The sequence below is a fragment of the Rhinichthys klamathensis genome, unplaced genomic scaffold (assembly GCF_029890125.1).
Source record: "Rhinichthys klamathensis goyatoka isolate OS25496 unplaced genomic scaffold, OSU_Roscu_1.1 h1tg000208l_1, whole genome shotgun sequence".
In the NCBI taxonomy this organism is placed as follows: domain Eukaryota; kingdom Metazoa; phylum Chordata; class Actinopteri; order Cypriniformes; family Leuciscidae; genus Rhinichthys; species Rhinichthys klamathensis.
The window spans coordinates 143279-431636 of NW_026606733.1; the positions used below are offsets into that span (position 1 = coordinate 143279).

General features: G+C 37.3%; 14 protein-coding genes, 1 long non-coding RNA gene and 1 other non-coding gene across 18 annotated transcripts; 6 read left to right on the forward strand and 10 right to left on the reverse strand.

The window, feature by feature from the left end:
- The first annotated feature begins 4756 nt into the window (after window positions 1-4756).
- prkcba (protein kinase C, beta a) lies at window positions 4757-34158 on the forward strand. 2 transcript variants are annotated; one of them, XM_056263552.1, is made up of 17 exons: window positions 4757-5126; window positions 5613-5644; window positions 16278-16360; window positions 19836-19947; window positions 20444-20572; window positions 23062-23218; window positions 23313-23447; window positions 23536-23632; window positions 23747-23893; window positions 24587-24760; window positions 24861-24952; window positions 25509-25571; window positions 25864-26002; window positions 26082-26162; window positions 26270-26377; window positions 26460-26600; window positions 33757-34158. In XM_056263552.1, exons 1-17 carry the CDS (start codon window positions 4966-4968, stop codon window positions 33907-33909), a joined length of 2004 nt encoding a protein of 667 aa, XP_056119527.1. In that variant the 5' UTR covers window positions 4757-4965; the 3' UTR covers window positions 33910-34158. The 2 variants fall into 2 exon arrangements, with proteins under 2 accessions (XP_056119527.1, XP_056119526.1); XM_056263551.1 differs by lacking the exon at window positions 33757-34158 and adding an exon at window positions 30007-30427 and having other exon boundaries at window positions 4798-5126.
- Window positions 34159-46739: 12581 nt separating this feature from the next.
- On the forward strand, window positions 46740-52925 carry cacng3a (calcium channel, voltage-dependent, gamma subunit 3a). The gene is made up of 4 exons (XM_056263556.1): window positions 46740-47051; window positions 48488-48571; window positions 49204-49344; window positions 52101-52925. Exons 1-4 carry the CDS (start codon window positions 46841-46843, stop codon window positions 52838-52840), a joined length of 1176 nt encoding a protein of 391 aa, XP_056119531.1. The 5' UTR covers window positions 46740-46840; the 3' UTR covers window positions 52841-52925.
- A 1330-nt stretch (window positions 52926-54255) lies between these two features.
- si:ch211-14k19.8 (mucin-2) lies at window positions 54256-64788 on the reverse strand. Its single transcript, XM_056263549.1, has 11 exons — window positions 64517-64788; window positions 63848-64201; window positions 60744-62981; window positions 60549-60619; window positions 59610-59668; window positions 56603-56760; window positions 56013-56172; window positions 55610-55801; window positions 55150-55371; window positions 54464-54620; window positions 54256-54391 (listed from the first exon to the last, which is right to left on the reverse strand). Exons 1-11 carry the CDS (start codon window positions 64557-64559, stop codon window positions 54317-54319), a joined length of 3729 nt encoding a protein of 1242 aa, XP_056119524.1. The 5' UTR covers window positions 64560-64788; the 3' UTR covers window positions 54256-54316.
- A 2344-nt stretch (window positions 64789-67132) lies between these two features.
- ndufab1a (NADH:ubiquinone oxidoreductase subunit AB1a) lies at window positions 67133-68827 on the reverse strand. Its single transcript, XM_056263559.1, has 4 exons — window positions 68637-68827; window positions 67668-67796; window positions 67465-67552; window positions 67133-67239 (listed from the first exon to the last, which is right to left on the reverse strand). The coding sequence occupies exons 1-4, from the start codon at window positions 68793-68795 to the stop codon at window positions 67148-67150; spliced, it is 468 nt and encodes a 155-aa protein (XP_056119534.1). The 5' UTR covers window positions 68796-68827; the 3' UTR covers window positions 67133-67147.
- A 343-nt stretch (window positions 68828-69170) lies between these two features.
- palb2 (partner and localizer of BRCA2) lies at window positions 69171-78533 on the reverse strand. 2 transcript variants are annotated; one of them, XM_056263547.1, is made up of 13 exons: window positions 78442-78533; window positions 78205-78251; window positions 77782-77841; window positions 77476-77644; window positions 74718-76823; window positions 72466-73922; window positions 72201-72356; window positions 70921-71003; window positions 70529-70690; window positions 70321-70437; window positions 69967-70054; window positions 69743-69891; window positions 69171-69659 (listed from the first exon to the last, which is right to left on the reverse strand). In XM_056263547.1, exons 2-13 carry the CDS (start codon window positions 78241-78243, stop codon window positions 69452-69454), a joined length of 4794 nt encoding a protein of 1597 aa, XP_056119522.1. In that variant the 5' UTR covers window positions 78244-78251; window positions 78442-78533; the 3' UTR covers window positions 69171-69451. The 2 variants fall into 2 exon arrangements, with proteins under 2 accessions (XP_056119522.1, XP_056119523.1); XM_056263548.1 differs by having other exon boundaries at window positions 78205-78259; window positions 78442-78515.
- A 2804-nt stretch (window positions 78534-81337) lies between these two features.
- On the forward strand, window positions 81338-82201 carry rasd3 (RASD family member 3). The gene has a single exon (XM_056263558.1). The coding sequence runs from the start codon at window positions 81410-81412 to the stop codon at window positions 82046-82048; it is 639 nt and encodes a 212-aa protein (XP_056119533.1). The 5' UTR covers window positions 81338-81409; the 3' UTR covers window positions 82049-82201.
- A 3950-nt stretch (window positions 82202-86151) lies between these two features.
- plk1 (polo-like kinase 1 (Drosophila)) lies at window positions 86152-95048 on the forward strand. Its single transcript, XM_056263553.1, has 11 exons — window positions 86152-86869; window positions 87438-87606; window positions 87698-87842; window positions 87968-88061; window positions 89207-89429; window positions 89592-89658; window positions 91818-91918; window positions 92121-92198; window positions 92694-92848; window positions 92945-93127; window positions 94397-95048. Exons 1-11 carry the CDS (start codon window positions 86507-86509, stop codon window positions 94601-94603), a joined length of 1785 nt encoding a protein of 594 aa, XP_056119528.1. The 5' UTR covers window positions 86152-86506; the 3' UTR covers window positions 94604-95048.
- Window positions 95049-96300: 1252 nt separating this feature from the next.
- On the reverse strand, window positions 96301-114754 carry ern2 (endoplasmic reticulum to nucleus signaling 2). The gene is made up of 22 exons (XM_056263550.1): window positions 114412-114754; window positions 112481-112598; window positions 112236-112269; window positions 111284-111356; window positions 111132-111204; window positions 110387-110509; window positions 109544-109648; window positions 109164-109431; window positions 106541-106619; window positions 106311-106464; window positions 104940-105064; window positions 104180-104308; window positions 103284-103506; window positions 102813-102903; window positions 102134-102323; window positions 101646-101745; window positions 101280-101479; window positions 100992-101139; window positions 99528-99655; window positions 99332-99455; window positions 99115-99182; window positions 96301-98084 (listed from the first exon to the last, which is right to left on the reverse strand). The coding sequence occupies exons 1-22, from the start codon at window positions 114475-114477 to the stop codon at window positions 97914-97916; spliced, it is 2790 nt and encodes a 929-aa protein (XP_056119525.1). The 5' UTR covers window positions 114478-114754; the 3' UTR covers window positions 96301-97913.
- A 1266-nt stretch (window positions 114755-116020) lies between these two features.
- On the reverse strand, window positions 116021-116128 carry LOC130096913 (U6 spliceosomal RNA). Its single transcript, XR_008808239.1, has one exon. It is a non-coding gene; the product is annotated as a U6 spliceosomal RNA (small nuclear RNA).
- Window positions 116129-116797: 669 nt separating this feature from the next.
- chtf18 (CTF18, chromosome transmission fidelity factor 18 homolog (S. cerevisiae)) lies at window positions 116798-135432 on the forward strand. The gene is made up of 22 exons (XM_056263561.1): window positions 116798-116969; window positions 117790-117964; window positions 119585-119705; window positions 119798-120023; window positions 120114-120206; window positions 121555-121607; window positions 121707-121848; window positions 121935-122153; window positions 122682-122779; window positions 122882-123005; window positions 123116-123255; window positions 123989-124082; window positions 124171-124269; window positions 124342-124472; window positions 125042-125165; window positions 125547-125771; window positions 128765-128914; window positions 129237-129367; window positions 131764-131908; window positions 134421-134537; window positions 135042-135105; window positions 135217-135432. Exons 1-22 carry the CDS (start codon window positions 116892-116894, stop codon window positions 135345-135347), a joined length of 2880 nt encoding a protein of 959 aa, XP_056119536.1. The 5' UTR covers window positions 116798-116891; the 3' UTR covers window positions 135348-135432.
- A 24-nt stretch (window positions 135433-135456) lies between these two features.
- Window positions 135457-136445, reverse strand: gng13a (guanine nucleotide binding protein (G protein), gamma 13a). The gene is made up of 3 exons (XM_056263560.1): window positions 136344-136445; window positions 136126-136223; window positions 135457-135799 (listed from the first exon to the last, which is right to left on the reverse strand). Exons 2-3 carry the CDS (start codon window positions 136221-136223, stop codon window positions 135694-135696), a joined length of 204 nt encoding a protein of 67 aa, XP_056119535.1. The 5' UTR covers window positions 136344-136445; the 3' UTR covers window positions 135457-135693.
- A 2635-nt stretch (window positions 136446-139080) lies between these two features.
- On the reverse strand, window positions 139081-140211 carry LOC130096910 (proline-rich protein 18). Its single transcript, XM_056263601.1, has one exon. The coding sequence runs from the start codon at window positions 139986-139988 to the stop codon at window positions 139107-139109; it is 882 nt and encodes a 293-aa protein (XP_056119576.1). The 5' UTR covers window positions 139989-140211; the 3' UTR covers window positions 139081-139106.
- Window positions 140212-144760: 4549 nt separating this feature from the next.
- zgc:136472 (uncharacterized protein LOC678514 homolog) lies at window positions 144761-152188 on the reverse strand. The gene is made up of 11 exons (XM_056263554.1): window positions 151981-152188; window positions 151232-151438; window positions 150935-151068; window positions 150423-150560; window positions 150161-150268; window positions 149950-150075; window positions 149629-149826; window positions 146688-146808; window positions 145552-145733; window positions 145246-145335; window positions 144761-145160 (listed from the first exon to the last, which is right to left on the reverse strand). The coding sequence occupies exons 1-11, from the start codon at window positions 152144-152146 to the stop codon at window positions 145098-145100; spliced, it is 1533 nt and encodes a 510-aa protein (XP_056119529.1). The 5' UTR covers window positions 152147-152188; the 3' UTR covers window positions 144761-145097.
- A 3303-nt stretch (window positions 152189-155491) lies between these two features.
- On the reverse strand, window positions 155492-167692 carry ubn1 (ubinuclein 1). The gene is made up of 18 exons (XM_056263562.1): window positions 167345-167692; window positions 165386-165686; window positions 165049-165147; window positions 164817-164915; window positions 164563-164700; window positions 163921-164018; window positions 163329-163761; window positions 163178-163254; window positions 162967-163096; window positions 159645-159763; window positions 159398-159511; window positions 159153-159296; window positions 158781-158831; window positions 158565-158604; window positions 158008-158472; window positions 156899-157136; window positions 156361-156459; window positions 155492-155715 (listed from the first exon to the last, which is right to left on the reverse strand). The coding sequence occupies exons 2-18, from the start codon at window positions 165614-165616 to the stop codon at window positions 155663-155665; spliced, it is 2628 nt and encodes an 875-aa protein (XP_056119537.1). The 5' UTR covers window positions 165617-165686; window positions 167345-167692; the 3' UTR covers window positions 155492-155662.
- Window positions 167693-175675: 7983 nt separating this feature from the next.
- On the forward strand, window positions 175676-180266 carry uncx4.1 (Unc4.1 homeobox (C. elegans)). The gene is made up of 3 exons (XM_056263555.1): window positions 175676-176400; window positions 177178-177353; window positions 179015-180266. Exons 1-3 carry the CDS (start codon window positions 176139-176141, stop codon window positions 179939-179941), a joined length of 1365 nt encoding a protein of 454 aa, XP_056119530.1. The 5' UTR covers window positions 175676-176138; the 3' UTR covers window positions 179942-180266.
- Window positions 180267-205621: 25355 nt separating this feature from the next.
- Window positions 205622-215884, reverse strand: LOC130096876 (uncharacterized). Its single transcript, XR_008808238.1, has 5 exons — window positions 215500-215884; window positions 213287-213357; window positions 211780-211842; window positions 210467-210562; window positions 205622-205763 (listed from the first exon to the last, which is right to left on the reverse strand). It is a non-coding gene; the product is annotated as an uncharacterized LOC130096876 (long non-coding RNA).
- Between the last annotated feature and the right edge of the window lie 72474 nt (window positions 215885-288358).

The window sequence follows — 288358 nt, forward strand, 5'->3', positions numbered from 1 at the left end:
ACAGAGATCTCCTGCTTTGCCCTACATAGCCTGAGATTTCTCTAGATTCTTTGAATCTTTTCACAATATTATGCACGGTATATGGTAAAAAAAAAACTAAATACTTTGCAATCTTGCATTGAGAAATATGATTTTTGAATAGTTTGACAATTCTCTCATGGAATTTAACACAAAGTAATGAGCCATGACCAATTGCTTGCCAAGACTGAGTCTTCGGTAGATGCTCCAAACACGACACCCTTACCATTACCCATTCACTTGCTTATAGTGGACTGTTTCAAAACTGTTTAACTGGGATATTCTATAATCTTTTCACTTTTATTTTACTTTTTGGAGTGTTGGAACCATCAAAATCAAAATTTGTTGGTCAGTGAAAACATTTGTACCTTTGTCAGTTAAATAAAGGATCAAGAGAATTAATGATTTTATGGCATTTTACAAAAACTTTTCTGGAAATCGGGATGTAAATATGACATTTTCAAATAAATTATTTACCGGTATATTGATAAATCATTTATATTTAAAGATGCTAAATAACATTCTATCAAATGAGTGTAGGTTGTGGATAAAACATTTCTTATTAGTAGTTCCTTTAAGATATTTCTGTATGTATTATTTTTAAAAAATGTTAATTCAAGTAACATGCCTTAAAGAGTTCTGAAATCAAGCAGTATTTAAACGGTCCAGTCATTGCTTTTAATGGTACATTTTTGCTTTTTTTTATTTAGATTTCTTATATTAAACAATCTGTTTTTCAGATCTCCTTTTCAGGAAGTCTCATGATTTACTATTAAAAATGACAGCTTACATACTATTTCACAGCTTTTGTCGCCACCTGTTGGATGTTTTAAGATGTGTCATTTAAGATATTAAAATTTGAAGGAACCAATTGCTATCTGTGAACTCTACTATACTGTACTGTATCTGATCAGTGAAAATCCTGTTGAGGTGGTAAAGACTAGATCGTGTTTGTTTCACCTGTTATTTCACTATTTCTCTAATGTTCTCACAATAAAATCTGCATGTTCTCAGAATGAAACCCAAACCAAAGTAAATTTGTGCAATGATTTGGAAGTGTAAATCACAAGATCTCCATCGTGTACCAGTGTGGAGCTCAGCAGATGGCGGATGACTGTATCAAATGCTTTTGTTGCCAATTCAAGTGATTCAAAGAAAAAGGTTTTGGTCATTGGTGAGGGAAGGTCATATTAGTGTTGTCAAAGAACTTTAACCTTTGACTAAATATTGCATGTTTAAATAATGTAATCGCAGTCGGTGTCCTTATCATTAAACTCACCGTTGACCCTTGGTGGGTTCATCAGCGAGATATTAGTGAACATAGTTTTATTACTTGGCTCCAGAAGTATTTGCTTATGAGTCTTTACAGATTTGCCATCAAAATCAGAGGATCTCTAGCCTGGGAAAACCCAGACAACTTCCGGCAAATTTAGATTTGCTCTGAAAGTTAGTCTGGCAAAGAGCTCATTCAAGCCCATTTCCAATCCGTCGAAATCGCGGCACCAATCAGAAACGTTGGGGCGGGCTTTACACGATGACGACGGCGCTGCGATTTTGAAGCAGATTTTGTAGCCTACATTACAAAGATGGATGCCGCCGTCGGACATCACTCGTTCGAATCAGCTATCGCGTCTGTTTTAAGCGATTTCAACGTTTCCTTTTAGTTAAAAACCGAGCAAAGAACAACACTCGGAGATGTTTTTCCGCCGCTCTGCATACGTCATCTCCTTCATCGCTCTGATTGGTTTTAGGTCTATCCGCGACGTCCGTTGGTGACGCCCCTCTGGAAATGATTTGTCTATGACGCTTTGCCAGACCATAACTCAGTTACAACCATAGACAGGTTACAACAGAGAATGGTCTGGTTTTAACCAGGCTAGAGGATCTCAGGATCAGATAGCATTTAACAATGATCTCATCTGTCAGGTTGGATGATGTGAAGAAAAGCCTCATTGAGGAAATCTTTTGTGTGTATTAATCATATATGATACAGTAAGCTCATTGGTCAGCAACTGAATCAAGACACAGCGAAGAATCAAATTCCACCACGGCAGGTTGTCATTTTTATTTTCACACTTTTCACTCGAGTGAAGATTTCTTATATCAATTTACTGTGTACATTTTATATTTATAAACACTTCCCAGTGTGACAACAAGCCCCAGTCACCCATACATTAATTCATTTGCAGACATCTGTGGGTCAACTTCTGGATGGACTTTGTCTCCTTTTAAGGATTAATCTCTTATGTTGTAGCATCTGCTAAATGGCAGATGTAATGTCAATGGAAAGGGGAACTTGTTGCAACAATGAAAGAACAAGTGGGAGGTCTCAACTGTTCCTCATTCAGTCATTTTATGCTTTGCTCTTGAACAATAATTGCATGGACAGTCCCATTGATGGTCCCTGGGGTTAAGTGTCTTACTCAAGGGGATACTGGTGAACTACTCTTATTATCTCATAATGGTTTAGATCATAGACCATGCACTACAATCTTAAAAATATAGGTTCTTTATTGGCATTTTGGGCCCACCTTAAAGGATCCATGAACCTTTCCATTCCACAAAAGTACTTTATAGTGGGAAAGTGTTCTTTAGATTTTTAAAATGTTCTTCAAACTAAGAAAAAATGGTTCTCAGAACTATTCTCTGAAAAGTTCTTTGGGGAACAAAAATTAATCCACTCCAGGTATTGCGGTAAAAAAACGGCATCAAGAGACTGATCAGATTGTTTTGTGTCTGTCACGATCAATATATTGAATCTCCTCATCTTACGGCTTCAACCAGTGTTTGCATCAAATGCTGCTGGAAAGCGAAACACACTTGGCCTGAAAAACAACCAAGCCATCAGTTTAAAAAACAAATTAAGAACAAATGTTTTCAGGCATGAAAATAGTCTTCCTTAGAAACTAGACGAGTTACCACCCCTTCTGCACATATGATGAGGTGATTTGCATAAACAGGCACAAAGCTTGTGTTATTTTAAACAGATTATACTGGTTTGAGTGCCTGAAGTTCTCAGAAAACTTGTCTCACTAACATAATACAGTTAAAAAAAAAAGATAGATGCCTTTTGGGGCTCATCAGATTACTTAACCATTTCAAACCAGACTATCATTGAATAACTTATAAGGTTTCCTAAGATTTCATCATGACTTCAGAATCTTAAAGCTGAAGCTTCACGCACAATCGAATCCTTAAGTTCCTGCAAGAAGTTTAAAGACTGTCCTCCAGTGAGCCCATCATGAGGGAAAAGCTCCCAGAGGCACCAAAATATATAAGTTTCTTGAGTTCTTGATCAGTATATTCCACATTTTATCTAAAACTGGAATTGTGTTTAGCTGGAATTATTGTGTTAATGAACGTTAATATGACCTCTGAATTAGCAGGGGATTCTCATGTTAAATTTGATAAAACATTCACATACATTTTTCCCCCCAAAAAAAAGAAAAGTTGGAATGTCATGGTTAGCCAGACAGAGTTGTAACATTACTTTCACATGTATTTCTGTTGAACTTACAAAGATTGCACAATATGGGAAAGTCTATTAGCCAACATCTGACAGACATAATTGCAAAAGTGACTAACGTGCACTCATACACTGTATATGTAATGTTTGTTGTTAGCCTATGTTTTATGTCTTAGTTGTATATTTGTTTATTTCTATTGCTGTTTTGAATGAAATATCTCATATACCATTTCAAATTAAAATAAACTGGGGGGCAAGGTAATGGTGGAGTAGAGCAACAGTTTGTCTTTGATTTAAATTCATCCACAACATTTAAAGTGTCCATGTTTTCTATTAGTGTTAGTGCTGGTAATAATTGCATTGTAATCCAGTAGTGGTATTTTAACAACTGCAGTGCTTCTTACTTGACATTAATTTACACAGTTGTGGGATAAGCAGTAGATTTTTAAAGCACATCTACATTTATGCATTTGGCAGAAGCTTATAAGGTTAAAGGTATACACGTTATCAGTTTATGCATTCGCTGGGAATCGAACCCATGACCTTAGGGTTGCTCTACATGAATGCTTAAAACATTTTGTAGGCTAAAAGGTTTCTGCAAAATACTATAGTTGTTTCTATTTTACACTGGATCAAAATTTAATGTAAAGAACTGGCAGCTGAAAAATACTTCAAGTTTACTGAAAGTTTAACACAATTGCATATTTACCCACACTTCACGACACATGACACTAACACAATAGTATAAATAGTATATAGTATATAAATAGTATAAAACACACCAGTGTAATAAGTGATAAACAAATAAGAAGTCCACACGTTAGAGCAGGGAATTCTGGGAATGCCCTTTTCGCAATAATAAAGGAGATTATTTGTTTACTTAAAAAAACGGCAATGTAGCAATTTTTATCTAAAGTAGGCTACTACATAATATCAATTTTAATATAGAACCATTTATTGCTCATTTGTGGGAACTCCTTCAGTGAGCGTACAAAGCTTTCCAGAAACCTCGTGTCACCACAATTCCAATTCAGTAGTTACAAATATTAATGTTAATATTATTTAAGCACATTCGCAGAAAGCTACGGTTGCCATGATAAATGTTTGCAATGCGCCAAAGCAAGTGTGCTGTGCGTCTCGCGCTCGATCACGAACAAACAATTAATGACAGTTTCCTTGGAAGTGATTTTTTAAACGGGTTTGTCAATCAGAATCCACGACCAAAATGTGTCTCTCTCTCAACCGCAATTATCATTCAAAACGGCCGTACGAAGGGGGGCGTGGTTACAGTCTCACTGAAGCACCGCTACCCGCGCGCTCCACCAACACAGCAGTCAGCTGGGGAGAGGCAGGCGTGTGCGCGCGCGCGTGCCGACCAACCGGGAAGCGAAGCGCAAGCCGAGAAAGACCCCGTTCAACCTCAACGGCGCAGGCTACAAGTCGAGGAGATTTCTACCCACTACATCCATTCCGTCCCCATCATGGCCGACCCAGCGGCTGTCGAGGTCGAGGGGGCCGCGCGAGGCTTCGCCAGGCAGGGCGCGCTGAGGCAGAAGAACGTGCATGAAGTGAAGAACCACAAGTTCATCGCTCGCTTCTTCAAGCAACCGACCTTCTGCAGCCACTGCACCGACTTTATCTGGTGAGTATTGGAGGACGTTGAGGTGTTGTACATACACGGCTGCGAAGGGCACAGGTGACTCACTTGATGCTCGTGAGAGGAAAAACACTAAAGCGTTTGAACACTCTCAGACATCCGCAGTGGTGTTAACACTGAACAAAGACGCCGACGGAAAAGACAAGCGCTTCGCGCAACGAGTCCAACGCAATGCTGCACCTCTACGAGATATTTAGCCTATATGTCAGTGCATTTGTATCTTTACGCATTTGGGTCATTCATAGCACATTTATTTAAGCTCTTCTATTCATTAAGGATACATGTTAAAGTGTATATCACGATAATGAAATTCCTCGCGCTATGATTAAACCATCATCATCCTTAGAGATGGATTTGGCGATTTTGCGGAATATGGCGCGCGCCTGCGCGTCTTGATGCTGCGCGCAGAGGAATGCGTCCAGATTTGCTTTCTGTGCTGTAATTTCTCACACAGTCTCACCTCTTTTGCAGGGGTTTCGGCAAGCAAGGTTTCCAGTGTCAAGGTAAGACTCTTTTGCCCCCCTAGATAAATTTGAGTCTTCTACATTTTCAATGTCTGCAACTGTTTATGTTCTGTTACATGATAACTGCGATACTTTTTAATGCTAGCAGTGTTGCAAACATGAGTTCATGGTTCTTTCAATTCATTTGCGTGTGTTTAAGGAAGAAATACTGAGAAGCTTTTTTGGTTTATAGTGGTGGGTTGAAGAGATTACCAGTGACAGTTGGTGCTGTTGAACTCTGGGAGGGGAGACCACGGCTAGTTGTCACAGCCAGCACATACTTGTACGCAATTATTTTATGTTCTGGCCAATTCCTATAAATGCGAACAATTTCACCCATACGTTTCAATACAATCTGAAGGTTAGGTTTAGGGGTGGACCCTTATTTTTGTACAAATCACAACATATGAACTACGAAGTCAAGCAGTAGTTACATTTTCTCATGAGATCTGGTGGTCACTGCTTATATGCCAATGAGTATTTTCCTGTATAGGCACATACCTTAAAGTTTTAGCTGCAAAAGTTATTGCACAATTACATACAAAACTGCTGCTAGAGAAAACCATGTTTGAATTGAACTTTTGCTCTTTACTTGGTGTCATTTAGTATAGCCCTTGGTGTCAACATCCCTATGTCAATATTCAGAAATAAAATACAATATTCAGGCAGTGTTTGCCATGAATGTCAAAGCCATGAATGTCAAAGCCTGAACTGCCATTATAATGGCATTTGGCAGCATTATCCTGAACACCTCACCTCCTACCCAGTTCATTAATGGGCTGTTAAAAATGCATCATCCACAATTACTAGATTACAGTGCTACTTACTAACACAGTGAATACATAGTAGCGGAAACTGGGGCTAGTTGTCACACATTTTACAATCATGAACATTTCTTACTTAAATCAGCTAAAAAGCATTAAAATGACACAAACTTACTTCAGCCACTCAACAAACACCATCTACTACGATGTAATGAACTGCTTTGTCTGCCACAGGTGAAACTAAATAAGCAAGATACAGATGATTTAGGCCAATCAAATATGATTCAATTACATGTGGACTTGCCAATTAGTTTCAAGGTAATTAATGAATCAAGATACCCCACCCCCTGCACACATCTGTAAAAAAAAAAAAAAAAGGAAACCTGGAAATCCTGCTGTGGATTTTCTCCATTTATTGTATGAAAGTGTGTATTTTCAGCAAATCATTCATTTAAAATCTACTTTGATTATAGTAAAAAAAAGAAAGAAAAAAAAAAGCTCAATTTTAAATGTTTAAATTCTATGATGATCAGTTAGGATCTCGCCGCTTTGTGCCGCTCAGCTCAGATAGATCTCAGGAGTGACTGTTATATTAAACATTACACCACAATTAATACACTGAAATTGTCATCTGTGTGTTTTAGCACAATGAGTTCTGTACAAATGGCCTGCTTGGCTTGTCTGCGGAGATAACGCCTTGTTCCCATGTTTCCTGCCTCCACATGGTCTCCAACAAATTCTAAATTTATGGAATTGATTAGCATATTTTATCACACTTAGAGAGACATCTCTCTTCCGTGGCTCTTTATCTTTGCAGTCTCTAATGTTGAGTACTGTACTGAATTTGTTTGTTTGTTTGTTTGTTTTTTCTCGGGCATAGTCATTCCTTAATTTTCGAATAGTTCATCACTCTGGCATCATCAACTGAATACGAAAGCTTGCCAACGTTAAATCTTGATCTGTTTTACGTCATCTCATGCCATTTTTTAAAGTATATTATTGGCATGATACCAATTTGAAATAATTGCTGTATTGCATAGTCCAGCCAGGACCGTTGCTGATGCAGCGATATGTTAACAGTTAATGTTGATCATTTACTTTGTGGACACACATACAAACACATACACACACATATAATAGAAATAAAGATTGAATAAACAAAGCATAGATCGGACCTCATCTTGTTAATGTTTGCAGATTGAACAGAGTGAGATAGAACAGCCTGCACTTTCCCTTGTGCCAACATTACATTTCTGTATTCATGCAAGAATCATTGTAATAATTTAGTCGTTCATGTGGGCATTTAGTTGATTTTTAAAGACACTATTATATGAAATTTTGTTGTTGCTTTTGGTCTATGTCTGTTACCTTCATCCATATAATAGTGTACTCCTAAAAATTGACCAAATCAATGTTTTTGTTGGGAAATACATCAACTAAGGAGAGAAAACAACGTTTGTCATTTCATAGGTTCTTTAAATTCATAATGCAAACAGGTAAAATGTACATAAGACTGACATAAGATTCACGTCCCATCTCTCATACATAATAATAAATAAAAAATATATTTTTTGTGTAAGTATTTGGTGAGATTAAAAAAATAGAAGGTAAGAGAGGAGGTCAGAGCTGTGTATCCCTGACCTGCTTCTGGTAACAAAGGGATGTGTTTGAGACCAGCACAACAGCTATTTTTACCATTTAATTTAACTGGCAAATACTTGCAGACTGAAGTGAAGAGAGAAAGAGAGGATGAGAATGCAAACACGAGGTTGAAGTGAAGGCTTCTGTTCAATAAACCAAGACATGGTTGCTATAAAGCTTATATTAATGCCTTTGTTACAGCTGCAGTCAAACACAATGCTTTTTAATAATGCTAGCATATTAATTCAATCATTAACATCATTGATCTTTCTACCACTGTACTTGATGTGCACCTGCGTGTATGTAAATCTATGAACCCAAGTTAGTATTAAATTACACAGTCATGAACAACATGGAACAGTGCCAAAATGTGATGTTTGAAAATAGAACAGTTGCTGTCATTGTCATAAATTTCTGTTATCAATCCAATTCTTATCATTTATATGCAAGTTTAGGGTTTAAAAATATGCATGCATATACTTTGAGTGGAGTAAAAAGCTGTCTGATATGTAAATGATCCAATAGCAAAAATGTGTGAAAGCTAAAAACCAAAAAGATTGGGGAATCATAAACATTAGGCTGCAAAAAAACAAACAAATAATCATTATTTTAGTGTTAGCCATTCCATGAAGTCTCTTGTTATGGTCACTTCTTTAGTTTGTTTTGTTCACTCATTTGTCAAATGAAGCTTGTCAGACCTAAAAAAATATTGCCACTAGACAGACAATGACTATGAAGTAAACAGTAACATTTAGTTTACAGTAACATTATAAATAAATGTGCACAACTAATGGAACACTGGATGCAATGTTTGGAACTGTTATGATGGTTACTGCATGGACACTGAGGCTGCTTGGTGAGTTTTAAAGGGACCGACAAACTGATAGCAGGCCTTTGCTACAGAACCCTGTCATCACTGACTGCATGAACCTTCTGTAATCACACAGCTGTAATGACTGGAGGGCAATAATTGAACGCAAAGATATAATTAATAAGGACCTTGACTCTAATTAAGATGCATGTAGCTGTGGGATTTAAGAGATTCCATAATGAATGTGTGTGAAGTCCTGTTTTTCCCATTTGTATGCTGTGTACATACACTGTCTGTAATTCCTTTTATTGGTAGTGATTGCTAGGACAAGCATCACTAGTAAGGCATTTTAACAAACCTCTACCCTAAAGTTAGGGGTTCTCAATACATTTCAAAGCTGAGTTTAAAGTCAGCATGAAACAGAAGCTAGTCTTTTCTTCCCTATTGTGACATACACTGCCCAGCCAAAAAAAAAAAAAGAGTCGCTGTTTGAGTTTAAATAGGCTCATGTTTAAGAGTCTAGGAACTAGTGTTGTCAAAAGACCCGGTACTTCGGTACCAAGTCGGTACTAAAAAAATGATTCCGTTACTTTACCAGCTCTTCTTAAGTACCGGTGGTACCGAAGTACCGGGTTAATCCGATTCTTGATGCGCTGTCCGAAAGATGCACAGTTGCTTCCTCTTCGTAAAACCACTGAGACATGGCGACCGGCGGCGCTGCTAATGCGGTGGCTCTGAATCCACTCGTTGACAAGAAAGGAGGAAAGAGCCACATATGGAAATATTTTGGATTAGGCTAATGTCACGTTGCCATAAGGGGCCGTTCACATAGCGCGTTTTTTGCGCGTGCAAATTAGTTATTTCAAATGTATGCGCGGTCATAATAGAAGCGGCGCGCTCGTTTTTCCAGGCACGCCTTTGTGTTTCGGCTGAATGAATAAAGTCATACACCTAGGATGGCCCGAGGATGAGTAAATTATATTATGGGATTTTCAATTTTGGTTGACGATTCAATTTTGCTTTAACTCTTGGCAATATCACAAAGACAATTATACTTTCCAACCATTTTTTCTTTGGAAGCTAAGCAAGTTTGAACCTGCACAGTACAGGTGAAACTCCAAAAATTTGAATATTGTGCAAAAGTTCATTTAAGTTCATTTTAACTTAAAAGGTGAAACTAATATATTATAGACTCAATACATGCAAATATTTCAAGCCTTTATTTGTTATAATTTTGATGATTATGGCTTACAGCTATGAAAACCCCAAATTCAAAATTAGAATATTGTGAAAAGGTTTTCATAGCTGTAAGCCATAATCATCAAAATTATAACAAATAAAGGCTTGAAATATCGGACTTTGCATGTAATGAGTCTATAATATATTCGTTTCACCTTTTAAGTTGAATTACTGAAATAAATGAAATTTTGCACGATATTCAAATTTTTCAAGTTTCGTCCTGTAGGCTACTGTGCAGGTTCAAACTAGCTTAGCTTCCAAAGAAAAAATGTCAAAGACGTCATGGTTGGAAAGTGTGTCTTATCAAAACAGTGCACCAATGCGTAGGTGTGAGCTGGCGAAGCTGTGCCACTTAAATTGTCTCTGGTCAAAAACAAAGTTTGAGATCAAACTAATTTGATCAATTATATTGCAAGATGTCTGTAACATAGGAACAATAGAAATATAACTTGTATAAAAAGTCATGTCAAGGGGTAAGTTGAATAATAGGGGAAACTATTTCACATAAATATAGTAACAAATGAGTTGTTTGTAATTGAATAGGCTGCAAATAAACACAGCCTTGGTGAGCATAAGTGGCTTCTTTCAAAAACATTTAAGAATCTTACCCACCCCAAACTTTTGAACGATAGTGTATACAATCACATGGCAAAAAACTGTGTACAGTTTGCTAGATTAAGGGGGCTTACCCTCTGACACATCTTACCCCACTCTCCTTTACATGTCTTTAATTGTGATATTGTCAAGAGTTAAAGGAATACGTCATCCAAAAATGAAAATCCCATAATTTACTCATCCTCAGGCCATCCTAGGTGTATAAATGACTTTCTTCATTCAGCCGAACACAATCAGAGTTATATTAAATAATATCTTGGCTCTTCCCAGCTTTGTAATTGCACTGAAAAGTGAGTTTTTGAAAAGCACATTCATCCATCATAAAGGTAATCCATACGACTACAGTGGGTTAATGAAGACCTTCTAACGTGAACCGATGGGTTTTTGTAAGAAAAATATCCATATTTAAAACTTTATAAACTATAATTGCTGGCTTCCGTCACTGGCAATATGTGCGTTCACAAGAGAGTCCAGATCCGGCGGAAGGGTGACCTGCTCTGACCCAACGTAGGACATTCACATGGTTTGTGATTCTCTTTAAAACTTCTCGACTTAGACTTCTAATTCGTGACCGGCATTTTGTTTTGCTCTGTCTATCCTCTGCACTTCCGTGTTCGTCAATTCTCACCTGAGCTTACGCTATGCCTATGTCATACGTCGAGTCAGAGGTCACCCTTCCGCTGGAACTGGACTCTCTTTATAAAGTTTTAAATCGCTTAGCTTCAGAAGGCCTTTATTAACCCACTGGAGTCGTATGGTTTACTTTTATGATGAATGGATGTGCTTTTCAAAAACGCAAGCACTAGTCTATCCATTATAAAGCTTGGAAGAGCCAGGATATTATTTATTACATCTCGATTGTGTTCGGCTGAAAGAAGGAAGTCATATGCACCTACGAAGGTTTAAGGGTGAGTAAATTTAATAAAGTCATTTTTGGGTGGCCTGAAAGGAATAGATCCTTTCAACAGGGCCTATCCACCTTATTCCCGACAACCTAACTGCGTTTTGAATTATGGGTGGCACTTCCGGTTTGAGGAACTTCCATTCAAAAAGGCTGAAACGAATAATTTCAAATAATAAGGTTGCCCTGATCTGTCAATTGTCCTTCATGATTTATTTTCAGACATCATGAGAATAAAGTTATAGCCTACTTGGTATTTTAACATGACATGTTATAACAAGAATATCTATGCCAAGAGCTCTTTTCAGTTGCTGCTTTCTTTTCCTCGTGATTATTTTCTTTTTGAAAGTATCAAAAAGGACAAGATAAACTGCACATCTGTGGTCTGTTCTCCCGAATTTAATTTACAATATATTCCATTAGTAATTCACTTGAATGTACGAAGAATCGTCTCTTTCCAGGTTTGTTTTCACAGGTAAATGTAATTTATAACCTGTCAAAATGACGGAAATCACTTTGAAATAGTATCACGTAATGCTGAAGTTAATGAACATTTTTGTTTAAAGGGGTCATATAATGGTACATGCACTTTTACAAGTTGATTGTACTGAAATGTGTGTTGGCAGTGCCTGTACACAACCATCATATAATAATAAAAATCCATCCAGTGTTTTTTTAATAATCTCCTTATATGTTTTCCCCTGTCTCAAATCGAGCCGCCTGATGTGACCTCACACGGTCGGACGCCCCTCCCACGATTGTTGATTGACAGCAGCGTTTCAACACAGACCCGCCCTGAGCGAGCTGTCATCATAATCCGCTATTGTTGATACGCTGGAGCAGAATGGCGTCTAAGCGATTGTGGTGTTCTGTTCTTGGGTGTAATAACGAACACAGTCATTTTGATGTTCCTAAATCCGAACCGCTGAAGACACAGTGGCTGAGTTTTGTTTTCGAAGGGAATTTTCCCCACGATCAACGTCAATGCTTTCATGTTTGCGCGAATAATTTTTCACCAGACTGCTTTATAAACGAGGGTCCAGTATAAGCTGGCTTTGCTAAGAAGCTGCTCCTGAAAAAAGAATCGGTACCAACTCGTGTTCCTGCTGCACCTCCAGAAGAAGGAGTGTAACAAATGCAGCTAAGGTTTACATTACGGCATGTTTTCTATGTACGGCGTTCTAAATATAATTCATAATCCCACGTTTATAATGAACAACACGTTATGGTTATTGTGTTATTACAAACCAATCACCGACAGGGGGCGGGTGTTGTGAGGTTTTGCGCTCGTGCACGGCTGCACACGAAGTCTGAGCTGAAGAAGAAGCCAGCGTCTATCAACGAACCCCTGTCTGTGATTGGTTGGAACACTATTTATTTTGGTTTTGAGTGGTTGGTGAAACCAATTGCTTTTGTGTGCAGATCTCAGAGCCTAGGCTGCCTACAGAGACGCGTTTTTTTTGACGGCCTGCTTGTGGGGCGGGCAGCTAGCGGATCGTTAGGAAAGATTAGATGAATGTGATAATTTATGTTTGGGCCTTTTTTGGGCTTGAAATCGCTGATACAACCTTTAAATGCTCAAGCTCTTTAAAGCAGGATGGATTCTGATTGGCTGTCGATGTTTATATCATTCATCAGCTAGAGAAAAAGAATTCTTAAAGCGATGCCAACGATATCGTTACTCTGTGTCGTTATTGTTATAGTTGTGGTGTGGTGTGGACTCAGCTATTCTGTTAAATTTTGAACGATTTTTAAAACGAAATCTTTATCGTTATAGTTATCATCCTTGGTGTGAGCGGGCCTTTAAGCTGAGGCAGACTATAAACTTGACATTTAGCAGAGAGAACAGTTCCACCCTCTTTAACCCTTAGGTCTTGTTGCTAGGCAACAACTGACAGATTACAGAGGGAATGTCCTGGAATGCTTCAGTGGAAAAGGGGAAGGGTGTGCTGAATAGAATAGACTGTTTACATGTGAAGGGGAGATCCTGTAGCTTCAGTCTGGCCGCTGTAACTCGACCGTCCCTGCCTCCTCCTTTATGTAACTAAGCATGAACTCCAGTAGCTGGAATGTGCGTGTCAGATTAGCTAGATTTACCATTCGTACATGTGGTTCCCTCCTGCCATATTTACCTGGTCTGTCAAGTTCGGCCATATATTCAGGAGGGAAAAATATACATTGTACAAGAAAAAGTGCTTTTCCGTGAAACAGATTTGCAGTTAAATCACAGATCGCAACAGTTGCCATTGAGTTATCAACCTCATAAATAATTTATCTAACGATGCATATTTAATAGTCTGGTTAATAATGAATGCTAAATCCCAGTGATTAAAGTCTGAAGGCCTATAATGTTTTGTTGTTGTTTTGTGTTTCTGTCTGTTTCTTTATGGTTGTCAATCCAGATTTATTAGTCAAAAATTGCAGTTTATATTGCATATTTACAGAAAGTGATGCTTTAATATAGGCATTAGGCAAGATATATACACTTTTGTGTTCCTGAAATCGTTAAAAAAATAGACTTATAAAAAATAGGAAATATATTTAGAGAATTTTAGATCTTATTTTGATGTTGAGGTGAAATATGACTGGACATGTTCTTAACATGATTGTCAGCTATCATACTGTACATATTCAAATTTCTTTTAAAGTCTTCAAGACTTTACTGTAAGACTACTAGTACATGTACTAAAACGTACTGCTTATTTGACTTGTTTTCTAGTGAAAAAATATGCATTAACATGGTCAATTTACTTGAAGCAGCACCGCATGAGATATTTAGACGTGTGGAGATATTTAGAAAGTGTTTTGTCTGCACTGCACTTTCGGATTGGTTTCATTTTCTTTAACTTGTTTATACTTGAAACAAATGAGGGGAAAAAACTGTCATTGCATTAAGACAATACACTTTTATTAAAGGTATGCTAATTATCTCATACAGTGTTGCTTCTTAAGTAAATTTATCTTGATTTAAATATTTTAACCAGACAAATAAGACAAAAATACTTAAGACAGGGATTTTTGGAGTGTACAGTTTCAGTTGTTTAGTGCTGACCGGGGCTTAGCTGGCAGATCATTTAGCGGTTTATGATTATTGGCTTTACTTTCCACACTGTTAGACAGATTATAAAAAGAGCAGCTTTTATTTGATCCCATCCCATGCTTTTAGGGATACAGGCTGTTTTGAATATTTTGAGCAGGGGCATTATTTAATAAAGCATTATGAACTGATTGAATTTTTTTAATTCTGCTAGTGCTAGAGACAATATCATATTTAGACAGATCAATGCATGCACTTATCGATGTTCTTACATTTGCATTCACTTGGCAAACCTTCTGAAGTGATTTACAGGGACTTCAATGTTATACATTTATCATTATGTGCATTTTTGGCTAATTTGATTTATTCTAAAAAAGATTTTAAATATGTTTCGCAGAATTTTCCTTAAATCAGTAAAAAAAAAAAGTGATATTATTTTGTGTGGGCCTGCATGTGATATGTAGGCCTATTCATAGTTTCACCTAACACTAGTTTAACATTGTATGTAGAAATTTAGGTGTGAATGTCACCCTTTATTTGTTCCGATAACTGTGATGAATATGAGCATTTGTCATTATCCCAGGTTGTTGCTCTTCTTGTTTGTATTGGCCAGAGAATTTGGAGTTTTGGTGATTTATTATAATCGTTTAGTAAGTATTAGACTTTCAGAGGCACATTCTGGTTTATGATAAAGCAGTATAGGTGAGAAGAGCAAGATTCTTGGCTCCGCTACACAACGCAACTGAACCAGCAAGACTCATGTGCATGATTATGCAATGTGTAATTACATAGGGCAACTTTTATTTTTTGATGGAATGATAGTTTCACATTTCGTTTACAGTATATGCAAATATACAGCCCAGAGCATTACATGGTGTTATGAAGAAATAAACGTGATAATCTTCTCAAACTGCTCAGATTCTTGTCAGTGTTATTGAAGTGAATTTTAATTACGTTTATAGTTAATTGAAATAAAATAAAATAAAAACTTAAACTAGAAAAGTGTTGTTGGCAACTAACTGAAATAAAATTAGCTGATGTAGCCTACTGAAATAAAAAGCTAAATAGAAATATGTAAAATAAAACTAAAAATGACAAAAGCACATAACAAAATTGGTACAACTAAAATTAAACCTTTAAATATACAAATACAAGTCAATTTAAAATGTATAAGTACTATATAAATAATACTAAAATAACACTTTTTAATGTCAATAGCCAGAAGCACAAATGTCCTCCATCTCATCCACTAAAGATTTACCTTTTGAAGAATATTAGCTTTTGGAGATATACAGTGATACCAAGAAGTATTTCGAAATATGTCTGAATGTTCCATTAGACCACAAAATATCTAGCCACATGGCATCTGCAAACAAATGATGCCACAGCTTTACTGAGAACTAAGGGAGCATTTACTAACTACCAGAAAGTCTCCAAATAATATTTGTCTTCATTCTGAACTGTGTATCTACCTTTTTATCATTTAAAAAAAGAACTGTGCTTGTGCTTTCTTTCTGTGAACTAAATGCCACTTGCTTTAGTATTTTGTTATTGAATACAATACAAAAATGAACATGTTTTGGGGTCACTTGATGAAGTGTTCTCTTTCTCTCTCTCTCTCCCAGTGTGCGGTTTCGTGGTCCACAAACGCTGCCATGAATTTGTTACTTTTTCCTGCCCAGGGGCCGACAAGGGCCCTGCATCAGATGTAAGTGAAGCCTTACTAGACAACAAGCAACTCCCTCACCCACCCCCTTTCTATCCATCAGCTTCTCTTACGCCATCTTTTCTGATGAAAATACACTTCCTTTCTGTTGAAAGAAACTACTTCCTGTGACTAAGCAGTACACACAAACACACACTTATTCATGTATACACACTGCATGGTGAGAAGTTTAAATATTTATTAAGTGGTAACTGATTATGTACTGTTTAATGAAGCCTAACACTAATCATGTTCCTCATGTGTTTGCTTGCACTATATAATCACGTGCACACAGGCAGAGACATCAGTTTTCTCTTCTCTAATCTCTATTTATAACCACGCTTCCTCCCTGTATGTGTAAAACCAGGCGCACACATGCAACACATCCTGTGTTGTGCTTTGTTTCTGCATTGCAGCCAATTATATTTGTTTTCCTTTGAATGATGCTGTACATGACAAGCGATGTTTGTTGCATATCCGTTGTGTAATGCTGCTGTGTAGAAAAGCTTTAAAATCTTGACCTTTACACCATTGACTCCTGTACAAAAACTTGAAGCATGTGTTGAATAATTAGATCATTAACTTGCTTTTGTTTAATTGTTTAACTTGCACTTGTTGGCATCCTTTAAACAAATGAAAAGCAGCTATCAAAATTCTGCTTCTTCATATAGCTGCACTTCATTTTTTTTATAGGAATATTTGCTGCATTTTATTTCTTGGGTCTCTACATTGGTGCCCCCTAGCTGTAGAAATTTAGCATATTGTTTCATATAGTGCCTCAACATCCACTGAATTGTTTTTTGATTCCTTCTTGTACACTCACCTAAAGGATTATTAGGAACACCATACTAAGACTGTGTTTGACCCCCTTTCGCCTTCAGAACTGCCTTAATTCTACGTGGCATTGATTCAACAAGGTGCTGAAAGCATTCTTTAGAAATGTTGGCCCATATTGATAGGATAGCATCTTGCAGTTGATGGAGATTTGTGGGATGCATATCCAGGGCATGAAGCTCCCGTTCCACCACATCCCAAAGATGCTCTATTGGGTTGAGATCTGGTGACTGTGGGGGCCATTTTAGTACAGTGAACTCATTGTCATGTTCAAGAAACCAATTTGAAATGATTCGAGGTTTGTGACATGGTGCATTATCCTGCTGGAAGTAGCCATCAGAGGATGGGTACATGGTGGCCATAAAGGGATGGACATGGTCAGAAACAATGCTCAGGTAGGCCGTGGCATTTAAACGATGCCCAATTGGCACTAAGGGGCCTAAAGTGTGCCAAGAAAACATCCCCCACACCATTACACCACCACCACCAGCCTGCACAGTGGTAACAAGGCATGATGGATCCATGTTCTCATTCTGTTTACGCCAAATTCTGACTCTACCATCTGAATGTCTCAACAGAAATCGAGACTCATCAGACCAGGCAACATTTTGGTGAGCTCTTGCAAATTGTAGCCACTTTTTCCTATTTCTAGTGGAGATGAGTGGTACCCGGTGGGGTCTTCTGCTGTTGTAGCTAGGGATGCACCGAAATGAAAATTCTTGGCCAAAACCGAAAAAGAGGAAACCAAGGCCGAAAACCGAAACACAGAAAGAAATTATGCCAATTATTAGTACCATTGCATTTATGGCTATGACTGTGTACAAACTTTACTAAAATCAAGGCATTGCAATTGCATAAATTAATATACAATTTTCAAAGAATAAATCAATTACAAATTATGCAAATATTGATTTAGCACAATGCACAGTATAAAATAAAATTCAAACTAAAATGTTTAACTTGACCCCACTCATGTGTACATTAAATAATAATCTACTGGCCTGCAGAAAGGTTTTAAAATTAAATGTTCTCTCATAAAAACAAAGCCGAGCACGAACTTCTCATCACACCAGCACTCAGTTTGCACGTCTAAATGAGTTGCTTACATTTTAAAAAATGAGCATACAATAGCATAAAAAGCCTTTTTAATGAACAAAGGTCCATGTTTAGTACAAATGTACACGAAACTTAATGAAATATGTTTAGTGAAATTAGAAAATATTTAAGAGAGCGTTAATTTAGTTGTATACACATGTTCCCATATACATATTTTTTTGTAATGTCACAAGTAATAATCTCAGGGTTTACTGGGTTTTACATGATTATTTGTGTATTGGTGGTGGTATACTAAAAAATAAACATTGTCACGTGTTTATCTTTCTTCTACTCACCGATTCCTGATGGTTAGAGGACAGTTACTTGAGTCGTCCCCTGTCGTTTCAAAGAATAGTACAACGGCGAGCGCGTCAAGTATAAACGCCTCGACCGTTTGGAGAGGTGCGCGCGCTGTCTGTGGAGACTCGCGCTGCGGAGGCAGGCGAAAGTATAAACAAGGCTTCCGTCTCCTCGCGAGTTCAGATATACTGAAATACGTCCACACCGCAGACATGTTGCTTCAGACAAGCACGTGCAGGTCGCGGTTTCTGTTTGCGTCATCACAACATTTCGGCCGTATTGTTTCGGTGATAAAAGTCTTTCTTCAAGAGATTGTCTTGACCGGGACCACAGCCCTAAATGCATTGAAGCAACTGCCATGTGATTGGTTGATTAGATAATTGCATTAATGAGAAATTGAACAGGTGTTCCATAATAATCCTTTAGGTGAGTGCGCTGCATTTGGCCCTTTGCTAAGCTCTATCCATTTTTCTGTCCATATTTCTTGCAATTGTTTTTTAAATCAAAGTCCATAGTCGAGAAGACTTTATTGGAAAGGAATTACAACTGATAACATTAGTGCAGGGTTATCAGTAAACTAAAACTAGAACCGTAAAAAACATCAAGTAAAACATTCCTTGAAAATTAATTATTTCGTTTCAGCTAGTTATTTTTCATTTAGTTTAACTTGATGTACTAAAATAACTAAGTAACCCTGAAATAAAATATATTAAAAACTATTTAGACATACTTAAAAAAAACTGAAACATAAAAATGAAAAATGAAAAAAAAACTGCAAAATTACTAAATCTTCAACCATAATTAAAATGATAACAGAAAATATATAAATGAAAACTTGTTCAAAATATCAATAAAAACTATAATATTATATCAATGTAATTAAAATAACACTGCATTATTGTAGGTGAACAGATCTGTTTCTAATGTATTTGCTATGATATGATGAATTCCAATAACTAACATTAATCACTGTGTAATTTAAATGATGTTAAGACAACATTAGAGCAGCTGTAGCTGTTCCTTCTGATTTTCTACATGTTCAATTGGAAATAAGTGTGTGTGTGTGTGCGCGCGTGTGTGTGTATTTTTGTTTTCTTATTTTAATTGTTATTTATTGATTTAACTAAATATCACAAAATGTAGCTTTGCTTTGCTTCTGAATTATTGTTGTAACCTGAGGTTTAGTAATACTGTCCTGTTGAGGTAGTTTCTTACTTTAATAAGAAAGTATTGTGTGTTTATGTCACAGGACCCTCGCAGTAAGCATAAATTCAAGGTACACACATACTCCAGCCCCACATTCTGTGACCACTGTGGATCTCTACTGTACGGGCTCATACACCAGGGGATGAAATGTGACAGTGAGTCTAAACCTACACACACACACACACACACACACTCACTGAACCAACAGTGTGTTGGTTCACAATGAAACCCCTCATACAGTGACCTCTGCTGGTTGTGATGATGCATTATGATACACTGTTTGATCTACTCTGTTGGAAGAGATAAACTTATTTTTATTTTTATTTAAATATTTTGTTCTTTAATATTTCATATGTTTAAATAATTGTATGTGTGGTTCACATGTAAATACAGCTGTTTATTAAGTATTCTGTATTTATTTTTGCTAGTGTGGGTGTGACTCTGTGTGTGTGTGTGTGTGTGTGTGTGTGTGTGTGTGTGTGTGTGTGTGTGTGTGTGTGTGTGTGTGTGTGTGTGTGTGTGGGTGGGTGGGTGTGTCCTGGTGTCTGCTGTGTTTGTGTGGGCATTTCTTAGTAAGTAGTGAGTGAGAAGTATTGAGTGAAAACCTACACGTGTAATGCTGTCAATCTAATTATGTGTGGTTTTCTGCAGCTTGTATGATGAATATTCATAAACGATGTGTGGAAAATGTTCCCAGTCTGTGTGGAACAGACCACACCGAGAGGAGAGGACGGCTGCATATCAGTGCTAGTATCACAAATTTAGTTCTCACCGTGACCAGTAAGTTCTCACACACACACACACACACACACACACACAGTTTTTATACATATGTTATTAATGTTATTAAAATCAGATAATTTAGCAATTCACAACACCCCCTGCAAAAACCCAGAACACTGTAACATCTAAAAATTACCCTAGTAACCACATAGCACACATAGTAACCACTCAGAACACATTAGCAATCGCATAGCAATGTCCTGGCAACCAGATCAGCCACATAGCAATGTCTTGGTTTGCTGGTTTTAGCTGGTCTCTTGGCCTGGTCAGGCTGGTCTATACAATATCCTTCAAAAGTTTAATACTTAATTGATAGAATTTAATACTTCATTAAATCATCAAGGACGCATTAAATTTACCAAAAGTGACATTAAATACATTTATAATGTTACAAAAGATTTCCATTTCAAATAAATGCTGTTCTTTTGAACTTGGTATTCATTACAGTATCCTGAATAAAATGTTTAAGGTTTCCACAAAATATTAAGGGGCGAAAGTTGTTTTCAACAATGATAATAGTAAGAAATGTTCCTTGATCACCAAATCAGCATATTAGAATGATTTCTGAAAAATCATGTGTCACTGAAGACGGGACTGAAGTAATGGCTTTGCCATCACAGGAATTAAAAAGGAGTTTTGACCACTTTTCAGATGCTCAGGCTAATCTAGCTGAACTCAAGTCTGTTCAGTTGAGGACCAGCTAAAACCAATTTAAAGCAGCTTGACCAGCAAAAATAACACTTTTGGTTTGGTAACCGATTGGTTGATCTGATTGGTTGTCTAGGTTTATAACCCCAGACACTACAAAATAGTATTTTAGGTCGCACTACCTGTGTGTGGATATTTGGTCCTGGCATGGATAAAGAGTTTATTGTTTTAGAGTTAACCCTTTACAATAAGGTCCCATTAGTTAATGCATTAACTAACAATGAGCAATACATTTGTCTCAGTATTTGTCCATCTTTGTTAAAGGGGTTTTATAATGTTTCCTGGGTGCACTTATAATGTTTGTATGATTTTTACATAAATAAATAAAAATATTTAGAAATAAAAGATATTTGTCCTACCCTGATTTGGCCCCTCTAATTTGAACGCTCTGTTTGAAGGGGAGTGTCTTCTGTGAGACTTCAGTGTTACTACCACTGCTGTGATTGGCTGACATCTGTGCAAATGAAATAGACAAGTATTACATGTGGAAAACTTTACGCACGTTTTTACTATTACAGTTCTCAAGGTTTACTAATCGTGTTATAGCGTGGCATGAAAGGTTGCACATTCCACATTGAGTCGTTATCTGGGCTCGTTACTATAAAAGCTGCTTTTGGACTAACACGGACGTTTTCAGGTCTGAAACTTACAGGATATTCTTATAGTGTGATGACCTCGTATATGTCAAAAGCTCAAGGACAATTGTATTTCCCAGTTCATGACCCTTTAACGTTAGTTCATAAAAACACAACTGTTCATTGTTAGTTCATGTCATGTTCATGTTAGATTTTAATGTATTGATAATGTAAATGTTGAAATTAACATGAGCTAAGATTAATAAATGCTTTTTTAGAAGTATTTTTTATTGTTCATATAAACTAATGTAATTAACACGTGTTTACAAATGGACCTTATTGTATAGTGTTACTGGTCATTTGTGCTTCTTTTTTTTATTGGTCAGTTGCTTTTCCAAACAAATGCTCTGATGATAATTTACTCATCTTTATGGACTGAGGTTACTGAGGAAGGGCTTTGTTCAGAAACTAGAAAACCCACAGCTGTGCTGGTTTTGAATATGGAATGTTATAAGCAAATATGGTCAGTGCTGTTGTGGCTTATGTGATATATTAGCTGGGCAGAAAGCAAACTGCTTTACTAGCTTGAACTTACAGACAAGCATGCAAATCAGTAGAACAAGAGAAGAGAATGGAATGTAAATGTTGCAAAAATGGTGAAGTGTGAATGTTTTTAGCTTGGCTAAAGATGATTTCTAGATTCTCGATTAAAAAAAAAAAAAAAAAAAAAAACTCAGCAACAAAGTGTTCTAAACGAGTCTGTGTTTTTCTAAGCTCTTTTTGCCTTGGGCAGAAACAGCATCCTCTGGAAACATGAGATCAATCCGCCAACGATCGCCCCACATCCCATTCACTGCAGCTCACTCATCCATCAGCTCTCTAGAGCTACATTTAGAGGGCTGTGTATATAGATAGCTGAAGTTTCATACAATTTGCCTATTATTTATAGCATTCTTACAGATTCTTGAGTGCCAAAAGGTTGAAATTCTTATAATATAATCCTAGCAACTAACTTGTACACCATGGCAACTGCCTGGCACAGCCTGATCAAACAAAAAACCTTAGCAAAAAATTGAGATAATGCTGAATTGAATGAGATGAAATCTAATTTAGATCAAATGGAGTTATAAGGTTTCCGAAGACATAATAATGCTTTAAAGTCCTCCATTCATTGGTTTTGACATTGTGTATTTTAATTTATAGTCAAGGAGGCTCGTAACTTGGTGCCAATGGATCCAAATGGACTATCAGATCCATACGTGAAGCTTAAGTTAATTCCAGACCCAAAGAGCGAGAGCAAGCAGAAGACCAAAACCATCAAGTGCTCCCTCAATCCTACCTGGGATGAACACTTCAGCTTGTGAGTGAAAAATAAACCAATCTGCAATGCAGTTGTGTGGATGTGGATGTTTTACATGTGTGCAATGTCTCTTTCCATCTTCATGCCACCATAGTAACCTCAAAGATACAGATAAAGACAGGCGTTTGTCAGTGGAGGTGTGGGATTGGGATCTGACCAGCAGGAATGACTTCATGGGGGCCATGTCTTTTGGCATCTCCGAGCTGCAGAAACAAGGTGTCGATGGATGGTAAGCACTACCATGATGGGATACACCTGCACATCAGACCTCAGTGCTCGAGGTTTGAGAGCATCGTTTTGATCTGTTTGGATTGTAGGTTTAAGTGTCTGGGCCAAGAGGAAGGGGAATATTTCAATGTTCCAGTTCCACCAGATGGAGAGGAGGGCAATGAAGAACTGAGGCAGAAATTTGAGGTGAAATCCAACTTCGACACATTTTTATTTTATTTTTTACAATTAGCTTTCCTCCCTTTCTGACAATATTCTGAACATTTTTGTGTGTTTTTTTTCTTCTTCCAAAAACTCCAGAGAGCCAAGATCGGCCCTGGCACTAAGAATATAGATGGCTCTTCAAAGAATGATATCTCCAAATATGATGCCAATGGCAACCAAGACCGCATGAAGCTCACAGACTTCAACTTCATCATGGTGCTGGGCAAAGGCAGCTTTGGCAAGGTAGCACACACTATTGTTTATCTTTTTCTTTTTCTTTTTAAGAAATGAATACTTTTATTCAGCAAGGACATATTCAATTATTTAAAAGTGGCAATACAGTCAATATTTCTGAAGGATCATGTGACTCTGAAGACTGGAGTAATGATGCTGAAAATTCAGCTTTGCCATTAGAGGAATAAATGACATTTAAAAATATATTTAAATAGAAAACGCTTATTCTTATTTGTAATATTATTTTACAGTATACTAAGTAACGTATATAAGGAGGACACTGTTAAATAAAATGTTACCAAAAAATCTTACAAACCCCAAACCTTTGAATGGTAGTGTATGTTTAGTATTTATAAAAGGATTTAAAAGTCTGTTCTTTTTCAAGACTTGTTGAATAGTCAGAAAAGTATAAGGGAAAAAAACTATTAAAAACACAACATTGTACCCCATACTTATCAGTGAATAATTTAAAGAGACCCTTTTAACAGCAAATTTATTTATAAATGAAATACATATGGGGCGTTTAACAAAAAAACATGTAATTTTATAGGCTTCATATTATGTTATTTAACTCTCATCATGTCAATTATACATAATTATACTCAATATTTACACATTTATTTTACATTGAAATTAAACTATCAATTAATAATGCTATTATTTGAATATCTATCGCAGTATTCATGCTCTGTCGTTCTCCAGGTGATGCTTGCCGAGCGTAAAGGCTCAGATGAGCTGTACGCAGTGAAGATCTTGAAGAAGGACGTGGTCATTCAGGATGATGATGTGGAATGCACTATGGTGGAGAAGAGAGTTCTCGCTCTCTCTGGCAAACCGCCCTTCCTCACCCATCTCCACTCCTGCTTTCAGACCATGGTAAACATCACACACAGAGAACAGATTCACATACACATGACAAACACAATGATCTCCTACTCAATTGTGTTGTTGTTGTTGTTGTTGTTGTTGTTTGTAGGACCGCCTTTACTTCGTGATGGAGTATATCAATGGTGGAGATTTGATGTATCAGATACAACAAGTGGGAAAATTTAAGGAACCCCATGCTGTGTATGTATTTACTCCCAAACACACAAAACTCTTAAATAATGACAAAATTAATGAGATAATTATTCATTTGATTATTTATTAAACAAAGTAGTATTTTTAAGACTGCTTTATAGTTAAGAATTTAATGGCTTCTGACAATTCAGCTTTTGCCATCACAGGAATAAATTACATTTTAAAATATATTATAATTGAAAAAGTTATTTTTAATGGCAATATTGTTTCACAATATTATTATTTTTACTGTATTTTTGATCAAATAAATGCAGCCTTGATGAGCAGAGAGACTTCTTTCAAAAGCATAAAAATCACACCAACCCCAACCTTTTAGTTTAGTGTGTATTTTAAAATATATATTGTGAAATATTTTATAATATTTAAAAGTATTTAAAGTTCAAGCCATTCCATAAAAGCAATCATTATAGTCATTGATTTGTGGTGTGTCTAATTTTGAATATGAATGTTTATGCTAACCAACAAAACTACTGTTTTTTAGATTTATTCCTACATTAGATCAGTATTTTAACTGGTTTTAATTTTATTTTTTGTTTACCATCAGGTTCTATGCTGCAGAGATTGCCTTCGGCTTGTTCTTTCTTCATTCTAAGGGCATTATTTACAGGTGACATGTTTGTTGTTTGAACGGGGGGGGGTTGGGGGGGGGGTTGAACGGTGAAAGTAAGCATAAAAGTTAATTGCAGAATTGCAATGCATTATTTTTTTTGTCAATATACCACTGTTGTGCAAATTGTCTTTTTTTTAAATTAAATTATGAATAGAACCAAAATAATGGAATCAAATATCATGATGCATTGCATTGTTATTAAAGAACTGTAATCAAATTGTTGTGATAGCAAATAATTACTAATATATGTGTGTATGTGAACTGTTTTTTGTGCCCTGGGTTTGTGTAGAGATCTGAAGCTGGATAATGTGATGTTGGATGCTGAAGGCCACATTAAGATAGCTGATTTTGGCATGTGCAAAGAGAACATGTTTGATGGGACCACAACCAAAACCTTCTGTGGCACTCCAGACTACATTGCCCCAGAGGTGTGTATGAATATATGAGTGTATTGTGTGAATTACAGCGAGTGTACACCAGGCATATAAATGCTCTTCTGTGTAACAGATCATAGCATATCAACCGTATGGGAAGTCTGTTGACTGGTGGGCTTATGGAGTTCTCCTGTATGAAATGCTGGCGGGACAGGTAAACTAATGCTACGTTCATTCTGGGTCTAAATTCCGATCGGATGAGCCATTTTTAAAAGAAATTGTGATAGATACAGTGATGCCAATGTTTTTCCACTCCTTTAGCCCCCTTTTGATGGTGAGGATGAAGATGAGCTATTCCAGTCCATCATGGAGCATCATGTATCTTACCCGAAATCCATGTCAAAAGAAGCAGTGGCCATATGCAAGGGGGTAGGCGACACACACAAGCACATGCTTTATACATTTTGTTCTATGCTTGGATACACTGACAGACATTCTGACATGTTTGTAGCTGATGACCAAGCACCCAGGGAAGCGTCTGGGTTGTGGACCGGAGGGAGAACGAGACATTAAGGAACACGCTTTCTTCCGCTACATGGACTGGGAAAAGCTGCAAAATAAAGAAGTTCAACCCCCCTTCAAACCCAAAGCAGTAAGTGATAATGCAGCTGTGCGTGTGCATGTGTGTGTTTGGTTACATTTTATTTCGATAGTCCACTTTAGACATTCTACTAACTTTTTAATTTTTAGTAGACTGTCTGCTCAATATCTGCTAAAGGCCGGGACACACTAAGTACGTGGGGAAACGTTACTTAGTTTTTCTGTTGTGTTCTGCACAGTTGGCTGTAGTCAGACGCCATCTGGGTTTTTTTTAGCATATTGAATCTCCGTTGGGCGAACTCTGATTGGCTGTTCAGCTTAGCGAACGAGTCAGTGCACGAGAATAAAAGCGAAATTGATGAAAGCGAGCTAAGAAGTTAAGACGGTACTGACAGAATGCTTATAATTTTACGTCATCCTGCATGAGCTTTCGAATGCACAAATATTTTTATAATAACATGAGCCTTCTGGAATCAAGAAAGTGATCAACGTGATTGATATTCAAAATTGTAAGCAAGCGCTGCTTTGTTTACGGTTTGTATGTTTGCAGTCCTAGTTTTGGTTTCCCTTTTTGAATGATGAAAATAGACTATTGATGCCTGCTGATACAGACAGATATTTACTTACACGCAGGCGAAGAGTTGACAGTTGCCTTTAGTCCTTTTGGTGTGTGTTCAAGCACAGCTTTTTGGCCGAGAGGCGGCAACACAGTCGGCTTTCGTCTCCGCTAGTTCTTTGACGTCGGCTTGGTGTGTCCCAGGCTTAACACTGTATTTTGATGGTCCCCAAAAGACACTCTACTGACTATAAGTAGCTTTGCAGGTACATGTCAACTTATTCTACTAACCCTAACCTAAAAGTGTAATAATACTCTAATGAGAGTTAGTTGACATGTAGTTGCAAATTAATGAGAGTTTGTCTACATGTAGTTGCAAAGTTACTAGTAGTAGAATGTCTAAAGTGGACCATCTAAATAGTGTAATTTTGTTTATAACAGGAGTGTGCATTGCAGCACATGTGGTAATAAAGTACAATGGCAACCTTTTTACACTTCTCTATCTCCTAGTACACTGTATTTTAGCATATATCTGTTATTTAAGTGCCTAATTTTCAGAGAAGTGCATTGTGGCCAAGATGATGTGGTTCCAACTGTCTCAGTGCAGGAAGTAAAGCGTCACAGTTCATGCTCTGCTGTTAAACCGCAAAGATTATGTGAACACTAATATGTGAAGGTTTGCTTTCAGATTCAGATGCACGAATGTTGTAGAAAACATTAATGCATTTTTGAGCATTTTAAGACTTTAAGCATTTTGACTGTGCAGATTTTATGGGTTTCCAGTGTTGTTTAGTGTGGTCTGACACAGGATGTGGAAATACAGTGACCCCAAAACATATTTGGACGCCTAAACCACACGAAAATGTATGAATGGCATTTATTTTAAGGAAGTATAGCACACTTTAAGAAGAACATTTCATAAAAAATAAGTTATTAATGATAAAACAACAGCTGATTTGGCTGAACAATGTGCAAGCGATTAATGGTAATCCATTGCTTATATATATATATATATTAGGGCTGTCAAATGATTAATCGTGATTAATCACATCCAAAATAAACGTTTTTTTTACATAATATATGTGGGTGCACTGTCTATCATTATTTTATATATATAAATACACACACATGCTTGTATATATTTAAGAAATATTTTCATGTATATACTGTATATAGATTTATATCTAATTTATATTATATATAAATATAAATATTTTATATATAAATAATATATTTTTCTTAAATATACATGCATGTGTGTGTATTTATATATATATATACAAAATAATTATACACAGTGCACCCACATATATTATGTTAAAAAAACTTTTATTTTGGATGTGATTAATCGTGATTAATCATTTGACAGCCCTAATATATATATATATATATATATATATATATATATATATATATATACACATACACACACACTACTGTTCGGTAAGATTTTTTAATGCTTGTGAAAGAAATGTCTTATGCTCACCAAGGCAGCATTTATTTGCTAAAAAAAAAAAAAAGTAATAGTGTGAATTATTCAAATTTAAAATAACTGTTTTCAATTTGAATATATTTTAAAATATAACTTATTCCTGTGATGGCAAAGCTGAATTTCCAGCATTACTCCAGTCTTCAGTGTCACATGATTCTTCAGAAATCATTCTAATATGCTGATTTGCTGCTCAAGAAACATTTATTATTATGATGAATGTTGAAAATAGTTGTGCTGCTTCATATTTTTGTGGAAACAGGGATACCATTTTTTTTCAGGATTATTTGATGAATAAAAAATTCAATGAATAGTATTTATTTGAAATGGAAAACTTTTGTAACAATGTCACTTTTGATCAATTTGATGAATCCTTGTTGTATATAACGGTATTTATTTTATTTATTGATGGTAAAAAATCGTACTGACCCAAATCTTTTGTACGGTTTATATATGCAATTTTATATTTTAAATGAAGTTTAGTTCTAATAATTAAAGTGACAATAATGCTAAAGTAATTGCCTATGTTTTATTTTTAAGCGTATCTTGTATGAGTGTATCCATGGCAACTAGGCATTTAAAATCATGTCGTACATGTCGTACATGTTAAGAGAGTTTAAGAGATTTTCCAGATCATTACTAAACACCTGCTCTTATTTGTTACCAAATGCTTTTAATAGAAATTGCATTATGAGTATTTTATGTTTCATTTGATTATTTTCACTTCTTTGTGATGAGTCTTTGTGTATAGATGATCATATAACAGTGCTGCCAGAGTCAGGTTAATGTTAGATAATAAGTGTATATGTCTAATAATGCATTGGACTGTGGGCTGATTGGCCAGTTTAGTAAGCCCTGCCCCAGTTCAGAATAAACATTGAACTATTTCATTAAAATGATTTCATCCATTCACAGGTAAGTGATTTGGATACAGATACCTTATTATTTTCTCACTATCCCTCTTCACTCACATCTTTTGCAATACTTGGAATTGTCCAATTCCACGGATCACATTTTTCTGAATGCTGCCCCTTCATCAGCTGAAAACAAAATCTTGCTTTAACATGTGCTGACTTAAGTAAAATAATTCGCAGCATCAGAAATATGTTTCCACCACAGAAAATGATGTGCATGAAATGTTTTGCAGGAAGGTGATTGTAATCCTAATATATTTTAGTTATGCAATACAGATATGTGCTCATCATTTTCTATCATTACACATTCCCTCAATTAAGACTGTTAGTACAGAAGTAGCGTTGTTGTTATTATTACCACACTTTTGGATGGATTTTTTTCCCATTTCTTTTTTTCCCGCACTTGAGGCTTCCATTTGTCATGAATTCCTCATTTGGTTGCTCATGCCGTATCATCATTTTCCCATCCCATATCTCTCTTCTCTCGTCTTCTCCACAGTGCGGTCGAGACGCAGAGAACTTTGATCGTTTTTTCACCCGCCATCCTCCCGTCCTGACCCCTCCTGACCAAGAAGTGATTCAAAACCTGGACCAAGAAGAATTTCAGGGCTTCTCGTACATTAATCCAAGTTTTGCATCTGTGAAATCCAAGTAGCCAGTTTTAGCCAAGCACAATATAGGGACCAATGAGATTACAAATCTTGAAATTACATAGTTTGAATGAGCCAATGAGAGAGTTCAACCAGATTGATGGAGGTAATTTCAATCTATATTTGTTATTATTTCTTGTTTGAATCAAAGGATCAGGAGAGAGACTGACTAACTTTGTAAATCAACTTATAATGAGTGAGTGTGTGCGAGATTTTGACTATTTGATGCTTGTATATCATGGACTGTAGTGTTACGGGTCTCAAAAAACTGTCCAAAAAGTGTCCACGTCCCATTTCATGGTTTTGATTTTCCCAAAATCAATATATTTTGCAAAAAGAAATGAGCCTGTTTTGGGAGCATAATGATTTTTTTTTTTTTTTTTTTTCATTATGATGAGAATCAAACAAATAACATGCTTAATTGTGATGAGAACGTCACAATGCAAAAAAAAAAAAGTTTTAAAATTAGGTTTAATTTTCTTTATCCTTGCAGAGCCCTGCACATAAAATGCGGGGAGAAAAAAAAATATGCACATTGTGGCCACGGATTAAGAGTTCGTTCCCACGACTTAATAATACATCAGCATGTTTTAATCATTTGTTCCCTCTTTTTAAGTATATCATGCACACAATATAATAATTTGTTTCTTTAATTTGACCGATTGTGGCCACGTTGTAATAATTAATTTCCTTGTTTTATTTAAATCCATTAGTGGCATGATTTACTGAAACGAGGGAACGAATTCTTCATTTGTGGCCACAAAATATAGTTTTGTCCGCATGTCATGTCCGGGGGCTCCGTATATTCCAAATGTTTCTTCTTTTTTCCCCAGTTTGGAGTGAAATGTGACCTGGACATGTCCCCGACAGGTTTTATGAGATTCATTGATTGCCTCTGATGTAACATATCTTTAGAATTTTAAATATAGCTGCCAAATCTATCTGTCTCCCCATAACATACACACACACTTACACAAACCATGCGCCTCAGATGAACCATTTACCACTTATTGATCAGGATGTTTACTGGGTCACCCCATTTTAGTGCTTTTTTCGGTTGGGTGTCGTACGTGTGTTTTTGTGAAACTGTGCCAAGTCAGAGATAAAAGTGTAGGAGCTGGTCATGCAACGTGTAGTTTTCCAACCAGTGCTGCTTGGATACTCATAACCACATCCTTAAACCAACTGGAAATGATAGTGATGTAACTACAACAACTTAATTCCAGACATGATGATGATGATGATGATGTTGTAACTACTTACGAGAACATATCTTTTTATGTCATTATTCTGCCAAATCTGTGATGTATGACCTTTTTTTTGACTTGTTACCTGTGCCTGGCAGTGTTTGGATCAAATTACTGTGAAACTGTGAACAGACTGTTTCTATAGAGGAAAATATATGAATATGTATTTGGAATATATTAATGATCTCTGTATGTCTGTATATTTTCCTCCTCTGTGTTTATTCTTGCACACACAAACAGTGCCGAAACAAAGTATCTGGATAATGACATTTTAGATATTTACGTTAAAATATATAGGCCATAATATGTACCATACGTTTTAGATGAATATGAATACAGCTGGTGAATATATGTCTGCTTAAGAGATGTCTTTAATATTTCTCAATGTTTCTGAGTCTGTAAGATTTATGTTTTTGAAAGAAGTCTCTTGTTCTCACCAAGGCTGCATTTATTTGATCAAAAATACAGTAAAACAAAAAAAACATTATAATTATTATTTAAAAACACTTCTTTTTTAACATGTTTAAAAATGTCATTTATTCCTGTGATCTCAAAGCTGAATTTCCAGTGTCATATGATCCATCAGATTTGGTGCTCAAGAAACTATTTTTATTTTTGTGAAAACCTGAAACTTTTTTTTTTTTTTCAGGATTCTTTGATGAATAGAAAGTTTAAAAGAACAGCATTTATTTGAAACATAATTATTTTATCTTTATTGGTACTTTGATCAATTGAATGCATCCTTGCTGAATAAAAGTGTCAATTTCTTTCTTTCAAAAAAAAAAAATCTTTTAAATGATCCGTTGAGTATAAAGAAAACAAATTCCAGCTACAGCGATACCAGATACTTGGGCAGGATAATCCAGCAGGGAAAGGATGATTATTGACATAAGATGTGATAAATAGTGATAAATGTTCACAATGTGAACAGTTAATAATTCTCCACAATGCAAGTACACTTTCACTAATTGACCAGTGTTCAAAATATTCGATCAACTCTTCTGAACTCGTACATGCTTAACAACTATTACCAATTGCATACCTGCAAAATAGCGAACAGCAGATCCATCTGAGAACAAAAGGGAGTGTTTCATATAAATTGTGCATTTGGACTTCTGGTTCTCATGAGAACATGATGGCGCAGTTATTGAGTAGATACAGGGACCAGACTCTCAAGAAGTACTCTTCTCCAAGGGCCCGTATTCTTGAGCTGGTTTGGGCCTCTAGCAGAAGGTAGGACCTTGTTGATTGTCCTGTCTTGACTGAAAGGGCATTTGGTGTCTCTGTTCCTGGTTTATGTGTTTAGCCTAACTTCCTTGAGCTGTTTGTCTCCAGTTGGTGGCTGGACTTGATGTCCAAACGTTCATCTCATTCTCATGAGTGTGTTTTAGATGTTAATGGTCCAGTCTGCTCTCCTCTGTTCTGTCCCTCTATGTTTTTTGTGTTTTAATTCTGCCTATTCGACTGACTCTCAAAGTTCTGTTTTGTCTTCTGATGTAACCAGCTGTGGGTTCCTCTTCATCAGTTTCCTCCTCTTGGTCTTTTTTTTGCTGTTTCCGACTTCTAGACTGATTATCCTCTGTGATGTTTTTTGTGTTGTCTTACAGATATGCGTTCATAATGATAGACGTTAGCTTTAAAGTCTACATAAAACCTAAGTGGTCCCTATTTGATTGCTTAATACACATTTTTTTCCAAAGTGCCTAAATCATCAACTTGCTCCGTTATCGAAACCATTTTACTTTTCTGCTGATGTCACCAAGGCCTTGTGGGCTATTGGATAATGTTAACCAATTAGCAATTTCCCATGGATCAAGTTTTTCTTGTTGAATATCATGTTTCAGTCAGAAACGCACTGCATTGTGGAAGTTTTAAAAAAAGTTGTAAGATGTCTGATTCTTTTTTTTTAAATCGCATTTTGTAGAGGTGGAAAAATCAGACAGTAGATACAGTCAAACAAATCTTTTTACAACATCTATTAATGTTTTTCATTTATAAATATACATCGTTGTTCTTTCTCAACACAGTGATTCATTCATGTTAATTTATGCAACTTCAAAAGTTTGGGGTCTGTAAGATTTAAAAAATACTGTATATAATACATTTATTCAGCAAGGATGTAAAAGTGACACTGAAGACTGGAGTAATGATGCTGAAAATTCAAAATTCAACAGGAATAAATTACATTTTAAAATATTATGCACCATGAGCCGGAGGTTTCTTTCAAAAACATTAAAAAAAAAATCTTACTGACCCAAAACGTTTGCATGGTAGTTCTAACCTAAACATGATAAACGTTATGATCAGATTCATGGTCACATTCATAACTCTCTTTCTCTCTTTTTCTTCCAGAAAAATCGCCGTGACACTGGGAATTTCGACAAGGAGTTCACCAAGATGGTGGTTGAGCTGACACCAACGGATAAACTCTTCATTATGAATCTGGACCAAAATGAATTCCAAGGCTTCTCCTACACCAACCCTGAGTTTGTTATTCAGGTTTAACACCAAACTCCAATCGATTGCTCCTTTAGTGAGAGAAGGAGACGCTCGATCGTATTACCCAGAAAGCATTATTTTGTCCCAGTGCATCCTGATTGTCCTCTCTCTTCACTTAAAAAGGCACAAAACCAGCAGGATCAAACAGAACCAAACCAGGATTTACTCAGTTTTTCAACCAAGGCCTCGGAAACTCTTGAAATTGAATTTGACAGAGGAGAGAGAACGGTTATAAAAGAGTGTATTCATAGTCTCCATGAGAATGTCTTGTCTTTTCATCTCCAAGAGAATTATCCTACCTCTTTCTTTTATACATTCTCTCCATATATTCAGTCAGCTTTTTACTGCAGCCCCTCGTTTCCAGATGAATTAGCCTGACAACATGCAGCACTAATGGACTTGTTTCTCCAGAGCTAATTAAGCCTTACGCAACCTTGAACCTTTTAAGTTCAAATCGGGATTCAATTATATCAATTCAAAGCAAAGTTCCAGTGCGTCTGTAAATGATAGATAAGCAAATATGCTCAAGCATCGCTAGATGTTCGTTTAAATGGTTGATATCTTTCAGCTTGCTCTGAGATTCTCAGCATTAGCATATCATCAGAAGCACAACAGTCAAATAATGATATCCTAATGGCCTTTAGTTTGCTACTGGCATAATGGCTTCTGTTCATGAGATGCTCTTAAAAATTAATTATTTGTGTATGTCATGGTAGCTGGAGGGAATATAGGCCATCAGGCTTCATTTATAATTTACATGCAACTCTAAAGCATGCACGTCAAGCTTTGAAAGTCAACATTTCTATGTTAAAACAATCACTTTAGTTTAGAGGCAAAACTATGTTGATTGTTTACCTTTGTTTTATATATCCTTTGGTATGAAGTATATTTGAAATAAATACAAATCTGATATTAAAAACAAAATCTTAAAGGTGTAGAAAGAGATTTCCGAGAAACATTGATATTTGAAATCTGTGCTCCTGTTATATGAGATTAAGTCATATTTATTATTAGATTAAAACTTAATATTATGACATAAAAAGCCATAATTATGATATAAATAGTTGAAATTTGAACACTGGGCCATTATGACATAAAAGTCAAAATTATGACCAAGTCGCAATAAGAAAAAGTCAAAATTAGCACATAAAAAGCCGAATTTGTTTATATATATATATGATTTTTTTTGTCATCCTTTTGATATAATTTTTTGACTTTTGTCATATGACTTTTAATGCCATAATTTATTTTATTCTTAGATTTTTTTTTTTAAATCATAATTATGATTTTTTTTTTATCTCAGTTGTGACTTGTCATGATTTTGACTTTTTAACTCATAATTATGACTTAATATGTCATAATTTAAACATTTAATGTCCGAATTATGATTTACCAAAGCATTATAGTTTTTTTCCTCTTCTTTTTTATTGAGAAGTTTACATAATTCCCATTTTAGGGCTAAAAAAAAACAAAGAGTTTGAGAATGAAACTTTCTGAAACCCCGACACAAAATGAAATCAAAAAGCAGTGACTGTAGCATCAAGTAATATGAAACAAATAGATGAAAATAAGCTTGCGGATAATGAGACATCTTTGAGGGCTCAGGACAAATGCTATTGTATGATATTACAGACTTCTGATTTGCAAAATGATGAGAATTACAAAAAGTGAGCCCTGATGTACTGGTAAATGTAGGGTCATTATGCACTTTCGACCTTTATTGCGTTTAAAGTATTACGTTTCACCATTTCTGTTCAATTGATTTGCAGACAGGTGACGGGTGCATGCGGCTGCAATCCTAAAGTGTGTTAGTGCTGTGAATTGAATTGGCATCAGAGGTTGGTCCATGCATATCACTGGCTGCAGAATGTGATTCTTGAGCTGAAAAACTCCAACTGGCAGTCTCGACTGAAACCCTTATGTGCCATATATTTGGTTGGGGAGTCTGCAGTGTTTAGGGACCTCATTATGTGCCATGTGTCTGTGTTAAACAGACTCCATAAGGAGTTTTAGTCTACCCTATGCATGCCTGGTAGAGCCCTTGCTCTTTAACTCGGTGTTTACTTATTAACCAAGTGTGTCAGTAATGGTTGGATCTGTTGTAGCATAGATCCTTATAAGGGTGATGGTGTTTAAACATTTCTATTTGTTAATGTTTCATTTTGTAATTAGATATATGAAATAGAAATATAAGTATTCTAGTCTTCCAAATGAAAACACATTGTGTGATCATGTAAACAGTGATAAGTATAATCTGCTTTTCCCGAGGTGATAAATGGAAAAGTGAGGATGATGTAAAGATAATATTTATTGTATAGTGTAAATGGAAGGACACAAGTTTATGAAGGACCTCTGTCCTGAACTAAAGATGTGAAAGCCAGAACGAAGGATAGAAAAGCTGTTATCTTAACTGGATTAAATAAGTGATTATACAAACTGACAGCCTTATTACCGTTCCTGTCCTGAACTATTTAATCGCTTTGGCATGTGTACAACTGTAAATTAATAATGTGGCCTTTACGTGATCAAAGTAATTGTCACACCTTTGAGAGAGAAAAAAAAAAACGTGCACATTTTAGCATTGTAAACCCCTTGCCCTGGTTCATTTTTTAGTTTTTCTATCATGTTTTAATGATGAAGACTTTAAAGGGCTTCCTGTACAAGAATCAATCCCCCAAAATGAGTTTTTATACTATGCAAGACAGATGCATGTCAACAACGACACACACACATTAACATCCAGACAGCAGCAGTGGGTGGCTTTGGGGGAGGGCTATCGCTGGTGATTGAGATATATTTTGCATGTTATTTATTTATGCTATGTGGATTATTAAAGCTGAAGTTTTCAAATGCCACTCTGTGTGTTCAAAACTTGTAAAATTGTGTTTTGATGATGGGTTACGAGTCCTTTTAATCCTACGGGGGCCCATTCACAAGAAACTTGAACAAGAAATTGTCTTGGGAAATATAGGATTTTTTTCTAGCATTTTTTGTTAACAACAGTTAATAAAGACCAAATGTCCCGACACAAGTATAATACCAGTACATTTTGACCTTGTGGGGACATTTATTTTTGGTCCCCCATGAGGAAACAAGTGTATAAATCATACAGAATGATCTTTTTTGAAAATCTAAAAATGCAGAAAGTTTTGTGTGATGGGTAGGTTTAGGTGTTAGTGGATATAATATACAGTTTGTACAGTATAAAAACCATTGTGAGAATGTCCCCATAAAACACAGCAGAAATCCAACATGTGTGTGTGTGTAGAAAAGGCCCCAAAGTTATTTCAGTGTTGCTATTATTTTGTATAGTTGACCATATTAGGCTTTGTTTCACGTTTACTTCCGTTTATTCAGTGCTTGTAACGGTAGCCGAAGCGCGCGCTGGTTTGTATACTATCTGACGTCACACAGTTAGTATGCAGTACGATAGAGATAGTCAGTCAGTCGGTCGGTCGGTCGGATTGTAGATGTGAGCTGCACCTTTCTTCAGAGTGTGCGTAAATGAGAAAAGTAAGTACATATGTGATATTGTATTATTTGTTAAACTAGTTATTTCTGTTATTTGATGTGGATAACAGTTAGGAGTTTAAGGAGTCGCTATGCGACCGTGGTGCTAATTATATCCACGTTCGTTCATTTCACGCTCGAGCTTCGACTCGTCTGATTTTAGTACGTCGAGTTAACGATATGTAATATCGTGTTTAGATGTGTTTATACTTTCATATTTGTTGTTAGGATTGATCAGTACTTTGTGGTTGAGTAAAATAAGAAATAAGTGGTGGTAAATATTGTTATTTGGATCGCTATCGAGGTTTCTCAGTCAGGGCTTTGCTAGCTCGAATGGAATATAGCATTCAGTACGGGGTTTTTTCATAATAAAACCATCCAGCTGTTTAGTTAGTTGAAGCTATAAAGTGTATTATCATAGATGACAGTAAGTGCTATCTATGTTAGTGGGAATTTAACTTATAATAGAAAATCTGAGGATCCTTTATAATAAGTGTTTGAATCTTTACATTATGCTTACAGTATTAGAGTTTAAGAGATATACTGTATAGTTATATTCTGACTATTGTTTGCTTTGTTTAGTAATGTATATTAGTGCTTAGAGAGGAATGAGTGTATGCATATGTTTAATTTATTCATTTGTAATTTGTTTCTCTCTTTATAGAAACCACACTCAGAATTACACTCACCCTCAAACTCACTCACACAAGAAAGAGGAATAAAGAAACAGAATCAGAACTATTTCTCCGCTCTTTATTTCATACTCTGGAACATTTGGCCTTAAGTGGTGTTCTGGCCGACACACCTGAGTGAACTTGGTGATAAACCCAGAACTAGCACCTAGACTGAGCGTCTACCCATTATCTTCACAACATTGATGGTCCTTCGAGCCGGATCACTGAGTTTACGTCAGAGATGGAACTACATCCAGAGTATGATGCTAGTGGTGCACGTCCCAAACGGCACATTCACCCACCTGTGCGCTATGCAGATTATGAGGTCGATTATAGAGGCTACATCGGTCAGAGGTACAGAGAGGAATCAGAGAGTTATCACCAGGAGGGAAATGCCAGGATGACACCCCTCACCTCCCCACCAGACTCTCCTCTTCGACGCCAGAGGCGGGATGCTATTCTTCAGGAGATGGACCTGGGCTATAGGGCTGAGAACCAACAGCACAGCCAGAAGAATCAGCTAGCCCCCCAGCGGTTTCCAGAGAGAGAGTTTAGGGAACAGCTACGAGATTACTCTACTCCCCTACCTCCAGCGCTGCACCCCATACATCCACAGCATGACAGCCGAGTTGAGTTAGATGACATTCGTCATGAAAGACACCTCCTGCAGCAGACACAGCGGCCCATGGCATCAGACTTGGTCGAGCTTAGAGCGCTGCGAGCAGACATGAGACAGTTAGTAGATTCTGTTTGTAACATGCAGAGTCCAACCTCTCTTCATACCAGAAAGCCAGAGTTAACGGTGATGTCGCCACGGCCACCTGTCGAAAGTGAACCTAACGCTGAGGAAGAGGATGATTGGCCTGCACCACCACCATGGCCAGACCCAGTAATTGACGAACTTCTGCCTGGTGACCCACCTATGCTAAATTCGCTTATTAGGAGAACAGATGAGGTTCCAAGAACTAAGGAAGAAGCATTGCCAGCCCCAGCTCCTGACATGTTTGTGGGCCAGCCACAAGTTTATCACTCAGCACATGGGGCCCTTCCTACTGCAAAGCCATGGGAGGACGCTGTCCGTCAGCCATCGCCCTGGTTCAAGCCCGTTCAGTTTCTGCCACAGCCACACGGATTACCTCCAGCTGAGCCCAAGTGCCCTACAGCTTATAGTGGTCAACGGAGTGAGCTTGGCTGTAACGCAACGCCCCAACAGCGACATCCAAGCATGGCATGGACACAGCCACTGCCCTTTAGATCACCTCAGGGTCATAAATCCCACGCCCAACAATCCGCAACTTCGCCAGTCGGGACCCAAGTGAGTTTGCACGGCTCAAGATCTCATTGGAAAACCTCTTACCACATGACGCATCTGAGCTGTTTAAATACCAAGTGTTGGTCGATCACCTGCAACTAGAAGAAGCCAGGTTAATAGCAGATGCTTACCTTAACTCCCCAACACCCTTTTCAGACACAATGGTTGCCCTGAATGACAAGTTTGGCCAACCACATCAGATAGCGCTGAGGCGTATTGCTGCTGTGCTGGACTCACCAGACATAAGACGGGGAGACTTTGCTGCATTTGAGAAGTTTGCACTCCAGATACAGTCACTCGTGGGAATGCTGAAAACACTAGGCCACGAGGGTGAAGTGGAACTACAATGCGGCTCACATGTTGCTCGTCTGCTGAGCAAGCTGCCATCTGAGCAAAGAGCCGAGTTTCGCCGCTGCATGTATCATCAGGGCACAAGAACCCACACCTTAACTAATCTTTCAGATTGGCTGAAATACGAGTCTTGGTGCCAGGACTTTGAAGGACAGTTAGCTGTGAGAGGAGTGCGGGAGAAGCCGGTGTTCCGACAAGAGGGTAGGAAGGGTAAGCAACCTACCACTGTCCTCCATGGTGTGAAGGACACAGCTAAGAAACCTGAGGCTCCAGTGCCACGCAGCTCCTTCAAAGGGAACAAGAGCAAGCCATACTGTCCATTCTGCAATAACGAGGAACACTACCTTAGCCAGTGTACAGAGGTATCCAGGCTATCAAAGGATCAGCTGACTGAATGGATAAAAAGGAACAAGAGGTGTTGGCGATGTGCACGGCCACACCAGGCGGCTCAATGCAACTTAAAGAAAACTTGCAGCCTCTGCCAAGGGAAACACCTCCAGGTGCTGCATGAGGTGAATATGAGGTCACCTAAGGAGGCATCATCGACACCAGCAGCGGAAAGCCATGGCATAAGGGGCACAACAGAGGTTCTGTATCTAGACAGACCCACTGAAGGCAGTCGGGTTCTTCTTAAAGTTGTCAAAGTCCGGATTCACCATGGTGACCAATCAATCAACACCTATGCCATACTTGACGACGGTTCAGAGAGAACTATGCTGTTGCCAGATGCTGCAGAGAAGCTAGGTGTGCAGGGGATTCAAGAGGACCTACCACTACGCACAATTAGAGATGAAGTGCGGACCCTCCGTGGTGCATCAGTGTCGTTCTCCATTTCTTCGCCGTCAAAGCCAAAGACTAAGTTCAAGATTATAGGTGCATTCACCAGTGCTCGTATTGGACTAGCTACCCATACTTACCCCATGGAGCAACTCAGGAACACATACAAGCACCTTATCGGCCTTCCCATTCAGACCCTTATGAATGTTAAGCCCCTGCTTCTAATTGGAAGTGACCAGCCCCATCTCGTCACTCCCATTGAACCTGTCAGATTGGGACCTCCAGGAGGGCCTGCTGCCATCCGCACAAGGCTGGGCTGGACACTGCAGGGCCCAGCGAGTGTAGTCTGTCACCTCACCCAACCACGGCAGTGTCTATTTACAACAGTAGCACCCCAGGTGAGCGAACTGATGAAACATGTTGAGAGATTATGGCAAGTCGACGATGTCCCATTCAGAAGCGAGAAACTAGTTACTCGTTCAAGACAGGACCAAGAGGCCATCAGCATCCTGGAGACCAAAACCATCAGGGTAGAGGTTGATGGCATTCTACGTTACGCCACCCCGCTGCTCCGCAAGAGAGACATGCCGCTCTTTCAGGCTACTGAAGAAGCCGTCATGCCCAGTTTACGAAGTGTAGAGAGGCGACTGGCTAGAGATTCTGCACGGGCAGAAGCCTACAGAGTGGAGATGGAGAAACTTATCAAGGCGGGCTATGTCATCAAGTGTGGACCGAAAGTTTCAGCCGAGGAAGGTTGTGAGGAATGGTATATTCCTCACCATCTGGTGAGCCATAATGGCAAGAATAGGCTGGTATTCAACTGCTCCTACCAGTATCGAGGGCAGATCATCAATGACCATCTACTGCCTGGGCCGACATTAGGAGCATCACTACTGGGAGTTCTGTTAAGATTCCGAGAGCATGCAGTTGCAGTTAGCGGAGACATCAGAGGCATGTTCCACCAAGTTCGCCTCCTCCCAGAAGATCGTGCTCTGCTCAAATTCCTTTGGCGCGACGTCAGTCAAGAAGGCCCTCCTGCAGTGTACGAGTGGCAGGTGCTACCGTTTGGTACAACATGTAGCCCCTGCTGTGCCACATTCGCCTTACAGCGCCACGTCTCTGATAACAGCCAGCCAGATGAAGAGGTGAGGTTCTCAGTTGAGAAATGCTTTTATGTAGATAACTGCCTCCAGAGTGTTCCCAATATTGCTGATGCGAGGCACCTTGTAGACAAGCTACGAGCCCTTCTTGCGTCTGCAGGCTTTGATCTGCGTCAGTGGGCAAGCAACGAACCAGGTGTAATAAGTCACCTACCACAAGAGAGCTGCTCTGCCAGTGTTGAGCTATGGCTGGCTCAGAACAAGACAGATACCCCAGAATCTACTCTAGGGCTAAGCTGGCTCTTCCACACGGATGTCCTTGGCTACAAGCATCGCCATGTGGAGTATGGGGTTCCTACGATGCGTAATATCTATAAGGTGCTGGCGAGTCAGTACGACCCCTTGGGGTTCATCCTACCCTACACCACCAGGGCTAAGATAATTGTCCGACACCTTTGGGACAAACACAGGGGATGGGATGATCCATTACTACCGCAGGAGCGTCTGCAGCAGTGGAAAGACTGGGAAGAAGAATTACAAGTCTTACCTCAAGTCACCCTGCCCCGACCATACTTGTCGAAGGACGTGGACACCTCCGGTCTTCAGAGAGAGGTGCATGTATTTTGCGACGCCTCAGAAGAGGCTTATGGATCAGTGGCATACCTCCGGACCACTGACAGACACGGTGAAGTGTATCTGTCATTCCTGATGGCCCGTTCTAGAGTTGCTCCCAAGCGATTTCACTCTATGCCCCGATTAGAACTCTGTGCTGCCCTTACGGGTGCACAGCTCTCGCAGGTGCTGAAGAGGGAGCTTACCTTCCACATTGATCAGACAATCCTTTGGTCAGATTCCACAACGGTGCTGACATGGCTGAGGTCTGAATCTTGCCGATTCAAGGTTTTTGTGGGCACCCGCGTGGCCGAGATACAGGAGCTGACTGACAGGCATGCCTGGAGATATGTTGATACCGCAAGAAACCCTGCTGATGACGTAACACGAGGGAAGAAGCTGAGAGAGCTTGTTCAGCCAAATAGATGGAGCCTGGGACCTGCCTTCCTCCTGACCAGTCCAGACTCATGGCCAGAGGACCCTGCTGTTGAACAAGCAGAAGATACCTCAGAGCTGCGCAAGTCTACTTTCTGTGGGGTCGCCGCAGTTGCATCAAGCCAGTCGACTTCAGAAGTGAGTCAATACGGCTCGTGGAAGGAGCTGCTGGAAGAGACCGTGCAGGAGCTGCATGGGGCGGCCAACTCTAATGATAAGCCCACAGCTGAAGACTACCGACAGGCTGAACAGTTAATACTTCAGAGGGCTCAGAGGGATAGTTTTCAGCAAGAGTACAGCCTCCTGAAAGCTGGTAAACCAGTTCCCAGCAGCAGTCGACTCCGTACGCTGTCTCCAGAGCTGGATGAAAAGGGAGAGCTCATTCGTGTTGGAGGACGACTCCGTCGAGCAGAAGGCCTAGAACTGACCACTCTCCATCCAGTCATCTTAGACCCAGGTCATCGAGTGACTACGCTCTTGATCCAAAACTTCGACAACCGCCTACGCCACCCCGGCCCAGAGCGGGTGTTCGCTGAGCTTCGACGCTCCTTCTGGATCCTGCGAGGGCGTGAGGCTGTCCGGCGCTACCAGTATAGCTGCGCTGACTGTCGGCGATGGAGGGCAAGACCTGCAGTGCCGAAAATGGCAGACCTGCCATCAGCCCGTCTGCGCCTTTACAAGCCGGCTTTCTACTCTACAGGGATGGACTGCTTTGGGCCATTTGAGGTCAAAGTTGGCCGGCGCCGGGAGAAGAGATGGGGGATCATTTTCAAGTGCCTCACAACGAGGGCAGTGCACTTGGACCTCCTTACCTCTATTGATACGGATGCTTTTCTGATGTCCCTTCGTCGATTTATTTCCCGTAGAGGAACACCTGCCGAGCTGTTTTCCGATCAAGGGACAAATTTCAAGGGAGGTGAGCGAGAACTCCGTGAGACCTTCGCTGGAATGTCTAAAGAACTACAACATCTCCTTGCACCACAGAAGATCTCCTTCCGCTTTAACCCCCCAGCCGCTCCTCACTTCGGAGGGGTGTGGGAGAGGGAGATACGCTCAGTTAAGAGTGCACTCTATGCCACAGTTGGTGCTCAACCTGTTCCGGAAGAAGTGCTTCGCACTGTACTTACTGAGGTGGAAGGGATCCTTAACAGTAAGCCCTTGGGTTATGTGTCTTCAGATGCCAGCGACCCAGATCCAGTGACTCCCAGTGTTCTTCTTATGGGGCGGCCTGATGGTTCGTTGCCTCAGGTAGTCTACCCCGAAAGTGAGCTCATCTGTCGCCGCCGTTGGAAACACTCCCAAGTTTTGGCTGACCACTTTTGGGCCCGTTTCATCCGACTCTATGTGCCGAGCCTGCAAGCTCGCCAGAAGTGGCAGGCTACACCAGCTGATATTGAAGGGGACTGGGTAGTGATGATCGCTGACCCACATCTTCCGAGGGCTCTCTGGCCCATTGGGAAAGTGGTTAAGACTCATCCCAGCCCTGACGGGCACATCAGGTCCGCTGATGTAAAGGTGAAGGAGAGAATCTACACACGTTGCCAGACTGGTTGTCCTCCCTGCACTTCCATCTGGAGAAGATGGAAACGGTTCCACTCCTGCCACTACACCCCAGCCATAGAACTTTGTTGCCTTTATTGATGAGCGAATGTATTACATACATTCGGGGGCGGCTGTAGAAAAGGCCCCAAAGTTATTTCAGTGTTGCTATTATTTTGTATAGTTGACCATATTAGGCTTTGTTTCACGTTTACTTCCGTTTATTCAGTGCTTGTAACGGTAGCCGAAGCGCGCGCTGGTTTGTATACTATCTGACGTCACACAGTTAGTATGCAGTACGATAGAGATAGTCAGTCAGTCGGTCGGTCGGTCGGATTGTAGATGTGAGCTGCACCTTTCTTCAGAGTGTGCGTAAATGAGAAAAGTAAGTACATATGTGATATTGTATTATTTGTTAAACTAGTTATTTCTGTTATTTGATGTGGATAACAGTTAGGAGTTTAAGGAGTCGCTATGCGACCGTGGTGCTAATTATATCCACGTTCGTTCATTTCACGCTCGAGCTTCGACTCGTCTGATTTTAGTACGTCGAGTTAACGATATGTAATATCGTGTTTAGATGTGTTTATACTTTCATATTTGTTGTTAGGATTGATCAGTACTTTGTGGTTGAGTAAAATAAGAAATAAGTGGTGGTAAATATTGTTATTTGGATCGCTATCGAGGTTTCTCAGTCAGGGCTTTGCTAGCTCGAATGGAATATAGCATTCAGTACGGGGTTTTTTCATAATAAAACCATCCAGCTGTTTAGTTAGTTGAAGCTATAAAGTGTATTATCATAGATGACAGTAAGTGCTATCTATGTTAGTGGGAATTTAACTTATAATAGAAAATCTGAGGATCCTTTATAATAAGTGTTTGAATCTTTACATTATGCTTACAGTATTAGAGTTTAAGAGATATACTGTATAGTTATATTCTGACTATTGTTTGCTTTGTTTAGTAATGTATATTAGTGCTTAGAGAGGAATGAGTGTATGCATATGTTTAATTTATTCATTTGTAATTTGTTTCTCTCTTTATAGAAACCACACTCAGAATTACACTCACCCTCAAACTCACTCACACAAGAAAGAGGAATAAAGAAACAGAATCAGAACTATTTCTCCGCTCTTTATTTCATACTCTGGAACATTTGGCCTTAAGTGGTGTTCTGGCCGACACACCTGAGTGAACTTGGTGATAAACCCAGAACTAGCACCTAGACTGAGCGTCTACCCATTATCTTCACAACAGTGTGTGTGTATACACCATGATACTGAAAAAATTTTTTTTTTTTTTTTTTTTTTTTTTTGTAAAATACAGAGTTAAATTTTCTATATATTTTAAAATATAGTTTCCATGGTTTTAATATATCAGTCATTGTAGTAAGTCATCATTGGGAAACAAATAGTTTCCTGAGAATAAAAGTATTATATAAAGCAGCGACTGTAGATTATGAAACATACAGTCAGGCTTAACATTATTGTTCGTTACATTCAACATGAGTCATCATGACCATTAGAACTTGTACATAAGCAGAATAGCCTATAGGCTACAATGTAGGCCTCATACCTGTAAAAAAATAAAAATCACATCATGTTATAATAGCAGTGTCAATCTATTATTATTGTTACAATCATTTTATATGATTTCATTGACGATTTCATATATTTTTTTATAAGATTTATATAACATTTTTGTTTAGAAAAATTGTCTGTAAAAGAGCAATAAATTAAACATCAATTTACACCAATCAAAGGGATACTCCACCCAAAAATGAAAATTCTGTCATCATTTACTCACCCTCAAGTTGTTGCAAACCTGTATGAGTTTCTTTCTTCTGCTGAACACAAAGGAAGATATTTTGAAGAACGATTGGAACCAAACAGTTGTAGTGGAAGTCAATGGTGCCAAAGTTCCAATCGTTCTTCAAAATATCTTCCTTTGTGTCCATCAAAAGAAAGAAACTCATACAGGTTTTCAACAACTTGAGGGTGAGTAAATGATGACAGAATTTTCATTTTTGGGTGGAGTATCCCTTTAACGTGTCGCCTCTTATACGCAATTAAAAGTCCCACCTCATTACAGTTTTAAAATGAGGTTAAGTTAATTTGTTAGCTAGTGCATGTTCTTCTTTAAATTGTACGATGCTCTTTTACATTGCGTAACTTTGCACTATCGAGCGCAAAGTAAGAGGCGGTGCTTTACATCCACAAGCACGAACAGAGACCCACCAGAAACTCCACCGAGACCACCTCAGCATGTTCCACGGGAATGCGCACAGTTCAGTCATGGGCAAACTTCACTTATCTGGGGGAATACGAAGAAAATCTGACATCACCGCAATGACTTTTGGGAGAAAGTTATTCTTGGAGCTAATTTTTGACCTATAAGGTAAGTTAGGAGCGTCAAAATGAGGATTTACCTACTTGAAGGAGATAAACCCGAATTATCTCTCTCACTTAACGCTTAAAAGCACACAGCACGAGGGACGCGTGCCAAAACTTCACTGACATGTTCGCTGACATGTGAGAGTTCATTAACACCAATGAATTTCCTTGTGGATAAGCCGGTCGTGGCCCTCACAAGTGTACACTGATGCCAGAGGAACACCTGCGGGCAGGATGAAGGTGTGTAACCGTGGAGTGCAGATGCTCCTCACCACGGCGGGGGCTTTCGCGGCCTTCAGCCTGATGACCATCGCGGTGGGCACCGACTACTGGCTGTACTCGCGTGGAGTCTGCAGAACCAAGAGCGTCAATGACAATGACACGAACCGAAAGAATGAAGAGGTACTTACGCACTCAGGGCTCTGGAGACAGTGCTGTATGGAAGGTACATTATTTCCACATTATTTACATTAAATCTGCTTTTTACTGCATGTTTATGTGGATGACATGATAACAATATCTACAATATGATATGTTCAGGTAATATTTCTAACATGATAATCATTTCCAGCTAAAACACCATACCACTATAGTTATTGTGGTATTGGAAAAAATTGGTATTCATCAAATGAATGAATTAAATGACAGAAATGTTATGAAACCTTCATGCAGTGATTGGTTGAGATTTAATGGTTGATTTAATTGAATGTACTGAATAATTTAAATATTCGGTAACACTTTGTTTAACACTTACAGTGTTATTGTTAGTAATAACTATAAATTATGCATGATTACATGAAACTAACCCTAAACCAAACCAAATCCTTATCCTAACCCTATAGTAAGTACATAGTTACTTAATATTACTTAAATGTATAATAATTACAGTGTAACTAAGATACTTTAAAAGTGTAACCAATATTCACACTCGTACATAAAAGTATAAAAATCACCTTGCTACTTTTTTCATGGTACAACAGTTTTACCATGTTTTTTTTTTACATGTTCCATGCTAGTATCATGCTTGTCTTTGAAGTATTTTGGATTACTCATGAATATAGTAAACACTATTCAATATTCTCCGTTATATATCTATTATCCTATACCATCTCTCGCTTATTACCACGACTCTCATTTTACCACATGTAGTGGGTTGACTATAAATGTATCAAAGTTGGAGCCGAAACAAACCCCTTTCCCGTGGGATGATTTATTTATTTAATTATCGATTTAGTTATTTTTACTTTCTCTCACAATGCGCCTTCCTCTAGTTTCGACCCATCTCTCACACCCTACTCTCTGACCTATATCAGTTCAACGTCAATTCTTTTAATGGAATGTGTAATGAAGCGTTCACTCTGTTAAAAGGGCATCAAAGTGGCAGCGTTCACTTTACGAGAGTAAATGCAAAAGCTATGAGATGTTTATGATGAGTAGACAGTTATGAAAGATGGTTGGCACAGACCATACACTTTCTCTACAGATGTCAATCATGCACACATCAACAGAAATACAGCTCCTAAACATATGTGGCATCTACCTCACACAATAACATGTACCCTCATGTGGTGTCCACTTTGTTGATTTTGTTGTTGCACATAACTAAAAAGAGCAATGGAGGACCACTTTTTAAATCAATGCCTCTTTAATCAGCTTAGTTGATATTTGATATGTGGAATGACACTATAAGAAAAAGAGAAAATGTGAGTGTTTCCTGTCTGTGTGTTTTGAGAATGACTAATTAGATGGGAGGATATTGATATTATTAATGATTTGATAGCATTAGTCCAACCATGTGGAAAATGGCATTGGCCATTAACTGACGCATGTGTGACTGTGAAGGCGTCTGGATGTGTGTGTGTGTGTGTGTGTTTCTTACAGGCATGTTTATTGGGGTTTGTAAGAGCATTGATCATTTCTCAGAGGACGCAGATTATGAACAAGATGCTGCGGAATATCTACTACGTGAGTATCTGCAAATGCTTGACATTCAGTTACAGGTCAAACACATGCAATAAAAAACATACAATACAAATAACACTTAAAACTCTATAGTGCCCAATTAAATACCAGTTACTGGAGTTATCGTCACTGTTAAAAGTGGAATATGAAAATTATGGATTCTGAAGATATTTTCCTATTCACTGTAAAAAAAACTACAGTGTATGAAGGAGATCCCATATTAAGTCATTATGATTTTACATTAGTTAGAAAACTTATAGCGACTTTTGATTTTCAGTTTAATTACCAGGTATTTAGATACATCACAACAAGGTAGCACTTTATTTTACAGTGACCTTGTTACACGTTACATTTAGTTACTGTAGTAATAACTATAAAATATGCATAATTACATGCAACTAACCCTAAGCCCAAACCCCAATCCTAACATGTAGTTAATTAATATTACACAGTACTTAAATGCATACTTACACTGTAACATGGACACCTTAAATAAAGTGTAACCCACAACAAATACTGACTTTAGATCAGAGACACTAATGTACTTGTGTGTGAAAAGCAATAATATGGCAATATATACAGTAATAGAACAATCAGTTATGTATACATTTCTGTTGTGTGTGTGTGTGTGGTAGGTGCTGTGCGTGCCTCTAGTCTTTTCCCTATAATGAGTGTGGGACTGCTGTTCATTGGTGGAGTGTGTGTGGCCGCCAGCGAGTTCTACAAGAGCAGACACAACGTCATCCTGTGTGCAGGCATCTTTTTTGTTTCAGCTGGTATGTCCATGCACATATACAGACTTTTACATAGTTCTTTAAATGGGTATGCACCATAGATGTTATTTTCAAATGAATATATCTGTATATGTGGCAATCACAGGGTGATCCACTCCAATTGCATTGAAAGGTTAAGAGTTTGCAATATTTGTAACCTTTTAGCCTTTGACCAGTAGGTGGCTCTGTAACCAAATTTATGGCAATGACATGGAAGCTAATTTCTGCCACATGCTACACAAAATATCATGCTATGGTAAATCATAACAGACCCTTAGCAAAGACCTGCCCCCCTTAGTTACTGTTGGTATGTCTGACAATCCTTGGCGCTCTCACGCCACATATCTATGGAGGACCAACTCTACCATATTTAAAAATAAATACAGAAATAAATAAATGCTCAATAAATAAATAAGCATACAATTAATTGCCCAAAAAAATACAATAAACAAATAAATGTAGGTAGAAATTAAATTATACAGTGAGACATAAATGTATATATCTCTTTTAATTAGCTTCTTTATTTATTCACCTTTGTAATAATTACATTATTTATTTATTGTCCGTTATAATCTTCAACTTTATTTATTAATTACTTATTTTTTTAAGTATTTATTTATGTGCATGTTATAATATTTTTGTCTGTTTTATTATTCCTTTGTATTTTTTTACCCTATTTATTTCTTCAATGCTATTTATTTCTGCCTGTCGTTTTTACATTTCTGTATGCATTTCTGCCTCATTATGTAAATGAGGAGGGGCTGTGTCTTAAGGGGTCAACTTCTGCCCATTGGTTGGTTAGCATTTTACTGCATCGGTCGAATCTACATGCCACCGGCCGCGAATTTTATTATTATTTTTTTTTTGCAGGGTGGTAGGGGAAGACTCATTAATATTCATTAGGGAACTCATCCCTGATTGTCAATTTAAAAGATACATTTTAAAGTCAAGAAAGTCGCAGTTTGCTGTAAAACTGTTGAGGTATAAGACTGTGAAAATACGTAATTAAAAAGACTACAAACCCAAACGGCGCACATTTTCTTTCAATGAATAAAGCTAACTTTAATGAAGCTAACGTCTGTCATTTCGTCTATAGTCTTACGTTATAATCGTCACGTTACGCCGTCATGCCGGAGTGTTTTGTACCAGACTGCACACACACGAGCAACGGATCTCGCTCGTTGTTTCGCCTCCCGGGAGATGTAGTTAATTGAGCGATTTCCACATAAAACTAAATGTTACTCTTCTGTTTTATGACAAACTGCGACTTTCTTGACTTTCATAATTATCTTTTAAATTGACAAACATCATATGTGTAATTCAGGGCACAGTTCAGACGGAATAAAAAAGATAAGTTGTCTCTCGCCATTGACCATACATATTTTTTCCGAAATAAGGTCCCATGAGCCGGAAGCGGAGGGGCGGGACTTAGGCTCTTAAGACACAGCCCCTCCTCATTTGCATAATGAGGCAGAAATGCATACAGAAATGTAAAAACGACAGGCAGAAATAAATAGCATTGAAGAAATAAATAGGGTAAAAAAATACAAAGGAAGAATAAAACAGACAAAAATATTATAACATGCACATAAATAAATACTTAAAAAAATAAGTAATTAATAAATAAAGTTGAAGATTATAACGGACAATAAATAAATAAGGTATTTATTACAAAGGTGAATAAATAAAGAAGCTAATTAAAAGAGATATATACATTTATGTCTCACTGTATAATTTAATTTCTACCTACATTTATTTGTTTATTGTATTTTTTGGGGCAATTAATTGTATGCTTATTTATTTATTGAGCATTTATTTATTTCTGTATTTATTTTTAAATATGGTAGAGTTGGTCCTCCATACATATCATGTTCTCACACAGTGAAAACTATATCGCGGAGCAGAGGACACTGACAACGCGTCGACAGACAAGACAGAGTTACTTTTGGTATGAAACAAAATCTTAGCTTTCAAATGTTTAAATTTTTTAAGAAATTTCAAACAATAAATACCATTTTGTTGCTCTTTGTGCCGTGACTGATTGCTGTAACGTCTCAGTTCAAGCAGCACGTGAGCGATAATCTCGTCCTACTAGTTATAGCACGAACATCAGAAGTTATGTTATTTCAACCGCGGAAAGAAGTCAATACACACCATTTTTCAAGTTCATGTTAACCGACGTTAATCTACTAACTGTCCAGTCTGATTTGTTTGTTGGACAAAATGGCAGATTCGCAGATATGGTTGGTGAGATCGCCTGTCAATCAAACTCATAGAGAAGGGTGAATTATGACAAAAGTCCTAATAATGGCATAAAGAGTAGAAATTATGAGATAAAAAGTCAAATATGGCTTTGGTGACAAAGGTCAGTGACAAAACCACTTATGGCAAAAAGTTAAACAATGATAAAACGTAATTATGTCATAAACATTTGATGTCAATTATAACTTTACTTTTCATTTCATAATTATGACTTATTTTTCCCACAATTTTGACTTATCTCATAATTTCTACTCTTTATGATTAGCTATGATTTACCGAGGCATGATTTGATTTGGGGTCCCCCTCTGTGGATCAGTACCCCCTCTCTGATAAGGGCCCCTTTAATCATCCTAACATGATAACTTCTACGGACATTTAGCTTACTTCTAGGCACATTTTTTAACAAATATGTCCCCAATTTATAACTCATTTTGAAACAGTCCACCGACGTGGATTGCAGAAAAAGCAGGACAACTGATCGCATGCGTTTCTTTCAGGTCTCAGCAACATCATTGGCATTATCGTGTACATCTCGTCCAACGCTGGCGACCCCAACCAGAGCGAGTCCAAGCGCAGTCACTGGTACGGCTGGAGCTTCTACTGCGGCGCTCTTTCCTTCATCATAGCTGAGACTGTGGGGGTCCTGACCGTGCACCTGTTCATCGATACGCACCGTGTGTTGAGAGCGCGTTCGCATCGCACACTCCAAACCAGCACGCATCACCGCTCGAACAGCTACCGTTCCCGCTACCGCTGGAGGCAGGGTCCAAACCGCTCGTCTGACTCCCGGTCTCGCGAACCCTCCCCTGCCCGTCAAGGGAACGACCTCGGGCTGTACGCCCTGGGACGCGGGCTTGCACCCACAGCTACTCACGCGCACAACTCCCTCAGCACTGGCCATGGTTTTGCACATTTTCACAACTCCGTCATTGCTAATAACAACTTTGCAAATCGCCAGAACTCTGTGAAATCGGAAAGAGGGGTTCCGCACATACAGAACTCGCTGAGCACCGAGAAAGGGTTTGTGTTAGCAAATTCACACGGACAGAATTCAGTCAAGCCGGAAAATGGAGTCATGCTGTCGCAGAACTATAAGCCCAACTCAGTAAATCCCAGTAAAAGCCCAGTGCACGCGCACAATTCTGGGAATGACATTGCACACATGCAAAGTGCTGTAAAAGAGCCCTCATATGTGTCTCAAAGTGGCAATGCGACAAGAAGAACAACTCCAGTGTGAAATGAAATGTTGCTGCTATTTGAAAAGCGATATGAAAGATCTGAGTGAAGCTAGCTATTACATATTATTTGCGTTTAGCTTTATGTACTAAATTATGGAGGCAATTCATTGGTGCTGTTTATTGACCTTCTGCTGTCTTTATGCAGAAGTGAACATGCCGTACCTTGTCCTTGGATGTTTTTTCAGATGCAATACTCACAATGGCCACATGAGCAGTAAAGTGCATCTGTCATGTCAAAAATAGACACTCACAGTATTGGTTCATCCACCATTTCTAGATCCGTATCGTAAAATCAATCCAGTAAATTTAATGTAATGATGTTTTAAATCATAAAACACAAACTAGAACTTTTAAGCGGATAATGTACATGCTAGTGTTTGGTAACTGTTCAAGAGAAATTCTCAGTGCAGTATACTAGCAAATTACATTCGGACTTTGGTGTACATTTTATGTGAGTCTATTGGATTGGGTGATTTAACAGACAATTTTATACTAACTGACAACACAATTGATAGGACAGATGGCCTGGAGCAACAGGGTTTAAGTGGATTGATTTTAGACTCAATGAGGACAGAACAGGATGGTGACATTAGTCAGTGTCTGGCCTGGGTCACACATGACTATGACTGAACCTTGAACCCATGTTTTTGCATATTAGCCAATCGGAAAACGTAGAAGCGTCTCACTGCCTCAGTCATTTGACATATCTGGGTTCTCTAACTCCAGGGTTGTTGTCACACATTGGAAGGCAGAGTGGAAGTGTTGCAAAATATTCTCAAAAACGAATTTTTGTTTAAAGATTTTAGTCTTTATATGAAAAACAATGAAAAAGTACCGCATTTTATTTCAATTAGCACTTACAAAAAGTTCATGTACACTACCTCACAAAAATTTGGGGTTGGTGGGATTTAAAGAATTCTCTAATGCTCAACAATGCTCCATTTATTTGATCAAAAATACAGTAAAAACAGCTATATTGTGAAATATTAGTACAATTTAAAAGAACTGTTTTCTGTTGTAATACATTTAAGCTGTAATTTATTCCTGTGATGCAAAGCTGAATTTTCAGCATCATTATTCCAGTCTCCAGTGTCACACTATCCTTCAGAAATCGTTCTAATATGCTGATTTGCTGCTCAAGAAACATTTATTTTCAATGTGAAAAACAATTGTCCTGCTTAATTTTTTTGTGGAAACTGATTCATTATAAAGTTCAAAAGAACAATTGAATGTGTCCTTGATAAATAAAAAAGTATGAAAAAACCTTACTGACCCCAACGGTAGTGTACATTTTGCAGAGTACACTGGAAGCAGATCAAATTTTAAAAACTCTCTTTTTTTTTAGTTTAAAGAGATTTTATTAAGATGGATCTATATGGTACAACAATGGTGTTCCTTAAACAGTTCAAATATTCTCACACAGATGAAATATTCTCACACTTGGCCAGAAGTTGTACTGTTTTTCTGAATCTCCATTAAGCTGTCCAGCTCTTCTCTAAATCTACAAGTTCCATTCCTTCACAGTAGGAGCGAGGACGAGACGCTTTCACCTGGATAATCAGCACAGTTTTGTGTCATTCAATTACAACAATATGGATATATAATCTGTATTTGTGTCTTACCGTAGTTGTATTCCTGGTGAGCTGCTGCAGTAAAGGGAATGGCGTCCATTGAATCGGCTCGATCGGCCAGCTACACACCGACAGGTCACTAGCCTTCCCAGAATCCATCACACCATCCGCCAAGCTGCAGTTGCTGACATCCCAACCATACTGAGAACTGTAAGCCCAAACATGCATAGAAAAATCAAGTAAACAACCTACTCTATTTATGTAATATGGTACTTTGGAATATTCACTACTGATCAAATATTTGAGGGGTTTGTTGAAAGAAATGTATCATTTTATTCAGCAAGGGCTCATTAAATTGATCAAAAGTGACAGTAAAGACATTTATAATGTGACAAAAGATTCCTATTTCAAATAAATGCTGTTCTTTTCAACTTTCCATTCATCGAAGCATCCTGGAAAAAAAATGTATCGTGCTTTTCACAAAAATATTAAGCACTAAATATTAAATATTCTTAAGAACTAAATATTAAATTAATTTCAGAAGTATCATGTGACACTGATGACTGGAGTAATGATGCTGCAAAATCTTACCAGCCCCAAATTTTTGAGCAGTAGTGTACCATGAATGATATTGACAGTGTATTTTCAAGATTACCATCGTATTACCATGGCACCATGTCCAAAAACCAATGGTAAAACATTGTTTATACAATAATATGCAAATAATCGTACGGTACCCATTAGGATATATGGTGTTGAGGTGTGTTCCACTTCCGTGGTATGTGGATACAACAGAAAGAGTGTCATCGTGGTAACAGCAGGTACGATCAAGTGCCCTCAGATGTAGTAATTCATCTGAGCGGGTGAAGGCAGGGTTATCCAACGAGTCCTCAGAGCCTGGCCAGGACCTTCCCCAAAAACGAGCCGAAAGCTCATCAAAGTGATTGAATCTGCGATAACTGTATCCACACATACAGAAGACAGAAGTATATTTAAAATTCACATTTAAGAGTGTCTGTGTGTGTTCACTTGACCCCGTCCCTCCCTGTGTCACTTTCAGTGGTGCTATCTCAACCTATGGTTTGTTTTAACTAGCCAATGATTTCCTGCAAACTATTTCCAATAACAAAACCAGGCTACAACAGATGACTTTATGGGAGTGAGCGTGTGTTTTTAAAATGATTGCACATGTGATACCTGCTGCGTGTTTGTTCCACTTTGGCTTGCATAAGCTTGCTTTTAAAACGGCGCACTGCGAGATAAGACAGAAGAGCCATGACTGTAGTGACAGCGACCAGTACCCCAAAACAGACGCCCACCAAACGCGGTCGGGTCATGTGGAGGTCACAGCGCTGCCCCATAAACCAGTAATCCTCCCCAACAGGACACCTGCAGAAAGACAGAGTTTAGTCAAACCTGCAGGTCACTTCAGCAAGTATATTTAATTAGTTCTCCTGGAAAGGTGCATTTAAAAGGTATATGCATCCATCGGAAGGTTTCTTCCTTGATAAATGGGAAGATCTTGACCTGCAATGAGGACCAGATTTTATGCCGCAAGTCAAACTACACTGTAGGTACTGTAACTGTACATGCAACTTACTGGCACATAGGCTGTTGCCCGAGGCGATGGACACAGATGCCCTGATGTTTACAGTATTCAGAGTGGCACACAGATGTACATGTGGTATTACTCTTCGAAGAAACACACTGGAACCCAGATGGACATTCAAACAACCATTCACAAACATCTGTCTGCAAACCTGAGAAAGAAAGAAACAAAGAAAAATGAAAGGTGGCATGAGTGTTTGAGATACTATGGAGCCCCTAAAGGGACATGGTGATGGTAATGAAACGGGAGGGGAAATTATATTCCAATGCTTTTGTATTCTCTTGAAAAAGTATCGCATTCCCCAGTGAAACTTTGCGGAAATAATATGAGGTGGAAGGAACAAACTATATTTCAGTGATTTTTAGAGCAAATGCAAAGTGACAAAAATGTTATGCAAAAGAAAGCAAATGTTTTGCGAGCAAAAGCTAAAAGCATTCAAAATATTTTTTTCATCTATCTTATATTTCATCTATGTTTTTTTAACCACCATGCTCCCATAAGGGCTCCAAAAGATACAAATAAATGCTAGAGGTATTAAAAAAAAAAAGTAACTGGTAAAGATCTAGTTGTTCAACACTCACCTCCCACAGTAATATTTTTCACTCTAACTCCTCCCACAAATATTCCTTTCTTCGGTAGTGGGTTTAACCCCGCCTCCTGTAATAGAGACTCCACCCTTCCCAGCCAGGAGAGCGCTTCCACTGTTTGGAATTGAACTACTGTTTGCAGAACTGGACCACTGATGAAAACACCCATGACAGAGTCAATCAAAAGCACTTCATTAACAAGTCATCATCCACCGATATTTAAGATCAGGTTTTTACAATCTTTTTGTCTGCTGAACCACTGTGACTTAAATTAAATACTTTACTAACTCCCTGAGATTTTAAACCTAAAATAGGTATTGTATTTTGATTGTTTTAATAATTCATATTTAATAATATTATATTTTACATATCCTAATAACACAATGTATATTTAATAATATATTCTGTTTTATAAAAAAATTATGGTTTTATTTAGCATCGTTTTGCATTGGCATTTCTATCACAATCCCATGAACACTTGCAGTTTAATTATGATCCTATAGGAGTTACATATATTTAGGGAACGTTTACACGACAACAATGTACTTAAAATGGAAAAGCATTTCCTTTGCATTTTTCACATACAGACGACACCATTGTCAAAACAGAAGGTATTTTTGGTGCAAAACAACTGAACGCCTGTGACAGTGGAATTTATAGTTGTAGAGAATAGCCACACATGTGTATCAGTAAATGTGAAGTCACAGAGATCAATTTTTTAAGAGTTGCACACTTGTAGACTTTTTTTTATCTTCCACAAACACAACACAACAGTTACACCTTCTCAAATTCTTCATTGCAGGTGCACAAATCCTATTCTACAAATCACAAATTAAGAAACTCGTACGCTCACATTTTTGCTACAGTTGCTGCAGTGAATATGGTGCAAAACGCATTTACACACCCGCATCAAAAAATGTGAAGTCACAGAGAACTTTTGCTCATCTGCAAATCAGTATGTGAATTCATCCAATGAGAGTTGCACACTTGTAGAATCTTTTCTCACAAAGGTCTTGTATATTTTTCTAGCACAAACACAAGTACATAACTACAGCTGCTTGAATCTGCTGCGACGAATCACAAGCTCTGTTTTTCACTTTCAAGTGACAAGTTTCGTACACTCCGCCTTTTGCACCAAGTGCACCGTGAAATGTGGTGCAAAAGTGAGTTGTGCATCTGTAGAGGCAGTGGGCGGAGCCTACATTAATATCAATGAGTTTCCCGGGCATGCGCGTGCAACTGCTCATTCTAGTTCACGCTCCTCGTTTCTCAGCAGGTTTAATGGATTATTTCAAAAAAGGTAAATATAGTTTCAGCGCGAACTTAAACTGCAATTGTGTATCGTTTCGTTAAGTTCATGTTTTTATTTATTCGTCACTGACTGAATGATTGCTGGCATTCACTTCGTGTAGGCATAAAGTACAGCAAACTTCAACTCTTCGTATAAATTGCACCTTGCGAAGCTTTTAAAATGTGGCTTTTACTAATTGTTATCATTTGTTGATTGCAATAAATTAAATAAACCCTCATAAATGTATCCGTTCCGTTGGCTAACACTTTAAAATATATATATAGCTATAATATATCCTGGTGTGATTGTTCTTAAAATCTTGTTCATTTAAATAAGCCAAATCATTAAGACCAAACACAAGCATAAATGTGTTGCTTTAATACATATGTACAATTTGGATTAAACAAAATTGTATGGACAAAAGTGGATAAATTACATTTGATACAATTAGGTTACTGTAAATGAGGGGGAAAAACACAACATTATTTTACGGAATATGATAAGCCACTAATTGAAATAATCCATTAAACCTGCTGAGAAACGAGGAGCGTGAACTAGAATGAGCAGTTGCACGCGCATGCCCGGGAAACTCATTGATATTAATGTAGGCTCCGCCCACTGCCTCTACAGATGCACAACTCACTTTTGCACCACATTTCACGGTGCACTTGGTGCAAAAGGCGGAGCGTACGAAACTTGTCACTTGAAAGTGAAAAACTGAGCTTATGATTCGTCGCAGCAGATTCAAGCAGCTGTAGTTATGTACTTGTGTTTGTGCTAGACAAATATACAAGACCTTTGTGAGAAAAGATTCTACAAGTGTGCAACTCTCATTGGATGAATTCACATACTGATTTGCAGATGAGCAAAAGTTCTCTGTGACTTCACATTTTTTGATGCGGGTGTGTAAATGCGTTTTGCACCATATTCACTGCAGCAACTGTAGCAAAAATGTGAGCGTACGAGTTTCTTAATTTGTGATTTGTAGAATAGGATTTGTGCACCTGCAATGAAGAATTTGAGAAGGTGTAACTGTTGTGTTGTGTTTGTGGAAGATAAAAAAAAGTCTACAAGTGTGCAACTCTTAAAAAATTGATCTCTGTGACTTCACATTTACTGATACACATGTGTGGCTATTCTCTACAACTATAAATTCCACTGTCACAGGCGTTCAGTTGTTTTGCACCAAAAATACCTTCATATGTTCACAAGGATCGCAAAAAACGACTAAAACCGCTGTGTTATTCATGCTAGGCCAGTTAGTTGGCGATGTCACTTTGTAAAGAAACACTGAATGTGTAATATAGATCGCTGACATTGTTGGTTTCACAAATTCGTGTTTTTGTAGTTTACACGGAGACAATAGCGGTATCGTTTTCAAAAACTTGCACTTTGAAATCCGTTTTCAGGCCCCCAAAACGCTGTTGTCGTGTAAATGAACAGCCAAAACGCATACAAACCTTTTTGTTGAAAACGGTGTTGTGTAAACGGCCTCTTAAAGTTTAGACAATCAGTCAAATCACTCAAATTACATTAAAAAGAAAATTAATTGTTGTTCATTTACATTAACAACTTCTTGTCAAAGACTCACTGAATGAAAAGTTTAATCAATAATTACAGTCAAATCTAGTCACTCAGCTTACTCACAGTGACTTCAATGCACATCTCTAAACAAATGAGCTGCAATTACAGCCCAGTAAAGCTTTTTACCTGTGCCAGGTCACATGTTGATTCTTAAATCCAGAAAGTCTCTGAAGAAATGTCTCCACCTGCAGGAGTGGATGATTACCAAACATTATTGCAATGCCAATCAAATGACATCAACCATCCTCTGGCTCTGACATGAATGTGCTTCCCGTTCAAAAGTTTGAGGTTAATAAGACATTTGTTTTTTAAATAAAATTCAGAAAAAATGCATTCCCTTGATCAAAACAGACAGTAAAGACATTTATAATGTTTCAAAAACATCTATATTTCAATACTCAAATTCTGTTCTTTTGAACATTCTATTCCTCAAAGAATCCTACCAAGGTTTCCACAAAAATATTAAGCACAACTGTTTTCAACATGAGCACCAAATCAGCAGATTAGAATGATTTCTGAAGGATCATGTAACACTGCAGTCTGGATATTATAACATAACACGGTATATTTCTTATATATTACTGTTTTTACTGTATTTTTGATCAAATCGTTTTTTGATAATCGTTTGCACCTTCGAACCTATTACAGGGAGTGCGTTCTCGAGACACCAGGCACTGTTTTGTGCGGATTGGCGGCCGGAGCGCGTTAAGAGTTTTTCTGTTAGAACGGTGTCGTGTTAGCGGCCCCTAAGTTAATGACTAATGATCTTCGCACCAAAGTGAATCAATCAAAACTAACTTTAGCTGGACAATAACTTTATCCTAATGCTGTTGTAAAGCCTAAACAATCTGTTACGGAAATTTCTGTTAAGAAATACTTAATTTAATTTAATTAACTTAAGTTTAATTACTGTAAAGCTCCTTTGAAACAATTCGAAGCGCTTTATAAATGAGGGTGAATGAATGAATGAATCAAATAAATGCAGCCTTCTTTAAAAAAATAAATACCAAACTTTTGTAGTAGTGTATAACAGTAGTGTATATAAAGTAATTCAAATGGTTTCACCTCAAGCAGTCTCAGACTAGGGACATAATCCCCTTCCAGGATGATTTGTAAGAGTACTTGAAATGTTTTCTCTGAAAAACAGAACAACAAATGTTTTTCATTAAAACAAAAAAAGATCCCTTTTCACTCAGAAATGTGGAAAAATGATAAATTAGGAGTCTTGGAGAAAGCAAAATTGACGGAAATGTTACTCACCCTTGATGATAGCTGGCTGGTCCTCCACTATGAAATAATGCCGTCCGTGTGGCCACTTCCTGTCAAAGCTGGATGCAGTAGAAATGATCTGAGATGTTTGGGTGACTGCTTGAGTAGATACTGTGTGTGCTTTTGTTTGAATAAGATAAGAGCTTGTGGTCATATGTTGGGGAGGTCTGACAGTGCTGGGTTGAGGCACTGGAATGTGCGTATGGACTGTGGATGTGGCATGTGTAGTTATCGAAGGTGGGTGAACCGCAGAGGTCTGACTGGTTTCCCAATGTGTAGTAGTCGTACTAACAGGTGGGCTTGTCTGAAAGACAGGATCAGCTGTACTGACCTGAGAGATGTAGGGAGCTGTGATGTCAGATGATGAAGTACTCAATGGTATGGTAGTGTGGGGAGTAAATCCATTAGTGTTTTTTGTTGATCCATTATGAATGTCATTAAATGCCGATAATCCAAGTGTTGTCTTCGAACTTGTCGCACTAGTCTGAGTAGGACTCAAATGACTTCCACCTACTGTTGGACCACTACTCATCTTGTTGATATCAGTTGCATCAGAAAATCCCACATTGCTCTGTGTGTTTTCAGAAGATGGAGTTGAATACTGAGTTGTAAACGTGTATATAGGGAATTCAGTATGCACACTTGATTTTGTGTTGGTATTCTGGACTTGTGATGGGGACACTTCAGGTTCCTCTACATCTGTGTGGTTCTCAAATCTCAAATATGTAGTGCTATCTTCAACCATGAGGTCAGATGTCACGTTAGGACTAACCTGAGGACTTGCTGAACTCGACAAAGAGACTGATGGAGGGTTCGTAATGGGGCTTTCTTGTTCTCCTCGTACTGTAGATGGCAAATACGAGGTGCATGCACGACCGAGACAATCACTTCCAGATGGTGACTGACCCTCCTCCTCTTCTGGTGTACTAGGACTTTTCGTAGGAGTCAGGTTTGGAGGGATGGTAGTTGGAAAAGTGGTGAAGGCACTGATTTGGTTATTGTTGTGTGCTGTCAGATCAGACGTTGATGCAGATGCGGAACTGGTTTCTTGGGAACTTGTATTGTGCTGACTTTGGATGGTGTGTGAGATGCGAGTGGTTGATGCTTCCGAAGAAGTTAAAGTTGGAGTTGCAAGTGTGTTTCGTGAAGTATGCATGAACTCTCTTGAGGTTGTTGGCTCATTCTGAGTGGTAAGATTTATTGTCGGCTCACTTATTCCACTTGGAGATGTGGAGTAACCTAAGTATTCAGTTGTGTCGCTATCAGAAAATGCTAATGGGTTGGTTTGATTAACGTTTGGAAACTTTGATACAGTAGCAGGCGTAATACGAGTGAGTACTGAATCATCGTAGATTGTTTGATTTTGATTAGTTGACCTTGGAGAGCGATCTGTCCTGTCCATTTCCGATGCATTAGGCTGGTCGTCATCTGTGACTGTGTTCGAACTCCAAAAAGTTGCATGAAATTGACTCGTTCCAACGTTCTCTGATATTGTAAACACATCCTTTTTTGGGACCGTCACTGTTGTAGCTTTAGCCTTGTTAACAGTGTCACTAAGGAAGTCTTTATGTTTAGAAGTTTTGTCGAATGGCTGAATGTTTCGTGGACTTGCTGTAATAAAGCTGGAAGTCAGAAACATTGAACTTGGATGACCTCTTTTAGCCATTTTGGACTGAATTGTGGTAAATGCATGTGTATATGTATGCAGTGAGTGTGAACTTCCTCTATGCAATTCAGTGTGTGCAACATCAGTGGTGGCTAAAAGTGCACTTGTTTTTGTCGCAACATCAGTTGCCTCTGTGGCTGTAGTTTGGACAGACAGCAATGGTGATTGTATTTCAGTGGGAGCCAAAGAAGGTTCATGGGACGACCCGATGAGCGTGTTCATGTGTGTGTCAAGGGCAGAGTTGGTGTGCGTATCAAAATAAGAATGTGTGCCAGCGAGTGTGAGGTCGGAGATCCAGGGTCCAGCCGTTTCCTGTCCATTGTTGGTGATTTCCTGCGGAAAGAGGGGTCTGTGCTTATCGGCCAGGTCAGACACACCTCCGCCCTGCCGTATATTCTCGCCCCTGAGAGTGTGTGTTTTGGGGGCTGCATTGCTGCTCACTGGAATGTCTGGGGTGTAGGTTACATCATTTGAGCCACTTGGAGAGGGAGACACTGGGTCGGCGTCAAAGTGGGTGTAAGGAATCAAAGAAAGAGTGTGACTGATCTCTGACGTGTTCCATCCTGAGAAAAAAATAACACAGAGATGAATGGAAACAGGAATTATGAGATTATTCAAGACACAAGATTCTAAAATTAAGGGAAATAAACAAACAAACCACGACCTTCTCACTGGGTATTTTTTTTATACTTTTCACATACACTACTGTGTCACATGATCCTCCAGAAATTATTTTAATGCTGATCGGTGCTCAAGAAATGTTTTGTATTATATTATCAATGTTGAAAACAGGTGAGGCTGCTTAATATTTTTGTGAAAACAATGATATTTTTCAGAATTATTTGATGAGTAAAAGGTTTAAAAGAAACAGCAGTTATTCGAAATTAATTGAAACGTTACTGTGACTTTTGATAAATGAATGCATCCTTGCTGAATACATGTATTCATTTCTCTAAAAAAATAATAATCTGGCTGACCCCAATTTTTTTGAATGATAGTATTTTATTGATGAACCCTGACAAGATACATCAGCATATAAGAAACTTATATTTCTTATATGACTTAAGTTTCTTTTCTGATGTGTTTACAAGATTAGCAGATTATATGTGTACAAAAAGTATCATGGTCCTTCCATAGTTTTTTGGACATACCGTGGTACCCCTTACCAAAAAGTTACTGTACCATGTCCTTACAAAAAAGTACTGTTGCGGTATCATGGTATAGTGATGGTAATACTATGGTACTTTTAAATTTACCATGGAATTCATGTACTATGGTATTTACATGGCAATCTATGGTAGAATAACATGTACAGGTACAAACTTTTGATACTTGGAATTGGCATGATATGTGTCCAGAAAACATATTTAAGTGGGCTACCATGTCTAAAAACATCATCATACTGTGTAAGTGACTTCATTACACTTACTCAGATGTAATGTGGCAAATGGTTTGTCAGTCCTTCTCAAACTCCATTCAATGATGGTTCTCCCAGTGCCAGAGAATAACGCCCGCTCCTCTTTTTCATAAATCAGTGTATCCCCATTTCCAAACCGAATCCCAATAGCACCTTTCCCAACAGAAATGACATCTATCCAAACAGTTTGGTTTTTATGTGCATCAATAATCCAAGTGCAGGAAACATCCGACAGTTTTTCTGTGCTTTCGTTGGTTATTCTGTTAAATAAAAGGCTGTCTGGGTGTAAAGAGTACCGGATTGAGCCGCTCCTCTCTCCAAGAATTTTACCGCCACAGTCTTGCCTCAAGTTTAACAAGGTGTTACCTACAGAGAAACATCATTATCATCTTCAATAATTTAGCATTACATGTTTTTATTTAAAAGTTAGGCCATGAATTTCAGCACCATATTTCAAAGTCACAGTATTAACATCTGATTCTAGCACTATAGATGGTTCAGTAGGCTACTATAGTGAATTTGAAGGTTACCATGGTACATTTTTCGTAGGGATATAATATATAAAATAGTTTTTTTAAAGAATATAAAATATTGCTAATTGATACATTTTAAACATAAGTTAGGCTAAATATGTCTAGCATTTAAATATCTCCTCGTCTATAAATGAAATTATATTCTTACCTGGAGCGAAAATAAATAACAAAACATAGACAAAACGAAACATTTTGTGAGCCAAAACATTCCAGGAAGGAATCCGTCCACACAGTTAATTCCATAAAGAATATTTTGCTGTTCTAAAATACGACGTAGGCAATACTTAAACTAGTCGAAAAGTATGTGTAACGTGGATGAATAGCAGTTTTCAATCTTCAAAAAGACCTTTATAGAGAAGAGCCAAGTTCATCCTTCAGTCCACCGGAGAAACTTGAATAGAACTGACTGCAGCTGAGCTCGCTTTAATGAAGCGCGCGCGTGCGTTTCTGTGAGCGCGCGTGCTCGGCCTATGCAGGGTGTAGAAAAAGGCATCGTGCAAACATATGATTACGATTAGGCATCTTTTTAAGGGAAAATGGGACGGAAGTGGTTAAAAGTTAAGGGGACAGAAAGAGGAGATTTTAAGATTAGGTTAATCACCCAGGTTGTGTATGTTTGTGTGAGAGAAAACAGAGAGAGTGTTTGTTTTCGCTCCCCTGACGAGCTTGTGCTGTCAATTCAAACTAGAAAATAGATTAAGAAATAAGGTCATTCAGAGGATCATTTATTGTCAATGTTGAGTCAGTGGCTGTTTGTCTATTTAGACGGCAGTTTTTAGGGATTGAATGCACCTAAAAAAAGTACTAAGGAATACCATAGTATTACCACAATATCTTTGTGTGAGGGTAACTATAGACAGCTCAGGTTTTAAACACAAGTCCACATCAGTTTTCAGTAACAAAATTTGTGAAGCCAAGTGAAAACTAAAACAAAATAAAACTTTCAAACTCTAACTTCATTGCATTTAAACCTTTGCTTAGCCATTCCCAAATGCACAGAAATTCTGACACTCAAAAAAGCAGGAAATGCCTGAAGCGTCCCTCCTTGGCTTCTCATCATCACAGTGAGAGGTAGGCCTACGTTCACAGACATCCACTGACATAAACACAGAGGGGGGAGAAGGGTTTATTACACCTGAACAGGAAACGTGGGCTTATTTAAGTTCATAAGTGGAAGATAGGAGTGTCTTTTAAATCCAAACCTTTTTAACTTTAACATCAACTAAAGTTCTTGTTTCTTTCATTTCTTAAGTCGAAGGTTAAATGTTAACCCCAAGTCTGAATGAACCCTACAACTGATAAAGATTAGTTCTCACTGAATTTGTGTTCTCTGCATATTGCTCCTCAAGCAGACTATTTTGACTATTATGTGTAATATTTAATATTCTGAAGGAAATACAAGGAGACAGACACATTAATCCTTTTATGTTCAAGAGCAAATCCTGAAATACAGAAACTTTAGAAATGGCATTAAAGGAATTCATGTGCATATGTGAACAAGAATGTGAAAGTATCAATATTTTAAGCCACCCTGCAATAAATGTTAATAGCTTGATATGATTCAGGCTGTGTTAAAGGTTATAGTGGAAGATTGTATTAGTTTTATTAGCATTTACTTCAGGGGGGTGAAGATTAAGTACTGGACACGAAATGTTTCCTAATATAACCCGTTTAAACTCTTGGCTCCAACTCTGGAAAAGTCTTCGGGTACATTTTTAGACTTGGTAAGCATTTCCAGTAGGTGGTGCTGTAACATAACAAACACAACCACTCCTAATATAAATATAAATGTGAACTCTTGCAGTTTCATGTTTTATACATTACCATTCAAAGGTTTGGGGTGAGTAGGATTTTTTTCTGTGTTGAAGGAAATTAAAAACTTTTATTATTCAACAAGGATTCATTGAATTGATCAAACGATAAAGTAGACATTTATAATCTTACAAAAGATTTCTATTTCAAAAAAAGTTCTTTTGAATTTCATGTTCATCAAAGAATCCTGAAAAAAATATTAAGCAGCTGAACTGTTTTCAATATAGATAATAACAGCAGCAAAGCAGCATATTAGAATGATTTCTGAAGGATCATGTGACACTGAAGAGACTGTAATGATGCTGAAAATTCAGCTTTGATCACAGGAATAAATGACATTTTAATCAAATAAATGGTGGGTGAGAATAAGAGAATTCTTTCAAAAGCATTAACAATTCTTATCAACCCCAAACTTTTGAACAGTGGTGTACTTCATATTGATACTGAATCTTATAAATACTTTGTGATTTTGTTATTACATGGTTTATATTTCATAAAACAAAGAATCTTGTCAAAAACAAAATTAACTAACCTATTAATGAGCGAACCAATCATACTGGCAAAGATTCACAACGTGCATCTGAACCCAAAGACATAAATAAGGTCCTTTAAAGTGATTTAAAGTCTTTATTATTGTAGTATTTATATGAATTATTGACATTATCTCCAAGCTCTTATTGTATGAATGAGGAGCTTGCGCATGCATCTAGCACAGAATGCTGCAGATCACAAGCGGCTACAGACAAAATTATGAACACAGATTTAAACATTTATCTAAATACAAAAAGAATAAAGAATGAAGAACAGCAGAAACAAACAGTTCATGACAAAACCTCCATGGTCTCTGTCATCTGATAGGATGATTTTTATCTGGATGAAAAAGAACAAATAAACATTCATCATAAGCATAATCTCCACCTGAAGTAAATTTGTGAATAGTAACTAAACTCACAATGAATATGCATGCTCATTCATAGACATCCTTCTTGTCTGCGATGTACTGAACAATCTCATGTGGTGTCATCAACTTCTCTGCCTCGGTATCAGGGATCTCAAAACCTGAACACGTGAGAAAACACTGTATCAGCTTGGTAAACACGCATCCATATGCATTGCACATTTAATTGCAAGCATCAGATTCTATAAAACCTACAAGAACAATGCATACATTCAAAGAATGCACAAATACAAAACAATGGTCAAAATGTGCTACTAGGGAGAACTGATCTGTTAAATGTAATACAATTATTTATAATCTAATGTCATGTAAATGCAAGTACAAACCAAATTCATCTTCCATAGCCATGATGATCTCCACCTGGTCTAAACTGTCCAATCCCAAATCCTTCATGAAGTGGGACGTAGCCTGAAGCTATAAAGATTTGATCATCAAACAATTAATCTGTAGAGTGCAATATATTTGAAGCTAATTTGAAATATTTCAGACTAATATGTTGTCCATCTGATCAAACTGATGGTGTATTTACCCTCTCAGGGTTGATCTTGTCATAGAGCTTCAGGACGTAGAGGACACGGTCACGGATAGTCTCTAGGCTCAATGGGGGCAAGTCACCGTACTGCCTCCACTGAAAGACCTGAAATGAACCGCCAGAGATCTGCAAAAGAAAACAAAACATGTTAGAAAGTGTCATTTAAACTAAAAATATTAATAACAGACAACTGGAGCAGTTTTGTTTGAATATTATTTAGATATGATTGTGGTATTAATGTTTTGAATTTGCTTTTATATTTTTGTTATGTGCTATTGACATTTTAAATTTTCTATCTTTTAGCTTTGTTTTTATTTCAAACTTTGTTATTACTTCAACAGCTTGTTGCCAAGGTAATTTTGTATTGAAGTTTCTTAAGATTTAGTTTTTCATCTAGGCCCATTATTTATATTATATTTTATTTCAATTATTGAAAAGTTTGACAGTTTTAGTTTACAATAACAACACTGAACAGAACTGTTCAGTTCAATGATAACTGGTGAAATATGAGTATTATGAAAGATAATAAGTAAACCATATATAACAGAATATCAATGTAAAATAATGAATAAAAGAAAATTGCTGCCAATATACTATACACAATTTTTTTTTACTTTTAAACATTCATAACGATATACGTGCAATATTGCAATGCATGCATATTATATAAACCATTATAACTAGAAATCATAACTGATTACAGAAAAAAAAAGAGATAATTTAAAAGTTTAAGTATCTGTCATGCCACATAAAGATGATAAGATAAGTTTAACACATTAAATTAGAAACATTGTCGTTGACTACATTCAGCTAATTTTTTAATTCAAACCTTTTCCGTTGCTGCACCCCGTACATAAACTGAAATTAAGTGAACAGAGGCTGTTTGTCCATCATGTTGAAGTCATTATAACTAAAGACACGGGTAGGTCATTGGATGTCATCAGTCAATCACTAACACACACACACCTGCGCCAGCGAAGGCTTGTGTCCATTAGTCAGATGTGAAAATGTTCGGCCATGAGTGAACGGAGCTGCTGTGAATGTCGCTGTAGTATTTACACGGTTAAAATACACGGAACGCTGGTTAAGGGATCGGACACACCGGGCAGTGATGCGCGCCGCCATGTTTCTCAATCCGCTCCCACAATGCACGAGAATGCGAATGCGCATGCGCGACACACTGTTTTTCACGTAACATCCTAAACAGTTTTTCGTATTACATATATATATATATATATATATATATATATATATATATATATATATGTGTGTGTACATTTTGATGTAAAACAAATAAGATTTCAAAGAATATTCTACAACATCAAATATCAATGGAGAGCGTCAACCATAAAAGCAATGTTGTGACCTTTTCTTTTTGTGTTCTTTTTATGTTGCGTTGATATCGGCATTCATACTTTTTTTTTTTTTGAACAATAATTTAGTTCAACACTCTCCTTAAAAACCTTAAAACATTAAGAGTTTTTAATCTTTCACAGAAAATTCCCAGAATCATATTTTATTTTGTTAAACATATTTTTACATATCACATCCAAAAAGTACAAATATTTCTCTGGTTATGCGTATATTAACTAACAAATAGCTGTGCCAGTATTAAAATTTAACAACTAAACACAAACACAAATTTTACAAATCTATCTTGTGTAATCTTGATGAATTCTTTTAATGATTTTAACAGTGTAAGATTTTGTATTGTTTAACAATGGTGTTAAATAACACTTCTTTTTTTTTTTCATTTAACGAGTACTTAAAGTGGGATCTGTTTATGTAGATTTATAATGAAACACACTAACATCCCCATTTAGATATCCCGTCAGCAGAGTGTTTGGCCCTGCCCATCGAGCTAGTCGACACAACTCATCCAGTACAACAACAACTTTAGCCACGCTTCCTCTGAGATCCCAAACAGCAAGATGACCAGACTGAAAAACGCCAACAAGCCCAGAGCCCAAGACATCACCATCTATTAACCTAGAGAAAGAGAGTAATATTGATTCAACTGTACTGTTAACATTGAATACTAATATCACAACATTTATCGCTTCAAGTCTTACTGCTGTTTGTGTTGATCAGGATAGTTTATAGAGGTCAGTGTGATGTGTTTGCCAGTGAGAGGATTTGTTGCAATCAGAGTAAAAAGGGACGCGTTACTCTTTTCATCGCACACATTTCCTGCATTTTGAAGCAATGCACACAGCACACCCTGCAGGAATGAAAGCACAAGGTCATTACTGACACATTGTCATTCTAGTATCACAAGAACAATACACTAACTTACTCTGTAAGAATATCCCTTCATGCAGTTTGTCATGGTTAAAGTCTTTTCCAGGTTTATAGTCTGAAGCAGCTGGCCTGAATTTATGCTCCTGAAATACACAGTTATGACAAAATAGATAATCAATTATAAAATTACAATACTAACAAAACAAGATATAAGAAGTACTAAGTCATCTACAGACTCAAAATTTAACCCAGCCGTTAGTACCATATCAGAAAATAATTTAATCAGAAGTTAATAATAAAAAAATCTCAATGTACAGGATGGATAGTTAAAAAAGTTTCCTAAAAAAACGTTTAAAGTTTTTTTTAGGAAAAACTTCTAAAAAAGACTCAATACTGCCCAATTCATCACCATATGAGGAGGGTTCTACATTCTGTCCAACCAATCAGAGCATCTTTTTCACCCTCTACAACTGCAAGGGTCCGAATGTTCTGCTTAGCAGAGACAAAGGGAAGAGTGTTCACTACCCTGAAACACAAGTAAATAATGAATATTTTAACTAAAATATTTCAAGTGAATGATATATTAAAAAAGTTTCATACGCATGATGGTTTGTTACCTTCCCTCTTGAGTCACTGTTAACACATTGACTCTTTGTTGATCTCCAGGGGTGGAGCAACACACAAGCCGACAGTTAGACACACCCACCACTGCTTGCAATGTGTCCTTGCACACCACGTTCTGAGAGAACGTCCCATCCAAACTTGGACAGCAGAGCACTCTGCACTCAAGAACACAGAGTGAATAAGCTTAGCGTTTAAGTTTATTGAATTCTTCTAACACAAAACCACATCTTGGTTTTTGAGCACAGTCTTCATAGGGTTTGAGTTCAGTGAGAATGTTTTCAAAAGAGGAATTAAAAAACAATTGAGGTGATGGGAGACGAAAATAACATAGGTTTGGTCCACATAATGGTAATTTTGCCATTTTATATTATGCAATTTTTATTACCTTGCTTCTGTGATTTCCAAGTGACCCAGAGTCACACAAAGCAAGCCTGAAGAGTCCGGAATCTCTTGCAAAGACATGACGGGCTACAAATACAAACACAGGAGTCAAAGCAGAGGGACGTAGACATATTTTTAAAATATATTGTGATAAAGAGTTAGTCACCCACAAGTGAAAATTCTTTCATCATTTACTCACCCTCATGTTGTTCAACCCATAAGACATAATCTTCAAAACACAAATTAAGATATTTTTAATGTAACCTAACAGATTTCTGTCCCTCCATTGAAATTCCAGGTAACAAAAACTTTAATTTACACTTAAACAAGGATAAACACACATACATAGATCACATGACATGTGGTAAACACGGAATCTCAAACGTGTGTGCTTCACGAGAATCAACAAGACTTGTTCTAGCGTAAGACGCTTGCATGTGATGCACGCACGCATAAGCTTCCGTGTTTACCATATGTGATGCTCTGTGTGTTTATATGTGAATAAAAGCCGAAATTAAATCTCTGCATCATATAACATCATCATATCTCTTCACAAGATTTGGATTAAACCACTCAATTCATATGGATTAGTTTTACAATGCCTTTAGGAGCTTTTAGATCAATAAGTTTTGGTTATTTGAACTTTCAATGGAGGGAAAGAAACCACGCAGGTTTCATTGAATAATATCTTAATTTGTGTTCCAAAGATTAACCAAAGCCATACGGGTTTGGAATGGCATGAGGGTGAGTAAATGATGACAGAATTTTCATTCATGGGTGAACAACCCCCTTAAAGTTGGCATGAAACAGAAGTTGGGATAGTCTTTTGTGATAGTCATCACCCTATTGTGATGTGTATCCAAGTGAAATGGCTTCTGGAATGAAAAAAAAAAAAAAAGTAAGGCGGGTTTCGTCCGCGGTAATCGATTGGATCGTAGGAATTTGGGTGTTGCTATGGAGGCAGATTTGAGTGCCAATTTGCAGTCAGTTGTGGAGGATATTTAGTTCCACCCTCTGCCAAGACATACGTCATGAAGAGAGCATGTGCCGTTTCGAGGGGGAGAGGAGGTTGAGGTTTTTGATTAAAGATTACGAAGGCACATGAATTAAAAAAACGATGTGCAAAGATAAATAATTTATAATAAACACTGCAACATTCTGTAAAATAAGAATGATCAATTATGATATCATGATGACTTTAAACTTCCATGCCACATGTCTTCCATGCATCTCTTTTAATTTATGCTGTGATTTATGATGAAATGCTGTGGCAAACTGGATTACCTGTGCAAATGTCCAGGTGTGTAAAAGACTCCACGGCTGAACTCCCTTCATCTGAGCCCAAAGACAAACGCTCCATTCTCCTGCCACACAAATGCACCAGTCCTCCGACGGCCATCGCACCAAACACAAGTCCAACACGCATCCGCCCTCCAGTGCCTGAATACAAAGACAAGCACCACCCACATACATTTGCAGGTAATTAGACAATCAAGTACATATCATTGCTTTGCATATCAATAAATTATTTCTTATAATTTATTGACACCTTAAAAGTGTGTATCTCTTGCAGGACTGCAGAACAGCCAGCTGCATCAGAGAATGATGTGGCAGTCGGGGTTTCCTCATGTAATGTCCGATTGTTGGATTCATCAGTGTTACGTTCCTCTGATTGAGTTCTGTTATTGCCGGAAACTGTCGTTGTTTCCGTTCTCCGATTGGTGGAAGTGTCCAAAGAGATTGTCTCAACAGGAGTTTGACATACATTACCAGATTCAAACTGTTTCACATTTGTGGCATTACTTTGGATTTCTAACCTGAGCTCAGGGCGTTTATAGGTTTGAATCTCCATTTCAAAATCGTTCTGGGTTTGGATTTCAGACTCAGAAAGATTTTTAAAACTCCCTGGTTCAGGAATATTGTGGAGTTGAACTTCATTTTCTGGTGTGCACTTGATTTTATTTCCACATTCAAGATTGCTTTCCGTATCGAAACCGCATTCACGTTCCAGTTCCTTTTCCGAGATGCATGAGGACTCCCTTTCTGGGCCGTTTAAGTTTTCATATTCCAGTGTAGTGTTGTTGTGGGATGGAGTACCTGGTTTCACATTTTTTTGAACTTTTGTCATTGTTTCTTGACTCATTTGAGTTTGATTCTGTGTTTCAGAACCTCCCTGATCTCCACTTCTAGTAAAGAAACCATTTTTGATGTTCCCTGATGTTTTGGCTGAGACTGATTCTGGAGACACACACCCCTTAAGTGAGACTGAAGAGGGAGACCTAAGGACACCAGACGAAGAAAAGAGAGGTGACCGGAGGTCTATGGGTGAACCTGGAATCAAAAAGTGAGGGGACATTCCCAAAGATGGCAGAAGAGGATCTTGACCTTTCTGTATTTGTGGGGTCAGAGATGGACTTAAATTCAGTATCTCGGGGCAAAGTGAGGTGTTCTCAGAGAGCATGTGTGATTCTTTTAGCATCTGGTTTATGTGAAGCTCACTAATGTTTTCAGATTCAGAAGATTTCACTCTTTTCTCATTACTTATTCCTTTGTCTGTTTCAGTTTGGAAAAACTGTCTGCTGTCCATCAGATCTGAAGAGATGGTCTTTATTTCATTTACAACGTTGAGGCCCTTCTGTATTTCTGTCTGTGATTGGTCAGTGGGGTCTGGCTGACAAAGTGGTAAACTATCCTCATGAGAAGAGGTAGTTAAGGGTTCTGGAGTAAAAAGTTCACTCTCCAAGTAGCGTACTTCACAATTACTTATTCTTCCACTCACTCTCTGGCACCTGCTGCGCTGCCGTGTGTTGTACACTAGGGGACGCTGTGCGAAGGGTTCTACGGCTGAAGCTGACGAGCGCAATAGCTTGAGCTTTAGTTGTCCAAAATCCTCATCAGGTAGGTGGAAATCCTGGATATCAACAGCGGCCAACAGTCTTGCTTTCATATCCTTTTCTTGCAGAGCTTGAATGAGTGAAGCTAATGATGGCAGAAGAGGTGACTGATCTAAAATGCAAAACGCATTCACAAACATTATTGTGTACATGACTATTACACAATAATTCTTATTCACATCTATGCATTTGGCAGATACTTTTATAGAGGGTATGCACATAATGTCACAGTAGGCTGGAGTCACTGTGGTTACACCCACTGAGTGGCAGCGTTGGTGTTTAGCTTAAATGCCGCGAAAAACACACAAGACACATCTAAAATGGGATAGAGCTTCACGATTAACTGTACAAATAGATTCAACAAGAAATCAGAGCTATCTTTTTACAGACTGACGAAAGCTATGGAAAAGATAAGCAAAGGGATCACTGCAATTCGCAGAAACAACTGGAATTCAGGCAGCGAAACGTGGATTTGCAGTTATGATTTTGTGTCAGATATGTTGGATTTCGGGGTAAAATTATACCCTAGGTTATTTAATGTATTGACAACTCATCAATTAAATATTTAGCATCTTATATTCTGCGTAACTGTAAAGTTTTTGTCAACGTTTGTTAACTGTCGAGTTCAACTGCCTTTAATTTAAGAAGATAATGGCTTGTTTTACTCCTGTTTTCTGTTTCCCCTATTTAAACAAGTCATGTTACAGGACGTTTTGCCACTCAGTCAGGCTGAGAGGGCATGTCTCGGCAGGAAAGTGACGTCAATGCATACCCTTTATTCAAACATTTTATCATTATGTTCAAGCATTCCCTGGGAATTGAACCCATGACTTTGCCATCGCTAGCGCCATGCTCTACTGTTTGAGCTAGGAATAAATTCAATAATACATTCATAAATAAATCTTACCATCTTTATTAGAACTTGTCTGAAACTCTCTTCCAGTTTGTCCACGTTTTCTTCGGAAAATAGGGTATAAATTTGAACCCGGGAGGAGTTGGGAATCAAAGTAAAGTTGAGAATCTGGGAGATGCTTAAAATCTTGAGTAACTCCTTGCTCTGGACTTGTTTTCAAATTAACGGTAGGCCCAGGCGACTGGATTAGACAAGACTTTGTCTGTGGCCGTTCAAGGACCAACTGTGATTGGCTGGGTGATTCAGTGTCAGATTTTGATTCAATAAGAGACTCTGAATCTGCTTGAGAATCACTTGCAGGATGTGATATTGTACAATCTAGAGCAGCTTTGGCACATGAGGATCTACATATAGTGCTTCTTCGACGGCCTCTCCTCCCTCTCTGACCTTTTCCTCTGCATCTGGCCTGGTACAAATCAGAATCCACGAGAAGTTGGGAATCAAAGTAAAGCTGAGAATCTGGGAGTTGCTTAAAATCTTGAGTAACTCCTTGCTCTGGACTTGTCTTCAAATTCACAGTAGGCCCAGGTGACTGGATTAGCCAAGACTTTGTCTGTGGCCGTTCAAGGACCAACTGTGATTGGCTGGGTGATTCAGTGTCAGATTTTGATTCAATAAGAGACTCTGAATCTGCTTGAGAATCATTTGCAGGATGTGATATTGTACAATCTAGAGCAGCTGTGGCACATGCGGATCTACCTATAGTGCTTCTTCGACGGCCTCTCCTCCCTCTCTGACCTTTTCCTCTGCATCTGGCCTGGTACAAATCAGAATCTACAAGAAGTTGGGAATCAAAGTAAAGCTGAGAATCTGGGAGATGCTTAAAATCTTGAGTAACTCCTTGCTCTGGACTTGTCTTCAAACTCACTATAGGCCCAGGTGACTGGATTGGCCGAGATTCTACCTGTGGCTGTTCGAGGACCAATTCTGATAGGCTGAGTGATTCAGTGTCAGACTTTGATTCTATTAGAGACTCTGAATCTGCTTGAGAATCACTTGCAGGATTTGATATTGTAATATCTAGAGCAGCTTTGGCACACGAGGGCCTGCATACAGTGCTTCTTCTATGGCCTCTCCTCCCTCTCCGACCTCTTCCTCTGCGTCTGACCTGGTCTGTGGACTTGCAGACTGATTCTGAACGCTCTGGGGTCACGTGACCTCTACCACTCACTTGCGATTGGCTGAGCCTGCGTCTGCCCCGCCCCCCAGTGAGCTGGCTGTAAATCACAGCATCTAGATCGATAGAGCTGTGAGATGCAGCCATACGTCGTGTTGTCCGAATATAATACTCCACAGGAAACGGTAAACCCTCAACCAGCGTGCAAGAGTCCAGAATGCCAGATGAAAACGAGGAATGTTTAATATCTATCCTGTCATCATAATCTTTATTTGTGTCTGTGAACGACTGGTTAGTTTGTTTAAGCATCTCTTCAGATTTGTCAGTAATCTGTACAGCCTCAGATGCCTGAGGGAAAGATGAGGTTTGAATAGACACTGCTGAACTTGACTGTATCTTTTTCTCAACAGGCCGATCAATCAGAGGTACGTTAACCTCTTCCTGGCTACAGTGAATGTTTTGAATTTCTAAATGATTTTCTATACTTGAAATCATTAGCAGTTTGTAATCTGACTGGATCACAGAGGAGTTTAATTCACAATGCCCCTCTCTTTTCACATCATCCTCCAGTTCTTGTGATGCTTTAGCAATTTTACAATCTGTCCTTACTCCTATAGGCCTATCCTGATTTTTCTCTCCCTCAGCTGGCATCATCTTAATTTTTCTTTCTTTTTTCTTTTCACAGTCTTCATTTCTCACTCCTTTCCAACCATTCTCTTTATCAGTACATTCACTACCCTTTTCATGAATATGGTCTCCACGTCTATCTCTTTCTTTCTCTTGGCTGATGTCCGTGTCTGATTCTCGCTCTTTGTTCTGTAGGCGCAATCGACTGCGCTTAGAACGCAGGCGGTGGGCAGGGCTTCGCCTGCATGCAGGGGAGCACAGAGGCGGTGTGGATGCAATCTCTGCAAGTTGCAATTGTATGGCAGGGATTTTCTGTACAGTAGAAAAACCAGAGCTGTTTCTTCCTGCAACTATGTCTGAAACAGCAAAAAGAAAACCAGTTTATTAGTATTTGGAATTAATTACCATCTGAATTGTTATGCATACTGTTATGCATTTAACAAATTTGTTTATTTCATTTTAACAGCCTTTAACATTTACAATGACATTACAACTAAGTCTGGGTAAATAAATGTTTTGATAATTTTTCAATGTAAGTCTATGAGATGTTTTGCTGGTTCATACATCCAACTACTTAGATATAGTGCCTTAGCTTAGTAATAATGAAAAAAGGTGTGGTTAACATTGTAAATACTAAAACTATTAAAAAAGTATAAAAAAAACTGTTTTCATTAATTGAAATAAAGGTGAAATATATAATAAATTTAATTAGATGAAAAATTAAAAACAATGTTGCCTTAAAATAGATAGAAGTACTAAAATAACTAAAACTGAAAGAAAAAGAAATTAAAGACAAATATAAATATTTAATAAATAATAAAAATGACAAAGGCACACAACAAAATTACTACAACTAAAAGTTTAATTAAATCTGATAATATAATAAATAAAAGCTAATTCTAAATATTAATAATACTATAATCGTATATATAAATAATATAAAATAAGACTGGTAAATCTATTTTCTGTAACTATTCATGTTTGAGTTCACCCTGACGATGGCCTTACTGGTCTGTAATTGCAGATTCTGATGGTTTTCAGAATATTCTGGGGTCGGCATGGAAGAAGTCTCAATAGATGACTCGGATGTGTGTGAAAAATCAATCTGTGTAAATGTGGTGTGGTCAGAGTCTCTGTTCTGCACACGCCTGCAAGTGGCATCATGATGCTCTGCTCTCTAAACAAAAAACACACAACAGGTTTCTTAACAAGTTCAATTTTATGACAATTCAAGCTCTACTATACTGCAGATATCATTGTTTTAACATCAGTTTAACTGATTCTTGCATAATTACAATTACAGCATGTCTTTACCTGCAGTCTCTGTGCTGTCCTCTCATACTCTCGCTTAAGATGCTCTAGTCGTCTCCTCAGCTAAAACAATAAATTAATGACAAATGAAATGTTTTTATCTCTGTCATGTTCAGTAAAAAAATTAAACAATTAATAAATGTTAATCTTACAATAATAGTATATGGTACCTTTAAAAGTACTACTAGAGTACAGAGAGGATATCATATGTTAATACCATGGCACTACACCAAGACAAGTATGTTGAAAAAGGTACCATAGTATTTATATAGTACTCCAGTGTAATTCAAAGAATACCATGGTAACTGTAACTTAACTTACATGTCCAAAACAACATAGTATGACCATGCAGGTTAGTTTTCTAAACATTAATATCGGCTTTTGTCAAATGGTGAATTCCACAAATATATAAACATACGAACTTACTGTCTCTTTATCTTCGTTATGGAGAATCTCCTCTGACATCCTGTAAACTAATATGCTAATATATTATTTATTGATTTATTTACTTGATGCAGGTATACATTTGACATCAAAACATTGATTACGAGAATCTCAACTGTAAACAACTGTACAAACATCTGACTGAGATGCACTTATGAATAAACACCGGTTTGGCTGGCCAAACGATCATTTTAATGTACTAAAAGTTCGTTTACATACCCAGGAGAAAATTTTTACTCTCAAAAGTTGGGTTTGTCTTCTGTTTCTATCCTGACGAGACTCAACCTTCCCGCGAGTTCTGACTGCAGACAAAAACAATCGATAACAGATCACATTCTGTGAACTTTAGGATAATGTTACTCGATTTTGCTAATTGTATTACAATTGTACAATATAACAATAGACATATAACATATCATATAATCAGATTAACTTACCTCTAGTAAAGCAGAATTTAGATTTAGAAAGACGTTTGCATTATCCTTCTCGGGACTCTTTAGTAATGTCTGTTAGCAAACTTTTTTCTGAGTAGCATATCTCTCTATGGCTCTGCCTACTACTACCAAAGACTTTAGACATATATATAGTCTTAAAAGGATTTTGCTGCTTCTTTGTGAAAGGAGCCGAAGATTTGGGGCTGATGCGCTTGGATTCAACTTTTGTCTCGCATCTGTAAGGTTATCGACAGCACTGTGGTAGATTAAATATTAGCTAAAGGTGTCTATTTGCATTAGAGGGAACGGTGATTTCCTCAGTAGTCAAGTAGCCTACATAAACATCACGTGTAGTAGAATAATATAGATAAAATAGTTATATTAGCAGGTGTAACAGTTAGTTTCATTGAAGCTTCTGCTCATGACAATTGTTATTACTTAAATAAGCAACTTAAATTATAATTAATGTCCTTAAACTATGGCCCACCAACCCCCAATTTGAATTGAAATTACATTTACTTGAAATGAAATAAACGTTTACTGAAATCAAATATAGAACAACTTAAACTTATTTTATTTCAGCTAGTTGCCAAAGCAACATCACTCATTTTAATTTAGTTTAACTTGATGTAGGTCTACTAAAATAACTGAAACTAAAACTGAAATGAAAAGAATAATAACTAAATGGACATTTAGTTACAATACAAAAAGGAAAGTAGGCTACCAAATAAAAACAAAATCAATATATATATATATATATAAACTATGATAGTATCTCAAAATAACACTCGAAGGCACTGTAGCTATAATGATTTGTACTTTTTCTGAAGAAAATGTCAGTGGTGCTTGTCCATCTCACTTCATTGACACTGGTGCAGCCACCTTGCCACAAAGACTCCTTCAAGGAAAAAATAGGCCTACTTTTTATTACTCTAGAAAAGTAATAGCATGTTGGGTGCACAGCTTGGGTGCAGCTTATTACGGAAGGTTTGCATCAGGACATTCATTCTTTGCAAGCATGCACAGCAAGGGTCCATGCAAGGACGGTGGATCGCCATACGTCATGGTTCCTTGGAGGTGATAGTGTTGTGTACAATGTGCATTTGTGCAATAAAGAGGACGTCTACCAATATATTAATCCTGGGGATTTACACAAAATGTCAGCTCTCTGCTCTCTGACATTTGCTGCTGATGTCAAAAGGTCACTTGCACCTGAGACCTACAACAGCACAAACAGGCTTATTTGCTCTAATAAATATAATCACAACCACATAAATATTCTTTAAATATGTACTAATACTATGCTGCATTAAATATACTAATAAACAAGACAATGTTCACAAAAGGCAGGACTGAAAGCCAAATTAATCATGTCTCTTATGTTATTCAGATAGACAGAAATAAGCACTTTGACTGCATTCAGACTTGCGTCAAATGTTTGTGTGGAAAATGACAGTGCTCTGAGGTGGCCGTGTATTACCATCCCTATCTGATACCACGATTTGAATATGCATTGAATGGAAACTCACCTCTGACGTGATGAGCTCATGAAACACTTGTTTGGAGTATTACTGACTGACCTCAGGATGCTCTTCACTTAATGACAGTTAGGGTCATTTAGAGTAAAAAAACTTTTCGATAGTTTGCCAAACCACCTACAATTATCGGGCTGAGAAATCCTGATCGGAATAACATAGCACATATTCTAACCATACTATTTTTTAGCTATGTTTTATTTTTTTAAACAGATAAACTATTCAAACAGTATGCTTTTACTGGAAAAAATGTGGCATAGATTTACTTTGAATCAATTTCCACTCTGAAATTGCTGGCAAATTTTACAAATAATTAGGGAACAGAAAGTAGCCCATTGGATTAAATATGGAATTTTGAAGTAGAAAGACTGAAATATATTTTCTTGTAAAACACAATCCAGCTATCTTTGTTTTATTTAAAAAAAAATATATATATTTTTTAAATCATACTGTCACATGAAATTGGAGTTTGGAGGGGTCTTATATTGAGTGGTTTCATATTTTTAAATAAATAGATATGATCCACAAATAAATGTAAAGAGATTAAAAATGACTTTAATTGACAAATAACTGAAATGTGATTTGCCAATTTAATTCTTTTTTCAAATGTTTCAGCAACCACAAAAGTTAGGTTATTAATTTCACCTGCTAGACTCATGTAAACAGAAATCATGACTGAGGAGGTAACCAGCAGTGTCCTTGTTACATGTAGGCAACTCACTATAGTAATAACAAGTAAATTATGCATAATTACATGCAACTACGCCTAAACCAAACCTAATCCTAACCCTAACAGTAAGTATGTTGTTAATTAATACGTAAATATATAATTGTAATTTTTTAAATATATTTGCACATCACAAGTGGATCACAAAAATGTTTGTAAAAAAAATAGCCATTGGTTCTTAATGCACCACCAGATAACCTTTGCACGAGATTAATAAACTCTGAAATGTTCCTACTGACCGCTATCTGAACTCCTGAACGTGTAACTCTACAACACAGGAAACCCACGCACCCTTGACGTCACTCGCGTTCCCATTGGCTACAACTATGGTAGGACGCATTCAGGTAATATAAAGGCAGCATCCTTCTCTCTTCTCTACACTCAGTCAATACCGGTTATCGAGCACGCTCAAAGTATTAGATGTGTTATTGAATCTTTGCTCATCAAAAATCTCTTCGGCAGACTACTTAATAAAATTGACGACTGAAGGAATGTCTTTGTTGGTGCGGGAGCATCGGACTGTGCGCTTTGTGTTTCTGGGCGCCGCCGGGGTCGGGAAAACTGCCCTGATCACCCGCTTCTTGCAGGACCGCTTCGACTCCAAGTACACGCGCACGGTGGAAGAGCTTCACGCGCTCGAGTACGACACGGACGGCGCGACGGTGCGCATTGAGATCTTGGACACGAGCGGCAGTTATGCCTTCCCAGCGATGCGCGCTCTGTGCATCCGAACCGGGGACGCGTTTGCGCTTGTGTACGCCGCCGACGAGCCAGACTCTCTGGATGAGGTGCAGCGACTCCGTGAGGAGATTCTGGAGTTGAAAGGGGAGAAGTTTACAGGCATCACGGTGATAGAGAACAAAGCGGACCTGTGCAGTCGGAGTCGCCAGGCTACAGCTGAGGTGATGCGCGCGGTGGAGGAGGACTGGGGCTCGGGCTTCGTGGAGACGTCCGCGCGCACCGGCGAGAATGTCACAGGCGTGTTTCGGGACTTGCTTCAACAGATGAAGTTACCGAGCCGTGTGAGCCCAGCACTGCGCAGACGGACGCAGACAATGACCAGAGAGGTTACAGATACAGAGACGCGGAAAAAGCCTATGAAGAAGAACAACAGCTGTATCTTGTCTTAATGGACATACGTGACATTATTATATTTTGTATGCATCATACTGATGCTTGAGTGATCTGGATCAAATAGACCCCACATGGCCCTAAATGTTGGACAATTGAGGGACACTGAATGTTGATACTTTAGCATAATCATTTAAGGGTTTTCTTTAACTGTTATGTCTGATCTCTCTAACATAAGTCATCTTTAATGAGTGAATAAATGCAAATTATGTTTAAATCAGAATGTGTTCTACTCTGCATACTTTCTTAGCTTGTTCCATAAAAGGAATCAAATGTGATTTTTACTAAGTACAACCAGTGCACTTGTTTAGGAATGCAGGAGAGACATATTTATTCATTAATATGACAATATTAGCTTGAGTCAACGTCAGATCAAACACAAAATGATCACCTTGCTGCTCTGATCCCATAAGAAAGAAAATAGCACTCTGTGCATTTGACTTATAGAACATGTGAAGGGTTTTGCTACACGTGCCAAATGTCCTGACCTTTCTTCAGGAAATAAAGTCAGCTCTGCACAGATGGACTTTTTTTTTTTATCAGTAGGCCTACATATCAGTGTGCTCATGACTTAACACCATGTCACACCCTTTCTTTGTAATTGGGATCAGGCATGATGAATCATGGGCTCTGCAAATAATATCATCAAAACTTTAATGCTCCAAAAATAAAAACAATGCATTGTAGTTATTGCCAATAAGTTTGAATTCATGGGCGATAGTTTGTGGCTGTTTTGTGGCGTATCAACTTGGGTTAGTTTATCCAAAAATGCTGTCATCAAATACTCACCATCATGTAGTTCCTCCACAAATGATATGTTTGATAAAATCTGAGAGCTTTCTGGGCGGCAGTGGCTCAGTGGTTCATGTGGGTTGTCTACAAACTGGAAGATTGGTGGTTCAATCCCTGGTTCCACCTGACCAAGTGTCGAGGTGTCCATGAGCAAGACACCTAACCCCAGCTGCTCCTAACGAGCTGGATGGCGCCTTGCATGGCTGACACCGCCGTCGGTGTATGAGTGAATGGGTGAATGTGAGGAAACATGTAAAGCGCTTTGGTGGCCATTGGGCCTGTGAAAGCGCTATATAAATGCAGTCCATTTACCATTTCTGTCCCTCCATTGACAGCTACGCAACTAACACTTTGATGCTTCAAAAAATACACGATCGTTTTATTTAATAATAATAATACATTTTATTTATAATGCACTTTTCTATACCCAAAGGGCTACAAACAGTTAAAACAAATGAAATACAAAATTTAATAATACAATACAAAAACAACAAGTCAAAAAATGCTTAACATTGCAATACAACTTATAAATACAATAAAATACTAATCATCTCAATGTGTGTTGGCAATTTTAAAAAGATAAGTTTTTAACAACTTCTTGAAACTGTCTAATTTGGGAGCATTTTTGACAGTAAGAGGAAGTGCATTCCAAACAACGGAGAAGGCTCTCTCACCCATGGATTTTAATCTACAGGCCGGCTGCTGAAGAGTTAAAGAATCAGCAGACCGAAGAGAACGAGAATGCACATAAAGCTAAGTCACAGATATAAGAAGGGGCCATTCCATGCACTGCTTTGTAAGTTAAAGTGAGAGTTTTAAAATCAATACGCGAATGAACAGGAAGCCAGTGCAGACTGGACGCCTGCAATGTGCTGACGCGGTGAAGTGAGAACACTTGCTGCTGAATTCTGGCGTTTGATAGATTTGCAGGTAAACCTACAAACAGAGCATTACAATAATCAATCCTGGAAGTAAGAAATGCGTGAATAAGCCTTTCAGCATCTGGCAATGTGAGGAAAGGTCTAATTCTAGCAGTGTTTTTAAGGTGATGGAATGCAGATTTTGTAATAATCTTAATGTGTGAGTCTAATGTGATGATGAGCATAAAAAATTACACCAAAGTTACACGCAAGAGTAGGTGGAGCTATGACACTGTTGTCCATTATCAAATTAAAATAGCTATACCTTTATGGATAGCAGCTGGCGTATCAATGAGAAGAACCTCTGTCTTTGAACAGTTTAATTAAAAAAACATATATATGGTGCATCCACATGTTTATATCCTGTACGCACTAAGAAAGAATTGAGGTGACATTAATATCAGATTTAGAGCTGATATAAATCTAAGTGTCATCAGCATAAAAGTGGTAACCTAAGCCATAATAATTCCTAATAATTTGCCCCAAAGGAAGCATATAAATGCTAAACTGCATAGGACCCTAAACAGATCCCTGAGGAACACCTGTTCAATGTCAGATTTATTGTTTCCCGAGACAACAAACTGGGAATGATCTGTATATGATATTAACCATTTAAGCACAGGACCAGAAATACTAAGCAAACTCTAAGCAAACTAAGCAAACTCTCAAGTTAAGCAAAATTATTTGTTAGTCAACGCTTCACAGGCATAATAGCACAACACAATCGTAACTGAAACACAAATGCAAAAAAAAAAAAAAAACCTTTGGTCTGCCAAATACGCATTCATATATCTGTAAAGACAGTTTGTCAAAATTAAGAATAATTTTAACGTTGGTACATGTACCAGTAGTTGCTGACCAAAGATAAATGACTATGTGTAGGTGGCAGTATTTCTGAACTGTCTAATTTAGCCTATTTATAATTTATTCAGCTTTCAAGGAGGCTTACATGTTTTATGCAAAAATTGAGTACTTCCTTTCTCACTGCAACCATGCAACCCACCTCTTTATATATGCTAAAATTATCTAACTGCCATGACAACCTATTAGAGAGACACTTATGCTGTTTTAAAAGTAGGTGTATGTGGACATTTGTGAATGAACTAGACCGGAGAAAGTCGTGAGTGCCAGAATGGAAAAGCTTTCATGAAAAAAGTAAACAACCTTATTAGGAAACACTTCACATTATTCAGAAAGAAACGCATTACATAGGCTAGCTAATCTAAGTCATGTCTTATTTTTATGGGTCGACTATCTGTATGAAAAAAAAAATACATTTGCATGTAATAATTTTTTTTCACATGCATTCATGAATGCTATGAACAAAGATATGAATTTTAAGTCATTGAGAAACAATTGAAGATCATGATACTGAATGAGACTAAAACAATATGCCAAAATGGTCCAAGATATTGTAATGCATATCGTTTGTTACTGCTCACTGACCTTGCAACATTATTTTGGTTTTGTCACAAGGGCACCTTTTCTGTTTATCTCTCAAAACTTTAGAACCTACACCCACACTTGTACAAACATAAAAACGTGTGCAATGATAGGTGACTATTTTTTCCCCTCCACAATCAAAAATGTGCCCTTATTTGACCATTCTCACACACAAACATGCACAAAGGTAAACAAAGCCTTAAAATCACGTGGGATAACTGGCTAGAAAAACTGGAGAAAGATCCTGAATTTACTTTTCAAGATTAGATACGCATGAATTAATGTGTATAAACAAAAAACCCAAAGTGCACGTGGCACGAATAAACAAATGGAATAACGTACAAAACCAAAAGATTAGCATCTATATAATGTGCAAATAATATACAGTAATATATATATATAGTCCTGTCCGCAATTAAATTATTTACATTTAAATTTTAATCTACATTTAATTAATAATTTATTTAATTATTACACAATAGTAGAGTTTATTGAGCATTTAAAACAGAGACCTGATAAAAATGTATGATTTATATTATAAATCATAAAACCCAATTGTCCAATGCATATTTCCCAAAGTTAAAGGGATAGTTCACCCAAAAATGAAAATTCTTTGATCATTTACTCACCCTCAAGTTGTTCTAAACCTCTTTGAATTTCTTTGATCTGCTGAAAACAAAAGAAGATATTTTGTAGAATGTTGGTAACCGAACAGTTGATGGACCCCATTGACTGTCATAGTATTTTTTTTTTTTTTAATAAATGAGTAAATTTGTGAGTAAATAATGACAGAATTTTCATTTTTGGGTGAACTATCCCTTTAAAATCCAGAGAACACAAATAAAGTTTTTCAGAGCGTGCACGCGGAGTCACATGATGCTTCGCTGTGTTTGGTCAGAATTTAAATCCCAGCAGCCAATCAGAGGCGGAGATAACGAATCGAGCACAATTCAAAAAGTAGCAGGGACTCACTGCATTCCCATCTGAGCTGCGGGCCGACACACTTATTTTATGCCCGTTTCATTTTTAGACTTTTCACTGAAATCCGACAGATGCGTTCTTTAGGGCAGTGAATAAAGGGTTTTAAGATTAAATACAGTGGTTACTGTGGGATTTCTAGTTGTTCAAGTTATTATTTGAATGTAGTTTTCGGTGCTTCGCAACGGATGTGGATGATTGGCGAATTGCATGCTGTTTCGGGATAAAGGAGCAAGAATCTTCGCCTCGGTTATTTATTTTTCAAGACCTTAGTGTGCCTTATTTTACTTAAACCATCTTGCAAAACCAACCAAGTGTGCAACGATGAGTGCTGGAATTGCAAAGACGGCGAAGCCATCGACTTTTGTCGATCCCAAATCTGCTCCTCTGAAAGAGATTCCTGATATTCTAGTGGATCCCAGAACCATGAAGAGATACATGCGAGGTCGCTTTTTGGGAAAGGGCGGATTTGCGAAATGCTACGAAATCACAGAAATGGACACAAAGGAGGTTTTCGCAGGGAAAGTGGTGCCGAAGTCGATGCTGCTGAAGCCGCATCAGAAAGAGAAAATGAGCTCAGAAATCGCCATTCACAAAAGTCTCGATAATCCTCACGTAGTGGGATTTCACGGTTTTTTTGAGGACGATGACTTCGTGTATGTGGTGTTGGAAATCTGTCGAAGAAGGGTAAGAACAGGGAAACCAATTTGAAAACAGACCGTCAACGGTCAGTATTCCTGTCACTGGCTGATAGTATGTTACAGCGCTTGATGCATTAAACGAATTAACGTTAAATCCTATTGAGATTCACAGGTATTATGTTATTAAATATGTAAATATTTGTAAGTGTTTATTCATCTTAATGTACGATTATGTTATATAAACTAAAACTAGTTCGACTCGCGTATGCCGCTAGTGGATTTTAAACTGGAGGATGTGACGTCAGTTGATTTTGTGTTTCTCGGAGATAACGTTTAAATCGAACTCCGTCATTTTTTTTTTTTTTTTGCTTTCATCAATTTCATACATGTGTAGAATCTGTAAGTTCAAATAGTATTACAATCCTACCAGATAAAGAAATCATGAAACGTAAAAAAATGTCCAATAGGTTCTTGGAGAATTCTAATTTGATTCCAATTTGATATGATTTCTGTGAGAACATTGTATAGATTTGTGTGAATGTGTTGTAAATAGTTTGTTTGAACTTTCCGCCTGCTATAGTTTTTGGTGATTTTAATTTCTTTTTTTCCCCTAGTCTCTCCTTGAATTGCACAAGCGGAGGAAGGCAGTGACAGAGCCTGAGGCAAGATACTTCATGCGCCAGACTATTCAGGGTTGTCAGTACTTGCACAACAACCGGGTTATCCACCGTGATCTCAAACTAGGGAATCTGTTTCTCAATGATGACATGGATGTGAAGATTGGTAAGCGAGCAATGGTTTTTCTTTCTCACTTTTTTCCTCCTGACCTTTTTAAAAACAAAAAAAAAGACTAACTGTAATTCTCACTCTTTAGGTGACTTTGGTTTGGCCACTAAGATCGAGTTTGATGGCGAGAGAAAGAAGACCCTGTGTGGCACTCCAAACTACATCGCCCCAGAGGTGCTCTGCAAGAAAGGCCACAGCTTTGAAGTGGACGTATGGTCATTGGGATGCATTCTGTAAGTCCCACTTTGATTTATATAACTATGAAAGCATTTTCATAGCACTTAATGGCTTATCCTTGCACAATGATTAATTTTTATAATTGTGCATGTATTGTTGATAACTGAGTTATGTCCATCAGATACACGTTGCTGGTTGGAAAGCCACCATTTGAGACATCCTGTCTGAAGGAGACCTACATCAGAATCAAGAAGAATGAGTACACTGTTCCTAGAGTAAGTATCTTTGCATCAGGAGTAAGGGTGTCACGATTTCGATATTAAATCGAAATCGATCGAAATTAATTCAATGGTATCGAAATCGAAATAAAAAATGGTATCGTCGATACTGCCACGCCCCATGTCGCGTCCGTGATGGAAAGTTCGGATCGTTTTACAGACTCTATTGTTCAATCTCGTTCATCAAAATTAACTAAACTTTTTTTCTAGTCATTTCAGGGGCTTTAAATGTTATACTATTAACATGCAAATTCCCCGAACATTAAGAAGATGTACATAATGAATGCAGTGAAAAATAATTTACACTACAGGGAACAAATAATTACTTTACCTTCCGAGTCTTTTGTTCATTTGTCGCGTGACAGAGGCAATGAACAGACCCGTGAACAGATCGTTTATGATGAATGACTCATTCATGATGAACGACTCATCACGGTGCGGAAAACAAAACACCTGTTGAAAAGCTGCGAGTCCTCTAACTGACACATCATGGCAACTGCAGATATCGAAGACCCATCAACGGAACTTGAACACCCTCCTGCTTCTCTGAAGTCGCCGGTGTGGAGGTATTTTGGATTTGCAGTGCGGTATGTTGACAACGTTCGCGTTGTCGACAAAAAAGCCACAGTTTGCAAGCTCTGCTATGTGCGTGTACCATATAAATACGGAGAAAGACATTCAAAGCTTCATTCTAAAACCCCAATAGAAGCCTTAATAAAGTTATTGTTACATTTATGATGTTACTTGTTTTTGTTATATTTTAAATTTGGCAATGGTGTAGTGTGCATTGTGAACAAATTTATATTGCATAATGCATAAACGTGTAGTCTAAAAATTGCATAGCAATCTGCGCTTTAAATTTTTTTTTTTTAAATCGAGAATCGAATCGAATCGTGACCTTAGAATCGAAAACTTAATCGAATCGAGGATTTGGAGAATCGTGACACCCCTAATCAGGAGTTTGCCTTTATATATCACATCTCAAAATCCGATAAACAACTAATGCATAGAACCCAACCTAGATTTTTTTTCTACCCCATTGATCCTGTCGTGGAATTTTTAATCCAATTTAAGTAAAAAGTGAATCTGGTCTGTGAGAAACAGATTGGTGCCTTATTGCATTATGCCTTTTTTGTCTTTAGCACATTAATCCAGTTGCTGCTGCTCTGATTCGTCGGATGCTGCACGCTGACCCTGCACTCAGACCTTCTGTGACCGAGCTGCTGGCCGATGAGTTTTTCACCTCCGGTTACGCGCCTGTACGGCTGCCCACTTCCTGTCTCACTGTTCCTCCAAGGTTCTCCATCGCCCCCTCCAGTCTGGATCCTGCCCTCCTTCGTAAACCCCTATCATCACTTAATAAAGGTATGTGTATAGACAGATCCATGCTTAAAATGCAAATTCTGTTTTGGCACTCCTGCTTTTTGTGTGTTGGTTTTCAGTGATTTCCCCCTTTGTTCATTCTTGTCACTTTAAAATAAAGGTAAATTGATGCCTGTAAGTTACGTGCAACTCTTGTGTGTACAGGAACAGACAGTCCTATTGAGAAAATGGGGAAAATGGAGCAAGCACAAAGGGAAGATCTTCAGCAAAGGTCAGTTTTATTTGTGTAGACATTGGAGAACTATTGACCATTTAAAGGGTTAGTTCACCCAAAAATGAGAAGTCTGTCATAAATTACTCCCTGTCATGTCTTTCCAAACCCGTAAGACTTTCGTTCATCTTCGGAACACAAATGAAGATCTTTTTGATGAAATCTAAGGGTGCTTTCACACCTGGATCGATTTGTTTTGTTCCGGAACAGATCCGAAACAGAATACTTTGTTCCGAATCAATTTAATACGTCACTCTGTTCACACCACACTGTTGTAAAGCGGTCCAAATCGCGCAGCCTTCCAGGGCTTTCCTTACGCCATTACGTCCATAGATATCATATAATAAAGGCTAGATGTCTCGTCCGTGCTGCTGGCCAATGGAGGTCGACATCCGCACGTGGCGGCCAACTTGTCACAGGCAGCTCGCTCACTCGTAACATTGTGTTTTAATGGTGCATGTACTTTTAAATAACCATAACTTGCTCAATTTTCTACCGATTTTCAAACGGTTTGGTTTGTTATGAACGTCAGAGATGTAGTTATGACACTGCATACATATGAATAATTATAACATATATGTTCAAGCATTCAGAATTATAGCCATGTTAATAACGTTTGTAAGAAACCAAACCGTTTGTAAATCCGTCAAGATTTCAGCGAGATAAGAGGATTTGTGTTCATGCTGATCACTCACCTTACATCAGAGCCTGCCTGTGACAAGATGGCTGAACGGTGATGCCGGAAGTGACTCCGCCGTAAGACATCCAGCCTTTATTATGATATCTATGATTACGTCACTACCTCATTCGTGCAGGTCGCGCATTCCATTGTGGGACATCGTCATGACAACAGTAGCCTAACACAAAATGAATCGCGGGTTGACTTGGTGCTACGAAGAGGTGAAATGCCTCATAGATATTTGGTCGGAAGAACACATCTCCCGGATGTTGGACACTACACACAAGAACACCGAAGTGTACAAGAAGATCAGCTATAACATTAAAGCGAGGGGTTATGAACGGTCCGTCGAGCAGTGCCGCGCAAAGGCGGAAAAACTCCGACATTGATTTGTTCCGGTTCGTGGGTCGGTTGTGTTCTCACTACAAACGAACCGCTCCAGGGTTCGTATGGAATCGAGCCGAGACCACCTCTTCTAGGCGGTCTCGGCTCGGTTGTTTTGTTCCGATTCAGAGTGCGATTGTTGTGTTCACATATGACCAAACGAACCGGGCCAAAAGGGAAACGCCCCTTTGTTTCGGAACAACGTCTCCAATCGATCCAGGTGTGAAAGCACCCTAAGAGCTTTCTGTCCCTCCATTGACAGCCTACTTCAAAAGGTTAATGAAGAGATCATAACTTTTTTTAAGAGACCTGATTGCTTTATATGATGAACAGATTGAATTTAGGCTTTTATTCACATATAAACCTTGATCAGCAAACATAAAAAGCTCAGCCGAACCTGCTTGACGCGTGAGAACAAACTTCTTGCGGAAGCTCAAACGTGCTGCGTAATGAGAATAAACCTCATTGGCTCACACATCAAGTGAACATACTTAAGCTTCCGTTTACCACAACTGATGTTGGAGTTAATGAATGTTTATGTGAATAAAAGCATAAAGTCGTTTTTTTTTTTTTTTTTTTTTTTTTATATATATATATATATATATATATATATATATATAAATCTTTTTATTGGAGGATCATGGATGTTACATTTTACAGGAAGTGAAACAGTTTTCCAGTTTTAAAAGCCTAAATTCAATCTGTTCATCATATAAAGTGATCGTGTCTATTCAGAAAATTAAACCGCTCAATTAATATGGATTAGTTTTTACAATCTCTATGACCTTTTTAAAGCATCAAAGTGGTAGTTGCATAGTTGTCAATAGAGGGACAGAAAGCTCTCAGATTTCATCAAAGATCTTTTGTGTTCTGAAGGTGAACAAGTCTTACAGGTGTTGAGGGTGAGTAATGACAGAATTTTTGGGTGAACTATCCCTTTAAATCCCTTTTGAACACCCATTTGGCCAACACTTTCAAAACCATGATTATTAATAGTTGTGAACTTTGGCTTGTGTTCTAGTCTGTTATAAATTCAGGGTTTGGGCTTACATTTGTATTCAATGGGCTTACATTACAAAATGTATATTTTGCGAAGGGATGGAGCTGAACAACCTGACTCCAACCTAAGTGACATGCTGCAGCAGCTGGCCAGTGTCAACACTGCCAGGCCTTCTGAGAGAGACTATATTAGACAAGGTAACAACATGAATTCTCTGCATCTTGCAAGCGAAGAGTTGTTGCTATATTTTAATGGAAAGAGTAGGCACTTGTATGATATCAGTCATTTGTACATAAAGCCAAACAAAATGTATTCAATTGGTGTTTGAAAGTTATACATTCTCAAACTGTTGACAAGCACAATGCAATGATATATTTTTTTCCCCCTCTCTCTTTACAGAGGAAGCCGAGGACCCTGCTTGTAATCCTGTCTTCTGGATTAGTAAATGGGTCGACTACTCTGACAAATATGGTCTTGGTAAGACACCATGCTGACCCGATAGGCTAAAGTCAGAAGCCAAATTGTTTGTGATTCACTGAAATGTTAGCAAATGAAAATTTATGGCATAAACTGCAAAAAAAAGAGGTAATTTTGGGATTTGTACGAAATGGTTCTGGTGGGCAGAATCATTGACCGAAAGTAATGTTCCATTAGCGCTGCTTAGATGATTCGTAACATGACATTTATTGCATTTCACCTGTGCGCTCTGAGCTGCAAGATATTTATTATATAAAATGCTGGCAAATGACCATGGTATAAACAGGATAATACACAGCTATCTGTGCATTAAACGATTTGAATGCACTCCGCGGAGACAACCACCCTAGCCGTGGATTATCCCTTGCATGTTTGTGATATCAAACTTGTGAAAAACTTGAATATTTATCGCAACTTTAGATGAAAACATGGATGCTGATTAACATGCTATCCCAAAATATTGCCCTTATGCTGCTGTGTTTTCCCCCTTCATAGGTTACCAGCTGTGTGACAATAGCGTAGGTGTTCTGTTCAATGACTCCACCCGTTTGATCATGTACGCTGATGGTGACAGTCTGCAGTACATCGATCGCAACACTGCCGAATCCTACCTCAGCGTTCGCTCCTACCCCTCGGCTCTCTCCAAAAAGGTCTGTCTGCACTGGAAATTATGTAGTGCAATGAATGAGTTTCATAATGGTTTTTGGTTATTCATGATTGCTGACCCCATTCCCCCCCTCTTATAGATTACACTCCTCAAGTACTTCAGAAATTACATGAGCGAGCACTTGCTGAAGGCCGGGGCGAACATAACACCCCGCGATGGGGATGAGCTTACCCGGTTGCCTTACCTTCGCCACTGGTTCCGCACTAAAAGTGCTATCGTGCTGCACCTAAGCAACGGAACTGTGCAAATCAACTTCTTCCAGGTGAGAAAATACCTTGTTGGCGCCTTTTGGGACTTCGATTTAAGCCGGGACACACGTAATGACTGTAAGGCTGATTATGAATGTAATTTGATGCTTAGGACTGGTCATACTCAAATGCGCTGAGTCAGAGACAGTTGCGTTCAGTCGGTGTTTAAAATCTGCTCTAGTCGTTGGAAACTGTAAGTGTGTTCAGTCTTAGAATGTTTCAGCTAGTCGTTAAGTTTGTCCCTGGCATTAATGGTTAAATTAAATGTTATAATCAAAAAGAATGTCTAATTAAAATCATTATGTTGTACAATTTAACAACAAAGTTCAGTTTTAATGTCCCCAAATTCTGTGCTTTCAGTTTAAATTTTTCTTGATTTCAATTCAATGATTTAATAAAATAATTGAAAAGCATGTCTAATCAATTGATCTCATAAGACTTTAGCAACTAAATTTTTAAAACAAAAGTAAGGCCATATGAAAAGCGTTTCCAGAAATTTTTCTGGATTTAATTTAATACAAATTTGTCAAAAATGGTGGTAATCAAAAAGCCATTAAACAACATGCAGACCTCATTTAATTTTTTTCTGGTTTGTTAGTCAGACACTAGTCTGTTTCTCAATTTGATTTAAAGTGTAATTTTGGCAATTTTCAACCCACTTTGTATCACTACAATGTTGTTAGTATATGTAAATGAACAATGTTTACTCTTTCTCAGTGTTACCTAGACAGAGAAATTGACGTTTGTCAGCAAAAGTCTGCCTGACGAAGCAAAATGCACAATTCGGCAGACTTTTGAGAGCTCGAGGGCTTTTGTGAAAGCTACAGATTTTTTGTTTTTTGTATCCCGCCAGTCATATCAACAGAGGGTTATTAACAGAACAGTTATTGTTAGGGGTAAAATTGTATCATACTACATCCACTCTATAAACAGAATCATGGTGAAAATGGAACATTATAGCAACAAGTTTTGATCACATGTGGCCTTACGAAAACCGCTTGTGGTCAAAAGTTGCAATTTATTAATCTTTTGGGAGCAGAAATAGTGGTGTGCTGGTTCTTTTGTATGTCAACTAAGTTCTTTCCTTCGAGCACCTGTTTAAGGGATGTTTAGATAAGCGCATGCAATGAATTTACAGTCCATCCAAAATTTGAATTCTGACGTTCTGTGATGCACAGTCAATTTCCGTTTATGACTTGATTTTGGGTACTTGTGTCATCAAACAAGATACAGGAGGAGCCAAATTGACACTGAACTCACCGTTTTCTTTTTGTGCCCTCCAGGACCACACTAAGCTTATTTTGTGTCCTCTGATGGGCGCAGTGACGTACATCAACGAGAAGCGAGAGTTCTGCACCTATAAGATGAGCTTAATCGAGGAGTTCGGCTGCTGTAAAGAGTTGGCCAGCCGTATGCGCTACGCTCGCAACATGGTGGAGAAGCTCATGGCCTGCAAAAGCACTGCGGCAGCCGCTACTGCAGCCCGCTAACCCACTGACGTCACAAATTGTATAGCTATGAGATCCCCATCGATTCTGGTTTCCCTCAATTGAGTCTGAGGGCTCTTAAATATTCCAGCAGCAAAACTTGTACAGTTTTCTGGGTTCTACACTATGAATTCCTCCTCTGGATCTGTTGTTTACTCTCGAACTATCACTTGTTTTTCTGGGTTGGGGAGTTTGTGACCATGCTAGCTGTCTGTATCATGTGAATGCTCTTTTGTACATGTTTTAATGTTTTAGAACTTGTCTGTTTACCTTTTGACTGTTCCTTGTATAAAAGCTTTTGGACATTAATCTTTTAATTTGTAAGAGAATATTTGAAAAGTTTGTATTCCAAAATAAAGATCTTTTTAGAGAAATTGATTGTTAGATATTGTTAATGATAAATGCAAGTTTATAATTACGAGTTTAATTAAAATATAAGTGTGTTTTGTGTTTGAATCAACATTAATTTTTTTTTCTTTTAATATTTCACTCATTGATATGGGGTCCACTTTACATTACTGTGTTAAAGATGAGCTTTTTTCTTTTTGAAAGTCAAAACCCGGAAGACTATTTCCGAAAGGGGTAAATCTAAAGAGAACCAATGTTTTTTTTAGTTTGAGTAAAATATGGTTTGTGGTAAACAAGTTGATCATACTTGGATGTTTTGTTTTACAATGTAAATTACACTCACACCCCAAACATTCTTATCTAGTAACTTATTAGAAACATTTTTTTTATTTTTTTAAATAAGCATTTTGGGTTTTCGATACGGGGGTGTGTTATGTTGTGGAACAAAACATCCAAGTATTGTCAAATTTTTACCACAGAATTTATTTCACTCACAAAACTTATAATAGGGAAGTCTTAAGGGAACCACTGGTGAATTAGTCTTCTGGGTTTTGACGTCATCCTTGTGCCACTCTACTTTTATTCACCAATGATGCATTTAATTGAACAAAAGTGACAGTAGACATTTCTGTTAATGCGGTTCTTTTGAACTTTCTATTAATCAAATTCTAATATTTCATAATTTGGTATTTTTGATCGAAAAAATACAGCCTTGGTGAGCATAAGAGGCTTTTTCAAAGTCATTAGAAATCTTGACCCTAAACAAAAGACTTGATTTAATTGTGTCCTCTTAGTAGCAATTATTCACATTGTCACTGAGTGCACGAACATTTACTGTCTTCTCTTGCTTTTAAAGGGATAGTTCACCCAAGAATAAAAATTCTGTCATCATTTATTCACCCTCATGTTGTTCCAAACCTGGACGAGTTTGTTTCTTCTGTTAAACGCAAAAGAAGATATTTTGAAGAATGTTTTGTAACCAGACAGTTGATGGTAGCCATTGACTTTCATAGTAGGAAAAAAAATACTGTCTGGTAACAACATTCTTCAAAATATCTTCTTTTGCGTTCAACAGAAGAAACAAACTCGTCCAGGTTTGGAACAACATGAGGGTGAATAAATGATGACAGAATTTTTATTTTTTGGTTGAACTATCCCTTTTAGCTTGAGTAACACTGGCCAACACAAAGCTGACAAATTATTTAAACACTATCTTTCGTAGATTTGCAAAATAAAAGCATATACCACAACATAATATTATTTACTAGATGGGATATACTTGTTCTGTTAGGAGCTGGCTGATTTATCATGGATGAAATAAAATTGCAGGGAAAACTTAAATACTAACAAAATGCTTAAAAATACAGTTTATTTAATTTTTTGTGTGTGCACCAAACAAAAAACCAGAGTATAAAAGTATAACCAGAGCCCAAAGTGTTTTGCAGGGCACCAAGTTAGTGTAAAACATGTTTAATTGAAACATTGAAACATTTTACATCAAGTTAGCCAATAGTCTGTTGTAGTTGCTATAGTAAAATGGCACATAAAAGTACCATGTTACTAGCATGTACGTGCAACATGGTAATTTAATGATATTTTTTGAGTAGCTTGTAATTATCCCAGTGTTTGAATACCACCTGATTCAATCAGTATTTTGTGCAATGAAAATACAGATTTTTTTTGTAAAACATTGTATACATTTCCACAATATTTGGTAGAAAAACAAAGGCACGACTATTTCCACATTTGGCGAATAGTTCCAGTGGCAAATATTCTCAACGCTTAATTTATAAAAATAAATGTTTTTTTAAACTAGTGTACAGCAGGTAGTAAAAATACTTTAATACTACAAATTTGTGTTTCAAAGCTGTAACACAGAGAGATGAGGATGAAACTGCAATGTGTGGTAGACTGTAAAAGATCCGTAAATGTAGCATGAAGCTGCAATTAAAATCACAAAGGGAAAAAACAGTTGCAATTTATCTGAATCACACAAATACATGAACAGTACACTTGGTGTACAATATAGCAAAGAATATTTCTTGTTTTTAGTACACAAATGATCAAAGATCTTCATATATCTGCAAATATCAATGGATGTTGTGCTGGCTTTTATCATTCTTTTAGCATGTAACCTGGCTAAAGCTATAGTTCACCCAAAAATGAAAATGTTTATGTTCATTTATTAATGACTCTGTCTGTTTTGGCTTCAGAACACTTGGAATATACTGCACAAGATGGACCACATATATAACATATTTTTAAAGTACTTTTCACCCTTTATAAAACTTGAAATCATCCATTCATTGTAACTGAATGAAAAATGGCAGTCTTCAAAACTTTCTCCTTTTGTGTTTTATGGAAGAAAGTCAGTCATATGACTTTAAAACGACATGAGGGTGAATATATGATGACAGAATTTTAATTTTGCAGTGAGTTATCCCTTTAAGAAACCATGTCCTTAATATAAAAATATGTTTACCATGTAGAATTCTACCTATTAAGAATACAAGTAGTTAGATGGAGATTCCGTAATCTTGTGTGTTAAAAAAGCCAGAACTAAAATAAAACAAAAATGGTGGAACATATGCCAATCTATAGGCTGATGTCAACTCATCAGAAAATAAGGCCTTTTTATTTCTTTACTATTTGGTTCCAGCAGCAAAGCCAGTGGCGAAAAATGGCAGCTTTGTAAAAGCCCATTAATACACTCAGTAACTCACTTGTTTTTTATCTGACCTATAAAACCTGTCTCTATAAAAGCATAGGCATAAAAATCAGCAAGCCCATTGGGATGTTTATGAGAAAATTGTCTGTAGTGCCCTACAACGAAATATGCTCACAGTTCTGACGTCCATAATCATACATTGCTAGTCTTTAGTCCTCAAGGTGTCCATTTCCTCGAGCACCCTACTTTTCCTCTCCAGTCCAGTGTAGGAACAAACAAGTATGTCTCTGTGGATGTTTAGTGGTGGTAGTACGGGTGAAACAGTCTCTCGGGGGCACAGATGCTGAGCGCTGAATGCGTGTGAAGCAGTAACCGGGGGAAACGGGAGGTAAAATATGTCACAAAGCCATCAGGGACTTCACCGAGAGCTATCTGAACCTCTGATGGGAGTTCATGATAATGATGTTTCTGTTGAAAACATTAGAAGAGAGGTTAGGATAAATGATATGATTTGGGGTCATAACGATTTTTATTTTTTTAAAGAATTACTTTTATTCAGCAAAGAGGTTGCATGAGGCTAGAGCTTATTTTATTGAAAATGGTATGCTCATATTTGTAAGAGCGCGTGTGTATTTAACACAGCCGTCACTAGTGGAATGGAACACTAGTGGATGGATTGTTTTGAGCATGAGAAACAGTAGGTTATTGTTAGCGATGCTTGAGCGCAGAAAAACTCCAGCCTCTATTGTTGTAGAGGGGAGCTGGTGCTGTTTTAGTACCTGTACAGTGCTAGCTTTTAAATTGTTTGTATTAATAACCTTTGTTTTAAATTACGCTCTTAAAGGGATAGTTCACCAATTTTTTTTTTTTTTTTTAATCTGTCATCATTTACTCACCCTCAAGTTGTTTTAAACCTGTATGAGTTTCTTTCTTCTGTTGAATATGAAAGAAGATATTTTGAAGAATGTGGGTAACCAAACAGTTGATGGACCCCATTGACTTCCATAGTAGGAAAAAATATATACTATGGCAGTCAATGGGGACCGACATTCTTCAGAATATCTTCTTTTAAGTTCAACAGAACACAGAAATTCATACAGGTTTAGACTTGAGGGTGAGTAAATGATGACAGAATTTCTATTTTTGGGTGAACTATCCCTTTAACACTATTTATTTGCACATTTTGCACACCCGTTTTAATAACCATTGACTACATTTCTGTTTTTTCCATCATGGAGTGATTCTCCTTGTGACCTCTTGGGTCCTTATCACATACTGTTTTTACTCTATTTTTGATTAAATAAATGCAGCCTTGGTGAGCATAAAAGACTTCTTTCAAAAACATTTGAAAATTCTTACCAACCACAAATTTTTGAATGGTATATATAATATTATTATATTATATTATATTGTATTATATTAAATCAATGTGAATAGTTTTTTTGTGGTTACCGACTGTTGTATGTAGTAGAAACACATTATAGTTCTAAACACTTACTTTATTTCTCATTGCTCTAAGAAGATCTCTCACAGAGTTTCCTTTATATGTACGAAATTTTCTAAGATCTACCAGACGGAAAAAGGTTTATATTAGACATGCAAATTTATGGATATGAATGAACATGGAATAAAACATTGTTCATTTCATATACATCAAAAAATTCAACATTTTATTCAATATTTCAAAAAAAAACAATGAAAATAGCAGTGCTTACCAGCCTGCAGCGGTGCCGATATGTGCATCCTCCAGTTGGTTCTCACGACAGATCTGCCGGAGTTCTCCAGACAGGCCACTATAGGGCTGTCTGCCGGCTCCTTCTCTATTCTGTCACTGACATCCTATAGCCAAAGAATGAATTTACTTTCTCGCTATACCCTTCAACATGCTTCACTGAACACACAAACACACACCTGAAAGAACTGCAGTTGTTTCTCCGGACTCCAGAAGAAGGGATGTTTGAGGATGGACGCTGCTGAAGGACGCGTCTCTGGTTCTGCACTGATCATCCGCTCAATCAGATCTCTGCCAATCACGTCCTCTACAGACACCAAAACAGACAGAAAACCATTAAAGGGATAGTTCACCCAACAATGAAAATTCTGTCATCATTTACTCACCCTTATGTTGTTCCAAACCTGTACGAGTTTGCTTCTTCTGTTAAACACAAAAGAAGATATTTTGAAGAATGTTGTAACCAGACAGTTGACAGTAGCATTTTTATTCCTACTATGAAAGTCAATGGCTACCGTCAACTGTCTGGTTACAACATTCTTCAAAATATCTTCTTTTTAGTTCAACAGAAGAAAGAAACTCATACAGGTTTGGAACCACATAAGGGTGAGTAAAAGATGACGGTATTTTTCAATGCATACAAATAAATGAAACATTTATTTTACCTAATAAATTCCTAAAATTAATCAATAATATTTTAAAACACAACATTTTTATTATCCATTGACAAGGCTGATTTTACAATTGAATTATTGAAGGGGTCCTATGAAGCTTTTTTAAATCTTTAACTTTCTTACGTGTATAATGTTGCTGTTTGAGCATTAAAAAAGGTCTGAAAAGTTACAAAGCACAACGTCCAGTTCAAAGGCATTTAATCTCTATATCAGTTTCTGAACTCCCTGAAATGCATCGATTGTAGTCTTAAATGTTATTCTGGGAACGTACACGTCCGCCCAATAATTTCCGCCCAAGTTATACACAATAATGGAGCCAGGCCTGGTTGAGTTGCATTAGTTTTGTGATGAAACTCGCAGTTACGATAAAAGGCCAAGGGCATGATATTTACAAAACTTGCTCGTAGAGATGGACCAATCACAACACACTGGCACAGCTGCCCAATCAGAGCACACTGTGCTTTTTGGAAGGAGGAGCTTCATAGAGAAAGGAACTAAACAGAGCGTTACTGACTGAGAAGAGACTGTAAAATATGTGGAAATAAGGTGTTTTGTGAAAAATCTTACATTTTTCTTTTGTAATTATGTAATCATTTGTAATTATGTGACCCCTGAATACTGAAAATTTTGAATACTGAAAATGTGATTATTCAGTTAAATAGAGAATACAGTATAGTATAAGAATATTGTTGTATTAGTAGTGAAAGCCTATTCTATTAGACACCAAAAAGAAAATCAAGACTTCAATAAAAGGACATAATAGGTCCCCTTTAAAAGACACTTGTTAATCAGCCAAACAACACAGTTATTAGTTGATGGCAATGCAATACAAACTAATCATTTCTACTGATGGGACATTTTTTGTGTGACATTTATGGCAGTGATAAGAGTTTCTAAACAAAGCCGGACACTTCTGAAACGGAGAGTACACATGCACACATACAAGCACATTAAAGCATGCACACAAACCATGAATATCCTCCATAAAGTTGTCGAGGTTATAGACTCCAGAGAGGATGTTAGCTTGACGCCGCAAAGTATCACCAAACGGATGCTGTCCTTTGGACGTCACATAATAAAACACACATCCGGCAGAAAATATGTCCACTGCACTCGTCTAAAGAGATAAAAATAGAGGAAACAATGCAATGACATATATGAATATATCTAATTTAGAATCTTATTTCGTTTTTAAAATTTAGTACACCACAGAATCTGTTTTTTAAATTCAACGTGTGACGTGAGTGTTTGTCGTACAGGGTTCCCTTTTGGTGCATTAATGAGTAATTCAGGGGCAATCCAGCCTTCGGTTCCTGGTATTCCAGAGCGTAGGCTGAAACTATGGCGACCATCTGGAAGCTTCTTACACAAGCCGAAATCTGAGATCACAGCCCGGACTCGACCCAATGCCCCCGGGAGAGAGAGCAAAATATTCCGTGGCTTTAAATCCCTGTGAACTGAGTACGAGAGGGTCACGTAATTAAAAAATGTCAGAGGGTTGCATATGCCCTCACTATCCAGTTACTCATTTAATAAACATCAGTGCAATGCAATACTAGCATGTGCAACTATAACGCATTTTTATGTTACCGGAAGGAAGTTGCTATGACAACAGTTACTCACCGATGTTGAGGGAGTGAAGGTGAGTGAGGCCACACATTGTCTGGTCCAGCAGAGACACTGGGTTCAGGCCTGAGTAAGGACAGCTTGGGTCCTCCACATACTACATACAAAAAACAGAAAAACCCCAAATCAGAGTGCATGGAAACAGATGAGTTGTGATTATACAGCTGAAAATACAGTTGATTACAGACAAAATTGAATACTGAAAATGTATTATACAGTTAAAAAATAGAGAATACAGTATATCACTATTTTTTCATGTTTTTTTGAAGAAATATCTAAATCCTTAAACCATCTTTTAAAATGAAGCATTTTGTATATTTGCCAGAGAACGTATCTTGAATATAAGTCCCTTTAAGGAAAGTCATTTCACATGGCAGTCATTTCAACCCAAGAAAAGCGGAAGGCAAAAACATTAGCATCCCTTGAAACCATGCATTAAAACCGTCATTCTATGCACACACACACAAACACTCATTAAAACACACCTGCTGGAGTGTGGCGGCACACAGCTCTATGGCGATGTAAGTGAACTGTCTGTCCCGCTCTGTGCAGAAGTAACGGATGACGTTGGGATGCTCGTCTGATTCACGGAGGAGCTGAACCTCTCGCTCCGCAAACTCTACACACTCCGGAAGGATACGCTTTACCGCCACACGCCGACCGTCAAACTGACCCCTGTGTGCACAACACCAGTGAATTTATGGTAAAGAACTACCAACCAACCAAACCAGTGAACAAAACCAAAATGCTCAGATTACAAAAACTTAAATGGGGATTTCACCACTGCCAAAAATGGCTTTCAATAAAACTTGGCTGACTATGCAATAGAAAGGTGAATTTTGTCTGAAACTAGTCTGCTATGGATACGCTATCAAATACTGTCTGCTTTGTTTTAGTAGGAAATACTTCTAAACAAACTTTTAGATATAATGGTGTCAAAAGCTGTCAAAAGTCCCTACGCATTTTGCTTCATCCGGATGACTTTTGCTAACAAAGAAACATGGATTTCTCGTTCCAGGTAACACGGAGAACGACTAAACATTGTTCATTTACACATACTACCGACCTTGTAACAATACAAAGCGGGTTGAAATTTGTCAAAATTACACTTTAACTTCACAACACAGAATAAGTACACTAGTATCACAATCCATGAAAACCCACCGGAACACAAAGGTTCCCGCCGTCCCATGGCCCAACACCTCAGCAGGACTGAAGGAGATTTTACCAACTTCCACAACGTCATGTTGTTCATCTGAAGAATATGAACACACAAATAACAATTCTATGCGATGTGGAAAGAGCTAAGAAATAATACATCTGACATTAGTTACTCACTTAAAAAAACGTCATTAACTAAAATTAGCATTATAGTGAATAACATATAGGTTTGTGAATGAAATAAAACTGCTTATTTAGATAAATAGGAAAATCAATGGGCCTCACTCATGAAATACAAGCAGAACAAATTTTTGTACATTTGTAAAATCCTTCTTTAAAAAACATTCTTATAATTAGTCATATAAAGCATACATTTAATTAAGGATAGGTATACAGCTTGGATTTAATTGTATTTACACAAAAAATTGTTTTTTTTTGTTTCATTAATGAGGCTCAGTAGAATAGATCCCATACTCTGTGATTGGCCGGATGTCGTTATTGGGGCGGAGTCTTTGCTTGAGAATGGCTGTGTTTGATTGGATGCAACAGAGCTAGTCTTCCCTGAATTGCTGTTGTTGTTGTAGGATGATGATGATGAGGGGGAAGTGTTGGACCCTGAGGGAGCACTCTGATTGGTCAGCCCGGGCAAAGGGTTGGAGTCCACTGACTCTTCAGACCTCAGGGATATTTTGACATGCTGATTGAAAAAAGAACAATAATCAGTTTTTAAGTGTAATTTCTTATATAACATATGTACACTACCGTTCAAAAGTTTGGGGTCAGTGAGAATTTTATTTTTATTTTTTGGAGGAAAGAAATCAATACTTTTATTTATCAAGGAATAATTAATTTGATCGAAAGTGACAGTAAAGACATTTATAATGTTACAAAAGTCTTTTGAACTTCCTATTCATCAAAGAATCCTAAAAAAACCCAAAAAAACTGTACAACTGACAGACCAACAACTGTTTCAACATTGATAATAATAATAAATGTTTCTTGAGCATCGAATCCTCATATTATACTGATTTGTGAAGGATCATTTGACACTGAAGACACTGACACTGGTGATGCTGAAAATTCAGCTTTGATCACAGGAATAAATTACACTTTACTATATATTCACACAGAAAACAGCTGATTTACACTGGAATAATATTTAATACTATAACTGATTTTTGTTGTATTTTTAATCAAATAAGCGCAGCCATGGTTAGCAGAAGAGAATTCTTTTAAAAGTATTTAAAATCGTACCGACCCCAAACTTTTGAACGGTAGTGTATATTCATTAACATCAGAGGGTTACTTTAGAGGAACACTGATACTGATGCCAATTAATTCCAAATACCCTCTCTAAATCTATAACTCACCCTACTGTGTGTTAGCAGGAAGGCAACCCATGCTCCCAGCAGCAGTGTCACCACCAGCACGGTCATGGGGTCAGAGGTCAAGGAGTCTGGCAAAACGGGGGAAGAGCTGTGCTTTGTTACTGGTGGCAACTGTAAACAAAAGATGACAAGTTTGTGGTTGGCTGTTCGAAATGCTTGCCATTTCATCATGCATGAGATTTTCAACGGCCTACAACCACTTATTAAGATGCTATAGACACTGTCATCTGAATCTCAATTTATTTCACAATTTCATTTAAGAATGTACAGCTCACAAATCAACATTCATGTTAATCCCCCCTTTAGGTAAATCAAGCATTATTCTTAGTTAGTACTCATAGTTTGCTACAAGGAAATAGCCATTATATACAATCAATCACAATATAAAGGTATCAGAACTATGTAATATTTTCTGTTAATAATAACTAATATTATATTACCTTAAAAATAAATTTTTGACCAAAACTATCATATGGCTTCAGAAGACTTGGAATGTAGTTGCATAGATTACTTTACGGTACTTTTATTTATAGATTACTTTAATGGTACTTTTAATTTCTCCTTTTTGAACATTTTCTAGAAAACAACACTGTGAACATTATGCAAAATATCATTGTATGCGTTTATCACAAAATAAATAATACACATACTAACATAATTGTTAATTTTTCAAACAACATGACGGTGAATGAATGTTTCTTAATTTTTTGCTTAAGTGTGTGGAATTATGCATTGGACTCACTGGGTGAGAGGCAGAACGGTAAGAACCAGAACCTCGAGGTGGGATGACATCACCAGAGCGCTGCAGGTTTTCTGGGAAATCTCTCAACATGGTGGTGTGAGCCACAGGAGGGACTTCATGGTGACCTACTCATACACACACACACACACACACACACACACACACACACACACACACATACATAAACACACAATGGGTTTTCGTGTTTTATGGGGACATTACATAGACATAATGAATTGTATACTGTACAAACTGTATATTCAATCCCCTAACCCTTCCCATCACAGAAAACTTTCTGCATTTTCATATTTCAAAAAACATATTTTACTAAGATTTATAAGCTTTTGAGCTAAATTGTTCATGTTTCAGATGATGCTATACCTGTATATAATTTAAAAGTCACTATATTCTTTATTCTATGTTATGTTTTTGCTGGCAAGTATTTGTTCACAGCCTCTGTGTGGGTATCAAGTGGTTGTATTCACCTAAAAACGTATCTTTAAAAAAAAAAAAAATTCTTGTTTTTGTTGTAGTTTGTTGATTGTGGTATTGTTTGTCTTATTATTCTATTGTAATGTGTTTGATTTGTCCCTTGTTCTGTTTTGTATTGTAAATTAGGACCCCCTCGAAAACGAGATGGTTCATCTCAAGAGGTTTATCCTATTCAATAAAGTTATATATATATATATATATATATATATATATATATATATATAAGCTGTTTTCTTCATGGGGACCAAAAGAAGGTCAACGAACATTTATTGCCATCTTTGTGGGGACACACACACACACACACACACACACACACACACACACACACACACACACACAGACAGACGCGCACACATAAATGTAATACAATATACTGATATTCATTGAATGAACATTAAGAAATGTAATTTGTAAATGCTCTTTCTTTAAGTATTTAGTTTTATTTTGTTTTTGTTTGTACATTTTTAAACATTAAATCTATTTATGTAATATAATATAATAGGCTATAATGTTTTTCATTTAACTATATTTAATATATTAATTGTTTTAATTAAATCTAAAAATACAATATAATATAATATAATATAATACAGTTTAAGGGAGGATTATCTTTGTTGTGTATCTCTTCACATTTTAATCAGCACAGCCCAATGGTTTTAAAACTGGTTTAGGTAGGGTCAGAGGTAAGAAAATGAACCTCAGTCCTGAAACTGCTGAACTAGAGCTTAACCGGAGGGTGTTGCAGCATGGGACATGCATGTATCTTGAAGTACACACTTTTAAGTATGTAAATGAGCTAAATTTAGAGTGCAATTTAGAGAGTCTGTGCATATATAAAGATAAATATGTTGTGTGTTCAAATGTATTGGTTGGCCGTACCTATCAGCAGCCACTGATTCTGCAGAGAGGTGCTGCTTCCTGGTGGATATTTCACATCAGTGCTAGGCGTGATCTCACACTCGGGCCGCCCATTACCCATTGTGACGCCAGCTGTGATGGGCCCCTCAATGCGTGCAAGAGTGAGACCTTTTGGCTTCCATGGGAAAAGAATAAGGTTAATCAGAAGGAAGATTTACTATTGGTTTTGAAAAATGTATAGCTGAACTTACCACTATTGCAACACCTTTATGTACAAGGGAGGCAGAAGCATACAGATGAGAGTCCGTCTTGCCAACATAGAGTGTGGGACTATCAAAATATGCACACAAAAAGACATAATTAGATTAAAGGGGACCTATTAATCCCTTTTTCAAAGTATTGATTTTGTTTTTTGGGACTTCATGCTTGAATGTTCCAAAAACACTTTATCTTTCACAATTTTACACTGTTGTATCACCTCTCTTCCCAGGCCCTGTCCCAAATGATGCATTTTATGTGCTTTTGCAGTTTTGTGGACTTCAAATGGCCGTCGTGTGCGTGTTTCTGTTAAGTCCAAAAGACCGTAGACTAGAGTGTCCCATTTGTCATTTTATTTTTCAGACGGGTGCTGGTAAGCACCCATTTGCAGCTGATATGCGCCCTCGATGCACACTTTTGCTGAGCCTGAAAGATTGCTCAGCAGCAGACTTCTACCCGACAGTCAAAGCGGCATTACGTCACGAAAGTGCGGACTGAGGGGAAGACGGCGAGGGCTTAGGGTTCCATTTGGGACAGGGCCCCAGTCTGTCAGTAACGCTCTGTTTAGTTCATGTCTCTATGGAGTCCCTCCTTCCGAAAAGCACAATGTGCTCTGATTGGTCAGCTGGACCAGTGCTTTGTGATTGGTCTGCTGCTTTGTGCGTGTTTCAGAAATGTCACCATCACCAAGGGTTTCAACATTACTAACGCAACTCAACCAGGCCTCTCCCCTTTAAAGTAACCAAAGGTAATAACCATAGACTGTAAAAACATATGGACGTAGTGTCCGTGACGTCACCCGTAGGTTTCTGAAGAGCATTTTTGAAGCCCAAAATGGGCGGAGCCAGCCGTGGCCATCTTGACAGTGCGTCACTGAGCTTCACTCCCGGATAACCGAAAATCGGCAAAGAGGCGGGATTAGCTGTGGTGACGAGACGGCTAACAGACAGCAGACAAACGGCAAGTAGTGACAGCAGCGGCAATCCACCTGTCACTCAAGTGGCCACCATACCTGTCAACATTTGGTTTTCAAAATCCGGGAGATTTCTCCGGGTGGTGTTGGGGGTTGGGGTAAATGTAGAACTTGTAACGACTGGAAATAAGGTGTGGCCCCTTTAAGAGCACCCCTCGAACACCCCTTTTACTGTCTATGCGAACACCCCATGTATGCGGGTAATTTCTGTTTGATGCAAATTTTTATCTTATTTTGTTTATTAAGTAACGATGTGGACGGTAGAACGTGTGACAGACAGTTAGGCTACACGAGTTCGATTTGGGAATAAAGTGCGAGTTGTGAGATGCCAATCGCCTCCGTGTGTCTGTCTGGCCTCTGCATGCAATAACTTCAGTTGTGAGCTATCCCTAATCTTCCTGAAGCAACGCGTTACAAACTGTACTTCAGTTTCATTGCGGGGACACCAGCTTCACCTGCCATCATGTCTATCGACTCGCTTTCGGGTTAAACTTTCCGTGACTGCGCAACTGGGTTATAGGTTGCCAGGTTGAGGTGACAAACGGGTTGAAATTGTAAATGGTCTGTGGATTGTGTGAATATAATGCATTTAATACAATCTGGCAACTGGTCAACATTAGACAAACATATTGGTCCGATTATTCATAAAGGAGTTTGGGCCATGCAAATTACGGGAGTTTCCCGGGAAAAATAACAAACCGGGAGGGGTCCGGGAGATAGGGCTAAAAAACGGGAGAAACCCGGGAAAAACGGGAGTGTTGACAGGTATGGTGGCCACGCCCTTAATTTTGCTGAACTTTAAGGCTTAATATAATTTAAACGGATGAGTTATAAAAAAATCCCCTTAAATTAGCTATATAGACCAAAACTACTTTTTGTACCAGGCTGTAAACATATTTTGTTCTGTTATGGAACATATGGGATTGACTCTCTTTTGGAGCCTGTCTCTAGTGGCCAGTCGATAAATTGCAGTTTAAGTCACTTCCGTGTCGGATTCGAAAGAGAGGGTTGCTGCTTGGTAATAACTTGATTTTATAATTATGACATCAGAACCCGGAAGTCTAATTCGCCGCTGGTTCTTTGGAGATTTTCCTGTGGGATTTTATAATGCGTTTTTTTCAATTCATGACGATAGTTTGATTTGTTGTACAACGTACACTGCACACACTCACACACCAAGATGTCTTATCTAGTAACTTATTAAAAACTTTAAAAAAAAAATGAACATTACTGTTTCAAAAATTGCGTTGTCACTATGGATGTGTGTAATTGTAATTAACATATCAAAGTATAGTCAAGTTATGTTTATTTTTAATTTTTAATTGAACTGTCCCTTTAAGAGAGTGTGTGGAATTATGCATTAGACTCACTGGGTGAGAGGCAGGCTTTATTTTACACAGAAATCGAAACCCCCCATTATAAAACCCCATAGGAAAATCTCGAAGGAACCAGCGGCTAATTAGTCTTCCGGTTTCTGACGTCATTCCTGCACCACTCTATTGCCTTGATCAGTTACATGGAAGAAAGAAAGTCATACAGGTTTGGCACGAAATGGTGAGTAAATGATGACAGAATTGTATTTTTGAGTGACCTATCTCTTTAAATAAATGGGTTTCAAAAATACTATCGTAAGATTGTCTTACACTAGCTGAGTCTTAGTGCTGTGGTTCTCCTTTGTGAACTGGTAGGCCCACTTCATGGTCTGGGACTGTGTGTTTTCTGCAGTGAAGGTCAGGTAACGCAGGGTTTCTGTTGACACTGTCAGGTGAGGAGCTCGCCGCAGACTGTCCTGACTCCACAAGTAGAACCCTGCCACTGGAGAATCAAACTTCTGCATCCACAAGACCTCACCAGAGTCCCGATCCACCGTAACCACCAGACCGTCCCCACTGGATGCAAAGTGTGACATCTCTGTGATACACAGACATGTACACGCAACCATGATGAAATCCAAAAACATCCCCAACACACAAATTCAGTAGATTGGCTTGTAAAATCTGTGCATGCATAGTGAGGAACCTACTGTATTCATATTTTTTGTCATCATAGAGAGGGGCGGAGTAGTCGTTGTAGGTGGCATTCCAGCGGAGCTCCTGAGTCTTCGTATCATACATGGTGATCATATATTCTGCAGACATACGTGCGTACATGCGTCACATGATTTGGGGGCAGTAATGTTTTTGAAAGAAGTCTCTAAAAACAGTAATATTGCGAAATATTATTACAATTTATAATAGTTGTTTTCTATTTTCATATACAACCCCATTTCCAGAAAAGTTGGGACATCTTTTAAAATGCAATAAAATCAAGAATCTGCTATTTGTTCATTTTCTTGAACCTTTATTAAACTGACAAAAGAACAAAGAAAAGATTTACAAAGTTTTCACTCACCAACTTAATTTGCCTTCACTATCACTTTTAATCAATTAAATGTATACTTGCTGAATAAAAGTATTTTTTTTTTTTTTTTTAAATCTGTAACTTACTTTTTTACTGTATTTTTTATTTTCAAAATGTGACCTTGGTGAGCATAAAAGACTTCTTTCAAAAACACGAATGCTAAATTGCCACTAGAATGCATTGCAACTAAATCTGTGAAAATTTGAAGATGTCAGCCGTACATTTTTTATCCTTGGTGGTTGCCAGGTGATGCAATGCAGTTGCTAGGGTGTTCTGGTTGCAATATTACCATACATGTTAAATATATTGGATATAAATAAATAAATAAATTAACCTTTAAAAATATATGTGCAGTGTCAGAATGACTTAGGGTGTATATAGAGGAATCTGATGTGCAAAGGGACACACATAGACAGGCATGAGTGTGCTGAGTTATAAGACAAGGTGCATGTATGTGTGTTCGGACCTGTGCGGCCAATGTACAGCAGAGGGGCAGAGGGGCAAATGGAGTCTGAGGAGGAGGTGCTCAGACTTGTCTGTTTTTCACCTGTCTGAGGATCAACCACAAACCAGGTGTCCTCTTTTTTACCTGGGAATGTAGACAGTACAATAAATGAGAGTGCAGCTTTCCACAGGTTTCACAATTTATGAACATGCTATCAGGGTTCCCACACCCCTTAAAGGGATAGTTCACCCAAAAATGAAAATTCTGTCATTAATTACTCACCCTCGTGTCGTTCCAAACCTGTATGAGTTTCTTTCTTCTGTTGAACACAAATGAATTGAGCGGTTTATTCCAAATTTTCTGAAGAGACTCGATTGCTTTATATGATTAACAGATTGAATTTAGGCTTTAATTGTGAATAAGATGAACGAAAGTCTAAGTGGTTTGGAACGACATGATGGTGAGTAATTAATGGCAGAATTTCATTTTTGGGTGAACTATCCCTTTGATGTTATCAAGTCTATGCAAACACTTACAAAAAAGCTAATCTAGCCTATTAAGTTGCTAAGCAAAACAAAAAGTATGTATGTGACTTTTAAGCTTTTATTAATTTTCATGACTTTTGGAAAATCATATTATGCTTGAAATTACTTTTTCTTTTATCAAATAAAATATGAGAATATGAGCAAAGGAATTTTCCACTACAGATATCAAACACTGATTTCACCATAAAGCATTGCAAACACACAAACATGCTTGACGTTACCCGTGTAGAGCACTCCATCGGAGCTCCTGCAGGGAGAAGACTGGACCAGTTCTGGAATAGTGAATGGGAGTTTCTGCAGAGGAGATTCATATAAATGACATGAGCTGTAACTGTCTCAGACAAACATTCACAGCTCTGCCCGTGACACTCACCATCAGACCCTCTTTACGCTTGCCTCCTAGAACATACAGACTGCCATCATTGGGATCCGGTAAAAAGCCTGGCCTACAAGAGTTGAAAGTTAAATTAAAATACAGAATATAAGTTGGATTGGGAAAAGTAAGCATTACATATCTTTTTTAAAACAATGCACAAATTGGTACTTGGCAATTGATAACATTATCCAATAGCCTGCATGGCTTAAGCGATGTCATTGGTAAAGGAATGTTGTTTCAGATAAAGTTATAACAATTTGATGAAAGACTATAAAGACAAAAAATTGTTCTTAATAACGTAGATCAATGAATCAATCACAAGACCAGGAACAAGAAATAAGAAAGTAATCAGGGTCAGTTTTGATTTGATCTGGACTTTAACACACACAAACACACGCACACATACTACCGTTCAAACATTTGGGGACAGTAAGATGTTTTTGTCTTTTCTTTTTTCATTCTGCATGGACACATTAAAGTGATCAAAAATTAACAAATACATTTATAATGTCACAAAAGTTTTCTATATTAAACAAAATGCTCTTCTTTTGAACTTTCTAATCATACAAGAATCCTGGAATTTGTTTGTTTTTTATTAGTTTCAACAAAAATATTAAGCTTAACAACTGTTTTCTTGAACAGCATATTAGAAAAATCTCTGAAGGATCATGTGACACTGAAGACTTGATGAATGATGCTGAAAATCCAGCTTTGTCATCACAGGAATAAATTACATCATAAAATACATCAAAATAGAAAACAGTTGTTTGTAATAATTGTAATAATATCTCACAATATTACTGTTTTTACTGTATTTGGGATCAAATAAATGAAGCCTTGGTGAGCAGAAGAAACTTCTTTAAAAAATATTAAAGAACAAACTTACAGACTCCAAACTTTTAAATGGTAGTGTATGTTAACTTTGTTTCTGAATCTGTTAAACACTTACTCTTGGAAATATGCAGGAACCTGTATGATGGGATCTAGGAGAGAGAAGGTGAAATGGTTATGGAAGTTGTTTGACAGATATTCATATACACTTCTTTTAAAAATGTCAAATATGTCATGTTTGTAACAACGAAAAGCAGTTTACTTTGAACACATGTCTTGATGCTACAGAACAGCAGGATCATATTCTTTCTGTTATCACTTGTCATAATGCACATACATGCAGATACACACACAAACACACACCTTCCTTAAGTGTCCATTTGATGTCTCCTGTCTGTTTACTGATGGCATGCAGACTTCCATCCAGTGTAGAAACAAAGAGCAGAGACTCAGGGAGTGAGACTGAACTTCCTCCCTCACACTGAAAGAGAAACCAGTAAAACACCTGTAGATATCAGACTATTTGAAACTAAATGCTACCTGATATGTAGCCTAAAAATACTTATAATGTGTGTTCTCTTGAGTGTGTGTGTGTCTGTGTGTGTGTGTACAGGTTTGGCTACATGTGAAGACTTTTTAAAAACCATTTAGCTTTAAATCTAACAATGTCCACATGTCTGTAAGAGTTAGAGTAAGAATAAATGTTATTTAAGTACAAAAACCCTTGTGTCTATAAGGGATCCTCATAGCTTCAGAGGTTTGTGTGTGTTTGTGTAAGAGAGCACGGTTAACAGACATTAACCAGGATATCCTTCTTCATAGTTGTTTGATGCCACTCCTATATTTACCAAAAAACTGCCTAACATTATACAGCAGTGTGGATTTGCATAACCAAAGAAAAACTATTTTAAAACATCTAAAAAACTGGGTGTTTTGAACATTCAGAGAACATGCAGATATGTTTTCATAACTTAATGGGAAAGATAGCAAAACTTTATTTTTTAACATAATTTTTGTTAGCTGGGTCCACCCTGTAATGAAGGCCTACAATTAAGGTGACTGTAGAATTTGCAAAAAACATTGCAAAACTGCCTTGCTCCTCCAAAATACACCAATATAAGATACATATACTTTTATGAGGCCATTATTAAGCCGTTATTATTATTAATGCATAGAATGATTATGTATTTGAGGAGATATAATATTTTACATTTAGAATGATTCATCCTGAGGGCAAAAAAAACAAAAAACGGTGATATTTACTCAGGTCAAACTAAGACTGAAGCCTAAAGAAACATGATGAGCCACACATGGGCCAGTAAGTGATTAAAAGAAATGATCATAGCACTCTTGACCACTCTTCCCCCACCACAGGATAGCAACTCTTGTTATAACACACGTGCACCCGCTCTGGGAACAATGCATATTACATTGCGCGAGCTCTCCAGTACAAGCCCATTAAGCGCGCGGCCATGCAGGTCTCGTGCTCAGGCTCGAGCAATATGACACTATTGTAAGAGCACAAAGAGAAATTAACTTAAAAACTCAATTACTATGGTGTGTTTCCAAATTCTTGTTGCTTGGATGTCCGACAAAGTCCAATTCACGAAATGAATCCTACTTTTGAACTGATTATTTTTAATGATCCGATCGAAAAGATTCACAAATCGTTTGTAAATCACTCGACTGTTCGGAATGACTTTGATCAGGAATAAAACACTGAAGTAGGTATATAATACAGTCAACAATGTCAGGAAAAAATAATTGTAGCCTAATATTGATAATATTTTACTTTCAATGAAATAATATTCCATGCATGCAAAAATGTAATTAGTTATGGCAAATATTAGTACAAAAAACGTATTAGATGCAACCCACAGCACCTATTCGAAAACATAATTATATAAAAAAAACAATATCACTATAAAATGAACATTAAAAGGCAGCGCAGGAACGCTTTTGAGTGATAAAGAGTGAATGGGGTTTGTGAACAGTTCAAACGAACCGTCCGACTGAACCGATTCTACCTAATTAATCTGACTGACACACATTTCATTATTATTATTACTATTATTAACACTACAACTTACAATAATTGTATTATTATAATAACAATAAGCTCTTTCTGATACTGATTTGTTTGTTTATTATTTTTTAATTATCATTCCAGGAACCCCAGCACCCCGCCTCTGCGTATCCAAAAATAGATCAACACATATCACTGTCCCCGTGCATTCCCTATGGTGACCAGCAACATAAAGTGGTAAACATGAGATTTATTTCCCCGTTATTACCTGTGACACGATTCCTGCGAAGCTAAGCAAGAAAAGTAGCAGCAGCTTCGGTCTCCAGTCCATCATTCTCTCCCTGAATCTGGTTAAAGTTGCGCGTGTTTGAGGTTCGTGTCAGTAAATATACACTAAGGTCGAACGGGCTCCAAACTCCTCCAAAACGCCATTATCACATAGTGTCGGAAAAAAATTCAGAGCGACATACTCAATCACTTACAGTGCTGTTGCGGTTCAGCATATGTCTGTGACATGCCAGACAACCGATCCTATAATAAAATTACAAATATTGCACATTTCCGCGTTGAGACGGAACTGGTGATGTCACTCAAATCAAACAGCATACAGTAGAAAACTAGAAGGCAAAAAAAAAAGGCAGGGCCATGTCTGTTTGATTGACAGGGCGTTTGACCAATGGCGTCTCGCTGCTGTGAGTTGAAAGGCGGAGTTTCGAGAAAACTGGATGTCATTTTAAAACACGTGGAACAATAACAGTTTGGCCCTGACAATTGATGACAACAGGCCTGTTTTGTCTATTTTTTCTTTTCCTTTCGAAGTTCAACAAAGAATATTCTCTCTGCTTATTAAGTGGGCGAATAGAAAAGGATTGATTGGTTTATTTTCTGCAATTGTAGTGCCACCATTGGACTTAAAGTCCCTGTAAAGTCAAAATTAAGTAGGCCTATGTGTTCTGAGTTTGTCACACCACAGAAAAATGTGTTATTAAATTTCTGGCGTACATTTCTAACATTTCATAATGTGTTTAGAATTTTTTTTAGAATTGCCTTTACAGGGACTTTAACAATGTTTTATGAACCTCTTAACTCGTGTAGTATTAAGAAAAATAACATACTGGAACATATGACCATTTTTTTTGTTTAGTCGTTTTCTCAACGTAGTCATTTAAACCATAAGAATAATAATGGTAGACCTGTAAAAATAAATTGAATAAAACATATAGACAGCGATAAGGTAAAATAGCTGTGACAATCTTTACTCCAGTGACTTTTTGTTAGCATAGGTTTATTTTGTAAGTAAATTTCTTTAGATATACCTTAAGTGAACATTAAGCCGTAAAACACTTAGAAAACAATTCAATAAAACAAGGATGTAAGAAAAAGTAACATAAAAAACAAAACCATTATTATGACCAACAAATCTTGTTATTAAAACTTGTAAAACATTTAAAACACTTCAATGTGTTTTAATAAAATGTGACAAATTGCCTTACATACGATGAACTCTGCTGCCCTCTTGTGTAAGATTTTTATGGCCACCAAATTGAAACATTTACATATATATTACTCGTAAAAAAAGAGCTAGATATTGCGAATACACGTTTGCTTCTAAAATAAAATAACTGGTTCAATTTGTCATTGCACTAATGTAAAAAAAGTCTGTAAAATATATTTTTTGTCAGATGATGAATAAACTTGAAAAACATACAATTCATTTCATAATGTGTTTACATTATTTGGCTTAAATCAATCAAACGATCAAATGATTAGTTAATCCCAACTATTTTCATGCCTTTAGCCGTAAATGCGTTTTATGACAGTTGATAAAGATATTTTAAATAATTGAAAACATTTAGAAATTTAAGTGCATAAAACACAAAAATTGGATACGCTTCACGATTTTGCGTGTCATACTTGCGCAGTGAGACCATGCTAATCTTCTCTGTATCGTTCCAATTTTAGTATATGTATTGCCTAGACAACACGAACGAGGAGCGATAACAACCTGTATTTATAGTTCTAATACTGGCAATCAATGTGCATGACGGTAGACAAAAAGTGTGGACAAAATCAACGATAAGTGCTGTAAGTTAAACAACAAATTGGTTATATCACAGAGCTGTTTATGAGAAATCTTGAGCACATCAAAAAATAATAAAAAAAGTGCATTTTAAGAGGGTTCACTACTGTTGTAACAAGCATTCTGAGACATATGCAAAATACTCGCGTTCTTGCGAAATGATTGGCCTTTTCGTTTGTCGTTGTTTACGTAATGTCTCGCCCCGTCGGTGTGTCTGCCAATCAGAAGCGGGGAATGTCAGGGAATTAGATTAAACATGTAAATGTATGTCATTGTTTAGTGCATACAGTATTTAGAAATTAACATTATTTCATATTAATTCGAACTATTGTAAAATTATAATTATTATAATACATTTCATAACGACAGTTCAAAAAAGGCTGATGTTAGACTTTGTAATCATGCTATTTTCTTATTCCATATCAGTGATAAATTGTTTAATTCTGTCTGGTTTATCATATTTATCTGTAGCTTTATAGAAATGCTGTCCACCCAGGACTTTTATAGAGCGGATGTAGACCTTACAATGGAACCGGAAATACCTTTACTTACACAAAAATTTTGCGCGAAAATTTCTGTTGTACATTTATGTACGCTCTTCCACTTGTTTATACATTTGTCACATTTTGATGTAAATTTCCTGTCTAAACAGACACGAGACCGCAAACATGGACGAATATGACGAAATGTACGGGATCGAAGATGATTTTGAACAACAGTTTGCTGATGAATTGGAAGTCATGGCTGCAATGGATCGTAAGTTAGAAAGATACGTTCATGTCTAAGTTAAGTTACTCCCTTATGGCATAATGGCTGACTGACTGTATGTAAAGGTAGTTTACGTAATAAAAAACAACACTACAAAACACTTGTATAAATATACAGTAATATTACGGTATTCTTTGAATAATACCAATATGGCTACGTACATAATTGTGGTAAATACTCCATCTGAAAATAGCACTGACTGTACCATAGTATTGCCACAAGAAACTTTGCTCTTGGTTAGTGTTAGAAAATGATTAATGATCATGACACACATTATGCACCATTTGTATGGATAGCCTATGATCATATTTTTATTCAGCCTAAATGTTACATGTCCTAAAGTGATACATTGATTGTTTTCCCTGACAAAAATGGGTGAATCTAGGATTTTTGTTTTGTTTTATGCCAGTACATTTGTACTTGCACTGCCAATATTTTTGTGTCCACACCACAAAAAGAGACATTTTATGTCAAATATATATATATTGTTCCTTTATGTATAAAAACAGAAACAGAAGTTGTATGTATAATTGACCATTTGTGCTGGAAACATTGCTGTAAAACATTGTCATACAGTGATTTGTTTGTAGTTTTCAACCAATTCTAACTAGTCGGACTAAGTTATTTGATAACTAACTTGTCAATTTACCACCTGACTACAACATTGCTCTGTATATCACAAGACATACTGCAAGCTATATTGTGTCATTTATTTATAAATAATCATATAAAATTGAACTAAAACACACCAAAACTGTTCGTTTTGAATGTGTGAATGTTTCTGTGTGTGTAGAACAGGAGCTTTCATCATGTGCAAAAGTGTCTGAGTTCCGCAATAAGAAGCCAATCCCACAGACGTTCGAGGAAGCCATTGTGTCCGGTGACGTGCCATCGAGGAAATCAGTAAATAACGAGCATCCTGAGAGCATCTCACCTCTAGTATATGAGGAGGAGGAGGAAGAGGAATCCCTGAGTCAGTATTGAATTTTTTCACTTGTGTATTAACACAATGCCTTTGTTATAGAGCTGCAAGTTCAAAAGTTTGGTGTTGGTAAGAATTTTTTATATAGTTTTGAAAGTAGTCACCAAGGCTGCATTTATTTGATCAAAAATACAGTAAAAACAGTTTAATGTAATAAAATTATGTTTGAAATAATTTCTATTGATGAATCAAAATGTATTTTATTCCTGTGATGGCAAAGCTGAATTTTCAGCATCATTATTACTCCAGTCTTCAGTGTCAGAAATCATTGTAATATGCTGATTTGCTGCTCAAGACATTTTTCCAATTACTATCGATGTTGAAAACAGTTGTGCTGCTTAATATTTTTGTGGAAACTGATAAATTTTTCAAAATTCTTTGGTGAATAGAATATTAAAAGAACAGTGTTTATTTAAAATAGAAATCTTCTCTATCACATTTGATCAATCTAATGCATCCTTGCTGAATAAAAGTAATTACTTTATGAAAAAATCTTATTGACCCTAAACATTTGTACAGTGATAGTAGTCTATCGCCTGCGCAATTCAGCTTAAATTGAGAATCACAATTTTTTTTGCTTCAAATAGAGACTGAATAAACAACTAAACAAAATAACATGTAACTTACTAGAGGTTCTGACAAAATGTTAATTGCTGCTGTCTATTTACAATGTTTAATTAATCTGAATGAATTTAAAAAAAATGGGTTGAATGAATGATTCAATGACTGGATGAATAAGCATTTTTGAACGAATCTCTTGAATGATTCATCGACAAAGTCTGTGTCCGTATTCGCATACTCTCTTGAGTATGTACTTATTTATTTTGAATAAGTAATTACTTCACATCCGCTAAAAAATTACGTTCTATATAGTATGAATGTAATCCGGACGTACTACATTCGCCACGTTGTCATTATCATGTGACCTTACCAGCGTCAGTTACTTCATAAATCCTCTCCCGTGGCCTCATGGGATAGTAAAGTGTCCATCGTATGCACGCTTCAGAAAGTAGTAGGTCATCCGGATACTTTTTTTGCCTACTTTTATGAATACTGTGAATTCGGACATACTTCTTTTGTCACATACTGTTTTTCGCCTACTATATAATAGGAAAGCATGCAATTTCAGATGCAGCCATACATTTTTAAGTCACTTGTCACCACCTGGTGGCGTAACAATGTAATCGATACAATCATTATTTGAAGCTCCTAGTTACTTTCAAAAGGTGATTTGCTCTATTTTGATCGCAACCGTAGACAGTGATTATATCCGAACTATAAACTTTTATCCCAGTACTTCTGTGATAATATTAGTATTTGTAACCGGAACAGACTGTGAAGCTGTTTCACATACCTATAATACTGTACATGACAACTGCTCTCTCTGGATCAGCAGAGCGCCAACGCAGATCTGAATGTTCAGGTGTTATTTTGTCAAAGGTTTAATAGACAGGAGAATCGTTGTCATTTAGAAATGAGATCGCATGGATGTTTGAATCGAGATTGTGATCTTTTAACGGTTAATCGTGCAGCCCTAGGCGGTAGTGCAAACTTTGTGAGAGTGTGTAAAAGTAATGCAGTGTGTCTAATGGTGTTGGTGGTTTCTCACAGCTCCTAAACCTAAGAAAAGAAGACAAGATGTGGCAAAAAAGCTCCAGTTTGGTGTTGAACACACTGATGACGTCACCCCTCCGTCATCCCCAGAGGTTTACAACAGACGAGTGAGAGATGGGTAAAAGTTTATGCACATCACAGTTAATCTAACTGTGTTAATCTAACATAACATTATAACCATTGGTTGATTTTAAAAAAATCCTTTTACAGACCTGCAGTTTTCCTGTCCCTAAGTCCAGATAGACCAGCAGCCACAAAAATAACAACCAACGTGTTAGATATTAGTGGACTGACAGCATTACAGGAGTCACCATGGCGGGTTACCGCAGCTAGACGTCATGCCCAGAAACGGCCCCCTGCAATTGGAGATTTTATCACAGTCACAGACTCCATGGGAAACAGAGTCTACCTTAACAAGAAAGAGGATGAGGAGAAGGTTTCGGACCCCGCCAAATATTTTACACGACCGCTTGCAGGAGTACAATGTGTGAAGTTTATTGATTTTTTTTCTTATGCTTTTTCTCAGGCACCAGATCCAAGAGCCTTCCGTAACTCACTGAATGGACTAGGACTGCTAGCGGTTCCAATAGAAGTGCTGAAAGAACAAGTTGCAGAGAGAGTAAGAATGTGTGATAGGGCTGTACGATCGATTAAGCGTGATTAATCGATTCTAACATAAAAGTCTGTGTTTACATAATATGTGTGTGTGTGTGTATATTATATTTATATAATATATATATTTCTCTGTGTCTGCGTGCGTATATGTACTATATATATATATATACACACAGTATATATGTATAAATATATGTGTGTGTATATACAGTGTACAGACAAACACAGAAATATGTATAATACATAAATATAATAATATATACACATGTAAACAGACTTTTATATTAGATGCGATTAATCGATTTTACAGCCCCTATGTGTGAACAAACCTAAAATAATGATTTGGGGCAGGGCCGTCACCAGAACATATAGAATGGGGGGGCATTTCATTTTCATGGGGGGGCACACTTTTTTATGATCTACAAAACAGACAGTCACAAAAACAATAACATCCCCTATTTAGTCTAATATAACTGAAATAGACAAAATTCTATATTTAAACAACACCAAAACACAGGGTGAACCAACACCATGAAGATATGTGCTTCCCCTTTAAAAACAGGCTATATGCAGGATTTGGCATGGCAGAAAACTCGCAAAGAGCGCTCATTTTATCATCACTAAAAAGCGGTTATACAACTTTATCGCGATCTCACAATGTTCCATTAGGCTATCAGTAAAGCTGATACACAATAATGTCTTATTTACATAGCCTAACTGCTTATTATAACGAGAGGATTTGCGAGCGCATAGATCTAATCCACTCACCGCTCAAAACACCGGAGTTTCGCCAATATTCTTTTATTACAGAGAAAACTGATCCTACACCAGCATTTATGGACAGCTTTTCCCTCTAAAAGCAATCAAGTATATGGAAGCTTGTTTTCGCCACGGAATTTTTTTTATAGATAATTGCGACTTTTTTCCTCACAATTCTCACATGGATTTCTCACAATTCCGAGTTCTGACTTTGACACGCAAATGTGACTGTATATCACGCAACTCTGACTTTATAACTTGCCATTTTGATTTTATATCACGCAATTCTGAGAAAAATTTCGTTTATTTTATATGGAAACAGTAGGCTGTTTTTAGCAGGTAAATGAATATGAAAATTCGACAACACACGCTCCGACTAATTTCCAATTCATATTTCTGAAGACAATGTGTTATTTAAAATTACAGAGATTAGTGCCTGTGTGCTAAATGCTGCATGACAACATTTCGTTATGGAATAAGTGAATGCGTTTTTTTGCTCTCAATAGTAAGTTTGCTGACTGCCCCCTAATGCCCCCCCTTGGCGACGGGCCTGATTTGGGGGAAATCTCTCTGAAATGGTTTTGTTTTTTCAGCGCCATCGACAAGTGGTGGAGGAATCCCAAAGATTGACAGAACTTATGAATAGGTGCGTGCGTACACATTTCTGTGTGGATCATACCTGTCAATTCTTTACTCTAAACTGCTGTACATCTCTACGCATGTTAACTCTGAAATGACTTTTTAGTGGGATCGATCCAGAGCTTATTGCAGAAGAGCAGGCAGACTCTGGTGTGGATGGTGGTAGTGGGGAAGATGAAGGCTCATCCTCGCGGCTGTGGGTGGATCAGTTCTCGCCACAGCACTACACCGATCTGCTGAGTGATGATGTGAGTCATAGATACGCTCACTTGAAAACTAATTATTGGCAGGCATTTGCCTTGTAAATATTTACATGGTCTCTCTATCTCTATAGTTCACCAACCGCTGTCTGCTGAAGTGGCTGAAGCTCTGGGACACTGTGGTCTTCGGGCGAGAGAGGAAACCCCGTCCGGCCCCTGCAGACGTCAGATCGAACTTTACAAATGCTCAAAACCAAAACCAAAACCAGTCCCAGCGTTTCAAAACCAAGTCCCAAATCACAGAAGAGATACTAGAGGCTGAGCTGGACCAGTACAAAAGACCTAAATTTAAGGTGAGTGAAACTGAGCAATCACAACAGATTTTTTATATTAGATTTATTTAAATGAACCTTTTTATATTTGTACTTGAGATTAACATTTACATTTATTTTTAAATGTTATATTTTTGTTGTATATTAATATTAATGTATAATATATATTAATATTAATGTTAGAAGTGTTTAGATTTAATTATGTTAGTTTAGATTTATTTATAACATTTAGATTTTGAATTATGTTTTATAATCTAAAAATATATATTATATTTGTTATATATATATTTATATTTATTAGCCCATGAATATGTAAAAAAAAAAATTGACTTTAAAAAGAAATGCTTATTTATAAATGCAAAAATATTGTACAATTGGAATTTAGGTTGCTAAATTTGCCAAATGAACCTTGCTGGCTTGACAGTGACCTGATGTTTTTTATTGTAAAATATTAACAAGCTAAATGATACTGGGTCGGACCTCCAGAGAAGTAGTGAATGTCAATTTTTAACATGTTCAGTGTTTAACTGTATGTATCACACTACACAGGTGGCACTATTATCAGGTCCTCCTGGACTGGGGAAAACCACGCTAGCACACATTATCGCAAAGCATGCTGGTTACAATGTAGTAGAAATCAACGCTAGGTAAGAGGATGCAAGCCCTGGTGCTGCTAACCAATCTTAAAATAGAAGTATGCACAAATAAATGTCGACACTCACAATCTAATAGCGCTGATCTCTTCTCAGTGATGACCGCAGTGCAGAGCTCTTCCAGAAACGCATTGATACCGCGACACAGATGAAGTCAGTCCTGGGAGCCAATGAAAAGCCCAACTGCCTTATAATAGATGAAATTGATGGGGCTCCTGCTGTAAGATCTGCTCTCAGTTTTATTGGTCACTTTTAATTCAACGGCTTGTCTAAATGATGCTGTTTCACACTTGTTGTTGTTGTTGTTGTTGTTGTTGTTTTTTTGCTCAGGCTGCCATTAATATTTTATTGGCCACCCTGAACCGTAAGGACAGCCGAGATGGAGAGGAGTCAGGTGGTAATGCCTTGAAAAAGAAAAAGAAGAAGCAATCTGTGCTGCTTAGACCAATCATCTGCATCTGCAATGACCTGTAAGTCTTATGTTTAAGGGGTATAAGTGAATATTTAGTTTGGATTTAAAATATTTGAATTTCTGCATATTTTCCCAGTCAACTATTAAACTTTGAGAAAACACACAAATAATATCCAACACAATTTCTGAACAAGAACATTCAATGGTAACACTTTACAATGAGGTCTCATTTGTTAACATTAGTACATTAAATAACATGAATGTATTCGGTTACACTTTATTTTAAGGTGACGTAGTTACATTGTACTTACTCAAATAAGTCATATTAATGAACTAAATGCATTTACTATAGAGTTATGTTCAGGGTTTGGTTTAGGGTTAGTTACTTGTTATTATGCATAATCTACTGTTATTACTATAGTAAGTACATGTAGTAATGTGCATCTACGTCATATTATTACCATTTATTAACATTTGTAAATTGTAAGTATATAAAAATGTTCATGTCCATGTTAGTCCACACAGTGCATAAACCTAATGTTAACAGATGGAACTTTTTATCCTAAAAATGTATTAGAAAATGTTGAGACTAACATTAACGAAAATTAATAAATGCTGTAGAAGTATTGTTCATTGTTCACATTAACTAATGTAGTTAACTAATGTTAACAAATGAAACCTTTTTGTAAAGTGTTACCCATTTAATTATTATTGTGCATCACCTTCGCAATATACATTAGCAATGGAAAATCAATACAAAAAATGTAATCCATTTACCTGTATTTTGTCAGTTATGTTCCTGCTCTAAGGCCGCTGAGACAGCAAGCTTTCCTATTGGCTTTTCCCCAGACTCTGCCCTCCCGCTTAGCTCAAAGACTGTCAGAGGTGACACACACATGCACTCACATGTTTACAAGATGATTTCATAAACACATGAATGTAGACTCATAAAAGCTTTTGTTTCTTTGTGTAGATCACACGGCGTCAGGGTATGAAAGCAGACACAGGCACTCTGATGGCCCTGTGTGAGAAAACTGACAATGACATCCGTTCTTGCATCAACACATTACAGGTGAGAGAGATGTGTGCCTTTTTAAAACTGGTCAGAATTAAAATATGGGATTGCTTAATCAAGTGTGTGCAGTTTTTACACAGACGTGGACAGAAGCACTTGGATCAGCGCAGTGTCAGTTCCATGTGTGTGGGATTGAAAGATCAAAACAAGGGACTCTTCTCAGTTTGGCAGGAAATCTTCCAGCTTCCTCGACTGAAAAGGTAAACACATAATGCCATTCTCAAGCACTTGGTCTTTCCACTCAGCCCTCCCTTGGTAGCTTTTCAGTGTGGTCAATGAAATAAAAGCATGCTATTGTCACGTGTTACTATTTAAACAGAATCTTTAAATGGGTCTGTAATGATTATTCTAGCATTTTTCTGACTTCTTATTCATGGAAAGACTACATGGATTATTTTTTTATTATTCATAATGGTACATGTTTTTAAAAAAATAATTAGTTAAAGCAAAGGAAAATATTTTAGCATATTTTACCCACAATTCTCAAATAAATATACATATATATTCTTTATGCTAAAGCGGCATATGTATCCTACTTTTTTATTTTTTTGGATTTAGGATTTTTATGTCTCTTTTCTTTAAGACAAATGGTATGTTTTTTTTTGGGGGGGGGGGGATAAAATGTGACATGAAAATGTTTTCTTTACAATCTAAAAGAAGTAAAAAGATAAAATTGGAAAAAATGTAAACACTTTTATTTGTCAACTGTTTTATCAGACTGTGCCACTGATTCCGGCATTCTTCATTTTATGATGGTGTTGTGATTTAGGAAGCGGATTGGTGGAGATTCATTTGGTGGTTTTGATGAAGCTGGACCTAAAGACGGTGCACAAAGGATTCAGCACATCTTACATTTGGTCTCATCTACTGGAGAGCACGAGAAACTCACTCAGGTAACTAGAGCTTTACATTCTACACTCTTTGGGCTTCTACTAAACTAAATTAGGCTAACTAATAAAGTTCAAACATTATTAAAGGCAAGTGAACAGTCAGTAAAAAAAATAAGATCAAATTACAAGCATAGATAAATATAATATAACAAAGTTACAAATAAAGTAAGGTCGAACTGTAATATATTTAGGTACAGGCATGTAATAATTAGGCCTAAATGTAAAATAACACTATAATTTTCACTGTATAAATTAAATGTAGATGAATCTTTGTTAAAGTTGTGTTTGGTTGTTTGATTAACATTAATGGCTTAGACAGCATTGTTTAACACCTACAAAAGTGTGATATTTCAGCCAGAATGATTTACTCTCTGTCTCCTGTAGGGCTTATATGATAACTTCCTCAGCATGAAGCTGAAGGACCCTGGGATGTTGGGTGTGTGCACAGGTCTTGACTGGTTGTGTTTCTCTGACGTGCTGAATGAGTTTGTGCTACATGGACAAAACTACTCGCTCATGCGCTACTTCCCATTCCTGCCCGCTGCCTTCCATCACCTATATGCCGCAAACTCTGTCCCACGCATCAATTATCCACACAGCCACTACGAGGTGAGAGAATACAATAGACAGTGAGAGCGCTGTCTATCCACCCTATAATACTTTAACGAATTAGGCAGAATCAAGCAGACCTTTTAAAAAAAAAAAAATCCTGTCTTTCCCTTTCTACCTTTCATCAAATGAAAGCGTTCTGTCCCAGTTACACACTTGACCATAATGTCTTAAAACACAGCAATCATGTGTCTCCCTTGTCCCTTCACTATGACTGCATTTATGCCATTGATGTGCCATTGCCATTCTGTTTTTCAAGTGTTGTGAATGTTTTTTGGTCTTTGATAATAGAGAAAATTCAAAAGTTCTCCTTTTTTTTTTGGAAAGATATTACTACTTTTATTCAGCAACAATGCATTAAATTGTTCAAAAGTGACAGTAAATACATTTTTAGTTTTACAAAAGATTTGTATTTCAAATAAATGCTGTTCTTTTGAACTTTCTATTCATCAAAGGATCCTGGGGAAAAATTATCACTATTTCCAGCCAAAAAATAAGCAGCACAATAATGTTTTCAACATTGATAATAATATGAAAAGTTTCGTCAGCATTTTACAGTTTTTTTCAATCGCTAACAAGCGCTTACCCATACTTCAGATACTTTTTCTAAACTCTTAACACAGACTCACACCTACAAAACACAATTGACCAAATGGTTAATTTTCTTCTCAAAAACACATTTTGTTAAATATATACTAACACTTCATTTCAAAATAGAACACATCTTTCTCTGCACACACTAACTTTACCAAAACACTGAAAATCTGTCTCAAAATGAAATTATTCTGTCAAAGAATAACACTTGTTTTCACTTCACATGGTACATGCAGTCAATCAAAGTACACCAGGTTTCAAAATACTGGCTATTGTTGACATTAAAAAAAACTACATAGACTTTGATGTTTCAGTTTTACAGGTATTTGCATGCAAAACATGCAATCCAACCTTTTTACACTAACTTTCTTGGTTGGGAACTGTATGTCCACATGTACAGTAATGTTCACATTCAAAAGCATTCTAGTAAAAAGCAAATCAGTTTTTTCCCTTTACTGTTTACAACAGGAGGTACAGTAGAAACACGGTATGAAAGAACAGAAAAAGTTTTACAGTATTGCTTACAAAAAAAGCACAAAATTACTGTATCTAAACTCTGCGATCTTCAGGGTTAGGCCACATGTTTTCATCAAATATTGCACTTCTGCACCTCTCACTGCACCTCTCACTGCACCTCTCACTGCATCACTCACTGCACATCTCACTGCACCTCTCACTGCACATCTCACTGCACATCTCACTGCACATCTCACTGCACCTCTCACTGCACCTCTCACTGCACCTCTCACTGCACATCTCACTGCACATCTCACTGCACATCTCACTGCACCTCTCACTGCACCTCTCACTGCACCTCTCACTGCACCTCTCACTGCACCTCTCACTGCACATCTCACTGCACATCTCACTGCACATCTCACTGCACATCTCACTGCACCTCTCACTGCACCTCTCACTGCACCTCTCACTGCACCTCTCACTGCACCTCTCACTGCACATCTCACTGCACCTCTCACTGCACCTCTCACTGCACATCTCACTGCACCTCTCACTGCATATCTCACTGCACCTCTCACTGCACCTCTCACTGCACCTCTCACTGCACCTCTCACTGCACCTCTCACTGCACCTCTCACTGCATATCTCACTGCACCTCTCACTGCACCTCTCACTGCACCTCTCACTACACCTCTCACTGCACCTCACTGCACCTCTCACTGCACCTCTCACTGCACCTCTCACTGCACCTCTCACTGCACATCTCACTGCACCTCTCACTACACCTCTCACTGCACCTCACTGCACCTCTCACTGCACCTCTCACTGCACCTCTCACTGCACCTCTCACTGCACCTCTCACTGCACCTCTCACTGCACCTCTCACTGCACCTCTCACTGCACATCTCACTGCATATCTCACTGCACCTCTCACTGCACCTCTCACTGCACCTCTCACTGCATCTCTCACTGCACCTCTCACTGCACCTCTCACTGCACCTCTCACTGCACATCTCACTGCACCTCTCACTGCATATCTCACTGCACCTCTCACTGCATATCTCACTGCACCTCTCACTGCACCTCTCACTGCACCTCTCACTGCATATCTCACTGCACCTCTCACTGCATATCTCACTGCACCTCTCACTGCACATCTCACTGCATATCTCACTGCATCTCTCACTGCTCCTGCTATTCTCCCTGGGCCCCTTGCTCTTACTCTTCCTCGTCCAGACATTACAGTGTTTGTCTTTTTCTGTTTCTGTTTCCAAAAACATCACTCCTCAAAGTCCTAATTTTACTGTATAAGTGTCAATGTAATAGAAAAAAATTGGGTAATTTTGGGTTGGCCCAATTTACCCAACATAAATCAGCTGTGTGTCAATTATTCAATTGTTTGTTTATTATTTTGCTGAGATATATTGTTTTTGGAACTGATATCATTGCAAAAGCAGAGGTTTTTATACTGTATCTAAGGTTTGGAATATTGTTTTTGCTATTGTGGGATGGTGTGTGTTAACATTCGCAAATACTACAAAAACAATCCATAATTTTGTTGGGAGGTATAACTTGTCTGTTAAGAAAATGTAAGCATTGTGGAAATGTGTTCACTGACTGCATATTGTGTGAAAACGACATGAAATGTGTGAATGGTATGGCCACAATAGACCGATGCTGTGCTAATTGTGTTTAGAGTTTTGAAAATGTGACTACTGGTTGGACAAACGCTTTTGTTAGCGACTGAAAAAAACTGTAAAATGATTTCTGAAAGATCATGTGACTGAAGAGTAATGATGCTGAAAATTCAGATTTGCCACTCAGACAACTAACCAATCTGAAACATGCCGACAAGTCTTTATATAATGATAATAATACACTTTTATTGTTTTAGTGTAAAATGAGAGTGGTAATAAATGAAGTCTTAAATTTGTTTCTAGGCTTTCACTAAAACTCAGCACACCAAGAATGCCCTCATTGCCATGTTGAATGACATCCCACCTGCCATACAGAGCCGTGTTTGTATGAGCAGTCTCTGTATGGACATCCTCAGCCTTCTCCTGGAGCTCATCTCCCCCAAACTGCGGCCGGTGAGTCATTTTAAAGTTTCCACAGAAATATTAAGCAGCACAACTGTTTTCAACATTGATTATAATAAAAAAAAAGAGTGTCTTGGGCAGCAAATCAGCATATTACAATGATTTCTGAAGGATCGTGTGACACTAAAGAGTGGAATAATGATGCTGAAAATTCAGCTTTGCCATCACAGGAATAAATGTCATTTTGAAATATATTTAAAATAGTAAACAGTTATTTTAAATGTTAATATTATTTCACAATATTACAGTTTTTACTGTAAATGAATTGCTCATATGAATGCAGCCTTGGTGAGACTTGATGTGTTTCTTACAGGTCAACCCTCAGCTTTACAGCACCAGGGAGAAGCAGCAGCTTTATGATTTGATTGACACCATGATCAACTACAACCTGACCTACAGACAGGACCGCACACCAGAGGGACAGTACACTTATGTGCTGGAGCCGTGAGTACATGCATATACACAAACAACATTAACCTGATCTACAGGCTCATTGAACACATTGTTCTGGGTATATAGCCATGCTTATCTGTCAGGACTTTAGTTATGCAACTCATATAGCACAAGAATACCTACTAACACACACGGCACTGATTCCTGTTTATCACGATTTATGAGAGATTAGGCTGCAGCTCTAGATTACTGTCTCTCCATCCCCTCCTCTTCCACTTTTTATTTTATTTTATTATTATTATTTTCCATCCCCTGTTTCACTTTGTTGATTCTCTCACATGAGAGCTTGGAGGTTTTTGTTACTTGCCTTTGAAAGTCATGCATGGACGCATGTTCATCACTCAAGCATATAAAAAGACTTACAATCCTCTCTGTGGCTTACTGTGTCCTACCACTCACATTGATTGATGGAAATGGTGCTGAAAATGTGCACAAACAAGCTTTCGACACTCACAAGTCGAGCTTGATGGAGCTAAAGGTGGATAAAAACCAGGAGTGAGAAGATAAACAAGGAAACACGGGAACAATCTGCGCTATTGGATTGGTTTTCAGACCGAGTCGGCTCAAGCTGGAACTGAAGAAGAGCATCTCTGAACATCCTGTATGTTTGCTTCTTATTCATGGAGCATTTCTCATGTTTTATATAAAGGTTTTGTATGAATGTTAGATGTTTTTAAAGGCTGCATTAAAAAAATACAGTAAAAAGTAATGAAATATTACAATTTAAAAACACTGTTTTCTGTTTTAAAATGTAATCTATTCCTGTGATGACAAAGCTGAATTTTCAGCAGCCATTACTCCAGTTTTCAGTGTCACATGACACATTCTGCTTAATATTTTTGTTTAAACATGATGATTTTTCTCATAGTTATTTGAATAATAGAAAGTGATTTATTTAAAAATAGAGATCTTTTGTAGCATTATAAATATGCTGTCATTTTTTTTTTTTACATTTTAAAGCTTCCTTGCTGGATAAAAGTATTCATTTCTTTATTATTATTATTTTTTACTGTTTTTAGTTATAAAATTTAGTTAAAATAGTTAGCACATTTATTTTTATTAATATTACAATTCAATAATACACTAAATGTAATAGTATATCTATCTAACAGTAAACAGTAATATTTTTTTGCCTGTAAAATGTGAACCTTTTTTAATGATTATTTGAAAGTTCAAAATAAATGCTGTGTGTAAATGAATCAAACTAAAATCATCAGTTAATTTTATAAATGCCAAGTAAGTATTATATCAGGCTTGATACAGGCTAGATTAGATGGGGAAATCCCTGTGCATGTTTTTTCATGATCATGTTTCTGAAGCTCATTATTTATTTGCGTGTGTGTGTTCTCTCTGTGATTGGTGTGGTAGAAGCATGCAGCATTCGTTCCTCCAGGCCCGCTGTGAGGAGACACTGGTCACCTCTGACTGGGGTATTCCACTGCTGATCGCCCTGTTACTGCTTCTGCTCGTTTACGCCTTCCTGTATCTTCCTGCCATCTCTTATCGAGCTTTACTCCAACAAGCGCTGAGTAACCACACTGAAGCCATGATGACCCTGGAAAATAACAAGATGGTCTGAGGATTGTACAATTCCCAAGCCAAATGTCGCATCGCTAACTTCATTTTCATTGCATCGTCTGATTATGAGGAACATTATAATTAAACTTTTATCAGAGGAGGCCTGAATGGAAGAAACGTCTTTGCCTCATTTATAATTATTGTGATATTTTGACAGACTATCTTGTCAGAATAATCCCACTGTGCAATGTTTAGTCATGCCAGTACACAGCAAGCATTTCCATATATTCACGAAGTCTTTTTTGACGATTTAATGTGAGATGCGATGGCACATGAGCAGGACATTTTGCCCAGAGATATTGAACTATCTGGATGTTACCTGGTAATAACCTGGCAAGCTTTCATCGCTATCCTGTTCCCTAGAAAGGGAGAAACCTGTTGATTTTAATTTGAATGCTCAACATAATATATGGGAAAAAGCACACAAACTTCTGTACTGCTCCGTGTGGTTTTTTTTGTGACGGAACTTTCTCCGACTGTCCTAGAGAAATGACTTTGTGTCCGTGACCAGGAATAACCTGCGCAACTAATCCTGCTTTTGGAGATTCATCTGCTTGTGTGTATTTGCACATATTGTCTAATTTCCTTTTATTCCTGGAACGGTGTTTTACCTTCGGAGCAAGAGGGATTATTTAGCTCTCCTGCTTTCCACTCTTTAAACCATCTCATCTTCATTTACCTTCATATCCCTCTTCATTAGAGTCCCTAGTTCAGATTCTATAATGTTATGTAAAGGTATATGATACCATTATTTTATCTTTCATTTATTGGTTGTACAAGCAGTAATTTTATGACCTGTATTTCCACAGTAATGTAGAAGACGTGGTGCATTTTCCGGGTTTGCCTCCCCGGAGGCAGCTGACCTATCAGGTGAAGCAGCTGATCGCCAGGGAGACAGAATTAGAGCGAATGAGGAGGGTGGAGAGGGCACAGCAGAAACGAAACCCACAAAAGGTAGGGGTTGGACGATGAAACTGAAACTCTGGCCAATATAGTTTTGGAGGTTTCACGGCTATATATGCGTGGCCTGGTGGCCAATCTTCACTGATTTTTATATTCCATCAGTAAGAGCAGTGTGTGAAGGTTGAATTAGCAGAGCTTTAGCACACCTGTACATAAAATATTGCAATCTGCACAACATAATGGGAGGCCAAATTGTTGGTGCGCTTCTTGAACGAACCGCATCCTGATCCAACAGGAGTTACTGTCGACACAAGTGGAAGCTCTCTCTCTCTCTCTCTCTCTCTCTCTCTCTCTCTCTCTCTCTCTCTCTCTCTCTCTCTCTCTCTCTCTCTCTCTCTCTCTCTCTCTCTCTCTCTCTCTCTCTCTCTCTCTCTATATATATATATATATATATATATATATATATATATATATATACCGTAAAACTTCAAATAATAGCCGAGTCCCAAATAGACGCCTGTCTCTTTTACACGCCTGGTGTGGCTGCAGGTTTGGGTAAATAAAGGCCGGTCTCAAATAGAGGCCGGGTCTGTTTTTTAGTTTCGGGTTGTATTTAATCCTCTAAAACCGTCAGATCGTCTGCTTTTTGGCGGCCGCCAAAGCAAATTTTTTGTCCCTCCAAAGCCTTTTTTGATCGGTGAGTGAAGTAGAATAGAATGACTGCTGCGCCTGACAGGGCGCATAACGAGCAGAGAGAGAGAGAGCGCCCCGGCCGCGCGCGCGCACTCTCACGTCTTCAAACACCACGAGCGCTGTCTTGCTCTCTCTCCCTCGCGCATATTAACCCTCTGGGGTTCTAAGCGTTTAAGTAAAAAAATGTTAAAAATCGTAGCTTCATCGGAATGGTCCAAAACTTGGTGACTTTTTTGGTACTTGGTATATGAACACCCAAAAAAATTGGGGACAGGATTTGAAAAGTCTAAGTGGTCGTAAAAAAAATAGTCACACTCAGGGTCTTCGGGTCTAAAATGACCCGCATAGGAAATGAATGGGAAATTGGCAAAAATATGAAAATACAGAGTTTTTTTGTGCATACAATCTACCAAACAGCCAGGATGCCGAAAAAAAGCACACAACAGTGAAGGGGTGAATTTCTTAAAACAATGGGTGACAAAATGCTTTCCATTTGTTCTCTTTATAATGCAATGTTCAGGTTTGAATGTATTATAAAGTCATAATACACATAACTGCCACTTCAAATTACCATTTAAACCAACCAAATTTTTTTTTTTTTTTTTTTTTTTTTTAAATGACAAAAATAGTCTTTGAGAATCTGTTATTATATATTCAAATCAACAACCTGAAAAAAATTAAACAATATGTGAAAAAATCACTAAAGTGTTTCTACCATAGGTTTCTACAGAGAGCTGTAAATCCACTAGTGGTAAAAATGTGCTATTGCGTGATAAAAATGCTCAGTGTGTCCACCAGATGGCTCCGATCTCATTTCAAAAATTGCTTTCATGAGGCCTAGACTTGACTCTAAAATGAAATACAGCTTTAATAAATTTTTTTTATTATTATATATATATATATATATATATATATATATATAAATGTTCTATTATATTCAATGGGAAAAAATGGGTCTTAATTATTGCATAAATATTAATTATATACAAAATTATCTCAAAACACCAAAAAAGAAAAGAAAAAATATTATTGAACAAAAATATATTTCATTGATTTTACTCAAATAAAATGTATCTTAATGCCGCCCTCCGGGTCATTTTTGACCCGAAGGTCCTGAGTGTGAGTCTAAAATGAAGAACCCCAGAGGGTTAATCAAAATCAATTGACGCGATAGTAAAAGGTCGGAAGACCGCAGTTTCACGTGGAGCATTTGGAGATTTTTAGAGATTAGAGACAGGCCTATACACTCAATGAACAACATCTCAACACTAAATTATAAAGGCCTGTCTGTCTCATATAGACGCCTGTCTCAAATACAAGCCGGTGCAGTTCGACGATTTGGGCAAATAAAAGCCCGGGCTACTATTTGAAGTTTTACGGTATATATATATATATATATACACACACACACATACACAGAGAGCAATGAATTCTGTCTAATCTTGCTTTTGTTTTGCCTTCAGAATAGTTAATACCCATTTATAGACACTGCACCTTTTGCAATTGGAAATCTTATTGATTAAAATGGGTTTGATTTAGTTTGTTTCACCACTAATTTGCTGTGTTGACAATATACATATACTTTGATTGATTTCAGTTGGACTACAACATTATGATTTGAAAATGTGCACTGTTTTGTCCGGCTGCGGTACCAGTTTTATCTTTGCGAAGTTAGACCAACAGACCTTGATCTTGCAATTATAGTGAAGAAGTGAGGCGCAACATGTATTTATCCTTTAAATATTTGATTAACCATTGTGTTATGTGCTTGGACAGATGTGCAGCCCCCAAACAATATACAAAGCTGTAAACAATAATATTTCATTTACAGGATTGTTCTTGTTGCATATTATTTGTTCTGTGTGTTTAGACAGAGGCAGTAAGTAAGAATCAAGAGGAGAAGAAAACTGAAGTGAAGAAACCGACAAGCAGGAACCATCAGCAGAGGCTGGAGAACATTGTTAAACAGACTGTGGTGGAAACCAGGGTAAAGCATCTATATTAAACCACCTTAAATCTTTAACATCTGTCCTTGAACTACCACAGCAGCACCTGAAATCCTTCCTACGCTCATAAAAATCACATTTTAAATTGTATTTCCCTCAAGTCCAGTCCTTCATTGAATATTATCATAACAAATTTGATGCTGGGATTGGTGATTCACAACTTCGCTCTGGCATTGTGTGAAACTCAAGCTATAACTAACTAGTTATAAATGCAGATAATACAAATGAGCACTATTAATTATGACCAAAGTTAAAATGCCAAACCAGAACATAAAGCCTGTGAATGATATGTGAAGAAGATGCAGGATTTTGCACTAAACAGTGATTCTGTGCCACCATGTTAAATTATTTTTCGCATTCTGTCTCTCTTTATGTATGCTTGACTTATGCTTCATAATAACCCAAGATGAATTGGGTTAATAGTTGATCAGGGTCAAAGTGCTCTCACCTGATGACTTGTTTATTTATCCTTCCCACGGTTATAGCCTGAATTGGATTTCTTTGGACGAGCCATTGCACCCAAGGAGAAGCCTATGATCACCACTACAGGTGTGTTGTTTGCTCTATATATATATATATATATATATATATATATAAACAATATAAGTGTTCTGCATAACCTAAATGTTAAATATGAGCTGATATCACTTCTCTCTGCAGGTGAAGATGGCAAAGCAGGCGAAGTGGTGCATATTGGTAAAGCTGTGGGTAACAGTGATGTATGGTTTCGTTTCAATGAAGGTGTGTCTAATGCAGTCCGCAGAAACGTTTACATTCGGGAGTTACTTTAAAGTTAATTTACCACCTTAAATCAATACATAAAAACAAAAAATGTTCTGAACCTTGTACTGTATAGTTAAAAAAACAACACCTAAAATGTCAACAACAACGAAAAAAGCACTGGTTCATCCTTTTCTTTTTATTGTATTCTTGTATAGTTGTCTTACACTTTTATAAATACATGTTTTCACTGAGTAACAGCAGTTTTTTCTTTCTTTCTTTTCATAATGTCATGGCCTGAGTAGAGCAAACAACAAAGCAGATTTACTCAGAATTAATTAATTTGCATCTTTGTCCATCCTAGTCAAAGTCAGGCAGTGTAAGTCACTCCTGTTGCCATAGTGATGATTGACAGCTCTATATTATAACACATTTGCTTATCTCCACCCACGGGTTCTCCTTCAGTAAATCTGGATTCAGAAATGGATCCTCGTTCATTTTCTCCTCCATCCATTTAGTTAACCTGAAAATAAATGGATAAAAGGAAGATAGAAAATAGAAACGACAACAACAAATCTATAAGCTGTTAAATTCCTCACTTCTGTCAGCCCATACACCCTAGTATTTACTTAATTTACTACACTAAACTTGGAACTTCACAGAAATACGTATATGTATATATATATATGGTAAAATACAGTATATTTAATAATAGCACATTTTATTCAGATTTTTATTTTTATTTTATTTTTATTGCATTTATATATGAATATTAAATATGGAGATAAAACATTTAAATGTAGATAATGATAGATAGATAGATAGATAGATAGATAGATAGATACTCACTCTGGAAGAGAGGCGGATGTTTTCTCTCTTTTTAACTGTAGCTGCTGCTTCAGACTGTCCACATGATTCTTCAGCTGAACCTCATCCAGCTCATCCATCTGAAATACCAGCCGTCATATTTGTTAAAGTCTCAAAGCTAAAAAATTCTGTAAATAATAGCTAGATTATTGTAATTCATTATAAAATAATTGTATATAAAATCTATAATTTCAGCATACTGTGATGAATTCAGAGTTGTGTTGCTGAAAAGTGAAGTGACAGGATTGTCAGGAGTCCTCCAGAAAAATCGAGTTTGAATGTTTTGTTCTATTGAAGAGGATGGTCTTCAACCAGGTGTGTCCGATTGTGTCCCTTTGGTAAATTCCTAGTGCACACGCAGGAGATTTATACAAACACCTGCCATTGAGGTTATGGAGCATTCAAACTACTTTGTTACTCAAATTCTCTCTCTACATCGCGAGTTGCAATGGGAGGGATGTTTAGCTCATTGGATGTATGTAAAACACATGCAAAACTGTTGAACAATGCCCTTTTGGCTTTACCTAGCCTTCGCCAGGAACAATAAACTTTAGAATAAATGTTGTGATGTTATCAAGAGACTACTTGTTTTTGTTTTTTATATAATAGTCAATTGATTATCTGTAAATCTTCCCCAAAATCATAAAGTCAGTGCATTTGCCAAAAAGCTACATTCTGATTTCTTTGAATTATTGTTGTAACACTTAAGCCACACTTGTTTGAGACTAAATACAACAATTGTCATGCTTTTGACACTTGATTGTAGCATACACTACAATCAAGAAAGATTTTTTACTATGAGAAAGATGTTTTATTTTTTTTATTCAGCAAGGATGCATTAAATTGATCAAAAGTGACAGTGAAGACTTCGACAGTGTTACAAAAAAATCTGTCAAATAAATGCTGTTCTTTTGAACTTTGTTCATCAAAGAATCCTGAAAAAAAGTATTATGGTTTCCACAAAAATATAAAGTTTTTGAAATCGAGAATACACAATGTTTCTTGAGCAGCAAATCACTATCAGCATATTAGAATGATTTCTGAAGGATCATGTGACACTGAAGAATGGAGGATTAATGCTGAAAATTCAGCTTTGCCATCACAGGAATAAATTACACTTTAAAATATATTCAATTATAAAACATTTTAAATTGTAATATTTCACAATATTACTGTTTTTTAGTAAACATTAAAGCAACCAACAACAGGGTGAATGTTCGAGTACCTCAGCGCTCCACTTCCTGTCATTTCTACTTGGGATTGATGTAACATAACCATTGGTTACTTCTACCATGTTTGCTTTTGGGTTAAAAGTGAAGGCACCTGCTCTGGGGTACTTCGGGACAAAAATGTCCCGAAGCGTTTTAAAAAAAAATGTTAAAAATTGTAGCTTCATCGGAATGGTTCGAAACTTGGTGACTTTTTTGGTACTTGGTATATGAACACCCCAAAAAATTGGGGACAGGATTTGAAAAGTCTAAGTGGTCGTAAAAAAAATAGTCACACTCAGGACCTTCGGGTCAAAAATGACCCCCATAGGAAATGAATGGGAAATTGGCAAAAATGTGAAAATACAGAGTTTTTTTTGTGCATACAATCTACAAAACAGCCAGGATGCAGAAAAAAAGCACACAACAGTGAAGGGGTGAATCTCTTAAAACAATGGGTGACAAAATGTTTTCCATTTGTTCTCTTTATAATGCAATGTTCAGGTTTGACTGTATTATAAAGTAAAACTGCCACTTCGAATTACCATTTAAACCAACCAATTTAAAAAAAAAAAAAAAAAATTTATAAAAAAAAATGACAAAAATAGTATTTGAGAATCTGTTATGATATATTCAAATCAACAACCTGAAAAAAATTTAACAATATGTGAAAAAATCACTAGAGTGTTTCTACCATAGGTTTCTACAGAGAGCTGTAAATCCACTAGTGGTAAAAACGTGCTATTGCGTGATAAAAATGCTCAGTGTGTCCACCAGATGGCTCCGATCTCATTTCAAAAATTGCTTTCATGAGGCCTAGACTTGACTCTAAAATGAAATACAGCTTTAATAAAAAAAATTTTTTTTAATTATATATATATAAATTTTCTATTATATTCAATGGGAAAAAATGGGTCTTAATTATTGCATAAATATTAATTATAAATCATAAAATTATCTCAAAACACCAAAAAAGAAAAGAAAAAATATTATTGAACAAAAATATATTTCATTGATTTTACTCAAATAAAATGTATCTTAATGCCGCCCTCCGGGTCAAAACTTTTTGACCCGAAGGTCCTGAGTGTGAGTCTAAAATTAAGTACCCCAGAGGGTTAATGAGATCAAGTGTTACGAGTGTGCAATGTTGTTTGTTGCTAAGCCTGTCTAAAGCTTGCCCTTTAGGCTACTTATAGTAAAGTACAGCTATATCTGCGAGACTGCGAGTCATGTGTGTTCTTAGTGGCGAGTTAGGGCTTGATGTCTTCTTACAGACAGCAATGAGGTGTGGTATGATGAAGATCAGCTTTTATTCCAAGTCAGATCAGTGCTTTATAGACAACATCTTTTTATGAATGCCCCTCCCCCGTAAAGTCCCAATTGTCTTACAGTACTACAACAGTGCTAAAGCCATAAATCATCATATATCAAAATAAGCCAATTACTGTGTGCATAAACACTTAACAAGTGTTAGTTTCCCAAAGTCAGGTTTGAAGTCTCAACGTCAATGTGAATGTAAACATTAAATGTTCCATTTTAGAGATGCTGTGTAAAATAAATTTTCCAATTACATGTACATCTAATTGTCTGCCATTAAACGAAGCAATAAAATGTTCTGCATGTACCAGCCATAAGGCACCCAGCTCTTTAGTCATTGGGATCAGGACCCATATTGGTCAACCACAACTCATAACTGCAATGTTTCTCAAGTCACAGTCAATAGCACAAGTAATAGGACATGTAGCATCAGATATGTTAAATGCTCTTCTGGCTGATTTTGTCGGTTCCTCCCAGGACTGTAGCTCCGGCAGCGTTCTCCACTCCTTGCAACCATTCAGAACATTTCAGTAGGACGCTTTGATCCACACTCTGCTCTTTGTCTTCCTCATATTCCACGTCATCGTATCGGTGGCGGTCATTCAGAAGAGAGATCTTCACCAGTGGGATGTTGGATCGAGAACCCGACTTGGTAGGCAGACGGCTTTTCTGGTGTGGTGCCGGTGCGGTGCCAGCGCTGCCACGGAGCAGCTTCTCACGGCTACGTTTCTGCAGGAGCAAAGTGGCCTCAGGTGTCAGGTTGAGAGAAAAGTTAGATTTGCTATTTAATCCCTGGCTTGATCCGGAGGAGGCCTGCGGACTACAAGAGTCTGTTGGGATGCTTGTTGCTGAAACACTGGCAGGAAACATCTTCTTGCTGGTTGTTGCCAAATTGCTTCCAGAGGTACTAATATCAGAAGTACTTTTAGAAGAAGTTGGGGTTGAAGAACTTGAAGGATCAGTGGGTCTTGAAGTCATAATCCAGGTGCTTTTACCCTCCATCCTCACGCCAGAAGTGGCTCGGCTGGTGGGCAACTTGCTTTTGTGTGGCGAGGCCTTTTTGCTCAACTTCTTGAGGCGCTCCTTCGCAGAACTTTTCTCCTCCACAGTCTTGATCGGAATGACAGGCGACGGTCCTGAAAGTTTTTCTTTGCCCGTGCTGTGAAGACTCCGAGGTCTGCTCACAGGTGGGAAAGGCATCTTCACCAGGTAGAGCAGCACGTAGCACAAGAACTCGGTCTTTGAGGTGTAATGCGACAGAAATGGGATGTGATCTTTCGCATGATCAGGACTACCAGTTGTTTCTAGAGCCCCCAACATCCACTTTTTTCTTCAGACAAAGCCACTGTGGAAATAGCGTGCAGGAATAGCTTGCTTATTTATAGGGTGTTGGGAAAAGGGGTTTGGCCAAGGCAATGTGTGAATCCTTTGGCGTAGGTAAGCTTAATACGTGCGGCTTAGAGTTGCATAACGTATCGAGATGTAAACATTCAATGCACTCTTGCTAAACTGTGGGATTGTAACGGTAGTAATGCAAATGAGAGTAGGCTAGAGTAGATTGTTTGATTTACAAAGCTTCTTTTTCACCAAACAGTCTTAGTCACATTGGTTAAACCCAACTCAGCAGCTTTCGTGGTTTCTAAATATATAGTCCTTACATACATGTCTGTAATAAAGGTTAGTGTTGTGTGTACATTGTAATTTAATATTGAAAAGACAGATCTTTCTGGACTTCTCTATACTACTATAGTTCCAAGTGCTCAACAAGCATTAGTATGTGTTTCTGATCCACACGTGTATAAGCATTTTCCCAATTAAAGGATCTTAGGGTTTACTGAACCTAATCTCTTTAAGAGGTCACGTCATCTATCTCGCGCATAGCCTGTAACTTTCTATTTACTTCTTGGCACCAGGTAAAGGTTCCTCCTGCATGCTGTAAGACTGACATCACAACCTATGTACATCCCAACAGTGTGACTGTAAGATGTTCATTCCCGAGGTGAGGCCAAAACTTCTGTCAGGGTGGAGAGTCATTTGAAGGCAGTCAATTTCTTTGGCCTGGGTAACGTATCACAGAACCTGATTTTACCAAGTGCAACATCACCCACTCAGATTTGACAAGTTTATAGTTTGTCAAGTTTAGGCTTACAACCAGAGTTAGGTGCTTCTACATCAGTGTTATTCACCCATCGTTTCACTCTGATTTTAGGGATAACTTAATGGTAGTGTTAGGGGTAGGGATAAAATTTTCAGACAGGAATGTTGTTCAAGGACCAACAAAATATGTTGACCCAGAAATGCGTGTAACTCGGCAAAATATGTCACAATTCCTATGGTATTTTAGGAGTTCTGAACAGATTTTGCAGTAAATATTCATCGCTGAGTTTAGAACTGTTGGTATAAACCGTAACTACAGCACCAGGGGCTAAAGGAACTTTCTACATAGTTAACTATGGATTAATGTGAATTCTGACAAAATATAAATGGCAAACATTTGCTTAAATAATATATATTTTGTTAATTACAGATATTTGAAGGTTTTTTTCAAAGTCAAACAGTCTAATTGTCATGGCTGCACCCTTTGACATCATAGTTCAAGATATACAGGTCCTTCTAAAAAAATTAGCATATTGTGATAAAGTTAATTATTTTCCATAATGTAATGATAAAAATTAAACTTTCATATATTTTAGATTCATTGCACACCAACTGAAATGTTTCAGTTTTTTTATTGTTTTAATACTGATGATTTTGGCATACAGCTCATGAAAACCCAAAATTCCTGTCTCCAAAAATTAGCACATTTCATCCGACCAATAAAAGAAGTGTTTTTAATACAAAAAAAAGAGTCAACCTTCAAATAATTATGTTCAGTTATGCACTCAATAGTCAATACTTGGTCGGGAATTCTTTTGCAGAAATGACTGCTTCAATGCGGCGTGGCATGGAGGCAATCAGCCTGTGGCACTGCTGAGGTGTTATGGAGGCCCAGGATGCTTCGATAGCGGCCTTAAAGGAGTAGTTCACTTTAAAAAAAAACTTTTGCTGATAATTTACTCACCTCCATGTCATCCAAGATGTCCATGTCTTTCTTTCTTCAGTCGAAAAGAAATTAAGGTTTTTGATGAAAACATTCCAGGATTTTTCTCCATATAATGCACTTTACTGGGCAGCAAACGGTTCAAGGTCCAAAAGACAGTTTCAGTGCAAACTGCAAACTGTTCAAAGGGCTTTAAACGATTCCAGACGATGAATAAGGGTCTTATCAAGCGAAACGATCGCTCATTTAAAAAATAAATAACAAAGTTTAAGTTTTATAAGCTCAAATGCCCGCCTTGCTCTGTTCTGTGTGACTCTCCTGTTCGAACTCGTTCATCAAAATGAACGAATCTTTTTCCGAGTCAATTCGTTCATTTCGTTCGTTAAATTAATCAAATGACTCGAAAAAAGATTTGTTCATTTTGATGAACGAGTTCGAACAGGAGAGTCACACAGAACAGAGCAAGGCGGGCATTTGAGCTTATAAAACTTAAACTTTGTTATTTATTTTTTAAATGAGTGATCGTTTCGCTTGATAAGACCCTTATTCATCGTCTGGAATCGTTTAAAGCCCTTTGAACAGTTTGCACTGAAACTGTCTTTTGGACCTTGGACAGTTTGGTGCCCAGTAAAGTGCATTATATGGAGAAAAATCCTGGAATGTTTTCATCAAAAATCTTAATTTCTTTTCGACTGAAGAAAGAAAGACATGGACATCTTGGATGACATGGGGGTGAGTAAATTATCAGCAAAAGTTTTTTTAAAAGTGAACTACTCCTTTAAGCTCATCCAGAGTGTTGGGTCTTGCGTCTCTCAACTTTCTCTTCACAATATCCCACAGATTCTCTATGGGGTTCAGGTCAGGAGAATTGGCAGGCCAATTGAGCACAGTAATACCATGGTCAGTAAACCATTTACCAGTGGTTTTGGCACTGTGATCAGGTGCCAGGTCGTGCTGAAAAATTAAATCTTCATCTCCATAAAGCTTTTCAGCAGATGGAAGCATGAAGTGCTCCAAAATCTCCTGATAGCTAGCTGCATTGACCCTGCCCTTGATAAAACACAGTGCACCAACACCAGCAGCTGACATGGCACCCCAGACCATCACTGACTGTGGGTACTTGACACCGGACTTCAGGAATTTTGGCATTTCCTTCTCCCCAGTCTTCCTCCAGACTCTGGCACCTTGATTTCCGAATGACATGCAAAACTGAGCAACAGTCCAGTGCTGCTTCTCTGTAGCCCAGGTCAGGCGCTTCTGCCGCTGTTTCTGGTTCAAAAGTGGCTTGACCTGGGGAATGCGGCACCTCTAGCCCATTTCCTGCACACGCCTGTGCACGGTGGCTCTGGATGTTTCTACTCCAGACTCAGTCCACTGCTTCCGCAGGTCCCCCAAGCTCTGGAATCGGTCTTCTCCACAATCTTCCTCAGGGTCCGGTCACCTCTTCTCGTTGTGCAGCGTTTTTTGCCACACTTTTTCCTTCCCACAGACTTCCCACTGAGGTGCCTTGATACACCACTCTGGGAACAGCCTATTTGTTCAGAAATTTCTTTCTGTCTTACCCTCTTGCTTGAGGGTGTCAATGATGGCCTTCTGGACAGCAGTCAGGTTGGCAGTCTAATGCCGAGTTCAGACTGCACGATTTTCAAAATAATCGGGTCACTGTTGTTTTCACACTGCATGACTATCTGGGGTAACGTTCAGTTGCTGCTGTGTTCACACTGAACGATGGATCGGCGACAGGAGGTTTCACACTGCATGACTTTACAAAAGAAAGGATCGCCGACAACTTCTGCCTGGTCCGCAAACTACGTTTCACAACCAAACAAACGCGAGAAGTGATAGGAAATAACGGAAGATCACGCGTGCGTGAGACCGGAGTTCTCGCGCGACACTGAATTTGTTATTAAAAATGATAGCCTACAAATTGTCTGTGCACTGATTTGTAGCGAAAATGAAAAATAAAAAAACTGTTTATGCAGGAAATGGTTGGGAAGACGAGGGGAGCAAGGAACTGTGTTTTGCAAAGAGAGTTGGGGGTAAATAAATAATTTTGCAAATGTCCTGCTGTTGCTGCTGGTCATGCAAATGTTTGTGCTTTGTTTCTGTTTGATATCATTGTAAATATAGGCCTATCTATTAAAATACTGATATTCTGGTCTATAACTCCTCCTCCTCCCTGTATCTTGCTCTCTCATTGGCTGTCGGTCATCGCCGATGTAGTTTTCAGTCAGAACACATTCACACAGCAGGATTGTGAATCGCCGACAGGTCCAGATATTTAGCATGCCAAATATCTCACGGGCGTCGGCGACTCGTCGGCGATTCTCTCAGATCGCGTCTTTGCTCATTCACACTGCGTGATTGTCACTCGCGTGAACGAGCACCGATTTGCCTGTGATTTCGGGCATTTGTCGGCAATTTCTCAAAACCTGTCGGCGAGCCAAAATCGGGGCTAAAATCGTGCAGTCTGAACTCGGCATTACCCATGATTGCGGTTTTGAGTTATGAAACAGGCTGGGAGTTTTTAAAAGCCTCAGGAATCTTTTGCAGGTGTTTAGAGTTAATTAGTTGATTCAGATGATTAGGTTAATAGCTCGTTTAGAGACCCTTTTCATATGCTAATTTTTTTAGACAGGAATTTTGGGTTTTCATGAGCTGTATGCCAAAATCATCAGTATTAAAACAATAAAAGACCTGAAATATTTCAGTTGGTGTGCAATGAATCTAAAATATATGAAAGTTGAATTTTTATCATTACATTATGGAAAATAATGAACTTTATCACAATATGCTATTTTTTTGAGAAGGACCTGTATAACTTGTGTGAAATGTTTTAGACATGTTCTTGTGGTTCCATCAGTCATGGTTAATCTTAATATTACAGAAAGTGAGTCTTGAGTCTGTGCCTAAACATCAGTCACAAATTTCATTCGAATGTCATTTTATTAAGCAAATTCATCATCATTTCCAGTCTTATGGTCTCTTGCTGTTGCTATATTGTGTTTTTTAGCATGCCTGGAATGCTGTATTGACCACTCATAATCCTTGACCTACTTACATTATGCCTGAATTTTTCTTGCCAACATATAGGTCTCAGAGACCTGAAAGTTGTTTTTAATGTTGGTATGAGGTTGCAGTGCTCTGTTTAGTAAGTAGGCAGCACTTTGAAACAGGCTCCCTCTACTGGAAATGAAGGTTATGTGTGAATTGTCCTAATGATACATCTTAAACAGTATCAGTGGGTAACCAGCAGAACCTTGGCATCTTGTTTTCAAGAAAGCAAGTAGCTGTATATACTGAAAATACTTGTTACACTCAAGATAATTAATCAGCCATGTGCAGAGCACATTAACTTATAAATGATTAAGCGATTACAGTTCTGGCAATTACAGTTCTTCTTTCACTGCAGCCTTCTGATGATTCAGATATTTCTTCCTCTGTTCCTCCTCCTGCAGAATATACACAAGCACAGCATGGTGAGTGGGCACAATAAACACAATTAATTTCTATTAATGTGAGAAGGAAATATCTTACCTTTGCTTTCTCCTTCTTGGCTTTTTCAATCTCTTTTTTCATAAATGTTACTATAGGCTTCAGCTTCCTTTTCCCAGAATATGGTACTACCTGGCAGATATTTTCGTTTTTAGATTATTACAAAAAACTAATAGGCTCAATCATGGACAGTACTCCTGAAGAATACACTAAAATCACATAACATTTATTTAGCACAGAGAATAACAGAAGAACATGGCTGTCCTGAATATGGAATTAACAATGAATATGAGATTTAAAATATTATGTAGAGCATGCGAGAACAGTTAATTGTAAAAGACTGCTTACCCTCTCTACATAAACGGCAGGAAATAATTTGATTGAAGGGTATTTTTCTCCTAGATGAAGGTTTACATCATTGGAAGTAACGTCAATCTTGGCAACAACAATATCTTCATGTTCACTAAAGTGTTCAGCAAGCTCATCCCACAATGGAAACAGATCACGACTTTCGCTGCTCCAATGTGCATCTATTGAAAAAGGGGATGTTCAAAATGCCTGTTTAACATTTTTACTCATCATGCTGTTTCTGGATATGTCAGGATACAGATGTACAATCATTCTCTAATTCAGTGCTTTTCAACCTGGGGGCTGGGGCCTCAAGATGACTTAAAATTATTTAAAATACAATAAAACAAGCATTAAAATAAGTTTATAAAATAAACAACTAAAAAAGGGGGAGGGGCCTTGAAGTCAAAAAGGTTGAGATCCACCTGCTCTGATTTCATCTACAAATATTTGGTTAATACAACAAATAACTTAAAATACAAAACTACCAAACCCAATTGCAAGCTGTAAGTGAAGACGCATAGACCCAGAGCCTAAAATGAACACTGTGTGTCAATCGACAGTTGGCCGGTAACATTTTTATGAATTCTAACAATGCAAAATTGTAAGAACATGAACAAACGTGAACGATGCTCGGGACAGTTGACGGGGAAGTGTTGCATCATCACAAAAGTTTAAATATTCAAGCTCAAGAAGACGCAAAAGGGAACTTCTGCAGACATATTCAAACAAAATTGTCAAAATGCCAGTCTTGGCAAGTATCCTTGTAAACATAGTCAGTTATGTCTTAAGTGAACGTAAACAGTAGAGAAATAAAACGTGTATGTATCAGTATATTGGATCTGTGCATTAGCTCATAAAGTGACAGAAGCCTAATATTCCCTCTGCTGTCTGTTTTTAATGTTAATCAAACAACAAACGACAAAGAACAATCACTCATTGCTCTTGACTGAATAACTTTTGTAACTTTAACAAGGATTAATCTATGTATCATGGATGGTAAAAAAATATATATGGCCGGTAAATTTTTCTTAAGTCACCGTTGGCGGGTGTGGCGAAAAGTTCGTTTTAGGCCCTGCATGGACCTATGATATCAAGTTGGAGAGGTCCACAATTCTAAGATTTCAGGTACCTACAGAACAAGACGATGACATTTTTGTTATGGTTGAAGGCCACTTTTTCAAAGTTCATCCCAACGAGCTCTTTCACTGGCTGTGTGTCCCAGTTTTCAGGAATTGGCTCACTCTGCAGCTTAGGCTATAACACACAAATTAGACAGATTGTTTGAGCTTTGAGTTCTATACATTTTATATTATAGTTATTTAAAAACTGAATAACACTCATAATTATATACTAGGGCTGTCAATAGATGAAAATGTTTAATTGCGATTAAGCGATTAATCACACGTTTTGGGAGATTATCCGCATTTACTCAAAAAAATTACTCTTTAAACTTACTTAATTTAATTATGGACAGTGGTTCCACACAAGCAAATTGCGTTTTATTAACATTAATGGGATTTTTTGAATCTATGTAAGCTCCTTGTGTTGTGACAACACAACTGAATGAGTCCAAACAAATCAATCCCTGTAACTTAAACCGGTTAAGTTTAGTGAACATGCTTTAGTTTATTTAAATCTTCACTGACAAATAAAAGTATGTAGGATTTACATAATTTCTCAATTGAAATTCTATACTATAGCTTGCTATTAGCTTATAACAGCACTTATTAACATATTAAATGCTAAGATGTATATGCTTTTTCAGCAACAAGAGTAATATTTTATTAATCAGTCCACATCCTAACCAAATGCTCCACTCTTCTCCACAATGGTAACCCACTGTAATTTAAAGGGTTCTAATAATTGCAATGTAATTGAACATTAAACACAATTACACACTATAAAGTCTTCCCCTTTCCTCATTTTCTCAAAAACACATAAAATAACACTTAATTTCAACATTTATTCGCTCTTAATTCAGCTATATGCAAAGCATGCTGAGAACTAACAAGCACCGCCCAGTTTAAGTTAATGCAACACAAATCATTCATGTCATCCAACAAACGGATTAAGTAAACTTTCATTTTACATATTTAAGCAGATTGAACACAATCAAATTAAGTTTGGACAAAATGTAGCAATTGTGTTGCTTAAGCTCATTTGAAGCAATTTGAACAATCAGCCAAAATATTTTTTTTTTCATTGCAATATATTTAAAGCATTCCAGGACAGACTTTCCGAAATACTCAAATGAAAGACTTTGCCTTTAGATTAACTTTATATTTTCTCTGAGGCCATGCACCTTTCCACTTTCTTCACACGGCATCTTCCTCCAATACGTTGGAAATAGTCACATCCAGGGTTTTTTGAATTGCGAAATTAAACTCTTTACATTAGTTTAACGAATGATAATTAAGTATAGTTGAAAATTATACAGGTTAAGTTAATTAAACGCAATACAATAGTGTCTTGGTGGTAAAAGAAATATATGTGTGTTACTTTAACAAAACATATTTGGGTAAAAAGAACAGTGCCACAAAACCATTTTTTATCGTGCAATTAAGCATAGGTCTACATAATTGATCTTGTTTAACGCGTCAAGCATTTTGAATTTATCGCATGCGTTAACGCATTAACAGCCCTATTACACTCACCGGCCACTTTATTAGGTACCCCATGCTAGTAACGGGTTGGACCCCCTTTTGCCTTCAGAACTGCCTCAATTCTTCGTGGCATAGATTCAACAAGGTGCTGGAAGCATTCCTCAGGGAGTTTGGTCCATATTGACATGATGGCATCACACAGTTGCCGCAGATTTGTCGGCTGCACATCCATGATGCGAATCTCCCGTTCCACCACATCCCAAAGATGCTCTATTGGGTTGAGATCTGGTGACTGTGGAGGCCATTTTAGTACAGTGAACTCATTGTCATGTTCAAGAAACCAATTTGAAATGATTAGAGCTTTGTGACATGGTGGAAGTAGCCATCAGAGGATGGGTACATGGTGGCCATAAAGGGATGGACATGGTCAGAAACAATGCTCAGGTAGGCCGTGGCATTTAAACGATGCCCAATTGGCACTAAGGGGCCTAAAGTGTGCCAGGAAAACATCCCCCACACCATTACACCACCACCACCAGCCTGCACAGTGGTAACAAGGCATGATGGTTCCATGTTCTCATTCTGTTTACGCCAAATTCTGACTCTAACATCTGAATGTCTCAACAGAAATCGAGACTCATCAGACCAGGCAACATTTTTCCAGTCTTCAACTGTTCAATTTTGGTGAGCTCTTGCAAATTGTAGCCTCTTTTTCCTATTTGTAGTGGAGATGAGTGGTACCCGGTGGAGTCTTCTGCTGTTGTAGCCCATCCGCCTCAAGGTTGTGCGTGTTGTGGCTTCACAAATGCTTTGCTGCATACCTCGGTTGTAACGAGTGGTTATTTCAGTCACTGTTGCCCTTCTATCAGCTCGAACCAGTCTGGCCATTCTCCTCTGACCTCTGGCATCAACAAGGCATTTCCGCCCACAGAACTGCCGCTCACTGGATGTTTTTTCTTTTTCGGACCATTCTCTGTAAACCCTAGAGATGGTTGTGTGTGAAAATCCCAGTAGATTAGCAGTTTCTGAAATACTCAGACCAGCCCTTCTGGCACCAACAATCATGCCACGTTCAAACTCACTCAAATCAACTTTCTTCCCCATACTGATGCTCGGTTTGAACTGCAGGAGATTGTCTTGACCATGTCTACATGCCTAAATGCACTGAGTTGCCGCCATGTGATTGGCTGCTTAGAAATTAAGTGTTAACGAGCAGTTGGACAGGTGTACCTAATAAAGTGGCCGGTGAGTGTATATACGGCTATTAATTAAACTTAATACATATATAAAATATAGTATATAAATATATTTCATATTTATTTAATATAAACTATATTAGTACGTTTACATTTGTACACTAGTACATTTGTGTATAATAGAATTAATTTAATTTAAATTAAATTACCATGCTGTATTGAAAGTACAGAAAGATAAAAAAATCCACTTGTTTCATTTCCCCCTGTATACTCACCTTAGCTTTCCCGCCCAGGTAACTCAGACAGAACTCTAAAACAGTGTGTGCATCAAACCGATCAGATGGCAGTTGGTATTGGACGTTGTCTGATAAATTGACCATGCGGACCTGAGGCGCTTCTTCTGACCTCACACGGAAATACTCCATAATACGGCCATTCCGTGGCTCACTCACATCAATCATTACAAACATAACCTGATGATAGAGTTTTTAAAGTGTGCAACGTTACTGTAATACAAAAGCAACCAGACAACAGAAAGACTTCAGACAATATCGTAATGATAATCTACAGTATTTCTATGGATTTATTACACTGACCTTCCCTCTGAGTTTTTCCGCAGCGGTTTTAAAAGCGTGGTATAGCTCTTCAAATCCATCCTCAGTCTTATTAATAAACAGAAGCAAATGGTTCAGCACCACTGAGTTTAGGATCTTAGATGCTGTCTGGGAGGAACCCAAAAAAGGTAAGAGGTTTGTTCATTTTTATACATGTCACAATGCCTATTTATTCAAATATATATAAAGTTACCACGCCGTTGTACTCGGTCACGAGTTCCATCTCATAAAGTCTGATAAAATGAAAGAGATCTTTCTTCACTGTGCTGCTTCCCACCTCAAACTGCTTGTCAGGTTTAGACTAAAGACAATGATATGCATGGATGAGATCATTCATATGATAAAAAGAAGGCACCTTACTGTTTTTTGGTAGACATTTAGGAAATGGTTTGGGGGAAATGTTACAAGTCAGATTTGAACCTGCCCTGTCCAAGTGAGCTCCGACAGATTCTCACCTTTCTGATGAGGAGAACAGTGTCTCCGCTGATCTCATACTTGCTGAAGATTTCATCATGTCCTGTTACTCCAAAGGGCAGGTCAGCGATGTCATTGGCTGTTTCATAAAACACTTTCACTATGCCTTCTTCAAGACCCTGTAATGTATAAACACAGACGAACATCATTAAAAACAGTGGCTAATGCAACAATACAATAAAACATCTTGAATTATGAGTTATTAGTCCTCCGCAAAACATGATCTTGATCATGTTTTGATCATTGATCATGAATGTTTTAAAACATCTTAAGTTATGGCTGATTCATGAATGAATCCTTCTTTTGAAATGATTCTTTAAAATAATTAGATAAAATTAGTATAATATGACAAATGCATACATGTAATGCCCTATAGGACTTCTGCGAACAGTTCTGAGAGATGATTCAAATGAATCAGTGAAGCATTTTTTTTTTTTTTACTGAGAATAACTGGGGAAAATAACAGATTCACTCAAATAAATTCCCACGTTACCTTGAATAATCCAAGCACCACAAGCTCATCTTCACCTATGAACTTTTCCAGCTGTGTGAGATTACTGATGATTTCAGCGCTCGGACCCTTTCTTCTTTTAAGCCATGTCAGGATGGAGGCGGAGTTCTTAAGATCTGGGGGTGGAGTCAAACAACAAACATTGACACTAAAAGGGATGTATCCCCATATTCAAGTTTTGAAAGACATGAGGGTGATTAAATGAAAGATTTTGTTATTATTTTGTCTAACATGTCTGTCAACATAAGAAAAAAATATATATATATATTTTAACATTACCAGGACAGTACACTGGGTTGTTCTTGTCTCCAGACAGGTACAGCCGTATTGATGGTATTGTTGTGACGTTAAGGGATGCAAAAAGACCTTTTTCTTTTTTCACATCCACTCCTCCCAGCCTCACATCAGACTTAGCTTCCTTCAGCGCAACAGCTGCTTCTCTAAACTCCAGGATAGAGCCAAGGGACTGGCCAGAAAGAGGTGCATCTACAGCAGGTATGAGAAAAAGCTGCAACTTGTTTCAAATATTCACCACAGAATGTTTTATAGGGGCATTTTGTTGTGGTCCCAGATGTGCCGACTCTAGACTCTAATTTGCTTTCTAGTTTGCTTCTAGTCTGTCTTTATACACGTGTGTGTCTTCATTAGTAAGTAAATAGTCATTCAGCAGATGTTTTCATCCAAAAACAACATAATTCTCCACAGGTTAAGTGACTGGCTCAAAGGCACAGTGGTGATTGCTCATTGTTCATTTCTTGTGGAGATCGAACCAGAAACTTTCCAATAACCAGCCCTGAGATTCAAGCAGAACATAATTTAGGGTTCATTTTAAAAGTATTTGATATAGCTTGTTAAAATCTCATGGAAACAACTCGAGGAGTATCAACGAGGAAAAAAACTGGAGAAAGTAAAAGGTAGGCCTACTCTTAATGTCTTTACTTCGAGTTGGTCTATATTGATTTGTCACCTCACGTAGCTGGATTTACGACAGAAAAGCCATAAAAACATATGCAAGGAGATATACTCACAGAAGTGCACCAATAGCTGGTTGTATTGTTTAAGAGCTCGTTCAAAATTGCCTTCTGTCAGCACTAGAACATCGTTGTCCTCGAGGATTGAGTTGGAATCGCTTTCCGCCAGAGCTTCGCGTAAATACACGCACAAGCTCAGGCACAGCGCAAAGCACACCTTCATTCTGCCTTCAGAAGCTGAAACGGACCCTCCGACCTTTGAGTGTGTGAGAGTGTGTGAAGCGCTACATTAAAAGGCGTGTGCGTATAGTAATCTTGAGTGTTTAGGCGATATCAGTGTGTACTTTGGCAATGGAAAGTTTACAGCCAATACGAAGAGAGATAGATAACATTTGGACGATGACAGAGAGAAGAGAACAATAGCTGACTGTTTGTGATTTGTGCACAAATCTGTAGTCCACACGGTAGAGACAACTCTTAGCCTACACAGTCATTTTTCCTTAATAAGGAATTTAATAGGATTTAAAAAACACATTTAAAAAAAGTTCAAAATAGTTTTAACTCAAGTAGCCTATTCTAGCCATTTTTATTTATTTTTAACAAAAGACAAGACAAGAATAGTAATGCTGCTTTCATGTGCAATCAGAATTATTGTAAATACGAGTTTTCTAGTTAAATAGCTGCAAGCCGTAATTATGGGGCCAGGCCAAGCCCTTTATATGGCTATATTTGGCATATTTGGACATTAGATTTTATTAGGGAATTTTTTGAACATTGCACAATTCACATTGTCATTTGATCAAACAATCTTCAAACATCTTGCCTGTTGCTTTACGGAGCACACCACCTCACTCATATGCCTTGATTTGTTTAATTTGACTTGAGAAAGAGACTTGAGATGTTGAAAGCAAAATTGCTCGAATAAAATGCTTAGGCTAAGTATGTGATAATGACATTTGGTCCTAGAAGTCTTAAAACTACTACTGTGTGAAAACTTAGGACTCATCTATCTATAAATTACAGGAACGTCTGTCTGACTGTGTGTCTGTCTGTTAATCGAATATCTCTCGAACCGTTAGTGACTTGCTACGGGCACGAGTAAGTGCAGTGCCGAGTTTGACGTTGTTCGGATTAGAAATGCAAAAGATATCGTTAAATATATCTGTAAAAGAAGCACACATTATTATTATAATAATGTTACATTATTATTATTATACATTTGTTACATTATTATTTTGTTACATTTGTTACATTTTTGTTTTAAAAAAAAGTAGCGATTCTTTTTGAAAAAATAGCGATTCTTTTTGGAAAAAGTAGCGATTCTTTTTGAAAAAGTAGCGTTTCTTTTTTGAAAAAGTAGCAATTCTTTTTGAAAAAATTTGCGATTCTTTAAAAAAAAAATCTTTTAAAGATTCTTTAAAAAAAAGTAGCGATTCTTTTTAGAAAAATTAGCGATTCTTTTTGGAAAAAATAGCAATTCTTTTTGGAAAAAGTAGCGATTCTTTTTGAAAAAGTAGCGATTCTTTTTGGAAAAAGTAGCGATTCTTTTTGAAAAAGTAGTGATTCTTTTTGAAAAAAGTAGAAATTCTTTTGAAAAAGTAGCGATTCTTTTTGAAAAAGTAGCGTTTCTTTTGAAAAAGTAGCGATTCTTTTTGAAAAAAGTAGCGATTCTTTTTGAAAAAGTAGCGATTCTTTTTGAAAAAGTAGCGATTCTTTTTGGAAAAAGTAGCGATTCTTTTTGAAAAAGTAGCGATTCTTTTTGGAAAAAGTAGTGCAAAAAATGTAATTATACATTTGTTAGTCTTATATATTTATTACAAAGTAATTATACATTTATTAGTGTTATTATACATTTATTACAATGTAATTACGTTTATTACAGTGTTATTATACATTTGGACATTGCACCATATTACAAGCGTAGGTTGTAACACATGCTGGGGTAAGTTGTAACAATTAGACAAGAGAAGCAAAAATAGCAGCCACACCATGCAATATGCTTCAAAATAAGTTTATTGAAACACTCTAAAAATGAATACAAAACAATGTCTCTCTTTCTGTGACCAGAACTCAAATCCACTTACTGTTTGAGTCAGGAGTGTGTGCATGTGTGTGTATAAATTAGTCTACTAGTACAAACTTCATTAACGTTATATATGCTTACTGGACACTTGACTTCAGTCTCAGTAAAGAAAATGTAGGTCTAACACATTTTGAACAATATTTTCAAATGTAGAAACTTATATCTATGGAACTCTAGGTAGGAATGCTTTCAAATTTCTCAGGTACCTTTAGGACATGCTGTCAATGAACCCTACCAAATTTTGTGTCGATATGCCAAAACGTTAAAAAAAAAATATCACAGTTTATGTCAAATTTCAAAATGGCGGACAGGCGATTTGTCCTATACTGGCAAAATTGGTATTGTCTGATACGGCATGACCCAAGGAACACACAAACAAGCTCATAATTCTGATAAACATTTAGAAAGTTATGAGCAAAATAGGCTTTTTTTGAGCTTTAATGGCTTTTTAAGCCAGGACTAAACCTTAGTTAAATTAGGACATTTAGCTTTTATAAACATGCCTTAGAAAGAACATTACTGGTGTGCATCTTGAGACAAAAGTGAACAGATGTAAATGTTAACTTTCAGATATGTTGGTATCATGAGAAGTAATGTGAATGAAATTGAATAATGTGGTAAAATCAAAGTACAGCTGTCAGATCAATTGAAGTTGTTCAGTTTTTCACATTTCTTCACCAGAGGTCAAGACCACATATAGATATCGTAGAGGTAATTAAACAACAGCACTCTTCATTTTTTTCAATTTCAATGTCAAGACAACAAAATATATACCAAAATATGGGGGGGCTAATATGAAAAAAGTTTTGGTGAAAAATCAGTTTGTTTTTTTCTTCAACAATAAAATGTCAACAATAGATTGTTTTAGGACACTTTATTTTTCCACATTATCCCTTCAATTTATTTTTCCAAAGTCATTTTCAGTATGTTCAAAAAAAAAAACAAGTGCATGTTTTCTACATATTTTGCAGCATTACTCCGTAACTTGGCTATTGTACTTAAACAGCCCTGAGATCATTCCACTGGCATCAATTCATTACCCAGTCCAACAACAAGAAAACAAACAAGAAAAAGTGCAATCTCTGCCTTTAACAACAGATTAAGGTAAAACAGATTCTGAGTTCCTTTACTTTTTTATTGCACACATGTACTTGAAAATAATAGTGGTAACCTACACCACATGTAAATTACTATAGTTCCAGTTACTTTTCATAAATAGGTCAGGATTGTGGATCTTCACTGATAAGATGGCCTCTGAGAGAGAGAAATGACAGCTGCAAAGTTATGAATAGATAAGTAGTTTCTGCCTTCAAGTTTTTAAAGTAAGTGCATTACAAGTGCATAGGACTGCACTGTGGTGACATGGCTTGTCATATCATTCAAGTTCTAATCTTAATACTCTGATAAACAAAAGACTTACATTGTTGTCCATATGTCCATTCTGGATAAAGGCATTTTTACTGCAAATAAACAGTTTTGAAGGAGTTTTGATTCAAAAATATACAAATGAAAAGTCTCTTTGCCAAGCCATAATCTCCTCCTCTAATTCGAATTCATATTAATGTTCAGTCATATTAACTCCATCTTCAAGATCTTACAAAAAGTGAAAAATTTTGCTTTATGTATCAGCCGTCTTTAATCTCATTCTAATGGCCATTAATGTAGTTTTCTCTGAGTGTTATGACCATCTGTGTGGATCTGGCTTCCATCTGTGTCAAAAACAAAATGTAATTTAATCTCTCAATATAACGGATGAGATGGTTAAATTAAACCAGCATTACATTGAGCAATCAACATGAAATGGCACACATGACCCATTTTACTTCCATAATTTGACATATTTCCATGTAAAAGAACATTTAATGATTTAAAAGATGGTGGGACTTAATTTTATTAATTGAATTTATCAGTTTTTGAAAATGAATCCAGCACAATAAGACCAGGAACATTTATTACAGTAAATTGAGTCAATGTTGGTTTCATGTTGACTTTAAAACATTACACAACTATAAGACTGACATCACGGAGTCTAGTGTATGATGTCAAAGAAAGAAAGACCTAAAAACTATATGGTTTCTTATTAAACAGATTTGTGTACCGGTCCACCACAAAAACAATTTTTTTTTTTTTTACTATATTAATAACTAGAGATCCTTTGAACTAAAACAGACTAAAACATTACTGCGTAAAAGTCAAATTAAATTAAAAAGTTCAACTATTAATAATAGTATGCTACAGAAAAACAGGTGAAAAAAAAGATACATAATGCAAGCAAACATCACGACGAACACAATAAATAATGTGGGCATGTTTCAACTGTCCCTATGGGCTTTTCTAAAGTTGTGTAAATTTACCTAAACCAAAGAGCCATGGTGTTAAAGAATGAAGAGGAGCAGAAGAGGAAACAGGGACAGACAGAAGATGAAGCGTGCTAGAGCACAGCATGGAGTTACCTGAAATAGGAAAGAGAGGAAGAGGAAGAAGAAGAAGAAAACACCAGGATGACAAATGCAACATTACAGCAATGGAGCAAAGTGCTTTAAACAACATCACACCAGAGTTGAGCTTCAGCTCATCCACTCCATCCAATGCACAAGACAAGAGTACCAAACCTTTGTGTAATGTAACAGATATCATGAATTTATCAAGCCCCTGTGAAAGGTGACGTGTGTCATTTTTGAAATGCTAAAATGGTTTTGGGAAATGGAAGATCAAGTTGAATTTGCATCATATAAATATTAAGAGTAGCACGCAAGCGTTTAAGAACCTGTTTGGAATCAATTCCATCTGGTGGAGCAATTGGAGCATAAATCACACACTTCACCTTTAAATAAACAGAGATGATTCTTACCAAGTTTCCATGCTTAATGTTCAGGGTCAATATCTGCTCACCGTGTGCGAGACCATGCTGGAAAGTTCCAGGAGCTGGGCCAGGAAAAACAGCTCCTTTACAGGCCTGAGGCGGTCCAGGGATCTGGGTGCCAGGGCTCAGTCCAGGGAACGGGAGAGCATGCAGGGGGACAAAGCTTGGTAAGACTCCCGGCTGTGCTGTGGTGGGATAGGAGGATGGAAGGAGAGATAGAGAAGGGGTGGGAAGCGCCGGGTTCCCACAGGAGATCTCACCAGCTGCCTGAAATACAAGCAAAGAAAAAAAAAAAAGTATTATACAATTTTATTTCAATTTAAGAAAACCTTTAAACCCTTATTGCTTCAGGCAAATCCCTATTTGACTTCAAAGAAGTCAAATAGGGCTATATGGACTCGATTAAATTGTTCAAAAGTGATAGTAAAGATATTTTTTTTTTACTGTTCTTTTGAACTTAATATCAAAGAATGTTTTAAACAAATGTACCACTGTTTCCACAAATACATTAAGCAGCACAACTGTTCTCAAAATTGATAAATAAAAAGTATTGATCGACATATTTGAATGATTTCTGAAGGATCATGTGACACTGAAGACTGAGTAATGATGCTGAAAATTCAGCTTTGAATAAATTGCAATGAACAATTATTTTAAATGGTAATAATTTTACAATATTACTGTTTTTACTGGTGAGCATAAGAGACTTCTGTCAAAAACATATCACCATATATATATATATATATATATATATATATATATATATATATATAGGAAATATATTCCTATATTTTAATATTTAACATTTATCTCACTTATGCTATAACCACTAAGTGGCCAAATTTAACAGTGTTTTAAGTTAGCATGCCATCCGATTTGCCTGTATACCCGTCACAATTTAAATAAGATATTATGTTTATATTTTCCATGATCAGGATATGATTATATACGATAATAAAAAATAAATGAATAATATTATTAAAAAAAACATTAAAAAAAATAATACTTCAATGTAACATCCTACAGTGGACATTATTTATATGAATCATTTAGGAAGGATGTTGTATGACACCACAACTTATATGATGATCCACATGCAATAAGCAACCAATATGCGTCTTTCTTGTGAAGAACTCACGGCTGCCAATGAAACAGGGGTGTCACCCATTGAGGTGGTCGTGAGCAGCCGGGCCACTCCATGCACCACTGATGGACAGTCACTCTGAGCTCCATCTGGGGGAGCCACCAGCGTCAGTTTAGGAGTCGCCTTCTCTCCGGCCTGGAGGCGCTTTGAATCCGAATCCATAGCAGACTTGGTCCACATCATCTGGACCGATCCAGCACCCTCTGCGGTCACCGGACTTCTCTGAGTGCTGGTATGATGGTTGTCATCTCTTTCCATCCCTTCCTCGTGGTTCTGAATAGATGGATGGGTAGAGAAGGTGGCAGATGTTTGTGTGTTTGATGGAGTTTTGGCAGTGGTGCTCAACGTTGCTGCGACTTCAAGTTGCATGCTTGCAGGTACACCCAGACGCTTGCGTTTCAGTGCTGGTGGGCCCTGAATTTCCGGGTTATTCTTACTGTCCTCTGGGGCGGCGCTGACCTGTGCATTTATTGGATAAAACAAGGTTTAGAAACAAAAGTCTAAAAGAATGCAATATTCAAGACAGGGGTTTGCTAATTTTTCGCATGTACCTTTTTTAGTTTTGTTGTACCTATTGGTTTCTTCCTTGCCCTGTAAAATAAGGAGAACGGGTTTATTAACATTTACAAACTTTGGTTAAGTTTAATATTTACCAAGGAAGACTCCACTTTGTTCATTTTTGTTAGAGTTAGAGAATATAATGAACCAATTTTTTTCTTCAGAAACATTGGCTAAATATCTGGGAAGTGTGTAAAAATCATACTTACACCACACCAGTGATGTGACCGTGTGCTTTTCTCGTTTCTATAAGCAGAATCCTTTTGAGACAATGATAGGCATTCAGCAGAAACTTACCATTTTGAAAGGAACTATTATTATAGATATACACACAAGCGTTCAAAAGTTTGGCATGATGATTTTTTTTTTTTTTTTTTACAGAAATTACTGTCACATTTGATCAATTTAATGTGTGCTTGCTGAATAAAAGTACAAGTTTTAGTGTGGTATCAGACTTTTCGGAAGACTAATTAAAACAGATATAATAAAATGTTTAAGAGCAATATACATGCACAGAACAAAGGGACATTGTGACCAATTACCCACAAAACTTCAGAGTCTTAATGATTTGATTTGTTTACCTGGATTGCATCCATCCTTTAGGCCACAGTGGTTTAACATCAGCCTCCAGGAATGCTTTCAGATACTCCTCCAAACCAGAGCATGCAGGCGACTCCGAATCATAAATCATCATTTTCAAACTGACAATCTCGCAGAGCAACTCCCTGTAAAAGTCAATAGTCATTCAATTAATAGAGTATTTGATGAAATGTACATTGAACTCTTTTTTTCTATATTTATAACTTTTAATAATCATGCATCAGACCTGATATCTTCATTCCACCTGAATCTCTTGCGAGGCCCAAACACTCGTTTTCCACTCCTCTCCTCCTCTTCCTCGTCGGAACCATCAATCGCCCTCTCTTTCTCAGCCTCGAGCCTTAAAACACACAAAAAAACAAACCTGAGGTTGTATTCTAACAAACTGCATATCAATTAAACGTCAGTGAATGTACAGTATAGTGATACAGTAAAAGAGATCAAGGTATCACACATTAGAAATGAGTGATTACTTGGCAGCTCTGGCTTCAGAGTGAGCTTGGCAGTGACTCTGGAAACGGGTGATCTGTTCAGGCATGGACCTGGCCACCACATTCTCCAGCTTCTTCAGCAGCTCCTGCAGCTGTTCATCCTCATAAGACACATGACCAGCACATTAAGCTTACAGAGACTGTTAAACTGGATATACACACACACACACACACACACACACACACACACACACACACACACACACACACACCAGTAAGGTCTTTTCAAATGTTTTTGACTATTTCTTATTTCTCACCAAAGCTGCATTTATTTGATCAAAAAATACAGTAAAAAGAGTAATATTGTGACGTATTACAATTCAGGGACGTGCACAGGGGGGTTGCTCAGGTTGCCCGGGCAACTGCCCATATGCCCTTCTCACTCAAGTTGCCCTTCCGAGAAAAAAATTAAATCGTACAATGGATGCAGAATTTCATGTAGGCCTAGATTTAAAAAAAAAAATCGCAAAGCCTCATTCACTTCCATTCGGGCACCGAAAGTGAAAGTCAGTATGAAGGGCAAACGCTGCACGCGACCGGCGTAGGGCCACGCAAATTACTTAAGGCCACGCCTCCATCTCGTGTCATAGTCATAGCGCGCCGTCAAATGTGTAGCTACAACATCCACGACAAAATGAAGCGAAACTATCCTTCTGGTCACGAAAAGAGGAAGAAGAAAAAAAACATGAGAGTGAATTGCGGGAACAACAATCAGGTAAACTTGTGTTCTCTCCTCTCTAAGTTTGATGTCAGCAAAGTTTGATGTTTTTCGGTCTTGCTAAGCTGGGCAGGGCAGGCAGTGCATCTCTTGCATCACTTTGTGCCTGACAAAAGTGAGAGTAAAATACAATTATTTATTACGTTTGTTTTTGATAAACGACAAAGTGCAACGGTGTTTGTTTACTGCAGCTCGGAAAACATAACCGCGTCGCGTGTGTTATCATGCGTTAATATGCGCTTGCACGAAATGAAACTCGCATTTTTCAAGCAGAAATATGTGGAGACCAGACATACTGTACAATACATGCACGTGAATGATGGCACTCCCAATCAAAGTACACATTATAAAACAAGACACTGATTATCTAGTCTCAGTGTAGTTAAAAACTCTAAACAACTGCACTAATTATGCAAGATAGAAAGCAATGTATTGACAATTTGACATTGATTGACTATTGATTTATAGGCTATATTGAATTTAAAATGTTGATTAGCTGGACATACTGGTCAATATGGATGCACATCCCTCAGTAAATAATAACCATAAATCAAGAATTGCTTCAACTGAAAATTAAAAAATCATACTGATGCCGAAAATGCCCAGGCTGTAGAAAGAACCAAAGTTAATCCCAAAAGCCAAAGCTCAGGGTTATAATTTATTATTTTCTTCTTATTTTACGTTAATATTCACTTACTTAATAATATTCACTTATTATCTTAACATTCTATAGAAAATACTCTATTCAACAAATATTGTTTGTTTGAACCTCATTCTGTTCTATATTCTTGTACTTATTCTTTGACTGTTTTGTTTAAAGGAGGGAGGATTGTATTGAGAGCACTGAAGTGTCAGTTGTGACTGTGGCAATGGCAAATGGTTTACATAGCTCACGACATCACAGGTCAGGTAGAGGGCCCTTTAGCAGAATTAGGCTTAGGGCCCGAGGAGGAGGTCAGGATCGGCACTGGGTTTAGCAGTCGATTCTGTTCCCTACCGGTATTCCTGTTCCCTTTACGCAATCATATTACAAATCATGCGTAGTTGCCCAGATTAGCAAAAAGCACAATTTAATGTACGGGAAGCCAAAAGGTTAAAAAGGATTGTATTTTTTCCGAAATCTAAGCGTTTTTTTTTTTTTTTTTATTAGAAGCGAGTTTTTCCCCATCTGTCAATTCAATCCAGATTATTTATTTAAAAAATAATAATAATAATAATAATTAAAAAACAATAAACAATAATATGAGGAACTCTTTTTCTCATGTGTATTTTGGTGACATTTAACATATTGTTAATACATTTTGTATACTGTTTACAAAGTTGTATATCATAAACCTGTCATCTTTGACGTTTGCAATCTTAATAAATAATAATAAGACCATAATATGAGGCATTGCGTCGTTTGGACATAAACACGATCAGATAAGGCAATTTGTATGGGCAAAATTCAACTGAATATATTCCTTCATATAGCCCGTGAGTTTTGGGGGTAGTGCCCTTTTTTCAGGTCAGAGCAACTGCCCCACAAAATTCCTGTGCACGTCCCTGTTACAATTTAAAATAACTTTTATATTTGAATACATTTTGATGCAAAGCTGAATTTTCAGCATCATTACTCCAATCTTCAGTGTCACATGATCCTTCAGACATTATTCTAATATGCTGATTTGCTGCTCAAGAGACATTTAATGTTTTTGTGGACGCGTGATGTATTGATTTTTTTCAGGATTCTACAAATATTTACCATTTATTTGAAAGGTAAATCTTTTGTAATACTGTATATTAAGTGTTTTTACGGTCACTTTTGATCAATTTAACGCAGTATTAATTTCTAAAAAAAAAAAAAAAAAATCTCTTACTGACCCCAAACTTTTGACCAGTACTACTGCTACTGTGTATATGTACATTTATAAAAGTTTGTGTTTTTTATGTTTAATTATGATTAACGATTTTGGAAATCATGTACAATAAGACCAGGAACAAGAAAGGTATTAATAAAGTAAACAGGATCAATTTTAAAGGAATACGTTTTTTTTTACTAATTAGTAGGGATGTCCCGATCAAGTTTTTTGTGCCCCCGATCCGATCCAAGTAATTGAATATTGAGTATGTGCCGATACGGAGTCCCGATCCGATACTTGTATTTTCCTAGTGCTTGCTGCACATCTCTCACAGTCTCTCAGGGGCTCAAATGTAAAAAAAAAAAAAGGGGGGCATAAATCACTACAGAGTAATTCTAACACAACAATTAATACAGCAATTATATTCATAGGCCTATATATATACATTGTATAAAGACATTGGTTGATGTAAACATCTGTTACTATGGTAAACATTGTAAACAGAATCTGTGGTACCACTAAAATACACTTTTTTATATTTTATAGAATTATTGCAAGAAAAAAAAAAAAAAGTGGATTTAAGGTTAGAAAGTCCGAAGAAAGACGCAACCCATATAGCAACGCGCTATGTTAACTGCTGAAATAACTGCTGACATAAAATAAAGGATCGGGCTTAGGATAGCAGACACAGTTTAGATGGGATGGTGATGTTTGCTATGCTGAGGTGTCGAGTACGTTTACAGACCTGGTGTAGATTGTGGATTTTTTTGGCTCTTTTAACCAGAGTGCCTTTGCTGCAGGACAGCTGTGATGCCAAGTAGGAGAAGATTCTGGAGCGTACTTTCCCACTAAGCTGTTTGGAGTTCAACTCCACGCTGAACATACAAAGAGAAGGAATCAATGCAATACAATCTAGATGTTACCTGTTCTATAACAAATCATGGGATGTAACTTACTTTAGTAATAGCAAAACACTGTTGAGCTCTGAAGACAAAATCTCCATCTTATTTTGTCCTTCAATTTTCTTGACAGCCTAAAGAACAAAATAAGTCATGTAGACCTGCAAACTCTTGTCTAATCCTCTAAAGCCATAAAAGCAAACAATACCTCTGAAAGTTGCTTAATGTGTTGCTCTAGTGTAGGTGGCAGTCCATCAGGGAGTAATGTGGGGATCTTCTCAGTGACGGATGGAGTCGGAGCTTCTCCGTTCTCTTCCAGGCTTGGAGAACAGACGTTCTGCGGTTCCCCCAAGAGCCCGTCCAAGTCAAAGTCTTGCTCCGCTGCTTTGACTGCTTGAAGAAGGTCGTCTGCACTGGCAGAACCAATGAGTGTGAGAAGAGGGTCAGATGATGCGGGTGGTTCTTGAACCTCAGCTTGCACGGTGGGGCCAGTGTCGTTGAGAGCATGCGATTCTCTCTCTCTAGCATTGAACATCTGCAGCTGCTGAAGCTTTTCCTTATGGAACTTCTTCAGCATCTTATCAATACTTAGCGGCTTCTTGTTTTTCTTCTTCTTTGTAGATGATTTGTCTGGTGGGGTGCTGAGAAGGAAACCAGAAGAAGGAAAAGCAAACAATGAGGGCATTTGAGAAAGAATCAATGGAAACCTTGTTCCTTAAAAGGAGGTTGTGAAAAATGTATGTTTTCTTCACAGTAAACTTGTTCTCTTAATCTAAATTGATCTCTGCAGCAGCAAAAACCTCTTCCTGGCTTCCTCCTCTTCCTTCTTAGCAAGCATGTCATCTTCTCTCTTTTTCTTCCCCATCCTCTTGTCTTTGCCTTGCTTAAGCTTTCGTTTCTGAGAGAGGAATCAGACCAAATGAGATAATGTTGACAAATGGAAACAATTTTGCAAATCTTTTGCATAAAGCTAAAGAAAAAAAAGCTAGTTGTTGCTAGTTTGTTTGCAAGATAGTGGGTACAAAACTATGGAAGCTTGTTTCCACCACAGAATTTAAAAATATAAATTGTTCTTTTTATCTCACAATTCTGACTTTATAACTCCAATTGCAAGTTTATATCTCCAACTATGACTTTGACAATTGCAAGGAAAGGGTCATTATCTTGCAATTCTGACTTTATAACACGCAATTGCGAGAAAAGTCTAAATTGCAAGTTTGTTTTTTCACAATTCTTGAGACTTTATATCTTGCAATTCAAACTTTTTTCTCACAGTTCTGACTTTATAACACGTAATTGTGAGTGAAGTTAGAATTTATATATATATATATATATATATATATATAAACTTCTTTTATAAACTTTTTTTTAAAACTTTTATTCAGTGGTGGAAACAGGCTACTATACAAAACAGATGGAAGGGTAGTCAAATGTTTACGCACCTTGGGTTTAAAACCAGTGTCCTCAAAATCATTCTCGTTATTTCCCTCATCAGAGGCTGGCCGGAACTGGAGAGTTCCAGAGTTGATGTAGAAGCCTCCATATCTGGTGGTGAGACAAGCTGGGACGAGCTCATCATACTGTGACATGCAGAGCAAAAGAAGACTTGAGTAAAACATACATGTGTTCTATAAGGGGAATAATCTGATAAAGGTGGTTTTAGCATCTGGCTAAAAACAGTGGCCTGAGAACTCACAGCCTCGGAGTTATCAATGAATGAATCGGATTCATCGTAACCAAAGCCTATATCCACCAGGTCCTGTAATCTGTCTTTTTTTCTTTTGCAAGCTTCACCCTAAAAAAAGGCAGATATTAATGTAGTTGAAATACAACTTAAATAACACCACCTCTTTAATTTGCTAAATGTTGACATAGACTTACTTGTGATGAAGCTAGAAATATGACATCTTGGCAGAATTCATACTCACATATTTCACTTCAAACTTTTTTGCAAGTGCCTCCATTTCATCTCTCTCCCTGTCCTCCACCTTATTTAACGTTTGTAGTTTCTTTTTCTCAGTGGTTTCCTTAAAATGAGAGAGAGAGAAAAAAAAGGGGCCAGAAACCAGTGACTTTCCTAAATTCACCTGGATTCAACCTTGACCCTTTTGCCTATTTTAGTTGTTTTTTTTGGTAATAAAACGAGACACCCATTTATTGGAACTCAACTCAAACCCTAAACAATGCAAATGCAAAATCATATAATATAGCCTAACAAGTAGCCAATAATAATCAGAAAATACATTCATGTCAACGATTGTTTACCTTTGTGCTGATCAAATCCGGGTAGCAAAACTCCGGGCAGCGTTGATCATCCGGCTCGAAGAGTTTCAGTTCCACTCTCGTTGCGGCATGCTGGAGTGGTGGCGATCCCGGCGCAAGTAAACCCTGTTTGACAGGTGGGTCACTGGCATTGGGGACAGGGGGGACGGTGGGAGAAGGAAAGTGTGCATTGCTTGAGATTGCGGTGAGGTGAATTCTTCGCGGTGCAGCCATTGCTCAGACCGATAGCAACGTTCCACGATTCTCCCCGAACAGGTGCGCGTTTGGTTGATTAATTATGAACCTGTGACGCCAATTTAAGTCAGTCATTTTCCTGCCTTAAAAGGGAAGCTAGGTAAGATGCGTTCCGCAACCTGCAGGCCTGAACGACACCATCTGAATGTTTCAGCTGACAAAACCGTTTCAGTCCTTGGAGTAACGATTAGGATAACACAGGCTTAACGTTGGTATTTGTAGAGTAGCCTAGACCGTTTATTATGTGGAAATACTTAACCTACTTGGTTAGTTGACGCAAAACGTCAGTAACTTAGCCTAACACGTTATGAAAACCAAACCTGACCAAACTGTCACGTCTTTAGGTTTTTGAAATGATTAAAAAAAACGTAGTAAAAGTAGAAAAATACAACCACGTCACACTACATCGTTTGTAGAACGTTTATTTTCTTTTAAGTTTTGCAATGCTAAATTTACCAACTGACAAAAATGAAACTAGGTAAAATCGTTTAAATTTGAAGACACTTTTACCTCTCGAGGTAATTCTGTCAATAACTTGTACAAAAGAGCATGTCATATTTAGATATTGACTACATGCAGAGATAAGAATGAAGCTCAGGTAATAGCAGCTATGTGCCTTAGGATATCCTAGTCTAACTTTAATTCAAAGCTGCGCGTGAGTTATTAAATTACAAACCGAAGTCTCATTTGTCTATCCTTCTACTTATTTGGTAAACTCTAGTTTGAAAGATGTAGGCTACGTGGCAAAACATTTTTATGATGGCGATAACTAATCTGTTAGTGATAGCCTACAAGTTACGAAATCTTACATGGGCTATTAATGGATCAAATCAATCTTATTTAATCCATAGGCTATCACGGTTTATGTGCTCGGATTATTTCTATTGATTAAACAATAGTTCAAAAAACAAGACGTAGCTACTGACGTCCATTTATCCGTTTTCCATGCCGCTCATAGGCCTACGTTAAGCGGGGAATATGATGAAAAGCGGCCAATTTGGTTAGGGGAACGTTCTCCGTCCCAACCCCTCCAAAAACCGTTCTATTTCCGTAACGAAAACTTTACTGGCTACCCAAAAACAAACGTTGCAAATACATGTTTTGGGAACGTTCACAGAACGTTATGTGACCCCCAGACTACATGCAGTTCCCAGAACGTCCTGGGATCTAAAATGTGTTAGCCTGGATTAGATGTAATTCCAGGTTGAATAGCCTAGTTATAGTTTTTAAAAGTCGCGATGTAGGCTACGAAACTTCAGCGTAGTAAAATTGCCTTCGTTGTTCTATGATATAGGGTTTCCGATAACGTAATCACAACATTTTCACGATGTAAACATTTTAGAGATTAGTTCTGCTTGCTGGCCATTCGAAAATGAACTATGGTTTTACTACAAATAAAACCAAAGAAACATGGTTAATATAGTTCAACTATGGTAACCACAAATTAACCATGCACTTTGCCACGCTAACCAAACATGGTATTTCTAGTACAACTGGTTATACAAATGGTAATCAGCCCGCTAAAAAAACATGGTTAATACTATTTTAACTATAATAAAACCATGATTCATTTTCGTAAGGGAGGGGGGAGCAAACGGGAGGATATTTGTGTGTTTGATTTGGGAGACCTACAAAATGTCTGAGTCTCCAGGAACCTGTTTGGGAACTACTGCCATTTCTGAAGAAACCTCTATAAATAAAACATACCACAGATGTTTATCCATGTCATGTAATGGTGATTCGTTGATATGCGTTTTTTTATGGCATGTTCTGACGTCTCCAGCAGCCAATCTCTTCGTGAACGCTGAAGGGTTTCATTCTATCTCCGCGGTCCTCGGTGAAGCGCGTCGACACGCCGACAGTCGAATACTCCCCATACAGAATGCGCTCGAATTATCATGGCAATGGAGGATTATTGTTTTCAGATGCAGAGCGCAAACAGGAGACCGCCAGGCTTTATCTCTAATATGGATTGATCGATGGTTCGCTTTATCGATCAGAAGACTTTCTGTTCGATCTAATATTGACGATCAGTTATAGCTACTGGTAGCGAGCGATACATCTTTACGAGACACATTTCATCACTAATATGGACACCCACAACTATTTCCAAAATCACAGTTCACTGTTGTCATTGGACGGACCATAGCTAGTCATTTTAGTCGTCATCATCCTGCGCCTGACTTACTTTTTTCATTAGGAATTGAGTTGTGTAGCAATAGGCTACAAATAGTTGAATGTAGTTTCCCGTTGTGGTTCAGCTGATGTAATCAGGTAAGGTTAAAGAACGATAGCCAACTTAAGTGTTACATTTCGTGACCCACACGGCATTATGCATCGCTTTAACCGCTTTAACCCAACAGTAGCTGTCGCAGTACTAGGCTAGTACAAAATGAACCCAATGGCGCTGTCCATGGTACTGAATGAATTCTGTCAGTTTATTGAATTAGAAAGACATCCACCACTACATACGTACGGACGAGACTTTTAAATACATGCACGGTAAGTCTAATGAATGATATCCACTGCAATTATAATGTATTTGTAGGCCTATATTTTTTTGTTCTGCTTAGTTGTAGTGTTTGAAGAGGTTATGGTCTGCCTAAGCTACTTTTCATCCAAATAGCAGCAGCTGTCCCTGAGAATTTTTTAAGAAGGCTGTTCTATTCAAATAATACGATTGAAATAATATTAAAAAAAAAACGGATTAGACATTCATGTTACTTTAAAGTAACATGAATGTCTAATCCGTTTTTTTTTAAATATTATTTCAATCGTATTATTTGAATAGAACAGCCTTCGGTTTCAAGCCTCTGCTGGATGTAAAGGTGACCAGTAGATGGCAGCAGATTTCTTAAAAACGAAGGTAATGAGTGTTAATCAAACTACTAATGCGTGTGGGTGTCATACATTGGGATTAAGTCAGTGCAGTCACATTAATGGACAACTTTTTGTATTTTAGGCTGTGGTCAATATTTGATAAAATAATGAGGTTTGTTTCTAAACAGTTTACTTTTTGTACTCCCTTTTAAAAGATTATTCAAAAACAGCAGAATGACCATATAAAGATAAATTGAAATTATATATCAAGGCTCTAAATGCTAGAATAATTTAATGATTTTAATTGATTTAGAAATTAAATTATGTAATGTGCAAACCTCTTTTGTGGTGGAGAGAATTTTTTATATTAGAAAGACAAGAGAGAGAGTACAGTGCTGATCTTCCAGATAGTAGCACACCTGGTGCGCTCCCCACCAACCTGTGTAATCCTATGATTGATAGACAAGATCAGTCTAAAGCTTCTGTACATTTTACGCCGAACAAGCAGGAAATGCTGCATGGCAACAAATAATGTATGCCATTTTCCCGACTTTAATATATTGTTTGGACTGCTTTTCGTTTCTTCCATCTGAAATCTCTAAGCCTTCTCTTTAGCTACATTAAGATTCACCTCACTTTCTTCTCCACGGGCGCTCACCGTGGAACGAGCCTCTTATGAATCGAATTTGACAGTCACAAAGGCGTCATAATTGCAGTCTGTCGCATTCCATTCCATGTTAACATATCACAAACTTATTCAAACGTAATTCGGGACGCATATGCTTTCGCTATCTCTCTCTCTCTCTAGCAATTATAAATGAATTTCACGGTGTAGGCTTTTAATGCTAATAAGATCCCCCTCCCCGCTGGCTTGCGAACGAACAGGCCAGTCTCACTGACAAACAGGGCGCGAAAACCCGTGGTGTGCATGAGAGACATGTATGGACCCAGAGAGGGAGAGAGAGAGAGATGGGACAGAGGATCAGATTGCATCTCTTTTGTTTAACCAGACTCCTGTTTCAATGAGCTAATGGAGCGGAAGAGATTGGCGCCCCGCGGCTAGAGAAGGCCGACAGAAGCGCCGAATTAAAAAAGGTGTCAATAAATGTGTGAAAGACAATGAGCTAAAATACACACGCTTTATAGGGAGGACAAAGAGGGACAGATGGAAAGTGAGGAGGGGGTTCCGACCAGTGACAGGACCCCTCAGCGTTTCATCAGAGCGGAGGGAGAGAGTTCCAATATTGTCCCGGGATGATTTAAGGCGCTCTGGGAGTCAGGTCCCCAAAGTGAATAATTTAGTCCTTTTATTAACTTGAGCAAACATGAGCTGTTTTTAATTAACCAGTTAGATCCGAGCACGACGGCCAAATGCATCCACCAGTATAGTTTGAGAAACACTGAGCTTAAAAGTAGGCTAAAACAAGTTTGACTTTCGGTAGCCTATTTTACGTTTGGTTTGGGGGAAAGACAGCCTACTCACGTCCACAGCTGCTAATTGTAAGCCACACAATTTTTAGTTGGATGAATAGGCTCATTTACATCGCAAAGATGTCTATTTGATGTGCGTGTTTCCATCTGGAAGACGGTTTTTTATTTATTATCTGCAATAGGCTACTTCTCTAGGACGTTTCCTGTCAGACCTTTAAATAGAAATTTAGAAAATGACTTTAAGATGTTTATGATTTAGAATGTAGCCTATGTAAAACTGAAAGACATCTCTCAGATATTGACACAGCAGATGCTTTCCAGATGAAGCGCTCTTTAAAAGACATCTTGCAGACATATGTGTGCTATCTAATCACATGGTATCATAACTACAGGCCTAATCTTAATTTAATTTAGGAGGCAGATATGGAGTTCTTGGGAGAGGCGATGACTCGGATCACCACTAGGAAGCGAGTCGTCTGTTGAGTAGCCTAATTAAGCAAAAAATTAAGTAGGCTACATTTAATTAGACTCGGGTTCCATAAACACAATTATGTATTTAATTGATAGGCTCGTCTAATTATTCTGTCGCACAATTTACACCTCCTTTGCTTAACTGTGTATAACATCATGAGAACCATCTTTTGGTAAATTATTGAAGAATAATGTTTTTTTTTTGTATTGTTATTATAAGAAATATGAAATATTAATGTTATAATATTTTTTTTACTTGGGGAAATATGTTTTTTTTTATTATCCTTCATATAACATTTATAGGCCGAGTGAGAATTGGTTGGCTAAAGTTTGGAGGCAAATTAATTATCTTATAAGATTTAGGCTATACCGATTTTATCGGACACACCAAGTTTATGGGAACCTCTAGTAATGATCTTATGCTATTGGTGAAATAAATAGCCTAAATAGATGTGTTAAATAAGAGAGACATCCAAATGTGCAGTTGGTAGGCTATAGGCTAGGCCTATCTGGGCCAGGATTTTAGAACTTTTGTTTCTATAGAGGGGGCCGAGACAAGCAGCTCTTGGGCGACAAGGAGAGGGCAACGAAGGCAATTCATTAGGCAGCGGAGTTAACCTGCCTCGCCTTAATTAAAACATCTTCGCTAGTTTACAGTGTGGATACTGGGGCGTCTCTGGGGTGTTGGGTTTCCTGCGCGCAGCAGATGGCCGCGTCCGCCGAAAATAATAGTTGACGCTCCTCCTCCCATGCTTCATTGTCCCAGACCCGAACAACCGTGAGCCCGCGAGCCACCAGGGGATTAGAGCAGCGTGGATAACAAAGAGATATTAACTATTCAAGGCCCTCACGAACGACCGCGGTCAGTGTACATCTACAGAACCTGATTGATACCCCGGCGGATGACACGATTGATTCTCATGATGTCCGAGATTTATTTACTTAGAGCGAGAAATGGCTGGTCCTGAGTTGTCTGAGGAACTGAAGTATCCCAGCACTTCTTGACTTGCCTCTATCAATAAGCGTTCACTGACAGATTAATGATTTTTTTTATAAGAGGGGAGTTAATTTTTAACTCTCTAAAACATATTTACATTTAACGAGTTGGGGTTTTTTTTTTTTTTTTTGATAAGAAGAGATGGCATATCAAGCATTGTTTTGTCCGGATCTATTAAGTTATTCAAAAATGTGGATACTTAAATACACTTTTTCTGTAAAGAACGTGTTTTCAGTTCTCTCTCTCTCTTAATATTTTATGTGTTTAAAGTAAAAACAAATGGTGTAACTAGACAGTATAGTCTATTAAAAGGCTGAAAAAACTATTTGCATATTTAGGCCCTCTTTGAAAAACTTTTGTATGTGCACCAACATTGAAACAAAAGCCATTAGGCTGTCATAGAGCCCCATGACTGCTTTTTCTTTCTTTCTTTTGTTTTTAATCTTTTTTAAGGCACGTTTTTTCAGGCCAATAAGAACTTTTTCAATAATTTGTTTAAAAAATAAAAGGTTTTACATTTAAATATGTTTTCATTCAATTGAGTTAAAATAAAAGTTTTATTTTTTAATTGATTAAATCAAATTGCTTGTTCTAAATGGTGTAAAGGTTTTTGGTTTGACGCCATATAGACATCTGCTCTTTTTTTGTGGGCACCTTGGCACTGACGTTAAGCCACATACAATCGCACGACGCTAGGTGGCGATAAAAGAATGATTTCTTCTTCCACATGACAGTTCAAGTTTTTGACAGCTGTGATACCTGTGTGCTTGATCATCAATGAAGTCGTGTCACAGGTCTTTTCTGCTCATTTTCCTCACTTTTCATGGGGATGGATGGATAGAATCAATATGCTGTTAGCACAAGCGCGAGCGCATAAGCACACAGCCACACAGGAGCGCGCTCCCACCCCACGTGCAAGTGCTACACATTCATGTCCTTCAGTTTCAAAGAGTGATTAACGGGAGAATATAGTGGACTGGAAAAAATATGTAAATTACTCTCACAAAGGCTTCGAAAAATTGGCGTCATCACCATTGCTCAAATAATATTATTTCTATATTTTGAAAATGTTAATCTGTTCAGCGGATTTCCCCGGGGAGGCGAGTAAATTAGTTCTATTTCCGTGCATACCAGCGCGAGGCAACGGGAAGCGACAAGCACCTTCGATTCGCTGATTACAATTAGACAATCTCTGCTCGGGGTCCGTCAAGCATTGATAATTTTTGGCATATTAAGCACGTTTTAGCAAAAGGTGATAAGTCAGTTTTAATTGAAATAAAATTATTACTCTAATAGAAGTTTGAGTTATTGTTATTAAAAGGATTCCATTTTGACCTATACCTCATAAATGCAGACCAGGGTAAGATTTCTGAAGGGCATTGTAGGTTGTCAAGGCTGAATAAGGTAATTTGAAGGGGAATTGCTTTTTCTCTCTCCCTCTCTCTCTCTCTCTCTCTCTCTCTCTCTCTCTCTCTCTCTCTCTCTCTCTCTCTCTCTCTCTCTCTCTCTCTCTCTCTCTCTCTCTCTCTCTCTCTCTCTCTCTCTCTCAATCTGAATTGAAGTGAATTAAAACTCGGAATCAATCGCTTTTACTTTCTGCTTTCTCTGCAGCCAGACCAACAATTGCAGATAATTAGCGCGCGGGAAAGTTTTAATTGCATGATTAGCTGAGCGGGATTAGAGGGAAATTTGCCTGGTGGGATAGCCTAGTTTCCTACTAAAACACCAAACTATGTGCTTGAGTGAAACACAAACACAGAAAGGAAAATCATTTTACACTTTAATTGGTTCCGTTTGTGGATCAAATGACTTTCAACAATTAATTTACGTTTCACACTCTAATTATCTGTTCATCGACTAATGTGCAAGCTCAGTTTTGATAGCTTCAAATGAACTCACATTAAGTTAATTTAGTAATTAAGACCTTCAAAAGTAGTAGGCTATATTGATTTTTGTAATTAAAATGTTTTATTCGAGCCTAATGGTTATTTATGATTATCGTTTAAAAAAATGTTGCTTCAAGCTTCAGAGTGAGATATGAGAGTTTATGAACAGCCCAGTCCATTCCATCTTCCTGGCTAAAGTTTGTATGGATTTTAATACGACCATAAATATATCGGACCCCATAACCGCTATAAATGGGTTAAGTGTAAAAATGTTTATTCTACTCTGAGCAGAAATGTAGTGAACCATAACCCTGTAGTAAGTGCATGTTGCTAATTATTATTACACAGTACTTAAATGCATAATTTCACTGTAACACAGCCACCTTATAGTGTATCCCAATGTCAATGTACAGATACTCAGAAAAACATCCAGGTGGGTTTCCATAAATTGGTTGGGCAATAGGCTATGTTTAATTTTGACATGTGTTGATTCTTAATAAGTTTTTTTATATGATATCGCCATGAGGCACATATTAAAATAGGGAAAGTGTGCGAAAACGCACTGAACCCATGGCCCTTGTGTGGTTTGCGTACTTATGATTATCAAGTTAATTAAAGCCCGCGCATCTGACACAGTCACTCCGCCGGATTAAAAACAACGGGCGCCTTGCAACGCTTCGCAGGGGCCGCGTGTCAAGGGTTGTCTACCCAGGAGCCGCGCGCGTCTAGCGGATAGCGTTTGCTCAGAACCGGAGGGGTGCCCTTTCAAGAAGCGGTTTTCAAAAAGCAAACTACAAGAAGCCAATTATTGAACTTAGATGTCGGGGGAGGACCAGAATGAAACGATTTCCATAATTCCTGTATGCGAAGTGATGAAATGTTTTGGGATAAAGAGTGGAGGAGAGAGATACAAACCAAGTAGCATCAAACGCGCGCTCACGCAGGGACTGTGTGCTTTGAAAGAGACTAGCTCTAGTAGAGAGGCCTTTTTTTTTCCCCAAAGTGCTGATTTGAAATGAACACATTGAAATGCAGAGAGGCGGCCAGCCAACAGACTGCGGGGTCAAGTGACGAACGGATTATATGCTTCTTCTTAATAATATTAATTAAACAATTTGCATGCTAATAAGGTAACAATTATCGTGCCTCTCTGTTGAAAGATTTAGGTTATTACTACACACCATTCGGGTGCTACTGAGGGTCAGTGCAAGCGAGCGAGTGGTGAGAAATTTCAACTCAAATTAACGTTCTGGCAGCTGGAGAAATTGGATAAATAAAGTGGAATTAATTTTCGGTAATGAAGGAGAGCAGGGAGAGGGAAAGACCCGTATACTACTTTACACATGGACAGGATTGATTACCATCCTGTATTCAGAACCATCTCTCTCTTTCTTTCTCTTTCTCTCTCTCTCTCTCTCGCTCGCTTACACACACACACACACACACACACACACACACACACACACACACACACACACACACACACACACACACACACACACACACACACACACACACACACACACACACACACAAAACCTGAACATGTGCTGGACAGCGTTTAATTAAACATTAAACAATTATAGAGGCAGAGGAACTACATTATAAATAAAAAAAACTAAACGAGTTTACAGCCATCACATAATTTTTTACATCACATAATCAGGAAATAATTCATCATTATTATCATCTTCATTATCATCTAACATTTTTTCTGTGCCCAATATACACTCTAACGTGTGATGCGTGAAATATGATTTCACCTTAATTTAATTTGACATAATTCAAAATAAAATTCTTAGTTAATTGTCATTTACACCAATATTGCATGTATTTGTTACCTTCTTTTAAAATGTATTATTTTATTTGTAAAATGGATTATTGTGACCTTACCACACTCCCCCTTAGACACCAATGATCAGAAGCAATTGATTATTTGCATGAGGTTAGCCTATTAAGCATGTCAGTTCTTTAACTCTGTATAAGCCAATAATCTAAAAGACAAACACGTTTGTGCTTTCATATAGCTTGCCCCCCTCACAGTTATTCTGTCAGACTCACTTTTGTTTCCACCTTCAGATTTTTTTTCATAACACCTGCCAAAATCATGGCCACAGTAATCAGAACAGTGGAAATGAGTTCGAGGCGCGCTCCCGTGTAGATATTAGAAAGGCTGAGGTGCTTGTAGTTTTAAATTCATCTTGACAGCTCGCAACAGGGTGGGTGATTCTCCGTCCGTTATAGGATCACTCTATTCAGGGAACCATGCCTCCGCGTAATGGGAGAACATCATTTTACGCATTCAGAGAGAGCAAGACGTTCCTTAAAAAGTATGAGGTACTTGACGTTTTCGGTTGTTAGTAGCCTATTTGTTGTTTTGTTTTCATAGGACGAACGCGGCGTTCAGAGCAGAACAGTAAGCTATTGGAACTGAATAAGTGTGTGTTTCTGTAGTCGCTGTTTAGAATTTAGTCGGGAATCAATCAATTTGCCGGTTTCGCCTCCTCCCCTTTCTCCTCCCTCCCGTCTAGTTGTGATGTCTCATGTCGTGTTGTGACAGCGCTGGTATTGTTTATTGAGGTGGATGTCAGGTATAATTAGCAATCGATATGGAAAACGCTCGTGTCGTGGCTCTGACGTCACCGACGATTAACGTTTCTTATTGGTCACGAATTCCCTAGCGCGAGAGCTAGTTATTTGGACAAGGGGAGAGTTGATGTTGACAAAGTAGGAAAGAGCGTAAAGCCTGCACGCCTGCCTCGGTCTCCTTATTCCTTAATTGGGATCGCAAAGCATGTGAACGCCGCACGTCCTTTCACGGCTCCTGCATGCGCACTGAGGGAAGAGTTGGAGCTTGTTTTGGCCAGACAGACGCTTCCCTGATTCCGGAGATGCAATGATGGATAGCCGGATCCTCGAGCATCCTCATGCCCAGTTTGGAGGCTCTTTGGGGGGCATGGTTGGAATGGGTTTTCCCTACCACCTCGGTCACCATCATGTTTACGATATCACCGGACACCATATACAGTCAGCGTCCGCTGTTCCTTTTTCTATAGACGGATTACTTAACGGATCATGCTCAGCGTCTGTTGCAAACTCCAACCCATTGCTCGGATCTGGATGTGGTGTTAACGGGGATAGTCAGTATAAACTCAGCGGTAAGAGAATGGTTATCCGCTTGTCCTATTCCATGAAGAATATAGTAAGCTATACAGTTATATTATCAACAGTTTTGGGGAAATATTATATTATCAACAGTTTTGGGGAAATATTTAAGTTACGCGAGGCCTCTCGCTCGCCGAAAGAATATGGAATACTTTTCTTTTTTTCTTTTTAAAATGCACACTTTAGAAAGCGTTGTTTCATTTTCATGATTTCAGATTGGCTAAACTAGAAATTAGGCCGATTTCACTCGGACTGATAATACACTGATAATAATGAAATGTATTATTATACTCCTCATCATAACACAGATTATTTTTTGTGGGTTTAAAGGTGTTTGATTCATGTTTTATGGGCTAGCCGAAGTCTATTTGTAATTCAAGACTTTGTAAATCAATAAACGAGCATATTATGTAGGCTAAACGTGTCACAAATTATTGTGAAATAAAATACGGCATTTAACATTAATCACATTGCCTCAGATTTTATTTGTGTTGGCTGTATTTTAAAAATCATGCATGGCAACCACAGGTAATTAATTTTCAAAGTAGCCTATACTTCAATGGTTAATTAGCCTAGTTTAATGTCAATAGCTACATACATGTGGAATAATGTATTATAGTATTTTATTTGACAACCACTGGATTGTTATAAAATTGTAGTGTTTTAAATAATTTCTGTTACCAGAATGTTAGCCTTTGTAGACAATTCTAAGTAGAATAGTGTGTATGTTCATGTTTGCATGCGCGTTCTCACATACTCTGTGGTCCTAGATGCCGGAGACCCCGACAAGGAAAGCCCTGGTTGTAAACGGAGGCGAACGCGTACAAATTTTACGGGCTGGCAGCTGGAGGAACTAGAGAAAGCGTTCAACGAAAGCCATTATCCGGACGTGTTCATGCGCGAGGCGCTCGCGCTACGTCTAGACCTTGTTGAGTCACGTGTTCAGGTAAACGCTGGTTTGTTTTTATGTCATAACAAAATATTTCATTGACCTTTTATTACAATGGCCTATTTATTATTAACAGATACAGTATTCGCTATAGCAGATCCACTTCACGTTATATGCCATTGGCCTACCTTTTTTTTTTTTTTTTTACACAATGCTAAATGTAGCCTAATTAAAAATGTAAACTTTGAAATGCTAAAAGTTTAAATTATTTTTTTCCAAATGCATGACAACAGGATAGACATTTTTAAATAATAGCAAGGTATAAATGTCTAATGTTCAACCATCATTTCATCAATTAAAAACATGAAAGATCTTATAACATTAGCCTAATTTGGACAACAATTTATTCATAACAGATTTAGCTGCAAATGCATGTAATTCTAAATCAGATTATTAGAAACAATTTGTTAATTTTATTAAGATAAAAATGTTGACATTTAGATATCTTAAAATTATTACAAATGTCCTGTTTTATTGACTAATATATTAAACACCTTTACTAACATTTTAGTTAATATATGATCAGTTTTACCAATTCTTTACTAAATTAAATATAGGCCAGTGGATTGTGATGCTATAAGCGTTGTTGGACGTGCACCCTTTGTCTGCATTTTCCCTTTTTGTCGAAATTCGACGCTGGATGAGAAGCAGACTTGTTTGGGGAGTTAAAAGCTAAGCTTTGTATTATTCTTATTCCTCAAGGAAGATTAGCCTTCTTTATCGTTAGGTTTGTGTGCTCACAGATTTGACCGACATTAACATTTCATGTGTATACACAGCTATTGTCATGTATAGCCTCGATGTCTCTATGTTAGTATGCGTCTTAGCCTACTGGTGGATGCTAACTGTGGTGTTATCAGCGCTGAACAGACGGCAGTCGCCATGTGAGGGGTCTGGGTGTGAGGTGCGAGCCTGCTGCTCTCTACCTCTGCTGGGCCAAATCTGTCCTAGCGCTTATACGCGCCTAAATGAACTTTAGGGGAACAGGCCTAAATTAGCCACGCAAGAACCAGGCTTAATTGAAAGATTGAGAGTGAGCCATTACATTAAATCAATTGACAATTAAGACAAGCGCATCTGTGGCTAAGGGCTTTATGCTAGAAAATATGCCTGCACTCTTAAAAATAAAGGTTCCAAATGGGTGATTTAGCACCAATGCCATGGAAAGGTTTCCCAAAGAACCTTTCAGTCAACAGTTTTTAAAAGAACCTTTTTTCCCATAGTGTGAAGATAATTCTAAAAAAAAAAATCTGAAGAAGCCTTTTTCTACTAGCTATAAACCTTTTGTGGAATGGAAAGGTTCTATGAAGAACCTTTATTTTAAGAGTGTAGATTAAAACATTTCCTCTGTCCAATTCGTGTCATATTGTTGATGAACCTTGGATGTCAAATAGAATTTTCAGAAAAAAGAGTTTTCCGAAATCAAGCGTTTTATTTAATTGAATAAATGAATACAATTAAATAAAAAGACACAATTCTGTGATTTGTAATAATAACAGGATAATATTGGGATAAAGAAACGAAATATTTGTAGATTTCAGGAGCTTGTCAGATTTATTAAAGCAAAATAATTCTGCCATTCGAGGTTCATTAATTGAGTCTGCCATATACCTACATGCTTTTGAAACAAACAAAAAATCTCAACCTTTGCTTTCTAGGTGTGGTTCCAAAACCGGCGAGCTAAATGGCGCAAAAAGGAGAACACGAAGAAAGGGCCCGGTCGACCGGCCCACAACTCTCACCCCACCACCTGCAGCGGCGAACCAATGGACCCAGAGGAGATCGCGCGACGGGAGTTGGAGCGCATGGAAAAGAAGAAGCGAAAACAGGAGCGCAAACTGCTGAAATCCCAGAACAAGCTGTTAGCTGGTGATCTCTTCCACACGCCTGGATCTGACAGCGACAGTGGAGTATCGCAGAGCACCGATAGCGAGTCCACTCCACACACCGGGCCTCAGCCTAGCACTCACCGACAGCATACAGAACATATTTGTGACCAACATCCACGCCACCAAAGAGCCAGTACAGTCAACGAGACAGCGGAGCCAAGGGACCCCGCGAACGGCCTCACACGCGCCCCCACGCTCCAGAAACTCAACCCATTCAGTGTGGAGAGTTTACTTGCCGAATCAAGTCCCAGGAGAAAAACTATCCTGGATTTTTCTCAGTTACCGCCGCAGCGACCACTGGTTGGTAAAGGCCATTTTCTTCTATATCCCATTACCCAGCCGCTGGGTTTCATTGTGCCACAGACAGCGATGAAACCGAGTCAGGATTCAGGACACTCGGGTCACAACTGTTCCTCAACAGACATCTCAACCTCAAACCAGAAAAACATCAATCACTTGTGCAAAGACACCGAGCTGCAAAGAGAAAGCAAGAACTCTTCTTCCATTCAGTCTTCAAACACAAGCTCAGAGAAATGTTTTGCAGAATCCAATTCGTTTGAAAACGACTCTGAGTCCATTGTCACAAACTCTAGCCAGAAAGAAAGCGTCTCTCCTAACCTGTCTGAATATTCTGACACGAAAACCCGCAGTTCTGCTGACACAAACATAGACGGAGAAGACGTTGACATGGACTGAAATATGCAGTGGCGCCAAGTGACTTATCATAATCCCAAAGCTGATAACGACACGTTTTTCTATACAAGACTGTTTTGACTAATTTTTATACTGTTCAGAAACGGATATTCTTTATTCAGGTGAACTAGCCTATCTGTTTCGGCGTAAAATATCTGTTCCAATTCAGCGACTCGTCTAACTTTAAGAAACAAGTTAGCTTACGAGCAGCATACAAGAACAACATATCCTCAAACGTTGTATAAATGATAAAGTATCGAAAATATTTATATATGTAACATTTTGATAAGTAATAATAAGAATAATAATAAAATATTGTCAAAGAAAACACCTTGTATTGCCACCTCAGTGCTTGCGGTTATCCTGTCTGTTTTGTTTATCGTTTTGAGAGGCTGCTGTACAGCAGGCTCGTGTTTATTGCTTTAACAAATTCATTCATTCAAAACCTCCAGTTAAAATGGGGTCTCACGCCGCGGGCGGTAGGACTCGGTCAGCTCCTGTGGAGTTTTGATATGAAAGTAATTATTTTCCCGGTGGCGGCTGGGAGGATACGTTTTTTTTTCTGTTAGCCTGAAGGGTTATTATACATTACCGATTCCAGCGATATGAAATCACATAAACTTCCAACAATAATAGAATTAGCATGAAAGGCTGGCGAGTCAGATTGAAATGGGGAAATAATAGCCCAGGCAGCTGCGAGCGTACGTGTGAGGATGTGTGTGTGTGTGCGCGCAAGCCTGGGTGATTCGCGGGGTGGAATTTTCATGAGGCGCGCGGGCCTGTCAGGGCACGCGTAGGCGGCAATATTAAGATAGATGTTCGATGATATCCCTCATTGTTCTGTCGCGTACATTGATGTTCCTGCCTTATCGGCCTATTGATCATTTGTCGTTCTATAAGAACAGCCCCCTCTCTTTCTTCCTCTCTCTCTCTCCCTCTCTCTCTCACACACACACGTTGTTTTTTATGGGGACTTTCCATAGACATAATGTAAGTATACTGTACAAACTGTAACCCTACCCCTAAACCTATCCATTACAGAAAACTTCCTGCATCTTTACATTTTCAAAAAACATTAGTATTATTTATAAGCTGTTTTCCTCATGGGGACCAAAAATTGTCTCCACAAGGACAAGGATTTCGGATATTGCCATTTTTGTGGGGACGTTTTTCCCCCAATAATGGGTTTACCAGGCCCCACACACACAGACCAGTTTACTCTAATAATGTTACATAGGGTCAACTCATGATGGCACATTAGAGCATCTGCACTGAAAAATAGAAGCGGGTAGTATAGGCTATCAGTGAATTATAGATCAATATGATCAGGGATGTCTGTGTCAAGAATGGAAAGACGGTCCCAGCATGGGTCTGTGATGGATTTTGGATTCTTAAAGCAAACCTTTAATTATTACATTTCTTAAAAGATTTTCTCAACACACAGTTTAGATTCTGTACAAGTGGGCAGTATTATAGCAAATGTAAAACCGCCAGCCTCCGGTCATCTTCACTGAGCCCCTGTATTTGCAAATAAATTAAAAGTAAACGGAGGGACTGGAGCTTTACCCTATGAATGACATCTTCTAGCCTTAATAACATTTACATAATTTCTTATTTCGGGTTACTGCTATTTGCACTGCATGAGACCTAGCTTATAGGAAAAAATAATGAGAGAAGGGATCATCTCTGGGGGATGTGCTACTTCAGCGAGGAGAAACATAAATGTTTTAGTGTAGTTATGAGTGTACGAAATGAGTGTAAGAAAGGCTATATTTTACAGTGGCATCTTTTATATGAGTTGATTGTGAAGGTCTGACACATCCACGCACTCGGGATCCTCCAAGCACGAGTAGGCTAGGCATAATAATTTATTAAGACTAACAATGAATTGATTTATACTAAATGAATTGATGATAGGCCTACTACAGGCTCTCCTCACGTCTGGTCAGGCCCCCAGTGCTGTAATCTAGTCTTGTACACGTTATGAACTCGGTTTATAGATTCAGGGAATAAAAAGTTTTCACTTTGAGCCCTGAGACTCATTATAAACGGAGAAGCGAGGAGTGTAAATTGTTTTTACGCTATTATCTGTCCGTAAGCCCCAATTTCTCTTGCTAATTACGAAGGTGTTGCTTGACTCATCGACAGCCGGCTGCTGATTTTCAATTTAACTGATCATCATACATTCATTTCTCCGCATGATAAATCTACAAGGCCACCATGCCCCGGGTACTGAGTGGAGAAACAGCAGCGGAGAGAGTGAGAGAGAGAGAGAGAGAGAGAGAGAGAGAGAGAGAGAGAGAGAGAGAGAGAGAGCCGGGAGGAGAGAGAGAGAGAGCCGGGAGGAGAGAGTGTGGCAGTCAGGGCGAGTTAATGGGGGAAGTGTATGCGCCAATGAGTGCGGATCAGGCAGCTAATTTACCACCTCCCGTAGCCTTCTATCTCCGTATCTCATTTCCTCTTTTCTCCCGGGAGAGATTGCCACCCTAGAGCCGCGTGCACAGACAACGGACAACGGGGTTGTCTGTCTTTTTGAAATCCCCACCCATAAAAACCTTAACGTGGATGATGGCCAAAAACATTGTGTTTTGGAATTAGGATATAAAGCTTCATTAATGCTGGTTGAGTTTTTTCATTACATGTAACATTTTGTATTTGATAAAAAAAAACCTTTGCACAATTAATTATCAACGTCAATTCTCATGCACTCTCGCTTAATTTCTGTGGGAAGGGCTGCAGTGGCGGCAAAGAAGCATCATTGACACATGGGCTTTTCTCTAAATAAACACGATTTTTTTTGTTGATATTTATGTGAATGTTATACGAGTATATTTTAGGTGATTCTATAGCCTATAGGTATTTTTAGGTTTAGCCTATAGTCCTGTATAACTTTTTTCAGGATATCAACTTCCTAAATCATTTAATGGCAATTCCCCATACCATTAAAAAGTGCATATACACAGACTGTTTAATAATACACAGAGGTGGCATTTATCATAGACAACATGATCATTGCAGAAATAATGTTATGAAATGTAATATTTGAAACATTAAATTTTAGCTAAATATAAAAACTTGAAACGATAAAAAGACAAAACTATATATATATATATATATATATATATATATATATATATATATCACCACAAAGGCCTACAAATTTTAAGTAGCCTAATGCTGCATTCCATTTATAGAAGCCAATAATCTGCAATAGAGTCGAATTTATATGGCTCAAAGCTGACATTGGCCACTGTGCCATCGTGTTCACAATCACACCGAATTTGGAGCAGACACAAAACCTGCTGCACCCTGACCATGGATACTACTTTTAGATGCATTTGGGTTCATCTTCTCGAAGTTCAATGGCGATAAATGCATTTATTTAGATACTTAACATCGCCTTGTTACAGTCATAACATGTAATGCACTGCAAACGTTTGCTAAATTCACTCTAAATTTTCATGCGAATAAATTTTCGGAACATTTTTGTTTGCAATGTAATCTCACGGCAATTCGTGCGATTTTTGCTAAATCGTACATATTTTACGAGTTGCCCAATTCGTATGAATTTGTACGAATGACCTACCCCTGACCCGACCCCTAAACCAACCCATCACTGGGGTTTCGACAAATCGTAGCCTACGAATTATAACCACCTCGTACTCACTCGTACGAATTGGTCGCGAGGTAGCGTTGGTATGACCACACAACGACCAAGTCAACTGGTTCTTGTCAGTGCAATCGTAATGTCTTTTGTCGTATCTATCGTTTTTGTTTCAAGTTTTTTTTCCTGAAATAACTGTGGTATGGGAATAGCCTACACTGATAAATAATGTCAGTAGCCACACCGATATACCGTTCGATACTGATCATTTCCGAAAGTGCTCCAGCGATGTAGCCTGTTGTCGTCATGCTAACGCAATTTGTTCTGTCTGTTTAGCAGCAGGTGAAATTGAAATGTTGTTTTTGGGTGCAGTCCTAAACTGCAACTGAAACTTTCTTAATGTAATATAGAAATAACCCGTTTAATGTGGTTTGTAAGACCCCCAACAATTTGTTTAGAGATCCTTTGAGTGGGGGTGGGCCTGAGATGTTACACTGCTTGAGGAAGTAGCGCACAATTTCCTCGGTCGTGTCTTTAGGCCTCTGTAATTTGGTAGATAAATCAAGCACGTTTTGGTCTCAGGTTTAGCCGTTCAAGCTCGTTGATTGATTCGGGACCCGCGGTACTACAGGGTCACTGACAGTCTGGATAAATCAGACCATTTCGGCGGCCGACTAATGAGACCAGATTATTTCAACAGCCCGAAACGAGCGTGAAAAATAAGATCTCCCTCATTCCGAGGTGTCAAATCGATTCAACATCACCGTGCAAATACATAGGCCTACACACATACATTTGAGCACGGATGGGTCCTCATTGTTTAATTGGACCTAAAGCACAGGTAGGCTATCATATTAACTTGTAACAATCCATCTAGCCTTCCACTCAATGCAGAAACTGAAGAATGTTTCACTTAATATTTTGAGTTAGCCTAAAGGCCTACGCTTTTAACATGCTTTTCTATCTGGTTGACTAATATGAATTAACATTGGGAGTATAGGCTATAGGAGAGGTGCATCAGAGAAGCTCATTTTTGTTTGTTCAAGATATCAGGTTTTGAATTTATTCTGCTGAAGCTATGCATTAGCCAAAACAAGTAAAAAGGAATCAATAAAATCAAATTCATAAAATAAAAAAATAAACACAGACTCCAGTAAAGCATACCTTTCTATTTAATATTCCCATATTATGCTCATTTATTTATTCAGTATATGTCAGGGTAGAAATAGCCTACAATACTTTATGTGGAACATCAGGCTAATGGAAAAGGCATAGGTCTAACTGTTAAATCAAATGTGATGCATGACAAATATTATTAAAAGTTTGCATGAATTAAAATGTTTGGCTGACGGTCTGATTTAGCTTTAAATCCATTCCATGTCTTGTATAAATCTTAGGGGTGAATTAAGGGTGATAAGGTCAAATGGAACAGTATACCTATGCAGATATTATTTTCTCCTAATGAGTGAAAAACCTTTTTTTTAACCCATAATCAAAATTGAATGCCCTCATTGGTGTGACATCATGTAGGTGGGCGGGGCAGGCATCAAGCAGGAAGTTGACCTGAAATGCATAAAGTGAGGGAAATGACATAAGTCTTAGGTAGTTTTCATAATAAGGTCATATTTGTCATAGCTATATTGCACAAACCATTGATGGAAACGTGGAAATGAAGCACTACTGGAACAAAATCAGTAAAAAAAAGTGTCAATATCTTGTTGTTTTCAGATTTAGGTTGTTTTTATTTTGTCCTATCCATCCAAACACAATTTGGGCGGATGGGACAGCATGATTTTGGGTGATTGGGACAGCGCTTAAAGGCTTTGCTAGTTAAGAAAATGCTCTGTATGTTTTAAATTGGTGGCTTCCAAATTTGTGCAAACCCTAATCAACAACAAAAATGTTCATGCACTGGCTTGATTTTGCGAAAATAAAACAACCTTATTATGAAAATAGAAACATGATAGTTAAATATTTTTTGTACAGATTTTGGTGTAGTAATAAACCCTAGTCATATAGTTTTGGGGAATGGGGCCACCCAACCTTTCATCCAAAAATGACCAACAAAAAAAAGAAGAAAAAAGTTTAGTTCTTTTTTAAAAGATTTTTGGACCTATAGCATTTTGTTTACACTTCTCATTGACTTTTGGACTTTTACCTCAATTAAGTGTTGTATACTGTATGAAATATGAATTGAGGATGGATTTATAAACTCTTAATAATGATAATCTTGCATATGAAATTATATCATAGGATGAATTAACTTGATCAATAAATATGTTTACACTAGCCTAAATCGATAAAAATAGGTGCTGTCCCAATCACACAAAATGTTACAAAAAAAAAAAAAAAAAAAAAGGTTTTGGCTCAGTTTACATAAAAGGGTATGGCACGCATCCTTTCATTATAATATAACATTGTTTCCTCCTCAAATGGATAACATCTTCAGTAGGAGCTATTACAGAAGTGTATCATGTGTTGGGCTGATGTTTTTCATTTATGGCAAGAAAGAAGGCTAAAATTAAAAAACTGTTCCAATCACCCTTAATTCACCCTATATAAATCATCAGGCTCTTTTCGCACTCCAATACACACCCATCAATTTTCCTTTCCTCTGAAGTTAATCCCATTCAATAACTTTTATTTGACCAGTTTATATCAATTTTAAAAATGTTTACAAAAAGAAAGTCATTAATACTAGAGAGATATAGGCCTACTTCTTTAAATGGACCCCCTTCCTTTGTGTGGGGCATGTTGGTGTTGGTAACGATCTCACACCCACGATTCTGATTCTCCAGCCTTATTCTGTTATTATCACCTGACCAAATGTGTTTCATTAAAGGCTTCTCCAATTTAAGAATTACTCGCTGAGTGATGGTCACACACGGTTAACCCTGTGTGTACCGCTCTTTCCCTCCCTTAAATAAATTTATTCTGCATATGAAGTAACCATTGGAATCCAAAACATGGATTTAAAAGTGTCAAGGAAGATACCGAACCAGTCATCTGTAAACTTGTTGAGGTGTTGGCACAGAAGGCATGGGGAGAAGCAGCAGATTGGCACACACCGAGGCTGGGCTATCTTTATTTTGTGCCAGGGGAGTGCCAGGGCAGGGCAAGGCAGAGCAGTTGGGCCCAGTCTTACACACATGCCCACTATACCCCTCGCCTGGCATCTATAGTGATCTTCTGACCTGGGGATGAAGTTGGGGAAGTCGATGCAAGGAAAGGGGTCAAGAGAAAGAGAATATACCAAGACTAGAAAAGGACAAAGAAAGGGAGGAATGATCCCTTGATATGTGCAATGGCTTTATGTCTATTCCAGTTGATAGACATATCAGTAAGAATGACCTATTGAAGCACCATTAAAAAACAACACAATGTCAGTAAATTCTCTCTTAAACTGACAACATGAAATTTAGAGGGACTTGATAACATTTCCAAGATGTAATGAAACTACTTTATCACCAAAAGATGTTTCAGTGATGTTTTCATTGGAAAAAAAGGCCTTATGTCCTATAGGAAAGAACTTTAGTAAAATAGAAAGTAAAAAAGTAGTAAAACAGGGTGTATACACTGTATCACAGTGTATAACATATTAAAGGCATTATCAATTTGATTATAGAATTTTTTAATTAGCACCGGCAGGTCTGCTTGTTAAATGGGAAATCCCAATCCAGCAAAAACAACAATGATAAAAAAATAAATAAAAAAAATCACATTAGACCCAATTAATTAGTTTTAATTTCATTCTAAATGCACTGAAGTGCTTGTTAAATGGAGGATGAGGCGTATTAAAAAACGCCAACCTCCGCTCGCACACACATACACTCACAAGGAATGGTAAATAAACAGCTTAAGCCAGCTTTCCGGTGGAATGGGCAACAGACTCCCTTGGTGGCACCCGGCAACCATAATCTGGCGTAAATAATGACATCTCTCTTCACGGCCGCGAGCTTTAGCCAAATTAAGACACACACGCTCACACATACACATAGACAAAGAGCTCCAGCCAGTGTCACTAATTATTTACTTTGGGTTGGACTGCACTGACCCCCTGGCCACACCAGAGCCTGCCAGGACCAGCAGGGAGAGACCAGTAAAGCATCTGCTGAGAGACAGAGACAGAGAGAGAGAAGAAGTCTGCCGCTCGCTTTAGTGAGTGAGATATCAGACCCACAGGTGTGTGTGATTGGATGAGGACAAAAAACACATTAGCATTTTCAACTAAAATGTTACACTTTTTATGCTTTTTGTCCATTTAGTTACACGACAACAGCGTTTTTTTGGGGCCTAAAAACGCAAACTTCACGTTTTTGAAAACGATACCGTTATCGTCTCTGTGAACGACAAAAACACGATTTTGTGAAACCGGCGACGCCATACGCAAGTCTATAGAGAGCCTAAGTCCCTCCCCTTCCGGTCGACCCGCATGGGATCTTATTTCGGAAAAAATTGTATGGTAGTCAATGGCGAGAGACAACAAATATTTTGATCTCGTTTGAATTGTGCCCTGAATTACACATATGATGTTTGTCAATTTAAAAGATACATTTTAAAGTCAAGAAAGTCGCAGTTTGATGTAAAACTGTTGAGGTATAAGACTTTGAAAATACGTAATTACAAAGACTACAAACCCAAAAGGCGCACATTTTCTCTCAATGAATGAAGCTAACTTTACTGAAGCTAACGTCTGTCATTTTTTCTATAGTCTTACGTTATAATCGTAACGTTACGCCGTCATGCCTGAGTGTTTTGTACAAGACTGCACACACACGAGCAACGGATCTCGCTCGTTGTTTCGCTTCCCGGGAGATGTAGTTCATTGAGCGATTTCCACATAAAACTAAATGTTACTCTTCTGTTTTATGACAAACTGCGACTTTCTTGACTTTCATAATTATCTTTTAAATTGACAAACATCATATGTGTAATTCAGGGCACAGTTCAGACGGAATAAAAAGATAAGTTGTCTATCGCCATTGACTACCATACATATTTTTTCCGGAACAAGGTCCCATGAGCCGGAAGCGGAGGGGCGGGACTTAGGCTCTCTATTGCGTGTTCAGTCTATAGCTATAGTTTTTCATTACAAAGTGACATCGCCAACTACTGGCCTGGCATGCATAATAAAGCATTTGTTTTCACTGATTTTTAGTACTTTGTTGTCGTGTAAACGTACCCTAAGACTAATAGGAATATGCTTCGAAAGTTCAAGAAAATTACTGACCAAAACAAGTTTTATGATTTTCAAATTTTGTGAAAGCCGGATGATGTAAGAAAACAATTTGAAGAGAAACTATATACCAGTAGCATGAATTAGGGGATATTGACTATATCACAAGAAACACTGTGGTAACATGATCATATTCAAGCATGGTTGTTATGTGCTAAAATCTCATTGGCTGCTCTGAATTGTTGGGGTGATGCTCACAGAAAACTACAGAAGTTGAAAGACTTTTTTTAACCGTAATTATCACCAATTCTGTATGCTAAATCCTACAAACTTGCCGCTTTTCCACTGCATGGTACAGCTCGGCTTGCTTTTCCACTGCAGTTTAGTAGCACTTAAAAGTGGGTGGGATTATAGACTGATCGTTATAGTTGCTCCGCCTCTGCCGTGACATCATCATAAACGCGACACAGAGAAACGCACAACAATTGGAGCACATCGATGGAATGGTGTTCTTGATTCTCAGCTTGTGGATGTTTTTCACTGCAAGACGAGTCGAAGAAGTTTGTTTGTTCGGGTTTGGTGTCTCGTGTCGCAAATCCAATGACGCTGGTATAGTGACGATTCTCTCTGACCAATCAGTGATCTGCAGTGTTTACACGTCATATTTTAGTATCAGTACGGCTTGTTTAAGTGAGCTGTACCATGCAGGGGAAAAGCACCAATAATGAAATCTTGCGATCCCATACATCAGTTTGACAACTTTGGGCTTAAATGCAACAATGGCTTTATTTATTGACATTTATTTGCATGATCATTATATCATGATTATTGGTCATAATAGTAAAGTGGAAGTCAGTGATTAGTCATTTTCATCATGTTGACCATTCAAAATCTGTTTCGATGACAGGAGTGCAGAAATTTTCACAAGGAAATGATCGAGTTCCCATTAATAGGAAGTTCTCTTGAAGGGGAAAATGAAGAAAATAGAAAATTGTTGTTGAAAGTTTTTTTTTTTAACCTTTAATTATCACCAATCTTGTATGCTAAAGAATTGCAGTTTGCATCCTACAAATAAATTATTTTCAGAAAAGAAATACAGAGGTAAAGAGGGGGTGATATAAATCTGATATCATGACAGTGTGCTATTCCATGATTCAATTTGAGAACTGTGGGTTTAAAAAAATGCAATGACTTTATTCTGACAGCATTGGATTTATTTGGTCAAATGCTAATAGTAAAGTGGATGTCAGTGATTGATTAGTCATTTCCATCATGTTGAACATTCTGCGTAAAATCGGTTACGTTGACAGGAGTGCAGAAATTTTCAAAAGGAAATGATCGGAAGTTCCCATTAATATAAAATTGTCTTGAAGGGGAAAATGAAGCAAACATCCACTGGTATTGCATTTGTAAACAATTATAATTGTTGTAATCCATTTAAGCAAATAATATAAAAAATAATGGACACACACACACACACACTCTCTCTCTCTTTGGCTCAAGTCCATGAGATATAATGGGTTTAAAGCTGGCATAACTCATATGCTAAATTAAATAGTGTCCATTGTTTCCAATGTTTCATTTGACAAATCTTATTTCAGTTTCCATTTGCTTTGGTGCGGCCCAGTGGGCATAGTCTTCCTGCAATTAAAAAGGGTTTGTGTGAGTGTTCTCTCATTCTCTTTTAACCCTTATTCTCTCTCGTAAACCTTTAGCTATAAAAGAGTCAAAGAACAAGAGAAAGACAGTTGAGCTCAATTACACTGTTTAAAAGCAGTGATTGTTTGGAGTCATGATGAACTGTACCTTTGATATACAGATCTAGCTGTGTGCATCTGCCAAAAATAGCATGTCTGAGTAAATGTCAATAATTATTATAAAACTGCTAAATGCTTAAGAGGAAAACTATTTTTTTCTGTATTCTAGAAAAAGAAAATTACAAGTAAATAAATAAGTTGAGTTCACCTACTGCTGTTCAAACCATTAACCCACATAAAAAACAATTATCTACTGTAGGAAATACTGAATACTATTTTAATTATAAGACATTGCTATTAATCATCTGAGCAAAAATCATTAACCCATAATCAAACTACATGATAAATGTAGAATACGTAAATTACTCATTACGCACTCACACAATTAAAATAATAACGATGAAACTATTTTGCTCGCTCTTTTTTTTACTGATGCAATTTTGATGCGTATAAGGAAAAGCCGAAAAAGGTTTGACTATTTTAATGGTTTATGGTTAATAAACTTTATGGTTAATAAACTTTCTGTAAATAGTGGATGTCAAATTTTGAAGTTCCCCTATAATGGCTTTTCAGATATTACCTTTCATGTAGTGTGTGATACAGCTGTTTGTGAATGTCAATGTCTGCAAAGTTTCAAAGATGAAAGTACACGATAAATGGAGTTATTCTCTCCTAAAAGAAAGAATCGATTCTGAACTGCCTGAAATGAACCTATGTGGGTTTGTAACAAATTTGCATAAAGCCCGCCTATGGTCTTCATTGGCTGCCCACGGACAATGTCTACTTTGACCCTCAAACACTGTAGTTGAAGCAGAGGCTTGGAAGAGTTTGGTTCGTGTTGTCGACATGTCGAGAAGACGCTGTTATGTGCCTTGAAAGCCAATCCAAACTTCCAAAGGATGAGGACTCAGGTTAGAATTAATACAATAAAACCAACGCCATCATTACTGTTCATATCACTGTGTATCAAGCAAAGTCCAACACCAAGTCATAACTACTTGAATGGGGAAATTCTGTAATCTCAAAAACCGCTAGCCGAACTTACATTTAAATAACATATTTCAAATCAGCAAAAAAAAAAAAAAAATCTGATATGAACCATCCCGATGTGAATATGAATCTGATAAATGTTGTTTCTTATGCTCAAATAGCATTTTAAAAGTTTTCTGGCTGGATCAGCCAATGCGCACGCTCAGTCCTAGTGTGTCTCAGAACACTGACTGTTTCTAAAGCAACCAGAGATTATAACGGCAGCTGGCACAATGACTTTACCAATCTGCGATTGACTCTTTTATTTAGAAGGTGGGACTTGTTCCGCCATATTGGATGTTTCTTTCTCTTATGGACTGTCTTTTTATAATTAAAGTCTTTGGTATCAAGTGCTGAGGAAGCTTCAGGAGCTAAAATTCAGATATGGTAGTTGCCGTTTCGTTTCCGACACACGCTGTAAGCGGTAGACCAATCACAAAAGACTGAGCCATCTGACCAATCAGAGCAGAGTAGGCTCACGTAACAGAGGGGTATAGAGAGACCAGATCCTTGATCAAAACGTTTCAGTACAGCCCGCGAGAAAAGAGTTGATGCTGCAATGTGTGTTATGAGAAAATTAAAGCGTCTTTTGACCTTGGATGCATGTAGACCTATTGTAGGAGACTTCCAAAACAAAATTAAGAACCTTTAAAATAGCAAACAATAAAACACAAAAGCCCTTGAAATACAGCATTTGAGACAATGTTGTGTCACAGTTATTGGTCATCTGCTGTAATGGACACATTGATCAGCTGTTTGAGGATTAAAAAGGGTCTGAAAAGTTACAAAGCACTAAGTCCAGTTCAAAGGGAGTTATTCTCTATATCAGTGCACACTGTTTCTGAACTCCCAGAAACTCCTCAATTGTAGTCTTGAGTTTCCTCCGGGAATGTACACATTAAATAACCCTAATTTAAATAATTCCCGTGCAAGGCATATGCAAAAAAAAAGAAGAAGAAAGGGCTGGTTGAGCTGTGTTATGTGTTGAAACTCGCAGTTATGGTAAGGGGGCATGACATTACCAAAATGCACTTGAAGCAGCTGACCAATCACAACTCACTGGTCCAGCCGACCAATCAGAGCACATTGCACTTTTTAGAAGGAGGGGCTTCATACAGAAAATACTGTATAACCGCTTTTCTACTGTCGGGCCGAACGGATCTAAGAATAAGAAACGGTTCCAGTTGTATTTCCACTTGAGCCGTGTAGTGACATCACTACTCAGGGATTGGTCACTTGTCGGTTTCCTGGCTAGCAGTTTCCCTGTATCTGGCTAAGCACGCCATTTGAGCGACGTAAACACAAATTAATACGACTGACGCATTTGTATTACATTCCAAAGAGATCCGTTATGAGCCCCACAGTGGAAAATGAAACCATATCCATATCGGCTGGGCCAGATTGGCACCGAATAGAATGGTTTGGCCCGATGGTGGAAAGCGGTTTATGTGAAAATTAATGTTTTATTTAACTTAGAAGAATTAAAGTCCATTCTAGTAGACCCCACAAAACAAAATCAAGAATTTAAAGGTCCCCTGTAATTTTAGCCTATAGAAAATGCAAACAAGAGTATTCAGCAGACAATACACCTAATGATGACTTCTTCCCTGATTTCACAGACGAGGCTTAAGCCAGAATAAAATGCATGTTTGAGCTGTTTGAACTCAAAGCAACTTGCACTGACATATCTTAAAATATGTCAGAGCCATTGTTTTGTCTCAAGATGCACACCAGTAATGTTTTTTTTTAGGTGCACATTTATAAAAGCCACTTAAAGTCCCAATAATTGTATCCCTTAAAACTCATCTTTGATCACCAAAATGACATATTTACACGTTTTTGCCTTGAATGCCTTAAAATAGCATGAATTCCACTCGTTGACGATCACAGGTTGACCTGATTGGTTACAAGGTAGTTTGTGACGTCAGAAACACCAGCGATTCGAAACCGTGTTTTTGAAACTGTCTTTGGTTCACAGCAGTTTTAAGGAGAAAATACTCATCAATGGTGTTGACTTATGAATTTGTACATGTTTTTTCTTAAAGCATATTAAAAAGACCACATAGACATATAAACAACATTAAAAGCTTGATTTTCACCACAGGGGGACTTTAAATGTTCTAACTGAAGGCCTAATCCTGCTTAATCTAAGCCCTGTCTGTGAAACCAGGTCCATGTCATTTTAACGGCTAAAATTCAATATATATTTTTTTACCTTTAATTACCACCAATCCTGTTTGCTATTGCTAATATGAAGCAGGAGTACTATTGGCCTTCTAGGCAAAGCACTCCAGCGGTTCGCAGTATTTGGCGTGACTAATGTCAGGTTGAACTCTGCCCAGGCCGCTAGGGTGAGCAGACACGTAATAACAGCCATAGCTCATTTAGTGTGCAACCTACCAAGGACATCAAACTAGAACACACACTTACACTTCTTCACATACACCAACACACGTACAGGCACGTGTACTCACACATTTTATTTGCGTTATCCTTGCGAGTTGTGTTTATCCCCTGAAGGTTTCCAGGTTTCGGATGGTATTTCCCTAAACACCAAGTGCTAAATGGGAGCTGATGCGTCTTCCTGGGACTGTGAACGAGCTGCGTGAATATTTAACACTAAACAACAGAGAGAGTGAGAGAAAGAGAGACAAAGACAGAGAGAGCCTCATTTAAAATCAGCTGGATAAGATTTGATGTTTTGTCCACATTCTGTCAGGAAAGTCAAGAATCAAATGTCACTGATCCAACACACACACACGCACACTCCAATACAAAGGTAAAACGCCAGTGATTCCATTTCCTCTTACCGCACTATTTCTCCTACCTGTTCAAATCAAAATGATCCTGAGTTAGGTCACACACACACCACACACACACACAAAACCAACACAATAATTGAAATATTTTCAACCTGATTAAACCTAGCACCTTGGGCTATGCCAGTTGCTATGGCTCTGCGCCTTGGTTGCTAGGGGGAGTAAATCATGGTGCATTATTTGATTTTTGTAATAGATATGAAAGCTCGATTCGGCCGATTAAATGTCTCCCCGTCTAGCACCTACAAGACCTGAGGCAGAGCGAGAGAGTGAAAAAATGGAAAAGAAATGGAGATTTGATATGGCTTCAAAATCGCAATAAAATGTTAATGGTTAATGAGATAAATGTATAAAAAATATATCTATGAAAATATATATAAAAGTGTTTTAGTAATATAGTCACATACATTAATTTAGTAATAATACTTTTTTTTTTTTTTTACATATAGGGCTATAAGGGAAACTTGTGCCAGTTTTTACTCCAGTGAATATTCCTCAGGGTGGATTTATTTTTGAAAGTCAATTTCTGTACAGACACAGCCTTAGCTAAAAAAAAACAAAAAAAAAACCTATAGGACATTTCCACTGTTACCAACCACAAAAAGATTACATGCTTCCAATAGCTGGAACATATATGGGGTAAGTTGTCACATAGGAATATGCCATTAAACATCCAATTCAGCAATATTTAAACAATAAAACAACTATGAAACAAAATAATTCGCAAACATGTAAAGATAACATGTAAAAAGCTCTGTCACATTCTCTTTTTGCCAGCAGACTCTCCCTCTGTTCGCCGTTTTTTTTTTTAAACGGGTGATTTAGCTGCTTAGTGATGTCAAACTTTCTCGCTCGTTGTGACAACTAACCTATTCCACTCCCGCACCATACACTCGTCAAAGTACCTGGAGCAAATGTTCAGATATGACGAGACACAAGAGCGAGTGACTTCTGTACGCAAATTCCCGTGGAAACCATTCCATCAGGTCTAAAATATAACCACTTATAACTGACTTACCATAGAGAATCACGGTAAGACAAAAACACGTTTTGGAAGAAGGATTGATGATGTATTGAATCATATCAATTTTGTTCATTTAAAAAAAAAATTGCAGTCATTTTAATAAATTTGAATATAATTATTTAAAATTAAACAAACAGTCTATACAAATAAATGTTATAAAGTTCCATGTTTTCAAACATTTTAAACAAATTATAAAATTTACCTAAAAAATGACAATTCATCCCCTATACTTGACATCCTTGAGTTAGGTCAAATTTACCTTCATTATATAGTCTGAAATTAAGCCAGTGTGTTTTTATTGTGTTTGCCTTTTTACAACTAAATACAAAAATACATGGAATTTATAATGGACTTTTACCAACAAAAAAAAAAGAAAAGAAAAAGCCTCAAGAAAGTCTCCCTGAGCTGCTTGTATATTATCTGTATATTGGATCAAACTCCTTAACTGGTTAACATGCTCCACACACTGAGTTGCATTTTCCTCTCCCCAGTTTTATTAGCTTCATTATCTTTTATTGTCTGAGTGTTGCATTAATATAATAGTAGAACTTTGTCATCTCTTAATAGATATATCTATCTATCAAGGTTTTTAATTGGCAGATATTTCAAAATCTTTCAACAAACAACTTTTATATATACCGTTCAAAGGTTTGGAGTCAGTACGATTGTTTTCGTAAAGAAATTAATATTTTAATTAGGCAACGATGCATTAAAATAGATAAAAAGTGACAGTGATGAATTTAATAAGGTTACAAAAGATTTCTATTCCAAATAAATGCTGTTCTTTTGAACTTTGTTCAAAAAAAAATTATGACTATAGATATAAAGCAACAGTTTTCAACATTGATAATAATTCGAAATGTTTCTTGAGCAGCAAATCATCATATTAGAATGATTTCTGAAGGATCATGTGACACTGACGACTGGAGGAATGAAGCTGAAAATACAGCCTTGCCAACACAGGAATAAATTACATTTTATATTAAAAGTTATATTTTTACAGCATTACAGTTTTAGTGGATTTTTGGTTAAAAAAGTATCCTTGGTCAAGTCAAGTCAAGTCATCTTCATTTATATAGCGCTTTTAACAATGGAGATTGTTTCAAAGCAGCTTTACAGAGATAAACATACAATTTACAGTAACAGAGATTGTTTTGGCTTTATAGCGATTTTGAATAATGTGAGCATAAGAGACACATATGGGGGGGGGGGACATTACTGACTCCAAACTTTTGAATGGTATATTCATTTACAAGGGTCACAATTACAACCAGAACAACACTTTCGTAGCGTTTCTCATTTGCACCCTTACAATACATCATCCACATTAATCAATCTGCATCGTTTTCTGACAGTATAACCTATAGTTAACGTCCATATTCTGCTATACTTTATGCGTCATTGATTCTTGATGATGCATGTCCTATGCTGTCCACACCTATCTGTGTCCTTCTAATCTCATTTGTCTTTCCTTGGCTCTTGTTTCATTTTCCCCCAGAATGGTCAGATGTGTCGGTTGGGAATGTTCTGCGCTCATAGATTTTGTGATGTCCAGCAGGACGCCAGGAACATTCAGCAGAAGATTCGAGGTATTACAGGTATTATAGACGGTGACGACTGTGATTGGCAGCAGTATAATTGCATTTTAAGTGTTGATGTGCATAAAGTGTTTGTGAATACCTGCATGCCTAGAGTGTGTGTGCTGAAATATACGTTTGTGCATGTACTAATTAAAGCCTGACATCCAGCTTTGTTCATCCTCTATGATTCTAATTAGCAATGAGCTGTGCTCTCAAAAGACAGTTCTGAAATACACTACACAAATCACTATAATACTGCTGTTGACATGAGAGGCAGAGAAAAAGAAGCGAGGGAAGAGTGTGCGAGAGAGAAAGAGGGAGAGGATGGTGTGAAAGCGGGCTTTGAGAGATTAGAAATTTACATATCTTAATAGACAACCACATACTCACATTCTTTCATCAGGAAAGTCCCAGTGCAGCACTGGAATTGTGGGTAGTGGACTGGCAAGGCGGTGAAACTGATTGTCTAATAATAACACACACACACACACACACACACACACACTAACAAGGAAAGACCAACTCTGATGGAACAATTAGCATTTTTGGAACAGAGCAGAAAAAGCATTGTAAAACAGAAAGAAAAAGAGTTTCAAGAAAAGTGTAAAAATAAGGTTAGTTCTTTTTTAAATATTAATTTATAGTTGAATAAGGCACTTTTAAAAACAACACTGTATACACTCACCTAAAGGATTATTAGGAACACCATCCTAATACTGTATTTGACCCCCCTTCGCCTTCAGAACTGCCTTAATTCTACGTGGCATTGATTCAACAAGGTGCTGAAAGCATTCTTTAGAAATGTTGGCCCATATTGATAGGATAGCATCTTGCAGTTGATGGAGATTTGTGAGATGCACATCCAGGGCACGAAGCTCCCGTTCCACCACATCCCAAAGATGCTCTATTGGGTTGAGATCTGGTGACTGTGGGGGCCGTTTTAGTACAGTGAACTCATTGTCATGTTCAAGAAACCAATTTGAAATGATTCGAGCTTTGTGACATGGTGCATTATCCTGCTGGAAGTAGCCATCAGAGGATGGGTACATGGTGGCCATAAAGGGATGGACATGGTCAGAAACAATGCTCAGGTAGGCCGTGGCATTTAAACGATGCCCGATTGGCACTAAGGGGCCTAAAGTGTGCCAAGAAAACATCCCCCACACCATTACACCACCACCACCAGCCTGCGCAGTGGTAACAAGGCATGATGGATCCATGTTCTCATTCTGTTTACGCCAAATTCTGACTCTATCATCTGAATGTCTCAACAGAAATCGAGACTCATCAGACCAGGCAACATTTTTCCAGTCTTCAACTGTCCAATTTTGGTGAGCTCTTGCAAATTGTAGCCTCTTTTTCCTATTTGTAGTGGAGATGAGTGGTACCCGGTGGGGTCTTCTGCTGTTGTAGCCCATCCGCCTCAAGGTTGTGCGTGTTGTGGCTTCACAAATGCTTTGCTGCATACCTCGGTTGTAACGAGTGGTTATTTCAGTCAAAGTTGCTCTTCTATCAGCTTGAATCAGTCGGCCCATTCTCCTCTGACCTCTAGCATCAACAAGGCATTTTCGCCCACAGGACTGCCGCATATGGATGTTTTTCCCTTTTCACACCATTCTTTGTAAACCCTAGAAATGGTTGTGCGTGAAAATCCCAGTAACTGAGCAGATTGTGAAATACTCAGACCGGCCCGGCTGGCACCAACAATCATGCCACGCTCAAAATTGCTTAAATCACCTTTTTTTCCCATTCTGACATTCAGTTTGGAGTTCAGGAGATTGTCTTGACCAGGACCACACCCCTAAATGCATTGAAGCAACTGCACTGTGATTGGTTTATTAGATAATTGCATTACTGAGAAATTGAACAGGTGTTCCTAATAATCCTAGGTGAGTATATATATATATATATATATATATACATATATAAACTTACATGACTAAGCTATTTACTGGTTATATATTAGTTATTTTTATTACATGCCTTTCTGGAATGCTTGATTCTAATTGGTCAATCTGAGCAAATATACACCTTCAAATATATTTGGTATAGTTTCATATCAATCCACAGCCTAACTCTTCTCACATTATAAAATAATAGACTCAGATTAATATTTCAATAAGCAATATACAGTCAGTTGATAATCAACAGACAAGTTAATTGTAAGGTACAAATTATTACGTGTGGTTTTTGGAGCCCATTTAGCATACATCAATACAATATAATATAATATAAAAAGGCAATTATCAGTGTATGTAGCTGATATATTATATTGGCACCTTAATTGACAATAAAGTTGTTACCTTATTAAATTGTTTGAGTAAGAAAGTGTCTAAAAATATAAATATAATAAAATAAAAATATAAATGTAATAAAATAAATGTATATTATTTATATATTAAATAAATATAAATGTCCATTATTTGTTAAATAGCCTTGCAATAAGCAAAATAATACAGTCGGTTGATAATTATCACAAAATAAACATCAAGTTCAAATGATTTATATTTTGTGTGATTCTTGGAGCCTATTTAACATGCACCAATATAATATAATATAATATAATATAATATAATATAATATAATATAATATAATATAATATGATTGGTGATATAATATAATGCAATTATCAGTTTAGGTAGCTGATATATTATATTATATTAGCTACTCTGGTAATTGACATTTCTGCCTTACCTTATTGTAAGTTTGAGTATAAAGATGTCTAAAAATATAAATGTAATAAATTACTACAAAACAAATATGCAAATAATATATGTACAGGCAGGCACATACAGTATGATCTCTCTGGAATTATTAGTTTGTCTTATGTGTGTGTGTGCACGCATATAAGTCTAGCGGTGTCTGACACTTCCCTCTCCTCTGGAGAATATGACCTCTTCCCCAGTCCCACTCAGTAATTGGCTAACTAATGTGTAAAGAGGGAGGAGGGGATGGAACTGAGATGAATGTAATGTAGGACACCATGTTTCAGTAGTGCCACCAGTGGTAACTCTTAATTCAATTTCAATCTCCGCTTGAGCTTGATTTCTGAATGTACACACTTCCTCGTTAACCCTGATTAGCTGATTGAGCGCTTGTCGATGCGTAAGGAAAGCGATGGGGGTGTTTATCTATAGGTGTGTGTTCTCGTGAGCGTTCTCAGAACGTGAGCTCTAAACTGTCTTGGCAGGTGTTGATTGGAGGTCATTGGTCTTGCTGTAGTCCGGACGCTCAGATCAATAAAACACTCCAATCTCTTTATCTACCACCTAACAGCTATCAGAGAGTGAAAAGGGTGAAACAGACACACACACACAGAAAGGGGGGCTGAAAAGGAGTACTCTCAGTGTTTCCTTGTAGTTGGTCACTTTCTGAAACTGTATTTGAATGTGACCTATAAACAATTTAAATTCATGCTATTCTCCCTGAAATTACAATCACTGGCAGGCTAGCAAATGAATCTCCTTTGGTTTAAAGTAACAACATATTGACAAAATGATCTTTTATTAGAATAAAATTAATCAGTGCATATTATTCCTATATATATATATATATACTGTATATATATATATATATATATATATATATATATGCACTGATTAATTTTAGATTAATATATATAAATATAATATATATATATAATTGTCTGATGAAGAACAAATAAACTTTTGCCCACCTTCTTACAGTTGCACTCATAAATAAGGCTATGGAAGTTTATGGAAGTAAAATGGGTTGCGAAAGCATGTTTATCTTAAAGGATAGTTCACCGAAAATGAAAATTTTGTCATTAATAACTCACCCTCTTGTCCTTCCAAACCCGTAAGACTTTCGTTCATCTTCGGAACACAAATGAAGATATTTTTGATGAAATCTAAGAGCTTTCTGTCCCTCCATTGACAGCTACGCAACTACCACTTTCAATCCCCAGAAAGTTAGTGAAGACATCATTAAAGTAATTAATGTGACTCCAGTGGTTTGACGTCAATTTTATGAAGCGACGCGAGTGCTTTGTTTGCGCATTATTAAATCTTCAACGCACTACCTTTCTGGGGATTGAAACTGGTAGTTGCGCAGCTGTCAATAAAGGGACAGAAAGCTCTTGGATTTCATCAAAAAGATCTTCATTTGTGCTCCGAGGATGAACGAAAGTCTTACTGGTTTGGAACGACATGGTGAGTAATTAATGACAGAATTTTCATTTTTTGGTCAACTATCCCTTTAAAATTAAGTAATAAAGTTAAGGAATAAAAGTCATGCACTGCATCTCAATTTATAGTATGTACGTTTCTGGTGATATACAATATTTCTGTGGGCCAATATTATGATATAATATCTCATAAAATTGCATTGTGATTTCACAGAACCCTTTGTCAAATACTGTTTGTTTTAGCTCAAAAGCTAAATTCATTACCTTACAAGTTCATGTTGCAAACGTTCATACATAAAAAAAAACACTGAGTCGCAGACTGAGGTTCCATTCCTTGCCGTTTCTCACTTAAAGAGTTGCAAAAGAGCCTTCACAAACCGCTTTTTTTGCGCAAAGTGTAGTGGCCAAAAAAGCATGCATGAATACACAATTTGAAAATCCATCAGAAATAGTAGGTCATGCAATCCAAGCACTTTTACAGGCACTTTTACAGTTATACTATTTTAAACACATTTGATTTCGTATGATTTGGGATGCACTAATTCTCATCTTGCACATGGTTGGACAGTATGCAACTAGTCTCTCAAAGATAGTCGTCGTGTATATATGGATTCTGGCTAGCGCAAAGGAAATCGGCTTGGCGTAAAATTAAAAAAAGATACATACAATGTTAATCATGTACGCACACATGTGCATGCTCAAATGTATGAATGAGCTCATCCGGATGGTTACACACATGCATTTCCTCTGTTAAGCAGTGGGCCCATGAATAGCTCAGGTAGAAACCAATGAACAGTAAATGATTGAGACATTAGAGCTGCCTTTCTTTCACACTCACTTGTTAGTGTCCACTGAAACAGACTGCCAGATTAGATTACTCTGAACCTGCTCTTAACTCCACTGCAAACAGCAGGTGAAAGAGAAAAGACAACTGCTGGTTAGAATGTGTTATGTTAAAGACACAGTGAAATCAAAATGGATAGTTCTAATTTTTCAATGGAATATTGGAGTATTTATTAGAAATTATTTATCCGTGCACATTATTGTTATTATTTCTTATTTGTGCCTTCTCTGATGATGTGTTAACTGGCGTGAGGGCGGGGCAACCTGTCACTCACATGAGATCATCCAATAACAAACCACTACCACCCAGTGATCCAATCAATTCCCAATGGACAAAATCAAGTCCTATCTTACATTGTTCAAGAAGCCGTTTCACTCGGATTTACGTCACAACAGGGAAGAAAAGACCATAGCGACTTCTGTTTCATGCTGACTTTAATTTATCAAATACTAATTGCTTAAAAACTCTAGTACTTCTAAAAATTAAAACAAGCTGAATTTATATATACCAGACAATGGGTTTCCTATATACAGTTCCTAAAAGGATAGTTTACCAAAAATGAAAATTCTGTCCTTATGTCAAAACACAACAGAAGGTATTTTGAAATATGTCTGCGTTTTTTTTTTTGTCCATTCAATGAATATCAATGATGCCCAGTATTGTTTTGAAACTCACTGACTTTCATAATACAGACAAAAACTTCCAAATATTTTCTTATATGTTCCACAAAAGACCAAAAAAAAAAAAAAAAATTTTTTTGGAACAACATGAGGTTTTGAGTACATAATGAAATAATGCTTATTTTTTGGGTAAACTTTCCCTTTAAGGTAGCAATTTTTAAGTAAACTTCAAAAACACAATCTATGTAACATGCTGTCTTGGTAAAGTGCGACCAAAGTATCATTTCAGGAGCTTCAACAAAACCCTTCACTGGGGCACTTAAATTCAAAGCTAAATTTTCCTCATTAAAAATGTTAATTGAGTCAAAGATTATTTTATTGTCCAATCTGCCCATCTCTAAAAATTTTGAGCAAATATATAGTAGGGCCTATATATATGTTTTAGTCATTTATATTATGATTGCTTGTGATCATCTTAGTATTAGCTGGATGTAATAAAATCTGACACATTTGACAGATCAATGATTTACTAAAATTCTAAATATGTCGCCAAAGTTAAATATTATCACCTCCCACAGTATTATAAACGATGAATATGAAGCATTGCAGACATTTCAGCTTTGTTCAAGTTATGGTTTGACACTCTTGATTTTTCCTAAAAACAACTATTTGATATGTCCCACAAGGGGTTTTTGGTACTTCGAGTGATGAGAGAGAGAGAGAGACATGTATTGTTGGAGTGAAGCACAGGCACTTAAGTTGTTTGATGCGCTGTAAGTGTGTAAGTGAAGCACCGAGGGCTAAAGCTGTTTTTTGATGTGTATAAATTGCACTTCTTTGATGTTGCTGCTGGTTTTTGAATCCCGTTTGATAAGCTTGTCAGTCGCCTCATCTGCAGTAATTACTGTCAGTTCTCCACTTCTCGTATCCCAGTAGATGAATATAGACTACGCAGACTCTACCACGGAGATGTCGCATGTGAAAAGAACGTCATTACATTTATCAATGAATCAATTAATCCTCCGTTTCATTTATGAAACACATTTGGTAATTCCCTCAGAATCAAAGTAGGTACTTGGCTTTCGAACAAGCTTTAATTTGACTGCTGAATGTGAAATCAAAAAGCAAACTGCTGTGAAAGAAACAGCCTAGACCAGCTAAATTGGCATTGGTCAGAACAAAGGTTTAGATAAGGATTGTTGCAACCTTAATTTGCTGAATTCAGGTTGGATTGTTGTAGTCACCCATTTCCTGTATTGTGGGATAAATTGGAACAATGTTGGCATACGACTTAAACGATGCCTAAGTGCATTCAAAACAGTTAGTCTACTCAACCTGATTGGATGCAGCTTAGATTCGAGCCAAAGTCCTCTGATGGGCCTGACTCTGATACATTAAACATATCCCTAATACACATTTTAGCTCAATTATATCCAGTTGCAATAATGCTAAATGCTACATATTCATTTCCATAAAAGACCACATATCTCTTTCAGAACAAATTGAGTACACTAATGGTGTTTAAAATGCAAATGTCTCAAATTTACTGCCATTTGAGGAATTGCAATTATCATTTGGTATCTTGATGCATAACGTATACCCAAGTTGTCAGCGATGACTTATTGGCCTTAAAACATGCATCTTTGTTAATTCATTGCTTTTAACAGTGAAAAGAGTCAACTGAACTAAGAAATTATAACGTAAAAATAACGTATGCATGATCTGAGGACATCAACACAAACTTAATTTTTAATGTTTTTCAACATAATCGTTCAAAAGTTTGGGGTCGGTAATATTCTCCTAATCCAAATAAACCTCTTATGCTCTCCAAGGCTGCATTTATTTTATCAAAAATACAGTAAAAACCATGATATTGTTAAATATTATTAATATAAAATAGCCTATCTGTTTTCTATTGTAATATATTTTGAAAATTTGATTTATTCCTTTTCAGCAGCCATTACTCAAAAAAAAAAAAGTTTAATTTTGACTGTTACTTTTGATTAATTTAATACATCCTTGCTAAGTAAAAGTATTATTATTTTGAAATAGCAGTGTAATTATATATTAGTGTAATTATAATTATTTTAGTCTGTGGATTATGACAACTATTATTATATTACATTATTAAATAACTATATATAACACAGGCTTGTGTAATACACTAATCATCCTGCAGTTTGAAGTATACTATCAATCAAACAGTATCTTTATATATAATTTAATAAATATATAATTGTCATTTTGCTTTTTAAATCTGAAATGGCAATGCATGTGATTAAATGTGTGTGTGTGTGTGTGCGTCTTTGTGTAGCTCACAGGTCTTCTACTGATAGACAGTGACAGCTATTGATTTCAGAGCACAGAATGTGAACTCATTGAGATCGCAATCATAAAACATTTAAGATCAGATATGACAATACTGCAGATATTACAGCGGCTTCCAGCTTAAAGTGTGGACTGATGTCGTAACATACATTGAAATCCACATGCTTTTATTAATCTATTCTAAAGAACCTCTATGGTAGGGTTTTCAAACTGGGATCCTGGGACCCCCAGGGGGTGTTTGGGGTCTGTGGAAAAGTCTAGAGAAAAACTGTAAAAAAAAAAAAAAAAAATTACAAATAATAATAATAATGTGATTAAAATAAAAAGTTAGTTATTAATATATTAAATAGATTAATTTTAATAATAAAATAAAATAAACAAATAAATGATACATGTAACAGTACATTAAAGTACATTACATACTATAGTGAGTAAAAAAAAAAATACTGTAACTTAATATAAAGTTTATATTGATAATATAATTTTTTCAGTGTATAAATTGGGTGTTTATGGCATCCCTCACACGAGGATGATCATATTTGTGACTCCATTTCATCTAAAAGATTGAAAATCCCTGCTCTATGGCATTAAATTTATATTCATTAATGTATAAACATAAATATAACTTTTACTTTTACTCTATAGTCTACTGACATGAACTTGCTATTGCTCTTTAAAAAAAATCATAATTGTCTAAAGTATGTATTCATTTATGCATAAGCAGCACACACACTCATAAACACAACTGGGACTCTTCAGATCAAATGAGCTCTAGTGAACCATCATACATGCCCCTGCCAATCAATCATCATGAGTGACAGCTGTGAGCTCTCTCTGTTCCCGCGTTATCCACCATCCCCGGGTTTAAAGTCTAGTGTCAGACTGAATATGAGTCACTGTAATGGGAAGAGAACAGAAAGAGATAGTGAATCTAACAGCATCTCCCACCTATCTCCCTTCTAATCTGACTTTACTTTCCGCTGACCTTGACAAGGCTCTCTCTCTGTAAAGTGGAATGAGATTGCTCGGGCCCCTGGTATCCAGGCCAATCAGCAGGGGGCTAAACATCCACGCTCCCTCGGAAAAATTCCTGTTTAGCTTCCGATTACAGCGATTCTTGCGTTTTATTCGTGAAGACTCTGTGCTCTGGCAAGCCGAAACTGCGGGCAGGATAACTACCCATTATCCTGCAGTCCCGCTCCACCGGCTCGGCCAATAAAACCCCAATCTCCCCCTAAACAGTGGATGTGTTAGCGTGAATGTGCGTCGCTCCTGCTATAGGCTTTGCATCACAATCCTCAGTTTGTCTGCGAATGTCTTTGGGTATAAAAACGTAATTGATGTGAGAGAATTGTGTGTGTAATCTAAATGATTGTGGATGGGTGATATAACAGCAATATGATCGCCGCCTTTTCCAGACTGCTGAGCCAAATAATACTGTCACAGTGTCATGTTAGCCCTGGGTAAAATGGGACTCATAAGAGACAGCAATTTCTTTCCACTCTCCTCCAATGTCACTATAAAATCAATTAACCATCACGACTGACCTTTCTCTCTCTATAAGCTTTTAGATCATCACTCGCGCAATGTACAACCGACATTTATATAAAAAAGAGAGGGTGAGTAAATAAAGAGATAAAAAAGGGATGGTAAGACATACGGTGGGGAATTCAGTGAACAGTTGCATGCTGTATTTCAGCGCCGAAACCGTTCTTATTCACTAACCACCCAGTCCAGTTTAACCAGGCGCCAAATGTGCAAATATACGCCCTCCTTTTTATGCAAATTGGGGTCATTATAGATTGACGTTATGGTTTTACAGCCTGCTTTCCATGGAACGGAAGCGCACAGAACTGAATTGCGCTGTGCAAATTACAATTTTGAGGCTATATTTGCATCATTCCCTGATTTGTATAATCTTTTAGCAACTCTGTTGCAATTACTCTCTGCAATTGATTGATCGCCACTTCTGTGATTTATGATTCTTAACCATGAATAACTTATATTATTCAATCGCCATTGTCAATACACGAGATCTAAATGCCCAAATCATTGTGTAAGAATAAAGAGCAACATAAACATCAAACCCCTGTTTCAAAAGATTCAGGAAGAAACCCTCAATTCGAAAATAACAATTACATAAAGGTGCTATATATCATATGTAGAATTCAGAAACCCTTGTTATTAGCGACATCGGAGCAGTTTAAGCTTGGGGAGGCAAATCTTTGTAATACTAATTTAAAACTCTTCACATTCTGATAGCAATCAACAATAGAAGTAGTCTAAATATATAAACATGTACATATATCGGTAACGCTTCCTTTTACAGTCCTGTTACCCATGTACTTACTATGTACTTATTATAGTAATTATAATTACTGGGTAATAACTATGTACTAACCCTGAACCTACCCCTGAACCTACCCCTAACCCATGTACTTACCTTATATTAGCCACTACTTTCTAGGTAAGTACACTGTAAGTACACGTAAGTACTGTACTGTAAAAGGAAGCGTTACCCATATATCTCCTGTGGAAGTCTCACGCATGTCTTAACTGTAATTACGAGATGGCGACCCGTGACGTTCTAAATCAGACTCTGATTTTTGAGTTCTGTCAACACTATCAACGCCGAAATGAATCTGCAGCAGTCAGGTGGTACAAGTAAAAGCTCTGTAATTTGTTTAGTCATTACTATTGTAGTGTTATGTGCTTTGAGACATGAGGTAATTAAACGCCTTATCTCGTCTCGTGACGCTTCATGTGTTTTGGAGGCATGGCTTTGGAAACGCTCTGAAGAGAGGGTGGGATCTTATGCTTTCAAAGCTAGCTCGCTATTGCTAGCCTCCAAAATTGCCTACCCTACCTTTAAGTGAACTGCAGCCAGCAACTTATTGCTCGTGCTCACACAACATGCAAGAGACTGAACATGATTTAATGGCCTGATATACTCAGAGCGAAGTTGTTTTACATTTTTCGCATACAATTCAAAAGAAGTTGGAAATACCTTTGCAGAGATACTGTTAAAGAACATCCAGATAACATCCACGCTTCTGAGAATGACGGTTAGATGAATATGTAAATATGTGCTGAGCGCTTTCCTCTTTATAATAAAGTAAGCCTAAAAACAACAAAAATGACAGCGGTGAGAAAGCAGCAGAAAGCATAGTGATGTGTATATATGTTTGCACAAGGCCTGCGATTCATGTTGACAGATGAGGTAAATAAAATAAAATTATGAATAGTTTGATTATAAAATATATTTGAGACTAGACTACATAGCCTAGATATGGCTACGTGATACTATAGTTTGACTTTTAATCCATTTTCTTTGCATGACACATTGACATTACAGTACAGAATAGCTCTTTTGGCATTATCCTGAACGTACTGAAGCATTCGTTTCATAGTACGAAAGAGAGGCTCTCGGGAAAGGCGCGTAAATGTTACCTAATCCTTTTGATTTTCCAGGCAAAATTCATACGAAAATTCTTACATATAGCCCATTTAAGGCAGGATGGTACAGAAGGCCTAATTTCATAACAAATAAAGTGATTTGGCAGGGGGAAAAATGCTCAAACAAAAATTCATTGTACAGATGAGGCAAAGAAACCCCTTCAGATATACAGTAACCCCATGCTGAACCGAGTGCCTCCTGTGTACGTAGTTGCTGAATGGTTTTGCGCTGTTTTCTTTGTCACACATAATTATTGAGGATAACGCAAAAGAAATTAATGCTCTCTAATGATAACTTCCCATCTGTCGCATCACAGTATGTTAGGAATAGGTGAGAGGTGTGACCCCATGTTGTGAACCCACTGCCAACAGAATTATTTGTTGACTTTATAACGTAATTCAGTACATTCTCTTTAATAGTGTCTGATTTCTGAATCCATTATTTCTGGGGAAAAAAACTGTCCCACAAAAAAATTGAATAGAAGAAATAAATGAAGTATCAAGCCAATTATGGCAGATTTTGAATTTGCATTTGAAAATTTTGATTTTAGCGACGACTAAAGTAATGGAAATCTATGAGGCAACTACACGGTTCAAATGATATTTTATTAAGTTTTATAAAGCTGTACCATTTAAGACATTAGAAGTAATTTATTTATAAGGACCTTTATAAACATTATACTAAAACTGCCCAACAACAAATACAATTCCAAAATCAATTGCAATCTGATATACTGATATAATCGTGTGGATTCACACACTCCTGAACATTAAATCACTGTGACAGACACCATCTGAAAGACATATGTTTGAGTCCACGCATACACAGCAGTTTCACATGTTGGACGTGGGACACAGAGATTTGTATGGTCACAAAGAAAACAGGTGAGAGTCTCCAAAAGTGATAATTCCCATGTACCTCCTGACCTGCAGAAACGATCACCCTGCTGAGTGTGTGTGTGTTTGGTGTGGAATATGAGAAATTCATCTCAAAATACTGACAATTCACTCTACTTTGACTAAATCTCATATGCCAAACTGACATATAGTCTTTTCAGTAATGTAATTTATTAAAGATCTCATTCTCAATATTTATTTCTGCTTGTGTGTAGTACTCCAATATAATATCTCTCTTAAGTCGTGAATTTTGGACATGTACCATGGAATACCAGCTTTTTTTGTACATATGGTAATACCATGTATTTTTGTTGTACCTAAATATGGTAGCCATTCACAGTACAAAAGCACCATGGTATTAGCATCTCTGACCATAGTACTGCCAGTGATGTTAATCTATTTATACATCCACTTATCTTCCCACTGATCCATCCATTCATCCATCTTTCTGTTCAATTGATGAGCCTTTGAACATTTTCAATATAATCAAAGCCAAGATATTGAAATTCTTAGAAATGCACTTCATTCTTGAAGTGCTGCATGTATTCCTCAAAATTAATGAACTCGGCTTCAGTAAATTGAGTGTTCGGTTTGAAATTGAGTTTAACCAAAGGTTATTATGGGAGAAGAAAAGACAAAATGAACAGGTCTGGACATGTTCTACAGGTTAAAATGCATGACATCATTCTTCCATTAACATCTTCATATTGGTACAACATCTTTGAATGAGGAGCACACATCCCACATTTTACAACATAATTGTCTCTTTACAAAGCTACAAAGAGAATAAATTAGTTCTTTTATCAGAAAAATGTGTTTTGTAGCAACAGGTCACATTATAGAGATATTAGGAAAAGAGATAAAAAGAAGTGTCACAGACAAGACACGAATTTTTTACCTGTGAACAGCATAAACAAAATACATAATATCACCTTCTTTTTATAGGTTAAGAAAACTAACTATAGAACTATAAACAGACACAGATCAAAGGTGATCAAAACTAATTTTACTATAACCGCACAGTGAAAGATTGTGTGTGTGTGTGTGTGTGTGTGTGTATATATATATATATATATATATTAATTCAATGGGCCTATATTATTATTTATTATATATTATATATCATACAATGAAATACTACATACATTATATACTAGACTGGTACACAAAAAGATACACTTTTTTAAAGTTAATCCTGCATAATATACTGTACACAGTCACTGTTAATAATTCAATGCACACTCACCCAATCAGACTTTCCCACGCTCTACACTGGGGGAAGATGGGGCTTTCTGTGACCAATTGATCTTCGGCCCTGTCCAACAAATCTAGCACTGATCACCTGAAAACAGGAAACAGGTGTTATCAAGGGTTATGTCTCCGCTCCTGTTCACACCCTCCTGGTGAGGATCACTCACACACACACACACACACACAGGCTTCATGCCGACATTTACGACAGGCCCTGTAGTTTGAGGTAAACACATGGTGACAAAAGTAAACACATGCTCTCTCCATTAGTCACATGGACAACAACAAAACAACATTAACCAGAGCAGAATAGCATGGAAAACCACCATTGCCATTGCCTTCAGAATCACAATTTAAACAGAGCACTATAATGAGGATTTCGACACTAAATGTATTTATTTTTTAAGTTTGATGTTGATTCAATCACACACACTTAAAAATAAAGGTTCCAAAAAGGGGGGTTCACAGTAATGGCATAGAAGAACCAGTTTTGGTTCCCCAAACCTTTCAGTGAACAGTTCTTTGATCCAAATAACTCTTTTCCAATATAAAAAAGCTTTTGTACATTTGAAAGGTCCCATGGATGTCAAAGGCTCTTTATGGAACCATATAACCTTTTATTTTTTAAAGTGCAGGTATATGCCTTGACTCATCCAGATATTTTGATACTCCAGCATGTAAATAGGGTCATCACTCCTAAAACTCTGCATAACAATATCTTTTATAAATGCTATTAATATCCGTTTATTAAATACTTCAAACAAACACTTTGTGCGGTTTGCCCTTACGAAATCTGAATTTGTATGTACTGAAAAAAATATTAAGTGCATTTAAAACCTGTGTCCATCAAATGCATGTGAATTGCAGAATAATATAAATAATCATGCTTACAAATAATAAATAATTCATATACAGCAGAATTTCTGATCTCATATCTGCTACAAGTGGGACTGTGGATCTACAAACATAGATCTATTTTGTGCCATGCATGCTGTTATCTTTATGGGACCCTGTCATAGAACACATAAAATAGCAGATGCCGCCTAAAAAGAATACATTCAGAGACACCAGTGGATAAAGTAACAACAGTAGGCTAATGTCATCTAGTAAGCATTCAGCCCAAGAGGAGAGAGCATGGCAAACCAATTACGCTACCCCTGAAGAAAATGTGACAGACAATGCATTGAGGCATGACATAATCAATTATTGTTAGCATAGAAATAGCAGATATAAAAAAGATCATGAGGAAAGATATTTGTCATGCATGACACATTTGCAGTGATTCTTTAGTCACGGTATGCAACTTACATAAGCAGTTCATGACAGCAGTGAACGGGAATGTCCATATTACAATTTGACAGATGAAACAATCTGAAATGAAATTGGTAATTTTCAAGAGATATATTACGTTGATTATGCATTGTTGAAATATCAGTGATAACATTAATATGGACCACAATACAACTGAAAATCCCATATTGAAAAGCTGATCTTGTAGTTTCAGCAATTTTGTTAAATCTAATTCAGATTACAGATGCCCAGTTCTATAGCTATCTGTTTGACTAGTTTTGATGTTATTGGAGTTCTATAAAGTATTTCCAAATGCAGCAATTCCAGCACATTTCTGTATTTGGTTGCATTGGGAGTATTTGCAGCACATATGTTGTTAAACTGATGAAGATGATTTCTTAGTTTGCTGGTGTTTTTTATTCTACTGGCTTGTGTTTTCTTCATTTGTGCGTGTATATATCGTATATATTGTATGTATGTATATATATATATATATATAGAGAGAGAGAGAGAGAAAGAGAGAAAGTATGATATTAAGAATGACATTTGTAATGTGTTCTGTACAGTTCATTTCCCTGAAAATCCTCGAAGTCTCTATTCACATTCAACAAGTTATTATCAATCATGATTGATGTTTCTATTGATCAATCAGAAGCTTAACTCTCTGAATGAGGTCCAGTGGGTTTGGGGTGTGTGAGGTCTGGGGGGTGTTCAGGCTTGGCTGGTAAAACACAGTAGCAGGTGAGCTGGGACGATGTGGCAAGGTGGCCCCTGGGCTGAGTGATATCCCAGAGTGCACTCTAAATCTCTGCCTGCCGTTTTACTGCTGCACCGGGGCGGCTCGCCGCTAAATCACCGGCTATGAAGCGATGACGGGAAGAATGACTGTTTTCATAACCTCGCTCGGCTGTCAGTGATATGAACACACACACCACATACACATTCCCCCTCTCTTTTCCTGGTGTAAACACACTTTTCCTTTCACGACTTTCATAAAAACAGATGAAGACAAGTAGAAAAGAATAAAAGCTTCAAAGAAAAGCTGCTTAATATCGCAAAGTTTAAGGATTTCTTTTTTATTTTTCTCCACAAATGTCTGATACATCATTTCTGTGATTAATATGGTATTATGACAAGATACCATAGTAATATAATTGTTTTTTTTTTGGATATATACCATGGTCATACTTTGGTTTTTAAGACATATTCCATGCTAATACACCATGGTATTTTTTTGAAGTACCTTGGAATGCTACACGAAACAGCACATGAATATGGTAATCTTTCAGCAACATGGTAGAACTATCAAAGTACAATGGTATTACCATCTGCATCTGATACCATGACTGTACCATGGTAATCCTAAAGTACTTTTTTTGTAAGGCTATCTCTGTTCTCACACTTTAAATCTGTCAGGTGGTGCAGGAGGAGGTCTGCTGGAGAGACCGAAGATATATTTTGTACACCACCGAAGGGTACATGATACCACTGTCTTTTTGTGGGAACAGGAAAAAGTTGTACCTACCTAAATTTCCTTAGAGACCCGTACTGTGCCGTCTCTGCAAACAGCTGGTGGCTGAAAATGATTCAACAGACCTGCAGATGAATTAATCAGACTTAGTAACTCTGACCAAAAGTCAGCATGAAACGGAAACTGTGACTGAGATTACGAAACCACTATCGAACAAGAAAAAACATAGGGTGGGACTTGACTTTATCCATCGGTTGTTGATTGGGTTGTGAAAAGTAAGCATTGCATACTACAATGAAGGCAGAATGTGGGTAACTTAGAGTATTTTCTCCTTAAAACTGCAGTGAAAAAAAGTCAAAAACTCGGTTTGAAACCGCTGGTGTTTCTTACATCACAAACTAACTTGTAACCAATTATGTCAACGTGCCGGCGGGCTTTAGCATATCATTAACTGATGCAAAGCAGGGGAGTCTCAAGAGAAGCCAGGTTATCCCGGTATATTTTTCTGTTGATATGAAAAATCGGGTACATTTAGCAATACAGAGGGTGGGTGAATTATGTTTATGATGTACATTACGATTTTATGTTATATGTTTTTCTCCACTGACAGTCTAAGTTGTTCAAAACGTTTCTAAGGATTTAGATTTTTAGAAAGCAGCTTTCTGACTCTGAGATGGAGAGTGAGAACATGGTTTGTGTAACATAAGCAACACATTATTAGCCTTTTGATAACGTAGTCAAGCAATAGGATAATCATTAATTGCTGTTATGTTACCGACGTTGTAGAGAGCGATACGTAAAATGCATTCCCATTCTGATACATCGTCTTGTACAGCTGTGTGAGTGGAGGCGGGGCTAATTTGCATATTCATGGTTTCACGTATATTAAATGAAGCAAGGGTGTAGAGTTACATTAAAGCTATTTTAAGGCATAAATAGAAAATATCACGGGGAAAAAAATGTTTAAATATGTAATTTTGGTGATCAAAAATGAGTTTTAAGGGACAAAATTATTGACTACAGGGGGACTTTAACTGCAGTGCGGCCTTGCATTTGTCACAGAGGTGAAGTGAGCATATGACAGGAAGAGCAAGTTACAAAAATTTGATAAAAGATTATGAATAAAAAAGGAAAAGAATAAAAGTTTACTTTGATGGTCCACTTTAGACATTCTACTAACTATAAGTAAGAGCAACTACATGTAAACTAAATCTCATTAGAGTATAAGTAGACCGTAGTAGACTGTTAGGTTAGGTGTTATGGTTAGGGTTAGTAGAATAAGTTGACAGTTGCAAAGTTACTTGCAAAGTTAATTTCTGTTGGGGGAGCATCAAAATAAAGTGTTACCAAAAGAAAAAGAGACTGTATTTTAAGGTGTCCTTGTTACAGTGTAATAACACATAAGTATTGAGTAATTTTAATTTACAACATGTACTTACTATACGGTTAGATACATGGAATTATGCGTAAATTACTGTTATTACTGTAGATTTATGTAACGTGTAACAAGGACACTGTAATATAAAGTCTTACACACACAAAAAATAATAATTATAAAACAATGTACTGATTTCACAATAAGACCAGTAACATGCATTAAAGAAATAAAAAGGGTTAAATTTGATTTCTCGACAACTTTAATTAATCCATTTTACTGTTGCGCTAAGTAATTGTTCAACATTAAAAGTTACCAAAAGAAATAAATAAAATATGATGATAAATAATGAACAAAATAGGTTTGAAATAAAGTATGCTCAAATGAGATAAGCAGATTCAGTCATTTCATTGGCCTTGATTTAAGAATGGTCTACCACATGCTGAGATCACATGACCAGCTTAATACTCAACACCCCAATTATTAGACTTTTTTTTTTGTTGCAGAATAACTTAACTGCCGACAAATATGCCTGCAAAAAGTACATTGGGATTGGTAAATAAAAACTTTTTTTCTTTGTGATACTGTGATACGTATATATCAATAGTTCAGGAAAATAGGCAGAGAAACATAACATAAATAACAGAAACATAAATGGAAAACTTAAAATCAGGGTTTACAGGTCACTGTGATTTGTGTATTATCAGTGTATTCTGACGAAATCAAATTTCGTGCAAGCAATGTACAAATAGCAAAAATGCTGAAAATATATTATGTAGTGTATCCTTAAACCTTTAAATAACAATTAGTTGTTAATCAGCACAACGGATATTTGAATATTTACTGTGTACAATTTAGCCCTCCCTCTGTCCCATGGTCTCTTTCTGGTCACCTGGAAATGCTCTCCTGATCCACTGTTTGCCGGAGCAGCAGGAATGACCATTATCCACCACGGATCACAAAGAAAGGCCTGCAAACTCCGGATACCGCGTGAGAGTGAGAAAAAAGAAAAAAGGGGTAGAGGAGAGAAAAGGGAGAGGGTCACACTTTTCTGACATGCATTCATCCGATGGGTCGTTTCATCCCTGAAAAACAAAAACATCACAGAAGAAAAGCAAAACTGGAAACCTGCAGGAAGGAAAAAAGAAACCCAACCAGGGGGGATAGAGCAGTAATTTAACCTCACACACACACACACACACACACACACACACACACACACACACACACACACGCACACACACACACACACACACACACACACACACACACACACACACACACACCGGTACTGTACATCTATCTTTGTGAGGACATTCATTGACACAATGCAATCTCTAGTTTCTTTTCCTAAACTCACACATCTCAACTAAGTGCCTAACCAAAACCCCCAAACCTAATTATAACCTTAACCCTAAAACCAAGTCTTGACCAAACTCCAAAATGTTCTGACTTTACTCTATGTCTTCACTCTGCTGGTCTAAAACTCAAACTGGTCCTCACAAAGATAGTTGTACAAGTGTACACACTCACACACACACACACACACGCACACACACACACTTGCGCACGCACACACGATAAATATGGCATGAAAGCCATCATAAACTCAAGCTCTCTCTCCCCCTCTCGCTCTGAACTGTGTGATAAATGTTTAATTAGGAGACTAATTGTGTGTATAATTAACAGTCATCAATCTCATAACATCGGAGAGTAATCATCAGCTAATGCTATCAGATGTGTACTCACAGTCTCACACACACACATAAGATTCCCTACACATGCACTCGCACCAAAATATGCCATACATATTTAATGTTATTTAAATATCCATTAACACTCTATTGCATTTTATAAGGAATAAAACATGTATAAATTGTCTATTTACATTTTTGAAGAAAATATGAGTGGTGTTTGGAGCTTGCTAGGATGATTTGAGTGGTTACTTACTGACTTTTTTATTTTTTTTATTCTCCACCAGGCAATAAAAATTGCAATTCTAATCAAAGCCTAAGCATTGCAATCACCACTAGTGAATTAATATTACAGTTTTTCTCAAATGCTAAAACACAAAAGCCAATCCTCTAAATCAAATGACCAGTTGTCTAAACACATTTACTAAATCTAGCCATCATTTTCCAATATCATAAACACATTTCACATGAAGACACAATTCACAAAACACAATCCTCCGTTCTCATAAATCTTAACACATTTTTCCTTGCTAAAACACAAGTTGCAAAAGAACTCTGCTCATATTCTCAAATGAAAGCTCATGTGATGCAAAATGCTTGCCACAGTCAGCAATATTTGAACACAATGAACACACCTGGCGTCATTCATTACACACAACGACTCAAAATTGAAGACACTTGTTGCTAATGCTGTGACCACATGTATAAAAGCAAGTTCAGAGTGCACAGTTTGCTGAAGATTACAAACAAACACAATGGATGAAGGCAGAGTCAGGGGAACAGGAATTCGAGTCAGAGGAGGGAGAAGAGCTGGCCATGGAAGAAGAGGAGCAGGCCAACGAGGAAGAGGAGAAGGTCCAGGAGGGAGAGCAAGACAACCTCGCACCATCATTACGGACGAGATGCGAGCAACAGTCATTGACCATGTCATTGTCCATGGCATGACAATGGCTGAAGCAGGACTAAGAGTCCGTCCAAACCTGAGTAGGTTCACCGTGGCCACCATTATCAGGGCATTCAGACAACACAACAGGTATTGTCAACACATGTTTCTTTCTTTAGAGTTGAAAGAATGCCACATAGAGGTGGGAGGGTTGCCATATTTACAGTGGCACAAGAAACCCTCATTGTGGATATGGTTCGTGAGAACAACCTCATCAGACTCAGGGAGATCAGAGACAAAGTCATTGCCGATAATGTCAACTTTGAGAGCATTGATGATGTCAGCTTGGCCACAATAGACCGAGTTCTCCGGCGCCAAAAGATGCGGATGAAACAGGTCTATAGGGTTCCCTTTGAGCGCAACTCTGCGCGACACAAAGACCTACGTTACAAGTATGTGCAAGTAAGTATACATCCATGTTCACAGTACAGTTAGTGGACATACTGTGTTGCTCAGTGGCCTACAGTACTTCTGGACAATACTGTGCTACCTGATTGACTGTTGTTCTGAACACCTGTGCACTTTCACATTTTCACAGAGGATATTACAGTTGGACGCGATGGCTAGACCTCATGAGTACCTCTTCCTGGATTAGGCTGGCTTCAACCTGCAGAAACGAAGGCAAAGAGGCCGTAACATCATTGGCCAAAGAGCCATCACTGAGGTTCCTGGCCAACGGGGGGGGGTAATATTACTCTTTGTGCGGCCATGGGTTTGGAGGGGCTTGTCCACCGGCATGCTGTCCTTGGGTCTTACAACACCCAACGTCTCCTCACCTTCCTAGAGGAGCATTTATGTGATCATTTGGGACAATGTACGCTTTCACAGAACAAACCAAATCAGAGAGTGGTTCACCACCAACAGTAACCACTTTTTAAACGTCTGTCTGCCACCCTACTCCCCTTTCCTGAACCCTATAGAGGAGTTCTTCTCATCGTGGAGATGGAAGGTTTATGACAGACAACCATACACTAGAGAGAACCTCCTAAGGGCAATGGAGCTGGCCTGTGTTGACATCCCAGTGGAGGCCTTCGAAGGATGGATTCGCCATTCCAGGGCGTTTTTCCCACGGTGCCTGGCAAGAGACAATATAGCCTGTGATGTGGCCCGATGCCGCACAGTGATTGTGGTGTGTGTGTGGTGTGAATAAAGTAAATAAAAAACTTCACACCCTGATCATGTTTTCAAGAGTACTGTTGTGTGCAATAGATTCTGTTTTTGCATTGAGTTGTGTTACAGTAGTGTACATGCAGAATTTATACTCTTCATATGAAACTCACAAATCTAAATGCCTAATCCTCTGCAGAGATCTAAGAAGATCCATTACTGTAAAGTTTCTAAAAATATGCATTGGCAGTTATGAAACAAAGAACCTTCTCACAAATCGAGCATTGTGTTTTCAATTGTTTTGCTGTAGTGTGTAATGATGTGTATAGTGTTTACATTTTTGAAAGCTTCGAGCTGCTCTTTTGGTGTGAAAGTTTGAGTTTTGAAGTGAGAAGGTGTGGTTGTGTTTATGTAGCTTTAGAAAAGGGTGTTGTGTTTAGACATTGGGGAACATGGAGGAAACGTTTGTGAAATGTGTTTTAGCATTTGAGAAAAACTGTATAAGACTGTAGCTTGTTCTCTGTGTAAAACTGACTGTTCATTGGAGCTCCAATAAGGCTTTCGCACACATTATTAAACCAAATGTACTTATAATGCAAGACATTAAGATATATCAACATATGGTGTGAGCTTAGAGATAATTACAAAATCATTTCAGAAATAGTATTTTTTTTCAGCACAACTGCCTTTAAGATAAATGTTTTAAATAAACTTTTAAATAGCTTTGTCACCGATATGGTGGTAAAGAGTGTAATATTCTAAGCATTTGAGATGGATGTTTCTTAAAGTGCTATTTTTTGCAAAGCGAGGATCACACAGGGACTGAATTTAGCATGTAAATCTCACTACAGATGTCAAAAATTTACACATCTTATACTGTCAAATATGATAGGAGAGTGACATCCTTAAATTATACCCTAGACACGGTAACGGCACACTAGCACGCATGTCTGCAGATGGTGAAAGGAAAAAAAGTTTGCTAATAGCGTGATGGAGGTTAGAGATTATGAGGAGTCAGATTATGTCAATGTCAAAACACAGGTCTGGATATACCAGTGCACTGCTTTAATGCAGACATATCTGTTTAGTCCATTGTAAGCCTCCACACACACTCACAAATATGAACACATGAACAAAGACATAGGCTACATGGTTTTACTATGATACCAGATACTCCTGAATGTCGGATAGGATCCTTCTGAATTTCCCCTCAGGGATCTGTAAAACACCTCGATCTGTGCATCTGAGAGTGATATGTGGCCACTGCGGGTAATGCTGTGTTTACGTAATTGTAGAAACGACTACTAAATGTCAACAAAGTAAATATTTTTAAAGAAATATTGTGGATTCATTTGAAAACACAAAGAAATTGTGGATTTGATAAAAATGCAGAATTTGACTTTGTTATGACTTTCTGTTCACCCATGTTACGTGACATTTATATATATATATATATATATATAGACATTTATATATATATATTATGACTGTCTTTATCAGTAGGCAATTTATATTTAATTTCATCTCATAATTTTCATGTTTCATGTTTACCTCTTGTATAAGGAAAAATATAGCGACAAAGTTTTTTTACACAAAATATTCTTTACAAAAAAGTTGTTCTTGACACAAAAAATTATTCTTATAATGTGTGGGGGGCATAAATATTAAATATTAAATAAAATGAAAGCATTTTTTGCTCTGACTTTCAACTTTTCAATTTAAATGTGACAATTTTATGTGACATCACAAAGTATGTTTTGAAATAGAAACATAATGGGTTTTATTATTTATTTTAAAGCACACAGAAACAGAACCATAGAACCAAATGGAGACTTTGGTTTAAATCTGTTGTTTTTCAAATTATTATTCTGACAATAGAGTCCAAAAATTTCACGTTTCTTCTCTAGAGTTTTAAAGAAGAATTTATCCTTATTAATTAGAATCAATATTTATCTCAAACGGTCAAAAAGCCAAAAATCAGAGATGTCAATATGAACTATTATCCGATAGTTGATTCAATGGTTGATCCGATTGAACAAATGATCCGATTTACTTTACTGAAAGTCAACAATTAACATTGTTTATTAGACAAAAATTACAAAAAGGGGGACTTCAGAGCGATAATACTGTATTTTCACCAGGTAAGAATTTGTCTTCTTTTTCTTCTCAAATCACATCTAATGAACCTGTTAGCGTAACAAAAAAAGATTATTTCAAAGCCATTACAGTTAGATACAGTAACCTTCACTGAAAACAATACTATTTAGCACCAAAATCTGCCTGCCAAAACAGTACAGTCTTCATGTGGAACCGGTTTGCAAACATACTTCCACTTTGTGGAAAGATTAAATAATATTTGTGAGGTGTTTATGGATCATGTAAACAACTACACCTTGTGATATTCCAGCCTCTTTCTCATTCTCCCCTCTCTCTCTCGCTCACTCTCTCTCTCTCTCTCTCTCTCTCATGCTCCCTCACTGCCTCTGTCAGATTGACATATTGGGTTAATAAGTGCCTCTCCCTAGCCTGAGCAAACTAATTAAATATTAATCCTGAAGTGGAGGTCAGAGAAAACTAACAAACAGCCGCATGGATGCACACACGCTCAGGCATAAACACACACACATATCTGCATTATCAGAAGTTTAAGCTGTCTAATTAATTTTTCTCCCCATATGGTGGAACTTGGCTGGGCTTTAAAGTGCAGTGGCATGTTCATGAACACATACACCGATAATCTCTCATATATAGACACACACGCAAATACTCATGAGATCATACTAATGCATGCTCAAAACAATCGACCAAACAAAGACAACCATTAAAGGGATAGTTCATCCAAAAATACTTTTACTCACTTAATAAATTACTCACACTCATGTCGTTCCAAATCGTACTACTTTCGTTTATCTTCGGAACACAAATGAAGATATTCTTAATGAAATATGAGAGCTTTCTATAGATCGTAAAACTAATCCATAAGAATTGAACGGTTTAGTCCAAATTTTCTGAAGAGACACGATCGCTTTATATGATGAACAGATTTAATTTAGGCTTTTATTCACACATAAACATTCATCAACTCACACATCAGGTGTGGTTAACTGAAGCTCAAGCATGTTCACTTGACGTGCGAGAACCAATGAGGTTCATTCTCGAGTTACGCAGCATGCTTGAGCTTCCTCGTATGTCAAGCTGTTTCGGTTGAGCTTCTGTTTATGTTCGCGGTTCAATGTTTATATGTGAATAAAAAGGGAGGGATAGAAAGCTCTCAGATTTCATCAAAAATATCTTCATTTGTGTTCCGAAGATAAACGAAAGTGTTACGGGTTTGGAACGACACAAGGGTGAGTAATTAATGACAGAATTTTCATTATTGGGTGAACTATCGCTTTAAGGTTTGTGATCTTTAACACTTTTATTTAATTAGAATACCAAGAATTGGTCAAAAGTGACAGTAAAGACTTTAAATGAGATTTTAAATAAATGCTGTTCTTTTGAACTTTCTATTCATCAAACAATCCTGAAAAAGAGTATCATGGTTTCCACAAAAATATTAAGCAGCACATCTGTTTTCAACAATAAATATTTCTTGAGCATCAAATCAGCATATTAGACTGATTTCTGAAGGATCACGTGACACTGAAGAATGGAGTAATGATGCTGAAAATTAAGCTTTGGCATCACAGGAATAAATGAAATTTTACAATTTATTAAAATACAAATAAATGCAGTCTTGGTGAGCATAAGAGATGATTTAATCCCAGTAAATGTAAACACATCTCTTATTTTACAAACTATGAGGGTCTTATATGTCAATGAGGGGCTGATGCAAGCAATTAAAACGAGTGAATGAGTAACTAAGGCGGAAGAAAAGGAGAGGGTGTTGGAGGTTCAAACATCGGAAGTGCCATTCCCAGTGGACCAGGAATTATGGCATAATGATAAGTTTCCCCTCTCCCCAACCATCCGACTGGATTTATAGCTTCACTTATTCATGTCTTCATGGATTCATATGCTCACACTTACTGTATATCATGAGCTGGGTGTTACAGAGATTTCTCATATGGTATTATAATTATCTATTTAACAGGATCTATTATGACGGCAGTACAAAGGGGAATCGTTTTTTACAACCTGCCATCTGTGTGTGAGTGAGCAACAACTACTGGATCATTTGCTGAAGTCTGCATAAGATGTTGTGAGAAATGAATTAGCATTTAATGCACACTCTTAAATCATACACATTAGCCAGCCATGTCAACTACAGGACGTTTCCTACCAGCATACTGCCACATCGGAAGACTGTAGATTGTTTATAGGACCAAACAAACAACTTAAATTTACAGTCAATGAAAGTAAAACATGTAATAATTCATTTTTGTTTTTTGGTGGTGGTGAACTATCCCTTTAAGTCTCGTGAACCGAGAGTATACATGCTTTGTGAATCTCGTGTGACTGATTCATTAAAACAAACCGGTTCATGATTCGGACATCATGGCTCGTGCCATGTTTGCTGTTGCATGCAGATAACTAAAGGCCTCGATATACTCACAGCGAAGTTCTTTTACGTTCTTCGCTTACAGGGGTAAAATAAATGTGAAATACCTTTTCAGGGGTATTCTGTTAGCGAACATCCCGACACCACCCACACTGCTGGGAGTGAAGATAGATGATTGTGTGGATATATGATGCGTGCTTTAATCTTAATAACAAAATAAACACACAACAAAAAGGACAGCAGTGAGAAAACAGTTAAGAAAGCATTTGATAAAACACCTCTCCAATGCGTTCATGTTGTAAGGGGATTTACAGTCAAAGACCCAGAACCAGATAAGATGAATGAAGACCCGGAGTCAGAATTATAATAAATTAAAGACCAAGGTCTAAGCTACGTTCTTGCTTTAGGTTGCATGATTCTCATTGGCTAAGAAATAGATAAACAGTAATTTTCCACACATACAGATAGACTGAAGCATATCTCCATCGATTATGCAGCTGACACTCGGACCCTGAAGTTAGGCACGTCGTGACCTTTCAGGTCGCAGATTTGGGTTGCTGTCCAGAACAACACCTCAGTCAATCTCCAACAATCCCACTTGTTCCTTAACCCTGTAACCAAGAAGACTAACACACACACCGACACACAGCTTTTCCAAGGTTGGATTTGGCCAGGCTCTAACTATAAACAGGAGAGTCGTCTCAAAACATCAAGATAATACGTTTTTTTCTCTCAAGGTGAGGACACTTCAGTCTAATGCAGTAAAGACTTAAAGTAAAGCTAAGAAATGGTCACTTAAACTATTGGTTCCAATGACCCTTGTGACCTATAGTCGTCATGGTGAGCTAGAAGAACAGATATATGTTTTAACACATGTTGAAGACCTTTCTCAAACAAAACATATTTCCATATTTCATTTCTGGAAGCCGGGCTAAATGAGCAAGCACTGTTACTAATACAGACATTCGAGAATACATGAAAAGAACATTTAAGTGATCACACTGGTAACTTCTATAACAAAGTAAAATCTCATAAGCCTAGAGAAGTCATTCAACTCATGTGATATTTAGAAGGAAAAATATTGATTAATACCTTGATTATAATCACTCATTACATACATTGAAGCAGCAGCGAATTCCAAAATCCACCCCTTCAATGTTTTTTTCTCAGACTTTTGACCTCGACGGACTGAACAGAAGAAATTAATCTGAGAATTTGAAGTCAAAGAAGGCAGAGCCTCAGATCAACGACTGTTTCAAACAAAGACAAGCCGTTTCAAACATCCGAAATTTGGCCTGGTTTTGTTCCAAATGACATCACATCAGTTTGTTCTTCGATTCCGCTTGAAGTATATAGTGTCAGTCTTAATGCCACCTCATCTAATGAAACAACTGCATATATTTTCCAGACTATCACCAACAGCGGATACATTTTTAATTATGGTCACAAATTATTTTTTTTGTGACCATTTTAGTGGCAGTCTGGGGCCCTGCACGAACCATTTACAGTATGTAATATCAATAACTTTATTAGGCCCTGTCCCAAATGGCGCACTTCATGCGGACTTTCGGTCTTGTGGACTTAAATTGCGCGTGCTCGCCGAGTCTACGAGTCCGTAGGCCGTCCCATTTAGCATTTTAACGCTCTGTCGCCCCCTTTGTACCCTTGAAGCGGTCTTCCGCGAAGCCCGCATAGATGCAGGCTCCACGCACTTTAACTACCCAGGAATCCTTGCGAAAGGCCAATCAGACAACGGAAGGGAGGAGATTTCGCTCACGGACAATTGTTAACATGGCTGAGAAGAAAATATTTAAGTGTAATTATCATTACGGTTTTTATGACAAGTTTATACAAAGATTATGATCATCGACCAGTGGTTGATGTCTCAAACATAGGCTAATAATAGCGAGCTACATGAATACGATCGCATTATGATTCATTAAATAAATAGAACAGAATGTCAGGGGTTTACTGAGTCATATGTAAACACAACAACAATAGGCAGCATATTTCCCCGAACCTGTAGCTCCTGTCCATAACAACAATCAGACCGTCTTGCTGTTTCCGGCGTGACGATCGAGTCTGTCCCAAAAATACCTCTCAATGCGCCCTCGCGCACTCGCGCTAAGGGCCCTAGGTCTGCACAACATGACGTCACCGAAGTGTGGACTCTGAGGAAGTCCACAAGTCCGGAGTGTGCCATTTTGGACAGGGCTTTAGTCTACAAAGAACCATACATCCATGATGTCAAAAGCCCCCAATGAAGAGGTTTCCTGGCTGAACTTAGACTGCTTTTAAAAAGTTCAACTGAAAATGTCACTTTCTCACTTGCTTTATGCAGTGTCTCTCTGTCTCTTCCGGATTTCACCTAATGTACTAATTGAATCTCTGTGAATGTGTTCAGTTTCGTTCTCCTTCATGCATTCTCGCACCGTCTTACCCACACTCTCTTCTTCTCGCACTTGATAAGGCTCATGGGAACCTGTTCTTTTCAAACAAGAGAGAGCAACTATTTATATGACCTATGAACTTTGACAGAGAGAGCTGGACCCTTTACACTCTTAACAAGATTAGCAGAGGTGTCCGTCTGAGTTTATGTTGTGCATTACATGGACGAAGCCTATCAGTAGTAACTAAAGACTCACACTTATCTATCTCAGGCTATCGCTCTCTCTTAGTCTATATAAATGTTTCATGTCTGGCAATTGAGCTTCTGAGGAGAAGACCATTTTCTCAGCGATAACTGTAACTGATGTAACCCTGTTCAAGTAATCTGGGCAAATATGAGTATGTGCATAGAAAAGGGTGACAATTAAATCCCACAGACACTTTGAACATTTGCACACTGAAACCCCCCATTAATGAAAATCTATACCATATGTACCGTTAATCGAATTTGAAAAGAAATATAGGCGATGAGGTTGTTGTCTAATACCCACGCGCACAAAAAACATCTCTCGCATTTACGCATGCAAGAAGTATGGCTTCCTTACGCTATATTTGTTGCGCCGAGAAGACGAGATAACTCCCACGGTGAGCGTGACAGATACATTTTCAAACTGCTGCCATTGAAAAAACACCCTCTCAAATAATTAAAACCAATTCATGTCAATTAGTTCCACATGGAATGCAAATTAAAAGAGCATAATTAATCAGAGCTCTTCGTTAAAGGGAGTGAGGAGTAATTAGCAGGGTTTAATTCCGTCATTTTAATTGCATTTTTCTAATTGAAATTTCGTACACTTGTCTCACGTTCTGAGATGGCATTATCTCAGCGAGGTGAGGATTGCGCTCGCAGCATGTGTGATTGCGTCTTTAGGTGAGGTATTCATTTGGACTGGTGATTTAGTTTGATGATATCTTAATAATATATATTACAATCAATGTCAATGTGACATTAGGTAGAACAGCTCCTCAAAAGCCTTTTCTCAGATATCCCGGTTTCCAGGTCCGCCGTACAGTACGGATCTAATTAAATTTTAACATGAATCTACATAAAGTGAATGATAATTGAGAACCGTGCATGCATACTGTACATATATTTTTAGCTCTAAACACACTTGCAGTGTTTTTGCGATAGCTATTGCACAGCTGGTTCTTTGAGCATGGGTAATGATGCAACTCTTGAGTCTTAATGAAGGTAAAAGCTGTAAGATATTCTGATGATGATGATGATAATGTGCGAGCTGCGAGAATTAAGAGTGATTTTATCACCAAATCCTGATATCCTGTACTCCATCTCATCTGACCTTACAAAACAGTAAAATTATGGTATCAGATGGTAATATATGGTGCTTTAATATATACTATAGTTCTTTTTGATTACTATGCTAGGGTAATTATGGCATTCCAAGGTTTAGAGAATACCATGGTATTACTTTGGTACATGTCTCAAAAAACAGTGTTTGGTACTTCTTTGTAAGTAAGCAAGGACAAAGTTGAATTTACTGTTTAAATACCATGCTCACATACAGTTACACGGTTAGTCCAATGTACTTCAAAGAATACCAAGGTATAACCATGTTCAAATACTATTGTATTTCCATGGCACCTTTTCCAAAATAGCTTTTTGAGCACACATTTACAGATAAGTAACAAAAAGTACTATGTACTACCATGGTTTTCTGGTATTATTGTGGTACTTTGAGAATATACCATGGTAGTATGTGAATTTCAGTATAGGCTACTTTAAAAGTACCATAGTATTACAACCTGATACCTTCACTGTACCATGATGCTTGTAAGGGTTGTAAAATCATGGCATTTTTTTGTATATTATGGTATTTAAATGAATATACCATGATACTTTTAAGGTTATTTCCTAGAATACCATGAAACTGTCATGGTAAATGTCTAAAACATTGTAAAGTTTACACAAATGTTCGCAAATTTCTAGTAAATTTCACAAATAAGTACAAAGAAATGTCAATTGAATTAAATGTGATTTTTTTTAAGTAGACAGACTGAAAGTGTATAACACTAACACATTCATCTTTGTTTTTTAAACTTTTTCAGTGTACTACATTCTTTGTTAATGTGCAAATCCAGGACAAAAAAATCAAAGGACAAATCCAGATGTTAGATCTTCATGTACACACATACAGACAAATGCCTTGGTGACCGGATATTTTTCATGACTTTTTGACTCCTCACCCTGTGATGCCATTGAAAGGTCAAAGGGTCAGATCTCTGGACGGAAGCGACCCGGGTGGGAATGAAGACTGCAGCGTCTCTCATCCCGTCAACCGTGCACGCATGCACACAAACTCACACAACCGCAAAGACCTGAAGCTGTAACCCCCTCAGCTTAAAACACTAATTGTTTTTGGACAGGGTAACATGAGCGAGGGATGAACCTGAGAGACGGATCAGTCGGAAGAGGAAAAGTACATTTTCACCTATGCGGAAGAGTGAGAGAGAGAGAGCAAAAAGCAGAAAGATACTTCAGGTGGTCCTCTGAAAACTCAAAGCCTCTTTTGTCATGCATGAAACTAAGAAAAAACATTAAATAAACACATGCTCAAGACCTTTCCTTCAAACAAACGCAGCCTTGACCATTTTCATCATCAAACAAAAGAATAGGGCAAGTTTTATTTGTTAAATTTAAGTACATTAGTTAACATTAACTAACAATGAACAATACTTCTGCGGCATTTATTCATACTAAGTTTAACATTTAATAAAACCAAAAGTCAATGCATTTTTAAGGGAAAAAAAGGGACAGGTTTACAATAATGTCACATTCATATGCTAGTTAATTAATTACCTAACAATAATGAGTATACATTTTCTTACAGTGTTTATTCATCTTTGTTAACATTAGTTAAAAAAGAAATACAACTGCTCATTTTTTATGTTGGCTGAAATCCATAAAACTAATATTATTGGTCTTTGTTAGTTTGTTAGCTACATTGATGTTAACAGATGATTATTGTAAAAAGTTACCAGAACAGTTTAAAAGAAAATGTTGTCATCTTGTTTCAAACTTTTTTCATTTGAGGAACACAAAAGTAGTTCGAGCAGCACAAACATTCTTGAAAATACCGCTTTCGTGTTACACTGATGGATAAAAGTCAAATCGGTTTGTAAAAACATGAGGGTGAGTAAGTGATGAGAGAATTTTCATTTTTGGGTGAACTATCCTTTTAACTGGGGTTCTAGTTGAACACTCTTTCGCCAAGGTAAATGAGCCTAATTGAATGCTTTACACCATTAAAACTGCCCCAGCAGAGAGGATGCCAACCTGTGTGAGTGTGTTCCTACTGTAATGGCTTTTCAGTGTGTATATGAATGCAAACGAGCCTCTTTTAAAAGCTCCCCCTCCCCACAAAACATCCATTAAGACATTTCATTTCACAGCCACAAAACGAGAGGGACTCCAATAAGTAACATATTAGACCACTTTTGCTGCATGGTCAACCCTGTTATGATGCAGAGAGTGGATTTCTTTGGATGTACGCACAGGTTAAAGAATCATTTATATGCATAAAAACTCAACCCCTGCCTCTAAATAACGCTCTGGTTTAATTAGATTTAAAGGTCAGCATGTGCTGTTTGGGAAGAGCATGTTATATTATCATAAAACCCTTGGAAAAGTGTCAACATATTCAGATTTGACAGCCCTTATGTTTAATTCAATTGAAAAAAAAGTGTGCATTAGTGCAAGCAAACCTTTCAACACATTTTTGCATGGTTTTGTCAGGATGCCTAAAAATGGTCTAAATTAGGTAGTTTTGTTCAAGATTTTTTTTTTAATATAATATTGTTTCAACAAGAGTACATTAGGTCAGATCAGGTAAAAATATATTTTAAAAAAACATTTTTCTTGACAATTTAAAGTTCAAAAGAACAGCATTTATTTAAAATAGAAATCGTTTGTAATAACGGCATGCAATATTCGTGTCTGTAGCCTTTAATATTGCTTGAATGAATCAATAAATCAATAGTAGCCTAATCAAAAGTAGCCTAATTTTTCACAACTTACAGTATTGTTCACTGTATCTGTATTTGGTTCACACAAAAAGTTGTCTTAATCATTTGCTATGTAAATGTATGGGAGAAATGGAGAAACCAGTTTCTAAGCAGGGTGTTTAGGGGGTCAGAAGGTGTTTGAAGGGTGACAGCTTGTGCTTTGATCATTAGAGGAAGAGGAAGGGACGATTCTTCATGGATTACACGATCAAACGCAGTGAAATGCACACACAAACAAAAAGGAAAAAAACTGTACTCACAGACACACACACACACAGCGACCGGAGATTTGCGAGTTCCACTCGACTGATAGTCTGACAGCTCTGACTAATCAATCACTCTCTCTTTTCCTCCATTCACTAAATAAACGAAGGGAAAAAAACATGAGTGGGGCTCTCCTTCATTTTCTTAACTTTAGCACTTTTTTTTTGCAAGCACACAGACATGAAAAAAAATACAGAAACACAAAGCCTAGAGCTGTAATGTAATACTATTATAAGGTGGGTTTTTTTTATATATTACCACAACTCAACAGACCTGAGCTCACTATTAATTTGAACTGCATTCAAATTCTTCTAATTGGTGATGTTTAACCAGTTTCTATGGAAGCTTGATTCTGCCACAGAATAAAATGAAAAATCTATAGTTGTGACTTTTTATCTCACAATTCTGACTTTTTCTAAGAATTGTGAAATAAAAAATTCAGAACTGTGTTTTTATCTCTCACAATTCAGACTTTATAATTCGCATAATTCTGAAGATTGTGGGACATAAACAATTCTGAGAAAAAAAGATAGAATTGTGGGATATAAACACAGAATTCTGAGAAAAATACTTGCAATTGCTTGTTATATTATCATACAACCCTTGGAAAAGTGTCAACATATTCAGATCTGACAGCCCTTATGTTTAATTCAATTGAAAAAAAGTGCATTAGTGCAAGCAAACCTTTCAACATATGGTTTTGTCAGGTATAGCCTAAAATGTACTTTCTAAATTAGGTATTTTTGTTCAAGACAAAAATATTTGATGTTATTGTTTCAACAAGAGTACATTAATTCAGAAATTTAGGATATGTAATATTGTGCCAGGTGAGGAGTGCAACTGTAATGAGCAGCTTAAATAATAAATATAATGGAAATTTGGTTCGGTGCTCATGCAATCATTTCAAGCTCACAAACAGTAAATACAAACACACACGCATCATCAGATTTGATGTCCAACATAATCAGATGCATTAGCATAAATTGCTTGTTTGGTTGTAAATATGTTTCAATGTGAGTTTCTCACTAAAGCATTCAGTGTGTTTTTCTCATTGTGGGCTGTAAACTCTCTCTAAAGGAGTCCAACAACACACACACACACACACACACACACACACACACACACACACACACACACACACACACACACACACACACACACACACACACACACACACACACACACACACACACACACACACACACACACACACACATACGCACGCACACACAGACTCCTTGTTCTTTTGAAACCTGCGGTAATTGACCTGACTCATTTTGATCATGGACTGCACTAGTGTCTGGTAAAACCATTGATTTGGCAAATGAGGTCAACTGTGGTTCACACACAACTGTTGTTTACTTAAGGCACATTATTGTCAGCAGACACCACTGCGTTCGCCCACAAGCGGCTGCTGGCAGACATATCATTTGTAAATCTAAATAGTTGACAGTTTTAATAATAATTCCACAAAAAAAGTGAAAATGTGCAGTTGATACCTTAAGGAGCTATTTCTTCACAATCTTATCTTAAGTCTAAAATAACAAAACAAAAAAATATTACATTTCTCATGACAGCAGTACAAAACTTGACAATGTATTAATTCACTCTAATGCACATATTAGATTACATGTTACATCAATTACATCTGTCTTTACTGCAAATGGTTGTATCATATATGACTAACTGTCCAGTGCTGCCCTTTACCTCACATTGAGATATTACTTACATTCAAGGAGTAATTTAATATCATCCATTACTAAACTGGCACTGAGACCCTTCCCTATTAAAGTTTTATCACCTCTCATATGAGAGGAACCAATATTAGTTTTTTTTAATCATTTGACTGGTTTTCTAAATCTGTGTGTCTCACTAATCAATCTGCCTGTGGCAAACAGAAAAATAATTCTTCATTTACCGTTGCTTATCCCTTTTTGTTTAATAACACAGGTGAACTGTACATTTTTATCTGTCTACTAAACCACAGGCTACAATTGACTTTTTCTGGCATTCTTTCTTTAAAATTGCTTAAAATCAAAGAAAACATGAAGGAAGAATTTAATTAAGCAATCGAATTAGTCTATATTGCTTGTATTTAATTAACATTAATTAGTTAATTCACAATGTCTTAGTAGGTCAATCAGTGTAATATAAAGATTGGGTGATGAAACGGAAATAAGAGATTTTCGGAGATACAGTGTAAAAATGTTTTGTCAGGTCACCTAAAAAGTTGCTTCATGTTGTAAAATCTAAATTAGCAGATTTTATGCAAGAGGTGAAAAAAATATTTTAATGACTGAATCAACCTGAACTTATTAAGTTACACCAATGAAATGATTATAGCTACATTTCAGGAAATGAAAAAAAAAAAAAAACTATTTTTTAAAATAATTAAACGCCACATTGTAAAAGTTGATATTGTGGATCTATATATATGTGGTCCAACACTTGCATGAGTCATTATATTATTAACATTTTACCAAAATCAAGCTCAACTGGAGTTAGGAGGTTTTTGAATTTCATATGTACATGTTTCGTCCGTCATTAGAATGGTCGCATCTGAGGCAGTAAGTGCATCGCATTATGTTTTCATACATTTACAGGTTATAAAGTTTACTGTAGCTGTGTGGGCATTTGGCCAAAATCCCATGTTATTAAAGATGAAGTGCTACGCACCGGCTATTTGAGACAACATTGGCTATGACTTGATAACAAGCTAGACACTCTTCTCCACTCCTCAAATACATAACACATTAGCCTTTATATAGTGTTTCTTGAGTAAAGAAAACACTCTACTTAATCAAACATTCAGTTCTTTATTTACCCTTGTATTGCAAACAAGCAGAGACGGTCCAAGATGCGCGCAGCACTTCATTCACGATACACAGTAAAAAGTGATCAGTTGACTTAACTTAAAAAAGTGAGGAAACCCGTTGCCTTAAATTTATTATGTTCCACATAACTTAATTTTTTCAATTCACATGAAGTTTATTTACTTATTTGTAAGGCAACGGGTTTCCTCACTTTTTTAAAGCTGCAGTCCGCAGTTTTTCCTCTTTGTCGCCATCTCTGTTCAAAATCTGCAATTGCAGTCATTCGCGGACTTATCAACTTTACGTGAGTTGTACTTCAACACCTTCGGCACGGTACAGCGCGGATGAACACAGTGTTTGAGGAGAGTGTGCAGCTGTCAGTCACCGTGCCATTCAGAATCACAGATTATTCTTTTTGGACGTATGACCAACATAAGAATTTTCACCGGAAAATGTCATCTGAACAAGTAAGAAACATCCACTTTTGTTCTGGTTCTGACATTGCAGTAAATCGCGCTGATTAAATCTAACAATCGCTTATAAGTTATCATATCACGCAAAACCGTGCAAATTATACTTTGTTCTCAAATTGTTAATGTTAACAACGTAAGCAAGCATTGCGTGACTACATGTAATGTCCTTCCGATATGTATCCTTAATTGTTTTCGCATGTGTCCGGTTGCAGTCTCTTTTTCTGTAGCCACTCCGAACAAAGTCTTTTACATTTTACAGCGGGTGAATCTCTAGTTGTCACTGGTGATTGTCGTTTGAACCTTTCTGGATCCGCCATCAAATTGATAAGTTTAATAATAGAGGGTATGCGCATGACGTCACCGTCGGCCGGAGTGAATGCGGTCACGCCCACAAGTGGCAAAAAGACTGAGCGGCAGTATTTGTTTTCAGCGTGAATGCCGTGAAAATCACACAAAACACATCTAAAACGGGAAAGAGCTTTGCGATTGACTGTACAACTAGATTTGACCAGAAATCTGAGGTACTGTATATTTTTACAGACTGCAAAAAGCTACAGAACAGACTATATTCTGCATAATTGGATGTTTTTAAATAAACACTGACAAAAAACTATACAAGTTTTAGGGCTGGACGATATGATAATATACAGTATAACATTAATGTAAGTGATCACTCGGATTTAGACCTATCTATATTGTATTTATATAAAACGTTTACAGGCAAATTGTCTTCATTTATTTCCCCGGCGTCGAAATCAGGCACATATAAATGTCAGGAAACACGATTCCTGGCTGCATGTCAATATCCATGGATCACTGGATCTTTGATAAGTTGTAAGGAACACTATATCGAGTCCAACTTTTAGTTTAAACTGATAATAGTTTGTTTTACTCGCGTTAACGCAGTTTCCCCTATTAACTCCAGTCACGCAGCAGCTCTTCTGCCACTCAGTCCCGCTGAGGGTGGCGTGTTCCGGCGGGGAAGTGACGTTAATGCATTCCCTCTATATCAAGTGCTGTGAGAAAAGGCTATAAATCTCTACCTCCAACATCCTCACACGCACTATAGCCTACTAGCCGAGACTCCTTTATGTGTACAGATGTGACGTAATGCAAAGACATGCTCGAATCTCCCGCGGAAATCCACCAGTTCCACTGGAATTAAAAACATTATTACAAGCTTACCGCTTTGAATCGAGCTAAGGCAAGCAGATAGTTTTGAACACTGGCTGGTTATGTATTTTCTCAAATATGTATTTTGGATAATTTTTAACCCAAAAAAACCTACGGACTGGAGCTTTAAAGTTAAGTCAACTGATCAAGGTGGAGTTATGAGGTTTGACTGACAGTTTGAGGATCCAATGGAGCTGCAAGGTTTAGTCACAAGCTCTTTTTAATACTTTTCATTGGTTAGATATATTACAAAAATATAATAAAAATAAAAAAGACAGACAGACAGACAGACAGACAGACAGACAGACGTAAAAAGGGTGACCAATGTCATGAATTATGGAAAAAATAAAACTGACGAAAAATGGAGATATAAGGTTCCAGTGGTGGACAGTAACGAAGTAAATGTAATTCGTTACTGTACTTAAGTAGCTTTTTTGCGTATCTGTACTTTACTCAAGTATTTAAATTTTGGGAGACTTTTACTTTAACTCCACTACATTTCAACGTCAAATACGTCTTTCTTTTTATTTACTCTACTACATTTTCAAAATCAGTCGTTCCTTTTTATTTATGAGTGGATAAAAACGTAACTGGTCGAACGAGCCAACAATCACAGTACAGCGCGCGCGCTTTGTTTTGAACTTGCCTTGGCGGTATCTACTAAGCGCGAACCAGAGCCGTTAAATATGAGAGTTGCGAAGATAGATGGTTGTGACAGTGATCTCGCCGCCGCGCGGTCACGTTATTCGTGTAGCTCTCAATAGCTCCAAACAAATCGCGTTGACAATGATTTTAAGCGGGACAGAGAGCAGCAGCTATTATTGCAGCAATTATCGGTAAGTATTGACGCATAATGTACATTACGTTGCCACTAAAATGGCTTGCATATAATAGCTTTTTTTCTGGGGAGTAGACTAGCACTGCATTAATACGTTTTTGTGTTTAATTGGGAAATTTTGGCTGCTCCCATAACATAGAATATAGAATATAAATATATATATATGTGCGCGGGCGTGTGTGAATATATGTGTGTGTGTATATATATATATATATATATATATTTAATGGCGTTGTGCAGGTTTATGTGAATGTATCATAACATTAAGATGTTAATAATTATGACCATAGGCGCTGGAGAAAAATATATACAGTAAATACTGTAAATGTTTTATACCTTATGGGAACAGTCCCCTTCCCTCCAAAATTAAACACACAAAAAATTAATTCAATTCATATATATATATCAGACTAATTAATGTCATTTCATTAATAGATTGGTGTGCCAAGAGTGACATTAGTCTTCACTTAGACTGAGTTAAGCAAGAGTCTTGTGACAAATTATAATTGGACATTATAGCCATAAAAAAATCAAAGTACTTGGATACTTAAGTACATTTGAAGGCAAATACTTTTGTACTTTTACTCAAGTGAATGTTTAAAGGCAGCACTTCTACTTTTACTTGAGTAATATTTTACCTTGAGTATCTTTACTTTTACTCAAGTACATGGTGTGTGTAATTCATCCACCACTGTAAGGTTCCTGCCCGACAGCAACAATATGTAGTTATTTATTGAAATACAAAGGTTATACAAAGGTTTAAATGTTTCCACCTACTCAATTGTAGCTCCACAACTAATTATCATTTACGCAACAGTGGTAGTATTTACACAGAGGTATGGTGCTTTTCTAACAGCTGGGCTTTTATAACATGCTGTTATAATTTGCTATGTAAATATAAACAATATATTACTTAAAATGTCAGGGTTGTTCATAAAATATTTATTATTTACAAAATAAATAAATGTAATAAAATGCAACACATTAACAGTATGATCTATGAATAATGTAAATTGTAAAATGTAAGAATTAATTAATTGGAACTGCAAGATAAATAAGACTGAAAACACAGTAAAACAGGGATTAAATCAAACGAAAGTAAATCATTTAAAAGCATTCTGAAATCTGCTTAGAATCAGTAGACAATGACACTATAATTTCCTCCAGCCTCCCTCCGTAGTCTACTCTCTCCAGTCATGTTAAAGCGGTGATTAGGTGTTAACTAATCTCCACTGCCCAGGGTGCGACCTGCGCCCCCCTCCTTCCCTCACCGAAAAAGAAACAGTAAAAAAAAAAAGAATATTTGTGCTGCAATTCAGTATTGTTGTGCTTTTCCTCATGAAATCATTAGTGCTTGACATTTTTATTGAATTACTTCTGATTGTTGATGCTGCCTAACCGTACCAATTGTAAAATGTCTCATTATTTTAATGTAAAACACATCATAAATCCTGAAGATAAAGGTGATAACAGGACTAGAGGATGAGAGAACAGACTCTTGGTAGAGACGTTTATTTAAATAATTTGTATCGCTCTAATAAATGGATTGGTTGTGCTTCTATAACTCAAGACACAAATGAGGTTGGCTTCCTGGGGACCACTGGAGATCAGGTGTATTTAACCCCCTGTGCCTCCCTTTCTCGCCCGCTCTCCTTTTCTTACATGCTCTCATTAGAATTAGGGTGTTTCTTAGGAAATCCTCTAAAAGCAATAACTGGCTATTTTATTTTTGGCTATTATATTGATTATGACAACAACAACAACGACATAACCCCACCCTCATCTTTTTCTTGGCATCCTTCGGCCCATCCCCCTTGAGAAACCTCCACTGAGGTCTCATCCTTTCTTTCTTTTCCTCCCCCTCGCCTCCACCACTTCCCCTTCATTTCAGTAAAATAGATTTTTCAATTATGCGTAGAGTGGAGGGAAACGTCTCACATCTCAGGGCTTGACCCCATTTGGGTGCCGAGTTTTTCTTGGGCAAATTGACACACTTAACTCCTTTTCTTGCCATAATCGGCCCAGATGAAGGCCTCTCGTCATAAAAGCAGACGTCTTGTGCTCAGGCAATCAATGAGCCAACAAATACTGTAATTGAACATGAACGCATTACACTCGCTCGTGTTTAAATGCAGTTTGCAGTACTTTACTGTAGATTTACCGCAAATCACTTCTAAATCAGATTTCAACATCTCTACTGGGTTTCCTTCACTGGGCAAGGAATGAAAATCTTTCATATGCACTAATTTGAAATGGCGGATGTATAAAGTCTTAAAAATAAAATTGATTTTTACATTTTATAAAGGAATTGAGCGATGCTGCAGTGTTCTGTTTAGTTGCTAGCAGTGTAAACAGTTTCAATTTATTTTAATGGTCTGTTGACTAAGTAATGTTGCACCTACATGTCTACTAACTCTAGAGTGTTAGTAGAGTACTAGAAGACTGGTAGGGTTAGAATAAATTGACATGTACTTGCAAAGTTACTTATAGTCAGTATAATGTCTGTTGGGAGGCTATCATAATAAAGTGTTAGCAGATATTAAGCAGAAAGTCGACTACTACTCTAATGAGAGTTAGTTGACATGTAGTTGCAAAGTGACTTATAGTCAACAGAATGTTCAAAAGGGACCATCAAAATAAAGTGTTAGAGTGAAAACTAAAATTAAACATTTTTGTTAATTAAAATAAAATAAAAAAACATGAAGGCAAAATCTACACTAAAATACATTTATATTCATTTATAGAACTCATAATTACAACTTGTAAACTGGGAATTTTCTGAGCTCTGACTTGTACCAAAAGACCGCTGTACCACCCGACCACTTCAGATTCATTTAGCCATTGATAGTGTTGTCATACAAACGTCGTGTGTTGTCATCTCGAAATTTCAGTAATTACTACATGGTGTGAATGCAGCATTAAACATCAAAATGTCACTAGATAGAAATAACACTAGACGAATCTGGGAAAATGTAAGATGTTCAACATTTTTAAATGATACCAGTTAACACTGGTGGTCTGAGCATTTAAAAAAAACCTGAAACTAAAATAAAAACTACATAATTATAATATACTGAAAACTAACAAAAATAAATTAGAAAGTAATAAAAAAATTAACCAAACATTTAAACCATAATAACAGTCTAATTTGCATAAAGTTGAGCACTGCTCATGTTGCTGGACAACTCAAAATAAAATATGAATTACTTAAGGTCACTTCTGTAAAACGCTGTCAGCGTGAACATCCCTGTAGCAGCAAGACCCACTAATAAAATTAAATATATTCAAAGGGAACCTCAAAAAAGCATGCGCACGCACGCACACGCACACACACACACACACACTATCACTGTTGTTCAGTAAAGGAGATATATAGTTTATTGTATACAATTCCTGATCAGTGATTCAACACCTCAGGTTATTAAAGGCAGCTTAAAGGCTGCGTATCAGCTTGACTCGTGTGTGTGTGTGTGTGTGTGTGCACACGTGTGTGTGAGGGCTAAAGGGGAATTGATTGCCTCCGGGCATGTTTAACATGCTCTAACAGAGACCAGAGATACAGCGATACGCGAGTCAGATGAACACATAAACTCACACACAAAGGGTGAAGCAGGCCAATGGTCAGACTCTCGTCCTCTGCCCCTCACCCCTCCCTCTCTCTCTCTCTCTCTCTCTCTCTCAGAGTGGGAGCAGCTTGAGACTGGGCGGATAGTAATTATGGGGGAGTCACGGTTCACGCGGTCCACACCCCTCCCATTGTCTCCGAGTGCGTGAGTGTGTGTGTGGAGTACATTGAGAGAAAGTGCGTGGTGGGTAACATGCTGTAAGGGCGTGCTGACAGCAGCATCTGGACACCAGTGGGTGTTGAAAAAGCTCCCGCACACGGTCACAGCGACACACACTCACCCGGGGCTGCAGAGCAGAGAGGTTCATGCCATCTTGTGGTCAGTGAACACAACGCAAGCCGGTCATTCCTACATTTCTACATCACATAATGTCTTTATATACTGGATGATAATATATTTAACATCTTTTAAATAATTATAAACAATTTCTACATCTCATATGTCTTATATACAGGATAGAATATTAAACACCTCTTTTTTTCCTTCTTTTTTACAATTTCTACATTTCTACATCACATATGTCTTAATACACAGGATCAAATATTAAAGTCACATTTTATATAATGGAAATCATGATAGTTAGTTTTCTACCATCACAGTGATTTTAAATAATTTCACTATTTTTGTTTCAATTCATGTTGCTATTTTATTCTAACATGAAAAAGTGGCAATTTATTAAGACATATTTACAGGCGTTTTAATTGGTTCTTTCTCGAATCCATTTTTTGACAACACTTTACAATAAGGTTTAATTTGCTAACATTGAACAATACATTTATTACAGTTTTTATTAATCTTTGTTAATGTCATTCAGTCGTTCATTGTTTGTTCATGTTAGTTAACAGTGAACAGTTAGTTAACAGTCTATTAACTAACAATAACAGATACAACTTTTGATGTTAATAATGTATTTGCTAATGATGATTTGAAATTAACATGAATTAAGATAAATAACTTGCTGTAGAAGTATTATAGATCTAATGCTGTAGAACTATAGTTGTTAGTTCTTGTTAACTAAAGTAGTGAAACTAATGAAACCTTGTTGTAAAGTGTTACCCAATTTTTATTCAAAGAAACTTTTTATTAATCTATTTTTCCAACAAAAGCCTATTTCTTAATGACATCATCCTCCAGGAAGTGACATCTTTTTGGTGGGAAACCAAAAGGACAAACATTAACTAGTTTTGTCGCATTACACAAACGCAAGCCAATTAATATGATCTTATCTTGTTTGATAAAATAACAGAAAAAAAAAACCTGTGAAATGTTAAATGTTTGTTTAAAGATTATTTTAAAATGATATTAAATTACAAAACAAGTATTTTTATTTTTTAAATGTAGTGACAAGAATGACCCGAGCCACTGAAACACTGGGAGGATGAATTGTAAAAACAGGCATCCAAATATGATTCACTTTTAGCCATTTAGATCAGAAATTCAGCAGTGTTTATGTTTTACCGCAGAAAAATGACAGAATTAAGACATAATTATAGTGGAACTTGCTATTTTGGAGACATAATGTCAGCATGCTTCATTTGGCTTCTAGTTTAATCCATAAATAATGCAAATTTCCATAATTGTTTCAAGGCCAGCACTGCAGGATTAGAGATTCCAGTAAAAAACAGAACAAGCGTTTGTAAAAGAGGGAAAAAAATATGTATGAAGCAACAGAGAACAATCCGGCAAACAAAGAGTTTATCAACCACACTTCTGCTTCGGCTTCTTTCTTTTTATCTCACATTTAATGAACATCCAAAGGCGTAAATATTACTGCAGATTGTGTTAGTTTGCAGTGTGGACTCGGTAAAGTGATCCGGTAAAAAAAAAAAAAAACAAAAAACTTGCAAACACACATACAAGTATGAGAGTACAAATTGCAGAACGTGCAATTAGTACCATCCAAAACATTGCATAAAGTGTGAGCCTTTTCATAAAAGTAACTTTTTCTTTGTAATACACATAACTTATGCACTCCAGTACACAGAGCTGCATTTACGGATCATTCAGATCCTCTCAGTTTGTGCTCAGCAAAGGAACTGGTTTAACAGAAGTAATGAAGCAAAATGCACTATTGGATCTCCTTTGTATATGAATTAAAGACAAATGGTCAGAGGAAACCAAATTTGAGCTTGTATTGCATCTTTTCAGCCCTTAATTTAATCAGCTTTTGATATGTGTCGTCTCTATTTTAACTTTAAAGGCGTTCTTTTTCCCCGCCAACGGTCCAGAGTTGACTGTATTTTTTTCAACCTTTGGAATTTTTTTACCTCCCATCAGAAACCAAACTAACCAAAACCAGTTTTGTGCTCCAGCTATGTTTGTCCAGCTGGCTTTGACGTACATATGCTTGGTTGGCTCTTAATGTGACACACTGTTATTTTAATTTATTTAAGCGGTTTTCCAGTCTCATTTCCAATTTATCTCAACAAAACAGTCCCAGTCTTGTATTCATGAAATAAAAATTTATTTTAGCATTTATAAAAAAAAAAAAAAAAATACACACATACTAGTACACACAGTTTTTGTTTATGTGTGTGTGTGCGTATATATATATATATATATATATATATATATATATACGTGTGCACTTATGTATATGCATTTATGCACGTGTATGCATTTATAAATATATACACACACACGATATACATTATATATATATATAAACAAAAACTTTAATGTTAGGTGTGATTAATCGATTTTACAGTGCTTAAAATTATTATATTAACTCTAAGATGGGTTATAGATACAGTTTAGCACAGGACACTGCTAAAACAGCTTGTAACTTGCACATCATCTAGTACTAAATAAAAGCATTGCAATGACATTTGTGTAACACAGCCACGTTGAATTGAAGGATCTACAACCTCTTTGAAGAACTATGACAACATCAGCACCATCATCAGTAATATGGCGACATAATGTTAGCATGACAAATGGGCTTGATAGCATAACACACACTACTGTCAGTGAGAGTTAATATGAGATTGTCAGACAACGCCTGCAGCAGTGAATGAGCATATTAGGAGATGTAATTAACCATGAGATGCGGAACTGCCCATCTCTAGAAGCAAAAGACAGATGGAAAGAGATTTCATTTGGAATAAATAAAGATAGTGAGCAGAGCTAAAGACAATGAGATGCAAAAAAAAAAAAAAAATATGGAGGAAAGAGAAAGAAACAAATAAAATGAAGAAACAAGAGAGAGAGAGAGAGAGAGAGAGAGAGGGAGGCACCAGCCAACACTTAATTAGCTGTCATCAGCTCAGCACCACAGAGAAAAGAGAGTGACTAATAATTAATGATAAAAATGAGAAGGGGAAAGGGAGAGAAACACAAAAGAAGGGGGAGAGGGGTTAAAGAGTAGAGGAGATGGGGGGATGGAGAAAGTGAGAGTAAGAAAGGGAGAACTGATTTGAAACGAGAACTAGCAAAGCCCCAGGGTCATTAAAGTCAATGAGACAAGCGTGCGTGTGAGAAATGAGAGACTGAGCCTTTAAAATCAAACGCTAGGTAATTGCCTGGCTTAACCTAGCCTGAAGCTCCAGGCTATACGATGTCATGAAGAGAAATGAAGGGGAGCGGAGCAGGCGACCAATCCTGATGTGTCCCAAACTTGTGATGTCATCAGCACAAACACAAAATATTAGTCTGCAAAATCATACTTTTTTCAATGGTCATTGTCATAATTAACAACAACAACAAAATATTATGAAAAACTAATTATTATAGTAAAGTCTATCGTTTCCTAGTTCTGTACATTATTGGAATTCTAATATTTTAATATTTTATTTAAAATCAAAAAAAATTAATTATTTAAATTCAATGCCTGCATATAGTTCTAATTTAATGCAATTTTAAGATCAATTGATATTCTAAAACAATATATACATATTGAAAAGTTTTTATATTAATTTTAAAATATGTTTCAAACATTTAAATTACTGTATAAAGTTTCAATTAAGTATAGATATAATAGTTTTCAAAAACTAATAGGAAGTAATTTCATAGTTTTACATCATGTGTACATCATATTTAACTACAATGGAACAACAAATCATTTCAATTAAAACACTTTATATAGTTTTAATTTAATATAGTTTTAATAAAAAAATTTTTTTTTGAAAAACAAATTATTTTATTTGATGAAAACAATCAAACTATTAATTTCAAATCAAAAGACTGTATGTAGTTTTCATTTATTATAGTTAAATCTGCTCAATACTGATATTTTATGGCATGAAAAGTATTATTCACAAAGGCAGTGATCACTTTAAGAGTGACTAGTTAATTGTTTTTCCGTGTAATTCTTTTAATTAGCTACAGCATGTTTGCAGCATGCCAAAGGGTACACTGAGAAAAACAACAATCGGCATGAGGAAACAGATACACACGGATTTGACTATCCTACAGAGGAGACTGAAAGAGCCGCTATTTGTATAACTGTGTGTGTGTGTGTGTGTGTGTGAAGGAGAATATTGTAAAATCAATGTGTTTGTCTATGGATGCAAGGCTAATTGGAGGTGTGTGGACTGCACTGAAGCACATATGCCACACAGAGCGGTGCTGAGCCAATAACTCAGCAGGAAATGGTACTGACAGATGAGCACAGAGAGAGAGAGAGAGAGAGAGAGAGAGAGAGAGAGAGAGAGAGAGAGAGAGAGAGAGACAACAAAGAGAAACATACTCATAACTGTGTATTTTAGACGCACTTCTATTTCAGGATATAGACATTGCTTAATGGGTTCCAAGGTTAGTTGCGCCTGTGATTCCAATATAAGCATTGCAGAAGATGTTTGGCGACCACAAGTCGTACTTCATTATCTATAAAGATGCTACTTGAAGATTCAATGAAATCAGCTTTGTGGTTTTTAGGCCATCTTCACTACAGGATACTCTGAAAAGTTGACAAAATAAACCTTTAGCAGATATGCACATTACAAATGTACAGCCTTCCCCTTCTGGGACAATGAACCAAAACTAGATCTTGTATATTGTGGCGGGAAAAAAATTCACCATCCAATAAAATGGTCTAGCCTATAGCATGAAAATTTCCCATTCCACTAAATTAAAAAAATCCACAAGCCAATGACCAAACAAGGCGATCCCATGTTCCACCTCAACATCCAATATCTCAATATATGCCAAAACAGTGTCAAAAATTGTCACACAATAATAATAAAAGAATCTCACTTAAGGTACTCCAACCGATATAGGACGCTTTTGCAGATTTGTTTGAGTGAATTGTAGGTACAAATCCACTTCATCCAGCACTGTTTTTTTTGTTTTCTGTGTTCTAAAGTGCATTATTGTTTTTACAGAGCGAAAAACAGCTCCAAACGATTCAGTGCAGGAGTCCGATTCAGTGTGTGAATGATTCAGACTGAATCGTGAAATGATTCAGGACTCAAAGGACTGACTCGTACAGGAATCTTTTTGGTAATAATTTTGCATGCTACTCGCATATTGTAAGTAAAATGTTTGGCTAAAACACAGTGTTCATGCTGCATGCTGTTTACAACTTTGCTTGGCTTATTTAAAAAATATTAAGTTAAATATGAAGTGTTACTGAACGAATCAGTATTTTTGGATGAATCAGTTGAATGAACAATTCCATGACTCACTTATGAAGACAGCATAACTATCCTCACCACTATAATGCACAAATTGTTGGTCTGCCCGAAATGTCAAACATAAATCATTGAAAAATCCCAGTTTTATATTGGCACTTACTGTACTAAATATTTAGATTAGATTGAACTTTACTGTTAGTGTGCAAATATGTAAATATAGCCTATACAAAATATTATGATGTTCTTTTAAAAAAAGAGCAAAAGTAAAGACCAGCTCAGTACAAATGAAAAGGTGCAAATTAGGCAGACCCTATTATATTATATTAATTATTGGGTATTAATTATCCTAATTAATGAATGTGAATGAACCCTAAAATTTCAAGGTTCATGTCCATACCAGAGTCCCATCAGTGCAACTGTGAATGAACTCATCTTTGAACAAATTTACAGAAGATATCCGCACTGCCAGAATAACTCAGCTTGACATGGTACTCTCATCTGTGAGAATGGATGATCTGCTGATTTCCAATCGTGGGTAAAAGCACACCAAGTAATAGAACAGACATGCTAAAGGATCCCGGTCAGCATTTTGGCATTAGCCATCAGTGGTTCATTTGGGTTGGCATGAATCTGACAGAGATATTTCAGTCTGAGGTTTCCCCACACATCCATCTCTATTTCTCGCTCTCTCTCTTTCTGGCCAGTGTTTATTTTTATTTGGCTTTCCACTATGCAGTATGGAAATCAAAATTAGCAGCACTGGAAACCTGCAACTTGTGATTTATGTTTTTTTAACAAAGCCTGAGAGATTTGACTTTTTTATTTTTACAACTGGTAATGTCCATGTTTCAGATGTAGTGGACACTACACATGGAAACAGCAGAAGATCATAACCTATTTGCTAATATACACTCACCTAAAGGATTATTAGGAACACCATCCTAATACTGTGTTTGACCCCCTTTCGCCTTCAGAACTGCCTTAATTCTACGTGGCATTGATTCAACAAGGTGCTGAAAGCATTCTTTAGAAATGTTGGCCCATATTGAGAGGATAGCATCTTGCAGTTGATGGAGATTTGTGGGATGCACATCCAGGGCACGAAGCTCCCGTTCCACCACATCCCAAAGATGCTCTATTGGGTTGAGATCTGGTGACTGTGGGGGCCATTTTAGTACAGTGAACTCATTGTCATGTTCAAGAAACCAATTTGAAATGATTCGAGCTTTGTGACATGGTGCATTATCCTGCTGGAAGTAGCCATCAGAGGATGGGTACATGGTGGTGCTTGTCTGTAAATTTGCAAAATTCTTGTATGCATGTACAGCACTTTGGTCAACCTCGGTTGTCTTTAAACTTGTGCTTTATAAATAAACATGTATTGTATTGTATTGTATTGTATTGTATTGTATAAAGGGATGGACATGGTCAGAAACAATGCTCAGGTAGGCCGTGGCATTTAAACGGCGCCCAATTGGCACTAAGGGGCCTAAAGTGTGCCAAGAAAACATCCCCCACACCATTACACCACCACCACCAGCCTGCACAGTGGGAACAAGGCATGATGGATCCATGTTCTCATTCTGTTTACACCAAATTCTGACTCTACCATCTGAATGTCTCAACAGAAATCGAGACTCATCAGACCAGGCAACATTTTTCCAGTCTTCAACTGTCCAATTTTGGTGAGCTCTTGCAAATTGTAGCCTCTTTTTCCTATTTGTAGTGGAGATGAGTGGTACCCGGTGGGGTCTTCTGCTGTTGTAGCCCATCCGCCTCAAGGTTGTGCGTGTTGTGGCTTCACAAATGCTTTGCTGCACACCTCGGTTGTAACGAGTGGTTATTTCAGTCAAAGTTGCTCTTCTATCAGCTTGAATCAGTCGGCCCATTCTCCTCTGACCTCTAGCATCAACAAGGCATTTTCGCCCACAGGACTGCCGCATACTGGATGTTTTTCCCTTTTCACACCATTCTTTGTAAACCCTAGAAATGGTTGTGCGTGAAAATCCCAGTAACTGAGTAGATTGTGAAATACTCAGACCGGCCCGTCTGGCACCAACAACCGTGCCACGCTCAAAATAGCTTAAATCACCTTTCTTTCCCATTCTGACATTCAGTTTGGAGTTCAGGAGATTGTCTTGACCAGGACCACACCCCTAAATGCATTGAAGCAACTGCCATGTGATTGGTTGATTAGATAATTGCATTAATGAGAAATTGAACAGGTGTTCCTAATAATCCTTTAGGTGAGTGTATAACACAAAGCATACATAGAAAAAGTGAATTCTAAGATTTAACTGTTGGTAGAACTCAAGTCCAAACAAAAGGAGATCTAATATGACCGATGATGGTTTAATGGTAGGAGTTTTCAAAAAATGTAAGTGGTTTGCACTCAAGTGTTTCAGTGATGAGTGTCTATTTAGCAGTAAAATCAATATCTAAAAGAGATGTACCTCAAAAGAGAACCAATTTTAGACAAAGCACTGTTGATAATATGGTCTTTCCTAATGATCTTGCGCCCCATAAACTCACCTCTAGACATCACACTCTGCTGTGACCCCTGTGCCGCTGCCATGGAAGCTGTGTGGTAACATTATTACCCATGGGCCTTTGAGTCAGAGGTTTGCCAGTGGGATTTTGTGAGAACAATCTCAGAAAACAGCTCATACACAAATGCAAAACAAAAAAGGACAGTGCTTATCACATACAAGCAAATAAAAATATGAACAAATGGATTAAAATATATTTTAATCCCCATTCAAAGACTTATTTTGCTGAACATTATTCACATACATTTCTCAAAGCAGAATATTAGACATTATATTTTGTAGTCAAACAACTGTGTGACGTTTTTCAGTATGGATTCATTTAATAATGGCTTCTTAATGTTAAATAATTTGCATGGTTTTATATATTTTCAATTCACCAACATGTATGATTTCTATTTATATTTGCATGGGCATAAATTTACAGTAACATGCAAAAATGTTTTTCACTGTTTTTATTCAAGTGGACCTCAATTACATGCATGGGCCATTTCTAAACACTGTTCAAAAGTTTGGGGTCAGATTTTTTGTTACAAAAGATTTCTGTTTCAAATCTATTCATCAAAGAATCCTGGAAAAATGTATCATGGTTTCCACAAATATATTAAGCAGCAAAAACATTGATAATAATAAGAAATGTTTCTTGAGCAGCAAATCAGCAAATTAGAATGATTTCTGAAGGATCATGTGACACTGAAGACTGGAGTAACTTTAAAATATATTCAAATAGAAGGTTATTTTAAATTGTAGTAATAATTTATATATATAAATATATATATATATATATATATATATATATATATATATTAAACAAAATCTACACTGTATTCTGTTATCAAATAAATGCAGTCTTGGTAAGCATAATTGACTTCATTTAAAAAAAACATTAAAGAACCTTACTGACCTGAAACTTTTGAATACTGTATATGGTCACTGACACAAATTACACAAAATTTGCTGGATTAAGTGGAAGACAGATTTGATCCATCTTACTGCTACGTTTCAGGCATATAGTTCACCTATGAAAAATGGCAGAAAGGAATATGCATCAAGCCCCGCAATAAATGAAGCTCGCCTATTACGTTATAACAGCTGAGAAGAAAACAGAGGATTCAACTAAGTACTGTGATATAAAGTAAATTAAGCATATGTATTTATGTCGTTACATCTATTTCAAACCAATTACTTTTCTAACTAACTTAACCAACATAAATTGGATAAATAGCTTAGAACAGCCTTCATTCTATACATTAATTATAAAATAAGCATTCAAGATTTTGTTTGATGGTGATTTCATTGTGCATGCGTATGTTATTTAGTTCTAACTCTTTAAAAAAAAAAAAAAAAAGAATCAAGAAGAGCCATAAAAGAGTGCAGAGACAGATCAAGACTATTTCCTTGGAGATATTCTAATCATAAAAACATTTACAGGTACCTCTAGATGCTGTGATGAGCAGAGTTTGTTAGATTTGTTGCTGTTTGTATCCAGGCACCCAAATACACATGTGAAAACAAGCTCATTAGTCTAAAGGGTTATCTGAGTCTCAGAGCGCCGTTTTGGACTTGAAATCCTCTCTGTGGATCAAAGCTGTATTTAAAACCACATTTAATTGCTTAAAACCTGGGAAAGGAAATTATTCAAATTCCCAGTGTTTTCTTTGCGCATCACTTGCTCCCCTTTGAGTATTTGTAACCACTTCAAGACTTGACTTCTCTTGATAGACTAATTATATATGATTGTTGCTGCTGTTACTAGTGTCGAGGTCACATTAGCAAACTTACGCAGCCAAAAAAGGTCGTTTCAATAGAGTATAGCGATGTATGAAGCACCGCAGAAGCCACTTTCAAACCGGGGAGGAGTTATAGACCAGAATATCAGTATTTTAATAGATATATTTACAATTATATCAAACAGAAACCAAGCACACACATTTGCTTGAACAGCAGCACATTGCAAAATTATTTATTTACCCCCAACTCTCTTAGCAGAACACACAATCCTTGCTCTCGTCTCCCCAACCATTTCTTCCTGCATAAGCGCCAAGCGGTTTTTCTTTTTCTCCTTTTCGCTGCAAATCAGCGCACAATTTGGATCGCAAGCTTCTTGCAGGCTATCATTTTTAATCATTTCAGTCTCACGCACGCATGATCTTGGGTTATTTCCTTATCAGTTCTCGCGTGTGTTTGGTTGTGAAACGTAGATTGCGGACCAGATAGAAGTTGTCGGCGATTCTTTCTTTTGTAAAGTCATGCAGTGTGAAACCTCCTGTCGCCGATCCATCGTTCAGTGTGAACACAGCAGCATCTGAATGTTACCCCCAGATAGTCACGCAGTGTGAAAAGAACAGTGACCACCCGACTACTTTGAAAATCGTGCAGTGTGAACTAGGCATTGGTGAGAAGTTCTAAGAAAAGGTGTAGAAGCATTTGATTGCAGATCGAGATGTCACTTGGTTTGATATTGTTATTAAGTGTCATTCATAGATTTTAAGCATAACTTATGTGACTAAACACTTGAAATGTAACAAACATAATTGTTGTTCTTGTTTCATTACTAAGATTTCAAACCTTCTAAGTGCTGATCTTTTGGAATAATTCTAACCCTCTTGTAAAGTAACTGAAGTATGTTTTATCTAACAACAACTGAGGTCCTGACAACAATAAAGGCCACAAAGTACTTTAAGATTTGCTGTATAATAATAACCCATCAGAAATTTGGAATTAGATAATAAGAGTAAAACGTTCTGTAACCAGATATTGCATGTCTTGGCTTCTGACATGAGGCTAAATATTCATCTCCTCATTATTGAAGCTTAAGGGACATAATCATGACTGGTCTTTAATGAAACAGAAGGAAAAAAATGTGGAACACAAATCAGATCAATGGGCATCAAAGGGGGAATTTCCAAACCTGTCACGACATTTGCTGGTATAAGGCAGAGAGACAGACAGAGATGTTGATTCAGTGTATGTCTGATTTAATTGCTGCCATATGCAGCTTTAACAGGCGCTTCTTTCCACTAATGAGACCCAAGAGGGAGAGAGGTTAATTACTACAGCTGCAGCAGAGAGAGAGAGAGAGAGAGAGTGACTGAGAGAAAGAGAGAGAGAGATGTTCCCCGGAGTCTTCATGTCTCTCTCAAGGAGATGTTTAATGAAGTACTAAACAGACAGAACAGTCCGAACATACACATATATACACATGCACCAGTGTTCGCACCTTCTTTATCCATTATGTTCTTCTTTGGTCTGGTATCTGGTATGACTTTTCAGCTGCTGTATGTTTACATAAGCTGATGTCGTACTATAAGTTAGTATTCATACTAATAAAGCAGACACAGTGACAGTATATGGTAATACCACGGTGCTCTTATGGTATGGAATTATTACCATATTCATGTACCATGGTATTTAGATGGTAATGTACTTCAAAGAAGAATTAATATGCCATAGTATAGTAAATAAATTAATATGCCATGATTACCATATTCAAATACTGTACCAACATTTTTACATGAGATATAAACACATTCCTACTAATATCTGATGTTTTCTGAATTCGTTTTTTTTTTATCTAGTTTCAGATAAATCGGTCCCTGAATGGCATGTACGTAAACAAAATGGGTAACACTTTATAGATAATGCACTATAAAAGTATTTCTAATGCATTATTTATGCCTTGTAATGCACCTTTTAATGCATTGTATTGTCTCATGGATAATTGTAACAGTTATAATAAATTATAATATTATTTTACACCTTTAATATAATGAAAGACAAACAACCAATTTCAGATGCAACAAGGAATCTGGATATATTATAGTGCATTTTAACTTTGGTTACAATTATTTATGAAAAGATATAATGCATTATAACGTACATTATGAATACTTTTATAATGCATTTTATATAAAGGCTTTAAGTAAAGTGTTATCACAAAATGAACTGTGGTTGGTCAATTTACATGTTGACCAGACCACTTCACACAAAGAATGATAACTACAATAAAATAAAATAAAAATAAAAATATTGCAAATATACAAGTGGCAGTCATATAGAATATGGAAGAAAGTCAAACATTTAAAAAGGATGATGAAATAGTATTGTGTTAAGTCTAAACACACAGAGAGACACAAGCCTGGGTGGTATTTTGTCAATTTGCACATTTTATTCTGTGTTTAACACACCCAGTTTACATAATTTACACATCTCTGCCCACATATGTTTGATAAAACATTTGGAAAGTTGATTAGCAGTTTTTTCTTGCATGTTTAAAAACAATTGGCACCTATTAGTCAAAGCTTTGTTTTTCACGATTGACAGATGTTTGAGAAACGCACGGTGTTGCAGGAAAAAGCAAACAGCTAAAGCTGGTAAGGTGAGAACTGAGAATGAGATGAGGTGAATGTGAAAACACATCCACGAAGTGCACAAGACATTATCAAATCTTTTATCACGATGATGTCATAAATATGCGTGCTAATATCAAATTATATGATAAATGGCACAGAGTCAAATGATGCTGTTATCACACAAAGCAATTAACAGATGATATTTACCAAAATATGTATATGTATAAACCAAATATGCATAATTAAATCTGATAATTACTAAATATCTTTGAATTAGTAACAGCACAGGAAAGAAAAAAGTAGATGTCTATGTTTCTCCTGCCAGCGATTAAATTAAATGCAGACAAATGGAGACTATGTATCTATCTATCTATTGAATTAGCAAGGCCACACTGCTACACAAATCTGTTTTGTACTTTTAACATATACAAGCTCCATAATAACACTGGTGGTAAAGAGAAAGACACATGATGAATTAAAGTTCATTGCAAGTAGCTTTACATAACTGATAACAAAAAAACTAAGAAAAAACTATTATTAAAATGAAGAAAAAAAACACATCAAATGTGAGGAGTCACATGGAATTCTGGGAATGTAAGTTAACACCTTATCATTGTAAATTATTCAATGATTTGTTTTTTCTTCCAAAAATTGTACATTTAGCAGTGTTTTACTATAAAATTTCATGAAATGTCCCTTTAGATCTATTACAGTTACAGTAAACCCTTCTATCTATCCATCCATCCATCCTTCCTTCCTTCCTTCCTTCCTAACTTAAAAAGTTTGGGGTCAGTTAGATTTTTAATTGTTTTCAAGTCTCTTAAGCACATTTATTTAATCCAAAATACACTAAAACAATAATATTGTGGAAATTTTCAGCATCATTCCTCCAGTCTACAGTGTCACATGATCCTTCAGAAATCATTCTAATAAGCTGATTGGCTGCTCAAGAAACATTTCTTATTATTCTTAATGTTGAAAACAGCTGTGCTTGATACCGCTTAATATTTTTGTGGAAACATCCACAAAACGTCAACAACATCGCAATTTTTTCTTTTTTAAGCAGACACAAAAAAATTGATACTCAAATGAAACACCTCATAACTCTGTCACATGTGTATAGTACAGTCTTCTCTCTCAGCAATATAGGATTTACATGTAATAAATGCAGGGAGACAGTCAGGCTGAAGGAGAAGATTTTAGAACTAGAGACACGCATCCAAACTTTAATTGAGGTTAATTGTAAGAGTGCAAGGGCTTTAGATACTGCTTTGGATGCGACTAGCTTAGTGAACTCTCTCTGTACATTGTTCGGTTCCGGCTGTAGAGCCCGGGCAGCAGGGCAACTGGGTGACTGTGAGACGCTGTAGTCGCGGGACAAAACACCGCTCTTCCGTTCCGATTACAACATTACACCGGTTCTTCCCACTCAGTGAAACACCCACTGAGAATCCTGTTGAATGTGCCCTAGTTATTGGCGATTCTAGTACACGGAACATGAAAATAGAGACACCAGCCACCATAGTCACATGTTTGCCGGGAGCCAGAGCGCCTGACATCAAAGCAAATTTAAAAGTGCTGGCTAATGTTAATCGTAAATTTTCTAAGATTATTATTCACGTCGGCACTAATGATGTTCGACTTCGCCAGTCGGAGATCACTAAAATGAACATTAAAGAGGTGTGTGAACTCGCAAGTACAATGAAAGGCACTGTAATTTGCTCTGGCCCCCTTCCTGTTCGAAGGAGTGATGAGATCGTTAGTAGACTGTGCTCACTCAATGGTTGGCTGTCTAAGTGGTGTCCGCAAAATAATATAGAATTCATAGACAATTGGAAAAGTTTTTGGGGCAGACCTGTTAAGTATACAGAATCTCATGTATACTTAATTTAGCCAAGGCTGCAAAGCCGACTCTGTGTTATAAATATGGTAGAACTATCACTTCTGCCACTAAAGATTGCTTTATAAATAATCTTCCTGGACTCTCTCTTTTCCAGCACTTTAGAGACAATTGCTCCATTGCGCTTAACCCTTTAAGCGCCAAAGTCGCAAAATTGCGACAAGACGTCATACTTAATAAAACAGGCTGTAGATCCTAATATGGTGTAATATCTAATTTGTATTCCCTACCACTAGATGGCAGACATGTAATACTTCGATTCAAGATCAAAATGACGTCATGTTCCTATTCAAAGTGTTGGAGGAAACAGCAGAGCAAGTGAGCGATCGTGTCATTGATGCGGAAGCAGTTCAGTTCAGAGCGTCTGAGTAAATTGTGATATTTGTGAGAGAAAATCGTCAAATGGCTAATAAAAACTTGTACCGTGAGGATGTGTTGCAAATGTTATTCGCCGATTCTGACTCTGAAGGGGAATATTTGCCTTTTGTAAATGACGATCGGCCGTCTAATGATCGCGCTTCTCCCGGTACATCTTTGCCGTGCAATGGTGCCGCCCGCGCCTCTCCCGGTACAACTTTGCCGCGCGCGCTACTCCTGGTACATCTTTGACGCGCAATGGTGCCGCGCGCGCTTCTCTCTGTACATCTTTGACGCGCAATGGTGCCGCGTGCTTCTCCCGGTAGATCTTTGAAGCGCAATGGTGCCGCGCGCGCTTCTCGCGGTACATCTTTGCCGTGCAAGGCGAGTGTTCACGAAGCACAAACAGATCATTTTGACCATTTGCCCAACGGGGATAGGGGTGGCAGGGGTGGACGTGATCTTTTTCTGAATATTACTGATGAACTGATCAAAAATTAGGCTACTGTTCACATGTGTTTTACTACTGAAGGGTTGGTCAAAATCCCTTGCCTCTTCAAATACATATATAATCATATATCATTTTGAATGGTTATATACTTCCTTTATAAAAATCAATAATCAAATATATTCATCATCACATAATAATTTTTATATTCTTGTGCTTGTGAAATTATATTTTCTTAAATGCATGGATGCAAGTAACCAGTTTCTTTTAGGTGCATTCCAATCTTACTTTGAGATTGCACGTAGTACACGCAGGACACGAAGGCCACGTAACCCACAAGGCCGTTTGTCTCTTTCTCTGGGATCAGTAGAAAGGTTAGAGGGTCCTAAAGGCAGCGTGGACACATATGATTCTTCGCTGGACATATGGTCAAGCTATATTGAGCGTTACTATCAAACTTTAATTGTTGTATTAAAATGTATTCTTTCCAGTATATTTCCTTCCTTGGGAGTAAATACCAGTGATCTGTTTTTCTCCCAAACGAGTGAATGTTTTAGCATTATGTTTTGGTATACTTAACTGATAATAAGGAGCTCAGACTCTCTTCAGCCTTGATGGGAGCTGTTATTTGCTAGTGTCTGTTATTTGTGTGTGTGTGCGTATGACATTCTATGTAGGTTCTGGACGGTCGGACCAGACACCCCGGCGCCCTTCTCTAACCTGCGAGGCCACTACAGACCTAAATCTAATGAGTGGACGACAACTATCTTTACTAATGGCGATAGGCACCCCTATCTCCTCACATGTGTTAAATTGTTTAGGCTCTTAATGTTTCTTAGCCAATGAGAATCATTCAACCTGTAAGCAATGACGTAGCTTAGACCTTGGAAATGGTATAACTGCTGTGATCTTTGTAACTGTAAGCGAGGCGGCCTACGAACTCCTGTGTGAGTCTTGAAGCTGACTTCTGCTGATGAAAATGCAAACTATCTTCAGTAAAACTTTTCTTTAATTTTTTTATAATTCTGACTCCGGGTCTTCATTCTTCATATCTGGTTCTGGGTCTTTGACTGTATACCCCTTACAGTTATGGTGGAGGATGCGCTGGCAATTATTCTCGGTGACACCCCTGGCAAATCAACAAACAAGGTAGTAAGCTTTTGTTAATTGTTAGGGCTGTCTGACTGGAGGAGATTTTGAAGGAGAGCGGGAGAGCTTCACTCCGATGAGGCGAGTGAAGCTTCACTCCGATGAGGCGAGTGAAGGAGTAAGTTAATTATACTGCTGACAGTATAAGAAGTCGCTGAGAGCGTCGTTAAGGGTAACGGCAGCAGACAGCGCAAGCGAAGCGTGCTCTGTGGGGGCCCCGCTGGGCATTACTGGTGTAGCACCACCCCAGCAGAGCACGTCCCTGGGCTAGAGGTCCAGTGGCACCGTAAACCTGCTCAATCTCTTCCATCTCAGATAGGGGATCCCCGAACTTAGTGAAGTGAATCAGGCAGTTAGGGATACTAACAATAATAGGGTTGTTTGCCAGGGATGCATCAGGAACAATTCCGGGAGAAAAGTTTAAAATGTTGTGACCCAAATTGGCATGGACCAGTATATGTAACTGTGATTTTGGAGTATACTTTGCAGTTTCATCACGCAGAAGCCAAGCTGTGTTGTTCAAAGATCGCCGCCTCCATTTCTGCAATAACTTCAGGTGAGTATGAACCATGATTAAGATATGGCAAAAAAAAAATGTAATAACTTAATCAGTAACCTGAAGAGTCCTGAAACAAATAGTGAGACAGGAGAAGCAAACGCTGTAAGCAGCTGTGCTCTAAAGCCCTCACTTTAAATAAATTTGCAGAAATGAAGTTGAGTAATGAAATGAAGAAAGTAAATGGTAGTCAGGATTTTGATTCTGATTGGAAATTTAAACAACTTGACTGGCTACAAACAAACAAAGAAACTGAAAAATTAAAATGTTTAGCCTCGTATTGCTTACGGTGATTACAAGAAGCAAGTGAAAGAAATTCTGGGTCTGGGATAATTTCCCTGGACAAGCGACTAAAGTTAAACAGGCACTTTGTGAAAACAACTTAGAATATTTTGCAGCTTATGAAAATTAATGTTCTGCCAATAATAATGATGAAGATTATGATTGGGCTATTATGATTAAATCCGCCACTGGTGGACTGTAAAAGAATACAGAGAACTGCTTAACCTCTTAACCGTCTCCAGAGCGTCGGCGCACTGAAGCGTTTTTTTTTTTATTTAGTTCAAATATACTATCAGATTTAATGTTATACCTTGACAAACTATACATCATTAAAAAGATATAAGCCTCAAGATTCAGTATTTGACCACTATTGTATTCTGAGAAACTTATAGTGACAGTTATGTCTTAATTTGTGTCAGGAGTTATGAAATGAAAACAATGAGTCGATACCTTTAATATGAATTATGAGCGTCAGCTGGTCCATTCATAAAAAACACTCCGTGCTGTCGTCATGACAGCGATTCACAAAACAACGTCCCTGAGGGCTTTTAGCTCAACAATGTGCAGATGTGGAGAAATATTGATATATTCTCATAGATTCACATCATATTTCTATAGACAGGAATAATATTTATTGAATTTATACCCAAATGCGTCGATGTAAGTTATGATCGCTTCTTACTGAGATGTGCTGTGTTTTCCATTCATACCAATGGCATGGGGGCGCTATATGTGTCCAATAAAAGTCCATATATGGATCATGAAGAAGAAGACCCATAGTCATGTGACATTCCAGGACGTCACTGAGTGATACAGAAAGTAGCTGACAGAGATCGCTGTAACATGCAGATAAAGATGTTTTGAAAACAATAAACATGATTGCAATGATATTTGAGTTACCTGTGTTCTTCAAGCCATGCCAGGTATTTCATAATAATAGATTATATTTATAATGTAATGCTAATCGATATAGATTTCATCATCGTTCAGAACACTAAATAATACATTTTCTGTCGGATTTTTTTTTAATATGAAGCCAAGTTAGATCACAGAAGATTATTTAAAACACTAGACTTGCGTTATATAGTAAGTTTGGAGCACAAACATAATTTTAATCTCATAAATGGTCGTGTATTGATGGTGTGCTAAGCTAACATGCTAGCGAGCCCAGGCGCACCTGCCACGAGCAGTTATTGTTTTATGATTTTTTTCTAAATAGGAATGCTTACTGAAATGTTTCAGTGCATTTGATACCAGTTTCAAATATTTAGTGAGAATTTTGATAAAAGAAATTAGGGTTTGAAACCCTATGAATAGCCTGTGAATAGCCAGTCGTTAGTAGCTATAATGCAGACAAAAGAAATGCATATTTAGATCCATAATAACCAGTCTGGAGAGGTGTGAATGTGTACAGGGGAGACTGACACTGAATGGGGCACCACAAAACAATAGAGACAATAGACTGAATAGATGACTCAGAGGATGACTAAACATCAGTTTGCTAATAGAGTCTAATCAAAATAAAGTAATTTGACATGATCTTGAAAAACATTTAACTAAATACAGAGTTTTATACTTATCATTTTCAGATTTTAAATATAAAATGGTCAGACATGTGGCTTTAGCTGCAGTGCATTTCTAGATTGCTCCAGGGCCAACTTCCATTTTATTTTCATAAAGATGTTTCATAAAAATAAATTTCTAATAACTTTACAAAACTTTGAAGCTATTTAAAATTGTTTTTTTCATTATGACAATAATTCATTCTACATTTACAATAAACAACCAGGTGTCAGCTTTCAAATGAGATCATACTTGTGCTTTTAGTGCAAAGGGTTCATGAACTGTATCTGTTTCAGTTTGGGTATGTGATTTCTGGGGATTTTTCAAAAGTGGGCTTGAAGCTTAACAGGTTAATCAGTGGCTCTGTTTACATTCCTGAATGGGACACACACTGCTTCAAGGGCGTGCTTGTTGGAGCCGTTGAGGCTGACACATGAACCCTTTTGAAGAAAAGATCTATAATACTAATTTTTATAAGTGAATTGATGAATACAGGTTGATGTAAAATTAATGACTCCAACAAATGTGAGTTGCAAAATATATCAAAGTAACTAAAAGGATGATTGTGTTGTAATTAAACATTTTAAAAAGGTTTTAGATGATATAGAGAGACTAATCTCACAGATGATTTACAATAACTGCAAAAGTATCACAAGCAGAGAGTGCTTGCCTCGTCAAACTTAGTGTGAATCCTAATTGGAGATTGATAAACTCCAAGAGAAATCTTAAGTCAAATATTAAACTATGGTTGAGAACTTGACAATTAAAATTGAGATTGAGAAATGTGAAACGTTATTGAGAACTAGAATAATTATTTTTATGTAGAACAAATAAGCAGAAGCAGTACTGGATTAACAGTTGCTAAATGCTGATTAAACAAACAGCTTGAAAAGTTGACCATGAAAGAACTAGAAGCTGATGTTTTGCTTTCAAAAGATAAGTTTGTTATTGGCTGTAATGAAACAGTTTGCTTATCTGAATCTGATGTGTGCTGTGCCTGAAACTGCCAGTGCAACAGACTCAATCTGAGTGGAAATTTGTAATGCCTAAATTTCCTGATGTGTGGGCAAAAGACATATAAATAATATGTTTATTTGAAACCGTATGTAATTTCTGGCAAAGATGCCTTAAGCTGGGATAGAGTTAAAAGATGGTAGATAAAGTTAGACGTTCAGAGTGCAGTGTACCAGTCCCTCTCTCATTCAATGTCTCTCTCAGTCAATGTCAGCTAAAAGCTGTTACCTGAGTCGGTGTCATAAGTGATAATAAGCTATTTGTAGTGACATCTTTGATTAGGTTATTTTAGGACCAGTAACTTCTTTGTCTGATCTTAGTCCCCACCATGAAACGGGGGAGGGGCCGACGGAAATGTACACTGAATGTATGGTTGTGATCTAAATTCACTGAGTATAATCCAAGTAGCTAGGTTGCTGCTTTTAAGATAGTTAATGGATTTAAGTGATTAAATACTGTTGTTATTGACCTGTCTCCCTATGTGAACACTATTAGGCAATCCGAATGGCTCTGGTGACTCTTGAACGTGCCTTTCCTAAGCTCTAGAAAACAGCTGAGTTCTGTTGAAGCAAACAGCCTGTGATGGGAAAGAGCGGTCACCAGTGGGCACGAGTGGCTACTCAATGACGGGTAAGACCTTCTATTGGCCAGACAGGGGGCAACCCAAGCCAGAGTGGATCACGTAAAGTCACTGGGCATCTCAAGATGGAGGTGTTTATGTGAGAAAGGTATGAGAGTGGAGCGGATGACTGTGAGGCCAGCAGCATCCTTTATCGTTAGGGCGGATGAGCTGTGAGGAGTTACAGACAGTCTGACCCCGAAACGTGATGTTCCTCTAATACCAATCACCAGAAACCGCATTCATTGTATGGCTTGTTTTTTTTTATTGTGACAAGCGTCTGCAAATATGCCAGGGGAAAACCCCCTGATGGAGATTATAGATAAAGGGCTAACAGGAGTGGGCTTTCAAGAACCAGCTGAGGCCATGAAGTGATTCCCATTAGTTGTTGTGGAGACAGTAGCAAAACTTTTTATGTACTGGTTTGCCTTATGGGCAAGGAAAATCATAGTGTTGATTTTGAACTAATAGGTCTATGACATAGTTTTAACTCCTGAAGGTCGTTAGACATGGTGGTGGCTAAAGATGAAGACAGCTTTTGTAGATTTGAGAAAAGTCTGGATAACAAGGTGAATGGTCAAAGGTTATTGTAATTAATTTAATATTACATTTTGTCTAAGTTACAGCCTTAGAAGGCTGTTGAAAAAGATTATTTATTTATAGTGAGAGAGACTGCTTGAGTGGAGGAAGGGATGGTAACTGTGTCTGTCTTTCCATTATTGGCCTGCTAGAGCAAGCTGAAGCAAAATAATGATAATGAAACAAAACAACCCAGCTGACCTTGTTAAATTCTAATGAATAATGAACAAGACATGCTTTGAAACTGGTTGGGAGACCATGTAAAATTAGGTAGAAGCTACCGGAAAATGGGAAGTTTAAAATCTTATTTAAAATTTAAATCTTTTAGCAATAATATAAAGAAAAATTAATATTGAAAATGAACAGTTAACATATGTGTGTCTAGTATGAGTGCGTGTGATGGTGACAGCACTTTATGTCTTGTATGTATTAGTTTGGGGTACTATTATTTCCTGATTTTGAGGATATTGTGTCATTAACCTCTGGAATTAGTGTTTTATCATTACAGATGGGTTAAGTGAAATGACCAACTTTAAAAAAGTTGATAATTCTAAGACAATCTGATGAAAAGACAATGCAGAACATGGGACGAGCTTTAATTGGAGTGGTTTTCCAGCTCTGTCTGCTATTGGTAATTATGAATGCTTTTGTCATTTATGATATTGAACTGAATTACTCTCTGGATTAGTATTTTATATAAATTGGAATTGTAAAGAAGATTGCCGTCCATTCTGGGGTAAAACTCTTGTCTAAATTCAACTGAGGGTCTAAATTTAAATAGACAACTAGGTGGGATCATAAGGTTAAACGTAGGGAAAAAATATATATATATATATAGACTTGACGGCAGAGAGACAAAGTGGCACATTGGCTAAGTCACTATCCAAATTATCCAGAGTGAGCTCCCTCATTTTTATTGAAAGGCCGGAGGGCGAACAAAGAAGGAGTGAATATAACTTCTAAAAAGAAAAGGTTTTATTTCTCAATCCATTAAATGTATGTATGACATTAGATGTCTAAGAAAACTACAATTTAATAAAGGTAAAAAGAGAAAGCAGCTATATGGCTGGCTGGGATCTGAGTAACATAATATTTTGGTTTCTGTAAAACTGTAAAGATAAGTGGAACTGAGACAAATACTGTGAGAAGTAGTTATAATGAAAAATAAAGTTGAAGTTAATGATAAGAAAACAAGAGTATTGAAGAATTAATAAAATACCATGATTTCCCTAACGAGGTAACTTTAAGTGTCACTAGGCTGACAGTGGTGAGAGACTCGGATGCAGAAGGAACTGGCATTTAGGGCAAGATGGAAGAAATATAGTAGAAGAAAATGTATGTAATGAAAATACAATTTCTGATAGGGTTTATGGAAGTCAAATTAAGTTTAAATGGTATGAAAAAGGTTAGGGTTAGACATTGTATGATTGACAGGGATTCAAGTGATATAAGGATAAGGAATGAACAAAAGCTTTATTAAGCAAAATGGGGAACGATCCTATATTTTAGTGGTAAAATAATGACTGAAATGATGATGTGAATTTGTTTTATTTTATTTCTATTTTTGAAACAAACAAAAAAGCGTATAAGATGTTATACAATTAAAATGGTACATGCTATGTGACTGTAAACTGAAGGATGATTTCAGTAAAGACTTAAAGTGCTTACATCGATTATTATGGGTCTTAATTATTAATATTTTATTGTTTGTTGTTTATTTTTAGTTAGACAACCATTGTGTTTTAAACCTAAAGGGTCTATAAAAGGGGTAGTGAAAATAATGGATTAACCATCCAACTTTGTTTATAATAAAAGGATTTGGAAATCATAATTTTATAAAAAAAATAAAAAACTAGTGCATATATTCTGGTATTCATGATTATAGACAATGTCTTTATTTAGGATCTGAGTAGTGACTGTGGATCTAGCCCATGCTAGTAGGAATACAGCAATAGTGCTTGCTTATTTAGCCTGGCTTCCAAAGAAAAAATATGTACTTGTTTCGTAATCAGTTATGTGTTTTATAAAAATTTTAACCTGACTGATAAACTGAGGAAGAATGACATTGATGTCCTGTTGTGAGTGGAAGGTGGGAGAGCCTCTTAATGGGGACTGGAATTTTTAGTATCCAGCATGTCCATGACGAGGTGAAGAGACAAGTGTGACCCGGCAGGGGAGCATGCGTCACCACTCCTCCCTTCCGTAGTGACCTCACTGGTTAGACCAGACGTGGCGGTATTGGACCCCACATTGGTCTAAAACGGGGGACTGAAGGGTTGGTCAAAATCCCTTGCCTCTTCAAATACATATATAATCATATATCATTTTGAATGGTTATATACTTCCTTTATAAAAATCAATAATCAAATATATTCATCATCACATAATAATTTTTATATTCTTGTGCTTGTGAAATTATATTTTCTTAAATGCATGGATGCAAGTAACCAGTTTCTTTTAGGTGCATTCCAATCTTACTTTGAGATTGCACGTAGTACACGCAGGACACGAAGGCCACGTAACCCACAAGGCCGTTTGTCTCTTTCTCTGGTATCAGTAGAAAGGTTAGAGGGTCCTAAAGGCAGCGTGGACACATATGATTCTTCGCTGGACATATGGTCAAGCTATATTGAGCGTTACTATCAAACTTTAATTGTTGTATTAAAATGTATTCTTTCCAGTATATTTCCTTCCTTGGGAGTAAATACCAGTGATCTGTTTTTCTCCCAAACGAGTGAATGTTTTAGCATTATGTTTTGGTATACTTAACTGATAATAAGGAGCTCAGACTCTCTTCAGCCTTGATGGGAGCTGTTATTTGCTAGTGTCTGTTATTTGTGTGTGTGTGCGTATGACATTCTATGTAGGTTCTGGACGGTCGGACCAGACACCCCGGCGCCCTTCTCTAACCTGCGAGGCCACTACAGACCTAAATCTAATGAGTGGACGACAACTATCTTTACTAATGGCGATAGGCACCCCTATCTCCTCACATGTGTTAAATTGTTTAGGCTCTTAATGTTTCTTAGCCAATGAGAATCATTCAACCTGTAAGCAATGACGTAGCTTAGACCTTGGAAATGGTATAACTGCTGTGATCTTTGTAACTGTAAGCGAGGCGGCCTACGAACTCCTGTGTGAGTCTTGAAGCTGACTTCTGCTGATGAAAATGCAAACTATCTTCAGTAAAACTTTTCTTTAATTTTTTTATAATTCTGACTCCGGGTCTTCATTCTTCATATCTGGTTCTGGGTCTTTGACTGTATACCCCTTACACTACTAATGTATTGTAATATAGTAATAATTTAGTACTTTCTCTTATTTTATTGTTGGTTTCCTCTTTTCCAAACATTTGGAATGAGGATAAAAAAGAAAATAAAAAAAGCATGTAAATAAATTCCAACATCAATTCAATATCTACTATTTCCTGAATATTACTGATGAACTGATCAAAAAGTAGGCTACTGTTCATATGCATTTTACTACTATATAGTATAGTAATACTTTAGTACTTTCTCCTGTTATTGTTGGTTTCCTCTTTTCTCATCATTTGGAATGAGGATAAAAAAAAATAAAACATGCAAATAAGTTCAAACATCAGTTCAATATCTACTATTTCCTGAATATTATGAAATTCAAGTGGGCCGCCCCCTTATGGCGTCATAATATGCAAATTAGATGAGTATATTTACACCCCACATAAACTTTCAGTCATCCCCAACATTTTTCTAATTTACAGTAGATCTCTATCTTTAAACCCTTTCAAGCCACAAGCTTTTGAAATGTTGATGTCAAAATCCAGCATTTCTTCAAAAAAAACCTTGGCGCCTAAAGAGTTAAAGAAGGTTAAAGAAAATAGTCCAACGCTGTGGTACAATGAGTACACTCGGGCCCTTAAGAGAGCAGCCAGAAAAAAGGAGCGTATGTGGAAGAAAACAAAATTAGAAGTTTTTCGCATTTCGTGGAGAGAGAGCACGATTGCCTACAGAAAGGCCTGCTAGATCTGCTTATTTTTCAACACTCTTAGAAGAAAACAAACACAACCCTAGGTATTTATTTGAAACAGTAGCTAAATTAACGAAAAATTTAACTAAATTAAACACAACACCGGACATTTTCAAACAGCACAGCAGTAATGACTTTATGAACTTCTTTACTTACAAGATTGATAATATTAGAGAGAAATTATAACTATGCAACCGTCTAGATTAAGACTAGATTAAGACTAGATATAAGACTAGATTACTGTAATGCCTTAATAGCTGGTTGTCCTGCATCCTCAATAAACAAGCTACAGTTAGTGCAAAATGCAGCCGCTAGAGTTCTTACTAGGTCAAGAAAATATGATCATATAACACCAATTTTATCATCTCTACACTGGTTACCTATCAAGTTCCGTATCAATTATAAAGTACTATTACTGACCTATAAAGCCCTAAACGGTTTAGCTCCTGTGTATTTAATGGACCTTCTATCGCCCTACAATCCATCGCGTTCTTTAAGATCACTAAATTCGAGGCTTCTGGTCATTCCTAGGATATCTAAGTCCACTAAAGGAGGGAGGGCGTTCTCACATTTAGCTCCAAAACTCTGGAATAGCCTTCCTGATATTGTTCGAGGCTCTGACTCGCTGTCCCAGTTTAAAACTAGATTAAAGACGCATCTCTTTAGCCAAGCATTTACATAATGCTTACCTCTTATACCACTGCTGAATCAGATCAAATGCATTTAATACTATAAAACTTGAAGAGACTGTAGGTTATTTGTATAGGTTGCATAGTATTTACAGTCATTACGTTCCTGCGTATTGCGTGAATGACGGGTGGTTGGGCAGATATTGTGTTGCGGTAGGTAGTATGCCATACGGAACCGTTGTCCACTGAAACTGCCTATTCACGCACCAGTGGGGCTCGACAGCCTTAGTCAACGGGTTGGCGCGTATGGTTGGGTTGCGGAGAGATTGTGAGATTGTGGTTAGGTCTCAGCAGCAGGAGGGACGTAGAGGTCAGTAAGCTGGGCTGAGTTGAGTGGGGGACGGAGGGGGGTGATTTTGGGACGCAAGAGTCACTGTCTTCATGTTTTATCATTTACGCCTGTGTTATGGAAATCATCATTATGAACAGCAGCTACGCTAATTATTTTCCCTTTTTGCTTTTCTGCTGTTATCTCGGGACGCGAGTCCCGAGAAAATGGCGTTCGTCAGCTCCAGTTTGTATCCAGCCTCTCACGGAGACTTCAGATGCCCCAATCACAAAGCCTGTGAAGTGACGACTCAACACGGGCGATATGGACTCTCTATGGTGGACGGCACTGATCCTCAACAACTCATCTTAATACCGGCGTGATTACTTGGACTTCCAAAAGATGGAAATGGATAAATACTCTAAATGTTCCGATTCCAATCTGACTTGTAATGCTGCCCGAATCATGTACTGTTCCTTCGTTGGCCAGAGGAGAACTGGCCCCCCGACTGAGTCTGGTTTCTCCCAAGGTTTTTTTTCTCCATTCTGTCACCTGATGGAGTTTTGGTTCCTTGCCACTGTTGCCTTGGCTTTTGGCTTGCTTAGTTGGGGACATTTAATATTCAATAATATTATTGATCTGCCTTACTTAAGGTGGACGTTGACGCAATTTTCTTTTAGAAACAAACTTCGTTATATTGTTTTCATGTTATCACTATGAAGCGCTTTGATACAATCTGTATTGTAAAAAGCGCTATATAAATAAAGGTGACTTGGACTTGACTATAGTATCGCATCAGACAGTGCATTGTAGTCTCCCTGAGGAAAAATTCCATTCATTCATTGTTATAGGGGAGGAAGAATTGTCTAAACTTGTTAAATCATCTAAATCGACAACATGTATGTTAGATCCTATACCGACTAAGCTATTGAAAGATGCTTTCAGAGGTCATAGATCCTCTTCTTAATATCATTAATTCATTTTTGTCACTATGTACCGAAAACTTTTAAGCTGGCTGTTATTAAACCTCTTATTAAAAAACCGAAACTTGATCCTAGAGAGTTAGTCAATTACAGGCCGATCTCGAATCTACCTTTTCTATCAAAATGACTAGAAAAGGCAGTATCCTCACAACTATGTTCCTTTTTAGAAAGAAATGGTATCTGCGAGGATTTCAAGTCGGGATTTAGACCGTACCATAGTACTGAGACTGCTCTCATTAGAGTTACAAATGATTTGCTCTTATCATCCGATCGTAGTTGTATCTCTCTATTAGTGTTACTCAATCTTAGTGCTCCATTTGATACCATCGACCACAATATTCTTTTAAATAGACTTGAAATATGTTGGCATTAATGGAATATCATTAGCATGGTTCAAATCATACTTATCTGACCGTTATCAGTTTGTGGCAGTAAACGAAGAGATGTCTTATTGATTAAAAGTTCAGTATGGCGTACCACAAGGCTCAGTACTTGGACCAATGCTGTTCACTCTGTACATGCTACCCTTGGGAGATATCATTAGGAAGCATGGCATTAGTTTTCACTGTTATGCTGATGATACTCAGCTCTATATTTCTTCGAGCCCTGACGAAACGTACCAATTCACAAAATTAACGGATTGCATAGTTGATATAAAAATTTGGATGACTAGTAATTTCCTACTACTTAACTGAAAAAAGAGATTCTAATTATTGGCCAAAAAACTTCCTCACTTAATAACCTAGAATACTGTATAACAATTGATGGCTGCTCTGTCAAGTCTTCGGTTAGGAACCTGGGTGTGCTCTTTGATACCAATCTTCCATTTGAAAGTCACGTTTCTAGCATCTGTAAAACCGCATTCTTCCATCTTAAAAATATATCTAAATTACGACATATGCTTTCAATGAAAAATGCGGAATAGTTAGTTCATGCGTTCATGACTTCAAGGCTAGATTATTGTAATGCTCTACTGGGTGGTTGCCCTGCACGCTTAATAAACAAACTACAGCTGGTCCAAAACGCAGCAGCTAAAGTTCTCACTAGAACCAGGAAGCATGACCATATAAGCCCGGTTCTGTCAACACTGCACTTGCATATTAAACATCGTATACATTTTTAAATATTGCTGACTACCTACAAAGCACTAAATGGTTTAGCTCCCCAGTACTTGAGCGAGCTCTTAACGCATTATAGTCCTTCACATCTATTGCGATCTCAAAATTCTGGCCAGTTGATAATACCTAAAATATCAAAATCAACTGCTGGCGGTAGATCATTTTCCTATTTAGCACCAAAACTTTGGAACAGTCTCCCTAACATTGTCCGGGAAGCAGACACACTCTGTCAGTTTAAATCTAGACTAAAAACACATCTCTTTTACCTGGCATTCACATAGAACATTGTACATTTCTATTATTCAAATCAGTTAAATGATTATTAGGCTGCATAGATTAGGTCAGCCGGAACCGGGGACACTTCCTACAACACCCGATGTACTTGTTACATCATAAGAAGAATGGCATCTACGCTAATGTTAGTCTTTCCATTTATTCCGAGGTTTACTGAAGTCAGCCGGATCCGGGCCTTATCCAGATCAGACGGTGAACCTGCGCCTGGACACGACCACAACGCATCCCTGAAGTGCCAGCCTCATCAGCCCTGTGAAGGCCTCATGGACACCTCAACAAACTAGTCTCCATGTCTCGACCCCCAACCAGATGGAACTGGATAAATATTGTGAATGTTCTGATCCAATCTGACTTCTGACCTGTAATTTTGCCTGAATCATAATCACACACTGTTCGTTTGTTGGCCAAAGTAGAACTGGCCCCCGACTGAGCCTGGTTTCTCCTAAGGTTTTTTTCTCCATTCTGTCACCTGATGGAGTTTTGGATCCTTGGCACTGTTGCCTTGGCTTTTGGCTTGCTTAGTTGGAGACATTTAATATTCAACAATATTATTGATCTACCTTACTTCAGGTGGACGATGACAATTTTCTTCTAGAAACAAACTTGTTGTATTATTTTCATGTTATCACTGTGAAGCTGCTTTGATACAAGGTAAATAAAGGTGACTTGACTTGGAGTCTATGAAAGTGCCACCTCTGACTAGGACCAATAGAATGCTTCCTCCACACAGTATCAATAACTGAAAACACTGCTGCAACCGGCGAGATTTTGGCACTCACACACACGGGGCAGAACGGTATCACAGTCACACTGAACAGGGACATGAGTAGCTATAGTGATGTGCACTGATATCGCCATGGTGACATCGATCCTGCAATCACTATGGCGGATACCCACGGTGATGGAGCACAACACACAGCCGGAGAGAGGCAGATACACACACACACACACACATACACACACATGCTTCCTACAGATGCTTCTCTGTGAGTGACACCTGTTCCCTGAGCGTATGAGCTTTCTGCCAGTACAGGAAGTTAATCCAGTCAAACACGGCTCTCAGTGTGTGTAGTGCAGCAAATGTCCACATATAAAAAAGTGACATGTATAAAAAAAATAAGAATTACCAAAAAAAATATTAAATGGACATGAAATATAATTTTTATTGGTAAGTGTTTCTACTTTAAATTAATGACAGAAAATTTGATTAGTCAATTACATTTTTCAATTCCTCCTCCTCACTCTCCATATTTTGTCACCTGATCTGTCATTTTAACCTCTTCTGCCAAACGTCAGATACAAATTTAGACACACACACACACACACACATACACAAACACACACACACACACACACCAGATGCCAATTTCAAAAGAGACATCTTAATAGTGCTGTCAATGAATTAATTAGACGTGTTAATGAGCTAATGGCAGCTCACTCTAAATTAAATTAATGTTGTAATGGGTTCAGACAGAGAGAATTAGCTTCAACTTCTCAAAACGATTCTTGAGTGTGTGTGTGTGTGTGTGTGTGTGTGTGTGTCATCTCCTGTAAATGGATCTAAAATGTACACAAAGCCCAGGCTGTCTCCATCCCCCAAAGCTAATCAAGAGACACTTTGCAATTAAAAGCTTAATTACAGAGAGAGAGAGAGAGAGAGAGAGAGAGAGAGAGAGAGAGAGAGAGAGAGAGAGAGCATAGATGGTTTTAATGAATTTGATAAGTCTTAGGGTACATGACAATGTTATCAAAACGATCCCCGTTCACACGGGTCCGCGAAAACAACTAAAAACGCTGCATTCTGCTGCCAGGCCAGTAGTTGGCGAAGTGACTTTGTAAATAAAACGCTACATGCCTATAGACTGAACACGTAATATGCATGTGCATGACATCACCATTTTCACAAATTCTTATTTTTGTATTTTACACGGAAATGAGATAATGGTATAATTTTCAAAAACGTACACTTTGAACCCAGATTTTGAAAGCTTGCACTTTCAGGCCCTCCAAAACGCTTGTTGTCGTGTAAACGAACGGCCAAAACGCATAAAACGTTTTCCGTTTTTAGTTGAAAACGGTGTTGTGTGTACGGCCCCTTAATCACTGCATCCCAGTATACCATACATCTACTATTTGAATTATGTACTTTGGTAGTGGTGGGGCAAGTACATAAATTTTTTAAATGTAGTAAGAAAGTACACTGTAAAAAAATATTGTAATTTTTTACCTGTAAAAGACCAATATGCTACAGTAAAATGTAAATAAAAGTTATATATGGGAAAACCTGTAATAGATATATTTTTATAATTTTAATTTAATTTTACAGTACAATACTGGTTAATGTATCAGTTTTGGAAGTAAAAAAAGAACAAATCATATTATAATTTACAGTAAAAAGCTGTAAACTGACATTCCCACTTCACATTTGATGGTTTTTCATTTCAATTATGTTTCTTAAGTTAGGGTTTTATGTTACATCATATGGTGTTAAATAAATGTTTATTGCATTATTTTAGTGGCTTGTGTGTTACCATTATGGTGTTTTGTGTGTGCATTGCTAGAGTTTTGCATGGATTTTGTAGTCTAACACTGAAGCTCGCATCACCCTGGTTCCCTTGACAAAAAGCCAATAGGATTTTTCCAATGACTTTTGGATAAGTGCAAAAAAAAAAAAAAAAGAAAAAAAAAGAAAAAACACTGTGCCCAACAAAAGTTTATGATTCTTGGATGTTTTGTTCATGATCATTTTTAACAAACAACTTTTTAAGCCTAAATATAATTGGCAGAAGTAAAAAGGCTACAATTTAGGCTATAAAGAACGACACCACAGTCACATGACTGAAACATTACCATCACTAATATCTGAACTCTACAAGTTCAAGACATTTGAGTTAGAATAGTTTGCAATATGCTAAACATAACAAGGCTGTAAAAGTAGACTAGTGATTAGATGACGTTTAATGTCCCTGCAACCTCTTCCAACTTGTTAGCAACTGTCTTTTTCAAGACATATCAAAGCTTAAAATTCATGCATAGGGTATTACTAATGTATATTATGTCGTAGAATGAAATGTGAAAATATTATTTCAGGCATTTATCAAAAAAAAAAACTCATTAACTTCAGGACAATGGAACCGGAAGTTAAAAAAATGTTAATTTGTTTTGGGGTTTTAGGACTTATTCCTGCGGCACTCTATTATTGCATAATATTTAGAACAAATAGAATGAGAATTAGGATGCAGCTAATTCATTTAAAAAATATTACAAAAATAAAACTGTGAGACGTGCAAAAGAGGCAAGAAAAAGAAATGTCTCTTTGCCGAGATTGCTTTGGGATACAGCCAGATACCACATACTGAAGAAACACTTTTTTATGTTTTCCATTTTTCCAAAGTGTTCTCTCCAGTTGAATTGACTTCATTGTTTTTCCATTTTATTCATAAAAGCCGTCAGCCACTTCTGTTGCACATCACTTTCACCTTTTTAATTCACGGAGGGACAAAGTCACAGACTAATTATGTATGTGTATGTGTGTGTGTGTGTGTCTGTTTCTGGTGTCTCTCTCAGCTGGGAACTAGCATTAGTTGCAAACACCATCTGCTAACTACAGGATCACCTGCTAGCAAACATTTAACCAACAAACACACACACAAATACATACCTGCCTGTCATTAAGTAGCAAAGTCAATAGGACAAAGTGTGTCAGAGTTTTAGAAACAAACACATCAATCATCATTTTAACTAATAACGTTGTCGTTAACTAAAAAAATATTACGTTAATAATGCTTAGTTAGAAATAGCATTAAACTTTGATTGATTACTATATTTTTATAACTACACTACTGTTAATACTTTTATTCAGCAAGTATGAATTACATTGATCAAAAGTGACTGTAAATACATTTATTATATTACAAAATATTTCTATTTCAAATAAATGTTTTGGATCTTTCTATTCATAAAAGGAATCCTGAAAAAAACATCAATCATTGTTTCCACAAAAAAATTAAGCAGCATAACTGTTTTCAACATTGATAATAATAAGAAATGTTTCTTGAGCAGCAAATCATCATATTAGAATGATTTCTGAAGGATCATGTGACACTGAAGACTGGAGGAATGATGCTGAAAATTCAGCTTTGCCATCAAAGGAATAAATTACATTTTAAAATATATTGACATATAAAAGTTATTTCAAATTGTAATATTTCACAATATTAATTTTTTTACTGTATTTTTTATCAAATAAAAGCCATTGTGAGCATGAGAGGCTTTAAAAAAAAACATTTAAAAAAATTAACCTTTATATAATGTTTTTTGGACATGTACCATAGTAATAACATGGTATTTCTGGACGTACCTTCGTTCTTTTTTACACAAAAATAAGCTACTGTATGCTATATATGTGTCATACTTATTAATTTTATTAATTTAAGTTATGAAAGTTGGGAAAAGAGGAGCTTGCATGCAAAATAGAACACGTGAAGTATGGCTTTGTAAAGCTACTCTAAACATCTAGAAAAATTAGATACAAACAGAAAACAAATGAATAAACAGAACAAAAAGTTAATCTGCTGCTATTTTCACATAAGTATTCGACTATAAACTGGCTTGTAAGTTGTCTAGTTTGTATGAAACTTGTTCTGTGGCTCTTCATTCTTGCAACCATCATTCAACAAAGCGGCTATCCAACACAAACACACAACGCTGTGAAAGGCTTGTAGTTAAGCTGGACTGCATGAAAATTTGTTTAAATACAAAAAAAAAATTTTTTTGAATGGATTCTACAAAATCGGAATGTTTGGAAGAACAATGTGAAGAGAAAATGGACACATTTAACACACACCCATCTTGTAATATTCATACCGAAAATCGCTGTGAAATACCCTACATACAATAGTAGGCTTACGCTTTTGCCTGGCCAGGAGTTTGTCTCTTATTGCTTGTTAATTACTTCATCCTGTTTCTTGGCCAGGAAAGAAATAAATCATGATAATCTTCTGAAGAAACATTCCCTTGTGGAACCTATAAAAGAACCTTTCTGAGTGCAAAAGAAAAAAAAACGCGATTGACGCAACCCAACCGTTTCCGAGCTGAAGCGAGGATTTCCAAACAATTACGCTTTGTTTCTGTGCAACAAGAGTGATATTAGTCACCCTAATTCTGACGCTTTTGAAACCAAAATGCTTTCAGAGGATGTATTAAACGGATATAATGAGGTTATCACAACACTGAGGTTATTCAACAAGATGTTTCATGTTCGACAAGAGTGTCTTGCGCAAATACACACACACACACACCACAGCCAAACAACTCATCATTAGCATACAATTGCTATACTGGGAGCATTGTTTCTGAATCTCTTTAAAAGGGGACTTAAATTAAATCAGTCTGATGATGGCTTTTCTTCTCATTCTTCTTGTCTTCAAGCACTCTTTTGTCATCCTGTAATCCCCCCCGGCCAAAACTCTAATCCGTTTCTGAAAGATACATACACAGCGTTCCGAAAACTCCAGAAAAACTTTCAGATACATAAAATGCCTTCCAGGGCCTGAAAATCTCCCATATGAATATAATTTGCTCCATTGAATGTTGCGGTACAACAAAAGTACCTGCACATTTCCACGGCTCTGGTGTAGCGCTCTGATCAAATAGAGGATGTCCGAACCTGATTCGCTTGTAAACACACAGAAAATGTGTTTTGTGGAAAGCATGAAATGCTTTGTGTTGGCCAAACTGAGAATGAGTAAAAGTAATTTTTTCCTTCGCTTTGGGATCCATAAAAAATTCTGAATGTGTATGAATACACAAAGACACATAGACATACACAGCAATTGTAAATAAAATCGACCAACAAGTCACAGTTGCATTTTAGGATCACAAGAGAACCAGACACACCAGATTACAATGCACATGACACACACACACACGATTCTCTCAGAACGTACGCTCAGGATGTTTGGAGCAGGCCTCACTCATAAAGGATGTTTGAATGGTGTGTTTCACACATTTTCTCTGCATTGAAAGGCATGGAATAGACAGCACTTCGGGTGATTGGCTTACAGGCCCCTCACTGTGGGGCCGATTCCACTGCATAATGTGACAGACAGCAAAGTAGAGGGTGAAACCCTTTCATATAGACACGCTGCAGCTTCTGATAAGGGCCTGAAGTTGTTAAAGATCATTTGGAAGCTTTTGAAGACTGACAGAAATTGTGTTTTTACAATAAAATTATTTAAGAAATTACAAGAACTAAAAAGTATCATAGTATTACCATTATTTTTTTTAGACATGATATAGTAATGCCATGGTTTTTGGACAATACTATGTTTAAACCATGGTATTCTTTGAAGTACCTTGGATTGGCAAGTACGCTACCTTTCAAAAGTTTAGGGTTGGTATGATTTTTTTCATGTTTTTGAAAAAACTGTTTATAATTTAATTTAAAAAGTAATTTATTCCTGTGATGAATCGGAATTTTCAAAATACAGTGTCAAAAAGTCTTTACAGTCAATTTAATGCATCATATACTGTAACTAATAATTACGTTTAATAAAATCGTATTGACCCAAACATTTTTAAAAGTAGTTTAAATACCACTGTATATGTAAATTCTGTATGGTGATTGTAATACCATGGTACTGAAATACACGGGCCGACAAAAGCCAACCACCTCCTCCATGCGGCGTCGGCTGGAAACGAGGACCCTTGGGTACTCGGCTAACGGTGGCTCTGGTCCCAGCGACAGGTGATGCGACACATCGGCTGGGTAGCCTTGGTCGCATCAATGGCAGCATCAAACCAATTACTACCCGATCAAGCTAGGGCGTGCCCCCCAGGTGACGCGCGTCATCTTTGCCCGGATGGCATGGGAAATAGATTAGGGCTACCTGTTCAAGCTACCTGTACCAGACGCATCGACATCGCGTGTATCCAGCAGACCAAATGGAAAGGTAGTAAGGCAAGGGATATTGGAGAAGGGTACAAGCTCATCTATCACGGTGTCAAGTCGCATCAAAATGGAGTTGGTGTGGTCGTCAAGACAGCATATCCGAAGTCGACAAGATCTCTGATCGCCTAATCTCAATCAACATTGTTTCCGGCCCAACCATCCTCAGAGTTGTCTCATGTTACGCCCCTCAAGTAGGCTGCACTGATCAGGAGAAGGACGAGTTCTGGGATAGCCTCGGCAGGCACTTACAGATGGTCGCCCCAGAAGAGCACGTCCTGGTCGGAGAAGACCTCTATGGCCATGTTGGTGAAGATCGCGATGGATACGAACAAGTTCTTGGAAGTCAGGGACTAGGTACACGCAACGACGAGGGAAGCCGCATCCTGGATTGCACCGAAGCCCGTGATCTCGTCGTCGTCAACACCTTCTTCAGGAAGAGACCGAGCCACCTGGCCACCTACATCAGTGGCGGCCACAAAACCCAGAACGACTACTGGATGATTCAACGGCGTGACCTGAAGTTGGCACTCGATGCCAAGGTGATCCCATCAGATACCATCGGCCCCCAACAGCGCCCACTCGTCCTCGACCTCCAACTCAACCTCCATTGGCAAACCCGAATGAGAATGACTGGCCCCGAGCACATCAAGTGGTGGAGGCAACCCGAACACAAGCAACAACTCGAAGTGGCCCTTCTAGGGCTGGGACGGTTACCGCATTACCGCAATACCGCGGTCACGTGACTCCAACCGCGGGTCTGAGCTCGTCACCGTCATCACCGAAAGAAAAAAAAGAAAAAAAAAACATTGGCCTGCACATGTGTGCACGTTGTGTCTTATGATATGGATTCATTGATTCTAATGACATGGATTATTTCTAACGATAGTGTGTCTTACATGGATTCAAGGTTTTCTAAACAAAACTTATCAAAAGATGGAGCAAATCCCTTTTCGCGAGTTGGGGAGCGCAATGTTCCATGACACATAGCATTACATTCGTATTAAAGATGCGCGGATGGGCTATTATTATTTCATCCGCAACGGAACCGCAGCACAAAACTCATCATCTGTCCGCCATCCATCCGCACCAACGTTTTTTGATCAATTTTCGTTTTTTGAATTTTTTGAACAGTTTTAAGGTCTATGAGCGATGTAAGGCGCTGCTGCCGCGAGGCTAGAAAGCTCTTGGCTGTTCTAGAAAGGAGACTGCGCATGCAGCAAAGATATTTAAAGGCTAAAGTCCCTAGTATAGCCTATTGGCTATGTTGTATCCTCAGAATATCAGCAGTGAAGTCCGTCTCCGATGGGCGCACGAGTTTCGGTTCATTTATGAGATGAGCTCCAGTTCACGCGCAAGAGATCGCACCGTCGCTTCCACGTCGTCCTGATTATATGTCTGCTATATTTGTATAATTCCAGGCAATTAGTTTATGAAACAGTGATTAAAATTAAGATACAATTTATATAAAACGAAATTTAATTTAAAGAAAGGCTTTCTACAAAACAAAACTTAATAAAGTGGTCAAAATCATGTCTGACCCATCTTATGATCCTATCTTACTCATGGTGTTCACTTTTCATATAATCGACATAGATTAAATAAAAAATAACATTATATTATGTTAACATAAATATGGAATATAATTTTTGTAATTAAGACATGTTGGAAAAGGTGTTCATCTTTCATTTCGTTCAACATCATAATGTATTCTCCTGAAAATGATGAATTCAATGCGAATGTATCTGAGAATATTCTTAAATAAGAAAATCTATTCAGTGATTGGTTCATGCCAAATTACAGCTTAATGAAAATTGGACTTTCAAATTGTGCTCGTTTTTTTTCGGATGTAGGTGAAAATATTTAACAAAGTCTGTCTAGCAAAAACGCCTTCTGGTGAGTGCGCGGAAGTCTGTCGGGTGAGGGGGGGTGAGGAGGGGGGGGGGCGGTGGGGTGTTTAAAGCGGTTTACCGCTATACCGCGGGAATATCTTGCTTTTCAACCGCGGTTAGAAAAAATCCATACCGCCCCAGCCCTAGGCCCTTCAATCACTTAACATCAATCTCGACCAACCAATCGACAGGCTCTGGGACGATATCACCTGCCCCATACACGCCACTGCCTCTGACATTCTCAGCTCAACGAAGCCAGGGCGGCGATACATGGACAAGCAAGTCTGGTGGTGGGGTGAGGAGGTCCAGGCTGCGATCAAGGCCAAGAAGCTGGTGTACAAGTTATGGCATCACACGCCTGGACGCCCACCGCCAAAACTATCGGACAGTCAAGTCGGCTCCGAAACGGGTAGTGACCAAGGCGAAAGCTGAGTGCTACCATGACCTGTACGAGCAATTAGGTAAACCTGAAGGGGAGAAATTGATCTACCACATCGCAAACTCGCGGCACAAATCGACCAAAATCATTGGCCAAGTGTAACACATGAAGAGTGCTGAAGGGCAAGTATTGATAAACGCATGCTCAAACATCTCAAGGCAAAGATCTATACGTCATCCGTCCAGTCGCACTATATGGAGCGGAGTGTTGGCCCGCGACCAACAGACACGAACAGGCCCTTCATGTAATGGAGATGCGGATGCTAGGGCTGACCCGATGGGACCACGTGATGAATGAGGACGTCAGAAAGACCATTGGAGTAACACCGATTATGGAGAAGCTGAGGGAAGCGCGACTTCGATGGTATGGCCACATAGTCAGGAGCGAGGACGAGGCAATAGCAAAGAGGGCCCTGCGTCTCAACCCTGAAGGAAAGCGACCCAGAGGAAGACCAAAGAAGCGATGGATGGATCGGATAAAGGAAGACATGAAACATCACAAGGCCGCCCCAGAAGATGCCCTCGATCGGAAAAAAATGGAGAGTAACCTGCCGAAAAGCGGACCCTGCATTCATTGCGACGGGACAAACGCTAGGAGAGAGACTGAAATACACGTACTACTGTAATTTTACTGTACTCTAAAATGCTTCAATGAATATCAAAAGTACTACCATTGTACTATTTCCAAAAAACATGGTAGCACCATGTTATTTTTTAATCTTACAAAGAGTATTGTGGTACTACCATGGTACTTTGATATTCAGGAAAATATGATACAAAAATTCATATACCAGGGTATACTATTGACACGGTATTCCAAAGTATGTCCAAGAATTCCATGGCACTGCACTCACAAAAAATGACCAAGGTACATGAATTTAGGACCATATATATTTCAAAGTACCACATTATTACCATTGGATGCCATGACTGCCATGGTATTGCCACAGTATTTTTTGAAAGGGTACCATGGTCCAAAAAACATGATAGTCCTGTAGTACTGTGTGGAACCAATGTTGTTGTTGTTTTTTTACACTTTATTTCTCTTAGAACAAAAGTACTGTGGTGGTAACATGGAAAATTATGTTGAATATTGCAAGTAGAAACACAAAAATCACATTGAAATAAACGAACTGATATGCATGCAAACCACAGACTTGTGTGCAGCAGTGCAAACGCTTACATTCATGTGCACATGCATACTTAAAATGCTAATTACGACGAAGAGTGTGAAAGCTCATTCGCCGGCCAGACTAATTAAACAGCATCATCTCATCTATATTCGTAATTAAACACTTGAGCATAATCACACAACGCGCCAGGACTCCAAACGAATCAATTAAAAGCATCTGATTAATTAATTTATTCTGACTACATTTGTCCCACTTTCTAATAAATGGATACTTTGTAGCCATTTCACTTTAGCCTCATTTATCTTTTTTTCTAACCTCTTTTTTGTTCTTCATAATGTTGACCACAGGGCAAATCCATGTCATTTACATTTTTTTCTTTTGCACTATTTTCTCTTTTAAGTTGTGTTAAATTGAGGCTGCTTGAGGCAAGTGCTTTAAAGAGAAAGAGAGAGGGTGCAAATACACACCCAGTGCTTTGATACCATTTAACATGGTTAACATACAGTCACAGTGATTTTCCCAAGTAAGTCATGTTCCTGGAGCAACATATTTAATTGATCCTGAAACAACATTCCTGTCTATCCCTATCCCTACCCCTAGACCTAACCCTAATTTTTTTCTCTAAAATCAGAGGGAAATAATAGACGAATAACCCTGATGTAGAAGCCTAAACTTGACATAAACTGTAAACTTGTCCCTTAAATCTGATTGATTGATTAGAATGTTGTTCCTAGGTCAACAAAGATGGTGATCCAGGAACATATTGTACTTGGTGAAATCACGTTCACCATTAAAGCAACACCGAGTAACTTTTCCTCTGCGGTCGCCCTACAGGTTGGAAGCGGAATTGTCCATTACCGCTGTCGTAAATAATTTAGCCTAGCGCAGCCGACTGTCGCACGCACGCTCGTTGTTTATCCAGCACCGGCTTTGGAATGAACGATGTCCACAGACAAGGTAGAGTATGTTGCATGATTTCATTAAACTATGATGTATTGCGACATCAGAAACGAAGAAAAACAAAATAATGACTATTGTAACGCTTGACGTCAAATTCGTAGTTTTCTTATGTCTCATTAGAACTACAGAAACGCGACCCGATCTGTCAATCTTACATAGCGTGGTTATAGCAGATATAGGACCGCAAAGCGAATCCAGAAGTGCCTTTCACCCTGTTACGACTTAATGAACCACTGAAACGATTTTGGAAACATTATTTTAAGGTAAAAAATCTTACTTAGTGTTGCTTTAAGATACAAACAAATATATTGACAAAATTTTGAAGCAAAAAAATATCTGTCATCATTTACTTACTCTTGTTCCAAACTTATATTTTTTTTTTTTGTTAAACAAAAATGAGACATTTTATACTAAAAATTTTGACCTACAGCTATTGGGAACTGAAGCGTTTCTGCTTTAAAACAAGAGGCAAAAGTACCATAAGTTGCGGATCTTTGTATTCATTGGGCTGTTAATTGTTGCAACAGAATCACTGAGTTCAACCTAAAAACCAGATCAGTCTGATTCATAAAATAATCATTCAGATTGGTTTTATGAACCAGATGAACTAATTCTTTGAAAAGATTTGACTCAAAAGATTTCATGAATCAGGTATCGCTATTCTTCTACTTCATGAACTCTCCTGAATGCATCAATTTCAATGTCAGTGTGTATATGACTTCAGCAGGCTTGATATATAGGTGTATGGACTATCTTATGAAGCTTTTCTGTCCTTTTGGAAGCTTGAATGCTTTATCCCCGTTCAAAACTTATTGCATATAAGTATAATAAAAAGCGGCCAGTACATTCTTCAGAATTTCTCCTTTTGTGTTCCACAGAACAAAGAAAGCCTGGCCATAAAGGCTTGAACAACACAAGGCATGATAACAGGCTCTTCATTATTGTGTGAACTATCCCTTTAAAACACAAGAATTGCATTCATAGTGCCAGACACATACGGTACCAATAAACACATGCAAAACCAGTCTTTTAAGTTTAGCACCTTTATCGTTTCTGTGTGCTGTGCAGGGCAAGAATGAAAAATGTATGTTGACAGACGAGTGTGTGTGTGCTTCATCGACTGCTCCCAGCCCCAGCGGTCCCATTTACCTAGTACAGTGTTCAGGTCTGCGATATTAATTAAGATAAATTCGCCTCCATATTCGGCTGCTGTGCTATCACCCCATTTATCAAAATTAGGTTCATTATTTCAGTGCGCCAGCAGAATTATTACCTTTTTCATGTCTGATTTTTATTAATATTCATAATTTAATAACGCAGCATTTGAGGCTGTCCGCAGAGGGAGCATTTATGAGATAAAGAATTGTGACATTCACAGACAGGGCAGGCAGAAACACACACACACTCACACACACACAGCATGTGTTGACAATTTATTTAGAGAATCATTTATTATATTTACCTAAAGCTGTTGTTTAGATTTTTAGAGGTGAAGTATATTCATAAGTATGCATACCCCTTATAAACACAATTACGTAAAACTATGATTTACTATTGCAGGAGCATGGTGGTAACAGTATCAACAGTATCAAGTGGTAATATCATAGTACTTTGATATGGTACTGAATGATATTCATGTACCATGGCATGGTATATGGATATAAATTAAAATATACCATGTTATTAAAAAGTATGGTATTACAATGTGATACTATCACTATGCAATTTTGTAAAGGTACTATTCCATGTTTTTACATGTACTGTGGAAGTACCACAGAAGACTTGGGAAATCATGTAAATACCATGGTATTTATGGTAATCAAGGTACATTGAAGGTACATGGCATTCATGGAAGTATCAATGTATTATCATTCAATACCATTGCACACAGTATTTTTAGTTAGTAACTGAAATTAACGTATCATGGTTTTTGTTTGGTACTTCTGCATGCACATGTCAAAAATATCATAATAGTAACATGGTCATTGTCCAAAAACCATGATAAGTTATGTTTTTTTATGTGCAATCTTAGTGTTAAGTGCAAAAAACATGGCAATACCATGGTAAATATAGGCTATGCTAAAAGTGAGTGTATAATGAGGGAAAAAATGCACAACAGTGAAGTTTCGATGTTTTCAGGAAATGCCAACAGATTTCAGATAACAGTCAACTTTAGATCATCATGCAAAACTTTAAAATATGATCGTATTATTATCCTTATCTTGTAATCATTATAAGCACTGCTGGCTAACAGATTCATTGTGTTAGCTTAACATACTATATTATAGCTGTATTACTGCCATATTGACATTACTTTGATACACTCATTTCTGGCAGAATACTTAATAACGTAATACTTCCTAAAGTGTAACAGTGAAACAAGCATTTTCTGTAAAGCTGCTTTAAAACAACATGTATTATGAATTGAATATTTGAGAAAAGATCCAGATTTGACATTTCTTCGTTATCTGTCCCCGTTTTTAAAACTACGCTACTACGCCAACATTTCCTTTCCTCACACTCACCTCCCCTCTCTTCCCTCCATCCATCTCATGTTCACCCTGCAGGTGAGCTGAGCTGAATTGACATTTTCCTCCCCTGTTTTTTCTCACCCTCCGCCTCTCCAGTGCTGTAATTTGGCATAATTAATGCTAACATTACTGCTGATAATTTAGCTACTTAATTAAACTCAGAGGACTTCATTAAGGCCGGGATGGCACCGTGACTTGTGAGTGTGTGTGTGTGTGTGTGTGTGTGTGTATACATCATGAGTGTCAGCAAATGTGTGTCAGAGACTGGGTGTGTGCGACATAATTTGGTTGCAAATAGCGGCTGGGTGGGTAATTGTTTTTGTCATTAGATCTGTGGCGGCGATAAAGATGTGCACAGATAAGGGGCTTACTATGCATGCATCGATAGGCTACTGTTATTTTAGTGTCCTTTCAAAGGGCAAAAATGAATAACTTTTGACACCACGCCCACGGTTCGGTTATATATACTATTCTAACACTCCTCATTTGAACTTCAACTCACCAGTCTAATTGATATAGAGCTTTTAAGTAGACTGGCATACAACATACGATTAATTAGTATTCAGTATATGCACAGTAATGACACTTTTCAGTATACCGTTTAAAATACGAAAACACTGTGTGCAATACTGTATCCCATAGTGCAACAGGCTCAACTTGTTGTCTACATAGGCAGCTTCCTTGTAAGGAAGAATCCTAATAGAAACAGGCTGTGTTTGAAATCGCCCCCTAAACCCTCATTCACTCTTCCCTACATTAGCCCACTAATATAGTCCATTTGAAGGAGTGAATGAAAACGATTGGGTGAATTTGGACACTGAATGCGCCAGAAGGGCTGCCGCTTTTGCATTGTTTGTGCTTGCCTTGCTGTTTAAAGCTGCAGTCCGCAGTTTTTCCTCTTTATCGCCATCTCTGTTCGAAATCTGCAATTGCAGTCATTCGCGGAATTATTAACTTTACGTGAGTTGTAGTACGACACGACACAGCGCGGATGAACACAATGTTTGAGGAGAGTGTGCAGCTGTCAGTCACCGCGCCGGTGTGGATACTGGCTTTCAGAATCACAGATTATTCTTTTTGGAAGTATGACCAACATAATAATTTTCACCGGATTTTCATCTGAACAAGTAAGTAACATCCACTTTTGTTCCGGTTCTGACATTGCAGTAAATCGCGCTGATTAAATCTAACAATCGCTTATCATATCACGCAAACCGTGCAAATTAACTACTTTGTTCTCAAATTGTTAATGTTAACAACGTCAACATTGCGTGACTACATGTAATGTCCTTCCGATATTATCCTTGTTTTCGCATGGGTCCGGTTGCAGTCTCTTTTTTTCTGTAGCCACTCCGAAGTCCGAACAAAGTCTTTTGCATGTTACAGCGGGTGAATCTCTAGTTGTCACTGGTGATTGTCGTTTGAACCTTTCTGGATCCGCCATCAAATTGATAAGTTCAATTATATCAAGTGCTGTGAGAAAAGGCTACAAATCTCCACCTCCAACATCCTCACACGCAATATAGCCTACTAGCCAAGACTCTTCTTTATGTGAACAGATGTGACGTAATGACGCAAAGACATGCTCGAATCTCCCGCGGAAATCCACCAGTGCCACTGGAATTAAAAACATTATTACAAGCTTACCGCTTTGAATCGAGCTAAAGCAGATGGTTTTGAACACTGGCTGGTTATGTATTTTTCTCAAATATGTATTTTGTATAATTTTTAACCCCCCAAAAAAAGCTACGGACTGCAGCTTTAATAATCACTTGAAACTTGCAGCTCCAGTAGAAATGAAAAGATTTGTAAACTCTGTCATGGAAACTAGCATGTATAAACCTTAATTAAACAATTAAACAATCAATTAATGAATCAATTAAAAATACATTTTTACCTGTATGATAACATGCTGTACATTGGAAAATGGATGGATGGATGATTCAGCTGCGGCCGCCATTTTCTGGAGAGACGCAATAATTTATTCAGCATGACCATCACAGTACATTATAGGTATTCTCTTTTTTTTATTTTTTTTATTGCAAGTTAACAAAAACGTTGTAGTTTATACAAGATAAAAGATCATTGAATTATATACACATACAAAAGAAGGAGAGACGTACATGGAGCACACACAAAGTAAAAAAAAACAACAACAAAAAACAAACAAACAAAAAAAACAGCTAAATATAAATATATCGATCTAGTGATGTATGCAGGTATTGGCAAGTTTTTTTTTTGTTTTTTTTTTACACAGATTACCAAAGAAAAGGAGGAAAAAGGGGAAAAAAGAAAAAAAAAGAACAGAAAAAAACAAAAACAAAGGCAGGGGCAACCAAACTTGACTTATGTCCTGTCAGGTCACAACCAGACTAGGTGAGCTTGGTCTGGAGGTGCCTGTTATGGTGCCCCATCTTACTCTGCGGAGGAAGACTCAGCGAAACAGAGGCGTAACTGTTGGGGCTGGGTGTCGTTGACGGTGAGGGGTCTATGTCGGGGAGGTCTGTTGGTTGTGCTCACCGGCAATGGTAGAATGGCTCCCAGGCCCAGAGAATAGTGTATATTCACAATAATTTTATTTACTGATCTAAAAGTATTATTATAATTACTATTATTATTATTAAAAATACAGTGCTACCCCTACTACTTTTATTTTCATGAATGCTGTTTGTTGCCAAGTACTACCGCCACTATTGCCACTATTTTTATCTTTGTTATAATTATTATTATTAGTATGAACACTGCCTCTACATCTACTACAATTCTATTACAATTACTATGAATATCTCAATATTGCTTCTATCTAAATCTCTAAAATATCCCATTGCTTAAAATTACCAATGTACCTGCATACATCACTAGATCGATATATTTATATTTAGCTGTTTTTTTTGTTTTTGTTTTGTTTACATTGTGTGTGCTCCATGTACGTCTTTCCTTCTTTTGTATGTGTATATAATTCAATGATCTGTTATCTTGTATAAACTACAATGTTTTTGTTAACTTGCAATAATAATAAAAAAAAATAAAAAAATATATATATAGGTATTCTCTAGCCATTGGGTGTACATCGGTTGTACACTACACTCATTATTGCGGTGCATTGTGGGATTGAATGAGTGCACTCCATTACATCCACTATGGTTTCGAACACCACTACAAGTGGCTGTCCCTTCAAATAGTGCCCTAGTTAGTAGATTAACGCCGGTGGACTTGAACTTGACTAGAACTTTCCACTGTTGAAACAACATACCTTCTGATGTTCATTCATGTTTATTTCGTTCTATTAGAGATAAACAGTTCAAGTGCCGCTTGAACTAAGACGCTACAGCGATCAGTTATGACTCATGACACATTAAAGAGTCACAAAATTGTATTTATTGTTTGAATTTCTTTTTTTAAAAACGACAAAATTTGAAATGAGACTTATCCAGCTTTTTTTTATTCAGCTTTTTTTGGATTGCTTAAAGTTAACGAAACCAGCGATAAAAAATGAATGGAGGAAATGAGGATTAAAGTCCCCGTGAACCGGAAGTTGCAAACGACTTTTCTCCAGTGTTGTGATGTATTTCCGAGAGAAACGGAATACTAAATGAGGCAAAATGGTGGGCGTGGCTTTTTTCCCCAACTAGCACCTGACTGGATCTAGAAAAGTAGGTGTTTTCATTCAGCCTGTCTACTGTCAGTTGGAGGGGTGTGATTACGGATGTTAAGAAGACCCCCAAACCGTGAAACCTACGTCATCAGGCAAGGTCCTCCAACGCAGAGGGGAGGGGAAATTTCAGATTTTGATTAAAGATTACGAAGCCAAAACATTTTTTTGTGTGGATTGACTTGCATGGATGAATTGTTCACCACAAAACGATCAATTTCGGCAAACAAAGTAAGTATGGTCAATTTTGAATTCATGGGGACTTTAAGAAAAATCATGAGCTTGACGTGTTTGATATTAAAATGCAATAAGCCCAGGCAGACGCCGACGACAACTGCAATCTAACAGCACTGTGTTCAGTGGTCTCATGGAGCACAAATTACATCTCAGTAGATCAAACAGTATTTTAGTCTAAATTATTTTATTCTTTTATTTCCATCATGTCACATAGCCTATGTCTCAAATTTTTAGACATAGGCTATGTGACATGATGGAAATGAATAAAAACTATTGTCTACTATCGGATAATTATGTGGTAACCTGGAAAACACTCATGAAGCCAAAACTTTGGAGAATCATTTCAGTGCTCAATACTCACCATAATAACTTGTGACGATGAATATCTGTACTCTCTTTGGAATGATGTTTGTTTCGGTCTCCAGCAACGGTCCATCGGCTAGATCGGCTCAACGACTATGCTCGCTCTCCCGACTCCCGCGCATCCGCATTTGAATTCTCCATTCCCCAAGCGCATTGTGCGCATGCGTGTACACTACAGGTTTTTTTTTCACTTCGACTTGATAGATTGACTGAGCACAATTAAACAGGCCTATGTTCGGTGAATATACATTTTTAATTTTAGGTGAAGAAGACCTTACGCCATGATAATGAGTACAATGTGGGGATAATTAACTGGAAGTCATTTATTGAGCCAGGCTAATTGTCAATTTCCACAATTTTTCTAAATTATTTTTTTTTACAGTGTAAAGGGATTAAATAAAATATATATAAAATATAAGGATTAAATATTTTTTGTTCTAAATCTGCTCGATCTGCCATCTTGGATAAATGTTGAGCTTTTTCTTATCCACAAAAGATATGCAATGCAGCCAGAAATTTTGTTTAAAAATACACTGCCAAGTTTGGGATCAGTGAGACTTAAAGGGATAGTTCACCCAAAAATGAAAATTCTGTCAGTTATTATTACTCACCCTCATGTTGTTCCAACCCCGTAAGACTTTTGTTCATCTTCGGAACACAAATTAAGATATTTTTGATGAAATCTGAGAGCTGTCTCACTTCTTCATGGGCTGCTAGGTAATTGCATCTGCCAGCCCAGAAAAGTTAGTAAAGACTTTGTTAAAATAGTCCAAGTGACTACAGTGGCTCAACCTTAAGATTATCAAGCGACGAGATTACTTTTTGTGCGTAAAACCTCCGCAAAATAACGACTTTATTCAACTATTCGTTTTCTTCCGTGCGGTCCTCTGACGTGAGTTCACAAGAGCGTCACGACGCATGCGCGAGAACTGAGAAGATGACGCTCACGATCATTTGATGGGAAAGTGGGAAAGCTTTTCTCGTTGGTTTTCTCACGATTCGGACATCCAGGAAATGCACACTTTAGAACCATTTTAAACACTACATCGAGACCCGTCTTCTCAGTTCTCATGCATGCGTTGTGGCGCTCTCATGAACTCACGTCAGAGGCTTACACGGAAGAAAATGAACAGTTGAATAAAGTCGTTATTTTTGTTTGTTTTTTGCGCACAAAAAAGTATGATCATATTTTTTAGCAAATAAATGCAGCCTTTGTGAGAATAAGAGGCATCTGCTCACATTTTGGAGTTTGTTTAATGAAATCTCAAGCAGTGAGAGTGGAGTAAAAGACCCATTTAGAAGTGGGTGCTGTTTTAGCTAAAGCAGTTTTAGTCTATCTGCTATAATAATCACTGTCCAAACGGTGGAATGAATTATGCTTCATTCATTCATTATGTATGCGAATCACTGTGTGTAACTTGGCCGGTGAGTTTGAAAGGTCCTATAATTCACTACTGTTTTCTTATTCTGCTCTGACCTCTGTCCGCTCACTCTCCACCATCCTGCCACATCTTATTAAAGTCATCATGAAGACAAAATTTACCCAATTTATTTAGTCAATACATAGTCCTGGTCTTATCATTCATGATTCATTCATGCACAAAAAAAAAAAATGGTTGTCTTGGAAATGTAATGACTTGCTCTGCCTCTGAAACAACCTTTCTTTTCAGCTGATGTCTCCTTGGCCAATAGCCAGGTATTCAGTCATTGTTTTAGGCTATACTGTTGTAGTTAAAGCAGCCTTTCTAAACAAAGTCAATGTAAATTGGCATTCAAAACTTGAGGGCCATTAAGACTTTATTTAAAGAAAGTTAATATTTTTATTGAGCAAGGATGCATTAAATTGTTCACAACTGTTGTGCAACTGTTTTAAAATCGATGATGATTATAAGAAGTGTTTTTTATGGAAGCTTGTTTCCGCCACGAAATAAAACAATTCAAAAGATAATTGCGACTTTTTATCCTTTTCTCACAATTGTGAGTTTACATCTTGCAATTCTGACTTTTTTTCTTGCAATTACGAGTTTATATCTCGCAATTCTGACTTCTTTTCTCGGAATAGAAAACTACGGAATAGTTTCCATAAGAAAAGAAATATGGGATGGGAGGAAAACATATTGGTCAACGCTTTTGCGTTCCCCTGAGAAACTTTGCATTCGCTCGAAAAATGTTTTGCAAAAGTTTCACAAAGATTCTCGGGTGAACGCAAACATTTTGTGAGCGAATGCAAAGTTTCTCAGGGGAACGCAAAACATTTGCAAGACAATGCAAAAGCATTGAAATAATTTTTCTTCTCATTTCATATTTTTTTTCCATCACCATTCCACTTTAGGGGCTCCATAGAAAACAATTATTTTACATTGTTGTAATAATATTTCACAATATTACAACTTTTTTTGTACACTTTTATTACAATATTAATACAATTTTTACTGTATTTTGATTAAATGCAGCCTTGTTAAGCATAAGAGACGAAAACATTAAGAAATATTACCGACTCTAAACTTTTGAATGATAAAGCACGTAATCGAATGTAGAAGAAGAAAAAAAGAGTTGAGCATCCTCCACAACCTGGTTAAAAAACCCTCCTCAAAAGTGGGCATCAGTCCTGTTTCACTCTGAAATACATATTACGAAAGCAAAATGGAATATAAATGTCATTTTCATGTTGACTTTCAGCTAGTACCTGACCAGACAGAAAGGTGGTGGCCCTTTCACAATAAGTCCTAGATTGGAAATCGTCAGACTGGAAATGTGTTTTTAAGTCTGCATGTATATATGTGTGTTTAAGGTGTGTACCTGAGTGTATTAGTGTGCTTGTAGTGGCAGGCTCCAAATCGGTCTGTTGGCATGCTGAGTGGGTTTTGGATTATCTGTGTACTAATTAACGCCCGGGCCGAGACGAGGAGAGAGGGTCTGTCTCAACCCCATGAAATGCACACATGCATGCACATGCAGGTACTTGCAAAATGCACACCAAATTACACACATCGGTCACTGATGAGTGCTTAACCATATTCACACATGTCCGCTGGCATGAATGTAAAGCTCCCTGAATTTGATTAACTCAATTTTTACATTTTCCCCCCAAAAATTGAATGTTTTTACCAATGCAAAACTCGCTGCCATGGGTTCTCGAGGATAGTCCTATACAGTATGTTTGCTAAGTTGTTCTGAGTGGTTGTTAGCATGTTGGTTTCTGGGGGTTATGTATTAATCCAAATCACAAAGTCCAAAGGTTCTGTCCTTCAATTTGGCCCTTTTTGGCCCTTTATCCTCTGTCAGATGAAAATCATAAGTCTGACTGTTTTTAGAACAATATTAAATCACATTTCCTCAAGTCACACAATATCAGGCAATGATGTAACAAAATGAATTTTTGGTTTGGCCGAAATAGT

Bases quoted from the DNA above. Each gene is read 5' to 3' on its own strand.
- prkcba (XM_056263551.1), top strand. From the start codon at position 4,966: ATGGCCGACCCAGCGGCTGTCGAGGTCGAGGGGGCCGCGCGAGGCTTC. The intron at 23,448-23,535 runs GTAAGCACTACC...TTTGGATTGTAG, and splicing joins AAACAAGGTGTCGATGGATG to GTTTAAGTGTCTGGGCCAAG. The intron at 23,894-24,586 runs GTAGCACACACT...GTCGTTCTCCAG, and splicing joins GCAAAGGCAGCTTTGGCAAG to GTGATGCTTGCCGAGCGTAA.
- cacng3a (XM_056263556.1), top strand. From the start codon at position 46,841: ATGAAGGTGTGTAACCGTGGAGTGCAGATGCTCCTCACCACGGCGGGG. The intron at 48,572-49,203 runs GTGAGTATCTGC...TGTGTGTGGTAG, and splicing joins TGCTGCGGAATATCTACTAC to GTGCTGTGCGTGCCTCTAGT. The intron at 49,345-52,100 runs GTATGTCCATGC...CGTTTCTTTCAG, and splicing joins CATCTTTTTTGTTTCAGCTG to GTCTCAGCAACATCATTGGC.
- si:ch211-14k19.8 (XM_056263549.1), bottom strand. From the start codon at position 64,559: ATGTTTCGTTTTGTCTATGTTTTGTTATTTATTTTCGCTCCAG. The intron at 62,982-63,847 runs GTAAGTGTAATG...TTTTTTTCTCAG, and splicing joins ATTTGCCACATTACATCTGA to GATGGAACACGTCAGAGATC. The intron at 54,621-55,149 runs GTACCGTACGAT...TTGGGCTTACAG, and splicing joins AACACCATATATCCTAATGG to TTCTCAGTATGGTTGGGATG.
- ndufab1a (XM_056263559.1), bottom strand. From the start codon at position 68,795: ATGGCGGCGCGCATCACTGCCCGGTGTGTCCGATCCCTTAACCAGCGT. The intron at 67,553-67,667 runs GTAAATACACCA...AAATCTTTATAG, and splicing joins ACAAGATCAACCCTGAGAGG to CTTCAGGCTACGTCCCACTT. The intron at 67,240-67,464 runs GTTTGTACTTGC...TCACGTGTTCAG, and splicing joins GGCTATGGAAGATGAATTTG to GTTTTGAGATCCCTGATACC.
- palb2 (XM_056263547.1), bottom strand. From the start codon at position 78,243: ATGTCAGAGGAGATTCTCCATAACGAAGATAAAGAGACA. The intron at 71,004-72,200 runs GTAATCCAGTTT...TTGTATTTGTAG, and splicing joins ACACCTGGACATTTGCACAG to CCCGTCATGTCTTTGCAAGA. The intron at 69,892-69,966 runs GTAAGTTAGTGT...TCATTCCTGCAG, and splicing joins TGAAGGGATATTCTTACAGA to GGTGTGCTGTGTGCATTGCT.
- rasd3 (XM_056263558.1), top strand. From the start codon at position 81,410: ATGTCTTTGTTGGTGCGGGAGCATCGGACTGTGCGCTTTGTGTTTCTG.
- plk1 (XM_056263553.1), top strand. From the start codon at position 86,507: ATGAGTGCTGGAATTGCAAAGACGGCGAAGCCATCGACTTTTGTCGAT. The intron at 86,870-87,437 runs GTAAGAACAGGG...TTTTTCCCCTAG, and splicing joins TGGAAATCTGTCGAAGAAGG to TCTCTCCTTGAATTGCACAA. The intron at 93,128-94,396 runs GTGAGAAAATAC...TGTGCCCTCCAG, and splicing joins TGCAAATCAACTTCTTCCAG to GACCACACTAAGCTTATTTT.
- ern2 (XM_056263550.1), bottom strand. From the start codon at position 114,477: ATGATGGACTGGAGACCGAAGCTGCTGCTACTTTTCTTGCTTAGCTTC. The intron at 99,656-100,991 runs GTTTGTGTGCAT...TGGTGTCTGTAG, and splicing joins CTTTATGGAGGATATTCATG to AGGACGTGATTGGCAGAGAT. The intron at 99,183-99,331 runs GTAAGCACTGCT...TCCGTCTGGTAG, and splicing joins ATCGGCACCGCTGCAGGCTG to ATCTTAGAAAATTTCGTACA.
- chtf18 (XM_056263561.1), top strand. From the start codon at position 116,892: ATGGACGAATATGACGAAATGTACGGGATCGAAGATGATTTTGAACAA. The intron at 117,965-119,584 runs GTCAGTATTGAA...GGTTTCTCACAG, and splicing joins GGAGGAAGAGGAATCCCTGA to CTCCTAAACCTAAGAAAAGA. The intron at 122,780-122,881 runs GTAAGAGGATGC...ATCTCTTCTCAG, and splicing joins GTAGTAGAAATCAACGCTAG to TGATGACCGCAGTGCAGAGC.
- gng13a (XM_056263560.1), bottom strand. From the start codon at position 136,223: ATGGATGAGCTGGATGAGGTTCAGCTGAAGAATCATGTGGACAGTCTG. The intron at 135,800-136,125 runs GTGAGTATCTAT...ATTTATTTTCAG, and splicing joins ACATCCGCCTCTCTTCCAGA to GTTAACTAAATGGATGGAGG.
- LOC130096910 (XM_056263601.1), bottom strand. From the start codon at position 139,988: ATGTTGGGGGCTCTAGAAACAACTGGTAGTCCTGATCATGCGAAAGAT.
- zgc:136472 (XM_056263554.1), bottom strand. From the start codon at position 152,146: ATGAAGGTGTGCTTTGCGCTGTGCCTGAGCTTGTGCGTGTATTTACGC. The intron at 150,561-150,934 runs GTAACGTGGGAA...TATACATTACAG, and splicing joins TGGTGCTTGGATTATTCAAG to GGTCTTGAAGAAGGCATAGT. The intron at 149,827-149,949 runs GTCAGTGTAATA...CTCTATCATCAG, and splicing joins CGGAAAAACTCAGAGGGAAG to GTTATGTTTGTAATGATTGA.
- ubn1 (XM_056263562.1), bottom strand. From the start codon at position 165,616: ATGGCTGCACCGCGAAGAATTCACCTCACCGCAATCTCAAGCAATGCA. The intron at 158,605-158,780 runs GTAAGTATGATT...CTTATTTTACAG, and splicing joins GGTCACATCACTGGTGTGGT to GGCAAGGAAGAAACCAATAG. The intron at 156,460-156,898 runs GTGAGCAGATAT...TTCCTATTTCAG, and splicing joins CCAGCATGGTCTCGCACACG to GTAACTCCATGCTGTGCTCT.
- uncx4.1 (XM_056263555.1), top strand. From the start codon at position 176,139: ATGATGGATAGCCGGATCCTCGAGCATCCTCATGCCCAGTTTGGAGGC. The intron at 176,401-177,177 runs GTAAGAGAATGG...CTGTGGTCCTAG, and splicing joins TAGTCAGTATAAACTCAGCG to ATGCCGGAGACCCCGACAAG. The intron at 177,354-179,014 runs GTAAACGCTGGT...TTTGCTTTCTAG, and splicing joins TTGTTGAGTCACGTGTTCAG to GTGTGGTTCCAAAACCGGCG.